This window comes from Aristolochia californica, unplaced genomic scaffold (genome assembly GCF_029961685.1).
Source record: "Aristolochia californica isolate CCGP_79_NKW_82.1479 unplaced genomic scaffold, dmAriCali1.0.hap1 SCAF_9, whole genome shotgun sequence".
NCBI classification, from domain to species: Eukaryota; Viridiplantae; Streptophyta; class Magnoliopsida; order Piperales; family Aristolochiaceae; genus Aristolochia; species Aristolochia californica.
The window spans coordinates 30,740,860-30,962,459 of record NW_027182290.1 but is presented as its reverse complement, the minus strand read 5'-3'; the positions used below and the strand labels follow the sequence as shown (position 1 = coordinate 30,962,459).

Genomic DNA, 221,600 nt, shown 5'->3' with positions numbered 1-221,600 from the left:
GTAGGTTCTAGCGATTTTGATCGTGAGAAAGACTTCGCAATCACATGCGGTGTATTAGGCTTCCAGAGCCGACAGCGTTCATATTCTGGCGATTGGGAGGGTTCCAATTTGCACAAATTGAAATTCTAAAAAATGCAAAATAAAATAAAATTTAAATACACATTTTTATAATTATATTAATAAATAATTAAAATTAAACCTTAACAAATTTAAATAAAAATAAAACGCTAATTATTATTTACAATAATTTTTATTAATTATTTATTTTGTACAAAATAGTTTTACAAATAAATTACGGTAAAGCTAAAAGAATCATAAAAGGTCCTACTCCTAGACATAACCCACTCTTCTGTCAAGCAAGACCCTAAACACTAAACCCTAAACCAGGCTTTTTCCCATTCAGCAAAAATATGAAGCTGATCTTTTAGTTAATAACACAAAATAATAGTTCTAAGGAAATAGGGAATTCTCTAAATTAAGTCCCCTCCCATTCACGCAAAACCGGGAAGTATATGTCACCGACTGTATCAAAGAACTATGGATCAAGTAGTTTGGACATTTTTATAGAATACAAGCCTACTTAGAGACCGAGGATACTTTTATCGAGGACAAGTAATACATACGAGCAGCTTTTGGCATAGTTGCTGTAGTTCTGGTGAAGCATCGGCCGATGAAATACTGGCCAACACTGCTCTTGCTTCCAATAGATCATCGGCGATACTGTCCACAATCGTATCTTCGCTAGACATCAGAGATGCCATTAGCTTTACAGCGGCAGTCTTTTCCTGGTGCACAGGCACAACCATGTCAGAGATGAACACTGACGTCTAATAGATACCTATATGATCTTTTTTCCTGTCTTATCTTCCCGCTGTGACACAAAAAGAATTATAATATTCATATTATATTGGAAAGAGAGCACCGGACGTCATGAAAATACCAAAACCAACATATACTATGGCAACCCTGGAACAGCAAGGCAGTGATGAATGAACTATAACGAACCTAAGTACAAAAGAGAAGCAATCAAGATATATTTTAGATACCTGCTCCGATCCTTTCTTGAGAGCTTTTATAGAAAGTTTGAACAATTCTGATGAATAAGGAAGAACAGCAGATTTGAGATGGAAAACAGCCGAGAATAGAACCTGCAAGCAAGCTGCTCGAACCTCTGACTCTGCTATCATCTGTTTGCAAAACTACAATTGAATTAAAATTGCAAAAGCATGGAGGTAAACAACAACCAAATTTTTTGAGTTCTCACTGATTTCCTTTTTTAGAAAACCACATAGGAAACAGAAAGACAAATAACTCCTGCTATCATAAAAGGTAGTGTTAAATCCCTCACAGAATAGTATGCCCATGAATCAGTTATATAAAAGGCATCATCGCTTTATACAAGGATACTTTTGCCTACTCCCAGTGCCCCAATCTAAGAAAAGAAATGAAAATAGAAGCATGTAATTTAATTTTCTTGATTTCGCATGGAATGTCTGTAAGTGGCTAATTTCTAAAGGAGCGAAAAAAACCAAATGAAAAAGGAACAAAAAAAAACAAAATCACTTTTACTTTGATACTTGGAATGAGCACTGGAAGAGTTCCCTGAGCAAATGATTTTTTGCAGGAATTTGAGATCTTCTGGCAGACACTTATAAGGACATTAGCCATGCAGAGACGAAATGAAATTGGGACCACTTTGCCTGCCAGGCCTTCAGTTGCATCAGGTGCTCCTATACCTGGCTTACTGGTTCCAGATCCACCCTGTTTGCATGTTAACCACTGGATCACATAGCAAAAGACTGAATGGTCCCCTTCCGCATCTGCTACATTTCAAGTGCACAAAAAGGAGAATATCTCAATAGAACACAAAATTCTTATGATTGAGCAACGTATTAAAATGTTTCTTGAACATTTTTTCTGAGCTTTCACGAACCTGATCTCTGGGCAGAATCTTTGGATGGTAATGAAGTTTGAAGTTCCGCACATATCATTAATGCAAAACAATCAATACACCCATGTTGAGCTTTAGACACTACAGAATGCAGGTGCAAATCATGTTAGTTATTAAATTTGCACAGATATGGTGATCCAAGTTGAAAAATGGAAAAGAGTCAGAAAAAAGAGAGCGCACACCTTCATTACAGTCCACAGAAGACCATAAGAGAACTCTTTCCAGTATTCTTTTTATTCTGACTGCGGCAGGATGTGAGGCTGAATCTTTGCCCCTAACCTAAAAAGTTTAATCAACAAAAAAATGTCATGCCAAAGACAAATAACTGGAATCTGAAAAGAAAAGCCAAAAACAAAACATAGAGCAGATAAATATACATACCACAAGTGAAGTGCAAACAGTAAATAAGCACGACTTCAACTTCAGAATATCTCGACATTGGGCAGCATTATCCATCTGAGAGCTAATTAGTGGAAGTAGCACCTGCCAAGAAGACACTGATGACATTGAAATTCTAAAAAATTATCTTTCATTATAAGATGGGTTAGGTATTAGCGTCCTTCTACTAAACAAACATGTGCACACGTCTAGAATATGGTGTTAAAGGTTTCACAAAATCAGTATTACCTGGGGATGGAGACGCCCACACAACTCAGCTGCAAGTTTACGAACTTCTTCAAATTCAAGGGAATATGATGCCCTAATGAATTTGAAATAATATATTAACTGGAATCTCAGGTCTGGGTCAAGTTAATTGGACTCAGCAAAGTTTGACAATTAGTAACCTTTTTAACAGACATGCAGCTACACAATCATGATTGCTGATCCTAGAACCAATTTCACCTGAAGATGACCACAAGAGAGGCATGCCGTTATCAGTATGAGAGAATATCTTGCAATTTACATAGTAAGGAGTATTACAAACATAGACAAGAACGCATAATCATTCAGAAGCATTACATCTAAAAATGGAGCTTCAATGAACTTCCTTATTCATTTGTTTTTTGAAATAATATCCTCATGTATTCTTCCATTACTTTAGAGACAAATAAACCTACCGCACAAAATGTTCTGACTTTGCAGCTGACCGTACATCAGTGAAGAGTTCAGATCACTGAATACTCCCAAAGGAAGAAGTCTTAGTATCAGAAGTGGGCAAAGCCGATCAAACAGAGAGCCCTTCAATTTAGTTGAATCATCACTTGTAGAAGCTCCATATATGTCGTTGGCCAACCATTTATCATCCATCCTACATGCAAATCAAACCTCAAGATAGATGACCAAATAAGTTACTCGCAGAAACCACCATCAAATGAGGCACATAGTTTGAAATTGAAGGCACCCATCAAACATACGTGAGATTACCATTTTTGGCAACAATGAGAAAGCTAACTTACTCATCATGCATCTGCATGTTCAAGAGTACCCGTTGGAGAACCACATCCCTTGCCTCAGCCAAAATTTCAATTATATGACTAAAAAATCGGACAATAATAGCATTTGATGGCTCTGAAAACATCTTGTCAATTAGTGGTCCGACCAAACTGCTCCAATCCTGGACCTATTAAAATTAAACAAGATCAATTTATTCACAATATCTAAAGTAGAATAACACTAAATAGACGATAAATCACTTTAAAAAATACAAAGAGAGACAAGAAATCAATTAGGTATTTCTAGATGACATTTACATCCAATCCTCAGCCAAGAATCCCAACCTACTGTTATACTTTGAAAGAAGGTGATGGCGAACATAGGCCAAATTTTACCCATTATCCAAAGCCCACAGAATAGCCCAAAGCTCCCAGAACTACAGATTCAGGCAGTACCTGCACAAGCCCTGAACCCAAAATTGCCTAAAAGAAAGTCAAACACATTTGTACCATTGAAGATCATGAAAATAGTAGCAGGCCAGAGTCCTCTACAGTTTTTTAGCCTTTAAGATGAGGTCCTCTCCACCCATTCAACCTATTTGACTGAGATCTGGAACCCATACAGATTACTAGGTGCCGCTTAATAGGACATCTAAATTTCCAGAAAACCAAGCCAGATTGATCAATCCAAGTGGGCCCTGCTCACCTTGTCTGGCCAGGTATGTAATGTACTTCTTGACACAAAAATTGGGGACACCTGGGATCTGAAGACACGAGCAGAGAGTTCCTATTGCTGTAGGAAATCATTGGCAATTGCTGCTCACATAATCGTAATACTTGCTGCAACTAAATTTTAAAGGCCTACAAAGGCCATCTCACTTCTATAACATAAAAACTAGAGATGGAGATTAACAACTGTTAAATTTGGTCCAAGGCCTATCCCAAAATGACTAGCCAACTTAGGAAACCTCTTTCCCAACTAATAAACTCAAGATCTTTGTACTCACTAATCCATGTGGGACTATTCCTTAACACTCCCCCTCACATGTAGGCACGTGGATAATTTGGGTGGAGACCCACATACAAGTACTTGTTCTGATACCATGTTAAATTGGGTCCAAGGTCTTATCCTAAAATAACTAGCCAACTTAGGAAACCTCTTTCCCAACTAATAAACTCAAGATAAAACTCACTAATCCATGTGAGACTATTCCTTAACAACAATTTTCTCGCTACAAACCCCATCTCACTTCTATAACATTAAAGCTAGAGATGGAGGTTAACAATATTGTCCCTTTGATTTTGTAACAACAAAAGGTAATGTTTTTAAAAAGATTAGCTGTTGGTGCATACATGTGTTCACAAAGATCATATATCTTCAAGCTACTTCTACATCAGCCCATATTGACCAAAATATGACCAATATAGAAGTAAACAAGCAAGGTCCATCAAATACCTGTCATGATTCGGTAAACCATCACAAGGAAGCCTCTCAAAACTCAAGTATACAAAATTAAATACGAAGAAAAGAAGAAAACTTTCAAGCAAGCTAATAAGTCACCACAACAACCTTTCACTCTCCAACTTCAAGTACAAGATTTTTTCGTTTCACTCCAGTTATCTGAGCATGAAGCACTTTGAAACTTGTTAAGACTTAAGGGTATTTTAGTAATTTCTCATAGGGTAGACCTGTAATTTGTTAGACAGAAAGATCCAGATTTGAGTTTTTCATTTCTTTCGGTTATAAAGGCAGTTTAATTGGGCAAAAGTCCTTAAGTGAGGGGCTTTTTGGTCATTTTGTAAGAGACTTTAAGTGATGAATAAAACCTAATGGGCTTGATTTCTCCACCATTCAGCAGGCTGTACAACAGCCCTTTCTCTCACTCTCTTCTATTCTTCTCTTTTCCTCTTCCATTTCTCTTCTATTTTTACTTTCTTACATGGTGTCAAAAGTTTGATCCATAGATTCAAGCCTTTTGAATTTCTCTCTTGCTAAAGACTGCAAGCTCTCCCAAAACAGGATTTTTCAACTATCTTCTGCTCATTGAGAATAAAGGTCAGTTGTACTTTAACCTAAGGGTTAATGGCCTGTTCTGCTATCTAAAACAGTTGTGGTGTGCTATTATGGCCCAACAAGAATCATATGAAGTTTTGAAGTGACATCTGAGGAATTACAGCCTGTGACACCTGGCATGGGACACAGGTTTGCCTGCACATACTTCACAGGACCAGTTACTTTGTGTATTTTTAGTCTCAATATCTGAAAGTGTTGTTAAAAGCTGTTAATGAGTATAAAAAAGGGTGTTTTTTTTAAAACCCTAATTCGGCCTTTTAGCATTGTGGGGCCCACAGGTATCTGTGTATAGCTAAATTTGTCCGTGAAAGAAGTTTATCACAAGGTATTTGTAAAGTATTTGTGACATCTTATTATTACTGGAATTGTGGTTATAAGGAGAAATTATTATGGCATTCAGGAGAGATCATTACGATTACTAGGAATATTGATTCATTAGAGAACAAGGATTATGTTCAGACCACTTCTGTTAAACTTATTGGTACTATCTGAATTGATCTCGAGCAGTCAAGAAGTTTCTAATTGCAAAGAGGAAAGATAAATATATCAAAGAGGATCCTCCCAATCACATAACAGAGGATTGGGAAGCAGAGGACCAACAGATCCAAACCTGGATGCTAAACTCTATGCAGCCCCATGGTAGTAATCAAGTTATCAGTTGTGACACTTCCAAAAATAGGTAGAAGACTCTGGAGTCTATCTTTTATCAGGAAAGTAACTTGTCTCGAGTTAATGAGTTATATGAAAGAATTTTTAGTATGAATAAGGGAGACAAGAGAGTTACTAAATATTTTATTGAGATGTGTGGAATATTGCAGGAGATGGCAGTACTTCATCCCTTTTACTACAAATTCTGTGAAGTTATGTGAGAAGGATGGCCAAATACAAGTTGCTAGGTTTTTGGATGGGTTAGGGCCTGAATATGAGGCCCTACGAGCTCAGATGTTAGCAAATGATGATGTCACGACTTTGGAAAAGGCTTATAATAAAGTAATTAGAGCTGAAAGTGCAGTGGTGTCTAGAACTAGTAGAGACATTAAATCCTCAAATGTTGTAGATCTCAACTTGTTCTCTGCTCCCACTTGATCTGAGACAACATTCTTTTATATCAAATGAATGTCCCAAAACTGTATCGGGGAGATGCAATTCTGACATCCTCTTACTTAATCAATAGGATGCCATCTTCAGTTTTGGGAGGAAAAGTCCCTTTGCAAGTGTTGAAGGCAGAATGTTCATTGATTGATGTCATACCTAGGGTGTTCACGTTGTTTTGTTTATTCAGTAGGTCATCAAACTGATAATTATCCCCCCATGTCGTTGTTGTCAACAAGAGAACATATATTTCAGCATATGTAACCGTTTTTTTAGTCTACCCCATTCTTTAGTGCTGCATCTGAGTCATTGTCTACTTCTATAGAGACTAATGAGCCTTCTCTTCCTCTTCCTATTATGGATAATTCCACCATACCGCCTATATCTATTCAACAGAGACCTGTGCAGGTTTATCAACGCATTAAGGTGCCCAAACAGCAGTCCAGGCCTAAAATACAGCCTCAAGTTCGTGATATGACTCCCTTTGACATGGTCGGATCATCTTCCTCTACGCTTGGAGATCCTATCTTTGATTATTTGCATCTTCCATTTGGCATATGGAAAGGTACTCAATATCCAATTTCCAAGTATGTTTCCTTCCATGGTTCATCTCCTTCATTCAGGTCCTTTGCTACTTCATTGTCTAGTATCTCTATACCTACCAAAGTGTAAGATGCTTTATGTGTTCCTAAGTGGAAGAAAGCCATGGATGATGAAATCACTGCATTACAAAGTAAGAAAACGAGGACCTTGGTAGATCTCCCTAGTGAGGCTACAATTGTTGGTTGTCGTTGGGTGTATACCATCAAACATAATGCTAATGGAACAATTGAAAGATATAAAGCACATTTGGTAGCCAAAGGTTACATCTAGACCTATGGTGTAGATGTATAAGATATTTTTTCCCCGGTGGCTTGCAAGAGTATTGTCTTTAATATATGTTGTAGTTACCAAAGAATGGCTTTTATTTCAGCTTGATATCCAAAATATGTTTCTCTATGGTGACTTGTAGGAAGAAGTTTACATGAAACAACCTCCTAAGTATGTTGCTCAGGAGGAGAAAGAGAAGGTTTGCAAGCTCCATAAATCTATATATGGTTTAAAGCAAAGTCGAGGACTTGGTTTGAAAATTTTAGTAAAGTTGTCACAGCCTTTGGGTTTGTGTGGTGCCACTGTGATCATTCATTGTTTGTTTTATATCGAGCATTTGAAAGTTTTTATTTTTGTGTTGTATGTTGATGACATGGTATTATTTGTAAGTTACAACAAGGAAATTGAGGAAGCGAAAGAGAATCTAAGTAGACACTTCCAAACCAAGGATATCGGGTCCCTAAAATACTTTTTAAGAATTGGGGTTGCTAGTAATAAGCAAGGGGTAGTACTTGCATAAAGGAAATATATCATTGACATGTTATGTGAGCATGGATTATTAGTAGCCAAACCGGTGGATACTCCTAGAGGTTAGTCATAATTTATGGGATGAAAGCCAGGACTATATAAAGAAGGTTAGTTTGGGAGATGATATATGTAATTGTCATGAGACCTAATATTGTTTTTCCTATTAGAGTTATGAGTCAATTTATGGAATCTCTGTGCAATATTCATCTTGAAGCTGCACTAAGAATTTTATGATACTTGAATGGGATTCAGGTAGAAGTCTACTGTATACTCCACATGATCATCTCAGAGTTGAGGGACATTCAGGTGCAGATTATGTTAGCTCCAAACTTGATAGGAAATCTACCTATTGTGTGTTTGTTGGAGTAAATCTTGTTAGTTGGAAAAGTAAAAAGCAAAATATTGTCGCAAATTCTAGTGTTAAGGCAGAAAATAGATCAATGACTCGTATTGTTAGTGAGCTTGTGGATAGAATCAGTGTTCAAAGAGTTGAAACTGACTTCAGAGGATCGTATGGTACTTAAATGTGATAATAAAGGAACCATCATTATTGTAAACAACCTTGTACTCCACAAGAATAAAACAAATTGAAGTTGATCTACACTCTGAAAGGATGCAAGGTTAGTTGTAAGGTAGTTACCCCATATGTCAGGACTACTAAACAAATTAAAGATGTGTTCACAAAACTGCTTGGAAAGCGAGATTTCAATAAATTGTACCAAGCTGGGGTTATTGGACATATATACTATAGCTTAAGGGAGATTGTTAAGAATCCAAGGGTATTTTAGTAATTTCTCATGGGGGTAGGCCTGTCATTTGATAGATAGAAAGGTCCAGGTTTGAACAAAGAAGTGTGGTTATTATGTAATTTTTTTAAATGAAGACTGTTTACTGACTTGAGTAGTCCCTTATGTTAGGGGCTTTTTGGTCATTTTGTAAAGAGACTTTGAAGAATAAAACCTAATAGGAGCTTGATTTCTCCCCCATTGCAGGCTGTACTACAGTCCTTTCTCTCACTCTCTCTTTATTCTTCTCTCATTGTCTTCAACTTCTCTTCTATAATTACTTTCTTACAGAACTTAATCCTCCAAGTTTAGGCAAGATATATCAGAATCCACTTGTTAAAATTATATGTATCTCAAATCCAATGGCACTTTCATATCATATGTTTCTTTTTCACATCCTCCTGACTCAAACATGCAATGAATGTGGAAAAGAAATACATGCTAAAACATCAAAGAGATAATATCTTACATCTTGATGCAAGCATTTGGCTTAAATTTTCGGAAGGCACCACATAAAATGAGTGCCAAACTAGTCAGCCATATGAACTGTAGTTCAAACTTAGATATAAAACCATGAAGCAGCATGTCTGAACTCAGACTAGCTTAACTATAGTAAGCCCCTACATGTCTATTCTTGGACAAGTAATCTTCAGCTATAAGCTTGCATATGTTGAATTCCTAATTATCTGAACCTCTCAAACTTCAGATAAGCATGTTGGAGCACAGACAAGAATGTCAAAACTATTCTCGAATACAGGAATACTAGCTTGTCTGAGTACAGATAATATCCATATCTTAGATAAAATTTATGCCAAGAAGGGAAACAGAGTCATTTACCAACATTCTTTTTCTTACGAAAACAAATTATCTTATCAATTGCAGATGCTCATCATATGCTCTCAAAATCAAGTACTAATAATTATTTTCAAAAGAAAATTCAAGTATTATAATAAGTGATGGAAAATAAGCACGTACACTTTCTGCCCATTTTGGGACTACAGACAATACTCGATCAGTGTCTAATTTAGTACCTGTGGTATCAGAAACTAAAAGGTGCAACATAAAACCAGAGTTAGTACAGATCCAGGCTTATGAACATCTTGAGTGTGATAGAAGTAACAAAATATGCCTCAGTGTAGAATATTTTGTTAAACTTCCTACTGCAAACAGTTTGGTAACTACCTGACTGTAACGACAGGGAATTTGAAGGTATAATTTCTGAAGAAATACTTGGGGGTTCAGGGATCTTAGTCAGGTCCCTGAAAGAAAAAGAGAAACAGCAGTGATCAAGTAGACAAGTACAGTTTCCATTCAAGCTTGCACTCAAGAAATGCTATCATTACTTTTCAAATTGTTCTGAAGTGAACAAACAGTGTCGATTTTCTTTTTCTTTTTTTTGGAAAAACAGTGAAATTTTTTAATTTCTTTTTCTCTTTGTATCAGTTTATAGCCGGACCAACTGGTTTAACAGGGTTCAACCTAAACCTGGTCCAGTCCCCCCACCAGTGACTCTACAAGACCTGACTGGACTCAGGTCAAAGCTCAGTCGATTGGATCATCAATATTACAGAGAGAAATTTCCCCCAGCACAACACCCCCCCCCCCCCCTCGACGTGACAGTGAGGAGGATGGGAGCCCTCAGCTGGTCACACAAAACACATTTTCAGGAAGGGGCAGGAGATTATGGAAAAAGAAAAAAAGAAAAATGATGCCATACAGACCCATCGGTTCGTACAAGTTGACTTCATATAATGTTAAAAAGAGGTAAAAGAGTTGCAGGGATAACCTGATACAGTCAAGGAGCATGACTATTACATCAACATTCTGGCTGTGATATTTAAGAACTTCCACAATGGCATCACTGGCAGATGATTTTGTTTTCTCATCCAGACAGCACAATTGGTGAACTAATGCAGGCAAGACAACAGATGGATCTACACCAAAGTGGCAATGGAAAATTGTCACGAAGGAGAAGCGCATATAATCCGACCATTGTCCACCAAAAAAATTTAATATTTTTATATGCAGTGCCTGAAAAACACTGCCAAAGCCTTGACACCAGGCATAACCTGGGTTACCTCTCTGTGTTGCAGGTTGAGTGCAGTCCATTTGAAGAACTTTCATTGGAACCGCAGGGCAGCTTTACAGATGCTGCCCATGTCATCCCTGGATTATCTTTTACAGAGAGTACATATAACAACATTTCTTTAACAACCCATACTTCCACAATCTTCACCTACCCCATGCTAAACTACAGAACTTTACTGGGCATAAATACCTTTGGTTATATTACAAGTGATATAAATAAGACTTTTGACATCACCTTAAGTAGAAGATACACATTTTAGAAACCAACAGAAAATGAAATTAGAGGTTCTGAGAATAAACTAACCAAGCTGTGCAAATAAACTAGGTACATATGATTGAATCATGGGATCATCTCCAAGGCACCCAAGCAACTGTCTTGCAATATCTTTTCTGCATTTGTTATGTGCAAAAAAATTCCGTGAAATTTTTGAAAGAAGGAAAAAAGTAAATAGATTAGCTACTTGGGATGACAAAAGGTAAAAACGAAAAAATAGTTACGACAGAAAGATTGGACTATACTGCATTGAAATAGGAAGTAGTTTTCCTGAATCTGAAGAATTCTGAACTACTTCTGCAATAACATTAATGGCATTCTTCCTCTGGCATTTGTTCCCACAATTGAGGCGTTTAAATATTTCTTGAAGAATTTGCTCATTAGAATTCCTGTATTGATATTTCAGTTAAGCTCGAACAGATCCTTTAAATGCCATGAAACTTAAATGCAAAATATAATAAAAGAAAATGAGGCAAAGGATACTCTGAACAGTATTCTGCCACAAGCAGGACTACAGCTCTCGATGCGGAATCTCTTTCATCTAGAAGGTTAAGCAATGCAGGTAGTATTTCTTCAGAAACACCATGATGGCTTCCTCCAGATGAGGAAATGTTTGTCTTAAAAATGATAGCCCTTAAAACTATCAAAGCCACCTCTGCCACATCTTCATCAGCACATTGAAGCTTCATGAAAGAGAGGAGAAAATTTGTTATAAGGACTTATATCAAAAGCAAAGCGTATTAAAGCATCAAATTCTAGATATCAAAGGTAAGATTGCAGGACTCAGTACACATAACAATGAGCAATTCACGGCACAAAAATATAAGAGCAGCGAATTTTTCTGAAAAGTGTAAGCAAATCACAACTCCAGTGATTTGAGATTTTATCAGATGATACCAATGCTCCCGTCAACAACAATCACAATAAGACTAGACAAAATAATCATTCACCTGCAATAACAGAAGATGTGCCACCTGCTGTCCATATTCAGACATTGCCATTTCAAGCAGGTTTGTGCCAAGCCGTCCCCACAAAAGACACAAGCATATTAGGAAGAACCTTTTGGTCTCTGTACCACCATTTCTTTTCTCAGGAAGCTGACGAATATCTTGAGAGCAAAACTACACATCAAAATTTTCCAGTCAGAGTTGTAGCAATTGTAATGAAGATGTCAACAAAACAGACCACAGAATTATAAAACCTGATTGCACAGATCACATTTTCTTTTGAAAGGTAACGTACAACTAGGATGGTCATGCCATTTACTTGCAAAGGAGAGCTAAACTTACAAGTTTGAGAGCTTATTAGGCAGAAAAAGAAATTTTATAATTTTAAAAAAATGATGAAAACTTCATGAAACACTTGTAACTGGTATAGTTACCGAAGTACTTCAAACTTTAGCAGGTCATCAGCATTATTAGTAGAAACTCATCTAAACCAACTACAAAGGTACTGGAAAAGTTACCTGGATGCCAGAGATGTATTGTTCCAGAAGTTCCTTGTAGTACTTAGAGAACTTGTGATCCTCCAATTGCAAAAGCATTCCATAGTGCTTCCAGCAAGAAGAAAGCAACAACAGTCCAGTCTTCAGCATCTCCCCATCTGATGCAATTCTACTAAAAATTAACATTTAAATCTTGCAAAAAATAAAATAAAATAAGAAGAAGATGACAAAAAGAGAACTAAACAATGCACATGACAGTAACTCAGCAATTCTTTAGAGTATATATATTTCTTAGTGAATCCTAGGAGAAGTGTTTTCAAATATTTTTATAGAATTGCCAATTATGATGAAATGAGTGTGTAAATAGAAGTTTCAGAGGAAGTCCTCACTATACCAAAGTTTACTTTTATCCTCATAGGGTAGATAAAATCATACCAGGAGACCTTATCCATCTATAGTCAAAGATATAAATAAATGCTAGGATATCCAATATCTTTTTGCCTACTAAGAATAGATGCTATTTTTTTCATAATCTTGATCCCTGGCAATCATAATCTTCTAAATAAAGCTGTAAACAATAGATGCTGTTCTCAACTTAGCCAATCTCGATAAGCACAATGTGTAATGAATTGCAAATAAGACCTGCCTCGTCTTTCAAAGAGGTGTAATGCACTTCTAAGCCCTGCAACCACTTCAACACTAGCTCCAATCCCTTTGCATGTAACAGCCGACTCTTCCTACTCCACTGCAAGACAAATAATATCTTACAAAAAACTTGTGATAGGAAAGAACCTATGGTCAAAATAATACAAGGAATGGATTGAGAACATACGGCTAGAAGTTTTTCAACAAGGATGATAAGTTCACTCAAATGATTCCAAAGCAAAAGTTCCATTTCCATGTCTTCTAAGCCTTGAGTAACTTGACTAAGATTGCTTCTCTTGTAGCCTCCAGCAGAAGACCCTGATTCAAGGGCAACTATTCTGTTTCTTCCGTTTAAATTAAGTGACTCTGTTCTGTTTTTGTTTGGAACCTGGGAGTTATACCTTTTCTCAACCAAAGCTCTCGTGAGGACAATAATACAATCAGCCATAGCTACAGAAAGGCGTGACGGCAATTCAAAACGATCCTGCAGAATGCTGCAAGCCCAACATTTGTTGAAGCTAACCCATATAAGCAACAGATAATGCAGAAATTTGAAATATCAAAAACAAATTATGAAGGGCATTAGTTTCACATCTCATATGGTCAAAAACCAAGAAAAAAGAAAGTAATGATTGGGTGTCTTAACATTTAAGAAAATAATAATAGTAATAATAAGACAAATCACATAATATTTAAGTGTCAGTGACTTTTTTTCGTTATAGGTAACTAATTTGTTGCTGAAAATAGCATTAGGTGAAACCAAGAGAACCAGTTACTGCCAGAAGAGAAGGCATGAAGGCAATAGGTCCCTTGGTGCTAAGTAATGCGACAAAACCTCTTTCCTGAGATTGATGAAGGCACAGTTCAAAACCAATCAAGCGCGTAGGAAAAGACCCTTGCATCCATAGATAACAAAATATATTCCACTTCACTTATCAGCATTAAATGTTCATAAATTCAAAAGGTCAAATGCAACACAAAACCAAGCATTTTGTATTACTTATCATTTTTCAGTACTATCACAATTAACTTTCAATAAGATTGCAATTGATGGTCCTCGAAATTATTCATTTTTTAGTCGAAAGTGATGAAAATCCATGTTCAACTAAAGGTACTGAAGTAACTGCACAGATTCTTTTTTTGGAAGGTAGATGCAAGACCAGATTAAATGCCACAGACATTCAAGAAAAAAAAATTTACACTCTGAAATGTAAAATTTTACATTTCAATATTAAGGTTATGAAGGGTATACTAATAAGAGACACTAGTGAAAATATCATGATTTGTGAGTTGGATGCGTGGGGCTTCAGGAGCATTCACTGTTGCCTCCCAATATGCATATATCTGCGGCTACAACCTTAATCAATCTGCTCCTTCAGCTTATCTAAAGGAAAATCCCAGCCCCACCTGACAAGATCCTTATGGTGGATTAATTGCGTAAAAAGGGGGAAAATGTTGAAGACCAATCCTGTAAGCTTTGTGGTGGAGATTATGAGAATGTAAGTAACCTCCTCCACTGTCCCTTCTCCAACCAGGTTCAGAATGCCTTCATTATCACCCCCCCCCCCCACAACACACTGTTGAAGGGGACTGCCAGGGTTTCAAAGGCCAAGAGGCCCGTAAGGAGATTTATGCATTTTGATGAACTCAAGGATATTTTTAAAGATCTGCCCATCTCTCGGTACACCAGTAGCATGGCAAACACTTTAGCTAGTGAAGGAGTCACTAGGAAACAGCTTGTCGTTGGCACCTCCTTCACATTTAGTTTCTTTTTCTTTGGATTTTATCTTACTCTTGTTGCTTGTATTGTTGTCTTCGCATTTCCTTCTCAGAAGTTTTCTGCTTAGTGAATCCTCTTTTTGATTGCCATAAAAATAAATAAATAAATAAATGGCACATAAAAATAATTTATTTTGCTTCATTTCTTAATGGCCGGTAATACCTTCCTTTACACATGATGGATGAAAGGCCTGGAATATATTGAAATAGACACTTCAATAAGGTTTTTTGCCGCTGTAGATTTCCTACAAAAATATTGTTGGAAATTGGTGAATAAAATTTAGTGACAATTCTTGGCAGCTAGACCACCAACCACTCTTATCGAAGAAAGAAAAAAAAAACAACGCTTACCTATTTCCAAAGTATTAACTAGGCTTTGCTCATTCTCTACAAGGCCTCGTACAAAAGAGCACCAACCAAGGGTGATATAGTTATCTTCTTTTCTGAAGATAATCTCAGCAAGATTACTTGAGAGAGATTCAAAAAGAAGTTCATCCTGACAGAGCCAATCAAAGAGTACTAATACTTGCTTGCCATGCTTTGAACCTTTAGAATTCGGTGACTGCAATGAGACAAGAAAAAAAATCAATACCACAGGAAAAAAAAATGTAACTATCTGCATATGGAATTTATATTAGAGAAAGATGAAAATAATTAAATAATAAACTCTTCACTAACTATATGTTTTGTGAGACAAATACTACTTCGAAATCAACGGTTAAGAACTCAATACTCTAAACACTTAGCAAGCTACTGGAGCTTCCTTCTGTCTACAGGGAATCATCTCCTGCAGGAACCATATCCGCAAGAAGCAGGATTTTTTAAGGCTGGCTTCCTCAGAAGGCCAGCTTTGCACTTCACAAACTGCTTGAATTATCAGAAAATGAGAAATTGCTTGCTCCAGTGAGAAGCCAAAAGCTGCTTCTTGAGGAACAGAATCAAAATGGGACAAAATTTACCCAGCATACTTGGCAGGAGCAAATCCTGGAAACTGAATTGTAGACAAGAAAAAAATAATAATAATGAAATTTATTCTTTAACTATTGAGACCCTCGAGAGAGGTTCACAAACAAGATCAGAACTTTTTTCCTCTGGCTCCTTGTCAGTGTACTCATGGACATTCTGGCCACCACATCATGATGACTGCTCTATGAGTAGGTAAAGAGTCCATACCACAGTGCAATAAGCAGGGTTGTAGTCCAATCAGAGTGCTCAGAGAAGCCTCACTGTTTTCCTTCTTATGATTACTTAAAGGAGTAATGTCAATACAGAAACACCAATGTTCGTCTTAGAAAGCAGATCATGTTTAAGGAAGTAAAAAACCACATAATATAACTATCTTACTCTGGAAAACTTACTTACCAGTCCCATGAAGGTAAAACTAGTTATCTAGACGATATCAGAACTACATGATAGCAGCTCTACATCCTAATATATGTAAACCTCCTTCTCGTTAATACTACAAAGTAACTTCTGTTATGCCCGAAGAACAATGGCTAGCTCTTCTATACATAATTACTATGAGCTGAATATATGCCGAAACTTGACCCAAAAATAGACCAAAAATTCAAGAGGCCCGCGAAACATAAAATACCTTGACGATCTGAGAATGCCAGGTGAGCGAGTCCAGCAGAAGCAAGAGAACTAAAACTAATAATTGTAAATTTTTTCCTTTCGTATAATAATTTTTATGTATATGTATCATTTGGTTTAAATGTTATGAAATGTAATGGTCAGATCCTCACATTCTCAATCATCGGAATGAGAACTTCATCCAGTGTTTCCCCCCTCTCCACAGCATCTCTCGCATACTTCCTGATGTAAAGGAGAGCTTCATCTAGTGAGTCTGTGAACAACACAATAAAGAAATGTCCGTTATCAGAAAATGACAATAATAGTGAATTTAAATACAAAAACTTCAAGAAGAGATAGGGAAGATAAAAACCATAACACAGATTACCAGATTACCTCCATAACTTCTTTCGGGATTGTAATCAGCGTGAGAAATGGCAGCTTGAAGATGTTTCGGACGAGAACTGACAATGGAATTTATAACTCGACCAAGAGTCGAGGAAGACGAAGAAAGTGAGCCTACGTTAGACTTCCATATGTGCTCTTCCATTTCTCGTAACCAAACCAGAAAAAGGGCGAGAAATTAAGGTAGATAAGACGGTAGAAAGATCGTTGCTGGACAAAGTTCGACTGAACTGGAAGTCTGAGAGGGAATCGGGGGTGATGAAATTTTGGTGCTGACCGATGACTAGGGTTGGACACTTGAAGTTCGTCGGAAGCTACGGTTAGCTTCTCCTTTTAAAACGTCTCAAGAGAGTTTCCGCCACCGAAGAACCAAGCATAGAATCGTGAACCATGTCTAGAAGAAACGGGAAATGCTGAATTGACACGGCCCCCCGGAGGGCAAAACACGTTTTTAAGGTGTTACCTTCCCCGAGCGAGAACTACTGGAGTAGAGGTGGTGCGTGTCGGGTTTGGGTCGTATTTTTTGAACTTTAAAACAATAATTATAATACATACAAATAATTAAAATTATAAATAAAAATCAATAATACCATATAAATAAAATAATATTTTATTTTTTAAAAAATAATTATTTAAAAAAATTAAATGATAAATAAGTATTTGGCCAAATTAAGGAAATAAATGAGAATCATAAAGAGATCAAATAAAGGGATTTAGTGTTTGTTAATTTGAATATATAATAAGTAGAAAACTTGTATCAACTTTCATTTGCTTTATTTTTTTGTGTACATTAACCATACCCAAGGGTGTGTCTGTAAATTCTTCTTCATCAAGGTTAACATGCACTTTCTCCGCTCAGCAGAGGATTTCTGAAAAAATTTAGACGAGGTGCCGATGCTCGATTAGTGTTGCTTCAACGCATCTGACTGTCTCTTCCACTTCCAGCGATTTCTTTCCCGGAGGGCTAAGGGCGAACTCTATCGGATGGCGTTGGCTGGGCGTCTCAGACCTGCTTTTTCTCTAGTCAAGGGGGTTCTGAGAACAGGACCGATTTTGACTCAGAGATTGGGTCCCCAGTTTACATCCGGAAATCCTAGCGTTTCTAGTTCCGAGGTAAAAGACTTATGCTTTTTATTGATTTCAGTTTCAAATGTTTTTCCGAGCTCAAATCTGTTGTCAGCGTTGCCGTGATGGTCGATTAGATGGCAACCCATTTCGTTCATTTAGGAAAGCAATTGGAGATATAAATGTGCCCATTTTGCTTGAATGGCAAGCTCTTCGATTGATCCATGTATATTTTTTTCGCTGCATCAGACTGAGTGATGAATATCTGGTCGGTAGTACATTTTTCATTGGATTCCTTATCTAGGAGTGAATGTCGTTCTCGATCACATTGTTCCACTGGTTTTCACCTTAGGTTCTCTCTCATTTTTTCCTGTTGTTTCTCTTTCGTTTGTTATTTGTATCTATTTTATGGTCTGTTGGGTTGGTTACTCAATGCTGATTATATTTGAATCGCCAAACAATCATGTGGTTTATAAACCTTACCATTTGAATTCCCTATTTACAGTTCTCAAGGAATTATGCCACTGCTGCGGAACCCAAGGATCAGAAGGTTAAGGTAAAAATACTTCTGAACTTTCTCTGGATGGATTTATCTGTTGGTCATTTTAAGCTGAATACATATTCTTTTGGGTCATTTATGGTTTGTCGCCTTAGTGCCATCGTCTGGGCTTGTCTAGTATAAGGCGTGTATGTAGAAAAATTCACGAAAAGGAAATCAAATTGTAGAATAAAACAACAACAATCACTATTTGTGTTTGTAAGTTATGAAACCACCTTCTTCACTTCTGGTTTTCTTAAGTTTCTGAACTGTTCTTATGTAACTGAGCTATTCATAGAGAATAACTAACAAAATAAAAAATTTGGTTGAGAAGGGGAAAGAAGATATGTGGAGGCAAAAGGATAGTATTTGTCCTAAAAATGCTATAAAAATACAATAGACAGTGGCTCTGTGATTGCCAGTTGCAAGTTAGCTAGTATTTGCTCCAAATATGTACATCTGTGAACAGATTTGATTGTAATACTTTATTCCTTCTTTCATTTGAACGTTCAATTTGAGTTGCTCAAAGGGGAAAATGAGAAAGAACTTTGATTTGTGGACACTGTCCTAGTTTTTATGTGGAGGCAAAAGGATAGTATTTGTCCTAAAAATGCTATAAAAATACAATAGACAGTGGCTCTGTGATTGCCAGTTGCAAGTTAGCTAGTATTTGCTCCAAATATGTACATCTGTGAACAGATTTGATTGTCATACTTTATTCCTTCTTTCATTTGAACGTTCAATTTGAGTTGCTCAAAGGGGAAAATGAGAAAGAACTTTGATTTGTGGACACTGTCCTAGTTTTTATGGTTTCTTAAAAGTGTGTGCTTTCATTCTTTCTATACTTGTGGAGGTCTGATTGTTTGTGAACTACATTACTATGTTAGACACTTCATTCAAAGCACTTTGTTTCTTTAATATCATACTACAGCAGTGAATATCATTTCCACTTCTGCTGAAAACACAAGGTACATTTTAGTGTAGATTTTATTCTATGTCAGTGGAACATGTGCCACGAAGATTCAGGTGCTTAAATCCTATTTGAGTAACAGAAATCTCAGTATGCATTTTCTTATGAATGATAATTTGCATTTGACACCGTGGAAACTATGTCCAACAGTAGTCATTCATATTTATAATACGCTAAGCATAGGTTAGGTTTTATTTTATGTTTTATTTTTATTTTTCAGGACTATTTTTGGAGAAATTACTTTTTTCCAGTTTTGTATCACAGCTGTTATTTTGAAGATTATGGAACGTTGCATATGTAGTCGAGGATGATGGAGTGCAGAGGCTTATATTAACAGTCTAAACACAAGAATGTGAAGATAAAAAAGAATGCACTTGTTTCATTAATTTGCTGATAGGAAATTCATAAGTGAGACAAATTGAGGATCAATTCTGATGTGCAGATGAATGAAAAAATTATAACGGACCTATGAGGTTTTTTCCTTTTTTCATTTATGTATTTTTGTATAGACAAGACACTAGGTAACTCGGTCAAGACAAGTTGGAGAAAAAAGCTCTCAATACAACTGTTAAGACTCTTTATTAAAGCAGCTCAAGATAACCAAGATGAAGAAAAGAAACTCATGAATGATGCGCCCTAATGTAAAGTTACCTTTACAGGTCTTGGCGATAAATATAATGCTGAGGCTGCTGACTGGTATCTTGAAAAATCTCTAAAATCTGGATGGGCCCAGCATGGAGACCCACTATAATTTTTTGTTCATGTTTTCTCTTCCCAGAGTTGGTGGATGTGTACAGCTTCTCAAGGGGCCTGTTCTTGGAGTGGAAATGGCAAAATCAATCAGATATAACCTTAGGGAAACTTGGGGAACAATTCCGGATCATCATCCCTCTTATGACAGCCTTTTTCCCGATTGACTTGGTGTTTAGAGAACAACTCTAGTTAAGCGTAGCAAATATTCAAAGTGATAAGTATTGCAGAGCAGTGTAAAAGAAAATGAACATCTATCATTCGAACTGGCTTGTGACTTGTGAGTATTTTCAGCTTATCCCGTTGGGTGAGCTGGTTGTGATAATTCTGTTTTCAATTGGCAGCCATGTTTTCGAAATAGTATATTTTTTAAATTATTGTGATAGTTATTTTTTTATAAAGACCATGGGAAGCAGATTCATTACCCTAGATGTCCACTAAGGGGGATAAATTGTTTTCTTTTTAAAAATAACGAGGGTGGATTGTTAATATCACTGAACACCAGTAGAATGATTTATTTAGGATCTGTCAAACTCTTCCATTTCCAAATCTTCATGTTGCATTGTTGTTCTAAGGCAGGTCATGTCAAATATATCAATTATAGCAGTTGGCCTGTGAACTTATAACCTGATGCCTTTGGGTATTTCTTGGACTATCCCCTTAGATTAGTAACTGTATGGCAATGCCTTGGCTCATAAAGAGGCTTCCAACAGTTCTTTGTTGTGGGAAGTTGTATCCACTTCATCTGTGGATTTTTTTTTTCTATGTTTTTTTGTGGAAATGGTATAGGTTTTATTTATAGAAGAAAAAGTACAAAGTACATGATATAAGGGGACATTTTCCTTCATTACTGAGGAAAAGAGTTCCCAAAGGCAGGCTGCTTATGCAAACATCCTCTTTGGCTAGCTGATCTGACAAACTATTAGCTTCTTGAGGAAGATGTTTACAATCAATTGTCCATGAATTAGTAAGGTCTAATATTCCATCAAATATATAACCCTATATTCAAAGAGGTACCTTTTTTTTTTTTTTTTTTTTTGGAATCCCAGACATTTGCTGAATCTCTATTTGACAATAGAGGTCCTGAGAATTTTTTAGCAAATAGTCTCAGACCATTCAGAAGACCCTGAGTTTCAGCTTTGGATGTGTCAAAACTCAAAATGACCAAGGGCTCTATGAAGCGAAGCCATATGGAACCATGATGATCTCTAATTCTTCCACCAAAACCAGCAGGACCAGGGTTCCTCAAGGAAGAGCTGTCAAGTTTAGTTTTAGCTAGCTCTGGGGAGGGAGTCCCAGGTAGGGAGGATGGGGGTGACTGAAGCTGAGAGTTGATTATAGTTCTCTGGTGACTTCTTATAATTGAACTAGGAAAGGGAGGCATTTGCTGGAGTGAAGATGTCCATGAGAGGATAAAGTGGATTGTCATTTCAATGGAGGCCACTGAGCTGTGCTTGCGCACAAAAGTTTTCTTATTTCTCTCTAGCCAGATGTTCTAGAAACTGTTGTCATTGCTGATTTCTTTTTGTTATTTGTAACTTCTTTGTTTTTGTGCTTCTCTTATCTATTCCTTTTCTGGTCTTTTTGGGCCCTCTTTATATCTTTGTCATTATTATATTTCAGCTGACTTCATAAAAAAATTCAGGAAAATAGAGTTATGAACTTGTTATATAAGCTGCGATGTTTCAACTTATAATTTATCTGAGAGAAGCATTACTAATGTTTGGCATCTATGTAAGGGTTGATAATTTTGTTTTACATTCTCCTTTTGACGGCTCACTTGAGAGAAAATATTCTTGCTTGTTTCTTATGCCATAGGAAATGCTCAACTCACAAATATAAGATGTGATGGATCAATGCTATGAATATATGTCTTGGTTCTGGCTTACACTAATTTTTCAGGTACCTCTCACACTGTTTGGAGTATCTGGGAACTATGCCTCTGCTTTGTTCATTGCTTCATCTAAAGCCAATATGTTAGACAAAATTGAATCTGAGATTCTTGACATTGTTGAGGCTTCCAAGAAAAGTCCTTTGTTTTCACAGTTCATAAAGGATTTGTCAGTCCCTGCGGGGACCAGAGTGAAGGCTGTTCAAGAGATCTTTTCTGAAGCTGGATTTTCTGATATCGCAAAGAATTTCTTGGGTAAGTGTCATGTGATTATGTTGACATTTAAATATTTGCTCTGACATAGTTCTGGCTATTTTTTAGCATATTAGCTGATGACACATTATTGCTACTTTGCTCCTATCTGTTGATAGCCATAGTAATGTATAGAACCAATAATATTGGTCGAGTACCTGACAAAATTGATAAGAAATCTCATCTTGTGAATGTGAACTGTGCTATGAGGATTTTGTAACCAATATTTTATCCTCAGTGAAATTGATTTATGCTGCCATGAAAAACTCTTCATAGTCTTTTTATTGACTGAAAGGTGAATACAACTGCTTAATGACAGTCAAAGTACATCATGCAATCTAATTTAATTGCTTGTAATGTTCTAGAAAGTCCATGATCCATTTTGATATTATTATGATGAACAGTTCAAAAAAATAATATTTTTTTGAATCTTGGCAAAAAATTCTATTAAAAGATTAACAAAAACCCGCAAGAGCTAATTAAAACAAATTAAAAGTGTTAAAAAGTAGATAATTTATAAGAACAACATAGGAATAACTAGAGGCCGTCTATAGGTGTGATGCCATTGAAACAGCTAGCTGTGGATATGTAATTCCTCCTTTGCCAAGGATCCGTTACTGAGTTTGCTGGCTGGTGTACATGTTGCCATGCTACCTGAAGTGGAGCAGTGAAGTCCATAATTTGAAGAAGGTACCTATCAAACTGCCGTGGAGGATCAGCTGTGCCTTTTCCCAAGAGATTACAGCCATACAGTCACCTTCAATAATCAATGGCTGATTATAGTGCAGTAGGTATAGCTGAAGGCCTTCAAGCACTGCCGTGATTTCAGCCATTGTTTAGTCCACTACTCCAAGTTGTCCTGGGAATGTTATCAAAATATGTCTGTCATGATTTTTAACACTTGTCCCTATTCTACCTGGTCCAGGCTAACCATGTGAAGTCTCACCAAAATTAAGTTTGAGATGACCAAGTGGTGAAGCTGTCCATGCCTTCATTTGTTGTGCATGGCTTGGAGAACAGATGAAAATGTGTCTCCAATTTAACCTCAAAGTAGCTCTAGTATAGTTTTTGAATTCATCGCAAAGCCGAGCCCAGTAGAGTATACGATGAATAGATTTTTCAAATGCTGCCTCCAGTATACGGGAAATACCCAATCATTCCTTTCTAATTAAAGTGTCCATATTAGTACAGCACCTGCTATTTTCCATAGAGGTTTTCCTAGATTTGGTAGAGGAAAATAGCAAATCTCAGCAATCCATTCTTTGTGGAAAAAAATTGAAATTCCAAAAAAACTAGCATAGGATAACCAGGTTTTAGTAGCCAAAGGAGCAATGTAGAAATAAGTGATCAATGGACTTCTCACAATCACAAAATCTACAATTAAGTAATGTTGGTGGGAGCCCTTTCAACAAAGTTGGTCATAGTTCTGAATTTTACCCTTTATAGTACACAGAAATGCTTTAACTTTTGTTGGTGCAATGAGTTTCCAAGCCTTTTGAGTGTTGATGAGATGTCTTCAACTCATGGTCCTGAAGACAATAATAAGATGAAGGAACTTAAAATATTCCAGATGAAATCAGCAATCCAAACAATTTTGTCAAATGACTGCAACATTAAAACTAATCTATTGAACTCATCAGATATCAACTATCAGCGATCAGGTTTTTGTTCCAAACACCAATTTCAGTAGACCAGTGATCTAGATTCCATAACAGAGAATAACAATGGAAATTCTTGGATGGGTGCTTGATCTCCAATCCATCAATCCTGCCAAAATTAATTGATACTCTAGTTCTCAGCCCAAATTTGATAAGTCCTTAATTGATTGATTTCCCAGTTCTCACCCCAAATTTGGTAAGTCCTTTTTATGTTCTCAAATCTGAACAAAGAGCACGCCAAGGCACCAAGAGTTGGGCTGACTCAATCACAAATCTCCAAAGCCATTTCCAAATTCCACTGTGAGGGAGAGATTTGAATGATAAGTTTAAGGCTTGGGGTCTGAAAAGTACTTCCTCTGTTTATAAGTTGCTGAAGTATAGAGTGTTTCAATTTCTTGAATATTCAGAATCTTTTGGCCATCATTTCCAGTATTTTTATATCATTGCTCTTCTGTGAGTCAAGGCAATGGCACAAAAGAACTTTGTATTTCCATCTCCCTTCTTAAGCCACCTATACCTGGGTCTTTGTTTCCACTAGATTCTCTCTTGATAAATGAGTGTCTCATATTCAACTTTCTGCTTCTCATGATGATCAGAATCAGCATGAGACAATGGAAAGGCTTCTTCTAGAGCATCCAAATCAGAAATCCATTGTAAGCTATCCTGTTGTGTTTTAAAATACCCAGAATAAATTAACGTGCTCCCTTTAAGTTTCTATTTGAGACATTTTAGTTTTGCAGCAAATTGTTTTTGAGGAGAACCCATCACAACGATATCTTGACACCATGAATCCAGCAAACTAATAAAGTTATTGTCATCTACGCATGCTACGTCAAATCTGACAGGAACAGGTCCCCTGGACGGTTCAGTACAATCCAGCAAAAAGGGGTGGTGATCGGAAGCGGGATGTGACAATGTCTTACAAACAGAGGCTGAGAATTGACTGAGCCAACTACAATTTGCTAAAAAAACGATCAAGTTGAAGAGAATAAGTGGTGATTGACCATTTGTCCATGCTAATTGAGAACCCAGTAATGGGGTTTGCGCTAAAAGACAATTTTTTTTTTGAAAATGATGTATATATTAACAAAGAGAATTACAAAGAACCCAAGGGCATATCCCTGACAACAAGAGATTGAAAAGTTGCTCCCGACTTGGCAAGCACATCTACTGCCAAGTTAGCAGATCTCAGAATGTGAGACCAAATACAAGAAAATTGAGAGGCAATTTCAAGAATTTGCCGAACAGAATCCCAATGGTGCCACAAGGGGGAGGATGCATATTCGCACCAACCAATTACCACCTTTGAGTCCCATTCAACGTGAAGAGGACCACTATAATTGTCTCTGAAAACGCGGAGCCTATTGAGAAGACCTTGGAGCTCAATCGTCGTTAAGTCAGCAATGCCTAACGGACCAACATACGACGGACATTGATTGCCGGAGGAATCTGAGATAACACCCCTAAAGCCAGTAATTCCAGGATTGCCAAGAGAAGAACCATCAAAAGTTAACTTAAGGAAACCATGCTCTGGGGGGGGGGGGGGGGGGGGGGGGTCCGCTCCTACATGACTAGGATCTTGGTTCCACACCGCATCTTTGCAATATTACTCCAATTCTCGCTTATGGATGAACTAGCAAAGGAGGAAAAAGACTTCTTAGTAAGGAGCCATGCTAAGATCTGGCCCGACACACGATCAACGACCCTTACTGTGGAATCACTTCTAGCATCAAAACGCTTGCGGTTACGCTCATTCCAAAGCCCCCACAGAATGAAACCAATGCAAGTGGATATCATAAGCTTTCCAAGCCCAGGAAGGGGAGACCCAATGAGCATCTTGCTGAAAGAAATCAGATCAGTTGACATACAAAATTGCAACCCAATCTTATAGAGGATGGAAGTCCACACAGTCCATGAGAAAGAGCATTGGAGCAGGATGTGATTGGCTGTTTCAACCTCAGAGTTACAGAGAGGGCAAAGAGGATCAATAGCTGGGTGTCTTCTTCTGAGCACTTCTATTGTGAGTATCTTTCCTAGGCAGGCACTCCATACAAAGAATTTTATCTTTGGCTTGGCATAAAGACACCATGAAAAGAAAATCTCATGATCCCTTTGATTTGAATGCCAACCATTGATAAAACTGTAAGCAGAGGACATGGAAAAATTTCCTCTTTTATTAGGCCACCAAATCATATTGTCAACAACTGAAGGCCTCAATCTGAAGGATTGCATACATTCCATTAACCTACTTGCCTCCAAAGCCTCAGTATCAGTTTGCGCTAAAGGCAATCATTTGTCACTGCTGCAAATCCCCTCAGTGAAGCTATAACTCTATCGGCTACAGGGTTTTTTTCATGGCAAAATTTGATTGCATTAAATTCTCCACCTATTAGCCAAGGTCCATCCTAGGAATTGACAACTGTTTTAACTCTATCCCTGAACAAACTAAATTCTTATATCTTGTTGGACCATAAAAAACATAGAAAGCCCATGGTTGAGAAGCATCCTTGGGGTGTACTCGCATACTGAAGCAACCTGATCCCTTTTGAGGATCAGAGACTGAGAAAAATGTTTTATTCCAGGTCAATAACATGCCCCCTGATGAATTCACCGGATTTTATGGTATTTCCCTGTATGATGTCTAGTAGTAAGTTTGGATTCAAGATTGCTAGTTTAGTTTCTTGTAGGAATAAAATAGGAGCTTCATATATAAGCAAAATACTATGTACTTGCTGCTCGTTTGGCAAAAAATTGCCTAGACCCCTTACGTTGGAAATTAAGATCTTCATCGAACAATTTCTTCCATTCTGTTAATTCCTTTGGCTATATATCATATCACAGTTCTCCCAAATTTTTAGACAATGTCGTCTTGACTAATACCAAAATCTCCTGCAAATTTAAGAATTTTTTGCCAATTGACATCTTCAGTAGATTGTACTGGCGTTGTATTCTCATGTTGCAGATACATGTTGGATCCTAGCATCATTATTTGTGGCACAATATTCATTTTGTAGGCTAGGAGAAGTGTGAACCAGACCCCTGTTTTCATGTATTAAGTTTGTTTGCTGATGGTCTAGTGTGATGACTGAAGGGGTAGATAATTGAATGATTGTTTTTTTTTATGAGAGTGTGTTGCAATAATTGGTAGGCGGACTTGAAATTTTGGAGATCAGATAACCAGATTATGGTTTGATTCCCTCTGCTCTTCCTTAGGCCTAGTAGTAGCTAGGGGTGGGCAAGGGTCGGGTCAGGGTCGAGTTTCTCGAAACCTAAACCTGACCCCAAAGACCTCAACCAAAAAAAAAAAAAAAAAAACTGTAATGTCGAACCCGACGCAACCCGATCACTATTCCCGCAACCCCGACTCATCCCCGACCAGTCTCTACTCTGTTTTATATTCCTTTCTCATCTCCAAGGGTTGGGTTTGGGATAACCTGTCCTTGAACCAAAACCTGACGGGTTTTTTTCTTTGCCCTACCCTAATTTGCAGGGTGAAACCTGAAACCTGAACCTGGGGTTTTTGGGTTGGGTCGGATTGGGTTCCCCGTGAAACCCGATTTGATGCCCACCCCTAGTAGCAGCTTCTGGAGGATGCAATGCTCCATGTTGTTCCTCATTATGGAGTCATTGGTTGTGTGTGTTAGTGCAATCTTCCCTTGGTTGGACTGGAATATATTTTGTTCTTCTCTAGGAGGTAGAGAGATAAAGTGTAGAATTTTGTCGTGTCAGAACACTTGCTTTCAAATATGGCAAGTCCTGGGCAGCATAATTTCCGGTGCTTCGTGAAAACAAAAAGATTTGTAGTGTAGGCACTAAAGTAGGGTTCATTTTGCTGTAAGCTGTGTTTGTATGAGTTGATTTGTACTGTTGAAAAGTCATTATGCTCACTGTTGCCAGGTACCATGGTCTTTTGTTATGACAAGAAAAAAGGTCCGTCTTCATTTTATGCACAAAAGCTTGCAACCATTCTGATGTTAGGAACCTGCCCTAAGTATGTAGAAAAAAGTGAGAGAAAGTCTCACACACACAAGAAAAAGGATAAACCAAAATAAGGTTCTGGTCTCAGTATGTCCTTATCCTTTTGGTCTCTTTGATTTAGATTAAAATTCTTACACTCATAAGGATCCCTTTAAGGAAATCCAACTCTTTAAGTCTTTTTTTTTTGCTCCAAATTTTTACTCCTACTTTTTTAATAACACTTACTTTTACTACTATGACAGGACGTCCCCACATTGAAGTTGGCCCCCAATTTTTCTCTAATTACTAATTTATCCTTGGCATTATATTAGATACTCCAAAAGTCCCTAATTATAATGACAAAAATCATTATAGTCTTAAGTTTCTAACATTATTCGCCCTTGAAGAACCTCGTTTTCAAGGATCAACTATGACTAGGGATGGCATCAAGCAAAGTTGAGCTTATGTAAGCTTGGGCTCATTCGAGCTTTTACTCTTCAGCTCAAGCTTGACCCTATTGCTTAGATCACACATCGTTTTTTGAGCTCGCTCCTTTTATGGTTCCCTTCTTTCTCAAGGTGCCCATGGATGTCTAATGACACCTACGTGTATAGTGAGTCTAAATCATCTCCCCAGCATCATGACGACACCTATTGATGACATATTACAGTCCATGCACAAATTTAAACAAATAAATTCTACTTTAAAAAGATAAAGGAATTTATGGGATGTTATTTACTAGCATTTGAAGAATAAATACAATGACTGGAATAGGAGGATCAATCTTTTGGTGTACTATGAAGGATTTGTCATTGCAATATTTGTAATCTCTCTTTTCTTTTAATACAGCTTACACATCTTATTTCAAAAAATATATATATATATATTTTCTCTTATATTTAAAAGGCTTTCAACCACCTTGTTGCCTTCAATTCTCGTTGATGTTGCCAAAGAAAATACTCGAGTCATAAATCGGATAAAACTAATATTGTCTATACAAGGCAAATGACCCCAAATAAATTTACCACCACAAGAAAGTGAAATAATTAATTTGGCATCGAAATCACTTCCATACTTGCTTGAAGTTATAACTCTTTGGTGAGACTCTTGTTGTGTGACTTGTATGTCGCTGGTGTCAGGGAAGACTAGAGGTAGGAGGAAATAAAATAAAAACAAGTGAAAGAGGAATAAGAGAACGATGGGGGCCAAAGTGATGACTAATGAAGGGAGGCAAAATGCCGACGAATGGTGGGAGGACATAATGCCAACGAATGGTGGGAGGGCATAATGCCAACGAATGGTGGGAGGGCTGAATGGAGAGAAGGCTGCGGAAATTAGGGCTGAACATTGAGCCAAAAGTTTGGAGGAAAAAAAACTCGAGTCCCTTGCATCCCCTTGGTGAATTGCGGAGAAAGTAAGCCGAGAGAGAAAAACGCTATGCTTTTGAAAAGTCACACTCTCTTAAGTTATCGAGAGAGAAATTTGAAGAATGGGATTTCATGTGAGTCAAAACAATAAAAATATAGTTGCAACATTTAGAGAGTCGATTATAACATTTAATGTGAGTTAGAAATTTGAATGGGGAAATTTAATGTGGGAATTTGAATTTGAATGTGTGCATCTCATCCCTTACTTTTATTTTCTTTTGTTTTTTGAACTTATACAAATTTCATGAAAATAATGATAAAAGTATTAGATGAAAGCTAGGCTCAATGCAAGAGAGTACTCAAATACAGGCACCTTGCTTTGCAAGCTCATCAGAGATGCTGTTTGCAGCATGAGGTCTTTGCTACCAAGGAATTGGTTCTAGTGCTGAATAAGGTTGAAACTTCATCATACACCAAGCTCTCCAAGGAGGCTTGCATTTGTTTGTTGATCCAGTTGGCAATGAGGGCAGAGTAACCCTTGACAATTAGGGCCAATTTGTCCTTGTAGAAAACTAAGACTGATGAGATATTTGTTGCATTGAAAAGTAGACCAGGGGCTTTTTGGAAAAGTATAATTTGTAATAAAAAATATAGGATATTGATGACAAGCGATTCTAAGAAAGTCAGCTTTGATATCACTATTAGGAGCCTGTCCTAACTTGAGAGAGAAAAAAAGTGAGAAAAAGTCTCACACACTCAAAAACAGATAAACAAAAATATGGTTTGGGTCTAAGCATGTCCCTACCCTTGTGATCTCTTCAATTTATCAATTAGAGAAGTCTTACATTCATTAGGATCCCTTTGAGAGAAATCCAACTCTTGTTCTCATTTATTATAACTCTGACTTTAACTATGACTACAACGAGGATGTGCCCACATCAACCCCTACTCTCTCCTAATTACTGTTTTACCCTTTGAATTACATTGGATATCCCAAAGTCCCCAATTGTAAAGACTATTATACCCTTAAGTTTCTAACATCTGACCATTTGCTTTGTATTTTATATCTTTGATCCTCATGATTTATCCTCTTTAGATCATTATATATATTTGCTTTGTGGGTTCTGCAATGATTATAGGTCCATATTCCTACACTATCTATTTTGGCTAATTATAATAGACAAATTTGATCTTTCCTCTCATATACTTGTATCTGGATTTATGGCAAAAAGCTATTCTGGCTGAAAATGGGAGGCTGCAGCATGTTGAGAGTATTGCTAAGAGATTTGTGGATTTGACCATGGCACATAGAGGAGAGATGAAAGTCACTGTTACCTCTGTCATTGTAAGTTCTGATGTAGCTCTAGATTTGTTGTATTTTAACTTGTTTAACGCACACAGCATCAGTAGGTGGTAACAGGATTTTGGTTGTGTGGGGTAATATGTGCTTATTTTGACATGTATATTCCAAGAGCTGGTTTTCTCTCTCATCTTAGCCCATTTTTTTGTTCCTGTTTGTTGTGGGCCACTAGGCTGTTTTTTTATACCAAACTAGGAAGGGATGGATTCATCCAATCCTATTTGATCTCTTACTCAGTTCGCCTGTCCACATGATATTGTGCATAGAAATTTTGTTATTCCTGTGCTAAAAGAAGGAATTTGCATACTAACTTGTCATAAACTCCAAAATAAGTCTGTTGTTCTTATTAGTTGTTAGTATAATGTGGGATTAGTTCTGTATGTAATAGAAGGCTATGCACTCGTGGCTTAGTTCTTGCAGTTATTCTTAGTATTTTTTTTCTTGTGATGTGATTTATGTGTAATTGTATTTATCATGTTGATGATCTGACTTTCAAATAATTTAAAACTAATTCTAGAGAAATATTGGGTGCACCAATATGGATTCATTATTAGGATGCACTGATGTAGATATGTTTTAAGTCTCTTATTGTTGCCTTTACTGCTGAGCAAAGGAAAAAAAGTCTCCGTAGTTTATTATTATTATTATTTATTTATTTATTTTGAAGGAAGAATGGGTTTATTCAACATTCAAAAATGAAAAAATAATCCTAAAATTTAGCAAGGTTCAAATTTGGTGCTCAACAATCTAAATTTATTGATGAAGCTCCATGGCTTTTGTTGGGAGGCTGTATACATTGTGGCTGTCATAACGTGGAAAAGATATTTAATGTGTTACCTTGTACTTTTAACACCATCATGTATCTGATAGGCAGTTAAAAACTCCTAAAGTTATCTGAGAACCTCAGGTGTTAAGTTATTTCCTACTATTTTATATATGTTTCTAATGGAATCAGTGGGTATTCACAACCACTTCTAGTAGTACCGTTCTATCTTTGTGCAACTCATTATTTTGTTCTGTTCCTCTGGACAGCCACTACCTGCTCAGGAGGAAAAGGAACTGAAAGAGACATTGCAGGACGTTATTGGACAAGGCAAGACGGTGAAGCTTGAGCAGAAGGTGCTCTGTCATCTTCTTCCTTCAAAACTGTGTTATGCAACTTCTTTTAACGAACTGCGTCACTATCTGCCATAGTCTCATGAGAGTTAAGTTTTAGATTTGACTTTTGCGTAAGATCCTTAATCGGACATGGTTGCCATCCTATCTTGGGCTAGGAAGTGAGCTGTTCATTAGGTTATAATTCAATATTTGATTGAAGGATAAACGATTTCAAATGGGACTGACAATTGGGTACTTCACTATTAATCAACTACACCTCTAGTCCTGGAGGCCAGCTGGCTAAGGACATGTCACATATCTGCTAATTAACTCTTCTAAGCATCTTTTTTTGTGGGGGTTTCGATCTGTGTTTGCAGTAGGTGGAAAGTTTTCCTTTTTGCTGTTAATTATCAGTTTTTTTTTTTTTATTACTCTTCAGATTGATCCAAGCATCCTCGGAGGATTGGTGGTCGAGTTTGGGCAGAAGATCTTCGACATGTCGATCAAGACGAGAGCTAGAGAGATGGAGAAGTTCCTGAGAGGTCCAGTCAACTCTGACAACTTCCAATAGGCTTGAAGTTAATGTGAAACATGAGCCACCTAAAACTTTTCTTTGGTATTGGAAAGATGATGTTTCCTTGATTCCCCATGGACTTGCACCTCCTTAGGAGGAGGGTAAGTGGGTGGGTGGCCGATTTGAAAATAAAAATTAGAGACATTAGAAATCACTGGTTTTTATTACTTTTGCTCACTTGTCTGTTGGTTAAGAGCTCTTTGTAGAAAAGACATGTTTATTTCTACACTCAAATTTTACCCTTTTTTTTCCGTTCCTTTGGCCAGCCGTATCTTGAATCAATAAGAACATTTCCATTGTTTCTGCCTTTCATAATTCTTCTCATCTTCGTACTTTCTTAAGAGCCCTCCGCTGCTTATTTCTGCGCCAACTGATAGAGATAGTAAACATTAAAGGCTTTGTGTCCGTCACGTCGAAGATCATTCTTCAACGCCCAAATAAAGTAGCCAGGGTCGATGAATTGAATCAAAGAGGCGTACGAGTATTTATATGGATGATCAAATCTAAACTAACATGAGGAAGTAAAAGGCCTACAGGTATTTTAATGGATTCCTTGTTCTAACAACGCGACCATGACAAAGTCTGAAATTTTTTCTTCAGATCAGTCTCGTGAATATGATAAAATCTGTTTCAGATCTCTAGTAATGGTTGAGAATAATCCATCCATGAAGACTTCAATTTATTGTCTTTCTAATTTCAGCGATTTGTTTCTGTTTTTACTCGTTCGATCTCCGGTAATGGTTGCAACCTGAATGCGATTCAGCTCGGTTGCTCGCCGTCGCCGTCTCCGTCACGGTGGCCAGCTTGTAACATTTACCCACCAAATGATCATCTTCAACTGATACCAACCACATTATCATCTCCAAATTAAAAAAAAATACGGAATTGGACGTAAAGCCGGTGCTTCCTGCAGCCGTCACCATAAAGGCTCTCGTGCCGTCATGCGCCACTTTTTCCCCGGTACGAAAAGACCGTGAATGACAAGTCCCTCCATTAAAATAACCGTCCCCACTCATTTCGGAAGCTCCTCGTGCTGATTTCTGGTGAAACGAAACCCGCCGTCTCCTCTGTAATTCCTTCCACCCATTCATCTCGACTTTTTCTCACCTAATTTCATACCCATTACCCTGTCTCGGTTTCCGTATCCTTTCCGACTCAACCATTTTGCCGTGTAGTTCATGACCGACGACGATTCACGTAAACTCGTGTATCCTCTTAGACATTGATACGTACTTAAGCCTGGAGGATTTCTGGGCAGTTCATACTTGATACAGCCAGCCACCATTAAAGCAGTTGATGCTGCAAGGAATTAAATTGGGTATCACAGTGTAGAACTGTAGACGCATTAAAAAATATTGAAAGTCGTAAAATGTATGCGTACGTGATGGGATTGGATGCAGGGTGGCCACATTTATATATGTATGGAGTAATAAAATATACGAGAATAAGATGGAGAAGAGAGGGAGATTATGTGCAGTGGAAGCAAAAATGTATAGCTTGGTTATGAAACAATCTCTGTAACTCTCTCTCTCTCTCTCTCTCTTTCTGGGTTCGTTCTCTATCTATGATGATTACCTTGTGAGTGAAGAAAAATGCATCGAAAAAGACAAGATCTGGAGTCAAAGACAAGAAGACCATCCATCCCTCTCTGAGGGGGAGGTCCCCTTCCAAACCGTTTTCTACTCGACCCAACAACAAACACACGAACATTTCCTCTCTTTCCTCTCTCTCTGTCCCTCTCTCACTTCTCCTTATTCTAAGCAAACCCCTCACCAGTCTTCATCATCATTATCCCACTTCCCCACTCGAGCAAGCCTTCTCTCCTCCTCTACCCTGCCTTCTCTCTCTAATTCTATAAAGCCTCCGCTCTCTGTCTCTCTCTCATATTCCACCCCATTCAAAGCCGCATCTTGAGTTTTCCTTCATAATTGACTGTAAAAAAAAGGACCAGAAGAGCGTGGGCAGCTCAGGGACGATAGAGGGAGAGAAGATGAGGAAGCCGGATACCCCGGCTAAACTGAACAATCACAGCGGAGGCACTAAGCTGCGCAAGGGCCTCTGGTCACCGGATGAGGACGATAAGCTCATGAACTATATGCTCAACAACGGCCAAGGTTGTTGGAGCGATGTGGCTCGGAATGCGGGCTTGCAGAGGTGTGGGAAGAGCTGTAGACTTCGTTGGATCAATTACTTGCGGCCTGATCTCAAGCGGGGAGCCTTCTCTTCCCAGGAAGAAGAGCTTATCGTCCACTTTCATTCCATCCTTGGCAACAGGTTTCTTCTTCCACTCCGGCGTTTGAACTTTCTCTACCTTTGCATGCGTGTTTCATGTATGAACAACTCGGTATTCGTAAGCTTGATCATAATTATAGGAACAAATGTAACAAACTCTGCAAAAATCTGTATCGGAACATCACTCTCTCTCTTTGTTTTACATTTCCCCTTTCCTTTCATGGATAAGCCCGAATGATCAATGAATGCAACCAAGCTCGAGCTTGTCGTGCGGTCCATTGAGCTTTTAGATCCAATCGTCCATGTGGGGTCATTTTCAGAAAAAAAAAACCCGTCATTTGTTAATTACCAGTACCGCGATGATATTTCATTCTGAGAAAGGATAAGTTATGGCAGTGATTGTTGGCTGTAAATGTACAGATTCTAGGGTTATAAACAGGGCCTTGTTTGCTTGTAAACTACAAACTGAAAGAGACAGAGGTGTTTTCTTTTCTATTTTTTCTTTGTAGGGTTAAATTTAATCTTCTTTCTGGCAATGATATAATACTGAGAATTAAAACCCACGTACATATATTCTTTCATGAAACGGAACAAGTATTCTCCTGTAGAGTGAAGAAGGTTCTGGGCCGTGTTTCAGTTGTTCATCTTCTCCTGCTTGTTTGATAATTGTCCTCTTCTTCTTTTTTTTCTGGGAGTTTTTCGTTTTCCTCGAGCTGAAGAAAACTACAAATTTCTGACGTTCTTTCTTTGACTAAATGTAGGTGGTCACAGATCGCAGCGCGTCTACCAGGGAGGACAGACAACGAGATAAAGAATTTCTGGAACTCCACGATAAAGAAAAGGATTCGAAATTCTTCAACGTCTTCTCCCAACCACAGCGACTCTTCCGAGCCGATAGAAGTCGTGGGGGGTATATCGTCCATCAATGACCACGACTTGATGACCATCTACATAGATTCTTCTTCCTCTTCATCTTCGTCGTCCTTGCAGGCCATGGGCGGTGCAAGCAACCGGTTCGGCGCGCTGCCTCCCATTGACAACAACGCCTACGACCTCACCGGCTTACCCGCCGGCTACTTCAACACCTCCGCCTGCTTAACGCAGGTCGTGGGTAGCACCGGCGTTACTGGTCTATACAGCGACGTTAATGCGTTTCCAGCGATTAATGGTCACGTCGCAGGGGAAGGGGAACTTTTTCTTCATCCATTGGAGAGATTAAGCGTGGAGGATAATACCACAACAGCTGATAATTCTTGCGACAGGGACACTAACAACAACCACAGTTACAGTATCTGTAATGATAATAAGAGCATCAACGACAACAGCAGCAACAACATCAACAACCACAACCACAACAGCAGCAATAAAGGGGATAATCTGGTGGTGACCGGGAATTATTGGGAGGGTGAAAACTTGAGGATGGGAGAGTGGGACTTGGAGCATTTGATGGAGGATATATCATCTTTTCCATTACTTGATTTCCAAGTTGAATGATACAGACCCAACCAATCCCCAGCTCAGTGGGTCCGGCTTTTCCATTTCTTCGTTTTCCTCCTCCTTTCCTGCATTCATTAATCAGTCCCTCAGAACTCCATTGTTTCTCCTTTAATTCCTTCCATTGTTGATCACACTCTCCCGTGGCGTATAGTTTCAAAGGTCAGAGAGGAATTACTGAGCCCCAGTTTCGTGTAAGTCGACTCTTGAAAGGGACGATCTTTATCAAGGAAATGGGAACGCATTTTCGATATTATGAAGCAATAATACTCCTTGGACAGAAAGTGTGAATAGTCCTTTCAATTCAAAGCAAAGAGCAGAGGACCACATCTCGGTGATGGTAAGTTTTTCCCCTTGTTTTCTTCCCCGTCTTCAATCATGGATTGTACAAAAAAGAGACTGTCAAGGTGAAAGGTATCATTAGCTGCGAGATGAACAGGATTGACCTTCCATTACTGGAAGAAGAGACATTAAACCCAGTGCTGCACATATGTAATAATATCGTTCACTGCTTTCCATCTTCATTTTAATAAAAAAACGAGCGGGGTCTTTCTCCATTACTGTCTCTTCACTACCTGCAACTATTTCTACCCTCTGTTAATATCTTCTTCTTCTCTACAGCCATGATATGATCGATTCAAGATTATTTAACTTGATCGGCAGTGGATCCCGACGGAGCAACAAATTGCCTATTAGGATAGTATTTAAAGAAGGGGAGGGTATTATTATGGAATTTGAAAGGGATTGGGCCGTTGAAATTAGAAAGCATGAAGATTCCGCATAGATCATTTAAATGTGTTTGAATAGATTTTGTGGACGAAGCAAAGATCACCATCAAGTGGTTCCATGAAAGTTAGCGACCTTGTCACTAACTACCACCTTAACTTTGGCCACTTGGCCACATGTTTTTGCTTCTCTTCCCCGTTTTCGAAGGCGACGTTGCGCAAATTCAGGACGTGCCATATCCAAACCCTCACTCAGATTTTCTTCATCTCCTCCTTCCCCAACTTAAGCCTATTAGATATGTTCTGGGAAGATATTTTCTGCAACGCCTCGTATCTCGTAACGAATATCCTTCCTGCCATGGCTTAAACCTTAAAAAAAAATTCATAATTTTTCAAGATTAGTGGACTTCATTTTTCTTAAGAAAACTGCTAATTAATGGGGCATTAAAGTATTTTTTTAATTATTTGATTTAATTTTTAAAAAAAAATTAGTGAACGGAGAATTTTCCTCTTAATTCCTCTTAATTCTACTTAACTCGAAAATGAGTTTTCTATTGCTCTAACAAGAAACTATAGTAAAAATAAACCAAGAAGCACTAAAATGATTATCGACGATTAATTACTTTAATCTTACTTTTTTATTATTTATGAAAATAATTTATTTCTAGTGTAAATACAAACACCATGGCTAATTTTCTCGTTATTTCCTATAGTGGCACAAACGTAAGAAAACCGATCAAAGTGAATTATTTCAAAGAAAAAGTAATTTTCCAGTTGTTTTTGTTTTGTTTTCCTATACCCGCATAAACACTCCCTAAGACATCTAATAGTACCAAGCCTAAGACGCCACACTTTGCGAAGAAATCATGAACGCAGGCATTATTATTTTTTGAGATCGATTATAGTATTAAAATTTAAAGATATGGGCGGAAACATCCGAACTCGAGAACTCACATGAATCTTTTTTTTCTTTTTAATTATAATTTTTATTTATAATATAAAGATCGAAAATTAAACTCAACACCTCATATTTCTTTAACATAATTTTTTTTTTTCACAAGATTGGATATAATATTATTATTTGAAATTAAGGCACCTATGAAACTTGAACTCATAATCTCACATACTTGTTTGGGAAATTAAGCTAAGAGATTCAATCCCAAGTTATGAACTTGTCTTATCATCATGTATATCTAGTATTCAATTTTCATAGGCTACAAACCAGTTGGGATCTATAATAGTACATAAAATAGAGAATTTTCCGTATATTGTAAACCATAAATTGGGCCATTATTGTGACAGTGGCATTCAATTTGCTGGCACCGATTTTATCACTAGGGATAATATGCTCCTCATTTCATGACCACCCACCTAACTTGGAATCCTCCTACAAGAAGCTATTAGCTGCAAATTTCATCACGTAATAAAGAATGGAGAATTTTCCTTAAGAGGCTCAGTTGCAAGAACTGTATTATGAAGGAAGTTTTAAGTCTTGAAAGTATTAATGAATAGCTTAAAAATTGGATCATTTGGTGGATGGTTAATAAAAGCATATTTTAATTCGTAAAGAAGAAAAATGTAGATCAAAGTCTAAAATGATAGAATAATCGAACGAGAGATTTACTATGTTTAGTTTCATTGTGTTCAGGATTTAGGGTTTAGGGTTTAAGGTTTACTTTTCAGTTGGATGGTCGTCTCAATAAGCATATTGTAAACTTGAAGAAATATTAGAGTCATGATGATACCGAGTTCTAATATATCAAATGAATTTACTCCAAATAACTGTATTTATGTAAAATTATGAAAAAAATAAAAAGAAACTACAAGAAGACCAACACTAAAAACATATACTTAATGATGTAAATGTGGCATATTGAGTGATAGTAGGTGTTGGATTCCAATATCGGTACCGATAATCTTGAAAAATAATACGGATGAAATACAACCCGGCAATGATACGTATTGAATGCATCTCATCGGATTTTGGGTATTTGTTACAATACCCGATATCGATTTGTATCCCTTTGGCTACAAAGTGTATATAGATGAAATTCATGTATATAACTTCCAAACATTATATACATTGTACAATTTTATTCACCATTGGATGAATCAAATAAGGTGAATCTGATTGTTATTGAATAGTGATAGAAATCCTACCTCAAATTGGGTAATTTTTTCACCAAATTCATATGGATTGATTTAGGCCTTTTTAAGGAGCCTGCGAACCACCGTATTCAGAAAAGGTTGATAAATGTTTTTGAGTAATAAGCTGACGGGCGTTAAAATTTAATTCTTAAAAATGTTGAAAAATATTAAAAATCCGTCGCCTGAGAGATTCGAACTCTCGCGGGGAAACCCCATGTACTTAGCAGGCACACGCCTTAACCACTCGGCCAAAGCGACGTTGTTATTTTTATTAATCGTCGGATAGTTATTTCTAATGAGTTCTACTACGATTTCCTCGAGACCCCTGCGGCTTTCCGAAACGTCGAGTTACGCTTCCGCTTCTCTCTCATCTGTCTGGTCAACTTTGTTCGCTGCCGACCCAAATGCTCCCGACATTTGCGTTCTCCTCCAGTCCCTTCTTGCAGGTCCATCTCTAAGGGGCAAAATAACTCCACGCACACGTTATCTAATGGGGCTCCCGAAACCATATTCTCCTTGCCTGTCATCTTATCAACTTCTACTCGAAATGCCAGCGACCCACGACGCGCGCTTAGCTTTCGAAGAGATTTCGGTCAAATTAGCTGTTTCATGGAGATTGTTCATTACTTCTTTTGCCCAAAACGAACTTCCTGGGCTTTCTCTGAGCTGCTTCAGTCAAATGATGGTAAATGGTGTTAAAACCGACGACCACATTTTCCATACCGCGACCAAGTCGTGTGCTATCTTGGCGACGCCGGAGGTGGGACGCTCGATCCATTCTCTCGCAGAGAAGACTGGATTTGTTTTGGACGTTTGTGGGTATTTCCTAGGTGGATATGTACACAAATGCAATTAAACTGTGGATGCTCGTAAGATGTTCGACGAAATGCCCGCCAGGAATGTGGTCTCCTGGAGTGGTTTAGTATGTCGATACGCCCAAGAGGGTGTAGATGAAGCTGTGAGGCTGTTTAAACAAGCTATTATTGCGAATTTGGAAGTTAATGACTACCCATTTTCAAGTGTAGTACGAGTTTGTGGACATTTGACACTTCTAGAGATGGGATCTCAGATACATTCATTATGTATAAAGACGAGTTTTTACTCATCTTGTATAAAGACGAGTTTTTACTCATCTTGTTTCGTGGGCAGCGCTTTGATTTCCTGGTATTCAAAGCGTGGGATTATAGAACAAACCTCCCGCGTATTTGAGAAGATGTCTGACAGAAACTTAGGTGCATAGAATTCAATTAGGCATAGAATTCAATTCTAAATGCTTGTGCACAGCATGCAAACACTAAGAAAGCCTTCACAATTTTTGGAGAGAGCATAAACCAAATTTTATCACTTTCTCGAGCATTTTATATGCTTGTAGTCATGCAGGCCTTGTTACAGAAGGTGAAACGTATTTAAGTTGATGAGTGAATATTGGATCTAGGCAGGACCTCAGCATCATGCTTGCATGGTGGACTTGTTTGGCCATGCAGGCTAGTTTCCTGAATCTTTCTGGAGTGCTTTATTGGCTGGGTGTCGCATACACGGTGACATGGAGACTGCATCTTTTGGCAGCTGATAAGCTCTCTGACCTGGGGTCAATGACCCCAGGCATGCATATGTTGCTCTCAAATGCTTATGCAGCTGCAGGGAAATGGGTGGAAGCTGCTAGAGCAAGGAAAACAATGCAGGACTGAGGTGTGAGGAAAGAGACTGGTTTGAGTTGGGTTGAAGAGGGAAATACGGTCCACACTTTTGCATCAAGTGACCGTTCACACCCTATGACAGAAGGATATAAAATATTGGAAAAAACTAAAGGAGGAAATGGAGAAAGTTGGTTATGCTGGTGATACAAGTTTCGTTATGCGTGATTTGGATATTCAGGAGAAGAAGCAGGTGATTGGTTATCACAGCGAGAGGCTGGCGTAGCATTGGCGGTCTTTACTTGCCACGGGGGGAGAGCGATTTGTGTGATGAAGAATTTGAGGGTATATCGAGATTGTCACACACCCATCAAGTTTGTACGTATATGTGATTCTGGGACTATTATTCTCAGAGATATCAATTGGTTCCATCTCTTTGAAGATGGGGCTTGCTCTTATGGAGATTATTGGTGATTTTGTTATCAATTGGGTTGCAGCCATTCACTGTTTATTTAAGTGCTACAAAATGGTGGTTTCAGAAGCAGGTCTTTGCATGAAAAATACAAATGTGGTGTTATGATGTCTGAACGAACTGGATGCCTGTAGCCCTGAGACCCAACAGAACCGACTTAACTTCTTGCAAGAGTATGTTGTTGCTTTGCTTGGGCTGCAGGTCGTATAACATGGATGTTAAGCAAAAGAGGCATTCTGTCAGATCTATTTCAGCTCATAAGATGGTTGGGACATCTTATACTCAGCAATAATTCAGCTATTTTCGTAGGAGTCATCAAATGAACTTCTGTTGCAATTTTCTGTAGTGTCTTTTGAGGCATTTGAACTGCCTTCTTTTGTTGTTATTCAACTCCAAGAATCCACTCTTGCTTGCAGTATGAACACCAAAATTAAAGTTAGCACTCGAGGTAGATGAGATTTCTGTACATGCAACTATCGTTATTGTGGAAGAAGTTTCAGGTAGCCACCATAAACATCAAAGACTTGGAAGTGACAACGTTTGGACCCTGGGTTGCAAAGCAGAGACAAGGTACTACTGTTCCTTGTTTTCTGAAAAATCCTTGGTTTAGATTACTGAGGTTAGACGTGTGGGCTTGAGTTGGAATTCATGGTAAGAGTAATATTTGCTATGATTTACAGTGCTACGGTAAAAGGGACATGTTAGTACTGGAATGGATACATTTCTTTAACAGATATCCATGGTTCCATCAGCTCGAGGATGGGCCATGCCTCTTGTGGATATCCATGGTTTCATTTGATCATTTTTTGTTAAAGAACTCTCTTAGTGGAATTTTTTTCCTTTGATCAGATGTCTTAAATGGTTGATACATTATAAGATCCCACTGTTTATGTTTGAATTAACCGTGGGAAAAGGTAGTGCAGGTGCTGTTATAGGCCTGCGTGTGGTGGTTGCGATTGTAGGTTCCGTTGAGGAAGACGAGACACTCTGCGCAGTGGTGGAATCGTGGGCGGATGAGGTGCCACACTGCCCATATGCTGGAGCTGAGCCTCACGTGGATCTCTAGAGGGAGGCCTTTCCCTGATTGAAGCATATCTTGCATGGCCATTCCCTCACCATACATGGAACTACGTAGAACCGGCTGTCACTTTGAACGTACAGTCGCGGTCCATCAAATCATGGACTTGATCCATCAAATCCTGTGCTATTCGAATAATCTCTTCGGCCCTCAATTCCATTAAGGACTTTCTCTGTCAAAGAGCATTCATTTGATTCGTCTTTATTTTACTCCCTCTTATCTATTTCTAATACTAGAATGGTCTTAAGAGGAGAAAAATTACGAAGGGAGATTTAAAACATTCCAGAGGAAGAGGTAAACCACCATGGGATTTACATTTATTTTGCATTTATTATAGACAAAAAGGTTCATATGCAAAGAGGCAAGCAAAGGCACAATTTAACCGCAGAGGAAGGTCCAAGGTCCTCTCGCCGTCCCAATCCTGCAAAAAAATTAAGAGCAAACGGTTCCCATTAGAGACAACAGGGGATATGAAATGGAACACAGTCGAGAGGATGAAAATTTCACCTCCAAAAACCAGCAAACATTCGCAGGCTCATGTAGATGGTAAGACCAAACCAGATGCCAACGAACCCATAACTGGATGACAGAAGCCACAGGCAAACGATGCTAATGACAGCCACGAATACCTTGAAAAGCAAAATGCCGTAGTCATGGGAGGATGGCGATTGGTGAACATTGTTTCAGAATGAATTATTCAAAAGGGGGATTCTATTCTTACCATGGAGTAAGCAGAATAAGCATAATCTGATGCTCCGAAGTTGATTCCATCAAAAACAAATGCTAGGGAATTAAGGGGTTGGGTTGCAGCTACGAACTGACAAAGGAAAAAAAGTGAAATTTTCAATTCAAGAGCATTTGCTATTTGCTTCAGGAAGTTACTTAAAACTTAAATTCTTTTTCCCACAGGTGAGGCAGTCAAAGTTTTACCGGGATGCCTATATGCATGAGTTTTATAACATTGATATCATTTGTGAATATTCTGGCTCCAAACTGCATGCCTATCCAAAGCACTAGAACGAGTACCAATCCAAGAACCAAGCCCAACTGCAAATGGACGAAGGAAACAACAGTCGAGTAAGACTGATATCGAATTGCTAGCTAAGTAGAAACAAATATAGGAATAAAAGTTTCTTTTCAACATGCCTGCAAGACTCTAGCTGCAGTTGCTGTTGCTTTTTTGAGATCCTTCTCAGCAAAAGCAGTAGCCAGTATTGCCTGAAAATAGTACAATTTACACAAACTCGACAGTATGAGAAGAAGGAAAGAGATCAATTGAAACCCGGGAATGTTCTGGATCTAAGATACTGAAACCACAGTTCACAAAGCTTCTAAATTTTAGATAAGGAGCTACACCAGTTATCAAGGATGAAGTTAATGAGAGACGAGTGTAACAATTTATTACTGATTCTCTACCAATTTAGAATATGTTGCAACTCCTGTTCATTAAAATGTAAGAACAACATTGTTACCTGTCCTGCAACAGCCAATCCATCTGCAAGAAGAGAGGTGGTCAACCAAACCTGCAAACAAATTTGGAAAGCTGCCATGGGAATTGACCCCTGTCTTGCTGCCAGAGATGCAGACAGGGTCACACAGATTGTTACTGCTACAACCCTTCCAAGCAAAAGAAATCCTGATTGATGCACAGAAGATGACCACTGTAAGAAACAGTAAATACCAGACAAGACCATAGAAGATCAATGCAAATTTACATAGTAGAAGACAAGGCATACCATTTTTAAGGAAGCGGCCAAATTGCAAATACTTGAGGTTCGGCGGCAATATCTCAACTTGTTTCATTAATTTCAATAACAATATCAGTGAAATTAAGTACCTGAAATGAACAGGAATGTTCTCCTTCAACAAATGGATGCAGTTGAAGCTATGAAAGCAGATAAAAGCAAAAAAAATCTGATGTGCACCAACCAAGCTTCCGGAAAGTATTATAATAAATCACAAGAGAAGAGAAAATGGAGGCATATGAATTTTTAATTAGCGTGTACTTACTGAGAAATGACATGTGCAATGGCGGCACCACTGACACCCAGGTGGAAAACGAAAATGAAAATTGGGTCTAAAATAATATTTGTCAGATCCCCAGCCACTGTATCAAATTAACAAACAAGGCCTGATCAGACTAAGATTCAACTAGCAGGAACTTGAACTTGAAGGGAAAAACGGAGTAATTATCTCCAACTAAACAGTGAAGGGTGACATACGTATAAGAAAATTTGTAACTTGTTTACTCACCAGTTGCATATAAAGGGGTTTTTGTATCTTTGAATCCTCGAAAGACCCCTTGCATGGCTAAAGACAAAAGAACAGCAGGTGCACCAAGCGACCGCAAGGTTAAGTATTGGGAGGCAGGGTGTAGCATAGGTGAATCCTATTAGATGGGAGGGGTCAAGCAGTTAGGCTAAAAAAATTGGATATTTCTCTTTCAGATGGACTGGAAAGATGATAACAGTTTAGAGGATTAGAATCATCTTCAAAGCATACTCAAGGAGCAAGATAGTTCCATCAGTGCACTTACTGATTTCACACCCATTATGTTTAATAGAGGTTTTCCTGCCAAAATGAGTAAAGCAGCTTCAAGAAGGCCAAGAATTGCCCCAATAACCAATGCTGTTGATACTGATGGAATGAGTTTTTTCTCACACTTCAGTTTTGTAGGGTTCAGAAACTTCCGGACAGAAAATGATGACTTCATCTCCGACTTTTCCGAGTCTGATAGAATGATAGCCAACAGAAACTCATCAGCATTTCTCTAGCACCTATTTTGGATGCTTCATGTTATGAATTGAAGAAGGTTTGGCTGTAAAATCATCTTCATGGGGTTATAAAGTATTTCCTTACCAGCACTTGGAATTAACTCTTTCATTTCATTGTTTATTGCATAAGCCTTTTCAAAATTTTGACTTTCATCTACAGTAATTGTCCCACAACCAGTCTCTTGCTCTTCAACAGAGGGTCCCTTACTGCTGCTACTCGACATCAACTCTTTCATTTCATTTTTACCAGGAGAAGCCTTCTCCAAATCTTGACATCCACCTTCAGTATTCCTCCTACAAGTGACATCTTCCTCTGCCACAAAGGACGTTGTGATACTGACCAGAGGGAAGATAGCAATCCTCGATACCTGATTGAAAATAGCAATAGCAATTCCTACAGCAGCTAGCTCCACTGGGCCTGTTAAACGATTCATCAAGAAAGAGAGAACATATTGAACAAGGTGAGTCTCTGTTTTGGTCTCAATGAAAAACAGACGTCAAGAGGATAAGCTACAGATCATAAGACGCATCTTTAATGTTTAATAAAGAAGACATTAGTAGAATCAAATGAAGTAAGCTCCTAAGAAAGTTGAGTAAAGTATAGCTGACGACATTTTTAAACAGAATAACTGACAGACCTATTCGTCCAATGAATGCTGTATCAATTAGAGAAGCAACTGGGTCGGCCGCCAGAGCCAGAGCAGCAGGAAATGCAATCTGGGCTATCTCCAGTCCAAGTTCATCTAACTTGAAAACAAGCCTGAACACAAAATCATTAATGTCAGAACACTTGATATTTAAAGTGTCAAGCTAAAATCATTAAACCAGAGAAAAAAACCCTCCAGAAAGGTGGCATGCAACCATATAGGACAGAAAATCGAACTAAATCACTCAAAACGAGTAAAAAATCCCCTCCGCTGCTACAATGCCTGTGCGCAGCTCATGTTTTCACGTAGCTAACTCCGACTCGAGTTCCAATTAACTGGTTTTTATACCTACATATTATGAAATTAATCCGCGACAGAAGCTGAAAGAGGGAACTTTTTCAGCACGAGAAACAGAAAGAGACAATACCTTATGTCATTGATGAAAACTCGAAGAGGCGATGTACATCGAGGTACGGAGGGATTTAGAGTATCATCCTCTTGCGCGCTGGTATCAGCATCCATGGCTACAAACGCCTTTATGAGCAAAGGGACTTAACGTTCTCAACTTCTCGGCAGGATCAATCTGTGAAGCTAAATGTCGAGACACAGAAAGCGAGCATCATCTCTGCGGATTCAAAGCAAGCACCAGTATGCATGAAGCAAATCAAGATTTAAAGAAAAGGAGTATCTTAAAGCAAGACAACCAGCAGTAAGCATGAAAAAAACCTGGATTAAAGAAGAAGGAACAGATGCAACCACGAGCAGACAAAATACAGAACTAAAAAACATATCTCTCATGAGAGGATGAAGCGATGTAGAATTCGATTTCTGAGAGACGTAGTTTTCCCATGCCGGAAGGAGTGGAACAGAAGAAAACAAAATGGGATGGAAGGACCGCCCTTTGTTTGATAACCGAGAGATGACTTCTGTCTGTAACTTATGTAACTGCCTAGACAGTACATACTGTGCCCAGAGACATCACTTCTCTGAAGAGTATTAGCTGTTCAAATTGAACGAATTGAAAAGATAAATCTCTGAAGAGTATTAGCTGTACAAATTGAACGAATTGAAAAGATAAAGGTGACTTCCTGAGTTGGGTATTCGTCGCAAGCAGTTTCTATGTAGTGGAGGATGATAACCGTACTTCCTCGGAAACAGAAAGCCTTAATTCATCTGAATTGCCAGGAAAGCAAGCCACTCGGAAACTCAGAAAAGTAGGAATCTGGAAAAGAATGCAGGTTATGGCTGCCAAGTGTGTGTGTGGCCGTTCAACGTGCAGGTCGGGCGGGCTTACACCTCACGCCTGCGTTTGTCCAAAACTGGAAGAAACTTTACAGTGTTCTCGAGTAATTGAACGAGAGAAAATCTTCCGTTAGTTTCTATGTTCTTGTGCTGTTTCCTAGTCGAGTAAAAACGCAGAAGATACGATGCTTCAGAATGCGCAGGAACTCAACAGAACAGAGATGACTTCTCTGCTCCACCGTCGATGACGACAATTGAAGTTCAAGCCCGTGATGCTTCACATCATGAAAAAAAATTACCCCAGCGCGACTTACAATTTAGGTGAGAGATTTGTTGTCGGAACGCAACAATCTACCAGTCAAATCACTGACGCAAGAGTCATGATTCACACCAAAAAGATTGGAAGGAAATTCCAAAAGAACTGTCAAGTCATTTCATCAGATTGTCAGTAAGAAACGTTGTGTGTCTCGTATCTACCAAGGTCGCGAGCGTCCCGTAAAAGTTTTCTTTTAATCTTGACATGAAGAATCTTGACATGAAGAACAAAGAGCATAGCTCACGGTATGAAATCGGGAACCGATCATTATTAGGCTGATATGAAATCACTGTCAGCAGAAATGAGCTAAAAACTAAAATCATCCTACAGAGTCAAATAATATAAAGTCGACCTGAAAAACAAATCCTGTCACAACTCGAAGATCTTTCGACGTAAGGAATAATGACAAATGGCAGATTGGTCTCTACAGACATCTTCCTTGAAGGAGCTTCTAGACTTTAAAGAGTGATGGATCCTTTTCAGCCAACAAATTGAGCCAGAAAAAAGAGAAAAGAGTGGAAGTGGGAAATGATGAGCTTCATTCCATATGATTGAGTGGCGAAGGCGTTCTCAAGATTGGGAACAACAACCAATCTTCTTGCTCCTCTGTTATTTCCATAAACCAGACAAGAGATTCTTCTGCCTTATCGGTAGAGTAGATGACCTTTCTTGTGAAGCAGTTTAAAAAGGGAAATTCGCGCAAAATTCTTACCATGAATCGCGCCAGTGCCCTCCTACTCCAGACCCCAAAAGCCCAAGCTTGATAGGCTTAGCCTTAGCTCAACCACCCTTTTTAAGTTAGAGAACTCGCCCCTAAGGCCCAAAGTGACCCACCTCACTTTCCATCTCTTCCACTTTCTCCACTCATCCGTTTTTAATTCTCCGCATGTTACCATTCTTAATCTTCTGATTATAATCAAGTGTACGTTAATTTATGGTTCTTCCAACACCACCTCTATAGGAAAGTGGTAGACCCACTTTGGTGATGACAAAGAGTGAAGAGATTCTTTGTGCAAACTGATTCGAGCTTTTCAGATGATTCTCCACTGGCTTCACTTTTTAGACTAAATCCATCAAGGATAAGGTTTTACACACTGTTTACGTTTTTTACTACCCAAAAAAGGTTCTAAGTGGAGGGGGATAATGACATATACTCACACCCCCACAAAAGAGACTTCTGGTTGGTGTCGACATTCACGGCATATAGCTGGAACCAATTTCAGATATATCTATTCATGCCGCATCAGCATTAACTTCTGACTGGAATTTATAAGCTCTTAACATTTGATAACTAAATAAATTTCACAGTTGTTAGAGATCCCTTCCAAGGTCAAAGTCGAGATTCTACGCAATACTTGGTTTCCCTGTAAGTAGAATCATGAACAACGACGACACAATCAGTCTAGAGATGTTTAGCTTGAACGGTTCAACATGTTGATGGTCCCTTGCGTTGTCCAAAATCGACCAATACCAACCGGACCTGCAGTAGGCTTCAGTAAAATCATTAAAACCAGTTCTTGTATGGCCACACCATTTGGTCGAGTCAGTCGGTCACAAACGAAGGAACCATTGCCAACCAAGCTGTTATTTGTACGCAACAACAAACCCTGTCCAGCTGCGTTCTTGGGGACAGAAACCCCAGATCACACTAGCCATCTTGACAATTGCAATGGGGGTGCCAAATTAGACAGTTGAAGGTGTTTCTCCAATGAAACTAGATACTAATAATACCTGAGCCCAAGTGAAATGAACTTCCTGATTACAGTCAAAACTCAAAACATCTGATTACAGAAGTGTTGTGCAGCTGGTTATGCCATTCACTCCTATAATCAACCAAGCCGCTAGCATAAATTTCAAAACCAGTAGTATAAAAGTAGGATTATGCTAGTCCAAACATCTCCTCTGCTCAAGCACGCTAGGCAGTGATTTGATGAGCTTGCAGAAGATGTTTTGAAAGAAGCTACTGTCATATCAAAATTTGGGACAAGGTTTAAAAAATCAGCCTCTCCTCTGACAGAAATCTAGGCCTCTCATCTGTGCAGCTCTCCCAACAAATATTATCAAGAATACCGCTCCAGTGAATAAATAATCACTACTGCCAGCAGCCCCAGGGATACGGAAAAAATGGTAAAAATGATACCTGCTGCAAGGAAGAACCAATTAGATAATCACCACAATCCGATGACTTTCCACCAAAAACCGCCGACACCAAGCCAGATGAGAATGTTGACAACGGAAATGATGAAGCCATAGCTCCACCACTTGCCCAGTGGGACATATTTAGCACCGTAAAAAACTGGTGCAGATCCAATACCATAGTGGGCCAGGCCACCCATGAGGTTGGAGAGGAATGAAAGCACCATAGCTCCAAAGAGTGGTGGAGTTCCCAACGCACTTGCCACAGATAAGAAAGCTGTGAACATGGCACCAATGTGGGCAGCTCCGCTAGCAAAGAAATAGTGGGAGTAGAAGTAGAGTAAAACAAGGATGCCAAACGAAAACTGCCAGGATAGCCCTAGCCCCCCAACAAACTGCAATAAAAAGAAAAATTGCATGTTAGTACATAGGTCTCAATCTCACATGCAAGGGGAAATCGGTTTAACAAAGGACAACTAAAACAACAAACTGTTTAATAATGTGGATGTGGTTCACTATCTGACAACCTACGATTAAGACATAATTTCATCAGATTTTCTGACTAGGATGCCAAGAGAGATGAAACTAGAACACTCAAACAATTTTATTTAATGGTTGCTAACTACAAACGCAGCCCTGGAGAGAATTGTTCCCAAAACCTCTCATGGCAAATCTTCCTCACGTGGCCATTAAGCCAATGTCCAATGCACCATCAACAATAAACATTCACTTCTAATAAAACAGTAAAGGAATGTTATAGAGATTATGCAGTGCATCATACCATATATTTTCAAGTATGCCCTGAAATACTATGTACCCTGAAATAATTGTAGGAATACGATCAGACCTCCAGGCATCAGAATTACATTTCAAAAATTTTCTAGGCAAGCAGGTTGCACAACCCCTCAATCATTCATTCTATCCTTAAATTCATAGCAATATATTGGACTGGATCTGATGTCTTTAAATTCCCAAGTCTAGTAAAAGTTACAAATAGCTAAGCAATTACTAAACAAATAAGCATTAATCAACAAGGTAAAAGAAGGTTAAACAGCAAGTCAGATAGGAGTTTCAACCACCTCTCACTTTCTGATGCATTCGGCTAGACAAAAGGTCTATAAACTAGTTACTGCAATGTTGCAGACACTATTAGGATGGAATTATAAAATTTGGCTTAGACTGAATCTCTTCTATTGTTTAGCACTTTTAAGATATCGTATATCGATAGACTGTGCAAATGACAAGAAATACTATTTTAAGACTTCAGGTAGATGACAAAATTACAAAGGTTACTAGTATTAGTTATTGTCAAGTTCGAGAAAGTGATAGGAAGCAGGGAGCAAAGCATAGCCAATAAAAAAAATTACAGCCAATAATCCACTTAATGTTGAGTTCATGTTAGCATCTATTTTTGTAGACAAACCACCCAATCAGAGACAGAGGTTAAAATTTAGCTAAAACTAATTAAAAAATGGAGCCAAAAATTCAATCGTAACATTTTCTCTAGGACAAGAGAAGCTTAATGAACATTAAACAACAATTTTTTTTTTAAATTCCAGTTGCAACCCAAAAGAAATGTAAATGAGCTGAAACAATGGAAAGAATGGTATATAAACAAAATTGACATGGATGACCAATTCCTTCATAGAAATCAAGTAGCAGTCAGGGTATAATAAGAAGCAAGAAGTGAAATAATATAAGAGGGATTCCGAGGCTTCATTGCAACAAAATAGAAAAGGAGACAGACCTTGACTACAGTCTCACTGAACCAAGAGATAAGACCATATTTGTTGAGGTAACCAGCCATTGCAATGAGAGCAGCAAACCGTGAGAGTATCCCAGGCTACTGCTTCAGCAAGACATTCTTTCCATGTCACTACCCCAGTAATAAGAAGGACAGATAATCCAAGAATGGCAGCAGTCACAGCATCCACATTCAGCACTCCTCCAAATATCCAGAGACCCAACTGCAGAAATAACACGAGGACATGAAACTTCTGTCAGACCCGATACCAATGTCTCCACACGTCCAATCATTAAATGCTGAAAAACGCAAGATACTATGTCCTACCAGTCCCCATGCCTCACTCATTCTAGTTCTCCTTCATGGGAAAAAAATAGATAAGCAATAAGGCTAGTAAATGGAATATGATGTAAAAAACAGCTTCATGGTATACATTTAAAGATTCCAGAATTCAATGACAGGAAAAAATAGGAAACCAACAATTAGGTGAGGGCCAGCCAAACTGCTTACCACACAGTAAATGATCTTACAAGTTAGAAGTTAGATGAGAAGGAATAGCAAAACTAAAATGAAATCTTGAACAACATAAGCTATTCTGCAAAATGCAGTGAAAACTTATCAGACTTTTTTTTTTTTTTGGTATGCAGCATGGTTCACCAAGTCATCAAGAAGAAGAATTTGGTGGTCAGAAGCTCTCTAATGAAGTTGCAAGATTAATTTTGCCAAATTTCATTCTTATGACTAAATGCTCGACAACCATTTCAGGATTTCTATTGTCTGAAACAGCTGTCATGGTTATGATTAGATTAAATATACAAATAGATACGTGGATTGACCAACTACACATTAGAAAGTTAAGAACGTTAATAACAATACTAGACATCATGAAGGAGATAGATATAGTGCACTAAAGAAAACAATGTGAACTATTGGCTGTGCTCTCTTCTCCATTCTCTGGATGTCCGAGGTCACAAGATGTTGTGTTCTCTTCTGCCAAATATCGGGCCCCATATTGTGGTCTCTGAAGAGTTATCACCAACAAACAACGTTTCTAGATCCTCCTTTTCATTTTTCTTGTTGGTGATACATGATTTAAGAACTAACAGTAATCAAATTGGGGTATTTGACTAATGCCTCTTCTCGGCGGCAAAGATAAGGATGCACAAAAGGTACCATAGATGAAAAATAAGAGAGAAGACGAAAAAAAAAAACACAATACCGTGAGAAGTAAAGTAACGGTCATTATAATCTCATTCTTAGTCATGGGGCCCATCTTCTCCAACTTTTCTCTTGCGAGCTTTGGAGCATCCGGACTGCTTTTCACTGTTGGTGGATAGATGAAATACAAAAGCAAAGGCACAATGATTAAAGAAACCAGACCCGGCACAATTGCAGCTACAGCCCAATCTGTCCACCCAATCGTCTGTTTTATGGTATTAAATGTAAGGTTCGCGCTCAAAGGATTTGCCGCCATAGCGGTTAAGAACATTGAAGAAGAAATAACCGAAGTCTGAAAGCAAGTAAGCATCAGCCAAGATCCCAGCTTATTCTCCGTCCCATCCCCAACATTGCTACCGCAAGCAACACAGAGATTTGACAAGAGGAAGATATTCCTCCAGCACGAGCAGAAACGGACGGAATGGCAGGAGCTAAAAGTGCCTCACTGAAGACTAAACTGTATCCTAAGCCCAAAGAGGAACTACCAAAAAGGGACACGAATTGGTAGGCGACACGGTTGCCTAGTCCCGTCTTGATGAAACCGCGAGCGAAAAAGAAGGCAAGGGCTATAAGCCAGGGGATAGGATCACCAAAAGCAGAGAAGGCCGCGGCGAAAGTCAGAGTTTTGGTTAGGACGGCAGCGCCGAGTCTCATCAAAGCGACGGCCCCGAGAGGTAGGGGCAGAGTTATGATGCCCACAATGGTGGCGAGGAAGATCGCGAGTAATTGCCAAGCGTTCCTTGTCACGCCGGAGGGAACAGGAACGAACCAGAAGATCACCCCGGTCGCAATGGAGGCAATCAACGGTTTCATACCCGCGCCCTGCCATGGCTGAGAAGCAGGTGCTACTGCAACCGAAGAAGCTGAAGCACGGACACGGAACAATCTTTTGGATAAGGAAGAAGTCGACGAGTTTAAGCGCTTTAACGACAGACCATAGCTAAAAGAGGTTCCACATGGTTTAAAAACTGGATCCGAAGATGAAACCAGACGAGTTTGAGAAAGAGAAAAGTCGGATCTAACGAAGCTCTGAAGATTTCGGGACTTGAGATGTGGCAATTTCGACGAACGAGATCTCCAACTCGAAAGAGGACGGAACCCAAGATTGGGGGAAGACGCGAAGGTTACGGACGCCATTAAATGGCGAGAGAGAGAGAGTCAGGGCTTCTCTTTCCAATATCAGAGGAGCATCAGAGGAAGAAACGACAGCGAAACGGAGAATTTATACCAAAAAGTAAAGCCGTAAGATTGAGATCAACCAGTAAAGATTTGCCGATTCTGAGAAGAATATACAAGCCCTGCAGCCTTGAAGAATCCGTCCTCGGAGTTGGATTCCCCGTCGAAGTACAGCCGAGCCGGTACTCCGGCGGTTCACTGAAGAGCTCTGTTATGGGAACAGGACGCATCAAACTCTAACGTGCGCTGGGGGTAATATTGGAAAACGACACTCTTGAGTTCAGTCGTCTCTCACGAAATCTTCCTCGAGGAAGAGCCGAGCGTCAGGAACCACCTGTGGTGACTGAAATGACGGATCAGCCCTCGAGATGGTGAGCGCCACAAATTGGTCACGTGCACTAACCGTCCAAGTGGGAGAAGACGACACGGCCGGAGCCGGAACTCTTTTCCTTTTTCAATGATTTGCTCCGCGAAAGGCCTCACAGGTGTGGGGAGGAGGCGCATCCGGACAGGGAACAGAATCCCTCGGGCTTCTCTATCGCCAGTCACTGACGCGCTTTTGGTTCGCCAAAAGGCCATGCGTCGTTTCTCCTGCTTCTCTGCTCTCTATTGGCAGCGAGAAGTTCCTGACGCCTGAAGAGAAATTGCTGATGCTTGTAGTTGTCAGTCACCTTTCAAAAACTCTGTAATCTGCACAGAAGGAAGATCTAAGGAAGTATGTATTTGTTAGATCTTCCTTCATCCCTACTTTTCTCCATTGGCGTTGTCGGGAAATCAAAATTTCTTTTCGAAACAGAACCAGATATATCATGCACAGCAGATAACTCACCTGTCTCGTAGCGGAAATAGGTATTCTCTCTGTTACGACTGTAGCATGGCGCCAGATACTAAGATCACTTCTCTTCGATCAGCTCCTTGCAACTAGTAATCAATTAAGACTGACCGGAGAATGGTTTATGCGAACAGAACCTAACGGGGGTAGGATAAGGTTCTTGAAACGGTGATGACTATTTGATTGAATTGCAGATGCCCAAATGTACAGATTATTCCAGATGATGAAGGTGCATGAGCTGTTGTCGACCCGAAAATGCATGGAACAGGAGGGAAGCAAACATTGCATAATACAGTCACCCCTGGATTGAATTGTCACTGGTTCTCAAGAAGTACATGCAAAAGAAGAGTTGATGTTGGCCACTGGATTCATGTCACTACGAAGAAACTTACGCCCAGTTACTACTATTAATAGAAGATACAGAGGTAGATTGTAGAATGATAGGATCTGGACACAGAAAGTATAGACTTTTGTCAGTTGCGCCTCTCATGTTGCCACTCATTAGTATGGAATCCAAGCCTCAGACCTTAGCTTGCTGCTGAAGTTGCTCCTGTTGTTGTAAATGTGTCAGTTGTATTCAAGAGAACAATAAATAGATACTGTAACCTATTAAAATTGTGGTGAGCGAAGGTCACAATAATGAGAATGCAGAGATGCTTGAGAAACTATTGGGAATATAAGAAATTTATTTTATCAAAATCTTGCTGTTTTGAAAATTGCTTGTGGGTTTCTGAGGAAAAGATTTTCTTTTAGGGCCTATTTGGAACCCACGGGAAAGAAAATTGCTTGTGGGTTTCCAAACATAGCCTTAATTTTTCTTACATTTCACAGATAAATATGGCGAGAGAAACCAACAAGAAGTCAAGCAAAACATGTTTACTAACCAAAAGGAGAACCAAAAAGACTACGAAAAAGTGCTTCATTTACCTCTGATACAAAGAAGGCATGAAATCCATACGGAACTCTATTAGGCAGTTCAACAACTGCAATAGGATCAGGTGACATTGTCTTTGCATTGATCACATTAACTACAGATTTTCTGCAGCAAAATTTTAAGAAAGAACTAAATCAGAAACTTCTACTGAATGTTTGCTTCTGAGATTGTTTTAGATTTTATATCTTGAAGCATGCAGTTCTCTGCACTACGTTTTACTGTGCAAACTTAACCCCTACTACTGTTCACCTCCTATGTTAGTAGATATAAACTAGAAAAGGTTAGTAGATGATGGTTTGAGCTTGATGAGTAAAAGGAGAATGCATACCCTGTGCTCTCGTCATGCACAAAGAAAATAAAGTAACCATCATCCTCTTCAGAACTGACACCAGGCTTGGTTGGAACAAATATTGCTTCTGAACCATATCTCCCAGGTCCTAACTCAAAAATACCATGGACATTTCCTCCAACTTCGAGTTTTGATTTCCCAGCCTCTGGCTCGACATGCAGATCAAACTTGATAATACCTTTCACCTTAGTAATGTTATCGAGTATGGTTCCATAGGCAAAACGTTGTTTCCTGGATTACAGAAGATAGACAAAACGTTGTTTCCTGGATTACAGAAGATAGATAAAAGTGTCAATGAGAACCACTAAAAGAAAACATGAGGAAAAAAATAAGAGAAGCAGAAAGAAATAAATAAAGAAACAAATAACCTAAAAAGACTTAAACACATTGTAATGTAATAAAATAGTGTTTCCAGAAAAGAAATGAGCACAGCTGCCCGGAGGGTTCAGTAACCTAAAGAGAAATATCAACCCAACTCTTAGCACTTAGACACAGTATAATCTATTAGAAGTGATATACTGAGACTAGAAAGTAAATACATGACAAACAGATCAAACCCGGTCAAGCTTCACATAAAGGTAAGCAGAGAAATACCTTCCAGTGTAACTCTCATTGATGCGAGGAAAATCCACAGCAGAAACAGATAATTGCTTCTGTGAAGCAGCACCAGTTTTCATATTGAACCGCATTTCATACCTGAGACCAAGAAAAAAAGGACATTCAAACAAACACAAACAAGAATCAGGAAAAAATTAGGGCTCAAAATAATTTGATTATAGATTGAAAATACATACAACTCATTTTTAAAATTTTCAAGCTTCTCTTTCAAATTCCCACTGACCATATCCAGGTCAGGGTTCTCTAGACGACAAGTGACCAAAACTATTTCATCACCCTCCTCCCAGGCATTGGCTAAGGCCAAAAAAGGAAAACAGTCACAAGACAGAATATGACTTATAAAAAAATTCCATGATATTTGAAGATACCACCAACACTGAAGTGCAAACTGACCATTGTGGAATATGTAACAATTTGGAAGCTCAAACCATCTAATTTCACACTCATCCTTTGCATATCTAGGAAGCACACCAAAACATGCTTTCTTAGTTGTATTGAACGTGAAGATCAGTTTGCCTTTCACCATTTCCTGAAAATAGGCAACATATTAGTAAGCACACATCAACAGCAGCGGCAACAACTACAACATACATAATAGAGTTGCACCGTTACGATACCTTAGGTTGAAAATAGAGTGGTAAATCCATGAAGATGGCATAGTTTTCAGTGATGGCAAAATCATGCATCATGACAGGGTCAGGTATTGTTATTGGTACTGGATCAAGCATGACCCCTTCCTTGGTAATTACTCGATAAGTAACATAAGGAGGTGTGTGTGAATAGCCAAATGTAAACATCTCATCTGCATCTCAACAGGGATTACAGATCAAGATGAAGTAAAGGGATGACATGCCAGACAACCAACTCTACCATTGAAAGACTGATACTTACCAGTATATGGGTCTACCTTTGGGTGAGCTGTGAATGAGTGAGACAATCTTTTATCATAATCTAACATCCCAAGAGTTTGCAGATCTCCGTCTTCTAGAACTTTAACAACATCTGAAGAATACAAGGACCAATAGGAGTTAAATATGAAGGTAAATTCTCTAAAATCCCTTTTTTCCACATCTTAAACTTAAGTCAGAATCAGTCATATATCAAGTTTTTCTTACACTAAGCTAAGACATTTTTCTCTGGAAAGACAAAAGAGAGCATATAATGCTAAATTCAAGGGAAGGAAAATGCAGATCCATTTTGACCATCACTTGAAAAAGAAATTGAAAATGGGACAATATAGAAGGCTTACAAGGTTTATCTGCCTCGGATAGGACCAAAAGTTTACCATGATGATATATGAGAGCAGTATTACCTGCACCCAGTCAAATGTATATAATTTAGTTGCACAGACACTTGTGGAATTTAAGTGAATATATATAGAAAAGCTCTCTAACTGATATAAATTTGTGTAGCAGCCTAATGGTAAGTTTTAAGTGCATGTGCTTAAAATCTTTTTGTGTACTGTCGTGGATTTGCCAGAGGAAATGGTATCCCATTTTCAAGCACCCCACAAGAGGCAAACTGGTGTTACTGCACCAAGTTGCAATATTTCCATGCAGTTATAGTGTTTAAAAATACAAGTATGATGTTTGCTTAAACTCTTCTTCAGTACAGCCGTGGAACCAACCTGTTCCTGTTCCATATGAAACATCAACTATTTTAAGCTTTGCTCGAAGTAGTTGCATGTTAACCATAAATAATCCAAACAGCCCCTTGAGATCTCCAATCTAAAAAAGAGAGAAGAAAACAATGGCTTTAATATCTGAAAAATCAAACTATTAAAGATGAAACAACTTTTCAAGGCTGTAATAATATGAAGGCTGCTTCCAGATTCACGTATCAAAATAATCATTAACAACATTGTTAAATACCTTCATAAATTTTGCTGTGCTAAAAAATTCCTCTTGCTTAAGACGGGAAGTCTTCACATAACGAGAAACATAGGTAGCACTTCCATCTTTAATGCGCAAACCATGAATCATTCTGCAAAATCTCAAGGTATGTTCAAAATCACTCCAATAACAAGTTAAACAAACACAGGTTCCTCCTAACCATCACCACTCCAAAGATCATAACCAACTCATAGGTAAACATAATAACAAAATAGATTAAAAAAAATGCCAAATAATTATATGGTATATATCCAAAGATAAGATCAAAGTATTAGTTCATAATCAAAAGAAACATGAGATGCAAAAATTAAACTGAAAAGTAATTGCATCTAGTAGTTAAAAGTTTCATTGACAAAGATCTTTATGCAGTGAATGTATTCAGCAAGAATAAAAAAATGAGGTTATCAAACAAACTATGCACACTATTCAATGAGATGGAAAGAAGAAAAGTTACACACCCATCTCCATCAAACCTGCACGCAACAAAGGAGTTTGTCAAGAGCTTAGAAAGGAAAACCATGATGAAGGACTACTAGTGTAGAAAAGAAAGGATGAACCAGAAGAGACAGGTGATAAAAGTAATAGAATGAAGGACAACTTATACAGAACATAAATCAAGCCATCTAGGTGCAACAATATCTTCTCTTCTCAAAGCCTTGTCCTAACAATGTTGGAATAGGAAACATGATTACTTTTCATCCATTTGCATCCATTTCATCTATCATAAAAAATCCTTGGCTTGATTATCCTATTTCTAGTACTTTCCCTAAACTTCCACCCTAGTAATTTTTCGCTTCACCTATTATTACCCAGTCTACCAACTGACACTGATAAAACCCTTCTTTGTGGAGCACTATCAGACTTCTCTCGCATTGCAAGATCATCTCAAAATGTCTGTTTTTTACTTGCCATCTACTCTCATAAGCCTAGATCATATCTCGGTATTGTCTAACATGTTCATTTATGACTAAGTCTTTTCTAGTTTTGCCTGAAGTCCATCTCTAGATTCTCATCTCCAAGAATTTGCAACACTCATCATACACATTGTCATTTATCCACACCTTAATATTCTTGCACATCAAGCAGGTCTCACACACCAGCTTTTGTGCACAATTCTTTCCTCCCTCATTGGTTGTGATCAAGCAGATCTGATAAACCAGTTTTCAAGCACAATTCTCTCTCATCCCTTTTTGGTGTGTGTATCAGTGTGCCAAAGGAGTCTTGATAATAACTATCAGACTATTAAGTTCTTAAAAAAACAGCATTTGTTATATGAGTTTTTCTTATGCGTTATTCTATGAACTAATTTTCCTTTCCATGCAATGAATGGACCTAGAAACAGAAGCATTCTCTTTGGTGTGCTTAGGCCTACATCTTCACTGCACTCATAAAGTCTCAAATTTATCAAACATAAATTACAGTTCGTACAGGCAGTCTTAGATCATCTGGAAACTATTTATGCAAATTATTTGAAGTTCAAACATCATATATACATGGTATTTGGTTCAGTAATGCATCTCTTTCCACCTAACTATTGCTCATACCTATTGCATAGAAAATGAAATGCAATGGCACCCAAAAACCAATCTTTTAATCCAACAGTTCCTTTTACTATTGAAGTGATGGACATCTTTCTCGAAAATTTAACCACGTCAACCAACTCAAAGTCTATTACCATCATAAGAAAACAAAAGGATGGCAACTAAATTCTTTTTGTTTTCCTGCAGGTATTAATAAAATTGATCAAAGCAATGTTAATGTAAATATGTATAAGTAAAAGGGCATACTTGTCTTTTTTGGTTTGTCCAAGGGTATAATTGTAATTTCCCCTTTCTCTCTTCCTTTCGAATAGGGTTTCTGATGAACCCGTCGGCTGACTTGTATTTTTAAGATTTTGAGTTGCATAAGGAAAACTCTCTGAAATCAGAGAGATTTACATGGTATCAGAGCAGGAAATCGAGCGATTTTGCCTCGATTTTGCTGTCTAAGGTGATTTGGTTGCTCTCGCACTCAAAATTTTTCTTGTTTTGCTTGGATTGCGCTCGTTCTGCTCGTCTTCCGCTTCGCGCCGCTCGTCTGCTCCTCGTCCAGTTATCTAGGGTACTTGAAGACGTCTCGCCGCCCCGCCAAACCCTTGTCGTTGGTTGCATTGTCGTTTCAGCGCCATCAGAGGTCGGTTCCCCTCTTTTTCTCGGTTCTTTGTGGTTGTGTTACTCTGTTTCGTCGATTTCTGGTGCTCATGGTGCGGTGAGCGTGGATTTCTGCATTACGGGCTCATGAAACTCTAAGATTTCTGCAGTAGACTTACCGTTGAAGGTTATTGAGTTTGAGGGTTCGGAGTGGGATTCGGCAGTAACTTTGTGTGGCTGTTTGACGTTCTCATGCTTCTGTTTTTTGTTTGAGAAAGTGTGATTTCGATTTGTGTTGTGAGCGAGGTTGATTAGAGTGGCTGGATTAAGAATTGGCTTCGGTCTTGTCACTGTCTGCTCGTGAATCCTGACTGGTGCAACCATCTTCTGTTGCTTGTGGCGCTTTTGCTATTGGACTTACAGTTCTATGAATTCAATTAGCCATGATCTGAAGGTTATCTTTGTCCGGTTAAATGGGAGTAATTACTCCCTTTGGAAGTTTGTGATGCGAAATTTTTTAATTGGAAAGGACTTGTGGGATTACATTGATGGACTAATCACTGCTCCAGAACTTACATCCACTGATTTCATCAAAGAAAATAAGAAGTGGTTGACTGATAATGCAAAAATCATCACTTGGATTAACAACTCAGTGGATCCGTCTATCAGTTTGCAACTTTTGAAGTATGAGACTGCAAAAGAAATATGGGACTACTTGGAAACTCTGTATGAACAGACAAACTTTGCCAAAAGGTATCAAATTGAGACAGAACTGTGGTTTGCTAAGCAAGGTGATCGTACAATTCAAGAATTCTACTCGTTTATGACACTCTGTGGGATCAACTATATATGATGGATCCACCCTCCTTTCAGAAGCTCCTTGAATATACCAGAGCATGTGATGATCGCAAGCTTACCGATTTTCTTATGGCTCTTCGCAGTGATTTTGAACTGATAAGAGGATCTATGATCCATAGAGCTCCACTACCCACCTTATCTGCAGCTGTATCTGAATTGTTGGCTAAAGAAACACGATTGAGGTCTTTGGGTGGGCTTTCTTCTAGTAAGACATCATTGCCTGATAAGTCCCAGGTACTTGTTTCCGACACCCACCCTCATGCTCCTCAACCATCAGGGGGCATACTTGGTTCTGGAACACACTCTCATACTCATCAGTCATCCGGGAAGCCAAAAATACCAGTTCCACAAGATGAATGTTCCTACTATCATGGTAAAGGTCATTGGAAACACCAGTGCCCCTCATTACAAAGCAACACTAAAGATCAAGGTAATTTCAAACCTCCACAACATCATGCCTCCAGTCGTCAACATCAAGGCCACTTCAAATCTGCACCACATCATACCTTTAGTCGTCCACCACATAGAGGTTTTCGTCCATCTGCTGCCATTGGATGGTTGGATTGTTCAGAGGCACCTCCTGCACCAGCTCCCCCCAGCAGTGATTCTACGCCTGATCTCTCATCATTAGTTGCCGAGCTCACTCGCATTCTTGGCAAGTCGTCTGCTCCCAATACTCAATTTGCATCCCATGCAGGTATGTCTTGTTTGGCTGCCTCCAGCGACACTCACAAATGGATCTTAGATTCTGGAGCCACACACCAATATGACCCCCCACTTGTCTCTTTTACATGATTGTGTTAAGCCTTCTCACCCAGTTAACATCCAAGCTGCTAATGGCTCTCCCATGCCACTAGCCTCGGTTGGAACTGTCACTCACCCTACTTGGTCATTGTCTGATGTTTTTTATGTTCCCCATCTCGTTGTTAACCTTCTTTCCATTGGCAAACTTACTGATTTAGGTCTTACCATTTCCTTTGCTTCTGATCATTGTCTTATACAGGATCGCAAGTCCGGGAGGCAGATTGGGATAGGCCATAGAGAAGGTGGTCTTTACTTGCTTGATGACTTAAAATTGCCAGTATCTCTGCAGGTGTCTAGTTTATCAGTTCAATCCATGTTGCAAGATTTACTTTCTGTAAATAATCCTTTTTACTTATGGCATACTCGTTTAGGACATGTTTCTGCTTCTTGTTTACAGTTTATGATCACACACAACATGTTGGATTCTACTATTAAATCTTCCCCTCTTAGTGATTGTGTTGGTTGTCATCTTGGCAAACAATGTCATTTACCTTTTACATTAAGTCACTCAGTCACTTCTTCTCCTTTTGATCTTGTTCACTCTGATGTTTGGGGCCCTGCACCTATATCCACTAAAGGTGGGGCTCGCTTTTATGCATTGCTTATCGATGATTTCACTCGTTTCTCTTGGATATTTCTTATGCATCGAAAATCAGATTTTTATTCTATTTATGTTCAATTTTGTGCTATGGTGCGAACCCATTTTTCCACTTACATTAAATTTTTTCACTCTGATTCGGGTGGTGAATATATGTCATCTTTATTGAATGATTTTCTGAAGTCTGAGGGCACTATTCATCAGTTGTCTTGTCCTTACACCCCTCAGTAGAATGGTGTTGCAAAACGTAAACATCATCATCTTGTTGAAACCGCTCGCTCCTTACTGCTCCATGCCTCTGTCCCTCCTGAATTTTGGAGGGAAGCCCTTCATACTGCCACTTATTTGATTAATCGTATTCCTTCATTTGTTTCTAGCAGTATCTCCCCTTGTGTCTTTGGCTGTGCATGCTTTGTCTTATTACCCCCTTCCTATCGCACTAAATTATCTACCAAATCTGCTTTATGTGTGTTTCTTGGTTATAGATTTGGTCAAAAAGGATACCGATGTTACCATCCAGAGTCAGGTAAACTTTTTGTTTCTCGCAATGTTAAGTTCTTGGAGCAGTTTTGTTACTTTCGGATTCCCTTGTCTACTCCTGGTTTGCATGATACAGAATTGTTACACATTGATCCCTTTGTTTCTGATGAGCCCCATGATGACCAGTTAATCACTCACCATCCGTCCCCTGATTCACCCCTCCGTCCGGAGGCTTCCTCTAGTCTGCCTTCACAACAGTCACATACAGGTACTGACTCACGTTCTCCCATGGCACCTCTCCCTCTCGACTCTCTGGACTCTGGTGATCCGCATCTTGCCACCCCTTGCGTCTCCACTCGTGTCCGCCGTCCCCCTCAGAGGAATAGTCCATCTTCATATTTGTTCTCTTCTCCCTATTTGACCTTTTTGTCCAAGATTCATTCTTTTGTTGAGCCTAAGTCATACAAGGAAGCTGCATCCGATGCAAATTGGCGCCAAGCCATTAATGATGAGCTCACTGCCTTGCACCAAACAGGTACCTGGGAGTTAGTTCCACTTCCTCCAGGTAAACATGCTATTGGTTGTAAATGGATTTTCAAAGTCAAAACTCAATCTGATGGTACACTTGAGCAATACAAAGCTCGGTTAGTTGCTAAAGGGTTCTCACAAACTGAAGGCCTTGATTATGATGAGACTTTTGCTCCTGTTGCTCAAATGAAGACCATTCGTACCTTGATCTCTATTGCAGTAGTTCACAGATGGCATCTTCATCAATTGGATGTTAAAAATGCCTTTTTAAATGGTGATTTGACCAAGGAGGTATATATGCGGCCACCACCAGGCCTTTCTCATCCTGCTGGTTACGTTTGTCATCTTTGACGCGCTTTATATGGTCTCAAACAGGCTCCTCGCGCTTGGTTTGCGAAGTTTAGTTCCTCCTTGATTCGTCTCGGCTTTGTTGGTTCCAACTATGATTCTGCCATGTTCATTCGTAAAACTGTTGTAGGGCATATTGTGGTCCTTCTATATGTTAATGATATGATTGTGACTGGTACTGATGAAGATGGCACTGCAGACCTTAAACAACAACTTCATTCTCTTTTTGAAATGAAAGATCTTGGCTATTTACGGTATTTTTTGGGTATTGAAGTTGCCTATTCTCCTGAAGGTTATATTTTGTCTCAGTCAAAGTACATCTTTGAAGTGATCAGTCGCGCAGGATTGACAGATGATAAGATTATCGACTCTCCCATTGAACTCAATCATCGCCTTGGCCCTACAAATGGTGACTTGTTGTCAGAAGTTACCCGATACAGAGAGGTCGTTGGGTCCCTGGTTTACTTGACGGTCACCCGTCCTGATATTACCTATGCTGTTCATGTGGTTAGTCAGTTTGCTTCCGCCCCTCGTACCACTCATTGGACAGTCGTTCTCTACATCTTACGTTACTTACGTGACATTGTGCATCATGGCTTACTTTTGTCCTCCACCTCTGATTTGGTTCTCACTGGTTATTCTGATGCTGACTGGGCTGGTGATCCGACAGATCGAAAATCGACTATTGGGTATTGTATCTTCCTTGGCAATTCTTTGGTGGCTTGGAAGAGTAAGAAACAATCCGTTGTCTCTCGCTCTTCTGCCGAGGCAGAATATCGGGCTATGGCATCCACTGCTGCTGAGTTAATTTGGTTTCGCCGCTTACTTGAAGAACTTGGCTTTCCTCAACTGTCTGTTATCCCTATGTTTTGTGATAATCAAAGTGCCATTCAGATTGCCAAGAATCTTGTTTTTCATGAGCGTACGAAGCACATTGAGATTGATTGTCATTTTGTGCGGCATCACTACTTACAAGGCTCTCTCACCTTGCCCCATGTTTCCTCCACATCTCAACTTGTTGATGTCTTCACCAAATCGCATACAGCTCCTCGTTTTCATCATCTCATCAGCAAACTTATGGTCCTTGAACCTTCATAAGTTTGAGGGGGGGTGTTAATGTAAATATGTATATGTAAAAGGGCATACTTGTCTTTTTTGGTTTGTCCAAGGGTATAATTGTAATTTCCCCTTTCTCTCTTCCTTTCGAATAGGGTTTCTGATGAACCCGTCGGCTGACTTGTATTTTTGAGATTCTGAGTTGCATAAGGAAAACTCTCTGAAATCAGAGAGATTTACAAGCAAGACATACAAGATTCTAGTAAAATACATAAAAATGATTTCCCACCCAAGCGGGGAAAGTAGCCAGTGGGAGTGTCACTCAAAGTCCTGGGGAGGAGCACAACATGGGCACCCCATCTGTGCTCTGCAGTGAAATGTTGGATTTTATGCATACACTTATTTATATGTGTGGTTTTGTGTTGTCATCATAGAATAATTAAGAAGGATAAGTACCAGTGATATCCAGCCACAGGAGCAAATTTTGGATTAGGACCAACTCTAACAAATTCCCCATTTAAGCACTCCTGTTCAGCAGAAGAATTTATATGACTTAGCCATACAAATATAAATGTTTCAACTTAAAGTTATTAATCATAACTCTAAACCGAAACCAACAAGCTCAAAGGCAATTTTTTTTAAGTATGACCGGAATTCTTATATTGCTCAATGGCAATATAAATGTTTCAAAACAGTTATTTTGAGGGTGATGGTACAATTCTTACAACAAAAGATGTCTGCAATATGATTCCAATCTCTAGCCTTTGGAGCTAGAATCCAACAATCATTAGGTAAACAATCTATGGTAGTTAAGTATTAGTTTGCATCCCTAGACAATTAACTTGCATGATTCCAGAACTGTGGGCATGACATTCTTACTTGGGACAACTTATGTCAATGCCTCCATCGACTCCTCTCAGAGATATAGCAAATGTTTTAAGTCATAACACTAAAATTTACTAATACGGACATATTAGTTGCAAAATGTAGATAGTCAAAATCGATCAGTCCATAAATATTCATCCCATATATGCAGCAAGATAAACTCCAAATCTTCATTATTATTTTCTTATTGTTATATGTTGAAGATCAGATATAGAAAAATCTTACATGACTCTCGCAATAAAAAGTCTTACAAAACTAGAATTATTATGGAAGGAGGTCTCACATAATAGTTTTAGTTAAAATGTGTTTTAGTTATGTTAGTCTTTTATTTATGTTCAGTTGTTTAATTATGTTAGGACTTATCTTTAAATGTTAGACTTTGGGTGTAATTGGGACAATGGTAGTTTAATTGTAATTGGATTTTACTTTTGTTTTCTCTATTATAAATAGAGGGTCATATACTCAAACTACATCACGTGAAGTTTTTTCTCTTTTCCATAAATTCAACAGGGTATCAGAGTAGGTTTTGTGAGTTGACCTGGTCAACCCACAAAGATAATGTGATTATTTTTTTAATCCATCAAATTCATTGACTTGTTGTAATTTGAATACATGAGCCTATATTTATAATAGAGGAAACAGGTAGAATCCAATTATAATTAAACTATCCTTGTCCCAGTTACAATCCAAGTTAAACACTAAAAGATAAGTCCTAAAATAATTGAACAACTGAATATAGATAGAAGACTAACATAGGTAAAACACTTTAACTGAGACTCTTATACGAGACCTCCTCGAGTGAGACTCCTGTAAGACTCCACCAACTTTAAAAAACTTCTTACTGTGAGAATCACGTAAGACTCTTCCATATTGCTCTTCAACAAAAACCAAACAAACATTGTTTCAAAGAAAAGAGAAATTATGAACTTAGAAAACCTTTGAAAGTCATCCAAGCTCATCCGCAACTACTCTTAAAATCATAACTACGAAAAATTAAATCAAATTAACAAAAAAAATGGAGAACTGAGAAAATAAAATACAGCAGCTAACCCAGCCGCTAGTGTACAACAGGAGGCTTCAGAAGTATAATTCACAAACTGCGCTCAAATATTCCAAATCTCATTCACTTCGTAATCCATATACACCAGAAGATCAAACCAAACACGGAAGTGAAGTCGGTGTGTTTTCTTATCGGTAGAGTCCCTTTAACGGGGAGATTCTTGCAAGGAGGCGTCTCTTCCTTTACCGGAGTAAAATTCCCAGACAAGTAATGGTGAGGCTTAGAGGAATCGTACGTGGCCCTCACAATCAACTTCTCCAACAAATCCACAAACTTGGAAGCCAATCCCTTGCTCGGCTTAGGATTCACTGAAATCACATCACCTCCCCTGCTCTTGCCATTAACGATCACTTCCTCTTTCTCCATCGTCCCTCCGTCCGCCAATGGAATCTGCTACTGTCGCCTCGTTAATGGCCACAGGGACGACTGAGTAGGGACAAGGACAATGCGCCACTCCAGTCGGGATGATCGGGCTGTAGCACGGAGGACGGCAAGTGCGCCGTATCAAATTTTGTCAACGGGATAAAACTAGAAATCTCAACGGACAGACGAGAATGCCATTGGATGAAGCACGAAGAAACAAACAAAAAATGGCATCAGAACCAGAAGTGGACCAAGTGGCCACAGAAGCTACCACGTTTCACCACAGACAATCCAATGAAATGACAAAAGGAACCCTCAAGAGACCGGGTGTCAAGCTTCTGAATCAAATCCGGCACGAAGTCACGGTTGGTCAAGTCCTACAAGGAAAATCAGGCCTGACGAGTTGTCTGATTTACTGAAGAGAGAGATTATCAAAAGAAAACATTCCATTGAATCGACTCTTCTTCATGGCTTTTTGAGATTTCTCGGCCACGTTTGAATTTAGATAGACCAGTACAAATTCACAAAGAGTCCGTCAGGACAAGTACATGTACGTGGATTGCACGCAATCGCAATATTTCAATCGTGACGCCGATCTCTCAAACGGAAAAATCATAGCTGATGAATGACATTAGTGCCGCACCGCTCTTGCTGCTTAGTGGCGAGCTCATTCAACTGTTCATAGCAACCGACCGAAGGAGCGAAAGTTCCAGCAGTTCGTCTGCGCAACTTCGGACATTAGCCAACTTTGATTACATCAACACAAAAACGACTTTTCTTCCGAGTGTTGGTTACCTGCCGGAACTCTTTTTGTTGGCAATTTGGTGATCTGAGTTTCTGTGATGCGGGACGTGTCCTTCTTCTTCCATAAGGACGACCGGTCTTTGCTGACCTCTCCCGGCAAGAGCTCCTGCTAAATATTGCCAAACTGACATGACGTCTGACAACAAGCTCACCCTCTAACGTGGCTTTCATAGATGTATCTCTTGGGTTGATCTTTGTTTCTCAGTCACTTGTCCTGAGATTTTCTATCACCGCCACCCCACAAACTGTTATGCTTTGTCTCCATTTGCTTCTTCATTGCTTTAGCAGATTTTTTAACCATTGCCAGCTGAATAAGGTTGTTCTTAATTCGAGCAAGGGTCTTTGTGCTCTTTGTCTAATCAAGAGTAGGGTCTGAACGAAACTTCCTCCATGCATCATTAGTAGATTGCCGCCTATCCTCAGAAAAAGTATCAGTACCAATGATTTGTTTAAAGATGTTGATCTATCCAAGTTTACCTCGGTTCCATCTTTGAGTGGAGCTCTAGCTCCTTGAATTCAAACGAGCTACCTTTACCCTCCTCAAATCTGGAACTATATATGGAGGACGAGGCCGGCTTGCACTTGCAACTGCTTAATGAAATGACCACTCTTGTCCTCGAAGTTCTGTACCTCGATGACTACTCCAACCTAATGCTTTTTAGCAACTTATAGCCATCGCAAGATCTGCTATTGCTCCTTCTCTCGTAGTGGAGGAACTCTACCAAATTTAAAGCCCCTTCAGAAGAAGACTTATGATCCAGTCGACTCTCCTTTTCCTTTTAACGTTGATAAGTCGAGTCAACTCGATTGTGGTATTTCTGTTGAAAAACCCATCCAATGTATATGGAATGCTACAAAAAGTTTGAGATTCAAAATCGAGCAAAGGTTGCCCATTGATCATCACGCTCTAATACCACATGTTGGAAAATAAAATAAACATAGATTAGGGAGAAAGAAATTTTCCAATATTCGAATGCACCTATGCTTTAAAAAATATTTATATGGTACAACCACCAGACTTTGTTGACTCACAACATCATCCTATGTCTGCAAACTTTCAGATAACCCAAAAGACCGGTCTTTGATACCATGTCAAATGTTTATCTAATACAACTTAAAAAACCGGTCTGTTAGATACAGAAAACATAACACTTAACCAAAATGGACGGAACCACTCTGACATACACAACTAAGATGGTAGGTTGAATCAAAGATGAGATAGCCGAGAAACCAAACATCTTTCCTTTTGCTCTACTTCTACACTGACTCTAGTCTTTATGATTTGTTTCTTGCTTTCCCATGTAATCAAGTTCCTTGCACCAAGGTTCTCCTAATTGTGTTTTTGAGATAAACAACATCTTTCATATGATATATCCACTTAGATATCCAATTCGTCTGTGGTTCATTGTCTTGTTTTCAGCCAAATTCAAGGCCACATCTGATAGATGGGTCAACGTATCTTCATGTGGAGATGACATGCTTCAGTTTCGTAGATGCCTTGCTGCGTCCTTCTTCTTGAATGCAGCATTGAAGCAGCCTGATGGATCATACAGGTTTGAAACTTCAGAAAGATGGATTACCTTTCTTCCTTTTTGAAGTTCTCATCATGATAATGATCACAATCTTTTTTTTCTTTTCCTTTTTCTATTGTTGGTAGGGAATCTTTATGTTTCTCAAAAAAAAATAAAAAAATGGATGTACATGCATCATAATACATTGGCATGCATAAAAGCATGGCTCAATTCCTTCTAACATTGAACAAATGATCATCAAATAGAAAATATTCTTACATAATATACCAAGGAGAGAACTTAAAACATTCTCTTACATGACATAGTAAGAAGAGGCAATTTAAAAAAAAAACATAGAAAAAAAAAGAATTTAATGATAGATGTTGGAGGGTAAAGAAAAGTCCACAACTGCTATAGTTTGTGTATGTTCTGCATGTTTGAGGCTAGTTGTCTGAGAGTGAGAGTTGTTGTCTATGGGAGAATTGTCACTCATTGATATGATCTTGAAAAGATCCTATGTTTATTAGTTAGAAAGAAGCCTCCTATCTTCGGTTAGTCATTTTGAGATGAGTCAACACCACTTAACATGGTATTGAAGCCAACTCAAGCAATTGTTTGTGTTCATTGTGGCTTTTGTTATTGTTCTCAATGGTGTATGTGTATGTTCTCAATGTCCTGATTTGGGTTGTTAGTTTCGCTTTGGATGAAAGGGGAAGTATTGACAAGAGAAAAGAATTTAATAATAGATGAGATGGGTAAAAGAAAGTCCAATCTTTAGTTGTAAATGTCTCAAACTAGTTGTTTCAGAGTGAAGAGTTATAGAAAAAAAAAGAGACGAATTGATGTTAACTGGACCGCTTGATGTGGCAACTCGCATATCTTATCCAATATTTTTATTCCCAGCTGCTCTTGTGTGCTTATAGTACAAATGCAGCACTACATATTTTCACAGTATTTTCCTCACCTGTTGTAAAAGGGCAGAGGAAGCTTGTTTTTAATGGTACCTTAGAGGAGAAATGCAACAGGAATCAGCAATTGCTTCGGCTATTTTCTGCATGAAAAACAATTAATTCAAGAGATGAATCCAAAGGGAAAGCACAATCATGAGAAAGGGGAGGTGTGCCAAATGCTGCCACATTTGGGGGGGGTGTTAGAGTTTCCTTGAACTTCAAGCATCCCATCTATGGAAGATTTTATGATCATGTAACAATGCATGAATGTAGCTATCATGGAATCAAAGATGCTAAGAGATGCTGGACAACAAGAGACCCTCCAGTGTTTTCTCCAAAATGGTAAAAATTTAATGAGGACAAGTTAAAATATTCATTCATAAGTTGGGGCAAAGTTTGCCGAAAGGTGGGTTGGGTATTTGTCCCTATACAGCTTGTGAGCAGTTTTTATTTTTATTTTTTATATTGCTATGGAGATTGATGCCAAGACACATGCATTGTAGAGAAAGGTGATTTACTGCTAGTATTCTTATGTGGGGCCTTTATGGCTGCCTCCTGATTCTAATTTTTGCCATTACTTGTATCTTTGGAAGGGTATTTACCGTTTGAAAGGGAAAATTGTAAGCAGCCTTCAAATTGGAAATTTCACTTGTCATCAAGAATACTGTTGTTACATAACTGAGTAAATGAAATACTTGCATCATCATCATCATCATCTTTATATTATTCTCTTTTTCCTTCTTCTGCTTCTTTAAAGTGTATGATACCAGGATCGGTGATGCTAAGTGTCACTCTTGTTGATGCTTTCTTATTTTATTACCCACTGCCTTGTAGAAGTTGAACTGCGATACATTTAGGTAATTGCTTTTGATAATTTTCCAGGTCTTCACTAATAGTGGAAGGTAGTTCATCAGTAACCACTAGCTACAGTATCAAGGAGCCATATATTGAAAGAGGCCTACCGAGAAGGTACATGGGATGGGTTTCACTCACTAATGCCTTTGTTTTTTGGATGCTTACTCTTCCTCATGCACCAAACTAGTTTGCTCTAGTTTTTGCCTCTCTATTGTAGCTTCTTTCTTTTCTCATCTCTTTATTGCTTTTTTCTGCATGTCCTGTATCAAATTTCTCTTTCTCAGTGGGTTTTCTTTCTTGAAATAGCCAAAAAGGAAAAAGAGAGGTTCCAGTTCTGCATTAGTTTGTTCTTCCTCTGGAACACAACCAGGTGAGAAGTCGGAGAAGATAAAACTTTAAACAGATCATGAATATGACAGGCAAAAGAGTTTCACGACCATGCTAATAAAAATATAATCAAGGTTTGAAACATGATGTAAAAGAGAAAAGAGGAGTGGCAGAAATGGAAAAAAAGGATAGGAATACTACTGAATCAAAATAAAATATAGCAGCATTAGTTTGAACCACAAGTAGTGATAATAGGAAATAAAGCAGCACTATAGTCTCATTAGTAGTCTTCATAGTTGAAAAAGTATTAAAAGATAATTATCCTGATTTTTCAAAAAAAAAAAAAATCTTGTAAACCATGTTATATAAAAGAACCAAAGAATTCAGTATAAAGGATTTTGATCGAATTCCACCTTTTTGAGGAAAGACGATTTTATTGAAAAACACATATTACAAAAACTCAAGAGAGCAAACCCCTAACAATTAGAGATTAGAAGGAAACTCCTTACTTAACAAGAGCATTAGTGGATCTTAGAATGTAAGACCATGTACAATCAAAGCAGGAGATAATATTTATAATCTAAAAAATACATCCTAATGGTGCCCTAGGGGGACTGGTAGAAGAATGAGTACACCGATCAATCACCACGGTAGAGTCTCCTTCAATGTGGAGAGGATCGCTCGTTTTATTTCTTGGTGTTGAGTCTCTCTCACTTCCACCCCTTGTGTGGCCATCAAAGCTCTATTTCATTCATTCTGATCATAAGAAATCTCCTTCAACCAATCTATCTTCATCACTCCAAAGGTTTTATACACTTAAAAAACTCCACTCCTCCCAACTTGCTTTGTTGTTATTGTCCTTTGTCAGTATTGTGATTATACTACTTTTTTACGAACTCAACAAACCTTAATGACACTTTTCCTTTAAGCTATGATTCCTTACAAATCCATTTGCATCTGGCCAAAGTCATACATTCTTTGTCATGGCTAGAGTAAAAAAACGTCAAAGAAGCTTGACCACCTACGTATAGAATAACAAAGCTGGAACAAATCATGACCAAAAAGAGGTGGGCTAAGACAAATTTTGAGTTGCTAATCTATATTATTAAGAGAGAAAAACACTTGAAAGTTAGGTGTGTCATATTTAATCTTTTGTCACTTGAAATGGGCACAACAGTAATACGAATTATAATACAGTGGAAGGCAAAGGTAGATGATACGAATAAATACTAAAAAGACTTGTATTTGATGGTCGATCCTTTGTTCCTTCTTCTACATCATAATCCAGCTCGCCAGTCTCCGTTAACGAATGGATGTTCCACGCCATCATTTTTATCTTGATCCTCAACTCCTTTCTCTCTCAACACTATGAGAAAATGGCGAGCATCACCATTACGCGGCTCATCCACAACTCATTCATTATTCCACTTCTACTCAAGCTCTACACAAGTCATTAAAGCAGCACTAACACTTTCTCAATCCCAGGAGCATCACAGAAAGAAATTCCTTCTTCAATGACGACCTATCTGTGAGATGCAAGGGAGGGGACACGTCTCTCACCAAATGGCTGGTCCGAATAAAGGTCTTCCATCGGTGAGCCACCCCATCGGCTGAGTGAATCAGTGAATGCTTCACCAATAGGACGGGTTTGGGCCTTTACGCAAGCAGCTACTCGACGTCAATTGTTTTCCCACAAGAGAGTGAGACATTGGGAAGGTAGAAACGGGTGTCGGGGTAATAGCGTGGTTCAACTAAACCTCACCCACAAAAGTAAAGCGTTCGTACAAACAAGAGAGAAAGACGAAGGTGAGTAATAGATGGCTCCGATCTGAAATCTTAAATGACACCTGCTGCTCCTCCGCAGCATTGCTGACAGATACAGAATAAATGAATAAACCAAAAAGGGAAAGACAGAAAAAAGCGATTCGTTCGGGGCATTGACGTAAGATGCGCACCCACCCACCAACACCCATACCATAAGCAGGAAGAGCGCTCTCGCTTTACAACAAACCCAACTGCTTCCCCAGTCGCCATCCACTCCTTCCACCCTGCAACGCCCCACCACCACCCAGTCTCGAGCTTTTTTCCTTGTTAAAAGCATCCTTTCGGGGGTGGAAGGATGTGCCATCTTTGATTCTTTAGTGAGGCATGGGCACATCATTCAATTGCGTTTAATTATAAAGCTTGCCCATCTCAAAATGATATGATATGCGATCGCCACGGGATTCGCACCCAAATCCAACTCAATTTATAAGAAGTTATCCATGTGCTTTATAAAGTGGAGCATTGCCTTTTAATGAAGCCAACCAGTCTGATTAAATACCAACCTTTCCGCCTGGCCTCCAATTAACCCAGATGTTGGGACCATAAGAGGTACGAGACTCACGGCCTCATCCTCTTCGGTGAAGCACGACGCACAGAGCGGCCTCCGGGCTACCCAGACATTTAGATAAGAAGGGATTGTGACATAGGCAGGCCTAAGCAAACACCACAAGCAAGAAAACAGTCATGATGATTATAAATAGTCGGGGATAATAAAAGAAAATTATCAACTCCTAATTTCTTATCTCATTTGTTACATCAAAGAAGGAAATCCATCGCCTGCTCACCCTCCCCCCCTCTAAATGTATCAAAAGCAGGCATTAATAATTCAAACCCAATAAGGGACACGTCAGTAACATGTCAACGCACAAAATTAATCGACATCCCCTTCCATGTACCATACCAGAAAGACAATTCTCAGTAATCATGTCCATCCCCCCTGACTTCCCCCCTGACTTCTTCCAAACAACTCAGCAAGTTACCCATCTACCACCGAAACATTAAAGAAAATGGCAGAAAACAGGCTAAACTAACAATCAAAGGTGAGCTTCTGTTTCATATCCGTGAAGCTAAAGCTCTCTCAGAAGAACAGAAAACATGGTAACAAGCAGAGTAGAACTTAACCGATATGCTTGGAGAATTCAACCTGACATGGGTTCAATCAGGTCTTTCTCCCTTCATTCACTTCTTCTCGTGTAAAAACAAATTTTTGAAAATGAATTCCTGACTTTTGAGGATTTGTTTCCCCCCTTTGACCCTTTCTTTACTATTTGCTGTTTCTCACACCCCCTCCGCCCACCACTGCCCCTTGTTTTTTTACCTTTTCCTCCGCCTCCCAACAAAAAAATAATATCAAATATTATTTACTAAAAACCCTTTTAACTACTACTGCGTAAGCTAGCTTAGTTAAATGAATTGAATTTTTCACTAAGCCACCAATTGATCGAGCTGCATCTGCTCCAACCATGCGCCCAACACCGTGTGATCAATGCTGTCCATCTGAGTCGAGTTTGAATTTGAGCCTTCACCCGCAGACGCCATTGTTGCATGTGCTGCAGACGTCTTATCCTTCATCTCTGGTGGAGATTCCTTCACCAATGATTGCACCCAAGAAAGGTCTGGCTCTTCACCGTTGGCATCCAACTCAAAAGATGACGACCGCCGGAACCTACCAAGCTCTTCTCCGTTTGCACCCCAATCCAATTTCCCGCCAGGCGATCCCCACTTCGACCACGAGTTATTGGTATTCACAGGAGACCCGACGACATTGGCTGATCCCATGCTGAGATCACGGGAGCTCAAGCTTCGGAGCTGCTGCTGCTGCTGCTGCTGCTTCTCCCGCTGGGCGAACGCAGCCACTCGAGAATTTATGGGAGAGATAGGCTCCACACTCCGAGGAGACATCCTACCAGGCGAAGGTATCCCAAATGAACCTTGCAGAAAGGAGTGCTGATCAACAGTCTTAGGTGAGAACACGTTTGTGTTGATTGGAGACAACACGCTCTGCTGTTGCTGGAATTGGTTGAGAACGGTAGATTTGTGGGACGGAGAGAAGACCGGCCCCGCCTGATCAGAGTAACGAGGTGAAGAGATTTCCGCGCTGAAAAGTTCGTCCAGATTTGATGGTGTCAACGTCTTGGATCTGACCGGCCGATTTGTCGCCACGGAATTGAGCCGCGACTGGGAAGAAAAGCAAGAAAAATCGTTCAGAGCATCGTAATCAGGCATCATAGACAAGTCTTCGGCTGGGATGTCTCTCGCACTTATCGACGACCTGAGGCGGCTAGACTGGAGATTGCTCCCAGGAAGATGTAAAGTGGGAACATTTGGTTGCGGCCAAGCCAAGGAAGAATGTGACATCCCATTGGCGGAAGGAGACATCGGCGAAGTGAACGGGGATGGAGACATAAGAGAAACAGCGGAAGGAGAGCCCGGTAGGAGGCTCATAGCAGCAGCCATCTCCATAGCGGCAGAAGCTGATGACCGCGGGGAGGGAACAGCAGACCCGGTAGACACGTAGAGCGGACGTAGCTCCTCAGATGTGTGAGCAAAGAAACAAACCCGACGCATGCAACTCGTACCATCCTTGCACAGGCGTGTCCTGTATTGCGCTGGATGAAGCCAGCACTCAAACACACCATGTGCATACTCACAGAGATCTCCACGCCGGCAGGCGCCCTTCCTAAAATCAGGGCAAGGGACGCAGCTGTAGTGGAACTTGCGTGGGTCCCGACGACGGGCATTCTCCCCTGGATGGACAAATGGGCACTCGGTCCAGTCATGAGAATAAGCACGAGAACATGGACGAACCTTGAAGGAGAACATCCGAAACTCATCCGTTGCGTAGATACTGTTTTTTATGTCAGGCAGTGAAGGATCGATAGGGTATTCCTTCTTCTCAGAAGCAGACGACGGTGGGATCTCATTAAATTTCGCCAACGTTGGAGACAACGTTGACCCAGACGCCGAAAACGGAGAACCATTGTCGGGAGAAGAAGACAGTGGAGGCGAATTGGAATTGGAGTTAGACGAATTGGTGGAAACGCGGACGTTGGAAGGAATCGAACTGGGACTAGAATCAGAGTCAAGTGCAAGAAGCTCTTCAAGAACCGCTTTAAGATTAGGTAGCTTCGGGGGTACCACAATCACATCCGAGGGTCGCCGTCCGTTGGCATCAGGCAGGCTAGGGTCTGCCCCGGCAGCAAGCAGCAATCTCACGGCATCAACGGCATGCACCGATCCGCCAGATGCAGCACAGTGAAGAGCTGTGCTCTTGTCTGGCCCACAACAGCGGTTGACGTCAGCGGCCGAGAGAACGAGGACGACTTTAAGGACGTCCAGGCTCCCATAGGTGGCCGCGACCATCAGCGGAGTCCGATGCTCAAGTACCATTTGGTTGGACCCCTTCATACGGCCATACCAAAAATCGATCTCGTCGATTGAATTCGGATCTCGGTCTATGGAGCGTTTGAAGGAGTTGAGATCATTGTTCGCCGCAAGTTCGAGAAGACTGGAGAAGGAATCTTCCGTTTCGACTGTCAAGTGATTCATATCTCTGATTTTACTTTCTGTTTCTTCAGATGGAAGAGAAGGCTGAGACGACGAGGACTTTAGGTGCTCCGGACCACCGCACATACTTTGAACCCTTGGAAATCCACCTGAAAAGTACGCAAAACATTAGTATCGGCTGCGGGAATTCCATATACACGACTTCTGAAGGAGACAAACCGAGACGGGGAAAAAAGAAGCAAAATAAGCAATAGACTCTCGTGAATAGATTCGTACATACGCAAAGACTGTCCCCAAAAGACATTACACAACGGGAGGAATGATCTTAAGAAAACAAGAGACGTCCAGCGCGGCACCCAAATAAGTAGGGTTTTCCTTCCGTTGGGTCTAACCAAGATCTCCACGCGTCGGACACAAATAAGATTATCGGGGTAGGGGGAAATGTAGAGAAGATAAGGTGCCAAGAACAAAGACAAGAAACTAGGGACAAAGGTCGAATCAATATAGAGATCAATCCATCATTGAAAGGTATTATCGAGCAGGTAAATGCAACATTGACTTACCGCTCCAAAAACAGAACCATTATTCGGTGTAATAAAGGAAATCAATTACCTGAAGATCATCGAAGCACAAATCTGACAACAGCTAAGTGAGAATCCAAAGAGAAACATAACCAAGGGATGGCAAAATTACGATTAATACCATGGATAGATTTTGTTCTAAAACTGACAAATGAGCATTTTCACATACTTCGATAACAGAACAGTACAGGGCACAAGAACTATTATATTCAGATTTTTGAAAAAAAAAACTAAAACTAACTCCAAAAAGAAACAGCTAGAAGCAATTTTGAACACAAAAAAAAAAATGAAAAGGAAAAGAAAACTACCATCTCGACCGATGTAAGAGAAACATCAACCAACCATTTCGACGTCAATATTTGAAGTCCAGTAGCAGCTCACAATAGGAACATTGGGTTTAAAGTGGAGCATTCAGTAATGGATAGTGTCGACTAAAGCCGCGCAAAGCGCCCAAATCTTGGAGAATCCGCATCTACGAATAACTTTAATCTTTGAACAGATGTAAGACATTCACAAAAGCGAGTGAACAAACGTACTCACCGATTTCCAGAAGCCTCCAAAAAGTCAGCTAAAACAAGATGAGGAACGCCATTAAAATGCACAGATCTGCATAAATAGAGCTGGAAAATGCTACAGATCAGAACGATCAAAACTGCACCAAGCCCGGAGAAGAGAAAAGACTGCCAGAACAAAACGATCGTATGAGAAAAAACACGAAGAAGCCGGGAACCAAAAACAGACGGTCGCCATTCAGGGTCCCAGAGGGAAGGAAACAAGAAGAAGAAGAAGAAGTAGAAGAAGAAGAAAGGTTGGTGGCAATACTCCTTGATCGGAAAAACTCCCCCTCCTCGCTCTCTTCCTTAACGTCTCCAAATTAAAATGAAATGCAACGCCCCAAAATGAACGATGAATTTCGAGTAAGTTAAAATACCACGGTCGGGACCCGAATGAAATGCTATGGAAATTCGCCCTAAATTCACTCCAAATGCACCCCATATTCGCGAATTCAAAAGCAAAGTAAGGAGACCGGCTGGGGCGGTTAAAAGACGAGCTCGAGCCCGAGCTCGACCCTGACTGAGGCCATTCAGCTGGATTTAAACCCGGGGTGGCGTCCGCGAATCATGTCTCGATAACGTACTATCGGATTCCAGGCAGCAGTCAAATTCAGTTAATTGTGGAGTCAAATCGCGGGAAAAGGCGTGGAGCACCAACGCCAAATAAAGCTAAAAAATATTGAAGAAAAACGAAAAGGAAACATTATAGCCGCCCACCTTGACTTTCGAAAATGAAAATAAACACAAATATTAATTATTATTATATCACTTCTTCAAATTTCCGAGGGTAAAAGAGGACTTAAAATGACCGTCAAGATTCTAACACGTGTCACCCCGCAGCGGAACCTAAAATTACGATATGACATCTAACATGTTTCACCTCCTTCGGAGAGTACTATAAGACTATGTTACCCACTCCGACACATGAAAGGCATGGAGTGGGGCTAGCCTTTATCAGAGGACCTCAGGCTTGTCAGATATCCAGTGCCAGGTGGACGGTGGGATTCTCGCCCAATCTGACAAATAAAAGCCGCAGAATCATTCGGGACCCACGACCGGAAATCGCGTGCGAGGGTAATTCCGACATTTTATCGTTCACATTTTTTAAGTAATTAATTAAAAAATGGATTAAAATCTTTAGGCTTCCAGGAGTCTAGAAGCATAATCAAAGGCACTGAAATAGGCACTCGGCTCGGGTCTTGCTTACGTAATTTTTGAATAAATATATTAGGGATATTTATTTACTTGGATTGGACCTTCCCAATTAAAATTTTAAATTTCAAATTTTTATAATCTAGTCAAGGGCCAAAAAATTATATATTTTTTTAAATATGTATTTATTAATTAATATTATAATACTTTCAATACAAGATAAAATTTATGGTAATTTTATTTTACTAATTATTTTCCCGTATAAACAAAATGGATGTTATTTTCTTTAGTGATTTTAAAAAAAAAAATGCCAATAAAGACATTTATGGAAAAACAATAAAAAGAAATAATTACAAGTTTAAGGGAAAAAAACGCCTCTCGTCAATGTACTCGATCACTTATCATATCCCAATCCTTTTCATTAATGACCAAAACCATCACTATCAAATTTTAACAAGGATAGATATCAAATCTAGGAATTGATCCAACCTGACAGAATCTAATGATTCCTGGGCCCACAGTGAGGGGAAAAAAGCGGAATTAACAAAAAAAGTAGGAAAAAAAGGGGTATCGAATAAAAAATTAAATAAAAACTCTCTCCTTCCCTTTTTTTTATTCCAAAGTCACCGCGACAAATTTCACCCTTTTGCCCCCCTACCCCTTCTTTTTCCCTAAAGCAAAATCTTTTTCTCCTCCGATTCTTTCAGATTAAAAAACAACCAAACGAGTCGTCTCGGTTTTCCGACACGTCTCGCTCGTGTCCATATTCGCGGCTCGCCACACGGGCGTTTTTCTCGAGGTGGGGCCAGTCGTTATGGATCGTGAACACGTTGAAGCGCGACCACTCCGATTCAACGACCTCCGAATCTGGATAAGTGCGGGCCCGCGCGATCGTATCTGGCTGTCATTTGGCTACGGCGACGAGGTGCACCCGCCACCGCCCGGATTGGTACCCCGGCCCGGGAACCGCCCAGCTGCCCAAAAGTGCCTAGATCTTTCCTTTTTCTATCCTTTCCACGAGGGGACCACACTGACGTTTTCCAGTCGCGTCATCCCATTCATCAATCGGGTGGGGACAGGAGCAGAGGGACTGATTTGTTGTTTGCCTACTCTCGTGCCCATCTTCGTCCTTCTTTCTGCTAAATTTCAAAAAGGGCCCTGGAGGAGCCCTCAAGACTCTAACGAATTTAACCTAATTCTTCCTGACCCTTTTGTTTTTGTTTATCTCGATATGCACCGCACCGAACACGGACGGAACAGGTATTTTTCCTTCTTTCCCGATCCTAAATGCTTTTCTGTTCCTGTTTTTCTTTGTTAATGGCGGGATAGGAAAAACAAATTGGAGGACGGAGGTAGAGGGTGACGGTCTGAGAATAGCATTTTGGACATCTTCCTCTTTTATGTCTTTCGATGTGACTTTTGAAAATCATGGCAACCTTAATAAAAGGACACAACTACAAGGTGTTGATGCAGGTGAATGCGACGTTCCTTGATTCGGAGTTTTTCTGTTCGAGAGATTATTATATTGGTAACAGTGGGAACCAACGGAGTCAAATGAAGCAAAATTGTGGAAGATAATACGATTCTGCGGAAGATAAACTAATATAATTCTTCATCGGTGTTAACGGAAGCAAAAAAGTTTTAAAAAATGAATGTGGATAGAAAGGAACATTTCTGCGACACTTGGAAAGCTTCGTCATCTCTTCTGTCTTTGATTTGTTTTATAGGATTTAAAACTAAACAGAGTTCTTACCTAATCCTTGAAATTTAGTTTGTTGGATCTCACAGAGTTTGCATTACTGAAGAAGTTGGAGTCAGTTAACTACTTGTTCTTTGCGTTTTTTAGTGGGTATTCTGGGGGCGACTACGGAACTAGTGAAAGGTGTTTTTACAGCGACTACTCCAGAGCAGTTGGCTCTCTTCAGATTCGATTTTTCTGCTTTAAGCGTTCGGGGCACGGTAAAGGTGGGTAAAGTCTAATACGAATACGAGGAGATCGCAATTGAAAAACCTCTAGTTGCTGATTACCTCTGTCTCCATTCAGTTGAAAAACCACTCGTATTTGAAAAAAACTGGGAACCAATTTCAGTCAAATGCTGATCTGAAGAACCTCTGGCTAATTTTTCTACACCAAGTCATATCTATCAAATCAAGAAGATTAGCCCCATAAACCGTCCTTAAACGTGGATCGTTCTTAAATGTTTAGTTTTTTCAGGTAAAAAGAAAGGGATTGTGGTTCCATTTTCTGGGCCATATTACATGTGAGCCAAAAAGGGGTGGCATGGAACCGAGCTGGTTCACGAACAATTCAAGCTTGGTTCAGTCCCGGCTCGGTTCGGCTTGAACTATCCCGCTCTCAAATCCAATTCGAGATCTAGAGTTTGTTCGCTTAGTTACACGTGTCGAGCTCGATCGAGTCTTTGTTCGGTTCAGTTTGCAAGGTCGCGAATTGGCTTGGTAACATAAATGTCTTCGGGGGATCCTAATAAATTAAGTTATAGCTTCAAGTTCGGGATAGAATTTCCAAATTCCAAAGACTTCGGGACGGAAAAATCGCTACTCTTGTCTCTGGCCTCTTGCCTCTCCTTCAGTCTTCCTCTCTTGTCCACTCTCCTCTTATCCCGTCTTTTATAACAAGTCTATAGAGTCAAAAAACTCTTAGACTCTATCGTAGGATGCTCTATTTCAATAGTGTCATCACCATGTTCTTCACCACCATCAAACTACTTTTCGTTTTTACCTATTCCTCAACCTCTTCAATCAAATATTTTTGTGAAATATTTTTTCTTCTTTCTCTGTTTCATTTTTTTTACCTTGCTCCCTTGTGTTCTACAATGGAGATTTGTTTGAATGCACCCTTACCGATGGCTGTTGATTAGTTGTCGACCACCTTCTTTTTCCCTCTTCCATTCTATTTGCTTTTGTTATGTGATTTTGTTATAGTTTCATGTGATCTTGATATAGTTTATGTGATTTTGTTTTAGTTTCGGTCCCATCGGATAAGTTGGGTTTGAATAAAAATTAAGATTAATTTTTTATAATATTATTGCAATTTCTATTCTTAAATTGGGTTCGAACAAAATTAAGGTTAATTTTTTCTAATATTATTACTTGTTATAAAAATTTTACCAAGAGATGTTTTGACTAAAAGTATAACAAAATTGTCTTAGTTTTATATAATTATAACTTGTTAAGCAAAGTTCTAGACCACAAAAGAACCAATTTTACCATTTTAGCTCAGAAAGCTACAAACAAACTTTGAAAGATAAAAATAGGAATCAAATCATGCTTTTAGAAATTCAAATCATTTGATCTGGCCTTATTTGATAATTAACCAAAACCATTATGAAATAGTTGCTTGAATTGCTTACCTCTAACCATGTAGGTCTAAGGTGTAACAAGTCATGCATGTCAAATTTCATAATGTTGGCCCTTTGAACAAGCAGTTGCCATGTTGATTGAGCCTTTGGCTCAATGGCTACATGGGGAGTTTCTAGTGAGATTTTTAGTTCAAAAGTCACTAAAGTTTGAGGTGTGTGCTTGTCATTAAAATTAAAAAATAAAAATAAAAATAGAAAGATAGTAAATGGTTACTTATTCATTCAGACAAGGATGTGGTTATGCCCAACATGGGTTTGCAAAAGAGGTTTTGGAACTTTTTAATGAGATGAAAGAGGTAAAGGGTGGAGCCTGATGTTGTGACCTTCATCGGTGTTCTTTCATCCTGTAGTCATGTTGGGTTTGAAATGGAAGGTTGGTATTACTTTAATGCAATGGAAAGTGAGAATGACTTGAATAGAACAACAAAACGTTAGGCTTGCATGGTTAATCAGCTTGGTCGTGTCAGGCATATGGCAGATGCACAGAACATTAGTAACTAAGGATCCATTTCAATCAAAAACCATATTGTGGAGGACACTTCTTGGTGCTTGTTGGAAGCATGTGACTCTAGAAGTGGGAAAGCCAATAGGGGAAGTACTCATAAAAGCATAACCAAATGAACCTTCAAGCTATGCATTGCTTTCAAAACTTTATGCATCAACTTGTGTATGGGACATGGTGACGACTAAAGACCTGGTTGTAGTTGGATTGAAGTGCAGTTTGATTATGTATGTAAATATGTTAACATGTGTAAAAATAAACATGCAAAACACTCTTGGAGTTCAAAATAAATGTCTCAAGACCTAGATAGTTGGAACCTTTTTTCTTTTGATACCCAATCTTCTTCAAATTCGAGTTTGATGTTGTTTTTCTATCTTGCTGTTTTAAAGAGTAATAATTTGAGAAAAAATATCATCTTTTAAGTTGCCTTAAATGGTATGATAAAATATATGAAAGTTAAACTAATTGTTAAACTCCCAATTCAATCATAGCCATCAATCCATTGAGGAAATGGCGAGGCCTCTCTGAGCCTTTCATCCTCCTCGGGCTCTATCTAGACCATATACTACCAAAAAACATGTGTAATTAATAACATATTTTAGTATGTAAAAGATGTGTACAAAAAGACATTTTGTGTATAAAGTCATGTTTTTAAATAAGTCACATTGGCATAATAAGTTTAGACGAGTTTTTTTTTTTTTATCAAACAATAACAAGTTTTACTCTTTTGTATTTGTCATAGGTGGAGATTTTGCTAATGCAAATGGGGACTTAGCATATTGTTTTTTAGCACGAAAAGAAAAAGTTGAAGTTTATAGTATACTAGATTTATAGTTTTTGTTTAGGTAATTGTAAATTTGATACTGATATTTCATTTAAAATTTTGTGTTTGATTATTGAATAAAGTTTATATATAAGTGTTTATAAACAATTTTATGTAGGGTTTATGTATAGAGGTCATGCCTAATTTTAAATAAAATTTATAATTTTATGCATAGTATATTTGACATATATTTTATACAAAAATTTTAAATATAGGTTAGATCTCAAACTCGATTAAAATTCCTGGACTCGTGCTTGATTACAATTTAAGACTCCATGTTAGGCTCAGCTCAAACTCAACTTTGAAATATTTAAATTAATCCCAACTTGAAAATATGCAGGTTCGAACTCAGGTCGAATTCATACCATCCCTAAGTCACGCATGCCACTATGTAATAAAAAAACAGTCAGATCATTGATAATGTTAGCTGCTTCATTTTTGAATGGCGACGAAGTTGGATATATTTTTTTTTAAATAAGCTTTATTTGAACTGAAGTCTTAAAACTGTAAATAACATGTGGCTTTGATCTCTTCTCGTTGCTTTTCTGGTGGCCCTAATTGCAGAATAATCTGTGGAAAACCGCAACACTTGGATCCTCTCCGGCAAATTGTGGTTGACGCTTATTATGTCTCCCAGTTTGACGGTCTTCCAAATGAATGAAGGCCAAGGTTAGGCTCCTTGGGCTCCTGTCTCCGTATTTACTCTGGGCGGATGGTTCTTGTTGTGGGATCTCTCATTAGTCGTTTCCCTTCAGAGATGCCAGCGTTCTATGTCAATCAACAGAAAATCCGTGGAGTCCCTGGCATAAAATCTTGCTACTCCTTTCAGGTTAGAGCCCACGGATTAAGATCGGCACATTGCTTCCTGGCGACCAAGAACCTTGATACAACTGAGTGCACTTGGATAGGCTCAAAAGCAAGTGCACGTATATGATCCTCCGAACCAAAATTTGCCCATGAAGATCTCTTCTTACATAACAATTGTAGCATCCCTCTTCCTTTCGTACCCAGAACATTTATCTAATCAGTCTTGTCACAGGGTAGTGCCAATAAGCTCTCTATAGAGGAGCAGTCGATGCCCAGATGCCCAGCTAAATACTGATTCGTATCAGCATAAACAAGCATAGACATCCCTCCATCATATCCAGGACCAAGGTTCACTTTAGAATAAGGATGAACCTAAATCCTTCTCTTCACTCCCAGTTCCTCCAAATCATACAATGTCCAACTCAAATCAGGAACATACCCACTTTCTATCATCTCACATGTTAAGAAACTCAGCTTTCTATAGATTTTTTCTGTTTCAGGATGTGATACATCACCTGCCATGAATTGATGTACCTGATCTTTAACGACAAGCCAACTCAACCCAGGATCCTTTCGTAAGCTCATTTCCTTAATTTGTATTCTTAACCTTTCAACCTCATCCCACTTGCCAACAGCAGCATATACATTGGATATTAATATATAGTTTCCAACATTCATAGGTTCTAACTCCAGAAGTTTTTCAGAGGCCGTTTTTGCTAGCTCAATATCAGAATAAACTCGGCAGGCACCCAACAGAGCTCTCCATGTACAAGGATCCGGCTCTACAGGCATTGAATCAATAAATTTTTTGGCTTCACCAAGGTGACCTGCACGAGCTAGAAGATCAACCAGACAGGCATAATGAACAACCTCAGGGGTAATGCCATAATCCCGAGACATAGAATGGAAAAGCTCCCAGCCCTTCTCCACCATGCAAGAGTGGCTACATGCTGATAAAACTGAAACAAAAGTTACACCAGTAGGCCTGATACCCACTGATTGCATCTGGTAGAAGATGTAAAGTGCATCTTTCACATGACCATGCATACCATATCCTGCAATCATAGAATTCCATGTTATAATATCCTTTTTCTGTAGGTTTTGAAATATCTTTTCAGCGATTCGGATACTTCCACATTTTGAGTACATAACTATAAGAGCATTTTCCAAGGAGCTGTCTTGTTCCAGAGCAAGCTTCCTTCTTACTGTATAACCATGAAGAGTTCTTCCTAATAGTAGATTTGCCAAACTACCACAAGCAGAGAGAACGTTTACCATGGTGGCCAAGTTGGGTGTCATCCTTGATTGCATTTTGTGGAAGAGTGAGAAAGCTTCAGTAGGTTGACCATTCTGGACATAACTAGCAATTATGGAATTCCATGAAACCAAATCCTTATCAGGGAAACTTTCAAAAAGAAATCTACCTGTTGTTTCATCTCCGCAGTTCATGTACATTTCAGTCAGAGCAGTACAGAGAGAAGAATTCATATCAAGCCCATGTCTAATTGCATAACCATGGATTGATCTGCCAATATTAAGAAAACTTTCACCCATGCAACTAGCAAGTAGAGTGACCATAGTGAAAGAGTTGGGTCTGATACTAGAGTCTCTCATCCAATGATAGAGCTTCCAGGCTTCTGCTATTAGTTTTTCATGGATTAAAGCTGAAATCAAAGTGTTCCATGAGACTACATCCAACTTTACTGTCCGAGAGAAGACTTTCCGTGCCAATTCCACGCAATTTAAGTTGGCATATGCGCTCAAAAGTGCATTTTGAATTGAATCATTCATTTCCAGTCCATTCTTTATCATATAAGCATGTAGAGCTTTAGTTTTCTCCACACAAGAACATTGACCACATACTTGCAACGTTGTAGCAAAAGTCGCAATATCTCCTTTTATATCTTCTAGCTGCATTCTTGTAAACAAATTAAATGCCTTCTCATAATACCCACCAATTTTATAAGCAAAAATCATAGCATTCCATGATGCAATGTCTCGAATGTGCATATTTTTGAAAATTTTAACTGATGATTCCAAGTTGTCTCTCTTTGCATACATGTTGATTAAAGCATTTTCAATATAGATATCAGAAGAAAACCCACATTTAAAAGTGAATTGGTGAACTTGCTGACATAGCTGAGGAGATGCTAAATTGACACATGACTGGATAGTCATCAACATTGTCACTGAGCATGGCCTAACACCAAAAACAAGCATCTGCACAAAGAGGTCCAGGGCTTCAGAGAATTCTCCAGCATTATGGTAGCCTGAAATCATGGCATTCCAACTAACAACACTCTCAACTACCATTGAATCAAACACAAAACGTGAAAGCTGTGTGTTGAACCTAGCATAGAAGCCAATCAGTGAAGTACCCACATGAATATTAGAGTCAAAATGGCCATTTCTCAAACAATAACAGTGTATCTCTTGTCCTAACTTACACTCTACCAACTCAGTGCAAGCAGAAAGGAGACCCACCAATGTAACCGAGTTCAGTTTCACCTTGTTCTTCTTCATTTGGAAAGACAATGCTATAGCATCTTCGAACAAAGAATTTACAACATAGCCGCAAATCATTGCATTCCACGAAACAATATCCTTCTCACCCATTTCATCAAACAGACCGCTGGCATCTCCAACGAATCCACATTTGCAATAGAAATCAAGCAGCGCGGTTTTAATACGAATGTCATGAATTAAGCGCGTCTTCTGAATATTGAAATGAATTTTCTTCCCTTGCTCAATGGCTTCTAGTCTAGCACAGGCCTTGATAACGAGAGGCAGAGTAGAAGAGTCTGGCATAAAGCCTAAAGCTTCCATCTCCGTAAAGGATTTAAGAATTGCTCGGTCATTTTTCTGCTTCGTATGGAATTTAATGTCCGCATTCCAGTATTTTGCATCTTTGATTTTTACTTGTTGAGATAAGAGAGGGGCTTTTGGGAGGTCCATCCTTACAGAGCTTTTGAGACCATCGTGAGGTAAATGAGATCACGACCGCAATGTCAACCAACCGTTGCCTCTTGCCGTCGTAGAGAAAAAGAGTTAGCCAAGGTCTTAATCAGGCTCAGACTACAAAATATATGTTTACGCTACATTCCAGAAAAATGTGGACGTGCCGGAGTGGTTATCGGGCATGACTAGAAATCATGTGGGCTCTGCCCGCGCAGGTTCGAATCCTGCCGTCCACGCTCATTCACTTTGACTTCATTTTTATTATTACATTGAAAATCTCCTGATTTTCTTCACACATAAGGTGGACCATGAGGTATCCCCACCATTGTATAGGTTTCTATCATCTTCCTTCCACCCTTACTTGTAGTGATTTCAAAATTGGGTTAATGGTTTTGGTTGAATCTAGTTTAATTAGCAAGTTTGAACAGATTGGGCTTGCATTAATATGATATTATGTATGACAAACCACCTATATGGAAAAGCATGTTTCTTTCACACTAATAACATAGGAATAAAATTTTCATTTAAATAAATATAAAATAAATCATTGGAATAACGTTTATGGCCCGTATTAAATATTATTTAATAATAAACTTTTATAATGTTTTATAAATTTAATTAATAGAAGAAAAGAAGAAAAAAAACCACGGCCCTGGCCTCCAAGTATCCGACCCTGTTGGTTTGGAAGCTAAAATGAAAATATAATAGTAAAAAGTTAAATATTTGCGAATACGGTAAAATCTTACGAGCGGGCAGCAGTCCAGCGCACGATCGGTGGGAGAGAGAAAAATCCCTACGCCCACTGCTAGGCTACAACGTACAGAAAAAAAAGACCAGCCCCTTTCAAATCTCTCTCTCTGTCTGTCTCTCTCTCTTCTGACAAGACCGTCAGGATCCGGCCAGAATGCCCGCTTCGGCGGGAGGCAACCGACCGGAGGAGCTTATCGAGAGGCTCGCCTCCGTTGATAGTGGCGTCCGCCTGAAAGCGCTGCGAGAGCTTAAAAATCAGATCATCGGCAATCGAACCAAAAAGCTCTCCTACATAAAACTCGGAGCTGTCCCCAGAGTTGCTGCAATTGTTGGCGATGACGACTCCGACGCCTTTCTTCTTATCCAATCCGCCGCTGCTCTGGGCAGTTTTGCCTGTGGAGTTGATATTGGCGTTAAGACGGTTCTTAAGAGTGGTGCTTTCCCCCATCTAATGCGAATTCTCTCCAATCAGGATGAAAAGGTTAAGATCTCTCGCAAAGTCTCTATAACTATCACCTCTTTTACTCTTCAGACTCTTATAGAAGTATTTCGCTTTTGCGAATATTCGATGTATAATGGATAATTTTCACTCTTTTATGCCAAACTGAATATTTGGTGCCGGTGGGACCTTTGATTGGGACTTTATGTTGCATTTACGTAGAACTATGATCCGAAAGTTTGAGTTCAAGCAGAATTTCTCTCTTTTTATTAAGTACGAAGATGAAGTGGATGTTGAAAGGGCAGACCAGGTAAAACAGGTTGTGAGAGTTGGAAACGGATGATTAGGAGTAGGTATTGTGGAGGAAGAAAATTTCGTGTTTGATGATTTTTCCATATATATTTTTTCTTTTCTTTACTTCAACCATATGAATGTGTAAGCAGTCCCATGGGGATGGCATGCTAAAGCTATGGGATAAAAACAAGAAGACATTATGTTTAGTCCATATGAATGTTTCGGCTGCTTGAAGTATTTGAATTCTTTCAGATAACAGTTGTTCTAGCATATCTTTATGAGCCCTTTCGGTTGTTTACAGGCATTAACTCCTACAAATTGGTGCTTTCACTTACGGAGATTCAATGTTTTTATTGTGAGATAGATATTCAGTCGACATTCCATGTCACAGGTGTTCATGTAGAACCTAATTTAAGGTTAATTGGATTGTGGGAGTAAACTATTAGGAAGATCCTAGGAATTGGCATTTTTCTCTAGATAATATCCTCTACTAGGCTGTAAGCAGATCAGTGATGCAGATTGATCTTTTTTATTACAAGATTGCATTATTATAGTTGAAATCAAAGCACAATTCAGCCTATAGAAAGTCACATAACAGGGGTTAATGCATGGAAAAATAGATCTCCTAGGCAAAAAGAAAGTGAAAGTTCATTTCAGGGTGATCCAGTTTCCCTAGATTATATGCTTTGTTTGTCTTAATGTGTGTAAATAGCAAAATGTAAAAGAAAATTTGGGATAATTTTTTATTTAAATCTATGGTTGGGGTAGAGGATGGCATCATCATATACCATTTCACTTTAGAAAAAAGTGGAACTCCACTTCATAGGATGGAATTTCACTTTCTCTAGTTTTTTTCATAATCAGGGTGATTCACTTTCACTAGGTCAACTCCACCCTAACTTTCTATGTATGCTAACTCATTTTAGGCTTTTTCACTAGAGAATTTCCTCCAGTGTAGGTTTTAAAGTGGTTCCATGGTGCTGGCTAACCTTTTGGAGCATACTCTTATCTATGCCCACCAAGATCACTACTCTTCAGAGATGTCTCACTTCTTATCTATCACTGGCATGCTTATACATTGTACTTTTTGCTGGTTGTGAAATTGTTTGTTACATATTGGCATTGTCGCCAACCTCAGATTCTGTTGATTGCTTCCCATTTGGTAAACCATGAGGTGAGAAATAAACATTTCATGAGCTTTTGAGCTATCCAATGTTCCAACTAATTAGGAGATGTTTCATTAACATATTGGAACTTACACAATCAACAGAACTCAAAACCATTATATGACGTAAAGTTTCTAGTAGTCATAATCTCATGTAATTCATAGAATGGATGCACATGGCCAGTACTATTTTTTTTCAGTAAATACTGATATTGCATGGTTTACTGTCTCTGGTTTGTACTGCTGAAGACCTAGTGCATAAACTATTGGGGTGACCAGTACGAACTCTAACCAGCCCATACGTCCTAATGGAAGTTATCTAAAGGCATATGTTGGTCATAACAGGTGGGACTTATAGTGAACTGGTTAGTTCTTTTTTCCAAAAAGACCCTATTAAAGCTTTGCAAAAGTACAAACATAGTTGCAATTAACTCTGATCTAGAAATCAGTATCGACTGCCTGAAATCTTTCATTGTATCATATATCTTTCTGACTTTTTGCTAAAGGGACAACCTGGTGCCATGAGCTTTTTACTTACCCATGAGTTATGCGGGAGTCCTGTCACTAGGGTCCTTTAAATGTTTATGGGACTATCTTTTCATAGGAATTGAGGGGTACTAGTTTTTGTTTTATTTGTCGCATATTGAGGTTTTTTGTTTTAAATTAGATTGTCAACCTAACTAATATGCACTTTCCAAATATTATTCAATAATTGAATCTCTGAAGAAAAAAGGGTGATACGTAACTAAAAATTGTCTGGAATCAAGTGAATTATTTTCACTATTATTGAACTATTTTGATCCAATGGTGTTAGAGTTTTGACGGTTGTAGAGCAAAAACTTTTTTTAACAAGTGCTACTTGGGTTTCAGCTCTAGATTAAGCGGTTAGTAGGGAACTCTTCTATGACTTTGTATTGACATAATTTTTATGTACATCCAGATTCTTTAGCAAGTTGTAATTTTCAGTGTCACTTAGATGCCTCCTTTGGTGTAGATCCTTGAAATGGATCTGAAATCTGAGTTAGCCTCATTCTCAGAGTATGGCAGTCTATGATGGTACACATTTGGTTTAGGAAACGATGGTTTTTATTGAAAGTCTCATTTGAGATGATCGCTGTAGGAGGATATAAACAAATCAAGAACTGGGCCAAATACTTGAAGGATTTATTGATCATTCAAAATAAAAAGAAAATATTGAAAGACCAACAATAATGGAATGCCATTGAGCATGATGCTTAGACAAGAGTACAACTGATAGAGTAGACAAAAAGAGAGCTGCCTTTCACTTACAGATACTAGGAAAGAGTACTCTATCAGTCTTTTCTTAAATTTTTCCCACTTAACTCTCTCTTTCTCTCTCTTTCTCTCTCTTTCCTATAGTTACTTCTTTGGTTGGTGAAGCCAAGATATTGGATCATGTTACAAAAATATTTTCTTTGACGAAGGACTAATTTAAGATTTAGGCCTTCTAATTGGACTTCTTCTGGATTCAGTTGTGCAAAAAGGGCTAGAAGAGAGGAGAGGGGACTGGTCCTGCCTTTTCTAGTGGTTTGAAATAATTAGATTGACCCTTGGTAGAGATTCTTAATACATGGCTAAGTTGGACGTTCCCAATCACTGAAATTTACTAGTTAGCTAGTCTTTCTATTTAATTGACCTCAAAGCAAAAGTAGGAACTTATCTGGTGGTTGGCTTGTTGTTATCTGATGAAGATTATGCTTGCTAGAAGTCATTTTATTGTTATCTGGTACATTGCTAGAATCATGTGTTACAATCCCGGTGTCAAATGCCTAGCCAATACAACCCAAAAGACCGGTCTGTTAAGTGCGGAAAGCCAAGTACCTAACCCAGGTGGACCAGGGGTGGACGGAACCTAACCCAAGTGGACCAGAACCACCTAGCTCTGACACCCACAGTTTCCGTTCCTTATTGCTTCCGCCGGGATTCAAACGCGGAACGTGGTGCCCAACTTTGATACCATGTCAAACGTCTAGCCAATACAACTCAACAGACCCGTCTGTTATGTGCAGAAAGCAGAGTACTTAACCCTGATGGACCAGGGGTGGACCGGAACCACCTAGCTCTGACACCCACCGTTCCCATTCCCTACTGCTTCCGCCGGGATTTCAATGCGGAACATGGTGCCCAATTCTAATACCATGTCAAATGCCTAGCCAATACTACCCAAAAGACCAGTCTATTAGGTTGTATTGGCTAGGCGTTTGACATGGTATCAGAGCTGGGCAATACGTTCCGCATATGAATCCCGGTAGAAGCGGTAGGGAATGGGAACGGTGGGTGTCAGAGCTAGGTGGTTCCAATCCACTTAGGTTAGGTTCCGTCCACTCATGGGTTAGGTACTTGGCTTTCCGCACTTAACAGACCAGTCTGTTGGGTTGTATTGGCTAGGCGTTTGACACCCGGTTGCATGCAAAGGAGGGGGGATTGCATGTAAGAGAAGTGGTTGTTTTTACATGGGTTTGGCTACGCTATGTGTCGAATTAGGGGTTAGGTAGAATGGCCCTAGGAGATGAAGGAAGGGTTCATGGGTTTGGTAGGGTATGGAGCTAGGTTGACGGAAGAGGAAGCACAACTGATGACAAGAGAGTTTGAGAAAGGGGATTGGCTAGAGATAAGGCTGGAGATGTCTAAGGAGATGGGGAAGGATAATTATGAGTTATGGGAGGTTGGGAGAGCAAATAAGGGAGGTGAGGTTAGCTTCTCCTAAGATGTAGGGAGGCAGGTTAACTTGGGCGGAGGTGGACCTACGGGAACTCTAGGGGTGGAGATGACACTCGCAGTGATGAATTAGTGTAAGTGAGAGAATGAAGTGGCGAGATGAAGTGGCTTAGATGGTGGGTATGTGATGAGGGTGTAGTCCATGGTTGGGTGAATTATTAAGGAGGTGGGATGACTCAACTAGGGAGGTGACTATGGGTTCTCGAGGGTGAGATGGCCGAGATGGAGGAACGAAACTTGTGGGTGGAGGGGGATATGTAGGTGTAGCCCAAGTGTTAACCAAACTATTGAAGGGAAGAGTGACTAGGCTAATGAATGGATATGGGTATGGCCATGCTAAATAATGAAATGAATGGGGGATAGTATCAAGGGCTCTTGCCGTTGCCAAGGGCCATCCTCCTTGGGGAAGCTCTTAGCTGGCGAGACTCCATGCGTTGGATAGAAACCCTTGAATTGGGGGTGAGCTGCTTTATGACTTCTTTTATTTTAGTCAGGTGCTTAAAGGTTGGTCGAAGCCAATAGGGTTTTTTTGTATTAATTGAATGAATTACAAGGCTCATAGAGCTTAAAATTTATAAATTAAGGACTGAATCTACTTCTACACTCTTCTCCATGTGGGACTAATGGTTTTCACCTTTAGAAAACATCTTTCTCTAACATTTCTCTGGGCATTCTTGCCCATGCTTAGTTGGTGCCACCTTCTAGAGCTTTCTCTTAGACATTTCTGTCCCTGCTTGGTTAGTGCCACTTATCTATGCAATCTTTTCACACTTCTGCCCCTCTGGCATGGCACCACCTGTCTTCTCCTCCTTGTGAGCCTCATATTCCATTCTATACTCTTCTATTTGACTTAAATAATATCTTAAGACATGTTCTTACAGAGCTCATGCAGGAGCGTTGTTCTCTTAGTTTCCTATCTACCTCTCGTTGGTTACATGGCCTCTCTCTATACATATTAATAGAGGGTTGTAACAGCATGTGCCCAGGCCTGCCAATGCCTCTACAGACAGACTGGGTGTGATTGAATCAACTTCTCGGATTTAGTAGTTATAAATTCGAATTTGTAATTGTTTGCTCTTTTTTCTATTTTCATTATTTGTTTCTGGCTACCCTTTCTCTCGTGAAGGTTCAGCTCTTTTATTATACCCTCTACCTCTAATAATAAATTTCTCTCAACTTTAAAAAAAAACGTTTTCACTGTTGTACTATTGGCAGTTATAAATGTTTCAAATAACTTACCTTTTGTCATGGAAGCTGTATTTCAAGTGGTTTAAGTTATTGAACTCGTGGAGGGAAAAACATCCGTTACAATATTAAACTCAAATACAATCTCAACAATTTTTTTGTCTCCTTGCCAATATTAATTCATTAGCTAAGTCATGCGTCCGCCTTACAACTAATGTGAGTTTTTTCAATATACTGGCCTTCACACACTGTCAGTTCATTTAGCCTACTCTGTATCATGAAGGAAGGCATCTTGTTAAAAAGATTAATTTTGGAGAGGCAACGCCACAATGTTCTTGTACTGATGATCACTTCAGAGCTGGTGTAGATTTTCTCAATATACTAAATTGGACTGTAACTTCCTACATCTTTTTTTTCCGTTGTCACATATTACATGTAACTGTTTTCATTTTTGTTATGACAAATAATTTATTTGGTTTTCTTCCCAGAAAAGTATCACTATGGTTAGTTTAACTTTCTCAACTCCGTAGAATATGTTGCTGGACTTTCCAGGTTGTGGATTCTTCTGCACGTGCTTTAAAAATGATATTCCAATCAAAGTTGGCTCCTAAATATGACTTTCTCGAAAAGAAAAACATGGACTTCATCCTCTCACTTCTGAACAGTTTCAATGAAAATGTCACTGAACTTGCCGCAAGTATCATTGCACACTCTTGCCAGACAGATGCTGAACAGAAGGCTTTATCTGAACAAGGGGTTCTACAAAAAATTATGAACTTACTCACGGGTTCTATAAACCAGAGGGATGCCAGTTTAGATGCTCTTGCTGCAATTCTCAGAAACAACTCCGAATTGATATCAAAATTTGCTGGCTTTGACAATGGAAGAAGAACTTTAAGTCCTATTATGGAGTTAATGAAGGACAGATATCCTCGAACAAGGCTACTGGCTTGTGTGTGTTTGACAGTTATTGGGCAGGCTTCTCCTTTCCACCTAGAAGAATTGGGTGTCAAAAAAAAATTAATCCCTGTATTAGTTGAGCTTCTAGAAGAGCCTGGGCTGCCGGGGGATGATGCACCTTTCACTTTAGCCAATCTAGTTGCAGGTCAGGAGGAATTACAAAAATTAGCATTTGATGCAAATGCTGTTGAAAAACTTTGCAAGTTTCTGCAAAAAAGTACAGTACAGCCTAAACGTCTTGAGGGATTATTGCTTGCACTATCTGAGCTTTGCTCAAAACTTGAAAGCTGCAGAAACCAATTTATCCATCTTCAGGTTTGTTATTTAACACGCGCCAATTCCATCCCTAGTTTACTTTTCAACTTGGATTTTGTTGGTCTCATGTAGCTCCACAATGAGTAATAGCTGCAACCAGACAATCATATGCCACACATATTTTATTCATGAACAGCTTGGCAAGGTTGTAGAAGATTTTTTTCTCGGAAAGGAAAAAAGAAAACTTTTGTAGAAGAAGAGAGCTGTTTTAAAATTCAATCCTCCTCAGTTATGATTTACATGATGATGTGGATTTTCTTTGATATGCGCACTGTACTCAGAACTATGTTGTTTAATCATCATAGCTGCTCTGTAGGTTCTGCACATTGTTGTTGATGCTCTAAAGCATGATTCAACTGAAGTGCGCACTGCTGCATGTTACTGCCTTAGAAGTATTACTCGGTCAGTCAAGGTTAGGAAGAAGCCAACTTGCTTTGTGATACTTAGAAGTTCCTTGACATGTGTTCTTCTCATAACTGATAAAAAATAGTTCAGAGTTTGAGTGCAGGTGATTTTACCAATGAAACAATTCTCCTTCCTCTAGTCCAGCTTTTACGTGACCCATCAACATCTGTTCAGGTACTTGTTTTTTGCCTGTCCTTTTGGTTATACACATGGCTACTCACCTTCATGGACAAACAAGTACTCAATTTATATGTACTTATTTTCATCTGTAAAAACTTATATACAAACACAAATACATTCAAAACATTGATGGACTGAATGTCATTATAGAGTTCGAAGTTGTTATTAGTTATTAAATATAATGTGCTAGCATACCAATTCTGTACTCCAAATGAGTTGATTAAAGTGGATCTTGACTTTGTTTGCATTGTATCTAGATCTTGGAGTTCAAACCTAATTTTGGGGTTTAAGAAAGAGCATTTGCCGTGTTAAACACCATTTCCCATTGATGCCTCAACTGACTTCAGATTTTCTTATTGCCTTCAAAAGGTTGTTCTACTGAACACAATTTTCATCTAATGTCTCATATAATTGGAATGTAATCTCTTTTGAGTACAAATTGTGTTACTCTCTCTCTCTCTCTTTGTTTTCTAAGAAAAATCCTACCATGGGTAATGAACATAATGTACTGATGAAGAACAATGTTTCTATGATGCATTTTTGGGTATTGATGGTGTGTAAATTTTCAGTAGCCTCCTATGAATGTTTTTTTTTTAAATGGCCTCCTATAATGTTGTCAAAGTTCCTCCTCTCCTGCCAGCTCCTTGGGTGCCAGCCTGGTGAAGAAGCTTGTTGCCCCTAGAGAGGAGGGCTGGGGGTCTCACATTTATGAGGGTAGACGATTGTGAATTCCATGTGCAAACTGTATGGAGCTGTAGAAGAGAGCAGTGACCATATCTTGCTTCATTTCAAGTTCAATAAGTCAATCTGAAATGCTATCTTCCTGATATTTGACATTCCAATATGCATGCCTAGCACCTTTTAGTCAATTGCTGCAACAATGACACTCATGCCTGTCATTATTCTATTGAAAGGCATTGGGGCCTGTTTGGAACCCACAGAAAAGAAAAGAAAAGAAAATGGAGAGAAAAGTATTTTCTGTTGTTTGGCAGCAGAGAATCATTGAGAGAAAAGAAAATAAGAGAGAAAATCACTTTCTTAGTTAATAAAATTTCTCTCTCAAAATGATGGAATTTGGGAAGAAAAGAAAAAGAAACTTGAGAGAAAATATTAATCATCAAAATTTTAAAATTTACTAATTTTCTTTTCTTTTTCTTTTTCCACGTATATCCAAACAAGAAAAAATATATTTTTCTTTTGCTTTCTCTCTCATTTTCTATGGGCATCCAAACAAGACAACAGAAACCTCTTTTCTCTCCACTTTCTGTGTTCCAAACACACCCTTAGGGAAGGAAGGCAGAGCAGCGGTCCCCTGCTACTTATGGGTAGAGAGACAAAACTATTGAAGGCAAGAGCAGCTTGATTTGTGGGAGAAGGGGGGAAGGGGTCATTGAAAAATCAATACATAGTATACTGCTATGGGCAAGCAGTTTACATGGCTTGCCTCCCTTTCTCTCCTCTATTATAAGGAAACTTTGGAGGAAAGTAGTTCTCTTGAGTGCTCACAAGGCCCCTACTGTAGATGAATGGCAGACCTCCTCCCTCCCCGCCCTCCTCCATCTTGGCTGAAACTGAACTTTGATTTTTTTAGCAAGCTAGGCCCTGCGTTGTTGGGTGGGTCTTTCAGGACAACACTGGTCAGGTTCTTCTTGCTTTCTCTCGACCAGCTGAGCTTTGTGGATCAACTGAATCTCAATCGAGAACTCTTTTGGAGGGAGTCAGATGTTCAAACAAAGCTTTGAGGAACCCCTAGCAGTGGAAGATGACTTGGCTTTGGTTATTGGCTGGGTAAGCAAAAAGGCCCTGTTGTGGAGCCTTAGGCAGGTATTTGATGAGATTTTTTATCTCACCTCAGATGGCATATTGCCTGGAGCAAAGTACCCAGATCAGCAAACTCGGTGGCTGATCTATTTGCCAAAGCTGGTGTGTCTAAAGCTTCCCTTACCTCTGAACCTTCTCTTGATCTCTAGATTGGTTTTAGCCCAGCTTGTACTTTATGTTGTACTCTTTAAGTTTCCACTGCTATGTTAATAAAAGCTACTCGCCGTTTTCAAAACAAAATAGTGTGCAAATTTTGAGAAAATTTTCTCCAATCAGCATCAAATTTCTTTAGCAATTGAAGGGATTAGTGGTGTGGCTAAGAGAAGGTTCATGCCATTATTGGTATTGGTTTTTTCTTTTCTTTTTTCCCTTGGGGGTGAGAAGTGTTAGTGTTTCTTGCTGTGAACTGTTAGAAGCCAGAAGAGGGGATGCAGCATAATACCGTTTGTTAAGCCTATGAGTGATTGCTTTTAACCAAATCCCTGTAAAGCAAGAGATCGTAATATTAGTTTATTGTGTGTATTTCTTTTTCACAGGTAGCAGCCCTTGGGCCAATAAGCAATATTGCAGTTGATTTCACCCTTCGTAAAGCAATCTTCATCCAGTGTGGCATTGTAAACGAGCTTGTTCAACTTTCACAATCAATGGATTCGGTACCCAGGTTAAATGCTGTATGGGCATTGAGGAACTTGATGTTTCTTTCAGATAAAATGGGCAAAGAGAGCATTCTTCTTGAGCTGACAATATCAACATTGGCAAGCTTGATCTGTGGTAAGTAAATGTTTGTTTTCTATTTTGATGGACGCCTGGATTTCTGAAGTAGCTCTGAAGATAAATTGATTTTGGTCGTGAGTAAACTGTTGTCATCTCTTTTGCTGCTGCTGCAGCTTGCCTTCCCAAAACAACTGACAAAGGTGGTCCTGCGTGATCGCCATGAGAGCTATTCAGTCTTTTATCTTATAAATATTCTTTTCCCTTTCCCTGTTTATCTTTGTGTACTTGGTTGCATTTTTGAAAGCAAAATAATCCCTGTTGCTTTTAACAGATCCAGAGCTTTCAGTTCAAGAGCAAGCCCTGGGTCTTGTATGCAATCTTGTTGATGGGTCTATGGACTCTATTGAGTATGCGTTTGCAGAAGATGGTAAAATCATAAAAGCTGTTGCAAGGCAAGTGACAAATGCAACCGATCCAGAAGTCTGCATCCAGGTTCAAGCTCCATACTAAATTTGTTTCTCTTGCTGCATTAACTGCATGAATTGCAACAAAATAATTTTAAATATGCCAGTAATACTATTTTGAATCAGATTTTTTTTTTTCAAAAACTGCATGCTCAGTTAACCGTTTGTGATCTGTAGCACATGTATGCTGTATATTTTACCTCCATTGTGGGCCATCACACCCAGTTACTTATTTCTATTGTATGTGCTAGAGATTTCGCTCAATTCATATAGTATTTGGAGAGTGTCTAATCGGAATCATGTACTAGATTAGGACTGAAAATCTGGTAATTATTTTATGTACATATCAAATTGACTAATACTGCTGACCATTACCCAAAATGATGGGTGCATTTTGCTTGCTGAATGTTACCTGTCTGGTTTGTCCTGGCCTTGAAGGACTCATCGTATAGTTTTATTATGATTTCAATCTGAACAAATTCCTGTAAAGAAAATCCCATTTCTTAAGATTTTATGTTTCCAGTAAATTTTTCTGTAATCATTCGGAGCAGTTATTTAACCATCCTCTCTTCAGGGGATGTATGTGTTTAGCAACATTGCGGCTGGGAGTGAACTCCATAAAGAGGCACTCATGACTCACATCATTCCACCAGAATCTAGTGGTGGCAACCTGCCTATAATTACTAGCCATTTGCGAAGTAGTGACAGCAGACTCCGGACGGCCTCTGTATGGTGCATTGTAAATCTCACTTACCCCGAAGGCACAGGCGCATCAGATCGGATTGCAAGATTGCGAAATACTGGGATTATTGCTCAAATAAAAAGCATGGTTAACGATCCATGCCTGGATGTAAAGGTTCAATGCTTCACGATCCTTTACTCTACGCCCACACATTCTTGTTTTGTGGTTTTGCATGCAACTCATCTATTCTATTTTCTTGTGTTGCAGTTCCGTGTGAGAACCGCTCTTGAACACTGTACAACTTTTGTAATTCCTTGCTGCAAAATTATTGGCTATGACAGGAAAGAATGAATTGAAGCAAGCTTGTTACCCCTGATTGAAGGCCTAATGTTAAAGGCTTCAGTTTCGAAAGTTTCAAGTTTCTGGTAGGCGAAAGGAGACTTTGTTTCTTCTGCTTGGGAAGTTGGATAGCTACAGGAAGTGGTGGCTAGTGCCCGTTTTGTGCCTGAAAGTGTAAACGAGTCTATCAGTAGCAGAATTATATGTATCTCGAGTATAAACATTCCATTTTTGGTATTAGGGTGCCCTATTGTATATGTACAATATTAAAAAAAAAAACTGTCATCTGTATGCAAAACATAGTTTAACCACGAAGATCCTCTGTTATTAGTTTTGAGATTTAAGTTAGGACTTTTTTCTCTCCTCCCATTAAACGCAAAGACTCGATCCGACTTAGTGGCATCTATTATCAGTGAATTGATTGTTCAGTCTCGAAATCTACATATTTGATTTCCTGGAATCATCTCCATTAACAAGAACACTGCAAACCGGCTCTGAAGCTCTTAGTTCTAATCGAAAAGTCAAATTAGTCCCCAGCTAGTCCGTGGTCTTGTGTTTATTATGGCCTTTGACGCATGATTTCACCAAGCTCTTCAAACCCTTTTTGCGCGGGTTCTTCGTCTCCTGCTTCTCATCTTCTTCGTTTTTCCTCTCGTTCTCTATTTCTTCCTCCATCTGCAAGCTCATCTGCACGGCCAAACCAAACCAAACTGTCAGGTTAGCCCAGTAGGATTCATAAACTGCCAAACGCCGTTAGTTACCTTGAACACCCTTTCCTCCAGCTGCATGACGCGATCGATTAGGTTTCCCTTGAGCCGTATCTCCATCAAAACAGCGTCCATGGGACGGCAACGCTTCTCAAGGCTTTTGGGCGAGGAATTAACGGATGAGTTGCCGCCGTCGCTCGTCAAGATGGTTCCAGTTCCACTGGAGGGAGACGAGGGACCGGAACTTCTCGCAGATGCTGATTTGTGGCCGGTCTTTAACTCTTCCAAGCACCCGATCTGCTCCCGGAACAAAATTGTAAACACTTCAGTACTCAAAATTGAATCAATCAGAGAAAATAAACAGTGTAAAAAAGGAAGACGAAGAGTACGTACCATGTAATCAAGCCGATCGAAGCGTGAAAGAATGTTTTCTTCTCTGAAAGGCATAATGGCGGAGGCGATTGTATTCAGGAAGAAGGTTAAGCTGATACGGGTGAGTAGAGTAGTGAAGGGACAAATGGAGAGGCTCTTTATGATCGCGGTGGAGCGTCATGGCGGTTGGAGAAGACTACAGAGATGTATATCAGGAAGAGACGTGGCACATAAATGGTGCAGGTACGTGGAGAAAGCCACGTTGGAGCCCTACCGCAAGCAACGTGGAATGCAGTTAACCGCGAAAGTCAAAATATTAAATAGACTACAAATTTTAAATCGTCGCCTGAGAGATTCGAACTCTCGCGGGGAAACCCCATGTACTTAGCAGGCACACGCCTTAACCACTCGGCCAAAGCGACTTGATGGTATTATTTCAGTGACAAAAGGATTCAAGGTTTGTCAATTAATGCAAGTCCTCTCAATAAATAAATACTACTATTTTATTTAAGAACATTTAAATTAAAAGTGAAAATATGCCAAGATAGTGCTCAACTTTGTCCCGTTGAAAGCATTTTTGCCTCAAAATTGGTCCAAAATGTTTAAAGTTCTCTTGATCGTTAAAGCATAAAAACGTAGAACAAGTCCAAAAATGATTAACTCATTTATTTCCACAGGAAACTACAGCTACAACCATTCCATTGATTCATTCCTCCTGCTAAAGATCAAGGACGAACAATCAACGGCTCATTACTCATGCCACTTCGGTCTCTCACACGTGGATTTCAATTGACCATCTGTGCATCTCCTTCTCTGGAACAGGGAGACACAATTCCACGAGTCCGTTGTCCGGGTTGTAGCCCAATTCCGTGTCCACAGCGTCCACCGTGCATTTGAGCGGCCGTTGGGACGAGTAGGCGCCGAACCGGCCACTTCCGCGGACTGTCAGAGATATGGTTGCCGATGAGGCGCGCTCATTGCTAAGAGCGTTGGAAACCTCTGACGCTACTTCGCCGTCAAATGCCTCTGCGTTCTCGTTCGTTTTGGCTTCAAATTGTTCCACAGCTCCACTTGTGTTGAACATATCCAGAAGCCCGATGGGTGCGAAGGAGATTGCGGGAGTGATTTCCTGGAACATTCAATATTTAGTTAGAGATGTTTTTGCTCCGGACAAACCCTACTTGATACAGCTAACAGAGACTACTTTACCTTTACAGGGCAAATGTGGTAAAGTTCGTATTCGAGAACTTTAAGTGTGACGGGCAATGAAGCACTCTTAGGGACGCGAACTAATTCTCCTGAAAAGGGGCAGAACCTCGATGAACCTCCGTTTTATCTAAATCAATAAATTAGAACCAGTAGCTTCTCACAGAAAGCTGACCTGATTTGTAGGCGTAGATCACCACCTGACCATTCCATTCCTGTCCCGCTACTTGATTAATGAGATCCACATCAAGGGCTCGGACGCAGTCGGTGAGGGTCCCAGGATCGGCGTCATGGATGCGGGTCTTCTTGGCAACCTTGCACCACCCAGCACCTTGGCAATTGAACACGCCCACAACCCCCGTGCACTTGTTCACATTCCATATTTTGAGCAAGCTGCAACAAATCGAGTTATTTTTCAGTCAAAACTACTATTTTTTCTACATATAATTTTCCTCAATTAAGAAGCTTAAGAGGCACACCTCTTTCCATCTCTGGCAGGGTCCGCAAAGAGGCAGTCGCGGGTAGGCCGGCCAGGGAGTTGGGCTCGTAGCACAGATCCATCAGGAAGGACAAGCTTCTTCAATAGCTCAAAGTTATGGTGGCCAGGTTTGTCACTGTTTGGATCAGAAAATGCCGGGAGGCGGGAGGGTAAGTAAAATTAATCGCAATTAATTCGAGGTTTATTGTACAGAAATTAAACCAGGCTAAGCAACCACCTGACGTAAATCGGACAACCACCGACAGCTCGAGCAGCGGCGTGGTAATCTGCAGCTGGATGTAAACTCTGCAACAAAATCGTTATTTCGTTATGACAAATCAATTTTTTTTATGTAATGGACAAGCGACTAGCCAAATTCGAAGAATGAAGTACATACGTGGAACATATCCCAGTCTGGTTGCATGAATTCTCCGAGGAAAAGAGTGTTGTACGCGACAGAGGAAATGTGGATGGTATGAGAAGCTGGATCACGCGGGTAGAAGTCGTCCGACGCCCTCACTACTGCAGTCTGCTTGGCACTGTACAAACAGCAATCTCTTTTTCAATCCGGAAGCGCCATCCGACATCAATGACAGTAACTTTAAAGTTTTTTTTTTTTTTTACCTGTAGATGCCATCCGTGTTATGACACATACATGCGATGCAGCCATTGTCAGGGAAGTTTCTGGAAATGGAAGCTTCAAGGGCTTGGTGGTAGGCACGCGTAAGAGCTACACGACCACCGTGGCCAGAACCGAGAGTCTCAATGATGTTTTGCACATCGACTTTGACGCCATCGACTCCGCAGGAGGCCAAGTAGGCATGGAGCTCGTTGTAGAAGTTGAACACCTTCTTGGGGTGAACCAGGCCCAGTCCGTGGACAGAGAGACTGTCCATCACAATGTCCGGCTGATTGCCCATAACTCCAGGAGACTGCACCGGGTATGCAAGGGCAGTGTCATAGTGCTCCATGCCAGCAGCTGCTGGCTTAACACCGCCCCAGTACCCCGCCAAGGCATGCCACACGTACACATACCTGCACACGTACCACACATAAGACAGGATTTAAACAACCGAGTCCGGGATGGACGGGACTCAACTAGGAAAGGATCAAAAGGACAAGAACCGGACTTACTTTACGTCGTGTTTTTGCCTCGCTTCCTCAACCACAACCTTCAGACCGGGAACTTTGTCGTTCGTTCCGTTCTTTTGGAACTTGTCGTTCTCTTTGATTCCCGTAAGCCTGTTAGCGAACCTGTAAAATAACAGCCAAATAAACCCCTTAGTTCTGATCTTCTTTTCCGACGTTTCCTATATCTATCTATTAACAAAACAATGCTTACTGTGCTCCTTCTTGAACAGCGCAACCGGACTCCTTAGCCTCGTTACCGATCTGTTGCCAACCGTCATCTATGATAAGGAAACGCGGCGGAACCCCTCCCTCCGACAGACTGAAAGTGCAAATCTCAAGTTACTTTGACGGCAAAAGAAAGATGAAAAAAAAAAAAACTAGCTATGCTTTGGGGTCTCCAGCAGCACTTTGTGAATCGTTCAGGTCACTGAGTGAGTAGCGTTGCAGAACTCAGAATTACTGCAGGACCGGAAGGGGCAGAAGTGGAAATTAATGAACCAGAAAAGTTAAGGGAATCCACGGTAAAAAAATTGTCTACTGGATTCACATCGCAAAAGGATTTTGCGCTTTTGGAATGGTACGCGTCAGCGATGTCAGGTGCGGTGTCCTTTGCAGACCTTTCGGCGCAAAAGTTCACTCGCTGACAGACTCCATGTGGTTCTCTGTCCTGCGCTTTCACGTGTCAACTTTGCATTCGCGGGTGCTCCTCATTTTAGGGGATATACGAAGACGCGTATAAACTATATACGCGTATGTTACCTGTAAATACGACACGAAACAAAAAGAGTTTTCACCTTTTGAGACCATCATCGACGCCCTCGGCAGTGACGTCCGTGTAGAAAGCATCCCACGTGCACCAGCCGAACCAGTCTACGAAAGAAGGCAGCTGCAAAGGCACGAAACCAATCTATTCAGATCACGTGCTATTTTTAGTCGAGGAAAAGCCTCTATTAGGTGTTCCTCTTTAATTTGAAACTCATGATATTGTCCGATGAAAAAGAAATCAAAGGAAATTCACCTTCTTCTTCTCACGGTGGACGAAGGTTTGCATGTGTTTCTCCACTGCTCTGTTTTCACATAAAACCATTTTAACAGTCAAGAATATTTAGTAAATATGAATTGAAGTGAAAAGGAAGCCATTCAAACTACCAGGCGGCGTTGGTCCAGAATCTTGAATGTAGACGAGAACACCGAAGACTAAAAAGAGAAAAAAAAATAAAAAAAAAGTCGAAGATGTTTGAAGTCTTACTTGACAGCCTGTACAATCACTTCGAAAGGATTGGTTCCAGCGTGCATATAAACCATGCAAAGGCCTTGGTTAGTCTCAACAGCTGAGTCTCCTGCAGGAAAAAAAGACAAGAGATCGTTTGGGTCCTTTTTTCTAACGCCACCTCTTCTTCTTTCTCTATTTTCTGTAATCCTAAACTTGTAATCAAAGCCTAAGTTGCAGATAACTATCTGCGCTTGAGTGGAGTGACAACAGCGCCCTCCACCGATCTTCCAGCTGACGTTATGGGTACAAACTGTTGAATTGAGACATTAACTCACCACTCTCGAGACAGATCTCGATCTCATTGTTCTCATTGCCCTGGAGGACGGCTCGGAACTGCCCTTCTAGGAGCGGAAGCAACACAGTGTAGATGGTCTGGGAATCCAACTCCTCGGAGCCATCGACGGGCTCCGTCCCATCCTTGCTCTCGATGAGCATGAATTGGGTTTCCAAGGGGACCTCCTTCCCGAACATTCCCATCCTCTGGGTCATCCACCACAACTTGAATCGGAACAAGCACATGAACCGAAGGCCCCTGTTCAATTAAAGAGAATGCATTAGATCGACAAGGGAAACCCCTGATTTTTCTGACGAAAGAAAAAAAATGTCGAAAAATTGAAACAACTTACTCTAAGGTCCCCATTGGGAAGACATGGATGCTTTTACTGTTGGAAGCCGTTGCACCTACGAAGGCCCCAGAGACGAGGTCACCAGAGCCTGGAGTGAGAACGATCGAGTCCGGCACGCCGGTGAGAATGGTCTTCCCGTGCACCACCAGATTGCCATCGTTGATGGAAATTTTCGGCGTCACCGTCATCTTCGATTCCTCCTGTTACAAAATATCGTTGTAAATCAGAATTTAAGCATCAGCCGAGAGCTTCAAAACATATTGGGGTAAGACGTATTTCACATAAACTGACTAGGGTATTATCGTCATCACGTGACCGCGCACGGGAGTTGCACAGATGAGACGAATTCCATGAGATGCGTTGACTATTCACGCAAACTCACAGACCATGGTGGCCCTACATTACTTCGACTCGTTTTTAACGATCTGGATCGTGGAATAATGGTCTACCAGCCGGGAAGAGTTTTTTTGTAAATTTTCTTTTACCTCCGGGATTGGCTGGATTTTTGTTTTTTTCTTTTCGTCTCTGTGAAAGCCCGACCGCAAACTGATTCTTTACTTTCCCGCTACCTGTAGCTCTCTTTCTAAATTTATGACTTTGATCCTCACCTAAAATAATGGAAAGAAATGGGGAGTTCACGACTTGGACGTCTTGAGCAGGTAAACCAGAAAAAGGAGATCAAGCACACAGATCTGGACATTAACAAGAACCTAGAACATGGCGGTAATGGCCAATCGTAATATCTGTGTCGGCGTCCAATTTTGAAAGGCCACAGGTATATATATCACTGGGGAGCTACTAAGCAAAACATTATTAAACAGTAACAGGTAAGAAAATACAACCGGAGATCTTCCTCAGAAAAAAAAAAAAAAAAAACAAATAGCAGACAACAAGGATCAATAGGAATAGGTTGGGGAAATTTCCTCATACTTCAGGAGCAAAATAAAAAAATGACATACAAGTTGTTAAACGATAATTAGATTTTTCAGAGAGTAATTCCAGGAGGTGTGCGAAGAAGCGTCTGTCTTTCTGGGCACATCATAGACAAAACATTGAGAAATACTCCAGAATTAGCAAAAACTGGCAGTCCAAAAGAGGAAGGGGAATCCTTATTATAGTTTTAATGAGGTATCATAAAATCATTTTCTGCTGATTTATATACTCAATTAGGCAACGGTCCAAGGATACCGGCAGTCCTGATCGGAACTTTGCACAGATAAAGAAAAACAGCATCGGAAATCCCCTAGCTAATTCCACATCTGATCATTTCTCATTTTCTCCCGTTTCATTTCTTCGACAGGAGTTAACCAGAATCAACCAAGAGATAGTGGTGCGAATCGTTCCAGATGGGATCTTTTATATGCCACTATAGTTCTTAATGCATCTACTGGCAGTTCAAATCTAAAATGAAGAAATATAACCGTATCAGGGGACCGCCACCGTCTTCATTACCTGGAAAAATCCTTCGCCGAACGAACAGAAGCTCTGCGCTCCGACCGAGGAAGGTGCAGAGAAACTCAAGAACTAAGGGAAAGGGCAACAGAAGAGGAAAACCTAAGCAACAAGAAAAGATAGACTCAGTAGAAGCGCATTTCACAAAGGAATGCTTCTTCTGTCAAGAGATTTCAGCGAGAGTTAAGAGCACGAACTACCGCCGGTCCCGATGCTGAAAGAATACCCCAATCCGGTCACTTATATACTCTTCCGGACGTTAAAGGTCGAGCATCTTTAAACCCCAAGACGTCGTTATAGAAAAGCACGTGGCACTCGGTAAAATCGGTCGGTCGGATTTTGCTGCGTACGCTTTCGTCTGTAGGCGTATTATTTAATCACATGTCGTCCTAGGGCTTGCAGCAGACAACCAAAAAACCGCGAGCGAGCTCGTCATTACAAATGCGTGAACTCGCCGTGCCGAAACATCACTTAACGGCACGTCGGCGGCTTTTTGTCAAAAGAAACGGCAGACGGAACAATTAACGACATCTTAACGGTAAAAAGGCCACGTGGGATTATGCCACCATCACGTGATCAGCCGTGCTCGAGCAGAACACGGAACTAGTTTAAGATCTTATGGACGGAAAAAAAAGCACGAGAAGTAAAATTATCATCTCACAGAATCTCGTTTCTAAGTTATCAAAACGTCCAGCCAAGTGGGTCGGGGAAGCTCCGAAAAAGGACGACGTTTGCCACGTCTGAAGAAATCCAGTTGGCGCGAAGGGACAAACCAACGTAATAGGTTGGCGAGGACACTGTTCCGTGTGAGCCGTTGATCACATCCCTTGAAGTCTGGAGTCGGTTGCCATGTCAGCTTTGGCAGTCAGCAATGGCGAAAACGTATCTTGTTAGGCAAGACGAAGCAATTAAAAGTCGCCACGTTTTGCATGACACGTAGGATCTCGCGTTTTCGGCGCCACGGGATACGGTTCTCGCACCTTCTCCGTTTTTTCTCCACGTACGATATATCGGTCGATTCCTTGTGAGAAAAAGCGGAAAGGGGCAAAATGGTTGGCGGTTAACTTAGGCGAAGCGTTCGCGGTTTGTCTCCCCTCGACTAGGACGGCCCATTAGATATTTTTGTAGTCTTTCTTTCCGGTTAGAAAATGAAAATCCCGGTCCGTGTTCAAGATTCAAAGAACCAGACGGCCATGGCTTACGCCCTTCTTGTCCTATCATGATTCCTCTCAGACAAACGCAGCCGTGATTGAGTCACTGATGTGTAGTGGCATTGGAAATGTCCCTTTCTGTTGGAATAGCAGTTCAATGAGATTTTACAGTGGGTTGAATTTCCGAGGAAGGTCCTTATGCTCGCTTTTCGATTAAGAATTAAGAGAGGGTGTCAACGGTCCCTGCTGTTCGGGGGGGGGGGGGGGGGGGGCGGGGGCCGGCGGCGGCTCAGCCACGGAGAGTCGGTTGCGGCGGGGCACAATGATTTGGGGTTTTGTTAATGATTTGGGACAGCCGAGACGAAAGTATCTTCGTCATAGTGATGGTCACTCTTATCTGAACGACGTCATCTTTCTTGATTGGAAGAGGAAAACGACGAATCAGGTGATTTGGTGATCCCGATTCCTAACCCGGGAAACACCGAGTGGAGACTGCGGACTGGAGACTGGGAGAAGTTAGTGGTCGTCTTTGTCCCACCTGGTGCAGAGACCTTAGGAGCCGTCTCGTAGCCCTACATTGGAGGCAAGTGGGAGGACACCCTCCACCTGAAGGCTAGCCACCCCTCGATTGCGTAATCAGCTGACGGCTTTGTTGCTGATTTTGTCCTCAGGCTAAGCCGAGTCGAGTCGTAGGGTTCCAAACAGGAACTCGTGAACTCGGCCGAAATTTTTTGTTCTATTTCGTCGAAAGGAGGGCTAGTGTCTGGTTTTCGAACGAGGACAACACAGTAAGAGCGACATGGAAATTACAACAGGCTCAAACTCCGTGATTAGTATGTTGTTAACGTACATCACACAGAGACTAATCGTTGATCGAAAGCGCACAAATCAAAGAAAGTGACGATGATCTAGAGACTCGGAAAATTTGTTGGTTGGTTGCTGCAGGTTGCAGCTAGTTCAACAAGTTAACAGATATTCAAAGATGCTTCAATAGTGGTAATGAATCACATCATCTCAGTTCAACTTTTAGCTTACATTTCTTTACTGTACGAAAGATAAACGATCATTGTTTCGGTCCTACACGCATATGGGGAAAAGCATCAGACATGTGAATTCCTTACTCATCCACTCACTCTCCACATTATCATCACCAGAGACAAAGAAAGAAAGCTTTACTGCTTTACCCATTCCTGCTCTGCCGTCCCCCCTTTTGTCCATCTCTTCTGATACTGATTATCGTCCACATCGTTTTGCAATTCATTGCAGTAATATACTGCAGCCATGTCGCTCAGCGGCCCTACGTGTCGAGCAGTCCTATTGAACCTGAAGCTTGATAGACCGTAAGAGCCCATTGACAGGGATGATCTAGTCATACCCCTTTCTTTTATATATTAAAGTAGCGGAGCTGTGATACGTGTATGGTTGAGCTGGGGTGGCGTGAACGATGTGGTGAATTTGAGTTTCTCTTTCTTGAATAATTGGGTGATTAGTCTAGTTGATTGAAGCAGCATAAGCTGGTGCCCGTCTCTATTCTATTACTAAATGCTGATGCTGCCACCTGGTTGGAATCTTTTGCTTCATCATAATTCATGGCCCTGGTGGATTTAGCCTGATTACACGTTAAGCAGCAGCTCCCTTAATCTCTCCCCATATCATTAAGAACAGCTGACTGATTGAGTGCTTCGTGTTTTTATTTTCTCTGGTAAGAGAAATCACGCAAGCAGGTTCTACTAAGTTTGATGTAGACAATTAGATATGGCTTTTTTATTATTAAAAATAACTTAATTATATATTTAAATAATTTTTTTATTAGAAACAACTGCCGACACTATGAAATGCTTTCGTCCCTGAGCATCGGCCGACTTTTAAATGCTTTTTCTATGTTGAAAACTACTTCCCACTGCCATACGCAAGCTATTAAAGCTTCAAGCAACTGCCCACCCGTTTCCTTGTCCTGGGCACTTGCAATCGCTGTAATGGCAAGCAATATCTTTGACTTGTGAACAGAGGAGACGAATATCTTGACTGGGAAGACGGCAGAATCATATTAGCGGGTATGGACGCAGATAGACAACAAGAAGATCATGGTAGAGAACCAAACTTCATGTGAATGGGTTGGTTACAACTTCCACCCTAAAATTTATGAGGGGGAAAGAGAAAAAAGTAAAAGAAAGCACATTACCAAACAGACGTATTTACAGTCATAGGCTCCACCGTCGCTTTTAATCTCTTACTTCTCCGGTGAAGAGGCGGTGGCAGTGGCAGTGGCACACAGGTAAGACACAGAAAGCGGCCATTCCCTCAGCCCTTGGATTTCCCGATAAATTCTCTCCAACCCCAATACACGTATAGAGGAGAACTTAATAGAAACAAATCACAAATATGGGATGCGTCGTAAAAGCCAAGAAAATAAGGGTAAAAACGAATTTGTGAAATGCCCAACCAAGAAAGAAAAATGGAATTTGAATTTATCATTCTCACAACTTCCGTTCTTTCATCTAGTTTCATTGTTTAGCTGCAACGATCCGTCCTTCATTAGCTTCAAGCTGAGATTGTTGAAACGCTCTCGAGAGTATTGTCTTGATGCTTTCCTCCAGTCTGTTCCTGCCTTCATCATCGCTGCAAACTCCTCGTAGCTAATTCGTCCATCCTGCACCATATACACCAAAATTTACCAAAAATAGATAACTACACCTCTTTGTCGTCGGAGATTTTATTTGGTTTAGTAAGGTTTCTGGATATTTCAGAGGTATACAACCCGAGGATTACCTTGTCAGTGTCCACATCTCGAATGATTGCATCAATGACTTCCTCAGAGTTGGAACCCAAATCATCTTCCAAGGATTCTTTGAGCTCCTCGATCTCAATATAACCACTTTTATTCTGGTCAAAGTATAAGAATGCCTTGTGGAGGTGTTCTTCATTGCCAATCTTTCTTAAATGAATCGATACAGCAACAAATTCACCATAGTCCAGAGTTCCGTTCCCATCCACATCCGCCTAGCCAAACCACCACACAAACCTTCTCAATACACATGTAAGGGCAAAATAACAAATTTGGGATAAGTTGACTAATCCTCGTATTCAGAATATACTCATTACCCACCTGTTATTTTCAATCTCAACACTGTTTGCCAGACCAAAAAGAAAGCAAGAACTGAAGAATAGGGCTTTAGAAAATGAATTTCCACCGTTTTAGAGTCTCATTTCTTTTCATTGCAAAAACATAAACAACTCCTAGGGAATCCTTATGAGTGAAAACAATCGTTTATTAATTCCGATCACATAATCGATTGGTATAGGGCACTCACCGCTTCCATCAGCATTTGAACGTCAGGGTCAGCGACCTGATGTCCAATTTTATGCAAACCAACTTTAAGCTCCTCAAGAGTAATCTGGCCACAGTTGCTGGTGTCCATCGTCTGGAACATCTCTTTAATACCGGCAACCTCTTCAACAGACAAATGCTCAGCCACAACCTGCAAAAGAATATTTCAGAGGGGGGGAGACATAAAATTCCAGAGTTGTACATGCACAAATTAAGCATAAGAATGTCACAGCATACAACACACTTACCCTCAATGCTCTCTTTTTTAATTTGTTCATTACAGAAAACTGCTTCAGCCTTGCTCTAACAGTTTCACCCAGAGGGACGTTGGGAGCCTTCTTAGCATTTACCAGCCAAGGATGCTCTGCAAGAAATAATGTATAAGCTGAATCCCTTTATTGAAGTTAAACATTTCAAAATCTCTTAAAAGACATGATGACAAAAAAGAAACCAAGCATGTTTCAGGATAACACCCATTTGTTTGAAGGACAAAACTGATCCTCACACATGAATGAGTGGAACAGAGGAAAAAGGAACAAAGAAGTACCGAGCACTTCCTGAGCTGTCAATCTTCGCTTAGGATCTGGGTCAAGCATCCGTTTCACAAGGTCCTTTGCATTATCAGAAACTTTTGGCCATGGATCCCGTTTGAAATCAATGACAGAACGAATAATTGCCTGAGCAACCCCTTGTTCCGTTTCTGTGTATGAAAGAAGATTTTGAAAATCAATAAAAGATCAAAACTGATGCTCCGAGGGGGGAGGGGGGGAGATGTTAGTATGAACAAGAAAACAGCAAATCTGGAAACAAAACAAACCTGCCCAGAATGGCGGGACCCCACAAAGTAGAATGTAGAGAACCACTCCAGCACTCCACACATCAATTTCTGGTCCATAATTTCGCTTTAGCACCTCTGGGGCCATATAGTAAGGACTGCCCACAATCTCAGTAAATCTCTCACCTGCAGAAAAATCAATTGGTATCCACAATATTAAACAGAAAAGACACTTATAAAATATCCTGAAGATAAATTAAAATTACAGAAAAACAGCAGACATGACCTTACCAGGCTTAAAAAATACTGACAACCCAAAATCAATAGCTTTGAGTGGAGCTGTTTCCTTCTTGTTTCCGAATAAAAAGTTCTCAGGCTTGAGATCTCGGTGCATGACCCCATGCTTATGACACATCTGTAAAAGAGGGAACGCATAAACATGAGTAGCTGAGCCACAATTAACTTTTACTTACAGAAGTAAAACAGAGAAGAACAATTAGAATGGTGTGGAAGTGCTCAACCAAACTGACATTAAGGACCTACAGGCCTATGAAATTCAATGCTAGAACCAAAGACTGCAGACAATGAAAGGGTCAGTGGTGACGTACTTGACTAGGAACAAAGAATGAAGATGATGAGTGAGTCAAAACACCACTGAAACAAAGAATCTAATCTTAAGGTTCTTCGTTAGTAGTTAAAAGCAGTAAAAGCCGAGCATGTCAAGATTCCAACAAGTTAGAGAAAGCATAAAATCACTTGCTTTCACGACATAGTGATAAACCAAAAAAACTGAAAAATGTTTCTGACAAAGAACAACTATTATATGTAAATACAACCAGAATCTGTGCCCTTCTCATCCAAGCAATATTTGCACCCAGAGAGAATATACTTATTACTCTAGCAAATTGTACAACTAGACGCTCACCGACATGTCGTTCCAAACATATGATAGGCCAAGTAAGTAACAATGGAGTGACGGAAGCCAGACAAAAAGATAATGCAACAGTCAAAAATAAAATCCAAGTCCCTCTCTCTACAAATCCCCTGCTACAAAAAGAGATTTCAAACCAAGGATCATTTAAAAGAAAACATACAACTCAACCAAGTACAGAAAAGAAAGCAACGGAAACAAATACAACGGAAGCCAATACATCTATTAATACAATATTTTTAAAATCCCTTAAAAATAAAATAACCAAAAATAAAATAAAATCCATCAATAGTTTCAAATTCCAAACCCTCTTTCAGTCTTTGGATGCAGGGGAAAGAAAAAAAATCCAACTCCTCTTGATATCAGTGGAAGAAAAAGAAACTTTCAGGGATATATCATTTTGAGGCACTGGAATTCAAAACCAATATAGCTTGACTCTCGCAAACATAGGAGTAAGAATTTCAGCTGTTTAACCACAGCAGAATCTAAAACCTAAAACTTATTCCATGAAACCTAAGAAGAATAACAGAAATTTTGGAGGACCCAAATTCCTTAGAAAAAATGAATAAACGTGTTGATTCTCATCCGTTTAAAAGCAATAATTTCACCCATGAGACCAATGTCCGGAGCCGATGCTTCTTTCAATCCATACCAATCAAGCAAATAACAATTTCCAGAAATCCACCATCACAAAGTACGGGTCAAGATCTCACCTGCACCACTTCCACAATGGTTTTCGTAACCCCAGCAGCAGCTCTTTCTGTGTAATGTCCCCTTGCAACAATACGATCAAACAATTCACCTCCTTCACACAATTCCATAACAAGATGCACGGCATTATCATCCTCGTAAGTATCCTTCAAGGTCACAATGTTTGGATGTGTAGGTAAATGCTTCATAATCTCCACCTCTCTCCTCACATCCTCTACATCCACCGCAGTCCTTAGTTTCTTCTTCGATATAGATTTGCACGCGAAGACGTCACCGGAATCCTTATCAGTGCAAAGGTATGTTATACCAAATTCTCCTCGGCCCAGCTCCCGTCCGAGTTCATATCGAAGTCCAATATCTCGGCCTGTTGGTTCCGTCAGGACAGAGAGACTTGTGCCTCCTGTCCCGTGATTCGTTGCATAATCGATTGCGAAAGGGTTCTGTCTCTTGCCCTTCTTTTTCTTTTCGGTGGGGACTCCCGGATTAGAACAGCAGTTTCCCATGGTTCAAGTACTCGAGAATAAATTTCTGATGAGATGCCAAGCAAGGTCTGAGGGAACAGAAAAAGTGAAAAGAAAACATTAAAAACAGATACAGGCTCCTAAAATTTTGAGAACAGTGAACAGAAAATACTAGCTCCTGAAAAAATTGAGAACAGTGAAAAGAAAATACTAAAGAAAGACGAACGGCACTTGTGTTGGACGTTCAGAAATGCGCTAACGGTAGAGATTCTAGAAAAGGAAGATTTAAGACGGAAATAGAGGAAAAGTACCTCTGAGGTACGGTTTATATTAAAACATAGAAAGACAAAAATCAAGTTACCGATCGGAAAGCGTTTTATTTAGAGAAGCGCAACAATAAATTGAAACACAAAAATTGTGGCAGAGAGTACAGACCTGGATCAGCTCCAATCCTCTGCTTCCTCTGTCTCTGCCTCAACAAACAACGGTTACAGAAATAAAAGAAACTGCAAAAAAAGAATATTACTTTCTCAGATCAAACCCCCACGGAGGAAAGAAAACTTGTGGAAGAAACGCTTCCAAATTTCCCGACGACAAGAGGGAAACCGTGGCAACCCCGTGAACGGCAGGCGAGGCAAAAAACTGAAAGCTCTCGATATCTTGCAAAAAGGAAAGGAATGAATTGAAGAGACCCAGATGGGATTAGCTGTTGTCGGGGTTATTAATGAAGAAGAGGAAGGATCGCAGGCGGAGAAGAGGCTGAAAAGAGGGATTTTTTGTGTGAATCCGCCATGCGATGAGAGAGAGGTCAAAGCTCTTTCCCAGAGGCTTCGTCTCTCTCTCTCTACGAAAGCCCCTCCCCCTCTCTCCCCCTTCCTTTCCGAACAAATTACAGAAATTTACCGCTTTTCCAATATTCAGAGCACAGACTCCCCCACCAAACGCCCCTCACCTTCTAAAAAACCCCGAAAATGCCATTACCTTTTTATCGCCTACTCCTCTGTGAGTTGACCGGCATAATCAACTTTTCTGAAGCTTCTGGAAAATAATCCTTGTAAGAGATGTTTTCACAATGTTTCCTCCGCACACCAAATCCCATAACGCGCCCTACCATGAGAAGCTTCTACTATGAAGCGCTAGGTCTATCCTTTTGCCTCACCGGGTCAATACCTCGTTAATGGCAGCTAAGACTTGAGGGTTTAAAACCCACCGCCGAAACGGTGACTTTTCGTGACCTCCGTGACTTCAGGCGAGAACTTTTCATGATAATGGGTCCCACAGATGTAAATCATGCCCGTGCTTCTCTCACATAATGCGCAAAGAGGAGACAAGACCGGCCCACATGATAATGGTAACGTTATTATAACGTTGAATGTTTCCAAAGCTTCTTTCTTTTAATCGATTCCACTCATCAATTTTTAATAATAAAATAAATATAATAAAATGAATGGTATTATTTAAAAATAATAATTTCCTAAAAAATTGAAAAAAATATTATTATAATTTAAAAATATATATTAAGAAATTAATTATAATCATTAACTCGGTACCCTTTATTTTGTATATTTTTGCAAAAAAGTAAGCGAGGGTAGAATAGTAAATTACTGTAAAATCTGGTGATTTATTCGGGTCCAGAAAATTGTGCCGACACAATCCATACAGCAAAGTTGGGACCACGCCGAACAACAAGAAGACACGTGTTCGTTTACAATTTGATAAAACGGTGCTACCGTGGCAGCCTTCTAGAAGCCTGTGAGTCCACCTTCGTGTGACGCAAGCCAGCCCTTTTTCTCTGGACGGGGAAAAATGATCAATTTTCGAAGTAATTTAAATTCGAAGTGTGAAAAGATCCGGCGAGGAATTCGGAAATCGGAATCAAATTCGACTTCAGTTGGACTTAGTTACCCCCACGAATTTTCCAAATTGACGAGGGGGGAGTCGATGTGGGCGAAGACGGACCGGACCATTCAAAGGGTAGAATAGTGATTTAGAGAAAAGTCAAGGGGTGGTGGGAGAGTGTCGTGGTATGACCGACGAGTGACCTCCCACCAAAGGTGAGACGAATTTTGTTCTCTTCGATTTTCGCCTCGTGCTTTTATTGTGAATTACCCGAATTATCCTCGTAGGATGTCCCTATTTGCAAGGATGGTTGGCCGGGCATTAATCGGGTTCTATTTTTAAATAATTTATGGGTTTAGGGTGGCAGCTTTTCCATACCCGAAAAAGTCCCGGTTCGAAAACGGGTCCGATTTATTTAATCGTGAGGACTTAACAGGTTTTTATCGGTCGGATTACGCTATAAACTGTCAGAAATAGACAACGCCTTTTGGTCCAATCCCAAGGCTGTCTTTGTCTTTTTTTTTAAATAAAATAAATGAAAATATATAAATACCGCGCACGTACGGCAAATTACAGCTAATTATCTCTTTTAACCATTTATCTCCTTTACGTGGGCCCACCACGCGAGAATTTTAAATGATTAAAAGAGATTGGATCAAGATTAGATCGTCGGAGTGGCCGGCGGGAGCACGATTTACGGAACTCCTCGGAGTGCGGTTGCTCAAATTTTAAAATAATCCTCGTGTAACATGAGCTCAACCTACTGTTCTGCTCTCTGCGTGCATGGCTACCTACATATTCAAGGTTTTTTATTCTTCTATCAGAGAACTGTAGCTTCAGATTCAATGAACAGTTCGACTGTCGTTTCCAGGTTTTGAAATTGGGAAAACCAGCGAGAAAAGGGTATAGATTCTTGGGATGGAAGATGAAGCATTTCAAGACAAATGCTTGAGTGATAAACAGGATCATTAGTTTAAACGCTACTTGTTACCTGTTTTTGGTATCGATTCCTCAGGATTGTTCCTGGTATATTCTTAACTCTAGTGGTGCAGATGAAATCCATTTTTGATGCAGAGATGCCTATCTTCAACCGTTTCTGCTTCTCTTATCAGATCTTCGCTCACAGCAGAAGCATTTGGAGCAAGTCCAGATCAATAGCCTGTTATAAAGAGATGCTGTCTACCATGTGATGTGAGCATATCCTGTCAAAGAACAAAAATCTGCTTCTGGGTTGTGAAAATCAGCCACGTTTCTGATTGCTAAAATCAGAAATTTTGATAAACTGAATCAGCTGCAATAACCAGGATGTCGGTCTGAGTCCAAAATTTGATGACTCGTTCAAGGAGTGGTTGATTAGCAAGATGGAATCATCCAACTACTCGCTTTGAAAAGCCATTGAGAGTTCTTTAATTTCACATGGCAACTAGGGTGGAAGATTTATCGGTCTAAATATTATTGTAAGTCTGATGATTGAAGGTTTAGTTGGATCATGGTGGCATCAATATAGACTGTCGCAAGTAACTGGGATGAACTGATGCTCATCATAGATATATATAGAGCAGTTCACAATACATGTTGAATTCTAAACAAGAAGGAGAGAAGAAATAAATTATAGACAAAGGAGATATCTACACACAAGAACCCGTCAATGATCCGCAGAATAACAAATTCTAACAGGAGGCTGGCCACCCATCAATTGCATTCTATATCCAAACACAAGAAAGAAATTTGAATCAGTAAGCTATGCTAACCAGAATATAATATCAACTTTGGTCAACCAACGGTGGCGCCGCCTGTATTGCTAGGTCCAGAGGTTCTCTGTTTTGTGTAGATTAGGCCTGCCCTGCTCCATCTGTAGCAGGTAGCAGAGGCACAGCGGGGGTATAGGCAAGGTAGGAACCAGAGATTTCCGGCACTTCTTCAGTCACTCGTCGTCCTGTCATTCAGTCTCTGTCTACATAAGGCTCTGAATTGAATAAGTTCAAATTACATCAGTCCTGGACAAATCATATAAAGGAAAAGAGCTATCAGACAAAGCTAGTCAAATTTCAGTTCTCCTCATTTAAGAATGGTCAATTTTTGAAAGCAGGTGATGAAACAAAAATATTTTGTTAGTGCGATTAAACAGGGAGATGCAGCTTCAAACCAATATCAAGTGAGAGGTTGAGCATTTTGAGCATCCTGTATGACTTCTTACTGGATTTAACCACATCAATCCACAACCCTATAGAAAGCATCTCTTAAGACGAATATATGCTGATTGAAAAAGGTAAACCCTTCAGTTTCGGTAATGTAACCATATTTGTGTTTTCTATACATTCAGGCTCCAGTTATCACCATCTAATTTGAACGTATGTAGAATTACAGAAAAGGATGAGATTTTATTAGGCAAAACCCATAGAGCAGACTACCAAAGAGGAGAGGAGGGCCCTGAAACAACAAAACGTTGAAGAGCAATTCCCTCCTTGGCAAGGGAGTTAGCAACTGAATCCGTAGACGTCCAAAGAATCTCAATATAGACCAAAGAGCAGACCGTGAAATCAGTGGACAAGAAGAACTCGGCTTTTAGTTAAAAATTACTGTAGATTAACTCGATACCATGGGAACCGAGCTCACTTAAAACAGCTAAAGAAGAACTCGGTTCCATTGGTACGAGTTCATAAAAAAATGAAATAACTTCTGCAATGAGATAAACCGGTTCCGGTAGTGCCAACTCGATCCACTTAGTCAGGAGAGGAATCTGAAGAGGAGAGTCGGGAGACACAAGGGTGAGTATACGTTGTCTTGAGACTCTTGGTCTCATTGTCTGGAATTGACCCAACACATTTACCTTTTTTGAGAGTATTTAATTGCTTCATTATCGAACAAGTAGAGCAATTATCTGTATGAAATAGCTTCAGAAAAGAAGTGCAGACAGAAACGACGATTGGGGTCGTTTATTTAGAGAAGGGCAAAATACTGTACAAGTTGAAAACTGAAATAGAACAAAGATCTATCAAACAAGGAGGAAGAAGACACTGAATGGGTTGGGATGATGGGTGAGTTCTCGATTGAAATGATTTTAAAGAAAGTTTTAAACATGGGTAGATTCGACCAATAGACATGGGCAGTATTAAAGGAGTGGGGTTTTGGATTTCCTTATGGAGGCAAGCAAGCATAGATCATGGGTGGGCATGAACTACGCCTTCTGCTTAGTACAAAACAAGAATCCATCATTATGAGGCATAGAAATGGGAAATGATTAAATGACAAGACTGATTTGGTAAAAGCCTAAATTCGTTCCTAACTAGATGCTACTTGTTAATGGCCAACATGACTACTCCTTGACTTCGGTAGCCCTTTTATGCAATGCAGATTGTAATGATTAGGCTCTGATACATGCTTCGGTTGTTTGAGAGAGAGAGGGAGAGAGAGCCATGGATCGAGAGAGAGCCATGGATCGTGTTCAGTAAATGGAAAGAACCGGCACACAAGTACAGTTGAGACAAAGTGGCAAATCATTGATCGAAAAGGAACACAAGAGGATGGAAATTAAAGGGGATGGGTTTTGATATCTATTTAGCTGCTGAAGATACCGAGGGAGATGGAGAAGGATTCTTGTGTTGGCGTGAGATAACGAGGACTTCTTCCATACAGAGATCCAAAAGACCAGTTATTTTGGTGATACCTCTTTTTTATTAAGTATACAGATACTTAGAGATCATTCTCAAGGTATCCTTAGGTTGTCACAAAAGAGCTAAATTGATAAGGTATTGAGCAGATTCGGCATGAAAGATAGTAAACCAGGAGACACACCCGTCGCTAAAGGAGACAAGTTTAATCTCAAACAGTGCCCTAAAAATGATCTTGAAATAACAGAGATGCAGAAAATTCTCTCTGCATCAGTAGTAAGGAGTTTAATGTACGCTCAAGTTTGTACTCGTCCTGACATAGCATTTATAGTAGGAATTATTGGCAGGTATTTGAGTAATCGGGGTATGCAACATTGAAAGGCAGCCAAACGAGTGATAAGTTATTTGAGGAGAACAAAAGACTACATGCTTACTTATCGGAGATCAGACAGTTTAGAGATCATTGGGTTCTCTGACTCCGACTTTGTCGGATGCCAAGATAGCAGACGCTCCACATCAGGCTACATCTTTATGTTGGGTGAAGGAGCTATCTCATGGAAGTCTGCTAAGCAAACTCTCATAGCTTCTTCAACCATGGCTCATTGCTTGTTTTGAGGCATCCAACCACGGAATATAGTTGCGAAACTTTGTCACTGGGCTATGAGTGGTAGATGGCATTGACAAGCCACGGCGGTCCTTTATTCCAACAACAACAAGAGCTCGACGAAGTCGAAGTTTATCGACATCAAGTTTCTAGTTGTTAAGGAAATAGTTCAGGATAAACAGATTTCTATAGAACATATAGGGACAATGCTAGCAGATCCATTAACCAAGGGTTTAACGCCTAAGATCTTTCATGAGTACACTGCTCATATGGGCGTCAATTCTGAGGATACCTTGGTTTAGTGGGAGTCCTTATTTTGTACTATATGTTTGCATAAGACATTGAGTTATTCGATTTTTCAGTAATAAAATTGATTGCTTATTATTCTATTTATGAACTTGCTTATGTTTTTCTATGTGCAATGTTCACATTGCATTAAAGACTTTGGAAAGATCTCACTAAAGACTAAAAAAGGACCAACTGGAAATAGGTATGTTTGAGATCACATTGCATGTAATTTTCATGTTACTCATCCATATTTTATCTATGCCATTTAATGTATTAGTATGGTGATCATCGCGGTTTAGTCACAACTGTAATGTGATGAAAGTCATGGTGTTTCCGTTATTAATATATACGATGGTTTTATTATTAATAGTATACAGATGCGCGCCTCAAGAATATGTGATATAATTGTTTCAGGAATGATATGTAACCCAAGTTGGAGATTGTTAGAAAATTCACATTTACTATTCTAATTTGGGTAACATATTTATTATGCAATTATATTTTCTATTTTTAATGGAATGGGCTGAAATTAAGTGATCTAATTTTGTTAAACCCATTAAGGATTGGGCCATGGATATGGCCCATGAATATGGGTTAATTAAGTAGATACCATAGGGAATTATGGGAACCCTATATAAGGAGACACAACATGGTTATGGTCCCCAAGATACTAAATCACACACAGTTTTTCTTTTCCCCATCCGGAAGAGAGACGAAGGTCCTATTGAGGAATAAGGCGATTTAGTTGAGAAAGACCACAACATCAATCTCTGTTACTATCGTTCGTCATAGTGATTCCGCAATAGAAAGACGAAACTTCAGAATGGATCCAGGTATTTATATTCAATCCTAATTTTATGGCATGTTGTAAATTCTGGATTAGGATTTACTATTATGGTTTTTCAACAATTTTACATGTAATCCTTGTATATAAATAGATGTATTTCTATGTGATAGATGATTAAGAAAGAAAGAAAGATTTACATGTTTACATGCTATCAAAATGGGTCTGAAAGAGAGATTGGATTTGGCGACGACGCAGGGAGACAAATTCGACTACGGAGATTCTTGTGCCTACTGCTTCTTCGACGCAAACGGATTGTTGAGAATGGAGGCTTAAACTTGGAGTCGGAGACCTCTCCCACTACCGACGGCACTCGCAGGGATGATGACTTGCACAGTGAAAAATCTCTCGTCCCGCGTGGCTCAGAGGCAACGTCTCATCAATGATGAACTTTCAAAATTAAATCCTGCTTCTCCACTGTCGACGGTGCTCACGGGGACGATGACCTGCGCAGCGAGAGATCTCTCGTCCCGTGCGGCGCAGAGGCATCATCGCAGGGACGATAAACCTTTGAAATTAAACCCGCCCAAAATTAGGGAGCGGGATTTAATTTTGAATCCCAACGACTCAGACCGGCCAAGTTCGGACCGGACCGGACTCAGACTGCACCAAACTCGACCCAAACCAGGTTCGGACCGAACTCGACTCAAACCAGACTCAAACCAAACTCGATCTATCCTAGGTTTGATGTATATCTCAGACAAAGACAAACTGGGGTATTTGAACGGTGATCTCACTCAACCTCCTCAGATGAATGCAAACTCAAGTAATACTCTCCTTGGATCCACTAGAGAGGATGATTGCAGAGCGTGGATACTTGAATCTCGAGTAACGGACCATATGACATTTGATGCAAATGATTTTTCTCAACACACTGCTCCTCGGTGAAATAGCATTGCCAACGCTAATGGAATTACATCTCCGGTAACAGGAATTGGAATAGTGATGTTATCACCAACTCTACCATTATCTAATACACTACTCGTGCCCTTTCTTTCTCACAAGTTACTATGAGTGAGTAAAGTTACCGACGAGTTGAATTGTGTGGTTCTTATTTACCCTACATTTTATCTTATTTAGTATATTTTCACCAAGGAGATCATTGGGTTTGGTACTAAGAGGAGAGGGCTTTATTACATGGAAGATTTCAGCGTATATCGTTTTATTACATGGAAGATTTCAGCGTAGGTCGTACATATCACATGCGGCACCTGAGCAACCTCAAAGTGAAACAAATTTTGATGTGGCACCGTCAATTAGGCCATCCTTCATTTGGGTATTTGAAACATATGTTTTCCGATCTATTTTCGAATTTGCCAGTTCTTGATTTTAACTGTGAGACTTGCATTCTAGCCAAAAGTTATCGAGTCAATTATCCGTTAACTATGAATAAGAACGATAATCTTTTCGCTTTAATTCACTCTGATGTGTGGGGTCCTTCCCCCAAAGATGGTAGGTCTGGTGTTCATTGGTTTGTCATATTTGTTGATGACTGCACACGAATGACTTGGTTTTACTTGTTGAAACACAAAAATGAGGTCTTTCATATTTTTCAATCCTTTCATAAGATGATCCAAACACAGTTTTCTACCAATATTCGAATTCTTCGATCTGATAATGGTGGAGAATATGTGAATCATCAGTTTTGTGATTATTTTCAACACCATGGATTGATTCATGAAACCTCGTGCCCCCAGACTCCTCAGCAAAATGGTATTGTAAAGAGAAAAAATCACCACATTCTTGAAACAGCTCGAGCTTTTTTACTTGGGACTCAAGTGCCTAGCCATCATCGGCCTCATACTGTTACTATACCTGTCTATCTCATTAACCGTATGCCTTCCAAAAATTTTGAGTTTAAGACTCCCTTACAGGCCCTATTAAACTATGTTTCTTTACCCTTAGGGCTAATGTTCCCCCCTCGAATTTTTGGTTGTGTTGTGTTCGTTAATCTCCACATAAACCAATGCTCGAAGCTTGATTCGTGTGCATTAGGTGTTTATTTTTGGGATATACAAGTCATCAAAAAGGGTACCGTTGCTACAATCCAACTATTCAGTGTACATATGTAACTATGAATATCATGTTCCTTGAATCCGAAACTTTCTACTCATTCGCTACATCCAATTCTACTCTTCAGGGGAAACACAAGAAGAATAGCTAAATTGGATGACATATGACTAGTTCAAGGATACTAATATAGTGACCACTATGGAACTAGATTTAGAGAAGATATCCTCAAAAATTGATAAAGCAGTACCTCTCCTCCCCTCAGTACCCAACGACCCATCTCATGAAAATATCATTAAGGTAAATAATCTTGTCACACCTCAAAATTCTAATGATATGGTTATTCTTATTGGCCATTGAATTACCTAACAAGCTCAATCGAGAAAAACCATCGAACAGATATTCCCTCGAAGAGAAGGGAAACAAATTGAAATAACCTATTGTCAATTATGTGTCTACAAAACAACTGTCTGAACCCCTCAAGAAGTTTGTAAATAAACTCTCCTCACATCATATTCCCACAAGTATTGATGAAGTTTTGAAAGACCCTAGGTGGACTCAAACCATGAAGGAAGAAATGGACGCATTAATGAAAAATGAGACTTGGAGTCTTGTTCCTTTACCTGAAGGTAAAAGAACAGTGGGATGTAAATGGATATTCTTCATCAAATACAAATCCGATGGAGCAGTTGAACGGTACAAGGCAAGACTAGTAGCAAAAGGATATACACAAACATATGTCTTGGATTATCAAAAGACATTATCACCGGTGGCCAAATTGAACATTGTTAGAGTTTTGTAATCTCTTGCACCTAATCTTGATTGGCCACTGCACCAATTTGACGTTAAAAATGTTTTTTCTCCATAGAGATCTTAAAGAATAAATCTACATGGATATTCCTCCAAGATATATAGAAAATTTTGAAGCAAGGACGGTGTGCAAACTCCAGCGAACTTTATATGACTTGAAGCAATCTCCTAAAACGTGGTTTGGGAGATTGAGTTTGGCAATGCGAAAATATGGTTTTAAACAAAGCAACTCAGATCATACATTATTCTTAAAGCATCGACGAGGTAAAGTAATAGTCCTGATAGTGTATGTAGACGATATGATCATTACGAGAGATGATCTAGAAGAAATAACAAGACTTTAAGAGCAATTGACAATAGAATTTGAGATGAAAAATCTTGGAGGACTCAAATATTTTATGGGAATCGAAGTTGCTAGGTCCGAACAAGGCATATTCTTTTCCCAACAAAAATATATACTAAATCTATTATCAGAAGTTGGATTATTGGAGTGTAAGCCTGCAAATACCCCAATTATTCCAAATCACAAGCTTGAAAAATACCCTGACCAAGTGCCAACAGACAAAGGAAGACACTAGAGGTTGGTTGAAAAACTTATTTATCTCTCCCATACACGACCTGATATCGCATATGCAGTAAGTGTAGTAAGCCAATTTATTCATTGTCCAAGTGAAGATCATATGAATGTTGTGAATCAAATTCTTCGATACCTAAAGTCCTCCCTTGGAAAAGGATTCATGTTCTCAAGAAACCATCACCTAAGGGTTGAGGGTTATACAAATGTTGATGGGTAAGGAATATTTCAAATAGAAAATCCACCTTAGGCTATTTTAATTTTGTTGGAGGGAACCTAGTTACTTGGAGAAGTAAGAAACAAAAGGTGGTAGCGTTATCAAGTGTTGAAGCTGAGTTTCGTGGGATGGCTAAGGGGCTTTGTGAGTTTCTCTGACTTCGGAGATTAGTAACCGAAATTGGCTTTGGCACAAACTGTGAGATGGACTTATTCTGCGATAACAAGGCAGCTATTGATATTTCAAATAACCCGGTTCAGCATGATCAAACTAAACATGTGGAAATAGATTGACACTTCATCAAGCAAAACCTTGAGGCAAAGATAATTCGATTTACGTTTGTTAAATCTGAAGACCAGTTGGTAGACATACTTACAAAAGCAGGATGCAGTAAGAACTTCTATAATTTACTTGGCAAGTTGGGCATCAGAGACTTATATGCACCAACTTGAGGAAGAAGTCCTCCGTATTAGCTTTAGAGATCCGGAAGACCGGTTATTTTACATGTAATCCTTGTATATAAATAGATGTATTTGTGTGCAATAGATGAATAAGAAAGAAAAATAGATTTTACGAGTTTACATCTTGTTAGTCTCTTCTCAAACATGAAGCATATTAATTAGCAGACAAAAGAAGATTTTAGAAAGAGATTGAAAATCAGCCAAGGGTTCTTTTCTTTTAGGCTGCTTCTTTCTCCGTCGAAGCAAGGAAGGATGTGAAGAAAGGGCGTTAAGTGGAAAACAAAGAAGGTTTAGACGAATTTGCGTCTTCTGTGGGAGTAGATCAGGTTTCAATCCTGCATTAAGCTATGCAGCTCTCGAGCTCGGGAAACAGCTGGTAATCAGATAAAGAGAAACAATTTTTTGCAAGAACAAGAATGGAGAGCATGACATAAATACGTACAAACTGTTTTTTTGTCTTTCAATCCATTATCGTTTAAAATCTTTCATTGTCCTCATGTTATCGTATGCTTGATTTCATGCAACTTCATCAGATAGGTGTAGAGAAAAGTGGACATGGTCTGCGGAGGCGGCAACGTTGGTCTTATGGGTTTGATTTCTCAGACTGTCTTTAATGGCGGCTGTCATGTTCTCGGGTGCGGAAAATGACATCTCTTCTTCTTTGCTTTAATTTACGCGTTTAATCATTCTTCTGCAAACATCATTGACTCGCAATACTTCTGTAGAAGACTTGGTGATTAATTCTTATTATTCTTCGGTTTGACATGTCTTTGTTCTCTTCCTACCAGAGTGATCCCCAGGGCTTACCGCACGAGGTGAAGTTCTATCCACGATTCCATTTTTCTTTGTTTAGTGTCGTCATTTCTCATTTATGGGATAGCAAATTCTAGCGGGGAAGGTAGGCGAAGTAAAAAACAGTAGCAGATATGCACGCGAGAAAGTCAGAGATGGCGAACATGCCGATGCATTCATTGCCCTTCCATGTTAATTCAACAACCACCTTGTCTAGCATCTTCGCTTGTATTCTGCACCACTTATTCCTTACCCCTTTTCCATCTTAATCCTGTCTTTGGTCCTCTAGGTGGCAACGGAACTATGGAAGAGCTTCTAGAGATGATCGCTTGGTCTCAGTTCGGCATTCATGAAAGACCAGTAAGATGACGTTTCTCTTCCATGCTCCAGTTTGATCATTTCAAAGCTTTCTAGACCTGTTCTTCAAGCTGTGCAGTTGCTGAATGATTCAACAGGTGGGCCTGTTAAACGTGGATGGCTACTACAACAGTTTGCTAGCATTGTTTGATAAAGGGTTGGAAGAAGGATTCATAGAAAATTCTGCAAGACAGATTGTAGTTTCTGCTGAGAGTGCTCAAGAACTGATCAGAAAAGCGGAGGTAACTGTGGGTCAAAAGAGAGAGAGAGAAAAGAATGAATTTTATATTCGTGATACAGTAATTGGTTGGACTGGATCAGATTGACAAACCCCGTTGCACCTAGAAGTGGTCTGTTAAATTGGATGATTTTGCAGGAGTATGACCAATTATCAGTCTATTCTTCTGTTACTGCCCACATGAATATGATGAATAAATAATGCCTCTTCAGTGAAGAAAGAGAGAGAGCTCTCATATGCAAAAACAGAAAATTAACATGGCTACATAGTTTTTTAATTAGAAAATAAGAAAAGGGTTATGCCACTATGTGAACAATTATTGCTTGAACTGTGCACATATAAACTCATGTATTTTCAACATACTCAAATACCCTATTGTGGTTCAACCTTTGGAATATTTGTTGAATTGGTGTTGATACCAGTGCGCTAAAAAGTTCGAACTTGTTAGGAAAGCAACCCCACATATCTTTATATAAAGACTGGCCCGGTCAATACAAACAAATATTTCCGCACAGGAAAACCCGTGGACAAACTCACCGGAAAACTCGGGACAAATTCATTAGAAATACCTAGGACAAAATTCAGTGTGAGCAAGACTCGAATACGGGACCAACCTATTCTAATACCATGTTGAAACCAGTGCGCTAAAAGGTTCGAACCTGTTAGAAAAACAACCCCACAGATCTTTATACAAGGACTGACCCGATCGATACAAACAAATATTCCAACAACTGGTTTCTTTTTACGAAGAGAGAGAGATCTAGTAAGAGAAAGAGGGTTGTGGAGGAATGACTTATTCTATTCATTGTGTGGCGCTACTCATTTCCGTCCGATTCTTAGATGGGTTTTGTTCATCCTTCACCCATCAAAATCGGGCTGAGTCGAGTCAAAGCGTGTTGGATTATAGCATTGAGCATGTGTAGCCGCCCTGAAGCTTGTCGTGTTCCCAGCTCGTGCCTGGTGGCAGTCAGGTAACAATCCCTGTCACGTGATCCGTGCGTGTCTTCCTACATTCGGGCAGCCACCTCCGCGCACGACACAATCGGGACGGCTGCGAACGGAACCCTGCCTGACGGCGGAGCCTCGTCACCCTCTCCGCCGTTAACTCTCACCAACTCCACGCTTGTTTACCCTCCACGTTTAACGCTGCCAACGGCCGTGGGCCCGCGTTCTCCTTAGTGCCGACACATCGAGACGTCAAATCGCGTGTCAGCGCATGCCTCGTGTGGTGGACCCTTAACTGCGCTTAATTCTCCCCAGTAACCACCACTGGTTGGTCAATTCTGGAGTGACCCTATGGACTATCGCCAGCGCAAGAAGTACCACTTCCTCTTCTCTGACCCAAATGCCCTTACTTCCTTTCGTCGCTGACCTTTCAAGTCATGAGCTACAAACGAAGACGTACTAGGTTTTGCCATTTGAGTTGACGAAGATGCCCTTCTATCGTTCTTCTCCTGCCTTTTTTTTTTGCCAGACCAGTTTAAAATTAGTAATTTGGCATTTAATGAAATTTAAATTATTTAATATTTTAAATAATTTTTTTTATATATTAGTTCATACATTTTAATAATAATTTTCTTTAATTTGCATTTCTGATTGAGAACGGTTTGGAGAAGAGGCATCCGCCAATCTCAAAAGTGAGAGGGCTCCTTTTGTCTTTACACATCAGCCTAGGATTTTTCATTGTTTGCCAGGTTCCCCTAAGTCGTGACGGGGACTCTTTTTTTTCTGAGAAGAAAAAGGTCAATTCATCAACGAAGCGCCAGGGAGCTTTGCGTGAAGAGAAATTATCCATCTTTTACTCTCTTTGCAACTTAGAATTACTGTGAATCGGTTCACGAAGCGATCGATGCCCCAAGGATTCTCCGCAGAAGAGAAAGTGGGTTTCTTTCCTCCATCTGCTTTTGCTGCGTGAGTGTCCTCCCAAGTTTACTGTATTGGTTTCGTATACGGTTAATTTGTTCAGGATTAGGGTTTGCTGTTTCTGGATTGTAAATTATCACTTGAGGAGGTGATTAATCTGTTTTTCTTTCATGTTGTCTTCACCTAGTTTGAGTTTATAGTAGGCTGAATAAGTAGGAATTGGATGATTGACTCGTCGTTTACTTGCTCTTTTGGATTTCGTCTGTTCCATGAAAACTTGGTCGGCCTTTAGGATCCTTACTCTGGGTTAAAGTTTCAGGATTGCGATCTTATTGTCTTTGGATCCTGTATGACGCTGCCTGATGTTCGGTGCTGAAAGAGTTTTAGATTTAATCCACGGAAAGACGTTTTTTTGCTTCCGACTGATGGTATCTCCCAATGTTGGAACTTGGAATTGATGTGTTTTAGTATGTTCTGTTGGATTCCACGTAGAACTTCGATGTGGTCATTCGCTGTGCGAGTGCCGAAGAGCTGTTTCTATTCTTATTTGCTGTAATTTATGTACTTGACAATGCTATTTTTTTGAAAATATCTAATTTGGCATTCTGAACGGCAGATTGAACGGATAGCTTGTTGCGATGCAAACCCTTCATCTCTTCTCGTCCATCTCAGTCTCTTCATTATTGCTTTTGGGCGTCTGATACCTTTTCGGTGACAAATCTCCTATCAAGTTCGTTGTTATATGACTCACATCTGTGATATAATTAATTTGTCGAAGGAGTTGAGCAAGGTTTTCATCCATGCGAGGTTGATTTGAAGTTACTCACATTTGGCCGTTCTTTTGTCTTTCTTTCCTTTTTCTCTTATTATTTGACATCCAAATATGGATAATCTTCTCATTTCCTTTTACCATTTTCATGTGTGCTTGTTTCTAATGTCATATTAGCTTCATCATCGTCATTATTTCCATCTCCTCATTTCATTAGCTACTTTCTTTTGTCTTTTGCTTTATTCTGGTTTTGTTCTTGATGCAGTTAAGTGAGAGATATAGTTAAGTAGAGTTTTCAGAAGCATGCACTCACAACCCAAGAATACGAGGTTGACAGAGCCTGAATTGCAAGGTCTTCAACAGTCAGCAGTCTGTTCTCAGCCTTGGTGGCGTTGTGTTCCATATAATATCATCTCTCCTATCGTTCTAACTGAGGGCTCACTTAAATCTCCTTCAATTGAAGTTCCAGGTGGAGAAAATGAGACCAAAACAGGCCCACCACCAACTCAATGTGGCAATGCCGAGGAGGCTGATACTAATAAAGAGGCACAAACTGCTCCAACCCAATCAGGTAATGCTCCGTCATTATTCATTAGTGCCTGCTCTCGAAGTTTGTGTTTAGTGGCTATTTGGAGGTGCCCGTCTCATTTAATGACATGCTCTTGCAGAAAATGCTGCAACTTGCTTTTTCTTTTGGTTATTTTGAATTGGTTGTCAGTGCTAGTTTGGTTTCACTTTCAACCATTCCATTAGCTAGGGTTTATGTTGAATTCCAAGTGTTTCTTGTAGTATGCAAGCCTTAATTTAAGGAAGAGGTGTTTTTGCTCTGATATATGTTGAGTGTAACATTGTTGAAATCATCCCGGAGCGAGGTTCTTGTATATGCAGAACCTTAATCAATTCCCAAAAATCCACCTTTTCCAACATATTATTGAGGTCTCAAGTACTTCGATCATTTTGGTTGTTTCAAAATCAACATGCACACAGTTAGGGGTAGGCATATGTCAGGTTGGGATCGGGTTTTTTGATACCCTGAACCCGACTCCCCAAAAATAAAAACCATCTCCGCAACCCCTACCCGATCCCCGTCTCCGTAACCCCATCCCCACCGCATCCCTCACCCATCCACTCTTCGACCCATGGCTTAATCTATATAAAAAACTATTATACTGTATAAATAAAAATAATAAAAAATCTCTCAATTTTTTTTAAAAAAGTTACCTTTTTATTTTTAAATATATAGTTATAATTTTAAAAAAGGGTTTATAAGTTATAAAGTCGTGTTAGGGTTGGGGACAGATCGGTTTGGAAAAACCCGTCCCACCTCCAAAGCCACATGGATTTTTTCTCCTCATTCCCGTTCCTGATCTGTAGGGTGAAACTTAAAACCTGTCGAGGTTTCTGGTCGGGTGGGGTCAGGTTCCCCGTGAAACCCAATGTTCAACCCTAGTTGTGTAAACTCCTTCTTCCTGTGGTTTTTTTTCCCAGTGTGTTAGAGGGGAGGGGGAGGGGGCAAGGGGCAGGGAGTTTTTTGGTCTTCCTTTTTGATACTAATTGACAGTTGCTTCTAGTTTCGCAATTCATTTTCTGTAGTATGCTACTTAAGCAATTTTCATTTTTAGCTGAAACAGTTATCGATTTTCAGTTCACTGTAGAGTTGTACCAATACCACATTATGGTGTTAATATAGAAATTGGATGCAGGATTTGATGGAAACCGTGAAACCCAACATGTGCAAGTCATCTCTTCAACTCCCATGATGGCTGAATATGTTGTACCACCTACCCAGCTGGAACTTGGTCCCTCAATTGTAAGCATCTCTCTCTCAAAGCTCCAAGGACAAATAATTGAGTTCCCATTGTCTAATTTTACTTTGCTTTGGATCACTGAAAGAGATTATATCAATTTGGTTTCTAGTTTTTAATCTATACTGAAATGATTTTCATGTCTTGGAACTCTCAACAGGCATATCCTTGCTCGGATCCTTATTATGGTGGCCTTTTGACAGCTTATGGAACTCAGGCTCTGGTGTGTAATTCATAGGCATTCTTTTGTGATGATTATGCCTGCATAATTGGTTTGAAATATTTTTTAGTGGCATCAATTTATCAACTAGAATTTTAAATTCATGTTTCAATTATTAATGTGAACGTTATGGTGTCTATGTGGCGTAAATTTATGCTACTGGTCAACTGCCTTTAATGTGTAGCTGCAAGTTACTGTTACCTCTCTTTTTTTCCCTTCCTCTTGTTGTTGTTAGGGAGGGTGAAGGGGTGGAGGGTTTTCGCATTTGGTAGGAACATGATGTTAGGTAACTGCTTATTCTACTTTACTTTCCTTCAATATTTTAAAATCCCAGTTGGACAATGATGGAGTGTCAAGTCTCTCCATATAATAAAGAATATTCCATCATGTAATGGGACAAAAAAAAGCCATTTGAGGACAGTGGAGTTTAATGTATGGTGTATCTTGATGGCTTTGGGGAGGATATGGAAAGAGCTGGAACAAGTGGGTAGAAGCAGTGAATAATGACTAGAAGATGCATGTGCTAGTGGGAGATGTGACTAGGCACTGAAAACATTATAATTTTACCCAAATTTCTGGGAAAATGCGTCCAAATTGATTTGGTACAACTTAAGGGTAAATGGAAAATTTGTGGTTTACAATTGAAATGTTCAACAAAAAACTCATTAGTTAGTTGGTCTAAATATTGTCTGCACATAGAATGTAGGTCTTAAAATTTCTCAGATCTTATCTGGGAGATAAATGAGGGTCAAAAGTAGATATTATCGGGGATAAGGATATCTTAGAGAATCTAAGAGCATCCCATTTGGTAACATTGTAAAGGGAACTCCTTTGAGGTGATGCACGGAGGTCTTTGTTAACAGGTGTGCCTAGTGGAACAAGGGACTAAGCAGCTCATTAATTGTTGGGAAAAGCAACCATGCTAATTTGTTCATTTCAAACTAAGTAGAACTGTTTGTAGCATAAGACTGTAAGATACAAACTGTAATTTACTGCAAATGTTCATAGCTTGGGTTGGATCCATGTAATCATAATAAACTAACATGACCTTGGTTTATTTGAAAGGTTGCTAACCTATGATGGGTTTGGTGTGGTTAGGCTTGAATGCAAACTGCCTGACCCTCAAAAAATTCTGAACAAATAAAGGTTGTACTGTATGAGAACTCTGTAGATTGTTAGATTAGGTAAATAATCATGATTTGCAGTTTGCCTGATTAAGAGGCATTATATATGTGTTACAAACCATGATCTGTAATCACCCCATAACATGACCAGTAAAATACCTCTATCACATTTTCTGGTTGTGTATTTGTCCCGTCTTATGCTTGGGCCAGATTTGCCTTTTCTCTGCTTGCATTTGGGTTGAAAATGTCTTATGATTTGCTCTAATTGCTTCAGGTGCATCCTCAAATACTTGGGATGCCTCATACTCGTATGCCTTTGCCACTTGAAATGACAGAAGAGCCCGTTTTCGTGAATGCAAAGCAATATCATGGAATTCTGAGGCGAAGGCAATCAAGAGCAAAAGCTGAACTGGAAAAGAAACTTGTTAAAGTTAGAAAGGTTCATCTTCTGGAACTTAATTCTTGGTATTATTATCTTTAAAGGTTGTAGTTATATCTTGGTGGTGCATGCACCTTTGCAGGAAATGATCTTCTCTGTTCTACTTCTCTGCATTCCTTTTCTGTTTCTTCTCTTTAAGGGGTACAAGATGGAAAGATCTAGTAGACTTAACAGGGTTCAACTTCTGTTCTTGTTCTTGCAGCCTTATCTTCACGAGTCTCGCCACCAGCATGCTAAGAGAAGAGCTAGGGGTTGTGGTGGTCGTTTCCTCAACACGAAGAAGCTTAGTGGTGATGCTGTTAACCCTGCCGGGGATAAGGATGCTGGTTCTTGTGGATTTCATCCTACCCAATCAGTTAGTTCATCGGGTTCTGATCAGATGCAGTCAGAGTGTATTCAGCAGGCTGCTGCTGGTTTTCAGGAAGAAATGAAAGGGCCCACATCGAGGGACTCTTCTGAGCCGAGTACATTCTCCAATGCTGGATGTTATCAGCAACACCCGGGAAGCTTTAAACATTCAGCTTTCCAAGAAGATGGAGACTCTGGGCAGCAGAGGAGTGACATTCTAGTGGGACAGGCCGCACAGCGGGCTGTCACCATACAATGACCCTGCATCTTGAGGGATGAAAAGGGTGTTTCCAGCATTTGCTCTTCCTGCAACTGCGCTCTTTCTTTCAATGTTTGATCCTGTGTATGTAGCATCCCCCATGGGTACCCAGGAAGGTAGATCGGATGTTCTGGAAGCGTGGAACCCATTCGACCAGTAAGGGGAATCCCCTAGTTATCTGGCATTTCGAAGGCAATTCATTCTTGGCTTGGTAGGTTTCCTGTTTCTGTGTTTTTGTTCGAAAAAGGTGAAGCATCTGAGGATGTCCTTATCGTCCACAATCCATGTGAAAAAGAAGTGTTGAGTGGGCTTGAGTAGATTCAGATATTCGATATTAGAAACTAAAAGACAGAGAACTGTGCACTTAATTTTGAATTCCACCTATCAAAGTATCAAGAGCTTATGTTTTTTTCTCTTGTTTTGATTTAAGAATGAGAATTGGTTCAACATGCGTGCTGAAATGTTCCTCTTTGATATGAATAGATGGTTTAACATTCAACCGAATTGGAATGTTCTCGTCTCTGACATGTCTTTCCAAAATTTCCGAAGAAAAGCCACTGTGTTAGCATCTGCCAGTGTAAAGTTGTTTGTAGTGTCACCTCCTTTATCTATTCTGTGCTCAGATATTTGAGTCCAAAGCGTGAAATGGTAGATTTGAACAAGGCATGCTAATCCTTAACTCATGAGGAAATGGGAATCATCATTACCGTGATACAATGACAAAACACTTTTTGACAAGCTAAGAAAAGAAACTTATTATCACTCAGCTGCCAAAGAAGAAAGAAGAAAACTGACGGTGTTCAGCAATCTCTGCATCTTCCGTATCCAATGTGAGGTCGTCAAATGTAAGAATCTGTTACCATCAGTTACCCTGCTAAGCTAAATAAAAAATTGGGATACCAATTAGTATCACACCATGAAATCTCATCTCCAAATGGTTCAATATAGGGAATTCTGCACTTGCTTTACTCCATTCAGACCATCAGCAAATCGTTCAATAGCATAAACTTTCAATCCTCTAGTCCGCCCTGGTGCACCTCCTTTAAGTGAAGATACATCAAGCACAGATCTGCTTCGCCAAGCAAACCGATAATCAACAATTTATGCATATGTTACAAAAAATTAATCTTTGAGACGAGTATGCAAAAAACTTACAGTTTACTTGATGCTTTCCCAAGTTCAGTAGTTTCACAATTGATAAGGACTTTCTGATCAGTCTCCATGTGACCAACAGGAAGTTCACCATTCTCTATAACTGCACGACAGATTTTGAATTCAGGCAGAGGCTGATTTTAAGCAGAATCATCAAAATACTTATAAAAAATGTGGATTCGTTCTTTAGCTCAATAGCCACACGGGGACCTTTCTAGTATGAGGTCTTGGATTCAAGTCTCACTATGGAAAAGGGGTGCAATGTGTATGTATAATCAACATTTTGTTTTGAAATAGTATGTATAATCAACATTCAAAAAACAAAAAAGGAAAAACCAATGAAGTGCCAGACATATATAAAACTCACATTGTTGGCACTTGTCATTACTCTGCCCGTCAAGATTCAGGATTTTCTGCATTAAATTAACTATATCAGAAGGTCTGAAGTCTAGCATATTTTAAGAAACTCAGTTCTTAAAAGTAGGTTTATGAAGCAAAATTTACCTTAAGATTTGTATAACATGCTTCAAGATCATCATTTACCAGAAGGTGCTCAAATAGACCAGATGTCTTCCCTTGCTCAAGCTCAGCCTTGGCATTTCTCAGACGTTTTTGGATCTGTTCCTCGGTTTCAGTTCCCCTAGTTTCAAAAACAAAATGCATCCAAATCCATTTTCAAAATGAATGCAAGAGCCATAGCTGAAGATCAAATGAAAACTTAATTCAAAGGCTCCAAACATATACCGTGCCCTAAGGCGCTTTTCAAGTTCTTCAAAAGATGGTGGGCAGATAAAGATTGAAACCACTTCAAGAGAACTTGCTTTGACAGATCGAGCACCTTGGACATCAATGTCTAATATGCATCTCTACGGGAAACAAAAAAGAATAATCACAACTGGTTGTATCAAGTGAGTAGGCACATGTAGTTCATTATCCATCTGAAACATAAGAAGAGAACAGTTTCTATACACCCTAGGTGAGTTCTCGTCAAGCATTCACTTGGAGGAGAAAACCTTGACAAATTTTAAATGAAACAAGCACCAAGTAATTCAGATTCTAGTGACTATAGGGCAATCCACCATGAAGTTCGATCCACCTATCAAGATATTGGGCATTCAAAAGTTTGTAGGTAACATAGAAGCCTCAAATGTTTAAGATGAAAGATGTTAACAAGAAAGTTCAAATTGATGATTCCATGAGAATTTGGGAAAAAACCACACTCACACTGAACTCTTTACATATGTGAAGTCCCCATGAAGTGGAGGATAATGGTTCCACAAATCACACACTAAGAATCTTACCTTTCCTGAATCTGTTACAGTTTCTACTGCTTCAACACTGGTCCCATAGAGATTTCCATGCACATTAGCAGATTCAAGGAACTTTCCATCTTGTATATCTTTTTCCATTATACTTCGTTCACTAAAATGATAATGAACCCCATCCTTCTCATTCTCTCTTGGTGACCTTGTTGTATGGCTCACTGAAAACCCAAATGTAGATGGAAAGTCCTTCATGAGTTTGGATATTAGAGTCCCTTTCCCAACGCCTGAAGGTCCACTGATAACTACAGGCTTAGGTGCATCCCCTTTAACCCCCTTGCTCCAAGCAACCACCTCACTTCCAAGGAGCTTCTTCAGCTCTTTGACAAATGGTGTGTCCACCTGAAAAATAACACATGACAGGGACAAGTTAGACTACAGTTGAAATTCAAAATGATGTCTTATCAACAGCAATTACAGATCTAATAAAACGACATCCCAAAATGATTATGTGTACACCTTTCACATGGTGCTCCCCTGCCAATGGTAAATATGAGACAAGAAATTTCATTTGCCACAGCAGTTTATACACAAACCTCAAGGAACCAGATGCAGTCGTCTGGTGCCGAGTCCCTCTTAAGAATCAGAAGTCTGTCTTTATTTAAAAGCACCGCCGAATGGCCTTCAGATAGTGTTGGCTGTGTGCCCAATACAGTTGGAATTAACCTGCCAAATTGGCCATAAGTCAGAGCTTCCAATCCAGACCGAGGGCGTACACTAGTAAAGATCTACTGCAAAATAGTCTCACCGTTTTCCTGTTGATTTATCAAAAATCTGGACATCAAAGGACAGTGCTGCACCATCTGTACCTCCACTAACAAAATACTGAAAAATAAAAAATGCATTCAATGAGAAATATGAATTCCAATGTCAGCTATATGAAACAAAAGTTAGCTGAGGTCCATCGACCACTTACTATCTTTTGACCAAGAACAATAGAAGTTTGATATCCTCCAGATTTTAAATCAAAACCAACAGGGGAGTCTTGTTCAAGAACATCGAGGAACGACTCTTGTGCTTCTCCCTGGAAACAATATCATATGAACAATCAACAGTATGAAACAAGAAAAGCGAATCAAATAAAATCCAGCTGGTGGGTCCTCCAAGAATACGGAAACATTCAGCAAATATATTTCAAGGTTTCTTTCTATCTTACTACGTTTATGAAATGTGATTCGATAGAAACCTCACCATAGAGAAATCCTGCTTCCAGAATCAATCTCCTAACCTGAAAAGCGTAAAATCCAACTCAACGTGCTGGCTAGAAAAAAATTATAGACTACCAAAGAGCCACTTTAAAAGTTGAATCTAACTCTTGATGAAGAGCACAATGAAAAGCGAATCCTTATATCCAGAAGAAATAGATCATACACAGAGAGGAAGCCCATAATAGAATAAAAAACAGGTTCAATACAATAGTAAACACAGAAAAGAGTACATGAATTGAGAGTATAAATTAATTTTTTCTAAGCCAATCAAGTCCATCAACAAATAGATCACGTGCAACATTCATGGAAACAAAAACGACATAAAAAGAACTTGGGAAACACCTTCCACCGATCAAAACAAAATCATAAAGAAGAAAACAGTACAAAATAGAAGGCGACGAGTAAGAGCAGCCAGGAAGCCACCTCAAATTCGTTAAGATGGTTGGATCTAACAACTCCTGCACGCTTAAATCAATATAACGGTGTCCAGAAGGAAAGAAACTATTATCAGATAGAATCTCAAACTCATCCTCTAAAAACAGTAACTTCTCCGCTAAATTATAAAAAGTAAAACAATCCGAAGCAGAAGGTCTGATATGGCCAATTGAATGCTGTACATTGCAAACGAAGGATCGAAACACCCGCGGAAGAAAAGAGGGATACTTTTTTCTTCTGAAATTTCAATCCACGGGAGACGCCGCAGACACGACATTATATAGGAAGCTTCGCTTCGGCGTTCAAAGCCAGGAGACGGAAAGGGAATTTAAACAAAAGAAAATTGAGAATTTTATTTTTTCAAATTAACGACGAAGCCGTGAAACCTTTTTCTTTCCGATTTGCCATTTATATAAATATTTATATAAATGAAAAAAATAGTATTTAATTATATATATATATATAAAAAAGAAGTTTTTGGGACTTTCGTGTGACCCCCAAGGAAAAGGTTTCAGCGAGGTTCGAGACGAAGCACGAGTGGCGCCGTCCATGCCGTGGGGGTCCACATGATGGCGATCTATACTTGACCATGACCTATTATCAATATCCATAATGGGGTTGAACCGTTCCACACGGCAAAAGTGGGACACACTCCTTCAGGCATCAAGGGGCAGGGTGGTGGATTCTACCCTTTTTCTCTGGTCCTTCAAAAACTGAAAAGAGAATCATCTTTTTGTTATCAAAGATTAATCAAAAGGGAGCACTTGCGGGAGAAACTTCTCCACCAGATGCCTCTATTGGCCCCTTATTTCTTCATTCTTATTATTTGCACTACTAACCAGTTGTTTCTTCTCCCATTTCGTTCCTCTCCCTCACTTTGCTGTGTTTTTACGCAAGCCATCGATGATGAAAAGCTGACTATAAAGGCCGGAGGGCTTTCTCTTATCTGATATCTTTGACTAGAAGGATTTCTTACAAGGATCAAACGAATTCCGTTATATTACTGAATCATTTTAAAATCCCGTCTTCAATTTTTATCACATAATCAAGGGTAAAATGATTATTCGTTTTAAAGTTGTAGCATCTGCCATGGAGAGAGATTCGCTGGTGTGGAATTTCCCAGAATGTCAGATTCAATCACGGGTTCTTTTTTGTGGACAGAGTCGAAGTAATCTGAGGATTTTTCAAGACCAGCAGATGATAAATCGCTCCCGTTTCTGAAATCCAATATTAGCTTTCTTATATTCCTAGTTTAAGATTAAGAATTACGAAAGGATATTTACTTAGGAAAGAGAAGAGGAGTGGAGTCAGGAGTGGGCAAATTGGCAGGGCAAGTTGGTACGAGCTTCGTGGCTGGTGAGCTGTAAAGGACGTCGATCTTTTTCACTCCACTCGTCTTCGTCGCGGCGATGCAGAGACAGAACGAATCACCTGTCGGTCAACAGAGATGGAAAAAGGGTGTCCATTTTTTTTATTTTCTGGAATCCTAGGCCGGCGGCCCATCTGTAAATTTGTAGGCTTCCATGTTACCTAAGCCGACTTCCTCGACGACAAAGACGATTTTCTTTCTTTCTCCGGGTCCGGACGCCATTAGTGGATCTTCTGGTTGTAGAAACAAAATTTTAGAACTCGAAAAGAGGTTTCATAAATCTTCTTCTGTCTTCTTTTGGCCTATATCTTTTAATTTTTATAATTGAGAAGAAAATTCTGCTGGAGATAGGTCGACCATATATAGTCTAATGGTTTTGGGTCCGCGTTGAACGGGAGTAAAACGAAATCTTATTTGGGGATAACGGATAACATCTGCCGACTACGTTGACTGCAGCATAGAGAAATCAACCATGAAAACGCCCTTTCGAGAACGACGATAGTGGATATGTCGTTTGACGTCTGATGAGATGAACTTCACAGGTTTGGGTCGCCGACTGGTGTTGTGTTTAATCAAATGGAAATGACGTATAGTATCCATGGTGCGCGTACAACCATGTCAGAGACTTCCATTTGCGTGGAGTGAACTGCAGAGAGCACCTGCTACAGCCAAAACCTCTGGTCTGCGAAGAAGCAATTACTGGTGCAGAATGGGTTCCCCTGCTAAACTTTGGTTAACAGTAAATATTAATGGGTCTAACTGTATCAATCGAGTATCCTACTGGGCAATTTTCAGTTGGTAATCGTATCGGTGGGCCGTGAAGGAGAAAGACGGGTGAATGGTTGAAGATAACTGCCGGTGACGGCAGCTGATTAGTGTACTGAAATACCTGCCCCCGGACGTCTGTCATTCCATGTCTATCCTTGCTCCCGCTCCATCACTCGCCTTCACTTCGAAGCCCTCGGTGAGGATAAGTAGGACTAACATCTCTGAATACGATTTGAGCCCCTTACTAACCAAAAAACGTTCTCCATCGTTCCTTTCAACCACATGTGCTCATGGGAAGCCATCTCTTTCAAATGACTGGCCTCACCTCCTCCAAATCTCAATCCGATCCGAAGGCCTTCTCCTGGGCATGGCAATTCACGCGTTTTTACTCAAATCGGGTTCTCATACTGACATTTTCCCGGGAAACAATCTCGTAAACTTGTATTCGAAATTTTCCGAACTTGACAATGCTCGACAGGTTCTCGAAGAAATGCCTATTAAGAACACAATCACATGGACCACTCTTTTAAATGGGTATTCCCAGATTGACGACCTTGAATCTGTATTTGGACTTGCGCGTCAAATGCATCGATCTGGAGAATCATTTAATGGTCACACATGCACGGCAATTTTGCAGGCATGTGGAACTCGAAAGGATCGAAATATGGGCGAGCAGATTCATTGCTTGGTTATTAAAAGCGGAGTTGAAACAGATTTGATCGTTGGTACTTCTTTGCTTTCTATGTACTCAAAATGTGGGGCAATGGATGAAGCAGAAATCATTTTTAATGGCCTTGTTTACGTCGATGTCAGGTGTTTTAGTTCCATGATTTCTGGATATGCAAAGTCAGAAGACGGTGAGAAGGCAGTAAAGGTTTTTTGCAGCTTACTAGATTCCGGTTTGGAACCAAGTGAGTATACACTGACGAATGTCCTTAGTTCTTGCGATGAATCTGCATATTTAGCTGCAGGAATGCAGATACATGGTCTTGCTGTTAAATATGGCAGATTATATGACCTCTCAGTTGGGAATGCCGTTATAACTATGTATGGCAGGAATGGATTGGTTGAAGAAGCTGAGAGAATGTTTTGTTGGATGGGTGAGAAAAATTTGGTTTCTTGGACTGCAATTCTGTCTGTTTATATGAAAAGTAGACATTTCAAGAAAGCTATAGATGGGTTCAAGATGATGCTTAAATTGCGCATCGACCTTGATTCGAGCTGTTTGGCTGCTCTGATCAACGGTTGTTCCAAGAGTAAGAACTTGGAGCTTGTGCTTCAAATACATGGCCCTGTGATAAAGCAGGGTTATCTTTCAGACGTTTATGTGGCTACTGCTCTGGTAGATGCTTATTCCAAATGTGGAGATATGAAGTCTGCAAGACGGATTTTCGACGGTCTTCAAGTTCAAAATATTGTTTGTTTTAATGCACTTCTAGGTGGGTATGTGGAGGCAGATGGGGAAAAAGAAAACCCATTCATTTTGTTCAACAGAATAAGATTAAATGGAACAAAACCAGATACTGCCACTTTTGCACTGTTATTCAGTTTATCTGCTGAAGAGGCTTCTCTAGCCAAAGGCAAATGCCTGCATGCCTACATGATAAAAGTGGGATTGGAGAATCATACTACAGTTGGTAATGCATTAATAACCATGTATGCAAAATGTGGGAGCATTGAAAATTCTTATAGCAGGTTCAGTGACATGGTTGACCGTGACACCGTCACCTGGAATGCCATGATTTCTGCTTATGCTCTTCATGGGAGAGGAAAGGAAGCTCTGGCATTCTGTGAGAAAATGGAGGGAGAAGGATTCGCTGTAGATGCTATCACATTAGTGGTTACCCTTCAAGCATGTTGCTATTCAGGCTTGTATGAAGATGGTTTTCGATTATATAACACAATGGAGAGAAGATACGGAATAAAGCCAGGATTGGAGCACCACGCTTGCATGATCGATCTATTGGGCCGAGCTGGCTATGTGTCGAAAGCAATAGAATTTGTTAAAGAGAGCCCCTTTGTAGCTTCACCTTTGTTATGGAGAACACTGGTAAATGTGTGCAAGCTAAACGGAGATTCGCATTTTGGCAGTCTTGCATCAAGACACTTGCTTCAATTCGCGCCAGATGATGCAGCTTCCCATGTACTGGTTTCAAACTTCTATGCGAGTATAGGAAAATTAGATGAGTCGGCAAAAGTGAGAATGAGGATGAATGAAGGACAAATGAGAAAAGAAATTGGTTATAGCTGGATCGAGTTGAACGGCAAGGTTCATAGGTTTGGGGCTAGTGATGAGAATCATCCAGAGAGTAGGCAGATCTATAGGAAACTCGATGAGGTGAACCAGCAGTTACGAGAGAATGGTCATCTATTTGATCTGTAAAAATGGATATGTGCCTAGTTTTGGGAGTCAGCTACATGATTTGTAAAGGAATACCAGACATTCATTAAAGTTATATCAGAAACTTTTTGGTTTACAGTTACTTCTATGGCTTCCTAAGGAAGCAAACATACCCTGTGATTCGAACTTTGCAGTGTTCTCACATTGGAGTTCTGCATCATGTGATTCGATTCAAATCTCAATTCTCTGTGGTCATTTTGTACAACTCGAGATCAAATACAAGATAACTCGAAAGACCCAGTAATTTTAACTGCTGTAGCTGCAAAAAAAACAGTATCTCGACAGGAATTTGTTCTAATTCCCAATAACCATTCATCACTAGCTACTTCCATTTACTTAATTTGTCAGCAGCCCTTGGCACAGGGCAGGTAAAATAAATATTGGGCAAATTGATATAAACTATTTTATTAGGCAAAAAGTGTCCAATTTCGAAACTCCAAACACTTGGACTGCTGCTTATAATTCTAAATTAAAAAAAAAAGAAAAAAGAAAAATAAAAATGGTATACCATTCATTTTTTTCTTTCAACCTGAATATACCAACTAATTTATATATCATTATTTTCAAACCCATCTTCCCTGTTATCATCTTCAGTAGTTTGTATGCCAGAGAAGGTTTCCTCGTCCACATTATCTGATATTGTGGAGTCTCCAGTAGGGTCTCCTTTATTATTACCGTCTCCGGATTCTTTATTTGTCTCAGTATCATTAACCACAATTTGTTGCTTTTCCATCATTCCTGACAAAGCTAATCTCGGTGACCATTCAAGAACATCATCGATGATGTTTGAAACGCGCTTCTGATACCTGCACAAGTATAATCCACAAATTGAGGCAACAGCTACGAACAAGAAGAAACATGTACTATGTGTCTCAAAGACAACTTCATGCAGGTCAATCAAATTTAGGTTCTCAACACTGCCTAGGGGAAAAGGTTAGAGATTTCAATCCATTCAAAGGTTCTCAATGAGACTTGCCACTAACACTCCAGTAGGTCTAATTGCTCATAGGTAAAGAGATGGGAGATAGCAACCACTGTTAGACAATGCAGTAATTCTTTCTTTTCAGAAAACATAAATCTACTTCCAATCTATTTTTTCTTTTCCTTTCGGATAATAGCCACGATTTTTGAATAAAAATCAGAAATACAACAACAGTGACAAAAACAACAACAAAATACTACTGAAAACTGATGTCAGGAGACACAACCATCAACCAGCCACCATAAGGTCAAAATCGATGGAAAATATAAATTTGGTTTGCAAATGAACAAATGCATTAAAATATTGGCCCTACTTGCCTCTTAATGTCTCAATCCCTCATAAATGAATGTTTATTTCTTTCAAAAAAACAACTTGATCAACTGAGCAAGAATATGAAACTGACCTGGCTCTAGCAGCCTCATCTGGTGCATGGTGCCTCAGGAGCAGTATGACCAATACAGCAAGTATAGCATAAGTAAGTCTGGATGTCCACTTGGGTCGTTCATCTTCATCTTTCTTCGGCCAAAATCGAAACAACTCTGATAAAGTAGCTTCTTCTGCCAGAATATTTGGGAAAAACCAAACCCGTTTTCCAAGAAGGATCCATATAGCACCAAAGATCATGGATCTCACTGCAATTAAGTAATAATTTCACTGGATGAGTATAGGGGCCCGAAAAGATCAGACACCAACATTATTATATCTAATGAGTAAACAGAAGAAAATATTGGTATTGAAACAGACACGGCTACTTTCCAGTTCAGAGAAGCAAAATGATGCACTTCTTTGGCCAAGACTCATGCTTCTACACATGATTTATTTACTAGAGGTTCAAGCATTTGGGTTACAGGTGAAGTGCATCAAAAAGAGAAAAAAAAGGATTACCAGCATCTAAAATTATTGAATAAGCCATGAACGATGAAGGGCATTTTTTGAGCTGGACTTACCAAGCAGAAGACTTAGTATAAGCAGCAGAATTCCAGCGCATGAGTACAGAACTATCAGCTTGCAGCTATGAGGGAATATAGGAAACAGGCAAATTGCTAAAGTAGCCACCGGCCAAAGGAATGATAGAATTGTTTGCCACAAAGGCCTTCGTTTTGCAAATGTCCATGCAAAGAAGGCATCATTTTCTGAAAAGATTTGATCCTGCCACAGGATAAGACAGTATTAGAGCATATCAGACAAGAAACATTTTTACTAGTTATAATTACCTAGACACAAACAAGGACACAGTTCACATTTGTAGGAATATTCTATAGTTATTTAGCTGAAAGTTTAATAATTAAAATTGTCAAAGTTATGGCCTAAAAAGTTTACCTTATTGTTTGAGTTTGTCACTACTTGAAACTAAGCAGTTCAAAATATCTCTTTTTACTTTTTCCTTAAAAACATTTTATTTTATTTTATACAACATAATTTGAAGTGAAGAACAAAAAAATATATAAGCCTGCAGCATACTACAAGAACTCAGAGCAGTCTGCAGGAAAAAACTCATGTACCACAAGTTTTTGAAACAAAAAAAAAAAATCCCACAAGTATGATACTAGCAAAAGGATTTATAATACTGAAATTTTGAAATTACGTTTCTTGAAAAGATGAGAGTTACTTACAGGGAAGATTTCCAAATGAGCTGGCCAAGTGGATAACTTTTTCTTGCCAGGTCTAACAGTTTTGACAACACGATCACATCTCACTAGAAGATTTTTTCCCAGAAAAATATCAGCAATATCTTCTGGTTCGAGATTTTTATCTGGTCCCAATATCTCCTTGAGTTCTGGATGGTTTCTCAAAAAGCTAACAAAGTGCTTCCCTCTGAAATACTCTACTCGTGTCTCTTGTAAGACGGCCCATCTAGATTCTAGTTGCTTATGATCCCTTACTTTATCTGCGAACAACTGGTAAACATCCTTCCCACCAGACTGCTTCTGCACAAACAATAACCCTCAGAAATCAGAATGTGGAAATTCAGGAATAAATACAATAAAAAATTAATCATCTTCACCTTTTTTCTATAATTAAGAATCGTAAATACATACGAGATCTTAGGTTCTCCAAATTTCACTAAGTGAGAAGTGCAGTACTAGCTATCAACCAAATCATAGGGGTCACATGAACTATAAACAATTAAAGCTAAACCTACCATTTACACAACGCATTCTTTCAGTTTCCCTTCCTTCCTTATCTCGGGCTATAGCATGGTCTTACAACTTAGGTATGATTTATTCGACAGTATGGAAAAAAGTGATAAGGAAAAATCCAAAACCATTGTCCATTTTAATCGCAAAATCAAATTTTCACTAAATAGTAAACTCAAAAAGAGAAAAGGCTGCAAATCCGAAAATTGAAAAACACCACGAGGCTAGACCAAGAGGATAGACATACAAAACACAACAACAATCATCTTTTAGAAAACTGTAAATCCCAACTAAAATGCCAAAACCCAGTACCCAAGACCCATTTGGAGATCCAAACGAATTGAGACAATTCACTTCCAAAATTAAAAATGGCGAAGGGAATCCACACACAAGAAACGGATCAAAACCTTTTCCGAGAAATTCAACGAACTACAAACCCTAGATCAAGAAACAGAGGAAGATAACAAAGAGTAAAACAGTGGGGGGAAAAGAAAAGAAACCAACCTTGGGCGTGATTTCGGTGAGATCTCTCGCGCCGTTTTGGACACCGGCTCGTCGGGCTTTCTTTTTCTCGGCCCCTGATTTCGTCATTTCCGTTTCTTCCTCTGTCTCGCGCGTGTCGAAACCTAAATAAGAGGAAACCGGCGCCGGTTGGTTGTTTGCTTGTTGCTAGCATTTCATTTTACTCAGGCCATTTTGAACCCTTTTTTTCTAACGGCTCTAAACTCTATTTTACAAGAAGCATGTAGAGCTCTCTTTTTTTTTATTTAACTCTTCTATTTTTTTTAGAGAAAATACAATTTTAAAATATTTAAATATAAAAAATTACATTGGTATTAATAAAATAACAAAAAGTTGACATAAAAATTAATTTTAAAAATTAATTTAAAATACTTATTCTCAAATAAATTAATTTTTATTCCAATAAATATTAATTACACATCTATTAACAAATCAATCTCAGTATTATAAAAATATTAAAAAAGGGAGTGACATTATGGTAAATAAGGCAACTTTGTAATTAGAGGTGACATGGACTTTATAGTTATATAAGTTGGTGCATATCTCTTTATATATTTTTCCTCCCTGGAGCCAGAGTTTTCTATTCTCGCTCGTTCCATTGAAATCAACCTGCCAAAAGCTCGCTCGTTCCATTGAAATCAACACTACTAGAGACGGAATCGTGTCTGGGTTTTCCTCCGTTTGACTTATGGACCACTTCTTCTTTAGATTTTACATGATAAGATGGCTTAAGAGATGATAAAAGAGGATAGATACGAAAATGGGATTTTTTGAAGTGATAGATGTCTATTGGCCAACTATGTTTTATCCTGTCCGCAGATGAACATAGTAGAATCGAAATCCTAAACCATAAGCCGACGAAAAATCGCAGGTTTTTCCCATATGATTAGAAAGAAAGCTCGTATAATGCACAGGAGCAATTATTGATGTCATGATTTTGGAAATACAAAGATGGCTGAGACTGTCTAAATCGCATTATTTGCCTTCCCTGTTCATGGCTTCCATTGCCGTCACCGATCGAGGGCGGCTGCCAAGGACGGAAATGGATAATGAATTGCAGAGATTACTTGTGCGTACTGGACTGAAGATCAACATTACACTCCGTCTCGTACGTACAATGAAATCCCATGCAAATCGGGAAGAATGAAAGGGCATTGAAATGGTATTCAGTTTGTGAAAATTCATGTCCATGAGGCCTTGAGACTTGAAGCAAGGCCATGGCATCGGCAAACCAAGCATAACTAGTATTCACATACATCTTTATACGACAATCACAATCGGAGCCAGCACTTTCTGTTACTTCGCCGTAAACATTCGGTTTCGATACGTCTCCTCAAGAACCATCCATCTATCTAGGGTGTACGCTATTGTATTAGTACGCGAACTGGAGAAGCTAGGGTTGAGGACTAGAAGAAGGAACGCTTTGTGGGAGCTCTGCCCACAACCCTCATCAAGTTCGTCACTTCTAAAACCCTAGCCACCTTTGTCCCTCTCTTAGCTTCCGCGGATGCCCTCTTCTCCTCGGCTTTCCGCCGCGCTTTTGCCACATCGTTCTGCATCTTCTCGAACGCCTTGGCTCTCCTCTCTTCCAGTTTTCTCTGATAATTTTTTAAAAAAAAATACTAAAGAATATGAATGGAGGTTCGTGGTGAATTGAATTGCGGAATAAATACTAAAAACAAGGAAACTTGTTTGCTGAATAATTATGGAATAATAATTAATCTAAGGCTGCAATAGGCGTACCTCTACTTTCTTCATCCATGTGGCAGCCTTCTGAATCTCTTCACTCTCCCAACCATTGAGGATCGCATCCTCTCTCTTGAAGCGATTGTTAATCTTAGCGATCTTAGCCGTCTGCCAAGCGGAAATCTTCGACTCAACCTCCTCTTTCTTCACCCTTTGAATCGACACATCCTCCATAATGGTATTGGCGGAAGACGACGAAGAAGAAGCAGCAGCTCGGAAAGGAGAAGGAACAGGATCCAGGGGACTGTTATCCGGGACAATAGCCAAAGGATTGGTCTCTTCCAGATCCTCACCGATCCTAACCAAATTCATCCCAACGTTACTGCCGTCCCGGGGGTGATTCTCGATCGCCGAACCCGCTAGTACCAACGCATTAAACTCCCTACTCATGGTCGTGAAGTTGTCGCTAAGGCCCTCACTGCCAACCGAGAGATTAGTCGACCGAACGCTGCTCGTCTCCCAGCCTTCCCTCCTCCTGCCCCGATTCGCCGGCGGCGGCACCGTCACCGCATGGATGTCTCTGATCTCATCCTCCTCCAGCCCTTCTTCACCTTCTCTGTCTCCGCTGCCCGCACCACTACTGCTTTGATCATGCAACATGACAGCTCGAAACTCCCCTTCCCTTGCTCCAGTACGCTTTCTGCTTCCACCGTGACCAATCACTACCGGAGAAGAGAAGATTCCTGACGGAAACTACTATAATCATTTTTTCAATCAATGCCGAAAATTATCCACATCATGAAACTCTACCATCCGAGACCGTTCAGTAAACACGTAAAAACAGATCGCCAGATTCATGATTTTATCTCGTTTCAGTCGGTCAGTCACGACGCCTACGAAGCCTCGACGAAATCACTCGCCATGGCTGCCTCGCCAGTGCTCCGCCGATGGGACATTTATGACAGATTCGAATTAGATCCCCCATGATTAACGATCACTGTCAAAAATTAAGGGCGGAAGCGCGAGCCACGTAAGCACGCACGGCCATGACCAGGGTTTAACAATTTAAGGTGCGTCTCACGCTGTTGACTGTGACGGCGCTTCGAGCACCAAGCACCGTCAGACGAAGGACACGTGGCCAACGATTGGACCCGTGTTAAAAGTCACGTCAAACTTTGTGTTAATCCACCAGAGGTGACGGCATGGCATGGCATGGCTGCCGAAAGAGCGCACTCCACCCGGGGATTGAATTTTATAGGTTTGATGTAGTTCCACGTGTCTCTTGATAATGTAATTTAGTTTACGCTGTTTTTGTTGAATCGGTTTTTGTCCGATACATACTATGGTCGTCCAATCAAGATCTAACAGATCTAACGAAGCTTTAATTTTCTTGTCTGTTTTATTATGGTGAGGCTCAAGTCTTTTCGCCTGATGTAAGGAGAGTGACAGGTTTCGCTTGGAGAGAGAGTAAAGATCAGTTAGGTAATCCTAACGCGGGTATTATTATCTCGACCACTGTACAACAGGCTTCACAGATCTTTCTAATCTGGATTTCTGGATGAAAAGGTTAAAATGAAGATTGAAGATGAAGATGAAGCTGCAGAAAGCAGTAAACTGTACCTGATCTCTTCAACTTCAGTTTTTCTTTGCCCTAAGCTAGTTGAAAGATAAATTCACTCAAGCTTATTATCTACAAACAAACACATTGAATACAATCTGGCGAAAGGATAGAAGTATCAGATACCTTACAATGAATGGAAACATATCACATATCACTGAAATATCTGCTTTAGGACCAACCAAACCAATCCGATGGCTTTCACTGGAGAACTCACAAGAAGCGCATATAAAACGAGAAAGGTTTTAATATCAAAAGTTTTCCACAAGAATGGTTCAACCATGTACAATTCAAAACCATGGAAAACATGATAATCTTACAATCAATAATCAGATATCTGGTGAGAAAGAGAGAGGTACTAAAGAATATCGCAGTGAACCAACCTGAGAAAGTAGTCGAGTTGGTTGTCCGCCTTGTAGGAGATGAAGAGCTGCCCTGCTGCTTCAGAGAATGATGAAAGTAGCACGACATTCTCTGTTTCTTGAACGCTTGGAAGTAGAAAAAATTTGACTTTGAAATAAGAGGTGGAAGGATAAGTTGATTCATAACGGCAATCCTCCAAAGCCATTACATAACGATTGCTACCATATGCAAAATCATACTGAAGAGGCAATAATGTAACTTGTCGTGGGTCCTCGTTATGTTTTCAGATAGTCAGCATGCAGATGGCTCAAATGCACTTGTTCTGTTCAGACTTGTTACAAGCAGACATGTGTTTAATGCGTAGGAGGTCATCAATCAGGTGGTCTGTGACATCTATATTATATTTAAATGTTGATAAGATGCACATCAAGCTCAAACACTCCTTACAGAACTTTGGACCCAAGATCTCAAACTAAAAACTTTCCAATATTAGAACTTCTGGGTGGGCTGCCTCAACTTGTCACAAAAATAAGCTGGACAGAAGAGTATCTATGTTCTCTAGGTTGTGAAAACTAACCTGACAACATGAAGAAATCCCTTTTTTTTTTTTTTTTTTAAATGGTAAACCCCTAATCATATGACTCAACAATACCTGCCGACTTGATGAGTTTGTCTCACAATGAAGATCGTGAATCAGTAGTGCAAAACCAGGCAAATCAGGTCTAGCTTTGACAACAGTTACAAATAATGGTCAGGTTCAAGCAGGGAAATACCCAACTCAAAAAAAGAACTTTTGCCAAGATAACCAACCTGACTCCTGTTGCTATAGTCTTAGGCAAACCTGCAGTAAGCAACCAAGAATCCTACTATGTTTTACAGACTCCTGACACTAAGAACTGCTAAAACATAAACACAGTTGTTCCAGTAATCGGTAACCATAGATCATGAAAGACTCTATTTAAGATAACTAATATCCTGCACATACAATTTCAACAAACAGAACTCCCAAAATCCTATCATTTTTTTTATTTTTTTTTCTTTTGAATGATGAAGATTTGTCTAACGACCCCAAGAAAATTAAGTACAAACAGAATCAGGGATAGGGCATGGACTAAGGACAAAACATTGTTGATCCATCCCATCCTTGCACAGCTTTTCTGCAATACTATTAGCTGATCAGGGTAGTTCAACCAAGTGACATGAAAGTCACAAATGATGGCGTGAATTACTTTAGAAATGCCAGACAGCCACTGAGGGTTCAACTTGTTTGTACATCAACCAATCACACCTTTGGAATCACCTTTAATTCCAAGGAACCAAAGAAATCAACTTCAAAAAGCCTTTAATCTCTAGCCTACTCCATTTCCATTTATTTACCTGATTGACCAGGGCATAATTGAGTAATCAGGCAAATATATTTGTTTACCAAAAAGTAGAAATACCTAACTGAAAAGACAAAAGTTTTATGAAAGACCATGAACACAATAAGAGCACATCAGAAATACAGTGAACAGATTTAAAATAGAGAGAAAAGAGGTAAGACCCAAGTCCTGCTAACCTTGGTTGCACCCAACTTTTTCTTAGTTAAAAGAATATCATTAACTTTATAATTTTTAATCAATATAAAAAATAATAAAAATAAGACAATGATCTTAAATAAACACCAATCATCAATGCATTTAGGATAATAAATATATGTTTTAAGTCATCCAATTTAAATTTGATGATTAATTTAAAATTTGGGTGCCCCTTCCTCCTTTTTTAAGGTCTAAATACGCCTTAGGTCCATACTCCTTTTTCATTCAAAAAAAATATTTTTCAATTACAATAGAATTTTTTTGAAAGATGATTATAAAAAAAGTAATATTAAGAAGCCTCAACAACAATCCGTTGCACCATAAAAATGTTTGTGTCTATGATTGGAAGTGTAAACAATATCTTTAGAGGTCACCACGACATTAATGTAAAGAAGCAGTGATTCCAGAGAACACATTGTGGCAGGAAGTAGTATCAGATTCATTAGTATTATGTACACAGGAAGTATTATCCTTCTCCCCTAATACACATATCTGCCCATATTCGAGTGGAAAACAATAACAAAAGGATCCTATAGGACCAGGAAATAAGTTCACTAGGACACAAGAGGATAATTGCAATAATATCCCCATATAATGTAAACAGAACAAACTATCCGTGGCAGCACTTTCAACATTTTAACATCTATGAACATAATGTCATACCATATTATACATGGTAAAGTGATAGAATCTGGTAAATTTGCTAGCCTAAGGCATATATGGAAAGAATAGATGAGAACCTCTAAACAAACACCTGCTATGATAATCCACATACAGCGTTATTTTACAGCTCTGAAAACCAACAACGTCAAGTGATAAGCAGAGAAAGTGATTTGGGTTCATGTACAGGATCGTTATCTGAATTCAAGATAATACACATAGCATCTAAGAGAAAGTTTAGATTAGATAGAGAGACAATGTGGAAATGATAGGGCTTTGGAGTGAGAATACATACAGAAAGCAGAAGGGCCCTTGCTCATCTTGTTGAATAGGTGATTGAATAAACAATGGAGGGAAAGGAACACTCTTACTTCTCTACATTTTCATCCACCCGTTTTGCATTCATTTCTCTCATTTGCTTATGATTGCTCTTTGGCGAAGAGGAAAGCGGAAAAAAATCTAAAGGATCCAGCTAAGCAGGAAAGAGGATTGCTCCTTGACAAAGTTGAAGAGTTTCAACAGATATAGTTTAACAGGAGTGAGACCGGTAGAAAATCAATTACTAAAAGCACATATTATAACAGCCTAGGGTTATTTACGAGGAGCACAATGAAGATTGTGAATATACTATATGGTAATATACTTGCCACATTTTCAAAGCTACAGCACATATCCACCCGATCTAGTGCTTATAAACAAATGGGGAATGGCTTTAATCTACTTGAATATGATAAAAATTGCAAATCCACCTCAAAACGTGATAAATATTGTATTGAGAATTCAAAATATTTCACTCTCCAAATAACTAGAGTCATTTAAAATTTTGCCCAACAACGACTCCCATGTTCTTGCATTTGGAACAACAAACCTACTAATAATCATTTCCAGAACTTCAAAAGCTTCACTGTAGAGGCTCATTTCACATAACCCGCAAATCATTGAATCAATAGAAGAAGCCTGAGGGACGTAACCTTTATCCACTGACTGTCTAAACAACACATACCCTTCACTGAATTCACCTTTAGAAATGAACCCATCAATTAAAATCCTGTGGGTATGCAAGTTCCCCTCAACACCCTTCAAACACATTTGTTTCAAAAGATCTTTTGCTTTGTGAAGATTTCCAGCCTTACAGTATCCAGCCATAAGAGTATTGTACGTAACAACATTAGGCTTGCATCCAAGCTCTTCCATACAGGCAAGCATTTTAATTCCACCCTCAAAATTGCCCTGCTTACATAAGCCATTTATGTAGACACTATAAGTGAAAACATCAGGAACAATACCCATGACTAACATTTCATCAAAAAGGAAATCTCCCTTCTGAAAGTCACCCATTGAAATTAACCCATCTAATACGCTTGTGTAACAGTAAACATCAGGTTTAATCCCTTCTAGTTTCATTCGATTCAAAATTTCCACGGCATCCATGACTCTACCATCTTTAACAAAAAGATTAATCAAACTGCAATACTGAAATTCATTCGGTGAAAAACCTGCCTTCACCATTTCATCCATGAACTCTTTCACCTCATTGGAACTTGCATGTCTACAAAGTGAGAAAAAGATAATAGAATAAACCTCTGCGTCAGGAAGGTAACCATGATCCTGCATTAGGTTTAATATCTCAATTGAAGAATTAACCTTCTCAATTTGACAAAGAGCCTTTATGAGTATATGAAAACTTGAAGTTTCAAGCCGAATATTCATCTCTGGTGTTCTATTAAGAACTTCATGAACTAAAACAAGTCCCTCTTTCTTTTTGCACAAAGTAGACAGTAGTACGTCGAGTGAGAGTACAGAAGGGGTGCACCTGAATTTTGGCATTCGGAAAAAAAGATCATAGGCTTCCTTAAGCATGTCAGCTTCTCCAAATTTTCTGATCAGATCAACAAAAATTCTTTCTGGAGGTTCAAACTTATCTGAGTATTCAAAGTGGTCAAGAAGAACAGGGAGCTGACTAAACAAAGACTTTTTGGACATATAATTTATAACAAAGGAGTAAGCTGCGGGGATTGGATTACAACCATAGCTATGGAAGATGCTAATGAGAGCACTGAAGAGATTGGTTTTAGGGTTTTCTTCAACAAGTAATTTCTTCAGAGTCTCCATAGCTTGTTTCTCATTAAAATTTTCCTGCCATTTACTTCTGTAAGGAGATTTGTACCACTTCATTCTTCTCAGAGCACTGCAACTTGTGGAAAAGTGAAATCGTCCCATCTTCAACTTATTTGAGTTTGCTACTCACAGATTAGTTTACACCAGCCAAAGACAAGAACTGCTTGCCAATAAGGTAGCCACATTTTCAAAGATAAAAGGTCCTGGGGGAAATGTTCTCGACAGTCAATGAATAATGGGCTGATTTTTAACATTCTATTTCCATGTATTTTGCTCACAACATCTACTGGCCTACTCCTGAGCTAAGTAGGAAAAAGATAATAGGTGTGAACCAGATACCTTGCTCCTGTCATCTCCCCTCTCAAAGCTGCTTCCAAGGTCTTACATCCACCACATTGTCGGTTTTGGCTCAATCTACTCCCAAGTTGTGCCATTTAAATTCGTGACAAACTGAATAAATTTGATGTGAAACATCGAAATATGGATTCACAAGCCTCTGTTTACAACCAACAACAACATAACATGTACCATTTGTTTCTTTTGAATTTCCACTTCAGCTCATTTTATGAGAAGAGCCTTGCATTGCCAGCAATGATCACTGCCGTGCATAAGTAGATGAAACTGAATAAGCATGGTTTTGGCTGATATACGGATGACAAAAGGACAAAATAAATAAATTAATTTTCTTCTAATCTAAAATTAATATAAAATAATTGATGAATAATATCATCAACAAGCTCTCAAGTACATGCTCTGGAAAGAAAACAAAAAATGAGCAAATCATGGATAAGCAAGCAAATTAATCTCTGGGACCTGCTTCAATGGCTCAATTTTCCGATCACTAAATGGCAAATAGAAGAGTACAACTAAATTCAGTGGTGACAGCATTTACAAGGTGATTCAATAACAAGTTGACCGGATGAAACCTGACATCCGAGATTGGAGCTTCCCGAACATCAGCTGACCAAAGACGAGGGCAAGGAAACACCTGTAGCAAAGAGAAAGGTTTGACATATAAAAAGTGAATGGAAGCTTTAGAACAGCTAACTGGAAGACCGTGGCATGAAATAAGACTGTGGTTCAGTGGGAATCAAAGGGATTGGTCTGCAGAATGAGCTCAGGGCCTCTGTTGTTAGTATAATAATGGACTAAAAGGGGTTTAACTTGGCTGCATCTAACTTAGACCTGGGTCTAACTCAATGACATTCGTGACCTGCCAATTTACTTATCTCCACATCATTCACTGTTTGTTCCCACTCAAAAGTCTTCTTCTGCAAACGCAGCGACTCTGCTCACAACCCTTGCCTTGCAGAAAGCAATCCTACTAGTACGATCTGCTCTATTTCATTCTTGTTCTTCTTTTTTCTTTTCACTCTTCTCTGCCCCTCATTTTGTAATTCTGTTTCTTGTTCCTTTCATTCTTCCTCTGAAACTATTTTCCCCTTTTTATTCGTGCTTCATTCTTGTGTGTACCATCATCTGCAAATCACAGCTTCTCCTGTTGTCATGGCAATTGGATCTTCTTTCTTCTTGTCCACCTGAAGCCGAAACAGCTTCTACTACTTATTAAAGAGAAAAAAAATATGAAACATGTGTCAGTCACCAACTTGACTGGAAAAGTTCTGTTAGTCATACAGACTATCTAATAAACATAGTAGATGTATTGCACACGGATCAAATCTTTTAGCAAGCATAGAGCAATTAGCTGTTGTATATAAATCAACCAAGTTTAGATGGGACTTACCACCCTGAAAGAATTGCTCTCTTATGTTAATCTGTGGAGAGGGCATAGTGCACTTGAAAAGTAGATCACCTAGAGAAATAGAGATGAATATGAATTCTAGGGTGATTTACTTCAGTGAAGAATAAACTTCTTTGTCTTAGTGTGCACTACAGAAAGTGCAATAGAATGTATTTGTTTCTGTAATTATAACCTTATGGAAAGTGTACAAGGAGTTTATTAATGAAATGGATTTAGAGGGGTTAGTGCACTTTGAAAGTAGAGTACCTAGTGAAAGTGAATTACAATATAATATACTTTACCTAGCAAAAGTATTTTTTGTTTTAGTGTGTACAATGGAAAAAAGCGAAGAGGAGAAGAGGAGTAGGGAGACGAGCATACAACAGCGAGAGAATGGAGAAGAGAAGTGAGCGCAAGGCAAGCACAGAGCGAGCGAGCAAGCAAAAGAATGAAAGTAAATTCAATAGTCGTGGACAGGAATTTCACTTTTGCTTGTTTTTCATAAGAACGAGTAAAAGTGAATTTGCTAGGTAATTCACTTTCACCCTCAACTTTCCCTACGTACTAATGGGTTACAAGTCACTTTTACTACCTCAACCTTCCCTATGCACTAATAGGGCCTTTGTATGAAATAACTAAGAAAAAAAGTACTTATCTAATTTTTTTAATTTCATAATATAAATTTATTTTTTAAATAATAACTTTTTATTAAATTTAAAATCAATATATAATAAATAAATTTTATTGTACTTTAAAAAAAATTGTGAAAGATTAACATGAATTTTAAGTTTTTGATATAATTATGATCTGAATTCCTAATTAATTCATTATTTAATTTTTAACTTGATAAGGTATGTTTAACTTTTATTTAAATTATTTAGAATAAAATTTTATTGAATATATAATAACTAATATTAGTTTATAAATATATTTATAAAAACCGATCCGGTCACCAACTCAGTAGGTGACCGGGTCCAAGTCAGACCGGTTCAACCAGGTTAGAGAGCCGGTTTAACCAGTGCTGATATCATAAATATATTTTTATTTTTAAAAATATTAAAATATGTAAAAAAATCTTTAAAATATATTTATCTAAAAATTCTAAAAAGTTCTAAAATTTTATAAAAAGATAGTTAAACATAAAAATATCCAAAAATGTACATAAAGGGTAGATTTCAATTTATACAATATAATTTCGAACTAACAATATAAGTCCACAACTAGGCATTCATTCTCCACATCCTTACATAAGTCCACAGATTTATACTGTGGGCGTTGTGTATAAATGCTGGTTTAACATTTTAGTAGTAAGTAGAACTATTGGTTGGCAGGTCCACATGCAGTGAAATTCAATAAACTCAAAGCGGTAGAAAAATAAAGTGCCACTGAAATTAAAGTAACAGTTGACCTGCACTTCTTTGTAAACCTTCATCCACCATAGAAATTTAAAAAAGTTAAATATAGATTGAAAAATATAAAAACATGACATAGATTGAAAAATATAAAAACTTATGGAATTGGAAAAGAGGGCTAGTGTGAGGGGCTATTGTATATAGGGGTGGCACCAAGCCAAACCGGCTCGCAAACTGTTTGAGCTTGGCTCGAAAAAAACTCAGTTCAGTTCAGTTTTTACTTTAGCTCGGCTCGAGCTCAAATTTGAAATCAGGCTTATTACCATAACAAGCCAAACTCAAGATTTTCCAAGCTCGGCTTATTAACTCGTGAGCTGACTCGTTAGTATAATTTTTTTTATAAAAATACCTTTTACTCTAATTGCTCTCGTCAATTCCCTCTTTAGTTGGTTGATAATTACTCTTATTTATCTCAAACCTCAAAGACAATTGATTGTTCAGCCCGTTTAGGTCCTTCAACATCTAATGTTATTGTTTGCCAATGGAATAAACACTATTGATAGAAGTGTTTACTCTTTCTTTTAAGCCTATTAAGCTGATTATTATACATTAGTATGTTCCGTTGCAAAGTCTTGGACTCCTCTGTGACAGCATGCAGTTCAATGATAGTTAAGTTCATCTCAATATTCTCTTTATTTTTTAATTTTTTATTTTTGTAATTTTTAAATGTAAATTGGAGCTCGAACCCTGCTCGAGCTCAAACTCGGTTAAAATTTTTGTGTTCAAGTTCGATTCCAATTTTAGGCTCAAGGCTAAACTTGAACTCAAGCTCGAGTTCGAAGTATTAAGATCGAGGCAAGCTCAAACATATGCAGGTTCGAGCTTAGCTCAGCTTGATGCCACCCCTGATTGTATATCAAAGATAGGAAGCGATTGCAAGCTTGAAAGTTAGTCGTATTCAAACATTGGAGGCCCTAAAATATCTATTGAGATTAAAATGTCTAATACTACTGAGATTAAAAAAAAAAAAAAAGAAGAAAAGTGAAGAACTTAAGGGAAAATGGAGGGAAGCTTCTCTGATGGGTCGTCACTAGTCGCCGGAGACCCTCTAATCGTCATCGGAGAACCAATACTAGCCGACGACTTTGAGTATTCCTCTAAGCTCTTCTTAACGATTATTTAGGGCAGATTTCAGTCAAATAGGTGAAATCAGTCATCTCCAAGAAAATAAACACGAAAGGGAGAAAACCGGAGATTAGAAATCAGTTACCTGAGGAAAAAAAATTGCCAGCATTCTATTATGAAAGTCCTTAATCGCTGAGGAGCGCATCGGAGTTCCAGATCGTCGCCAGGATGTACCAGATTCCAATGGAGAAGGCGACGGACGCTGGAAGGGAAGGAAAAAGAAAAGAAAGAAATGAGGCCTAACCAGCCCCGGTCCCGATCCCTTTCATTCTGCTTTTCCTTTCCCTCATGAACACCCATCAGACTGACCCGCCGGTCTTACGGTTCAGCGGTTTAATCGCTTAACCCGGCCGAGTTAGCCGGTTTTCAGCCTTTCCCAGGTTTTGCGAACAAATGACTCGGATAGAGTACCGAGTCTTGTTGAATCCGATTTAATCAATTAGTCAATCCGAGTTTTATAACTTCAACTTTTACTTTATAACATGAATTTAAATTTTGTTATAATAAATTTAAATTACTTAAAATATATTAATAATAGTATTTTAATTTTATAAATAATTATCAACTAAATATATAATTATTATTTTTATCTAAAATAAATAACTATGTTTTGATAAATTAAATAAATTATTAAATAACTTTAAGTTACTGATTTATAGGTTATACCATTAATTTATTTTTTAAATTAAAATTAATTCAAGGTTGAAATAATAAACTAATTTATCAATAAATGATTTCAAACTTGAAAAAAGTAATAATTATATAAACTATGAAGTTTATAAATTATTAAAAAGAAAAAATAAAAACAATGGTAAGGCCTCTCTCCTCATTGCTCAGGGCAGAGAGCCCATACATCAAAGGTGACAAAAAGGGGAGGACAGAGAAAGGTTGTCTTCCTCTCTGAAACGTTCTCGTCTCCCCTACCCCTTCTTCATTGTGTCCTCTGCAAGTCAGAGAGCCCTTACATCAAAGGTGACAAAAAAGGGAGGACAGAGAAAGGTTGTCTTCCTCTCTGAAATGTTCTCGTCTCCCCTACCCCTTCTTCATTGTGTCCTCTGCAACTTGCAGAGGACAGTGGAGAATGGAAAAGAGCAGGGGACGGCATCCCTCTCCTTCTCTTCCATTCTCATGCTTCATTGTGTAATTGATTAATCAAAAGAAAAGAAAAGCGGTGGCCCAGAAGGTTCTTCGTCTGGATTTCTATCTGCAAAATTAATCGAAGATCGTAGTTCTTTTTCTAATAAATGAACCAAACAACTTGGCAACAATGATATAGTCTTAATTGAGGTAAGCTTGTAGTTCATATATTCAGAGAATCATGGGCAGGTACGAGCCTGTCAAACAGGGATTTCCATCAGATCATGACTACCTTGCCATTAATGTAGTAGCTTGCAGTGGCTTTTTGTACCCCAAAAAGCTCTCAAACTTAATAGCCTTGGAAGGTGCCGAGGTTGATTGGCTCTGAAATTCGACAAAGACCCCACACCCACCTGCACTCGATAATTGCTTGTCACTGACGTTCTCTCTCGTCCAATAAAACCAAAGGTGATTTCCATGTCTCCAACAGCTTTCTTATCTTTATGCACCCGAATGCTAAAATTTGACCATTTCCATTGATTGGCATTGCAAGTTTGCTACCCACCTTGGAGCTTCAACAAAAGCCATTAAAGACAACTTCTGCATTGGCGTATTGAACGAATGTTCCGTGTTTTGGAGATTAAAGACAGTATTGAATTGTGCTGAACTAAAGAAAGAAACAGAAGTAAAGAAGTAGATACGGTAGATAGATGATGCTGAACTTGTTTTGAACAATCAATGCGGAAACGATTATTTTTCATAACAATGAATGCAGAAACCTGAACCCTTTTGAAGATTCTGAGGATGCTATCAATTAAACAACCACCAATCACAGAGCAATTCCATTACAAACACTCATGCAGGTCTGCGACCAGATGGGATGGAAAATACTCGAGGGAAGACAGAAAGCGATCAGGTGTAGTATGCTGGAGGAGGAATGCCTTAATTATTGAGGTTGTTTTGACTAAAGACAGATAAAGAAGAAGGCTTTAAGGAAAGAGGGAAGGAAGGGGAGTAGGGACAACCTCGGATTCTAGAAAAGTTTGATCAGTTGTAAAAATTCGAATCTGCTTTGGTTCGATCAAGGGTAGGTTAGGAAAAAATGTATCCTTAGATAGGATACCACTAACCAAGTTGTCTCCATTATCAAGTAAAAGGACAAAGTTCACTTAAGCCAACAGACCTCTTTCATGTAAATGCTAAACGAGATTCCTCTTCTTAGTCCAAATGAAGGAAAGCAAAGGGAGACTAGATCTGGAAGGACGATAAGGTTTTGTACCACCAAACCAGGATTGACCCACATCTCATACTCTTTGATGTGCATATCATCTTTGGTGATTATGTGGGTGCCACTTCAACTTTGAAGACCGAGGTTTGAATCTTACGGTATTTATGTATTTGCTAGAGTCACGCAGGGGTGGATTTACAGACTAAAAGAGCAGCAGCAGGCTGTAGTTATCCTGTTAGAGGCGACCAGTTCTTTCGTCCTTGCGCGTGGGAGACACCGAAAGGGCCGCGGAACAGTTTTCCCTTGAATTCCTACGAGAATTTGGTAACGTTATGTCATGCATGTTGCGTCCGTCGTGGATCGCTCAACTGTTCTTTAATTTTTTCTTTAACTGGGTTACCGCGTCGTCATCGTCCCGAATTTCCAATCTCCTCCCGTGTTCGCATTTGATGGCAACACAGGCGGGTATTTTGACGCATAAGAGAGGAGATAAAAAGAAATTCACATTGCGAGTATCATTACCACCCGCACGAGCTCAGTCATTGGATTCTCTTGTAAATGCTGGTTCTACACAGACCTACAGACACCCACACCTGACAACATGATCTCACCTTACATTAAAAGAATTCCATATCGATTACCCACTTTTCTTTAAAAAATCCCCAACCTAATGCCACCATTCATACTGGAATGCAAAAGTAGAAAACAGTTAATTTAAATATAAATCTCTCTGTCTCGTAATGATCACAAGAGCTCCGTATTTTGATTTTTGAAACCCAGAAACGTCCGATCCCACTTGAACGTCCGATCCCACTTGAACGTCGGCATTAATGTGGAAGTGATAAATTAATGAAAGGGGAAAAGGAAAAGAATGGGAGGATCGGCAGCGATGAGGGACGAAAAGGTTTCTGTGCTTTTCATTTTCCAGCATGTTGACTTAGCACGGGAAAGCTGCTGTTGCTGTTTGAATCACTCTCCAAAACATAAATCGAATCTGAAGAATACATTCTACTCTGTCGTCCTTGTAAATCCTTTTGGTGCAGCAGGTTTGCCTTTTGGTGTAGAGCTCAAATCCCAGATAAGATTTTAAGTTGGAGACTTCAACTATTTCATGTTCATGTTGAAGATACAGAATTACAGACTTGAAAGTAAAGAAAAGCTCAAATCTTCATACTGTATTGCGTTCAGTTTGCAAATTAAAGAGAAACAGATACATTGCAGCTAACTAGCTGATTAGTGTGTCTACAAAACCAAACCAAACTAGAGCTGGAAAAGCTTTCAAGCTCTCTCACATATCATAAGACTACAAAGAGTTGCTGAAACACACTCTTTCAAATCCTCACACTACAGTACTTTACACCTCCCACTAGAACTCACCATGAAGAGAGTTACAATCAGTGTTAAAATCTACCTGATCAGTAACTTAAAGCAAGCTTTCAATACCAGCTAATACTAACTGAAAGAAACAAGAAAGACCAGGCAAAAGAAAAGAAGGAAGTAAAATCATCTCACACTGTCACACATAATAAAACATTAGTGAAGGAGTAAAGAGTGATTAGTTTTCTGCAAACATCACACTCACACGGTTTAGACTGATATGTCGCGGAGAGCAAAGAAGAAGAAGACCTCTAGTTCTGGAGGACTGAAGAAGGAAATGGGTTTCCTTGGAGAGCAGCGGAGAGTTACGCGCCGCTTTTTTGGGGCCGGCGGACATGAAAGAATCTTGGGTATCCGGTATCTCTCAGCTTTCGGAGTGGAGCAGCCGGAGCTAGAGACATCATCTCCTCCATTGTCCCCTTCGATTTCAATAGGAGCGAGTCGTGTGGGACAAGTAGGGCTAGTTGCCACGGAAACACAGTGCTCTTTTGTCGATTCTTCAGCATCTTTTGGTCCACTGATGCGGCTTCTGTAGTGGGTTCTTCGTCGTTTTCTTCTTGCTGGAGCCATTTGAAGGCTTGGAATCTTTTGAAGGAGCTTTGAATAACGAAACGAAACAGAACTCTCTCCGGGAAAAAAGCCCTTTTCTAAGCTCTCACCATGAGATCTCTGCCAAATGTGGCTCAAAGGTCGTTAAACATTTTCGGATTTGGTGATCCGAGTATACTTCAGTTAAGAATTGAGCTGAAAATCAGGTAAGGTACCAGGCACCGAAAGGAGGTCTTGAACAACTATGCAGAACCACGAGCAGCACGGACTAAAACAGTGGAAAACTGACAACGGCGACCCGGAACAAAGAATCACCTTCATAAGCTAAAACCACTTACACTAGTGGTCAATTGGAGCGAAACCAACTTCCCTTTCTCCACCAGAAAATCCCAGCTAGAAGAGTACTCCCACAGATGGAAATTAAAAGACCTCTGTTTCCTCCACTACGAACTTTAAAAACGACGCTTCCAAAACCCTAGAAAACCTGCAAGTAGTGAAGACGGAATCCCCAAGAGAAAACAAAAGACTCCATGTATTTCAACAAAAGGCCGCGTCAGAGATTTGTGGGTCTTTTATTTTCTTCTTCAGGGAGTAGTCGGGAGAAGGGTTAGAGAGAGAGAGAGAGAGAGTCTGACTCAATAAGATATATCAGGCAAAGGCTAAAACAGGGCAAGAGAGCTGGATTAAACATAGGATCCCGGGTGGCGAGGAGAGAGAAATATTACTTTACGCTTCTCGAGTCATCGGGTGAGCGCAAGCGAGAGGGAGGGACGGGGTTCAGATGGATTGACAGCAGTAGAATCCTGTAACCCCACCCGTGCGACATGAAATGAATAAATTGAGCAGGTATGGGGTCATTGTCGTCAGCGCCGCCTCTGCTCCTCTTTGCTTCTCGCCCCAGCTCGCGCCTCCCCCATCAGTCAGCCTTTAAACCCGGGTCGGTCCGTCAATCGTCACCACCCTCGCGTAATCTCATTTCTCAAGACCATTAAAACAGGACTTCAGAGCGATCCGATCGCGACCCATCACATGCGTCGTTCACCTGGGACACGGCGAGGCGCGGGAATGGGAAAAACAGATGACGGAGTGGACCCAACTCCTTTCTCTCGTCTTGTTAGGTATTAATATATTCCGTATCGTAATTCCTGTAAATTTTCATTTTTGTCTAGTGTATCTGAGACTGAGAGATTTGTCGTGGAGCAATAAATTCAGATATCGGTGAGGGGAAAGGAGCGGAGCAATGGTGGTCGGTGTTTGTCGGAGGCCGACAGCGGCAGGAGAGTTGCATTAACTGTAAGACTAAGAGTGGTCGAGATCTCGGAGCGACGTTACTGCTATACGCCAGCATCTGTAAAGGCCTAGGGCGAGCCTACACGTCTCTCCGGGCGAGAAATGGACGGCAGTTTGGTTGTTGAGGCGACGGGTGGGGGGTGGACGGATTACGTTCCAGTTTCCACCGTCCACGTCCCAACAGGATTGGCTTAGGTGATAGGTGATACATGATAGGTCCATGTAGAGGAATTTGCACGGCTGCATGTCCTCCATGGCGTAGTGGATGGTAAATTCCAATTTTTAACAGTCAAGGAGGAAGACACAGAGGTGGGTCAACCCTCTTTTGTAATAATTTTATTTTTTAAAATTGTACAGAATAACACAAAATTTGTAAATACTTAAAACTTTTAAAAAGATAATTGAATAAATTTACTTTTTAATAATATTAAATAATTTAAATTTATTTTTATATATTAAATAATTCTAAATATATGGTGTTAATAAAAAATATTCCTCATATTTTTTAAATATGGAAGTTTGCATAACTTTTATTATTTTTTGGAATAATAATAATTAAATTTTTATTTTCTTTTATTTTTTATGGGTTTCAAACATACCCTAAGGAAAACCCATATGGCCACTGAGCTAACTTATACTATTAAGCTGTTAAATAGTATTAAAGAAAACTTAATCTAATCATGGATCCCCAGTGTCCTAGAGCAAGAGGATGATGAACAGTTCCCAGTGTCCTACACACGTCCTTAGGTGGGACATAACTAGCTAACATGGGTCCTCTTATAAAAGAAAGGAGAGGTCTGAAGTATCAGTAATTTCAACAGTATTTCTCTTCAGCTCGAAAGCATCTTCTCTTATTCTTCTACTGTACTCCTCTCTTTTATTTTCCTCCTCTTCTGTTTCTTCTGAGCTCTATTCCCTCTCTCTTAAATATTGAATCTGATTCACATTTTATCAAAAAGCTTTTGATCCGACCCTTACACACGTTGATGTAGGACTTGCTTTGGATCATGTTAAGGGTTCATCTTGTCAAGAAGGGGCCTACAGGGATTAGTGTTTAAACTAGACAAGGATAAAGTGTTTGATAGACTAAACTGGGACTTCCTAGACTACAATCTTGAATTAGAACACACCAAGAAACAAAAGATCTCTTGAATTGATCCCTGTTGTAATCTAACAAAGGAGAAGGCAAAAGTCAGGAACAGGGAAATCATTACAGATGGGTGAAAACTTGCAAGTTAGATAAACAGATTCAATCATTCTAAAAGGAAAAAGGAGTCGATCTTACCATCGAATAGATTCCTATGAGTCCAGAAATCTCCAGAAACTTATTGAGTTGATTTTCTGAAAGTTGTATTGTTAAGTCCTTAAGGATAATAGGTTTTATAGAGACAAGAGCTGAAGAGAAAGGGAAAATCTGAGGACTGAATCCGTATCGGTATAGATTGAAGCATAACCAACAGGAAATTTGAGAATGAAAGAAGATTTCAGGTCAGATCCTGAAAGAAGATTTGAGAATCAAAGAAGATTTCAGGTCAGTTCCTGAAAGAAGATTTGAGAATAAAAGAAGATTTCAGGTCTTTTCCATCAGGTGATCTTCTTACTCTACTGCCTTTCGTATGTTTGACATATAAATGGGTCAGGTTTCTTCATCAGTTAGCATTTACTTCTGTTCCCCAGTACAACAAAGGTGGTTTGCATCAAATTGACAGTTGGAGTAGAACATTTTGAACCATAGGACATGAACAATTAACATGGAATGTAGTCTGGGTCAGATTTACCTAAGACTCTAGATTCCAAAGGTGAAGGTAAAACAGCTTTTTTCCCAGGATCTCTAAGTAATAAATATGGTAGTGCAAGTTTTTCTACTCTTATTTCAATTAGTATATCATTCTGGTGAACCTGGTGATTTAACCTGGTTTGAAGCGGTTTGACCTGACCTGGCCACTCTACAGGTTTCCTGCCCCTTTGGATTTTCCCATTGTCAACTTCAAACAAAGTATATTTGCTCTTGTCTTTTTCTATTTTGATTTGTTGACTGTGTAGAAGTTCTTGCTCTTAGTTTGTCCTAATGGTTATACTCTCTCTCTCTCTTCTTTGTGTGATATTTATAAAGTATTAAGCTGGTTGGTAAAAAGTGGTAAGGGGTAGTTAAACTGTGGTCGTGCCCTTTTATAACATGATTTACTGTCAGATCGTCTCATAACCACATAACTTTGCGAAGGAGAAAGTGAAAAACTGTTGTCCAGGAGCAATCTGCATCTCCTTGGTAATATGGCATCTTATTTGCCAATGACCTGCATTTGACATTCTTTGTCACCATTCTGTATATCATGTTCTTGCTTCTCACAGGTGAATTTCTGCTATTTTGAAACAGGTGAAAACAACAGGTGCTTGTGAAACTTATTGCTTGCAAGAGGTATGTTGCTTCTTGTCATGATCTCATCCTTGTCTAGTGGAGCTGTCTTTGATATTTTTGTGTATCAGGTTTGGTAAATTAATTGAAGATAGGACTTTTCCATTGGTACTTGAAAAGGAAAACGAACACAGAAGTGCAAAAGGTTGAACATATATGTGAAACATTCAAATTTGCAAAGATTTGATTCCTTAAAAGTGACAACATTTAGTCTCTTGAGAAATTTGAAATCAAGATAGATGAACTCATAGATTGGAAGTGAAAGCAATAAAAAAAATTCTGCACCAGGAATATGTGCCATGTTGGGCACCTAAAAATCCAGCACAATATGATGTGAGCCGATGGTATACTGGTACACACCAATTCCCACCATTGAGTGCCTTCTCAGTGACCTTATTGTTAGGTGCATGTGCATCTGATTTCCGATCTTACCACCTAATGCTTGCTTGGATAGGCAGACTAGTTGAGAATGAAAAGTGGCTAGCATACCATACTCCAAATCTATTCTGAGAATGTGGGCATATCAGATTCCAGAATCAATTGAACTCTGCAGAACCAGAAACTGGACCTTGGTCCTGTAGTTGCCTCAGGGGACTCCAGTGCCACCTGAGGAGCAGGTCTTTCCATGCAATCCTGCTGAAATCATCCTAGTGTCACTTTTATTTGAAAGATGCATAAATCCACTCTCAAGTGATATCAGAGCATGAGCCTATAAGCTGTTGATTAGAAGATGACCCTGTTTGTCTCATCCATTTGATTGTGAAAGTGACACTAGTCTGCTTCTGGATTACATGGGATCAAGCTAGAGGTGTTCTCAGTTGGTGAATGGAAAAGAAGAAATATAGAACTTTCTTTAAATTTTTGAAATCCTAAACCCTAAATCATTGGGAAATTTACTGAATTTGTCATGCTGAGCATGCAGGAAGTAGTTTTTACTGTTCTTAACTAATTTAATACAAATAACCACTATAGGCACGCCATTAAAGCATTAAAAGCAAGTTCTGTTAATGGGTCTGTGATGTGTAGCATGACATCCCAACCACTAACCTTGTAGTTGATGTATCACTCTGGCATTGAGATTCTAGCTGTCCTTTATGCTCTTGCAGATGTGCAGAAAAGCTCATGGACAAAAGTCTGAAGGAGAAACAGGAAGAAAAGGAGAAGCACAAAAGAAAGAGGTATTGACTGGACCATGTTTTTTCTTCGTAGGAGCTACATCTTTCCTGGCAAAATGCCAGAGTATATATTTGTTGGTAGAAGCTCGCTCAATTTCATTTTTTTAGGGAGAGAAATCGCAGTGATTCAGATGATGAACGCACTATTACTTACAGGAAGAAAACAGGTGGTGCGTTTTTAAGGCTTCAATATCCTTTTTTGTGACTGTAGAGTAAAGAGTCTGAAATGTTTTAATTTCCATCTTCGACTATTCATAATCTGTAGCCTGGTCAAGTTAGCTACTTGGCGAGTCACCTCATCTCCCATGTCGACTCAGATATTTTGGGTTCCACGACTGGGCTTCCTATTTATTGAGTCGCGAACCCTAATCCGAATCCGACCTGCCTGGGTGGGTTGAGGTTGTGAAGAACCTACACCGAAGTCTAAACCCCGACCCGGTTTCCTCGCTACCTCTACACTCGCACAAACGCACCGTACCTGGAAGTTCGAAGAAAAATCTTTTTTTGGCTTTTGTTTCGTTTTAGTTTGGTTCTTCGTAATTTCTCGAAGGCAGAACGGGGCAGAAGAGGGTAAATGTTCGCTAGAGGGTAAGAGGGTTTCTTCTACTTTAGGTTCTTCATTCAATTCGGCTGTAAGTTTTTAAATCGGGTTGTTGGGAATTCATGTATTTATTTTTCATAGATCTGGTAGTTCTCAATATCCATCTTCATCTTATAGCTATGATGAGAGTTTCGCAGCAATTGAAACTTGTTTCCTCTTAGCCAATACGTAATTGCAGAAGTTCTGGCTTCGAAGTTTTTTGTCTATTACTATTAATCGAAAGACTACTTGTATCCTCTTACATTTCGCATCGAACGCCTCTGTTTAAGTCCATATGGGGTTTTGACAATATCAGCCAGCTCATTGACTACTTTCGCATGTTTTGTACGAAATTATTGTTTTCATTTTTGCAGCTGCAAATTGCACTCTTGATATTTGAATGTAAAACCCGCTTGATTCAGTTTCCCGGGTGCTATACTTTTCCGTTCCAGGCGAGAACGTTGCAGTTTTTTGTTTCGACATAGACTATATATTAGAGAACCTCAATTTTCAGTTTCCTCTCAGTCCACGAAAGATTCGAACTATAATATGACTTGTGGTTTCTTTGTTTTGAGCCCTCATAATTCACTCTTGCATTGATGGCTATTTTCTTAAAACATGGAATTCCCAATACGCTGTATGGAGGATCATGCTTTAAATTCCCAAAAGGGGTCTTTCATGATCATCTGTTTCTCTTTCTGTCAATTTTTTTCTCTTGTTATTCAAAGATCTCATAATATAACAGAGAAACAGGGCTCTTTGCCTTTTGTGGGTAATCTTCAAGTGTTATTAACGGGTGGGTTGCTTTTATGGGTTTCTGGGGAACTGAAGGAAGTACATGGACAGAGGTGATGGGCGTGAATTGGGTTCTAAACGACAGCGATTAGTTGACTCCAACCAGTCATTTTATGGGGGTCCTCTGGGTGCTAATCTCATGTACAATGCTTCTTCATATTCATATATGACTCAGCCCCCTCCCTTCCCGGTTGTTCGTTTACGTGGACTCCCTTTTGACTGCACAGTAGATGATGTGGTTGACTTCTTCCATGGCCTTGACATACTAGATGTTCTTTTCACTCACAAAAATGGCAGATTCAGTGGGAAGGCATTTTGTGTTCTTGGCTTCCCTCTTCAAGTAGATTATGCCCTTCAGAGAAATAGACAAAACATGGGTCGGAGATATATCGAGGTCTTCCGGAGCAAAAAGCAAGAATATTATCAAGCAGTGGCTAATGAGGTAGCAGAATTGAGAGGTGGTTCCCCCAAGAGAGGTGTTTCACGGGCAAGGTCTTATGATGAAGGGAAGGAAGAAGCTGCACATACAGGAGTCTTGCGATTGAGAGGGCTTCCCTTTTCAGCAGGAAAGGATGATATTTTAGAATTTTTCAAGGATTTTGAGATTTCAGAGGATAGCATTCATATTGTGGTAAATTCTGACGGAAGGCCTTCTGGGGAAGCGTTTGTGGAGTTTGAAAATGCAGAACAATCGAGGGCTGCAATGGTGAAGGATAGAATGACACTGGGGAGTCGCTATATTGAGCTTTTCCCTTCATCACTGGATGAGAAGAGGCAACTTTGTAATCTTGAGAATGTATGGTCCTAGTCTTTCTCCTTGTTGAATTTGAGTTGTTTTTTTGCTTATTTAGTTAGTGGCTGAAATTAGACATGAATTTGGCATATGATAATTCAAGTTTTTTCACTTCTTTATCTCTTTTTCTATTTTCGTTATCCTAAAAAGATAAGAATTTATATCTGCATTTAATTTTATTAGATTTAGTCTTTCTTTGTGTACAGCTGATTTCTCTCTTTATCTTCTGGTTCTGTCTTCATAAATAGTGCGGAGACATGTAACTTCCATCACATTGATACAGATGATACCTCACTAGTTGGTGTTCTTGTCAGGGGGAGAACAATTTTGTAAACTTTTTATTTTATTCCCCCTTCAAAAGCTCCAGTAAACAACAAAAGAGGCCTATCTTTCAAATTCTCTGCATTATGGACAGCAGAATGTGGTAAACAGGGAACAGAAGCATATATCACCAAACAAATTCTCTCTTGTAAACAACAAAAGAGGCCTATCTTTTCATGTATATGATGAACCCCTTTGTTGTTAAGCCAATAAAACATGAACTTGATGAGTAGGGGATGAGTAACCTCTAGGGAATGATAACTGCTTCGTGAAACCATTACATCAATTATTCCATTTCTGGGGGGGAAATCACTGTCATGTCATCTTATTTTTTCTTGTAACTGAACTCAAAAACTGCTAGACATATCACAAATTCCTGCTCTCTGTTATCTCATAATTTTTTTATATCATGCCTGTGGGTTGCACTGTCAAGCTTGCTTCAGTTACATTTTCTACTACCCATTTACTGTACAAGATAAAATCTATTTGGCTCTTTATCCCTATTCTTTTCGTATGTATTGTTCTGTTCTGGTCACTGCTTGTGACCTGAACTACAAATTATTTGATGAACATAAACTTGGGTGGAGAAATTTTCTGGGTTTTAGCAAATTAATGCAGAGCCTTAGAATTCAAAAATTATCTCTGTTGGACCTGATATCATGGGTTCAAGGGACTGGTGGAGGAAGGCACAAAATATTCCGGATCACTGCATGCAAGTTCTTATTTACTGCTGCGACATTTGAACATGAAACATCTAAACTTGAATGGTGCTTGATATGGAAACGGAAAATGCCGTAGAAGGTTCTTCTCCAGGACTTGGTGGAGTAAGAACCTGAAACTAAGATGAGGTGACATCTGTAGTCGTAATGGGAGCTCAGGCCGTGGAGACAAACCCAGGAAGGGCGAGACTGCAAAGTTTGAAACTTTGAACAGAGAACAGATGAAAATTTTGAAAAAGTGTGAAAATCTCTTTATATTCATATGCTTCTCTTCTTCTGCATTTTCACCCGTCACCCTGTTATACGCTCCATCCTTCGTGATTGATCGAGAATTGATTCTCCTTGGATTCTTAATGTTCGCGCAGCCGCTTTTCTCTGAAATATATCATATGGTGAATGAAGATGAGGCCAGGAAAGCTGGATGACACTCTTATAATATGCTTCCTTGATAGCATCCGAGTAGCGCGTGAAGCTTTAGATGCATTATTATTGCAATCATATTCAGTGGGAATATGATAACCTATCGTCTTCTTTAGCTACTTTTGTTAGTGGAGTACTGTCTGAAGGCCCTCGGGCCCTCCCACTCCCTCATACGCATCGAAATGCCAAGCTATTGTCACCTGAAACTGTAGACTTTCGGCCTTCCCCTTTTCACATATCCCACTACACTTGCAATCTTCCATTAGTTTTTCACTCACGTACTTTTGGAACAGAGCTTTCTGATCTGGGTTTACAATTGGATACTCCTAATTCAGAAATCCAGTATTTTAATGGCCGTAAACGAGTCTCATCTCTTCTTATGTTCCTTTTCTGGGCTCCCTTAATGCCTTTTCCCCCTTTCTCGCCGACGATAAACAAAGCCGGAACCCTGAAGTGTCAATAGTCAAAAGTGGTTGGCTACGTAGGTCATCTCTGTCTCAGTAGGTAAAAAAAATCAAGCCACCTGCGAGTCCAAAAGTCGAAAGCTTAACTGACCATCTTTGCAGTCGATATTCAACGTTGAGTACTTGGTTAGAACTTAGAATTTGCCTGGCCTGCGGCGAGCAAAGTCTGCCTAATGATAATATGGCGAAGATTAAGAAATTGCCGCCAGCAAACGCACTGATAGCTCTACCTGTTCTTGTTTTAATATTTTCAATTCATCTGCAAATTAAACGCTTGAACCCCAGAAAATATAGAAGGATATGTAGTATTGAAGTCATCGTTTGTTTTCAATGGCGTACAAGAACCCATTAACATGAATGGCTGCTGGAATATTTTGTTACGTCAACAGAGAAACAAGTACCGATGTGATGGCTATGTGATCGGTACTTTTGACTTCAATTGGAACTTTTTTTCCCCCTTTGTTGTGAACGATTTTAGATGGAATTCATGTTCGGTAACTAGGGAGTCTCGTTTCACCTCTGTCAGGGATACTGGTACAGATGCCAACGTGGAACCAAGCGAGAGAGAGAAAGACCGGCAACGCTACTGTAGCCGTAAGGCTCTGCTGGTCGATTTTGTTACTCCATATACCCTTTGGAGATTGAAATCTGGAGCTAGAGATCATTGACACTGCAGGTCAATTTGTAACTCTCGATACTCTTTGGAGTTAGTTCGGAGCAACAGATCAGTGACAGAAGTGGTTGAGTGGCGAGGCCAAAATGAAATGGGCCCTTTTTACATAGAAGGAGCGGCCGGGTTTCTGCCACATCTCGACGGCGGGAAGTCGGAATCGCGGCCCCATCTGATTCTCGGCTTAAAGCTCGTCAAAACGACTATTCTCCTCTCGTTGTCTGGTCCAAATATCTCTTCAAAAAGCCTGAGCTTCTTGTAATCTTCTCTCTTCCCGTGAGAGTTTGAAGAGGCCCAGCATCATCTTCCTTTGCATTATTGGTGCTCTTGATAAAGGAAATGTTGCGCCTCGTCGTGAAAACTTGAGGTATGTCTCTTGCATGAGTTATTTTCTCCTGCATTTTGGTGGTTTGATTTGGGTAGGTTTTACCTCCTTGATTTCTTCTAAGCTCCTTTTTTTTTTATCGAATTTCTTCCGAATTTTGGGTCTGTAGTTACATTATAGCCTTCTTCTGCCTTCTTATTTTGAAAACCTTTCTCCGATTGCTTTTGCTTTTTAAAGCTTTTTCCTCCCTTGCTCTACTTTTCAAAGTCCTTTCTTTTTAACTCTCTCTCTAGCAGTTTTAAAAAATTTGAGGTTTCTGTCTTTCGACCATTCCTTTGTGCCGTGTTTGGCAAAAACATGGAAGCGAGTTTATGAGCTCTAGGTTTTTGTTGATTCAATACGAATTTTTCTGCTGCTTGCACTTTAATCTTCCCTTATCTAATTCCGTACAGGAGTAACCTATGAATCTCTCTAACAGATAGTCTCCACCTTGCGAGACCGGCCGAACTTGTACCTAAAGTTTACCGACTCGGTCGTTATTACACTATTTTCACTTTTGAAATCTTACTTTCCAGATTGGAAGCAACTACTGCCATCTTCACCAGAGTTCCTTATTTGAAGAGGGTTTTATCTTACACCATGTTTGCATTCCATATAAATTCACTAGTTTTGGTACAGTATTTTCATTCTTTATCGAAGTCATCTACTCAAATTGGTCCATGCCGGTTTTCTGATTCGTCACCATGTGTAACATTTTCTAGAGAGGGATGTGGTCACGTTCTGGCTGCCATAAACGAACTTCTTCATCTTTGACTCTTTTCTTTCTTCAGAAGATGAATGCAGCAGTTCTTGAATTTGTTTAAAAGCCCATGTTCCAAGTTTTGCTTGTTTTTAATTAAAAAGATCCTTGGTGATTCAGGAAGTAGTCCTCCAGAGGCCTGACTTAGTGATTCGATCCAAGAGCTTGGAGGAGGTTGGGTCTTATCTTCTCATTCCTGCTTCCGCCGCTTCATATGATAGCCTGAGATGTGTAGACGTAGGGTTCTTCTCTTACTTTTATATCCCTGTTTTCTGCTGGGTCTATTATACTCTCTTGTCGATGCTCAAGCTTTCGTTGGGTCCAAAATGTCTGTCCTGGAAAACAACTATTGGGTGTCACCAAATGGCTATTTTGCATTTGGCTTCTTCAACCGCTTGGACCAGACGAACGGGTACAATCTGGGTATTCGGTTCAATTCAGATTCAATCCCATTTCATGAGCAAACAGAGGTTTGGATTGCAGGAGCTGATGTTTCTGTGAGCTCCGATTCATATGTCGATCTTACTACAGCGGGAGATCTTGTTCTCTTTGACTCTTCAAAGGGTGTTGCTGTGTGGAGCAGTAATACCAGTCATCTCTCTGTTGCTTCAGCATCCCTTCTGGATAATGGCAATCTTGTCCTTCTGAACAGAAATCAATCTATTGTATGGGACAGCTTTGGGACCCCATCAGACACCCTTCTCCCCGGGCAAAGGTTGTTGGTTCCACAGACTCTCCGAGCTGCTAGCAGAAACCACATCTCAAGCTACTATACTCTGTCAATCAATACTACTGGCTATTTGAAGCTCAGTTGGGAGACTTCTGTTACATTCTGGGAAAGTGGTCCCTCCTCTCAGACAATCGTAGGAGCTGTCTTCACAGAAAATGGAGCTCTGCAGGTTCTAGATGAAAATTCAAGGCCCATTTTGTCAATTTTTTCAGAAGATCACAATGATACTTCTGTTATATTTCGGTTTCTCAGGCTAGATGTGGATGGAAATCTTCGCATGTACTCCTGGAGTGAAGCTTCCATGTCATGGAGACCTGTATGGCAAGCTGTCAAAAACCAGTGCAATGTTTTTGCTACTTGTGGGCTGTGTGGTATTTGTGTCTTCAACGAATCAGCAGCAACACTTTGTAAGTGCCCATTCCGGCCCAGAAATGACTCAAACTCAGAATGTTTGGCACCTTACAGACAGGAATGCAATTCTGGTTTCACCATGTTTGCACTCGAACACACATTCTTGTATGGACTGTATCCTCCAAATGATTTAGTCAACCAATCGAGTTTAGAAGATTGCAGGAAATCTTGCCTCCTGGATCCTCTTTGCTCCTCAGTGACTATAATGAGTGATGGAACGGGTGAGTGTCGGTTCAAACAGACCCGTTTCATCACTGGTCATGAGCACCCCAGTATTCCTTCAATCTCATATGTGAAGGTCTGCTTAGATCCCATGGCTGCATTTCCTGGCGAATTTCCTGCACCTCCAGTATCTTCCTTGCAACATCCTGAGAACAGACAATCTAGGGGGTTCTGTTTGTTCTGCTTAATTGCAGCAGTCTCAGGTACATTATGTGCTTTTGTTTTGGTTCAGATTGGAATCGGTCTCTACTGGAAAAGACGAAAGTTCATTGAGAAAAGAGGGATTTCAGCTTATAGGGAGTTGAATGCAAGAGGTTTGACTGCATTGTCCTACTCTGAAATCAAGGATATCACCAAGAATTTCAAGAACCAGCTTGGGCCTGAGATGTTCAAAGGTGTCATGCCAGACAACCAGCCTGTGGTAATTAGAAATCTCACGGAGTCTCAATTTGGAGTGGATACTGAAGAAAAACAGTTCAGATGTGCTGTTTCAGTCATCAGCAGCATGCACCACAAAAATCTGGTGAAGCTGGAAGCCTACTGTTGTGAGTCAGAGCATAGATATTTGGTCTACGAGTATGCAAAGAACGGATCGGTTGCAAAATGGTTAGAAGATGCAAAACTCAGCAAGAGGCTAACATGGAGAAAGAGGATGGAGATATGTGTAGGAGAAGCAAAGTCGATCACCTACTTGCATACAGGCTGTAGGGTATTCGTGAATCATGGGAACTTGAAACTGCAAAATGTTCTATTAGATGAAGAAATGGGAACCAAATTGACAGAGTTTGGGCTAGGGAAAGTTGTAGGAGGTGTTACCTCTTCAGACGTCAGGGCTGCCGAGAAAGATGTTGCTATGTTTGGGGAGATGATCATCTCTCTAATAAGTGGACGGGTAGGGGCGGATGATACTTGTCAGTGGGCATATGATGAGTGGTCCAGTGGGTGTGCCTGGAAGGTGGTGGATGCCCGCATTGAAGGCGGATCGAATACAGAAGAATTAGAGCGAGCATTGAGACTTGCATTTTGGTGTATGCAAGATGATGAACGATTCAGACCTGGTATGGGAGAGGTGGTGAAGGTATTAGAAGGCACACTAGCTGTTGACCTGCCACCGTCACCATTCACCTAGCAAAGATCTCCAGAAAGACAAGATCTGCAATTAGTTTTGGATATGGAAACCGACTAAAGCTTTAACTGCTGAAATGTTGGTTCCACCCGTCCTGAACTCCTTCAAGATGTATATTTCCTGTTCCTGAGAGAAGTGTATCAGCTGGAGTAGTAATGGGGAACTTCAGGGTGCTCCGTCGGATGCCTTTTCAAACTGTGAATACTGTAAAACAGAGAGCTCTACTTCGACTGTGGTAGGCAACGTAGTCATGTAAAGAAGAAAACTGAAAGTATCTTCTTCCATTTATTTGAAACTGCAGATGTTTTCGTACTGATATTTTTAACAAAAAATAAAATAAAAAATAAAATATGGTTATAGAACTAATGTCACCAGATCTACAGAAAAGACTGTAAGGAGACTTATTTTCTATTGTTTGACAACAAATAATCACTTTCTTTTAGTTAATAATTTTTTTTCACAAAATAATGAAATTTAGGAGAAAAGAAAAAAAATAAAAACTTAGAGAGAAAATTTTAATCATAAGATTTTAAAAGATTAATATTTTTTTTTATTTTCATCAAATAAGATAAACTTTCCATTTTCTCTCTCAATTTTTATGGGCATCCAAAATAAAAAATAAAAACCCTCTTTTCTTATCTTTTCTTTTTTCCTCTTTTTCTCTCCTCTTTCTTTTCTTTTTCTCTCCGCTTTCTCTGTCCAAACATTTCTCAATTAGCCTCTCCCTCTTCAAACAACTGCTTTCCTTTAGTAATTTCTTTCAGACTTGCTTACCGTGTGGGCAATGCAAACAGATGTTTTTCTTTTTTATTCTTTTGGGGTATGGATACAAAAACTTCACCTTGAACATTGAGCCAGAATGCGTTGATTGCAGGAAAAGGTGAGGCTCACATTGCAGCCTAGAATGCGTTGATTCTAACCGCATCCTGTCAGCAAATGGTAAAATGAGCATTGAGCCAGCTCCTGGCCAAATAGTCTTTTTCTGCAAAATGTGCTACTCTACATGAGGTACGAACACTCAAAAGACAATTTATGGTGCCTTCCCTCCCTGTGCACTCTCCAGCCTCCTGGCCTAACTCTCTCTTAACTTGCGACCTGAAAGTATGTGATGTTAACAGCAGCTAGAAAGACACGATGTAAAAACTGTGATCAGCAGTCTGAGATTGTAAAACTTGGTTCTGAAACTGTCAGCACAAATTGTGGTTTTCGTCTCGTTAAGCTCCTTCTGTCCATTAACTAATCTATGCATGTTCAAAGTGATCAAAGGAAAAAAGCAGTGAAGAGAAATATTTAAAAAGAAAAGCATGCATGGGAATTTCCACTGCTTGGGACATCCTAAGCATCTGGGAGGTCCTGACTTTCCACTGGACAATCAGAGACCATGTGTTCAGCAACATGAGAGCTGCCAACAGTGCTCCCATAAGAACTTCAAGTTGAGCAAAGCCCTAAAAATCCCAAAGATGAATCTGGGAAACATATTGAGATGTCCAATTCCCAGTGAACTGGGACAAAAAGAAAAAGGAGATGAACGGTTTCTCAAATGAAGAATGTGCTCTAGAATGGCATTATTTACTAAGCAAAGTGACCAGTTCTGAACCTTATCAACACTCGGTTGGTATCCATCAACACTCAAACACGGAAAACATTATTTATTGGTTACTATCCACGAAAACTGAAACCCAGAAAGTAATATTTACCTAATTGGGGAAAAGAAACAGCATCTTACGGATGTTACATACCCTGCACAGCACACTTTTCCTAAAGATTTTTTGTAAATTCATCCAAAAAGAGCTGCTAAAAGCACTTAAATAAGATAACCTGTATGTAAGCAATTTGGAAAGAAAATGTGTACAGAGCAGTTCCATTGAATATGTGGTGTACAACAGCTCTGTTTTAGCATTAAAAATTTCCCAAGTCCAAATACAAGAGGGAGAAGATAAACATACAAAGAGAGAAATCTTCAACGAGAGCCCTCTCTTACTGAAGGTGACCTGGACCCAATGCTCCAATCTCTTCCAAATCTTGTCACACTTTGTCCGGCCTTTGGAGTCCCTACCACAGGGCTTGATCCACGGTAGCTTGCTCTGAGGCTTTCATCAACAGAACATGAAGACTTTGCTATTGCATTCCTCACAAATTTCTGAGCAGCTGGTGAAAGTGTTCGAACGCTTGGGCTCATGCTGCCCCCTCTAGCAGGAGAGGGCAAAGGAGGCTTTTGAAACATCTTTGATCTTTCTCTTAATTTACGTGCAGCTTCCCTTGACAGAGAATGGGCCTTCAAATCCCTAGGTGGTAGATTTGGAATCTTAAAGTGAGGGCCATCACCACTACCACCAATGTCAATGGGTGTGTCCTCAGACTCTAACCTCAATGGGGTGCCTTCTATCTCCCCCCATGTAATAAAAGGAGATCCATCGACGCCTGGTGCAGGTGAAGGAGTTCTAACAAAACTATAACCATTTTCTGACTTTTTACTTGATTCTGCATAGAATTGGTTTGGCGTCTTTCTTAAGTCTTCCAAATCATACCTTTTCGATTTTTCTGCTTCACGGTCTGCAAAAAGCCCCACACCAGGAGTAGAACCCGCCACAGGGGTATAAAGGATAGCAACAGTTTCTTCCTCCTTTGGTCTCGAATCCAACATCTTCCCATGGAACCTTGTGCTGGAGCGACTAATTTCCTTTGTTAGACCCTTTAATCTCTCTGCTCTTTCTTCTTCAGTTAAAGGAGCTTCATCACGACAAGCTGAATCATACATCAAAAGGTTCTTCGCAGTGTGCTTCCAACTGTCCAATGTACTCACTGGCTGATCTGAAGTACCATATCCATCAGTTATCCGATTTCTCTTCTGGGTTTCGAGGGTCTTCACTTCTTCCTTTTCTCCATCCATCAAATATCCGAATCTCTCCTTTCTCTTCCTATTAACCTTCTCCATAATTTTCGAAAAACTATCATTGTCCTCACTGGTGTACCTCCGAAAGAACTCATCTAGTGACAAAGAAACATCAACCGAGTCCTCGGACAGGGATTCTCCCTCAGAGGAAAGATTACGCGGGAGAAGAGATGGGGTCTTTTCTGAACCAAATGGAGTGGGAGTGGGCGACGAGGCAAAGAAGCTGGAGGCAGGGGTCCGAATCTTACCATCGGTATTGTCAGAAACCACTCGTCTGAGACCTGAGCCGGCTCGTCGCTCGATGATCTTCAATTGAGCATCGCGAATTTGTATAGGATCGCCGGACCGCACGGCCTCAAGCCAATCGATACGATCCCGGAGCTTGGGTATGTCGGGAAAGTAATCTCTTTCAATGATCTTTTCAATAGCAGAAACGAAAGAATCTTCATCGAGGACGAGGGCGCTCTTTCTAACTTTTCTGTCCGAAGAGAAAGAAGCAACAGGGATATCTATGGAGCTTTCTGCAGAGGGTGAGAGAGAGATGTGACGGGGAGAATGGCCCGGCGACTGAAGCATTGTTTCTTCAAATTAGGGTTTTCTTCGAGATGAACAATTGGGGATTTAAAGCAGAAACGTACAGGGTCAGATGCAAAATAGAAAGTCGAAAGAGATTACGATTGCAGCGACAGAGGGATCGTTAATGGAGTCCCGACGAAGGGAGGATTCTTACCTCGACTCAGCTAGTATCTCAAACGAGGGTTTCCTGCAGCAGGTCGAACACTCGTAACGCGTCTCCGCCGACTCCGAAAACCAAACCGACCGCTTCGCTTTTATTGGTTCTTGAACTACAGCCCCTTGAGTCGTGCTTACGCGTCAGCCGCCTTGGGTAGGAGGGGGTAAATATAGCACGTGGCCACCTTAATATCCCTTTTTAGACTCTTAGAGCGTTTAATATTTATTCAAATAATAATTTGTATACCTCTATTATCTATTTTTGTAATCTCTGATTTTCCTACGTGGAACCACTCTGCACGCTTCTTCATAGATAAACTGACACGTGGGTATATCCTATTGGTTACCACAGTGTCACGGGATAAGATAATGTCCACTCTCTCTCATTTTTTATCATTTCACCTCCTGCCTCTCATTCCTCCCATAGGTTCCATCTCAGTTTGATTTGCGTTGCACAGACACAGAGAGCCCAACTAAGCGATCCAGACAATGGCTTCGATCACCATGACAGCCTCACTCATCGGCGGTCTCAGCACCGCCGGCCATTCCTCGGTCAACCGCCGGCAGGTCGTCATGGCTAAGGCGGTCAGAGTGGACGGATTCAAGCAACAGAACGTCAGCAGCGACCAAGACAACAACACCCGGAGGAATCTGATGTTTGCCGCCGCCGCTGCTGCTGTCTGCTCTGCCGCCTCTGGTTGTGGGGTTGCTCTGGCCGATGAGCCCAAGCGCGGGAGCCCTGAAGCTAAGAAGAAGTACGCCCCCATATGTGTCACCATGCCCACGGCAAGCGTTTGCCGCAACTGAGAGCCATTGCTGAACATAATGCACTAGTTTAAGCTAGTGCAGGTTGTTATTTGTATGTATGTATGTATGTTTGATTACCTATTCTGCAAGACAAGTCACATCTTGTGTTGTTTCTCAATGGTAATGGGGACTCTATTTCTCGGTTAACTTCTCTTTCCGTTTTTACTTTGACGTTTATTGTTATCATTAGAAATTACATGTTAGCATTCCTTCTCTTAGTCGAAGTAATGAATGTTGGCTTGAGTTGTCTCAAATTAGTGTAACGGCCAATCAAGGTTAGCTGCAATAGATAGCAATACCCTAATAATACTTAATTTGGCCACTGGTGAGAATGTCTCTTGATAGTCTATGTGTATCCTTTTGTTATTAACCTTGACTTATACCGTACAACTGATCCATTGGATTTGTACTTGATGGAGAATACCCATTTACAACCCACTTTTTTTTTTACCTTTATGTAATATAACAATACTCCATGTCTCATTTTTCATTAATGTCTCTGTTTCTTCCTTAATAGCTTGAACCCACATAAGGTCTTTCAAAACTTTATCAACATTTGTAGGAATATGGCGTGAATAGAGTTCACTTACAAAGTTCTTGAGGGGTTCAAACAGTTAGATTACACAGTGCACTTTGAAAGTGCAGTGGAAAGTAAAAGTGAATTACTTAATGAAAATAAAAGTGAATTACTTTTTTTTGTTAGTGTGTTCAATGGAAAATGCACTATAAATAAATTTATTGTGTTAGTGTGCATAATTTTAGTGGAAAGTGGAAAATGAGTTTAGTAATAAAATAATCTGATAGATTTAAAAGATAGATCTATATAAATTTTTAATTAAAAATAAGATAAATAATTTAAAGTTTTAATTAAATATTAAATTAATTAAATATAAAAATATATATACTCAAATAAACTTGGTTATTTTTATAATGTCTAGATACTTAATCAAAATCTCGCTTTTACAATATCTAAATTATCACTCTTAAATTAGTAATTTAATGTATTATTAAAAGTCATGAATATAACAAATAAATAAATAGGAGATTTTATTAATAAAATAAGATAGATTTTTGTTTAGTCTAAATTAATACAATAATAACAAAGTAAAATAAAAATATTAATTTAATTAATTATAAAAAATAGAATACTTAAACAAAAATATTTACTCTAGATACTTGATCGAATTACTACTTTTACGATATCTTAATTATCACTCTTAAATTAGTAATATAAAAAAATCATGAAAATAATAAATAAATAAATTAGATATTTTATTAATAAAATAATATGAGTATTTCCATTAAAATCTAACTGAATTAGTTTAGTCTCAACGTCGAGTATCAAGTGAAAAGACGAGTGAAAGTGAATTTATTAGTCTCATGGAGTGAATTCACTTTCACTCGTTTTTTCACTTAAACAAGTGAGTAATCCACTTTAACTCTCCACTTATACAGTGCACTAACGCTTTGGGAACCACTTTTTTCTCTTAAAAATGAATTCACTTACACTTACACAGTGCACTAAGAGGCCCTAATAGCATTTTGGTTGCCCTCACTCAATTTAGCGTATGAAGGGCTACAATGGTCCTTACCTTGTTGAGTCACCCATTCCTTAATTAAATCTTCTAACTTCATATATCTGGCTTTAAATGATTGTGCCAATGTATCTAACTTCCTATGGATCCCCTTCAACCTCTCTTCTAACCTATCAAAATGTGTGGTCAAGGATTTTAAGATAGTTGTATCTTGTTAGTCATTTGTTTTTTTGTTAAACATTTAATGTAGTTGTATGTGCACACACAAAAAGAAGAAAAGAACTCTCCAAATGCTTGCAAATCCCCTGAACTAAATAAATATATAAGTATTGACCTTATGTGTGTCCCCACAGTCGCAAGTCATCCACTTTGATACCAATTGATATGCCATGAATATCAACTACGTTGAGCAAATATAATTTGTAGAAGATGAAATGAAAATTTGAAAGTGCCAATTCCATAAAGAAAGAAATCTCCTTAAACTTTGAAAATACAGGATTTGGTGTCAATTCAAGGAAGTCGGCCTAATTATTCTTTTTATAAGCATAAACTCGTGAGTAAATAATTTACTAAAATACCCTTATATACCTTATAATTTGAAGTCTCAATATGACAAGAAAAATAGATAGAAATACTCCCGCTCATCAGCTATCAAGAAGTGGGTTTTTGTGACAATTGTGATCATTCTTGTGAGTCATGTTAGTTTGTTTTCAACTTTCGAATAATTATTGAGAACCACTAGAAAAATATGCAAGTATGAGTTGTTTTGAAGTATTTTTTTGCAAATGGCTTTAAAAGCCATATTTTTTCAATTCCATTGAAAATTTGAATGTAAATAAATATAAAATAAATATAAAATAAATATAAAATAAATCAAATATTTTCTAATTGAAAAGACAAAAAACAAAAACTAATCCAAACATTAGAATTTTTGCTCTTATATTGTATTTAGAAAATATAAATAAAATTAAAACAAAAAAAATGCATGAGAAAATTTAAAGTAGTTCGACATATAATACCTACTCTAACAAAGAGAAAAAGAAGGAAAATTTTACTATCACGAAAAAAATTGTTTAAAAAGAGATTTTGATCCTTTTTATTAGCTAAATCTAATCTAAATCCCTAGTTGAGGATAATCAAACAAAAATTGATTAGGTCTAGATTTATCAGTCTTTCCTTACAAAAATTCTAATATTTTTACATGTCAGACACATTTCTATAATCTAATCCAAAGAAATACATTGTGACAAATATTTATAATTTTTTTTTAAAATTTGTTCCTATTAGATATATTTTCTAATGCAAATTACTTATAATATACTTTGCATATAACCAAAGTTTAATATCTCATACATATTAATGAATTTTATTCTTTTACTCAAAATGCAGGAAAAAAACTATATCGAGTGGGTTAGAGCTGAGAGTGTGGCAGGTGAAGCGTTATAGTCTAATATCCACCGGGGTCCCCCCCGCCTCCGTTTTACTAAACGGGAAAATTGTAGATCAACTACTGTTCGTTATTTGTTAAATTCCGATTCTTCTCAATCAGTTTCCCGAGAAGAAATGATAAGGCGATCAAGACACAGTAACGCCCGCTATTAACAATTGATTAGACACCTCTTCCATGATTCTCTGGCAGATGCCGTTCCATCTCCCTTCACTCACCCAAATGAAGAAAAAGAGCAGAAGAGACGAACGCTTGATGATTGAGTGCCAACCACCAGATGAAAGTAACAGTTGAAGCAGAAGAGCGTTAATCCGGCATACTTTTCTCCTCGATTGACTCGTTAGACCTTTAACTTCTCTCTTGAACAGTATTCCCTAAATCGTCTGAGACGGGAAATTGAATAATCTTCTGCCGTGCGTATGTTTTTTTATATATCAATGATGTTGAATACTGAAATAGAGTCGTATGTGAGGTCTACAGACTTTCTACCGGCACCGACACCGACACCGACACTCACAGCTGTGAGTCTTTGCGCCACCGCGGGCCACAGCTCAGCCTTTTATTTTCTTCTCAGCTGCAACAAGAAGGCCCAAAAATCTGTTCAGATTTTGGGTATTATTTGTAAAGATTTAACTTCACGGGGCACGTTGCCGTAGACGGGAAACTCACCGGAACGAGCGAAAGATCACCTTGCCGACAATCCCTCCATCCAGAACCTAACCCTGGACTTTTAGAGCCCCAACCAATAACCCACTCATTGACAAGCACGTGAATTTGAAAAACGACCAGAAAGTTGGATCACCTTTCTTAACTGCTAATCACCATCTTATCCTTTTTAAGTAGATAAGATTTCCTAAACAGGATCAACTTGATTATACTGTTACGGGACTTTCGACTTCCGAAGCGTGTAATTCTCGTGAGCGTGCCTAGGGAGCCCGAGAAGGAGCGGTCTGTTTTCTGGTCCAAGTCTTGGTGTGAATAAATTTGCTTGAAAGTTTCCTTGTTATTACAGTATTTCAGTCCAGTTTCAGACGAGAGGAGAGAGGAGGGGCGCTCGGGCCGTGCCGTGGTGCACCAAAATTACAGTGTTTAAAAAATCGCCTCAAACTAATTGAATATTCTCGTCTCTCGGCGACTTGTCGGCAGCTCGTCGACTCGTGCTGGATTTGCTCAGCCATTTGCCACCTCAGCCCGCGCTTGTTGAGAAGTGTGGTAGACTGGTAGTAGCTTTTGTCTTTGTTTTCCCTGGTAAGAACGAAAGTGTAGAAGATGAAAGTCTTCATCTCCTTGAAGCAGAAGCTATCTGAGTAGGGTTTTGGATTTCACCTTTTCGATCGGCATGTCTTTAATTATGTAATTATGTTTTATACGCGGTGGATTAGACTATTGATATCTTGTGGATGGCTTTTTATTTAATTCATGGTAGTGAACGTGGATTTGGCAGAGTTTTTACTTGGATGTTCTTCTTTTTGTGTTTATTTTATACCTTCTAATTTTTTTTTATGCCGTCTGTAGGAAGGATTAAAGCTTATCGCTGAAGTGTCGCTTTCTTTCAAGGCATTTTATTGAAACAAAGAGTTGAGGAAGAGAGATGAAGAGGGCAACGGAGTTCTCAAGCCTGCCGCGGCTGATTGTCTCTACGGTCGGTGGGCGATCTCTGGCCGCATTGTAAAGGTTTCGGATCTTGAGGCGTTGGTTTCCAAATCGGCAGAGATCTGAAGTTATTGGCTCGAGTGCTCTGTTTCTTTTCAGCATCTTTCATTTTATTTTGTGCAGATCTGACTGGAACCAATAGTGCATTTGCCCTAAAGAATTTACATTGCTTCTTGTTGGGGTTAATCGAGCTCAGCAGTGAGCCGTATCACTGTTGGGAAGGAAGATCCTTTCTGAGTTGTTTTAGACAAGTACTTCCTTCGCAAATATCCTTGAAAGGAAAAGCAGATTCCGAAGCTTTTCTGCATGTGGTGGGTGCTTAAGCTGCAACACTTCTTTTGGTGCATGAATTGACTGTAGATCTACTACAGATTGTAGCAATTCCTTCCGTCGGAACAGTACAACTGCAGAACCGGCTGTACAGCAGCCAATGGCGGAAGAAGGGGAATCAGGGGTTAGTATTGATCGTGTCCTCTAAAACGAACATTCTATTCCTTTCTTTCCGTATCTATTTGGCTCAACTGAGTGTGAATTCCCTGAATTTTGGTTCCTGGAGTCCAAAAATTATCAAATCCCTCAACTTTGATCAGTTCTTAGTTATTCCGTTATAGTGTATAACTCTCATTTTTTCCCTTCTCAATTGATGTACGTGTTCAGCTGAAGCCTTCGAAACACCTTAGCGGTCAGGTTTGCCAGATCTGTGGCGATGACGTTGGTATCACTGTAGATGGAGATCTATTTATTGCTTGCGATGTGTGCGCATTTCCTGTCTGCAGACCATGCTATGAGTATGAGCGCAAGGATGGGAATCAATCGTGTCCTCAATGCAAAACCAGATACAAGAGACACAAAGGTTCATTATTATTTATTTTTTGGATGTATCCTAAATTTGAAAAGTTGATCTTTCTCATTCCTGATCTGCGCGCTTCTTTATACTATTGCTCTTTTGATGTTTTGGATCGTATATTCTAATTTTATATCTGGAACTGTTGCTTATTTTCAGGGAGCCTTCCTATTCGTGGAGATGAAGGGGACGATGGGGATACTGACGATGTAGCTAGCGACTTCAATTATTCTTCCGGAAATCAAAATTCAAAGCAGAAAGTCGCTGAGCGCATGTTGAGCTGGCAAATGAGCTATGGACGTGGAGAGGATGTTGCACCTCCTAAGTATGATAGAGATGAAATTCCTCACAATAACATTCCGTTGCTTACTAATGGTTCCACTGTAAGTTTTCCAGCCTCTATTTATATATGTACTCTTTAATTTATCTTTTCATATTTGAAAAAAATTTGTGCTAGTTGGTATTCAATTTTTTTTTCTTTTTTTTTTGCAGGCTTCTGGAGAGTTGCCAGCGGCATCTCCCGACCGCCTTACAATGCCATCTCCAGGAGGTGTTGGTGGTGGGAAGCGTGTGCATCCTCTGCCTTACTCAGATGTCAACCAATCTCGTAATGATTATTTCTTTGTTTCTATTGCTGGGGTTATTTGCTATATAACTTCAGCGGTTCTGAGCTCTATATTGTTCCAAGATTGTAATGTGCTTTTCTAAATATTCGTTCACATTCTGTACAATATGTTTTTGCAGCAAATATTAGGGTTGTGGATCCGTCAGGAGAATTTGGTTCTCAAGGATATGGAAATGTTGCTTGGAAAGAGAGGGTTGATGGATGGAAGATGAAGCAAGAGAAGAATGTTGTTCAAATGAGCAATGGTGGCCATGCTGCTTCTGAAGGCAGGGGAGCAGGAGATATTGATGCAAGCACAGACGTGCTGATCGATGACTCCTTGCTGTGAGTTTTTAGTCAATAGTGTTTTATAAAATTTGCTCTCTAGTTCTGCTACAACTTTATAAATCTTTGATGATGAAGTGATTGGGATTAACATTTCTGGATTGTTTGTTGATTGCATCTTTGCATGATGTTGATTAAGTAAAAAACGTCCATTAAGTCTTATAATTTTTGCTGCCTGTTGTGCATGCTCTTCTGAAAAACACACTGAAATCTTTGGAGGATTGTATTTGGTGATGTTCCTTTCAATTGGTTAATTCGGTTGATTTTGTATGTGAAAAAGGTGTATGGGCCTGGTTGCAGGATTACCCTGGTCTCAGGATTATATGGTAATCCTGCATATGGTTTGTGTTTATAGTTGTGGTACCACCGTCCTTCAAATTGTTCATAAAGGAATTCATTGGACTTGACCTGGTTGGGCAAAATCAGGGCTGCTTTTCTTGTGAAGCAAAAGGAAGTTGTCAGTGTTCATGGTTCTATGGTAGAATCTTGTAGATGCTCCACTGTCAGTTGTCTGTAACACTTGTTTTATCATTTATTAATTGACATTGACTTTTGAGTCCTCAAAAAAAAGTAATCCTTGATTAACCAGTGTAAAAATTGTTCAACAGCATCCAAAAGTAACCAAAAGATTCCATGGCAGTGCCTTAAGTTTTGTAGTTCTTCAGTTCTTGTATACTTTTTCTTCCATGTTGATGCTTCAGACAATTGGAAAATTTTCTATAGCCTAATAATTTAGGGTTCGTGTAGGTAATCGAAGCCATGGTACTTAATTTTTTTGAATTTTTTTCTCAAAAGATTCTTAGTACTGGACTTAGTCTTTCACATGCAGAATCAGAGTCAAATAAGAACAGATTTAGAAAGATATGACCTTCACAGTCTTTGAAAAAAAAAAACAAAAAAGGAGGACAAGAGAGATATGACCTTCTCAAAATTGCTTTTTTTACCATAGTACTAGTTAGGTTTTTTGTATGCAGGACCTGAGCCAAATAAGAAAAACTTCAGAAAGATATCACTTGCACAGGTTGAAGAGAAATTAAAAAAACCTTGGTTATAAATCAAGTAGCACTAAGATTGCACTAGTTTATGCATTTGTAAGCGTTTTAAATTTTTTTATTATTACAATCATGCTTAAAGCTGATAAATAAAACTACTGAATTTTGTTTGAAAAAGGAAACCATGAGAAAAGATAAATAATCTGAACATTTTTGTTATAGGTCTGATATGTGATCAGCAACCTCAACTAGGTTCGAACATTATTAGATCACCAATGACCAATTATGAGCGAAGTGAAAATTTTGAATTGTAAAACATTGGGTACTTCGCTTAAATACTGGACCAAGGGGGAGTACATATGGCGAAATTGAATCTTCAACTGAACTTGTCTTTTCTTCGCGGTGCCAAGTCTCACTAGAGCATATTAAGAAGCTCTGGATGCTACTCATCTTTGTATTCTAAAACATGCATAGTGATTTGTTTGGAAGTTTGTGAATTTAACCCGCAATCTCTTGCAAAAATAGATGAAGAGATTCTCTTTATGATTACTGTATACTACTTGTTCTTTGTAATTTAGTTAAACATTCTTTTTAAAATCTTGGTTGAGCAAGGAAGCACAAAACTAAACTCACATTTGATTATGCAGGAATGATGAAACACGCCAACCTCTTTCAAGGAAGGTATCTATTCCTTCGTCCAAGATAAACCCATACCGAATGGTCATTGTTCTGCGTCTTGTTATTCTCTCCATCTTCTTGCACTATCGTATCACAAACCCTGTTCCAAATGCATATGCCTTGTGGTTGATCTCTGTGATTTGTGAGATATGGTTTGCCATATCATGGATATTAGATCAGTTCCCTAAGTGGCTTCCAGTGAACCGTGAGACTTACCTTGACCGGCTCGCTTTGAGGTACTCATTTTTCTCACTTCTAATATATCATGCCTTCTCCAAGCACATTAGATTGTTCTTATTGTGTGTTGTTATGGATATAGGTATGATCGTGAAGGAGAACCATCTCAATTGGCTGCTGTTGACATATTTGTCAGTACTGTGGACCCTTTGAAGGAACCTCCTCTTGTGACTGCCAATACTGTATTATCAATTCTTGCTGTTGATTACCCAGTTGATAAGGTCTCCTGCTATGTCTCTGATGATGGAGCTGCAATGTTGACATTTGAAGCCCTGTCTGAAACTTCAGAGTTTGCAAGAAAATGGGTTCCTTTTTGCAAGAAGTACACCATTGAACCCCGAGCACCAGAGTGGTATTTTGCGCAACGAATTGACTACTTGAAAGACAAAGTACATCCTTCATTTGTTAAGGACCGAAGAGCCATGAAGGTTAGACATTGTACATTGGCAAATCTGCATCCAATCCCTGCATCTTCTTTACATGTTTTATGATGTACTTTGCTTACATATACTGCAGAGAGAGTATGAGGAGTTTAAAGTTCGTGTTAATGCACTCGTTGCAAAAGCACAAAAAATTCCTGAAGAAGGGTGGGTCATGCAAGATGGAACCCCATGGCCTGGAAATAACACCAGAGATCATCCAGGAATGATCCAGGTTGGTATTTATTTTGTTTGGAGCATAGAAATGGTAGCCTCAGATGTGCCCAGAAATGTTTCTACGTGTGGAGCATAAGTGTTGCCAATGTTTTTCCTAGAAAGCTGTTATGCAGTTAATGTGTCACAAGTTGATACATGTCTATACCTTTCTGTAAATGCCCTTTTGCTGTTTGCAGGTCTTCTTAGGTCACAGTGGAGGGCTTGATAGTGAGGGCAATGAACTTCCACGGTTGGTCTATGTTTCCCGTGAGAAACGTCCAGGCTTTCAACATCACAAGAAGGCCGGTGCTATGAATGCTCTTGTAAGTAGTTAATCCATTTCGTCACACAATTTAGCTGTGATTATAGAACTGTATTATCTCTAATCAACTTGCTCTTTCTTTTAATAGGTACGTGTGTCAGCAGTTCTGACCAATGGCTCATTTTTGCTAAATCTTGATTGTGATCATTACATAAACAATAGCAAGGCCTTGCGGGAAGCCATGTGTTTTCTTATGGACCCAAATCTTGGCAAATCTGTTTGTTATGTTCAGTTCCCACAAAGATTTGATGGCATTGATAGGAATGATCGATATGCCAACCGAAACACTGTGTTCTTTGATGTAAGCATGCTATCCTTTTTCTTCTTCTCCTTTTAAGTGATTTCATGAATGTAGAGTATTTCTTTTACCACGAAAGGTATTATCCCTTCACGATAGTTCTTTAACTCTTCTCTTGATTTCAGATCAATTTAAGAGGTCTCGATGGCATTCAAGGGCCTGTTTATGTGGGTACTGGTTGTGTCTTCAACCGTACTGCTTTGTATGGATATGAACCTCCTCTAAAGCAGAAGCATAAAAAACCAGGATTCTTCTCTTCATGTTGTGGAGGATCGAGGAAGAAGAGTACGAAGTTAAGCAAAAGGGGATCAGACAAGATACGGTCAAGTAAGCATGTGGACTCGACTGTGCCTATATTCAACCTAGAAGACATCGAAGAGGGGGTTGAAGGTACAAGAATTTTATGCCTCTCTCTCCCCTGTCTTTGTGTTTGTGTGTTTCTCATTTTCACATCACTGTGCACTTAACATTAATTGGATAAGCAGTTCTCTTGATGTTGCATGTAATTGTTTGTTTTTAACTAATTCTATGTCACTATTCCCTTACCCTTTTTTGGCTGGGCATTTCTCTGGATGTTGCAGTTATTTAAGTATTCTGTGCTTTTGGATACAGGTGCTGGTTTTGATGACGAGAAGTCTTTGCTCATGTCACAGATGACCTTGGAGAAAAGGTTTGGTCAGTCTGCTGTATTTGTTGCTTCTACTTTAATGGAGAATGGTGGTGTTCCTCAGTCAGCTACTCCTGAATCTCTTCTAAAAGAAGCCATCCATGTTATTAGCTGTGGATACGAGGACAAGACAGAATGGGGAAGTGAGGTATGCTTGGTACTAGTGAAAATATTGTGTGTGCTGTATTCTGTGCACTATAATCTCTCTCTCTCTCTCTCTCTCTCTCTCTCTCTCTCTTACTCACTCACTTCCTGCAATTTTCACTACCTGGTTAAAAATTGGCAGTCCTATTGCTGCCAAAGATTTTTAGGGAGACCTATACATTTATTTCTAAACCTCACAAACCAGACCCTTGACTAGAGAATCTAAGCAAAAAAATTACTTACGTTGTGAAAATCTGATTCTTGAACTTTATGGTATTCCTCTAAAAAAATAAACATAAAACTACGATTCAGTTTCTGGAATTATTAGTTTAAGGCTTTCTTATGTGCAACGTTTAAATCTTTTACTCGTTATCTTTTACGTCTGAGGAATTACAATCTTCTGAGATATCTCTCATTTTGTGAGGACTAAATTCTCTTTGCTTTCACCCTAAAGTTTTTGTTGGACAATATCCTGGTGTTCAACCAAACAAAAAGATTATGTTGTGTCCTAATGTTGTTCCTGAGTTAACCTCTGATCTCAACAATTTCGTCCAACTTGACAAATGTAGAAGCATAGAAACTGGTCACCTCTTTACCACATCGAATATAGATCTCTGTTCTTTACTATTTGATGTTGTTAGGTGGTTTTTATGTTAATATGTTCCATCATGGATTTGGAACAAGCATGTAGGTTGAACTATGTAGTAATATTCACAGGATACAGTAATGTGCATGATTTGTTCAAATAGATTTTTCAATGCATTTTGCAGTTTCTTTCTTTTCTTTGTAACACTGCACTCTTCTCTGCAGATTGGATGGATTTATGGTTCTGTCACAGAAGATATTCTGACTGGGTTCAAGATGCATGCCCGTGGTTGGCGCTCAATCTACTGCATGCCCCAGCGTGCAGCCTTTAAAGGATCAGCACCCATTAATCTTTCAGATCGTCTAAATCAAGTTCTCCGGTGGGCTCTGGGTTCTGTTGAGATTCTTTTTAGTCGGCATTGCCCCATTTGGTATGGATATGGTGGGAGGCTGAAGTTTCTTGAGAGATTTGCATACATAAACACCACCATTTATCCAGTCACAGCTATTCCTCTTCTAATGTATTGTACATTGCCAGCTGTATGTCTTCTTACAGGGAAGTTCATTATACCCCAGGTACTTCTTCACCTGCAATATTTCCGATTATTTTAAGCTTCTTCAATCTTTGTATCATATTGTGTTGTCAGAAAAGTTTTTCAGATCTAAAAGCTGTGAATAAGCCATACTCTGGATATGGGTTCAGATACTGATGATCTTCTATATATTTGTGCAGATTAGTAATATTGCCAGTATCTGGTTCATTTCTCTCTTCTTGTCTATCTTTGCTACTGGTATATTGGAGATGAGGTGGAGTGGGGTTGGAATAGAGGAGTGGTGGAGGAACGAACAGTTCTGGGTTATTGGAGGTGTCTCAGCCCATCTCTTTGCTGTTTTCCAAGGTCTTCTTAAAGTCCTCGCTGGTATTGATACCAATTTCACTGTCACATCTAAGGCTTCAGATGAAGATGGTGATTTTACTGAGTTGTACATGTTCAAATGGACCACGCTGCTCATTCCACCAACCACTCTTCTTATAATCAATTTGGTAGGGGTGGTTGCTGGAATATCTTATGCTATCAACAGTGGGTATCAATCGTGGGGTCCTTTATTCGGCAAGCTTTTCTTTGCCTTCTGGGTGATCGTCCACCTTTACCCTTTCCTGAAGGGGTTGATGGGCCGCCAGAATCGGACTCCAACCATTGTGGTTGTCTGGTCTATTCTTCTGGCCTCTATTTTCTCCTTGTTATGGGTCCGAGTTGACCCTTTTACAACCAGGGTGACGGGACCAGATATTCAACAATGTGGAATCAACTGCTAGAAAGAGAACAGTTGTACAAGAAAATAGTGAGGAGATTTCTTGTGACTCGAATCGTCAGGCTTGTTTCCGCTCACTCTGTTGTTACTACATTGTGAAATGTATGTAGATATAGGACATTTTGAACTGATTTTGTTCTGTTAAATTATTTTATTTTTGTTATTATTATTTTGTTTTGTTTTTGTGAAACAGATGAATGTATGGAGATTGAAACTCCAGGGTGAAAAGGGGCAAACGACAAAAAAAAAAAAAAATGATTTTGCTGTTTTTAAATTACTTTTACATGATGAAAAAAAAAATGAACCAGACGCATCAGGCGTTTTTTCCCCCTCTGAAAAAGATTATGTTGCTGTGCTAGTGTAACTTTTGTTTTGGTTGTGATTTTGTAACTGGTGTTGTAGGCAATGGTACTGTTGATGGGCCTCTGATCAATGGTTCCAAAAGGATATCAGCTAGAACTCGAACCATGAAAGGATTCGCAAGTGGCGTCTCGCCACGGGTTTCTCTTTGAAAAATATGTTTTTTTTTTTTAGTTATATAGAGGACTGACATTTTTATGATTTCACATTTTCTTCTTCTTTTGACAGATTTTCTATTGAAAAAATGCGCTTCTAAATGACCTTCTGCTCTTATGATTCAGCAAGAGAAACTTTTCACTTTACGATTAGCATACTCCTTTGCGTTGGAGACGAACAAATTGGTACAGAAGAGATTCACAGAACCATGCAAAACTACAACAAGATTCACTTCTTCAGCCTAGTAAAAAAGTCATTCTTCATAGAATGGCCAACTAAATGAGAAGATTTATCAGGCAGTCTGGACAGTATAGACTACTGCAGACTGCCACCAATATAAATGAGTTGTTATCATACATTTAACAAGTGTTTTGGTTTAGTAATATGATGATGTAGATCAAACCTTGGAAAAATATTTGAAAATCATGTGTTATGCTTTCCTGCGAAAAATATCTAATAATCAAAGGTCTAAACAATCCTACATCATATAGATGATACCAATCTTAAGGTTTCCTCAATTCACTTGAGAATGAAATTATTAAAATAATTATGAAAACTAAGAAATATCTCACGGAATCTATTACTTTAAGATTAATGTGCTAATAACGCTTCTTAGCTCTAGACAAGTTTTGTAATCAAAAGAAATTCCCAATAAAACTATTAAATAATTGTTAGGTATTTCAGATTATTATTATTTTTAAAATAATTCATATGCAACTCAAACGAGTGCTAAATTGAAGAGAAAAGTCTCTGCAAGAAAATTAAGAGTAAATAGTTCTCCTCCAAATCTTCAAAGAGAAAATTAAAAACAGCAACAAGAAATGTCTGAACTACCTTCAACTTCGCAATTTCAAGTGTTTAATTCTCTCTTATGTCTATCAAAATCGAATTTTATGAGGGCAGAAAGTGAGTTTTAGTTGGAATCAAGTTTTTTTCTCTCTCCAAATAATCCCTTTGAATTCGAAAACTCCTACTTTGTGCTGCTTCAACAGTGTTTGGAATTAAGTTTCAATTCCTTTTTCTATAAAAAGAAACCTCAAGTTATGGTTTAGTGTTAATTGTTACATGAGAATTACTAATCTTTAATTGTTTGAATCTCATTTATTGACTCTGTTTTTTGAGGGATTTTTGGGACAAACCTAGCTGGTTTCTTTCTTCCAGCCATGCTCTTATTTCTTTTAGTTTTATACATACCATGCACGTCATCCATATATAAGAGTGCTGATTCCTAATTCATTAATTGAAAACCAGCACCTTAGTGCTTTCTGTCTTTACTTGTTGCTTTTCTTATAACTTGATAATATAGTTTTTGTGTTAGTTCATCATTCCCTTGATTGTTAGTTCTACTGTGGTTGGTCAAATATAGAAGAAGTTTCAAATAAGTTTTCCAATGATTTAAGCAAACATGACTTTTTGAGAATTATTACTATTCCACTTAAGGACTTAAATAATTACTCATCATAGCCACAATATATCAAACATTTTTTTTATTATAATAGAATTTTATGGACACTTAACACAACCATCTCTTATTTAAGATGATCCCTTTTATCAACAGTGATTAAAGGAATATATTTTGGTTATAAGTTGGTTAGTAAATAGTATAGAAGAATCGATTGGTAACAATTTTGTCCCCTTAGATACAACTAAAGATGTTTGGGAGACTTGTTTTAGATTGTATTTTCACTTCTGATAATCTTCAAAAGATTTATGATATTTTTCTACTGATGTATAAGACAAAGCAAAGTGACAATCTTCATGAGTATTTTGATTGATTCAGAGGTTGTCTACAAGAATGGAAGTTGTTCAACCATATTCAATTGATTTACAACTCTAGAGAAACAAAGTGAAGTCCTCGTCTTTAGCCATATGTTAAGTTGTGGAACCTAATCAACGCCTTACATTGAGTCGGTACGCGGATAGACCTTCGTGGTAAGGTCACCATGGGGGGTTGGAAGGGGGAGGAGAGCCCCCCTCCCGAGGGTGTGGAGGCAGAGCCCTTGCTAGGTCCACGATATATTAACTGTTGTTTCATTAAGGGCAATTTGGCAATTTTAGTCTTGTATTGCGGTTGCCCTAATCTCCTCTTTATATTTGGGGCGTCGCTTTTAGGGTTTTATAATCCGAGGAGCATTATTAGTTGCAATTGAGAGAGGTTAGAGAAAAAACACCTGTAAGTATGTGCGATTTCTCTTGTAAACTATTTCATCTTTATAGTGGATAACTGCAGCGGCGAAAGACAGGATGTAGTCTTACCTTGAGGTGAATTTGTATAAATCTTGTTATATTTTCATACTTGTTTTTCCCTTCTTCTGCGTTTATTATTATTGCTTTCATTAGTTTGGAATTAGGGCATCTAATTCCTAACACCATCTACCTTGAAGCCTTATCTTGATGTTGCCAAATCCCAGGTACTTAGCTCTTCAGTTAGACCTTTTTTTTATGATGATTGTGTTGACATGCTCATGATTCCAGCCAAAGGACTAACATCTTAGCCTGATTAGTTAAAAAATTCTATAATGTTCTCCCAAGGAGGGGGAGTGGTAGCTATGGTAGAGGAAGAGGAAGAGGAAGATAAAAGTAGATTTGGTGGCCAAGACAGAGGAAGAAACAATGTTTACTCTACCTTCAACTCCTCAAGCTTTGTTGGAATAGAAAGTGGACTTATTGTGGCCTCAACAACCATGCGGTGGAAAAGTGTTAGAATTTATGGAAAACCTGATTTTTTTTTCAAGGCTAATCAATCCTCACTTTTCACAACTTCAACCAGGAAAGAACTTCCTTTAGATCCCTCCAAAGGGAATATGGTTCTCATCGAGGAGGATTATAATCTTTCGTAAAAAATTAAAACCCTAACGACTGCTCATTAAAGTGCTCCTATGCCACTGTTGCTACTACTGGTATATTCTCTTTATTTCATGTTTCGGTTCTTCATATTGGATCATTGAATCTGGAGCATCTGAACAACTTACTAGTAAAATTTAAAACTTATGTTCTTCGACACCTTGTATCACAGGTGGATTTGTATCTTATTGTAGATGGGTCCCAAACCAAAATAATAGGGCCCGTATTTCTACTATATCTTCTTCCTTATCACTTTCTAATGCTCTATTTGTTCCACAATTTTCATTAAGTCTTATGTGTTAGCCAATTGACCAAGAAACTTGACTTTTTTGTAACCTTTTTTCACGTCTCATTGTATTTTTTAGGACATCAAAACAAAATATGTGATTGTTAGCCTAGCTAACCGAGTCAGGTCCTCCGTAGGCCGAAGGAGGGGAAGGTGGGGCTCCGCCGCTTCCCTCTCCCTCTACAATTTTAAAGATAGTTCCGCCACCCTTCCCCTCTTCCATGTGTACAGGGAAGAATGATCCCGCTTACCAAGAGAGGCCAGCCGGTATTTTTCTCTAAGGAGATCTTGAATCGATTCAATGGGCTAAAACCACGCGAAATTGCGCAACGTTCAAAGGGCTCATCGCTCCAAAAGTCAACTTCGAGAATTCATATCTGCAAAAGGATTAAAACTGAGAATCGTATTCATCTTTCTTTCTTCTGCTAACATGGTAAAATCCAGTTTTCTGGGACTCTACGAAGTCACAATTTATCTACAAATGTACATTAGCCTCTGTAGAAAATGTGATCGCTGAGCAAGAATCGCCGTCATGCTCGTCATTATGAAATACTTCCATTCAGCGTAACAAGTCTTATCCGTGCAAGTCTTTCTGTACATATGAAAGTTGAAACCCGAAACAATAGTCCTGTTTTAAAAATGTGAAAAAAGCTTACTTTTCGAATTGCTTGTGCTCAATTAGCTTTTAACAATTTAAACTCATCTTCTTCCTTTCCTCTGGGTAAGAGTGATCAAAGTAGAATGATAACACGACAGAAATAGCTCATCGTGTTCTTGATTGCTTTCACGGCCCCCTAATAATAGAATGATTTCTACCGACACCACTATCACCTTTGGAAGCATAAAGCATTTGCCTTCGCTTCAACGTCGAACAAAGCTCACCGATCTATCAAAAAAGTCTGCTCCAACAGATTCTTCTTCAATCGATTACGGAATCATTAACTTCAACTTCAACTTCCAGTATAAACTAGCTAGCTTTTCACCGACAGAGTGCACGAGGTAGCAGGAGATTAAAAAAAGCAATTCGCAACGTTAATTTATCAGCTAAATACAGCGAACAATATGGGTCAGTGCAGAATTCCGAAGACTTGCCGACAGTCAGTGGACACGATTCATTTAACCGGTGCCAGATGAAAATGACAATGCGGAGACACCTAAGAGAGAGCTGATTTGAATGAATGTCCTATGCCCTTTCCTACACAGAGTCTGAAACTAAGTTTCCTTTCATTGGAAAAAACGGAAACAGGGTTTGTGCAAAAGAGAAGAAGGTTGGCTGGCGTACTAAAGAAGTGGAAGAGGGACTTGATTAATTGCCTAACGCTTGTAATAATCTGGCCATTGACTGGAGGCATGTAGACAAAATTGCCATGATTTTATGACATGATTATGTACTACTAACAGGTTCAGAATGTGATTCCTTCAAGTCTTTTAACTCCTCCAGTGATATATCAAACCAGTCACGGATCATGCCGAGCCATACGTAAAAGCAAGATCAATGATCATGACAAATGTGACGCGGCCGTAGCTCCGTCCCGTGTTTCTCTTCTTAATAAAACTACTGGCAAAGGTAGAACTTTTGAGTAATCGTAAACCTTTTAGAGTAAGAAAATTTTGAAACCATAAAGGAACTTACCTACAACGAACAAGGACCAAAGAGGGATTGGTAAACTTCTCTGCCTAAAGAAAAAAAAAAGGAATACGTTACGTAGGAGGAATACCCCCGTTAATGGTAAAGATCAGGGCTTCCATGTCAAACTGATTAACCAAAAGCATCCAGTCAGTTTTGACAATCTTCACAAAATGCGTCACCAAATGGGTGATGGTTCCTGGTTCCTCCCAGAAGCACAAGTGCTGACTCATGGTTAAGCTTGAAAGGAGACGAGATAGGGACGAGCATTATGTCACGAAGATAAGGTTCAAAGGAAGAACAAACCCTAAATTAACAAGCCACACGCACCCTTCCGAAGACCCAACCCAAACGAACCAAACAATCTCTCCCCTCCAAACGTTCACTACGGCAAGTGTTGTTCTACGAAAATTTAAAACCATATCTCGAAAACCCACACGCAAATGCCACTTCTCTCTTACCACAGACTCACCCCCTCTCTTCCTTGCTCCACGGAGTGGGAAGAACCCCAACATATTCCACCCTTTGACATCACTTACCTCTGGTACCATAACTCTTTTCAGTGCATGGTGCTGTTGTGTGGTGGGTGATAAAACAACGAATGAACCCCCAGAAAAGAGGACCAAACTTCTTTGTTGCTTGTCCACGACCGGCCATAGAAATCCTTCCTTCTCAATCTCTTGCAGCTCAATCATTCCTTGGGATTATGGGGAACAATATCCAGATTGACCACAACAGAACGTACAGACTCTCCCTTTGGTTTCTATATATATGTACCCAACATGATATGATTTCACCACCATATCTCTGCAAATCATTTGCTTACTGTTGACGCACAGCTTTTCTGCTCTTTACCGCTAAGGGAGCTATAAAATGGGAGCGCAAAGATACTTGCTCCTTCTCTGCACATTGTGCTGCTGCTGCTATTCTTTCTTTGGCAATTCGCAAGAAGTCCCACTGTTTGATTCTCATGAAGAAGCTACAAGTCCAGACGGGATCGTAGAATATTCTACATATTTCGGCACCATAGGTGGAGTTGACCGCGGATTCGAAACCCATTTTGCTGCGGCGATGGGCTTTGAACCCGAGATCCTTAGTTTGGAGGGATTCGCTGATGCGCAACGCCCTGCATCTTCGTATGGAGTGGTTAGTGTGAATGACTATGGAGCCAAAGGTGATGGAAGTACTGATGACACAAAGGTACCCACCTGAAGTTGAAACGACGAACCACAATTTGGCTTCTTTCTGCGCTTCAATTTTTGTTTACTGTTTGGACTTTTTGTTTTGAAAACTTTTCTTGTTCTTTCAATGAATGTCGTGCCAGGCATTCCAGAAGGCGTGGGCGAAAGCTTGTTCATCTGCCCCGGCCGTGCTGGTGGTGCCTAAGAATAAGAACTACCTTCTCAAGCAAATTAGCTTTTCTGGTCCATGCAGCTCTAATATCAAAGTAAAGGTCAGTTGAATGTAAATGAAGCAAGAAGAAGAAGGAACTTTTTCTGTTTTTTTCTGTATTGACGTCTTGAGTTCATGTGAGACCCAACGATTGTTTCTCATTTCCCTTTTCTTGTTTTTCTTCATCTGCGTATCAGATCGATGGAGCTATCCATGCTTCCTCCAATATGAACGACTGGGACGGACTTAACCGAAGACACTGGATTATCTTTCAGAAGGTTTCAGGCCTTACAGTCGAAGGCTCAGGAACCATAAACGGAAATGGAGAAGTATGGTGGAAAAATTCCTGCAAGAGAAACAAATCTCAAGTGAGCTTCCTGAATTCTCTTTCTGAATTAGTTTTCCAGGCAAACTACTTTACCTCTGAAACATCACTGACTCTTATTTCCTCATTTTTGGACTTTCAGCCCTGCAAGATTGCTCCCACGGTAAGTTCTACTTTCTCTTTTCCTACCATGATTTCTTCTTCACTTTCAACGGTTTCTTTTATGTTAAGGGTCCAGAAGCTTGTCTAACAGAAAAAAAATTCTTCAACAGGCAATTACCTTCTACTCCTGCAAGAATTTGATGGTGAAAAACCTTAGGATCAAGGACAGCCAACAAATACATGTGTCATTTGAAAGATGCGTCAATGTTCAGGCTTCCAATCTCAAGATAACTGCACCGGAAAGAAGTCCTAACACAGACGGGATTCATGTCACGAGCACTCAAAATATCCAAATAACGAATTCCGTCATCAGAACAGGTAGGAAAATAAATGACTCTAACTCGTTTCTCCTATCGTTTCTTCTTCTGGGTCAGCAGTTGGTCTAGCCTTTGCCTGCGTAGGAAAGCGGCCAACCGAGTGCCTCTTTTTGACTGTTTATTGGCATTACAATCTTCGGCTCTTTTTGACTGTTTATTGTAAATGGCATTACAATCTTCGGCTCTTTTGCTTGATTTTTAGGTGATGACTGCATCTCAATCGTAAGTGGAGCTAAGAATGTCAAAGCCACTGATATAACATGTGGACCTGGTCATGGGATTAGGTCAGAAATATGAACCTGAAACTGCCTTAAAACATTGATCAATTACAGTTTAACAGTACTCATTCACTCTGAAAAATCATTCCTTTTGTGAAACCAGTATCGGCAGCTTGGGAAGTGGCAAATCTGAAGCACATGTCTCGCAAGTGTTGGTAGATGGGGCAAATCTTTCTGGAACTACGAACGGAGTTAGAATCAAAACCTGGCAGGTAATTAATAAGCCACAAGCTTAGTATCATCCGTGTTTCTGTTAATGCATGCATGTACTTTGCACGTACTTAATTATTAATCAAGCCAAGTAGAGTCAGTTAAAAATTTCAACCAGTTCATGTGGTATATAGCACAACTCATTCTGGTAAGAATCTACGGAGAGAATATTAATATCTTCTAAATCTGGATCCCTCTTAACGCGCAATGGTCTTGTTTGTTTCCTTGACTTGCAGGGAGGATCGGGAAATGCAAATGACATCCAATTTTTAAACATCGCCATGAATAACGTCTCAAATCCAATCATCATAGACCAAAAATATTGTGACTCCAAGGAACCATGTTCAGAACAAGTAATTAATATCACCACCTTAGCTAAAATCTGATAATTATCAGCATTTATCGGAATTCAAAAATTAACCAGCTGGTACGACTAATATCGTTTTACAGGCTTCAGCTGTAGAAGTAAGTAACGTGGTTTACAAAAACATCAAGGGAACCAGTGCCTCAGATGTGGCCATCAAGTTTGATTGCAGCAAGAGCGTCCCTTGTCATGGAATAGTGCTGCAAGACATCAATCTAGTGAGAATTAAAGGGAAAGCAGCAAAAACCGAATGCAAGAACGTCAATGGAACTGCTAAAGGGCAGCTTGCCCCGCCTTCTTGTTTCTGAAGGAGAGGGCCATCAATCAATATTTGCCATATACATGTTTATTCTTTTTATATGTTTAATAAAATTTCTTTGCCTAGTTCAGTCCATCATTAATCTTGATGGAGGAACGCTAAGGTATGATGAATGATCGCATATTATCTCCCATTAAATATTTCTTTCTTTTCTTTCTGAAGAACGATTACTTCTTTATCGGTTCTGATTTCTACTACTTGTTATTCATTTCAGGTTTGATAACTGGTTAGGAAAAGATTGAAGATCCCAGCTCCTGATTGCTTTGAGAAATTATAGACTATAATTTAATCATTCAATGACTGCAATAAAATAGTCACTTTGTCATCGTTGTACACTGCTTTAAATAAATGAAGGATGGTGAATTCTTTGAAAACTTATTGCCTTTTATTGGAGGAGTTCAATTCAGGAGAGAGTTCAAGAAGAAAAGGATAAATACAGGGCATCCATGAAAACAATTTACTTTGTTGCATCATCAATGGCTGATAAAGCACAACAGACAACACACCACACTTCATATTTGCATTTAGCTCTCAGCAATTCTACATGGAAGGTTCTGCTATTTTTATTAGGTAGAGAAAAATAATACAAATTGAATATCAAATTTTAACCTAACAACCTTAACAATAGATACACTGAGATGAGAACCTAAGAGGTGAGAAAAGAACACGATAGCCCCTTCAACCAATCTTCTCTGTGTTTGTGTCATCAGATGGCCAAATGACTGTTTCCATGAGTCTTTCCCTCATCAATTCCAAGTTCTGATCAGATATTTCTTGATAAATTTTTGCATGATCACATTTCTGAAACAATGAAGCAAGCACGAGTATAATAATTCGATAAAGCCAATTTGGTTGCATATTAAATATGTTATCACTGAAGAAACTCTCACTTGCTACTTGTGCAACATACCTTGATCCATTTGCCGTAGAGGTGAAGGCGTGTAACCATCACTCTTTCAGCCAAATCTTGTTTTTCCTGTCATAATCGAAAGGAATTAAAACCACTTGTTGCATCTACTATACATATGCCATGCAATTGGGCAGCAGAAATTTTAATTAAATTGACCATTGACAAACTCCAGAAAATAATGTAGCATATGAATTTTTTCCAATTGCAACAATGCTTCTCTTGTTAAGGATAACAAATCACAGACTAGTTAGCTGGTGTCATCGAAAGCCAAGTTAAGTTTTATGCTTTTCCTGGTTGACAAGAACCATAGGTAAGCAGCCATACGATTCCCAAGTCCCAACTATTCTATGAGTTTCTCATCTCAAGAAATACCTTCCCAAGGGTTCGGATGAAACGTTTTCCGTCCCCAGGCTTGTTTGCTGCAACAAAACTGCAGGACATGAAACCAAAGTACGAATAAGTAACTAAATTCCAAATGCAGAGGACAATACTTGACGAGGATAAAGGTTATGAGGCAATATTTGAGAAGGTCTACTGATAATAGATGTACCATATAAGACCAGAAGAAAATGAGGACAAAGCTAACATAAACATAGAATACATGGCTCCATTTTCTTCGTTTTTTTTCTTCTTTTTGATAGCTGACTTTATTAATAAAAAGCTAATAATCCACCCAAGTTACAGAGGAAGGTACAAGGATATTTACATGATTATGTACAAGATATAATGTGGATACCGCAAAAAGCAACTTGTAATAGATTATGTACTACCAAAACACAAGAAGGTAAATAAACTCCCCAGCTAATGCTTTGCCACAATGTCTGGAAAGGCCAAAACAGATGTGGACCAGTCGATACAACTATTCCCAATTGGTAACTGACAAAAAAATGCTGAAATAGAGGATTTTACTTACTTGTAGAGCCATCTGTACTGTGGTGGGTTCATCTCATAAAGTTGATTAAGCACAGTCCTTACAGCTTTGTATGTGAAATAATTTTGTATTTGCTGCAAAAAAGCAACTCTGAGGTTAAACAGCAAACACAGTCAACAGCATGGCATATCTGCTTTAAGTCAGAATGGTATAAAGTGAGTATCATTTAAGTACTCGTATGAAACTAATATGAACAAAAGAAATAAAAAAAGAAGAAGAAAGTATGTAAGTTAGGCCTGTTTGAAACCGTTATAGTTGAATTATATGGTTCAGATTCTGTAGAGATGGCAGTGACCAGACAGGCTTGCATAGCGTCTGACAAATATCACATATCCTAATCAGACTAGACTCGCTCCATAACCAATTCAACTGGAGTGTTCAAAAACAAAATCACTTTGCTTTTCACATAAAATGTCCTCTGAAGACAGCTATCTGACTATTTTGTCAAATTAAGTTCTGTGAAGTATGTGTGGATGTATATCACTGGATATTTGGAGGTTTGCTAGTGTGAACCGAATAGTTTCTGGTTTGAGCTGTGGTCAGATAAATGTCTAGGTACTACTCGCTTGATTAGTATAAAGGCAGGCCAGATAACATAACATTCAGCTCCCTGTTGGGACAGCAATCATTATGCAAAGAATCTCCGGAACAGGTCATCATTTTTTTGTTTGATCAAGAAGAGAAATAGATTACAATAATCTAGACCAGTTTATCATATGAAACACTAGTCCAGCAAACCAACCAACGGATACCTTTATGAAGATCTAAAAATGAAGTACACTAATCTAGAACAATGGATTTCTGTTCCTAAGCAATATTGGGCAGTACTTTGTACGATGAAAGAATCAGATCAAGTACAATACACTATCAGACAACACAATTCAACATCAAATCCTTAAACATGGATCTTACTTATAACTGTGAAATTTGAAAATCTATGTAACCTCTAGAAGTATGTAACTCAAGAATCAAGTTTTTTGGGTACCTAAAAGGTTCCAAGTCATAATTCATATCGTGATCTGTTCAATAATTTCCATCAAGTACTTTACAGAGCTAATAGGTTCTAATTCATAATTCACTATCATGATCTGTTCAATTCATTTTCAATGGACCACGGGCCCGGAAAATCTACAAGATTTTAGTTTTCCTCTAACCTGATTCACCATCGTTCGATGTTAAATAGGAAAAACTGTATGACACCGATTATAGCGAGAATCCATTAAAACATCACAAGTTTTGAGTGCATGGACGTAAGCCAGTAATCAGAGTAATAGACCACGTTAAATCTATTCTGTTCTTCTTTGCTTATTTCCAAAGCACATCTCTCACATGAAACCAGAGCATGATTGTTTTCCAGTTTACATGCTTCTATCAAGGACTCAACCCAACAATGACGTTTCCTAGTTCTGAATTATAATTTTTGGAGAGAGGTCCGAAGGTTTACACTTTGTCGGACACTCTGTACTCGGCCCCGATTCTAGTTTCAACACAGGCTTAAGGATTGCCGAGAAAAAGATAAAATAAGCTCCCACTACAAAAGAACACCCCTTAGATGGACCAGACATGTAGGACAAGTAATCTAAATAAAGAAGAGCAAGCATCCTTATTCCTTAGGCATAATTAGCCATCTTAGTTGACAAGGCCATACCATTTTGACATCTTCGAAACTGTCATCATACTGTCCGCCGAGTTCATTTACGATAACAAGGCTCACGTTCTTCCTCTGTTTCCGTGAATGCCCTCTGGCGCCCAGGAGGCGCCAATTCTGGCCCGGGCTGTCGACGAACGAGCTGCTCAACTCCAACGACGCTAACTTCCTCGAATGCTTCTTACTCACCGAATTCCCATACACACCCAAATCAACGGTACTCTTGAAATTGGCGTTAGATAGTGAGAGCGAGTCGACACAGAGACAGGGGCAAATATGCGACTCCACGGACGAGCCCACCATCGCCAAAGCTCCCACCATCCTCGCTCAAAATGGGAAAAGGAAAAGGAAAAAAAGGGTTTCAAAGACAGACGTTCTTTCGTGGGTTCAGAGAGGAAGCTCAGAAATCCAGAAAGAAGAAAAGCACTCTTAGGTTTTGTAGGAAAGAGAGGATGGCTTCGGAGCGGCAGCAGAGGGGCGGAGGAGGAGGAGCTGGTAATGCAAAAGGAAAAAGGGGGATTAAAAAATTTCTGAACCACTGCCACGATTTTATGAGGTGGAAAAGGCTTCTCGCGGTGAAGTATGAACAGGAGGAGGCCTTTCTTCCAACTCGTGCATGTTCTTCTTGCGTTTGGGGGGCAATCCGCAACGTGGCTCGTACGTAGAGATTCTGAAGATTCTTCCATTACTATCGTACACGTGGTGATGTTTTATTGAATGAAAGCAGCAAAGAGTGGTGGCGTGAAGAAGTCGAGGAACATACCTTTGAAGTAAGGTAGGTCACTGGGCCTGGCGGCATGCAAGGCAACTTTTTAGTTTCTAATTTTTATCATGGAAAGGGTATTTTTAGGAATTTACACGTTGTGGTCTAAAACACTCCAAACTCTTTTACACGATTACCAAAGAATACCCTTTTTGGGGGTTGAGGGGCTCCAAAATAAAGGTTTGACATGTTTGGACCATGTTGCTTTCTTCCCATTGTCCATTTGAGACGGGGTAGCTAAATTCTTGGGAATGTGACTTGATCAACTATGAGATTCCACTTATAATAGGGGTGGTATTGAGTCAAGCTGATTTACAAGTAGTTTGAGTTTGATTCAGAAAAGTTGGGATCAGTTCAATTTTTTTTTTTTTTTTTGGTGAATTTTAGTTAAGCTCGATTATGGACTTAACAACCATACTCAAAGATTTTCTAAGTTTAACATGTTAATTCATGAATAGGATCATTATATATATTTTTTTTGAAAATACGTTTTACCTTCTTGTTTTAATTGGCTAATAATTGTTCTTGTTTTCCTCAACATCAAAGATGTACTAGTTGTTCAACCCTCTCAGCTCTATGATACATAGCATTTTTCACAATTCTCATATTTCTTAGGTTTACTACTTCTATTACGCTATTAAACTAGTTATTGTATATTATAATGCATTGTTCAAAGTTTATATTCCTCTACAATATAGCATGAAGTTTAATAGCATCAAACTCATCACCAAATTCTTTCTGTTCATTTTTTTTTAATTTTTTTTTTGTATTTTCGACCTCAACTAGGCTCAAACACCTTGTTTGGAATTGAACACAATCAAGTAATAGTCACCTTCTACCTCACTATCTAGTTGCAATTTACATTATTGGAATCCCTATTGATTTCTCTTTCTTCTACATTAATTTATGCAATGCATTAAAATTTAAGAAACATCTAAAGTAATACCATAAAATTTTGTTGGTTTAACATTTTTTTTAAAAATTTAAAATATTATTAAAAAGATGAACACTTCTTTTGCACAACGAGGATAAACAAAGAGAGGAGAGAGGCCTCCTATCCAACACAAAAGGGATGTTGTGAACTCTAACCACAAAGCAATTCGAAAAAATATTTGAATGATGTTTTCAATTCAAAACAAGTTGTTGGCTTATATAAGCCTTACAAATAGCTAAAATTAGAAAAACAAACAACCCACATTTTACTAGTCCTAATAACATTGTAAATGGCTAAGGAAATGGTCTACCTACAGATCCTAAATAATAGAATTTATTAACTGGACAAATTCAACTATAACTCTAACAACCCCAACAATTCCTCCCCTAAACTGATTGCAGTAATGCTTTCGGTTTACTCGTGGTATCACACACACACCCATTGACTCACGTAGCTTCAAGAACACATCCAACTTAAGTGATTTTGTGATAATGTCTGCAACTTGTTCTTGTGTGACACAATACTTCAGCTCAACAACTCCATCTTTTGTCAAATCATGCAAGAAATTCAACCTTACATCAATGTGTTTGTTGCGTCCATGCATGACTAGGTTCTTGGATAGTTTAATGGTAGAACTATTGTCACATAACATAGCAGTACACTTGCCTTGAGAATGATCAAGCTTCTCCAATACTCTCCTCATCCACACCCCTTGACAAGCACAAGAGGCAGCTACCACAAACTCCGCTTCAGTAGTGGACAAACCAAGTACATGCTATTTTTTAGAGGACCAGGACACAACTCCTTCACTGAGTAGAAACACATAACCAGAAGTGTTTTTCATATCATTTACATCTCCTACATAATCACTGTCGGTATATGCCATCAATTCTCCATTGCCCTCCTTTCGATTAAAGACTCCCAAATCCACAATACCTTCCAAGTATCGTAACACCCTTTTCGTAGCTTGCAAATGCAACTCAGTTGGACTCAATCTACTAATGAGAAAAACCACATACATCAAGTCCGGCCTTGTTGCAATTAGATAGATAAAACTTTCAACCAATTGTTTGTACATGGCAACATTCACCTTGGCTCCTTCTTCATCCTTCATTAGTCTAACGCCAAGAACAATGGGATTCTTCACACTATTACTCTTCTCCATCCTAAACCTCTCCAAAACTTCTTTTGCATACTTTCTTTGACTAATATAAATGCCTTCAGGATTTTGTAAAACCTCCACATCGAGAAAATATTCCATCTTTCCCAAATCAGTCATATCAAATTCAAGTTTCATAAAATTTTTTAACTTAACAAACATACTCTCATCATTACTAGTATAAATTAGATTATCAACATATAAGCTAACAATCAAAATTTTACCTCCATCTCCCGTTTTTATGAATAAGGTGTGTTCACAACAACACCTCTCAAATCCTTCTTTGACAAAATATGCTTCAATCCGGTTGTACCATGCACGAGGGGCTTGTTTAAGGCCATACAATGTCTTCTTCAATTTATACACCTTATACTCTTCACCTTTCTTCTCATAACCCTGTGGTTGCTCAACAAACATTGCTTCATTTAGCTCTCCATGCAAGAAAGCACTTTTGACGTCAAGTTGAAACACACTCCAACTATTTCGAGCTGCTAAAGCAATAACCATTCGAATCGTATCCCACCTAGCCACAGGCGCAAACACTTCAGTATAATCTATGGCATGCTGTTGTGCATACCCTTTCGCCACCAACTGAGCCTCACTTGTCAACCTCTCCATTTTCGTTGAGTTTAGTTTTGAAAATCCACTTTACTCCAATTTTCTTCATTCCTTTAGGCAAATCTGTCAGCTCCCAAGTCCCATTTCTTTCGATTGCTTCTATCTCCAAGTCCATTGTATCTCTCCACTTGGAACTTTGAACAACTTCTTCAAAGGTAGTCGGATCTGCAATTGAGGTAAATAGAACCAAATTGTAGTGCTCAAATTCGTTTTCTGAAAATTCTCCCCCACTCATATAATCTTCTATCCAGAACGGTATTCTTCTGTTCCTCCCTTTTGGTGAGCTTTCTTTAGATGTTGGAGAATTCTCTCCAGGTGACTCACTTGAAGATAAGCTAACCTCTCCTCCTTCTTCTTCTGCTGCCACCTCCTCTTCAGATTCTTCTTCACTTTGATGATGTTCACTTCCTTCTTCATTACTGTCTCCCCACTCGAGGATATCAAGTCTTGCTTCTTCATTACTTCTCCCCCAATCCCAACACTCATTTTCTTCAAAAACCACATCTCTGCTTACAACTATCTTCTTGGACGTTGGATCATAAAGTCTATATGTTTTAGACTCTTCACTCATCCCTAGCAGCACACACTGAAAAACTATTATCATCCAACTTCTTTCTCTTATTGTTTGACACATGAACATGACTAATGCATCCAAAGACTCAAAAATAATCAACATTGGTTTTGACACCACTCCAAACTTCTTCAGGAGTCATATCTTTCATTGCCAATGTAGGACTTCGATTGAGCACATGCGCTATCCAATTTATTGAAAAGTCTATACGTTCTTTGGAACTTGCTTCTCTGGTAATATACTTCTTGATGCGAACAAAGGTTGGATTGACTATGTTATATTGTGGGACCCACCATGGAGGCACAAGCTAGTGGGACCCACCATGAGGACGATGCGAACAAAGGTTGGTTTGACTCTGTTATATTGTGGGACGCACCATGGATGCACAAACTAGTAGGACCCACCATGAGGATGTGGGCCAAATTTACTTTACTACAATGTGGGACCGACCATGGCAACACAAGTTGGTGGGACCCACCATGAGATCTCGTGGGACCCACAATGATATCCACTAGTTAGCAACTTATCTTAGAAGATCTCGTGGAATTATATTAGGCTCTTATTTACATCAAGTGACCTTAGGTTTTTCCTTTAATTGAATGTAATTAGGGAAATGATTTATTCTAAATAGATTCTACCACGTCCTCCCTTATAAATAGAGGGCTTGTAAACGGAATTGGAACCTTTGATCATTATTGAAATTGAGAGTTATTTTTCTTGAGTTCTTGAAAGAACTTTTCGAACTTATCAATGATTTCCTTGTGGCGTTCAATATCTACTTATCAAACGGATTTCCATCCCCGTTTGTGGCGTCCTCACTATATCGAGGTTCTTGTTTTGCTAAGCAACGGGTCACGGTTTTCATCCAAACTTGAAAGGTCTTGGGGAAGATTACCAGATTTGGTATCGGGTTTCGTCACGGGTTGACGTGGTTCGTATCACTTCTAACCATGTTCATGATTGTCCTGTTCTTGTGCTCAACTACTACATTTTGTTGGGGAGTGTAGCTGCAGTGAGCTGCCTGCTAATGCCATTAGCTTTGAAAAAGACATTGAACTCGTGAGAGGTGAACTCTCCACCCCTATCTGTGAGCAGACAACGAATAAAAGCTTTTATCTCTTTCTCAACAAGGTTTTTATAATTTTTGAAGATAGTAAAAGCTTCAGATTTTTTAGCAAGAAAATATATCGACACCTTACAACTGTAATCATCAATAAAGCTTATGAAATACCTCTTCTTACTATTGGAATCAGGTTTGATGGGTCCGCAGATGTCAGCATGTACCAACTGCAGTCTTTGTGATGCTCTCCATAAACTCCTCTTTGGAATCGCATCCTTGTGTTGGTTTCCCACCATGCAATTAGTGCATATTTTGGATGGTACCCTCAACTGTGGTAACCTTCTCACCATTTGCTTATATTGCAATGTTCTCAGACCCTTGAAACTTAGATGCCCATATCTACAATGCCAAAGGTGAGTATTGTCTTCAAGAATTGTTTGGAAGTAAGTGGGAGCTTTCACAAAATTCTAGCAAGCAAAATGAACATCCTGTTTGCAGACATTTTTGTTTGGATAATAAGCCTGTTCTTGGGATGATAGACTCTACAAATTCCATGTTGGATCAAAATAGCTACACCTCTTTCTTGCTATTGTCCAACACTTAATAATTTATTTTTCAACTCAGGTATATAGAAAACATCAGTGATTACCTAAGTAACTCCAACAATTTGCAACCTAATGTTACCCTTTCCGAACACAGCCATTTTGGAATTATTCCCGAGCGTCACAGATTACCGGAATTCTTCATCAAGATCCGAGAACCACTCCTTCTTTCACACATATGATTGCTGCACCCTGAGTCAATGAACCAAACATCTTCTCTCCTTAAATGATTAAACTCCACATATGACATCAGCAACATTTCTTCTTTCTCCTCAAGCTCAACATAATTGGCTTCCTTCTCCCATTGAAGACACTCATATTGAAAGTGCCCTAATTGATGACACTTATAACACTCAACTATAACTTTGTTGAATGTTTTTCTGCCTCTTCCTCGAAAAGCTCCACATGCTCGACCACCTCCTCTTCCACCAATTCTATCATACCTTTAATGCTTGCTCATCTCCTTCATGCCCGTTCATCCTCTGCTCATGTACCAGTAAGATGCTCTGTAACTCATCAATGGTTAAGGTGTCTAAATTATTAGACTCTTCAACTGAACACACAACATAGTCGAATCTTGAGGTCATTGATCTCAAGATCTTTTCAATGATCACCACTTGCAGTATGTTTTCACCATGAATCTTCATCTTGTTTGCTATGATCAGTGTTCGAGCAAAGTATACATCAATACTCTCACCTTCTTTCTTTTGTAGAACCTCAAACTCCTTCCGAAGAGCTTGGAGTTGTGCTCTTTTGACTCTTGTGGAACCATGGTATTTCTGCTTCATAGAGTCCCAGATGTGCTTGGCAGTGCCTCTGTTGAGGATCGTTTCCATAATAGTTCGATCAATGGCTTGGAACAAATAATTCTTGACCTTCAAGTCTTTCAGCTTTTGGTCTACAATTGCAATTGATTTTTGTTGTGTTTCAGTAAGTGTCCCCTGTTGAACGAAGAAATTTTTTCATAAGCATGGACCGATGATCGTAATGGCTATCAAACTTAGGAATTACAGGTTGAACATAATTATCTGAGTGTTGTTATTGTCTCCTCGAAAAAAAACGCTGCTCACCTTGAATCTACACGAGGGGCTCCTCCGTTTTTCGGTTTTTTTTCTCCTCAACGCTCTTCCCCCTTGTTTTTTTTTCTCCTCAACGCTCCTCTCCTCCCGTGCAAGCATTGCGCCTCTCCTCGCAACGGAAATCTCTATTCTCTTCTCCAAGTAGACGTTGCTCCTCTCCTCGAAGCGCGCTGGAAAACGAAGACTAATCGGCCTTTCGGCTGGGCGTGAACCGAGACAATGGCAACGTCGACGCCGACGATTCTGTCGTCGTTTGCTCCTCTCTTTGACTGTCTCTCTCGCCGTCGGGAAGCTCCGAAATTTTCTTCCTGGAGTGGTCTCGCTTAGGGGGGATCTCGTGAGGGGTCTCGCGATTTCGATCTCTGCTCTCTTGCCGTCTCTGCTTTCGGGAGGTTCTTCTCGATCCCTCTCTCAATTTTCCTTTTTTTTCTTTTGATCCCTAAACCTCTCTGCTTCTTCGGCTGCGGCACTGGAATGAGAGGTCGCCGAAAATTTTTCTTCCCGAAGTTGTTAAACCTGCCTCTAATACAAGATTGTTGTAAACTCTAACCACAAAGCAATTCGGAAAAATATCAATTCAAAACAAATTGGTTGGCTTATATAAGCCTTACAAATAAATAACATTAGAAAAATAAATAACCCATATTTTACTTGTCTTAATAACGTAGTAAATGGCTAAAAAAAATGGTTTACCTACTTATCCTAAATAATAGAATCTATTAACTCGACAAATTCAACTATAACTCTAACAATCCCTTGTTAACAACCCGAACAAGGGATGAGTTCATCTTTTAATTTCTCTTAGATCTGTTTAGTATATTTTCTATTTTTCTATGAAATGCTAAAATCTATTGCTAAAGTAAACATTCCATTATGTTTTTGTTTAATTCTTAATCTTCTTTAGTTTTTCCGTATGCTGTGCGACTTTGTCTTTGTCCTTTTTCCCTCGTATAGAAACAAAATATTGTGACCTGAAGGGCTGAAAGCCAGAATCACAATGGGGAAGACTCCAGACAGGCCGCATCCCTACTCGAAACCAGTCACCGACCCGACCCGGGCCTACACTACCAGACCGGGCTGCTTTCACTTTTGGTGAACTGCTCAGAAAACCTGTCTCCAGTGGGTCCCTCTCGCCTCAAAAGACAACACTAACTCAATTGAAGATCCAAGGAGACGGAGTAAAAACTGATAATCACCCCAGAAGATCCAAGGAGCGTAAAGGTCCTCGTATTTTAAGCCAACACAGCCACCATCCCCTGCCCGAGTCTCGTATCCAACTCCCAAAGCTCTCTGTCTGCACATAATCCACAACCTCCCTCCTCCCCACAACCAGAAGAGAGAGAAAAGATACCTCCTCACGGGCGTCCTACCCCTTTGTCTCTGTCTTTGTAAGTCTTTTCCAGCTAGTGGAAGCGGCAATGATGGTCATGTTTCTGGGGATGGTGGCCGCCCTGGACGAACCCACCATCACGGAGCCGCCGCCGGTGGTGCCAACGGTAACCCACCCGACGCATAGGTCGATAGGGACTCTGTTGGTCGTGTTGGCTGTGATTACGATAGTGGGCGTCGTGGCAGGGGTGTTTGCACGGGTATGTGGGGGTCGTCATGTGGCCGGAAGTGGGGAACATGACATAGAAGGATGGGTGGAAAGAAAATGTCGGAGCTGCATTGACGGAGGGCTGCCACCCCCGCCTCCGCCGCCCGCTCCGGTGCAAGAATCGAAGGAACCCCCCCAAGCAGAAGAGGCAAAGAAGTGAAGAAAATGCAGGCCAGGTAGATCATTGAAATTCTTAACACAGACAGCTGACAAATGAGTTAACGTGTGTAGGGGAAGAAGAATATTTTTGTATGTGCCTATATTATGCCTTCTATCCATACGCAGGTTTCTTTACTTTTTTCTTTTCCTTTTTCGTTTTTTTCCTACTAAATCTGTAAGAATGAAGAATTCTTCTTCTTTTGGCCTTCTGCCTATTGCTCTTGTTGGATTCGCTCTACTGAAACGTTACGCGAATTGTAATGAAGTTCAGAGTGAAGAAAAAGGGTAAGAAAGAAAAAGAAAAAGAGAGTGGTGGGCAGGCGCCAGCCACTGTGGTTGGTCTTTCCCAGAGGCGGAAACCCCAGACGGTAAATTTCAGCTTGACGGGAGCTGACCGGATCAAATAAATACACCAGTATTACTCCCTTAACTCTGAAAGTTCTTAGTTGATATGAAAGTAAATCCAGTAGCAATACATACTGGCGAGTAGCGAGAGCCGGAGAGTCCACATCGGGTATTATAAGGTTCAGAGTGAAAATCTGGAGAAATGGAGCATTCCCGTGATCCATTTGAATTAAATTTAAAATAATAAATAATAAAAAATTATTTTATGACATAAAATTGTATAATTTCTGTTGAGAATTTAATATCGACAAAGCCGATCCCTCTTATATGCATGTTGTACGTTACTAATAACTCTATCTCGAAGTTTTAGGTTTCAATAATTTTAGATATTATAAATCATAAATAAAATTATGTATAATAAATAGAATAATTTATAAATAAAGAATCAGATAGTTGAGGATTATAATAATTATTCTTACTAATAAAATTTTTAAATGATAAACACATTGAAATTAAAATAATTCAGAAATAAATACACAAGACAATTTTATATTTCATATTTTATTTTAATAAAAATTTATCCTGGTAATGTATGAAATTGATTTTTAATTTTTATATATTTCCCTGAAAAAAATACTAATAGATCCATATATAATAAGAAAAACGAACACTCGCTGTATACATAAAATAAGAATTTTATTTTATTTTGTAATTTAATTTATAAATCTTTAAAAAAACGTAGTTATCTGCACAACAATAGTAATTTATTTGAATTACAATAAGAATAAACAAGATGTTCAGGTTTTGTATAACTGTCCCGATAAATGCCAAACCCACGCGCGAAGGTTTGGAGAGAAGCCAATTCAATCCACAAAGACCAAAAATAAAAGTTAATTATCCTCTTTCCCGCAATTTTTTGAATCGAATGTTCGCCTCTGCCTCGTGCTTATCAAGAGATCTTCCTCTAGAGGCTCATACTTCTGCCCTCTTTTCAATCCGTCCGGCCAATGTATGTTCCTGACTTTAACGCTCAGCGTAAGATTATTGGACTTTGAGATTCCGTCCAGGATTTTTTTCTTTAGTCAGACTAAGTTTGTTCTCTTTCTTTGAGCAATTTTCGGTTCACTCTTTGTTATATTTTCTTGATTGTTACAACTATGTTTCTAAACCTTATCTTGGTGAATCTAAGATGAAACTATGCGATTCAATAGCAACTTGTTGGTTTTCATTTGTTGATTTGTTTAATCAACATTCATACAAAAGACTGGAGGATCAACCTGCAGGAGGAAAAGATTCCCCAAATACAAGATCAGGACTGGATACCCTATCCTTAGCTAATTATCAGCAGTACAATAGTAGCATGCAGAGTACGTTGCCAAACAATCTGGATAGAGCCGTAAGATTTGATTTCATCTTAGATATGTGTTATCTTCTATGGGAGGGATGTCTTCCTTGAACCAGATTATGATCAAAACTGAGTCTTTATCTTCAACGGGTCACATGAGTACGTTGCCAAACAATCTGGATAGAGCCATAAGATTTGATTTCATCTTAGATATGTGTTATCTTCCTATGGAGGGATGTCTTTCTTGAACCAGATTATGATCAGAACTGAGTCTTTATCTTCAACGGGTCACATGTCTATACCAGAAAGTCAAACCGTTGATGCTTTTGTTTTCAGTAAGGGATCATAGTACTGCTCATTTTAACCAATATGTTCTTTTTTTATACTTTTCTTGGAGAAATATGATTAAAACACTATAGTCCTTCATTTGGATGTATAGGCAAATTTAAGTTTTAAATTGGTTACCTAATCATTCATCAGATAAAATTCCTTGACTTCCAAGTAGGAGGGATTGTATCATAGATATTCTAAATTTCTAATAATGGGAACGTTAGTGGGAATAGTCCCACATAAATAAGTGTTAAGAAAAATTCTGTGGTCATTAGTTCGGATATGACCTCCTTATTGGATGGATTTGGACCCAACTTTAGCATGGTATCAAAGCAGGGCATTTACACTTTATTTCTCATTTAGTTTGTATCCTGTTTGTGTTATCCACATCTTGGTACTGTTGCCTGTTTGTTTAAAGTTGGACGCGAGGGGGAATGTTAGTGGGACCAGTCCCACACAAATAAGTGTTGAGAAAAATCCAGTGATTATTAGTTGGGAAATGATTATTTTAAAACTGGCTAGTCATTTTAAGATGAACCTGGACCCAGTTTTTACAGAAAGAAGAAAGAAAAAATGATTGACTTTTAAGGACTTATGACACTTGTTTTCATTTATGCACTTTTGGAACATCATAAATAGGTTCCTTTCTTTGCTGTGCTGATTTGTAAACATGATAAAGTATCTGACTTTCTGATATAATTTCTTCTTTCTGTATGCAACATCTGCTATGAGTTTATATCTTCAATCAAAAGCTTTTGTCGAAAACTAACGTATCAAAATCTTTCATCACATGATCTGTAATAGAATTCTGCTTACCTGCAAGTTATCATAGTGTCTCAAAAAATAGGTCACTTTGCAGCAGTTTCTCTAGACATTGATGCTAATCTCTTACATCTGCCTAAAAAAGTACATCCAACACCTGTTGTGAACAAACTCCTGAATTTGAATTGCTGACAAAAATACCCATGGTAATTTTTCCCTAAGGATTGCACTCCTATAAATAATTCTGTTTGTCAGCACACCTTTCATCCTTGGTTCAGTTATGTGAATCATCATGTAGCTGTTACTAGCTGCTACCAATATCTGAGTAGAAGAGGTGGTTCATTGCTTCTGTGAATGACATTATATATGCTGTATAGATTAGATTTTAGCCATTTTTTATTGAATAAAGAAGTAAAGTGTATAATGTACCTTTATCTTAAGTACATTTGTTTCCAGTATTAACTTCAAGGCAAGAATGGAACAACAAGCTATTTTTTATTTATTTATTTTTACGACAAATGAATGTTCAAAGTCTTAATATCTGTCTGAGAATCCAATCATTGAGAGCCCATCTTCCTATCTTTTTTGAAAGGCCTCTCTTCATGATCTCTTTTAGCCAATCACTCTATACTTATGTGTTATTTAATTAGTTGATGCAGTGTAGCTCCAAGGATGGACTGGACAGATAACCATTACAGGACTTTAGCACGGCTTATATCAAAGCATGCATGGATGTACACTGAAATGGTTGTTGCAGAGACCATTGTTCATCAAAGAGGAAATCTGGTACGAGCTAGACACTTTTTCTTTAAAATGAAAAGAAAAAAAAAAAAAGGTTTTACTAAAAATGGGAAAATGAAGGTAATAAGAAGATACAAAAGTTACCTACTTCTCCATCCCCCTCCAAACATCTTTTAGTCATGTGTTTTGTCATTTGCTTGTAGTTCATTAAATAAATTGACCTGAAACAAGAATGTTTACCTCCTTCTCCAGCCCCTTTTAGATATTGTTTAGTAATGTATCTTTTTATTGGCTTTAGTTCAAAAAACAAATCGACCCGATTCTAGTTATTGGGTCCTTGAGGATATTATTTGATGTATTTATTTCTAGAAAAGAATGAACTTTTAAAACATGGTAAAGGACTAGGTAACTCAGCAGTTTAGTTTTTTTTAGAATAAAGCAGATTAGTTTTCCCCTGAAGAGCGTAGGTTGTTTTGCAATAAAATGTTACTAACTTGTAGTGATGGTGAACACTCATAAATCTTCTATGTGCATTTTACTAAAACCAGGCTTTATGGATTGCCTAATTAGTAAAATATGAAAAATTCAAAAGCTGTCATCAGTGATGAGGTGATTCTACTATACCATCCAGCCTAAATTATCATTTTGATGTAGCTGGAAGTAGGGGTGGCATCGAGCCGAGCCGAGCCCGAACCTGCCTATGTTCGAGTCGAGCTTGATTTAAATATTTCGAGCCGAGCTTCGAGCCGAGCCGAGCCTCGTCTCGAGCCTAAAATTGTTATCGAGCTCGAAGCCAACGAGTTCGAGCCTCAACATACATTTCAAACTTTTCAAAAAATAAATATCGAATAAAATGTATATAAAATTATGCATACATTTTATATAAAATTGGGCATGACCTCTACATAAAATTGGGCATAACTTATATATATAATATGTGTATAAGATTGAGCATAACCTCTACTTAAAATTGAGCATAATCTATATATATAATACTTGTATAAAATTCGGCATGACCTTTACTTAAAATTGGGCATAATCAATATACATAATACCTGCATAAACACTCCATAAACACTCCATAAAATTGTTTATACATTCCATAAACACTTCATAAAATTGTTTATACACTCCATAAAATAATCTAAACACTCCATACACTGCATAACATTATAAATAAACTCCATACAATAATTAAACACAACAAAATTAAATAAAATATCACTATCAATTTACAATCACCCAAATAAAAACTATAAATTCTTTAAATAAAATCATATTACTATTACATACTTACTAGAAAATTACAAGAAATATTTTAAATTTTTCTTAGGAAAATTAAATGGACCTCTTATTGCCTTTTCTAAGGAAATAAATAAAAATTAATAATTAATCTAATATATTATTATATTTATCGATAAAATTTTAATCACATAAAATGTCAAACACAAAATTACTATGAAAATTGCCTCATGCTCAAAGTATTATATCATCAACTGTCAAATACTTATTCAAAATTTTTCTATATGGTTTTCTAAACCATCTTGGCAAGAAAATCTTACTTGAAAAATTATAGGATTTTTTAAAAATAATTTATAATTAAAAAAATATTTTGAAAAAATACGAGGCACTAATGGTCCCTATATTTCTATTAAAAATGTTTTTTCAACATTTATTGAAAAAACTAGTCTCTGGAAACGTATTTCTAGTAAAATATCTTTTCAATTTATTTAAGAGTCATGAGGAAGGGACAAAGAGTTTTTTTTTTCCTTGTTTATGATCTCGCACGTAGGGGTGGCTTTGAATAAATTATATATAAAATTATGCATACATTTTTAAAAAATATAATGATAGGGGAGGTTCAGGATTGAATTTCAATAATGGATTAAAATGCACCAATATTAATATTTTTTACTCCAATTGTTGTCTAGCTTGTTTTGTAATTTTTGAATTTGGCCCTCCTTAGTGCCCCTAGATAAAAATTTATATTATAGGAAAAACTAAAAATATTTTTCCTATGATACATATTCCCAAAAAAACCTTTAAATAAAATCTTATTACTATTAGTGACTTATTAGAAAATTATAGGAAATATTTTAAAATTTTCTTAGGAAAGTTAAACGGACCTTTTATTGTCTCTTCTAGGGAAATAAATAAAAATTAATAATCAATCTAATATATTATTATACTTATCGATAAATTTTAATTAAATAAAATATCAAACACAAAATTGCAATGAAAATTATTTCATGCTAAAAGTATTACAGCATCAACTGTTAAATACTTATTCAAAAATTTTCTATACAGTTTTCTACCCCATCTTGGTACAAAAAATCTTACTTTGAAAATTATATGATTTTTAATAAAAAATTTCAATTAGAAAAGTGTTTAAAAAAACATGAGATACTAATAGTTTATAGAAAATTATTTCTATAAAATTTATTTTTAATTTTTTCCAAATGAAAAAGTTTTTATTTTATTTTATGATCTCGCACGTGCGAGATCATCTTCTCGCGAGGAAGGGGGAGATTATTTCTCCCCTGTTCTGGTTTTCCGCCGAGACGACCCCGAGGGAAGGGGCTTACGGCGCCGGGGAGGATTTATCGTCGGAGATGATGGCCACGACGGAGTCGGCGGCGACGGAAACAGAGGCGATGGCGAGGAGAGGAAGAAATCGAACGGACGGACATAGAGGCGGCCGGCGAGCAGCTGCGACGGCGGTATAGATGCCGGAGAACAGCTACGACGGCGGTAGAGGCGGCGACAACAACCGATGGGAGGGGTCGGCGGTGACGAGGGGGGAGGAAAAAATTTCCCCCCCCTCGCTGTCCCTCCGGCTCCCGCTCCCCCGCTCGCTCGCGATCCCGTACCGATTCATGCCGATCCGACTCATTTCGAGCCGGCTCGCGAGCCAACGAACCGAACCTAGCTTCGGTCGAGCTCGGCTCGTTAAGGTAAACGAGCCGATTTCTGTGTTCGAGCTCGGCTCGAGCTCGAAAAATGACGAATCGAACCGAGCCGGCTCGCGAACCGGCTCGGCTCGAAGCCACCCCTAGCTGGAAGAGTTACGGCTCTGAGACTTATGCAACCTTTCAATAGACATCAAATATATGTAAGCTGAAGCCTTTTTAACAGTGTCATCCTTTTGGTAACAGCTATTAGTGTCAGGGGCTCAAACATTTTCTCCAACAAAAAGCTAATGATGAAAAAGGCCTTGACTCTTGATTATTAGTTTCATGAAAGGCGGCAGATTTTTAATTCATTTGTGTAACTTTTGCAGGACAAGATTCTTGGAATTTCCTTCAAAGCAGCATCCAGTTGTTCTTCAAATTGGTGGGAGTAACATATACAACCTAGCAAAAGCAGCAGAACTTGCAAATTCGTACTGTTATGATGAGGTCAATCTTATAAGTTAAAAATTCTAACCTTTCTGATTCATTGTTGTATTGGTTTCTACTACTTTTCTTCACTTCTTCTTTGTCCTGTAACCTAGAATCATCGTGGAGCAGCTGTGGATGTCCAAGTGAGAAAGTAGCTGGTCATGGATCCTTCGGTGTTAGGCTCATAGTTAAACCCAAAGGTGAGCTGAGACATGGCTTGATTTCCAATCATAAACTTGTAGAGTTTTATCTTTCCATGTATCAATGTGGCTATGTTGTTGAGTCTTGACATGAAATTTGTTTACACAAGGGAAAGTTTGTTGCAGAGGCCATGTCAGCCATTGATGCCAATTCTAATATTCCTGTCAGTGTAAAATGCTGGGTTGGGCTTGATGATCGTGATTCTTATGATGAACTCTGTGAGTTCTTTCGTCAGCTCTCATGTTTTATTTAATAATTTGACTTTATATGCTACCTGATAGAATGTCCACATCAAGTCTATTTGTTTGCAATATACACCAATATGCACTTTATTTCATGTAACTTTAATTAATGTCATTTTTTGTCTATTTTCCCCCCTTTTTTTGGGTTAACATGAAGCCACCCGGGCTTCCATTATATATATGGAGACCTACATATAAAGTACTCATGAAGATATCAGACGTATAATGTAACTCATTTGCAAAACGATCTCGTATTCTTCATTAAATTGATGCCTTGCCGCTTTAGATTACAAGTCTGTTCAACAATTAAATAATCTGATTTTACAAAATTTCTTCCAGAAAGTACGTAATGATTAGGCTGATGGGTCAATTAGTAGCAATTGGCATATATCCTAATGAAAATATTGAAAATCCTTACTCGAGTGCACATTCTTTTAATATTCATTTATAAATTGAAAAATTAATAAGATAAAATAGCTAATCCTTGGCTAAGGGAAATAGTAGGGCTACCCATTTCTCTTAAAAATAAGTGCTTCTTTTGCTCATAGACATATTATATTGCTTTCATCAGTCTAGGGC

The 221,600-nt window shown here is 39.2% G+C and overlaps 25 protein-coding genes, 3 non-coding genes and 3 pseudogenes across 59 annotated transcripts; 14 read left to right on the top strand and 17 right to left on the bottom strand.

Moving 5' to 3' along the window:
* Positions 1–335: 335 nt before the first annotated feature.
* On the bottom strand, positions 336–17,297 carry LOC137941957 (uncharacterized). 6 transcript variants are annotated; one of them, XM_068787590.1, is made up of 24 exons: positions 16,872–17,297; positions 16,649–16,749; positions 15,255–15,465; positions 15,067–15,148; positions 13,312–13,618; positions 13,122–13,224; positions 12,501–12,637; positions 11,986–12,156; positions 11,519–11,718; positions 11,281–11,424; positions 11,066–11,151; positions 10,460–10,607; positions 9,856–9,932; positions 9,649–9,719; positions 3,349–3,512; positions 3,010–3,200; positions 2,737–2,794; positions 2,579–2,651; positions 2,333–2,434; positions 2,134–2,230; positions 1,934–2,032; positions 1,570–1,823; positions 1,047–1,187; positions 336–785 (listed from the first exon to the last, which is right to left on the bottom strand). In XM_068787590.1, exons 1-24 carry the CDS (start codon positions 17,023–17,025, stop codon positions 600–602), a joined length of 3,357 nt encoding a protein of 1,118 aa, XP_068643691.1. In that variant the 5' UTR covers positions 17,026–17,297; the 3' UTR covers positions 336–599. The 6 variants fall into 6 exon arrangements, with proteins under 6 accessions (XP_068643691.1, XP_068643692.1, XP_068643696.1 ...); XM_068787591.1 differs by having other exon boundaries at positions 1,570–1,820; XM_068787595.1 differs by having other exon boundaries at positions 16,864–16,934.
* A 423-nt stretch (positions 17,298–17,720) lies between these two features.
* LOC137941181 (ATP synthase subunit O, mitochondrial-like) lies at positions 17,721–32,695 on the top strand. Its single transcript, XM_068786485.1, has 6 exons — positions 17,721–17,993; positions 18,451–18,501; positions 22,106–22,349; positions 30,561–30,673; positions 31,721–31,807; positions 32,226–32,695. The coding sequence occupies exons 1-6, from the start codon at positions 17,865–17,867 to the stop codon at positions 32,355–32,357; spliced, it is 756 nt and encodes a 251-aa protein (XP_068642586.1). The 5' UTR covers positions 17,721–17,864; the 3' UTR covers positions 32,358–32,695.
* Positions 32,696–34,074: 1,379 nt separating this feature from the next.
* Positions 34,075–36,643, top strand: LOC137940527 (transcription factor MYB46-like). Its single transcript, XM_068785638.1, has 2 exons — positions 34,075–34,634; positions 35,354–36,643. Exons 1-2 carry the CDS (start codon positions 34,351–34,353, stop codon positions 36,084–36,086), a joined length of 1,017 nt encoding a protein of 338 aa, XP_068641739.1. The 5' UTR covers positions 34,075–34,350; the 3' UTR covers positions 36,087–36,643.
* A 2,492-nt stretch (positions 36,644–39,135) lies between these two features.
* Positions 39,136–39,217, bottom strand: TRNAS-GCU (transfer RNA serine (anticodon GCU)). The gene has a single exon. It is a non-coding gene; the product is annotated as a tRNA-Ser (tRNA).
* Positions 39,218–39,429: 212 nt separating this feature from the next.
* Positions 39,430–41,757, top strand: LOC137940766 (putative pentatricopeptide repeat-containing protein At5g52630; annotated as a pseudogene).
* A 673-nt stretch (positions 41,758–42,430) lies between these two features.
* Positions 42,431–46,971, bottom strand: LOC137940022 (protein DETOXIFICATION 42-like). Its single transcript, XM_068784920.1, has 14 exons — positions 46,291–46,971; positions 45,992–46,189; positions 45,556–45,677; positions 45,003–45,335; positions 44,680–44,873; positions 44,397–44,532; positions 44,154–44,250; positions 43,880–43,980; positions 43,616–43,779; positions 43,290–43,361; positions 43,074–43,190; positions 42,865–42,960; positions 42,651–42,772; positions 42,431–42,564 (listed from the first exon to the last, which is right to left on the bottom strand). Exons 2-14 carry the CDS (start codon positions 46,084–46,086, stop codon positions 42,522–42,524), a joined length of 1,692 nt encoding a protein of 563 aa, XP_068641021.1. The 5' UTR covers positions 46,087–46,189; positions 46,291–46,971; the 3' UTR covers positions 42,431–42,521.
* A 1,355-nt stretch (positions 46,972–48,326) lies between these two features.
* Positions 48,327–53,370, bottom strand: LOC137940021 (dicarboxylate transporter 1, chloroplastic-like; annotated as a pseudogene).
* A 1,321-nt stretch (positions 53,371–54,691) lies between these two features.
* LOC137940023 (carotenoid 9,10(9',10')-cleavage dioxygenase-like) lies at positions 54,692–74,336 on the bottom strand. 2 transcript variants are annotated; one of them, XM_068784921.1, is made up of 13 exons: positions 73,905–74,336; positions 58,480–58,494; positions 58,001–58,112; positions 57,757–57,856; positions 57,379–57,441; positions 57,021–57,131; positions 56,747–56,931; positions 56,523–56,658; positions 56,306–56,423; positions 56,106–56,207; positions 55,491–55,742; positions 55,156–55,267; positions 54,692–54,778 (listed from the first exon to the last, which is right to left on the bottom strand). In XM_068784921.1, exons 1-13 carry the CDS (start codon positions 73,943–73,945, stop codon positions 54,749–54,751), a joined length of 1,377 nt encoding a protein of 458 aa, XP_068641022.1. In that variant the 5' UTR covers positions 73,946–74,336; the 3' UTR covers positions 54,692–54,748. The 2 variants fall into 2 exon arrangements, with proteins under 2 accessions (XP_068641022.1, XP_068641023.1); XM_068784922.1 differs by lacking the exon at positions 58,480–58,494.
* A 93-nt stretch (positions 74,337–74,429) lies between these two features.
* LOC137940020 (zinc finger CCCH domain-containing protein 30-like) lies at positions 74,430–78,442 on the bottom strand. 4 transcript variants are annotated; one of them, XM_068784919.1, is made up of 3 exons: positions 78,030–78,442; positions 77,798–77,961; positions 74,430–77,057 (listed from the first exon to the last, which is right to left on the bottom strand). In XM_068784919.1, exon 3 carries the CDS (start codon positions 77,032–77,034, stop codon positions 74,827–74,829), a length of 2,208 nt encoding a protein of 735 aa, XP_068641020.1. In that variant the 5' UTR covers positions 77,035–77,057; positions 77,798–77,961; positions 78,030–78,442; the 3' UTR covers positions 74,430–74,826. The 4 variants fall into 4 exon arrangements, with proteins under 4 accessions (XP_068641020.1, XP_068641019.1, XP_068641018.1 ...); XM_068784918.1 differs by having other exon boundaries at positions 77,832–77,961; XM_068784917.1 differs by lacking the exon at positions 77,798–77,961 and having other exon boundaries at positions 78,030–78,169; positions 78,312–78,441.
* A 5,956-nt stretch (positions 78,443–84,398) lies between these two features.
* Positions 84,399–87,848, bottom strand: LOC137940765 (pentatricopeptide repeat-containing protein At2g33680-like). Its single transcript, XM_068785894.1, has 2 exons — positions 87,802–87,848; positions 84,399–87,672 (listed from the first exon to the last, which is right to left on the bottom strand). Exons 1-2 carry the CDS (start codon positions 87,846–87,848, stop codon positions 85,080–85,082), a joined length of 2,640 nt encoding a protein of 879 aa, XP_068641995.1. The 3' UTR covers positions 84,399–85,079.
* Positions 87,820–87,901, top strand: TRNAS-AGA (transfer RNA serine (anticodon AGA)). The gene has a single exon. It is a non-coding gene; the product is annotated as a tRNA-Ser (tRNA).
* A 595-nt stretch (positions 87,902–88,496) lies between these two features.
* On the top strand, positions 88,497–100,476 carry LOC137941880 (uncharacterized). The gene is made up of 8 exons (XM_068787487.1): positions 88,497–88,896; positions 94,790–95,512; positions 95,829–95,924; positions 96,008–96,091; positions 98,455–98,689; positions 98,964–99,124; positions 99,671–99,952; positions 100,046–100,476. Exons 1-8 carry the CDS (start codon positions 88,570–88,572, stop codon positions 100,127–100,129), a joined length of 1,992 nt encoding a protein of 663 aa, XP_068643588.1. The 5' UTR covers positions 88,497–88,569; the 3' UTR covers positions 100,130–100,476.
* A 4-nt stretch (positions 100,477–100,480) lies between these two features.
* Positions 100,481–101,370, bottom strand: LOC137941881 (uncharacterized). Its single transcript, XM_068787488.1, has 3 exons — positions 101,218–101,370; positions 100,879–101,121; positions 100,481–100,804 (listed from the first exon to the last, which is right to left on the bottom strand). The coding sequence occupies exons 1-3, from the start codon at positions 101,269–101,271 to the stop codon at positions 100,655–100,657; spliced, it is 447 nt and encodes a 148-aa protein (XP_068643589.1). The 5' UTR covers positions 101,272–101,370; the 3' UTR covers positions 100,481–100,654.
* Positions 101,371–101,536: 166 nt separating this feature from the next.
* On the bottom strand, positions 101,537–101,618 carry TRNAS-GCU (transfer RNA serine (anticodon GCU)). The gene has a single exon. It is a non-coding gene; the product is annotated as a tRNA-Ser (tRNA).
* Positions 101,619–101,841: 223 nt separating this feature from the next.
* Positions 101,842–107,561, bottom strand: LOC137942227 (probable galactinol--sucrose galactosyltransferase 2). Of its 2 annotated transcripts, none has more exons than XM_068787932.1 (15): positions 107,363–107,561; positions 105,911–106,110; positions 105,560–105,816; positions 105,261–105,351; positions 105,030–105,078; positions 104,806–104,897; positions 104,223–104,330; positions 104,015–104,134; positions 103,505–103,915; positions 103,278–103,419; positions 103,119–103,186; positions 102,882–103,016; positions 102,578–102,795; positions 102,406–102,494; positions 101,842–102,325 (listed from the first exon to the last, which is right to left on the bottom strand). In XM_068787932.1, the coding sequence occupies exons 2-15, from the start codon at positions 106,096–106,098 to the stop codon at positions 101,969–101,971; spliced, it is 2,325 nt and encodes a 774-aa protein (XP_068644033.1). In that variant the 5' UTR covers positions 106,099–106,110; positions 107,363–107,561; the 3' UTR covers positions 101,842–101,968. The 2 variants fall into 2 exon arrangements, with proteins under 2 accessions (XP_068644033.1, XP_068644034.1); XM_068787933.1 differs by lacking the exon at positions 107,363–107,561 and adding an exon at positions 106,396–106,551.
* A 2,973-nt stretch (positions 107,562–110,534) lies between these two features.
* On the bottom strand, positions 110,535–115,601 carry LOC137941690 (calcium-dependent protein kinase 20-like). Of its 2 annotated transcripts, none has more exons than XM_068787212.1 (9): positions 115,155–115,601; positions 114,261–114,808; positions 112,908–113,031; positions 112,659–112,802; positions 112,389–112,541; positions 112,090–112,205; positions 111,825–111,992; positions 111,283–111,513; positions 110,535–111,163 (listed from the first exon to the last, which is right to left on the bottom strand). In XM_068787212.1, exons 2-9 carry the CDS (start codon positions 114,759–114,761, stop codon positions 111,008–111,010), a joined length of 1,593 nt encoding a protein of 530 aa, XP_068643313.1. In that variant the 5' UTR covers positions 114,762–114,808; positions 115,155–115,601; the 3' UTR covers positions 110,535–111,007. The 2 variants fall into 2 exon arrangements, with proteins under 2 accessions (XP_068643313.1, XP_068643314.1); XM_068787213.1 differs by having other exon boundaries at positions 114,261–114,786.
* Positions 115,602–124,511: 8,910 nt separating this feature from the next.
* LOC137940764 (cytokinin riboside 5'-monophosphate phosphoribohydrolase LOG1-like) lies at positions 124,512–127,565 on the top strand (annotated as a pseudogene).
* Positions 127,566–129,120: 1,555 nt separating this feature from the next.
* On the top strand, positions 129,121–134,638 carry LOC137942236 (nuclear transcription factor Y subunit A-1-like). Of its 13 annotated transcripts, none has more exons than XM_068787963.1 (9): positions 129,121–129,275; positions 129,547–129,655; positions 129,844–130,034; positions 130,262–130,348; positions 130,466–130,567; positions 131,700–131,806; positions 131,962–132,024; positions 133,420–133,584; positions 133,787–134,638. In XM_068787963.1, the coding sequence occupies exons 4-9, from the start codon at positions 130,300–130,302 to the stop codon at positions 134,189–134,191; spliced, it is 891 nt and encodes a 296-aa protein (XP_068644064.1). In that variant the 5' UTR covers positions 129,121–129,275; positions 129,547–129,655; positions 129,844–130,034; positions 130,262–130,299; the 3' UTR covers positions 134,192–134,638. The 13 variants fall into 13 exon arrangements, with proteins under 13 accessions (XP_068644064.1, XP_068644063.1, XP_068644054.1 ...); XM_068787962.1 differs by having other exon boundaries at positions 130,460–130,567; XM_068787953.1 differs by having other exon boundaries at positions 129,121–129,243; positions 130,262–130,567.
* A 115-nt stretch (positions 134,639–134,753) lies between these two features.
* Positions 134,754–138,599, bottom strand: LOC137942235 (guanylate kinase 1-like). 3 transcript variants are annotated; one of them, XM_068787946.1, is made up of 11 exons: positions 138,297–138,599; positions 137,857–137,893; positions 137,582–137,689; positions 137,414–137,490; positions 137,202–137,331; positions 136,645–137,007; positions 136,088–136,209; positions 135,848–135,983; positions 135,711–135,756; positions 135,347–135,446; positions 134,754–135,260 (listed from the first exon to the last, which is right to left on the bottom strand). In XM_068787946.1, exons 2-11 carry the CDS (start codon positions 137,857–137,859, stop codon positions 135,131–135,133), a joined length of 1,215 nt encoding a protein of 404 aa, XP_068644047.1. In that variant the 5' UTR covers positions 137,860–137,893; positions 138,297–138,599; the 3' UTR covers positions 134,754–135,130. The 3 variants fall into 3 exon arrangements, with proteins under 3 accessions (XP_068644047.1, XP_068644048.1, XP_068644050.1); XM_068787947.1 differs by having other exon boundaries at positions 138,491–138,593; XM_068787949.1 differs by having other exon boundaries at positions 138,537–138,582.
* A 1,991-nt stretch (positions 138,600–140,590) lies between these two features.
* LOC137940763 (pentatricopeptide repeat-containing protein At2g27610-like) lies at positions 140,591–142,878 on the top strand. The gene has a single exon (XM_068785893.1). It carries the CDS (start codon positions 140,591–140,593, stop codon positions 142,826–142,828), a length of 2,238 nt encoding a protein of 745 aa, XP_068641994.1. The 3' UTR covers positions 142,829–142,878.
* A 357-nt stretch (positions 142,879–143,235) lies between these two features.
* LOC137941571 (translocation protein SEC62-like) lies at positions 143,236–146,618 on the bottom strand. The gene is made up of 5 exons (XM_068787039.1): positions 146,471–146,618; positions 145,442–145,756; positions 144,776–144,977; positions 144,232–144,460; positions 143,236–143,652 (listed from the first exon to the last, which is right to left on the bottom strand). Exons 1-5 carry the CDS (start codon positions 146,555–146,557, stop codon positions 143,394–143,396), a joined length of 1,092 nt encoding a protein of 363 aa, XP_068643140.1. The 5' UTR covers positions 146,558–146,618; the 3' UTR covers positions 143,236–143,393.
* Positions 146,619–147,679: 1,061 nt separating this feature from the next.
* On the bottom strand, positions 147,680–148,977 carry LOC137942115 (remorin 4.1-like). Its single transcript, XM_068787800.1, has 2 exons — positions 148,232–148,977; positions 147,680–148,086 (listed from the first exon to the last, which is right to left on the bottom strand). The coding sequence occupies exons 1-2, from the start codon at positions 148,832–148,834 to the stop codon at positions 147,895–147,897; spliced, it is 795 nt and encodes a 264-aa protein (XP_068643901.1). The 5' UTR covers positions 148,835–148,977; the 3' UTR covers positions 147,680–147,894.
* Positions 148,978–153,073: 4,096 nt separating this feature from the next.
* On the bottom strand, positions 153,074–159,015 carry LOC137941080 (pentatricopeptide repeat-containing protein At2g38420, mitochondrial). Of its 4 annotated transcripts, XR_011110357.1 has the most exons (3): positions 158,874–159,015; positions 156,255–156,323; positions 155,184–156,072 (listed from the first exon to the last, which is right to left on the bottom strand). XR_011110357.1 is itself a non-coding variant. In XM_068786332.1 (2 exons), the coding sequence occupies exon 2, from the start codon at positions 154,610–154,612 to the stop codon at positions 153,173–153,175; it is 1,440 nt and encodes a 479-aa protein (XP_068642433.1). In that variant the 5' UTR covers positions 154,613–155,108; positions 158,874–159,015; the 3' UTR covers positions 153,074–153,172. The 4 variants fall into 4 exon arrangements, 1 of the variants encoding a protein (XP_068642433.1); XM_068786332.1 differs by lacking the exons at positions 155,184–156,072; positions 156,255–156,323 and adding an exon at positions 153,074–155,108; XR_011110358.1 differs by lacking the exon at positions 156,255–156,323.
* Positions 159,016–168,317: 9,302 nt separating this feature from the next.
* LOC137941558 (uncharacterized) lies at positions 168,318–170,184 on the top strand. Its single transcript, XM_068787017.1, has 2 exons — positions 168,318–168,485; positions 169,309–170,184. Exons 1-2 carry the CDS (start codon positions 168,472–168,474, stop codon positions 170,078–170,080), a joined length of 786 nt encoding a protein of 261 aa, XP_068643118.1. The 5' UTR covers positions 168,318–168,471; the 3' UTR covers positions 170,081–170,184.
* A 2,304-nt stretch (positions 170,185–172,488) lies between these two features.
* Positions 172,489–176,577, top strand: LOC137941415 (G-type lectin S-receptor-like serine/threonine-protein kinase SD3-1). The gene is made up of 2 exons (XM_068786812.1): positions 172,489–173,026; positions 173,904–176,577. Exon 2 carries the CDS (start codon positions 174,011–174,013, stop codon positions 176,273–176,275), a length of 2,265 nt encoding a protein of 754 aa, XP_068642913.1. The 5' UTR covers positions 172,489–173,026; positions 173,904–174,010; the 3' UTR covers positions 176,276–176,577.
* Positions 176,578–178,060: 1,483 nt separating this feature from the next.
* LOC137940391 (uncharacterized) lies at positions 178,061–180,024 on the bottom strand. The gene is made up of 2 exons (XM_068785427.1): positions 179,896–180,024; positions 178,061–179,763 (listed from the first exon to the last, which is right to left on the bottom strand). Exon 2 carries the CDS (start codon positions 179,739–179,741, stop codon positions 178,233–178,235), a length of 1,509 nt encoding a protein of 502 aa, XP_068641528.1. The 5' UTR covers positions 179,742–179,763; positions 179,896–180,024; the 3' UTR covers positions 178,061–178,232.
* Positions 180,025–180,386: 362 nt separating this feature from the next.
* On the top strand, positions 180,387–180,704 carry LOC137940762 (photosystem II 5 kDa protein, chloroplastic-like). The gene has a single exon (XM_068785891.1). It carries the CDS (start codon positions 180,387–180,389, stop codon positions 180,702–180,704), a length of 318 nt encoding a protein of 105 aa, XP_068641992.1.
* Positions 180,705–184,706: 4,002 nt separating this feature from the next.
* Positions 184,707–193,194, top strand: LOC137940389 (cellulose synthase A catalytic subunit 3 [UDP-forming]-like). 3 transcript variants are annotated; one of them, XM_068785424.1, is made up of 15 exons: positions 184,707–184,934; positions 185,202–185,793; positions 185,997–186,192; positions 186,343–186,566; positions 186,676–186,790; positions 186,928–187,132; positions 188,772–189,038; positions 189,122–189,467; positions 189,556–189,693; positions 189,872–189,997; positions 190,085–190,297; positions 190,420–190,684; positions 190,907–191,109; positions 191,916–192,266; positions 192,424–193,194. In XM_068785424.1, the coding sequence occupies exons 2-15, from the start codon at positions 185,770–185,772 to the stop codon at positions 193,006–193,008; spliced, it is 3,258 nt and encodes a 1,085-aa protein (XP_068641525.1). In that variant the 5' UTR covers positions 184,707–184,934; positions 185,202–185,769; the 3' UTR covers positions 193,009–193,194. The 3 variants fall into 3 exon arrangements, with proteins under 3 accessions (XP_068641525.1, XP_068641526.1, XP_068641527.1); XM_068785425.1 differs by having other exon boundaries at positions 184,931–184,993; XM_068785426.1 differs by lacking the exon at positions 184,707–184,934 and adding an exon at positions 185,033–185,108.
* Positions 193,195–199,150: 5,956 nt separating this feature from the next.
* LOC137940761 (polygalacturonase-like) lies at positions 199,151–201,633 on the top strand. The gene is made up of 9 exons (XM_068785890.1): positions 199,151–199,477; positions 199,602–199,730; positions 199,867–200,037; positions 200,137–200,157; positions 200,267–200,474; positions 200,676–200,757; positions 200,855–200,963; positions 201,198–201,314; positions 201,412–201,633. The coding sequence occupies exons 1-9, from the start codon at positions 199,151–199,153 to the stop codon at positions 201,631–201,633; spliced, it is 1,386 nt and encodes a 461-aa protein (XP_068641991.1).
* A 488-nt stretch (positions 201,634–202,121) lies between these two features.
* Positions 202,122–205,676, bottom strand: LOC137941330 (chaperonin-like RbcX protein 2, chloroplastic). Of its 2 annotated transcripts, none has more exons than XM_068786691.1 (5): positions 205,134–205,676; positions 203,468–203,559; positions 202,927–202,984; positions 202,535–202,620; positions 202,122–202,445 (listed from the first exon to the last, which is right to left on the bottom strand). In XM_068786691.1, the coding sequence occupies exons 1-5, from the start codon at positions 205,452–205,454 to the stop codon at positions 202,391–202,393; spliced, it is 612 nt and encodes a 203-aa protein (XP_068642792.1). In that variant the 5' UTR covers positions 205,455–205,676; the 3' UTR covers positions 202,122–202,390. The 2 variants fall into 2 exon arrangements, with proteins under 2 accessions (XP_068642792.1, XP_068642791.1); XM_068786690.1 differs by having other exon boundaries at positions 202,555–202,620.
* Positions 205,677–213,337: 7,661 nt separating this feature from the next.
* LOC137940760 (uncharacterized) lies at positions 213,338–213,676 on the top strand. The gene has a single exon (XM_068785889.1). It carries the CDS (start codon positions 213,338–213,340, stop codon positions 213,674–213,676), a length of 339 nt encoding a protein of 112 aa, XP_068641990.1.
* Positions 213,677–221,600: the final 7,924 nt, after the last annotated feature.

Excerpts from the sequence above, each read along its gene's own strand:
- LOC137941571 (XM_068787039.1), bottom strand. The coding sequence starts at position 146,557 with ATGACGAAATCAGGGGCCGAGAAAAAGAAAGCCCGACGAGCCGGTGTC. Across the intron at positions 144,461-144,775 it reads TATACTAAGTCTTCTGCTTG|TGAGATCCATGATCTTTGGT; the intron begins GTAAGTCCAGCT and ends ACTTAATTGCAG. Across the intron at positions 143,653-144,231 it reads GATGAGGCTGCTAGAGCCAG|GTATCAGAAGCGCGTTTCAA; the intron begins GTCAGTTTCATA and ends ATACTTGTGCAG.
- LOC137940762 (XM_068785891.1), top strand. The coding sequence starts at position 180,387 with ATGGCTTCGATCACCATGACAGCCTCACTCATCGGCGGTCTCAGCACC.
- LOC137941330 (XM_068786690.1), bottom strand. The coding sequence starts at position 205,454 with ATGGTGGGAGCTTTGGCGATGGTGGGCTCGTCCGTGGAGTCGCATATT. Across the intron at positions 203,560-205,133 it reads GTTTCGAAGATGTCAAAATG|CAAATACAAAATTATTTCAC; the intron begins GTATGGCCTTGT and ends GCTTTTTTGCAG. Across the intron at positions 202,985-203,467 it reads CAGTACAGATGGCTCTACAA|TTTTGTTGCAGCAAACAAGC; the intron begins GTAAGTAAAATC and ends CATGTCCTGCAG.
- LOC137942115 (XM_068787800.1), bottom strand. The coding sequence starts at position 148,834 with ATGTTGCATGATCAAAGCAGTAGTGGTGCGGGCAGCGGAGACAGAGAA. Across the intron at positions 148,087-148,231 it reads CATGGATGAAGAAAGTAGAG|AGAAAACTGGAAGAGAGGAG; the intron begins GTACGCCTATTG and ends AAAAATTATCAG.
- LOC137941881 (XM_068787488.1), bottom strand. The coding sequence starts at position 101,271 with ATGCCTTTCAGAGAAGAAAACATTCTTTCACGCTTCGATCGGCTTGAT. Across the intron at positions 101,122-101,217 it reads TCGATCGGCTTGATTACATG|ATCGGGTGCTTGGAAGAGTT; the intron begins GTACGTACTCTT and ends TTCCGGGAGCAG. Across the intron at positions 100,805-100,878 it reads TGGAGGAAAGGGTGTTCAAG|ATGAGCTTGCAGATGGAGGA; the intron begins GTAACTAACGGC and ends TTGGCCGTGCAG.
- LOC137942236 (XM_068787961.1), top strand. The coding sequence starts at position 130,300 with ATGCACTCACAACCCAAGAATACGAGGTTGACAGAGCCTGAATTGCAA. Across the intron at positions 130,568-131,699 it reads AACTGCTCCAACCCAATCAG|GATTTGATGGAAACCGTGAA; the intron begins GTAATGCTCCGT and ends AATTGGATGCAG. Across the intron at positions 133,585-133,786 it reads AACTTGTTAAAGTTAGAAAG|CCTTATCTTCACGAGTCTCG; the intron begins GTTCATCTTCTG and ends TTGTTCTTGCAG.
- LOC137941690 (XM_068787212.1), bottom strand. The coding sequence starts at position 114,761 with ATGGGAAACTGCTGTTCTAATCCGGGAGTCCCCACCGAAAAGAAAAAG. Across the intron at positions 113,032-114,260 it reads CCATTGTGGAAGTGGTGCAG|ATGTGTCATAAGCATGGGGT; the intron begins GTGAGATCTTGA and ends CCTCTTTTACAG. Across the intron at positions 111,993-112,089 it reads TAAAAAAGAGAGCATTGAGG|GTTGTGGCTGAGCATTTGTC; the intron begins GTAAGTGTGTTG and ends ATTCTTTTGCAG.
- LOC137940527 (XM_068785638.1), top strand. The coding sequence starts at position 34,351 with ATGAGGAAGCCGGATACCCCGGCTAAACTGAACAATCACAGCGGAGGC. Across the intron at positions 34,635-35,353 it reads CATTCCATCCTTGGCAACAG|GTGGTCACAGATCGCAGCGC; the intron begins GTTTCTTCTTCC and ends GACTAAATGTAG.
- LOC137941957 (XM_068787590.1), bottom strand. The coding sequence starts at position 17,025 with ATGGAAGAGCACATATGGAAGTCTAACGTAGGCTCACTTTCTTCGTCT. Across the intron at positions 15,466-16,648 it reads TCATTCCGATGATTGAGAAT|TCACCGAATTCTAAAGGTTC; the intron begins GTGAGGATCTGA and ends GTCTCATTGCAG. Across the intron at positions 1,188-1,569 it reads TGCTCATTCCAAGTATCAAA|ATGATAGCAGAGTCAGAGGT; the intron begins GTAAAAGTGATT and ends TTTTGCAAACAG.
- LOC137941415 (XM_068786812.1), top strand. The coding sequence starts at position 174,011 with ATGTGTAGACGTAGGGTTCTTCTCTTACTTTTATATCCCTGTTTTCTG.
- LOC137942227 (XM_068787932.1), bottom strand. The coding sequence starts at position 106,098 with ATGACGGTGACGCCGAAAATTTCCATCAACGATGGCAATCTGGTGGTG. Across the intron at positions 103,916-104,014 it reads AGGCAAAAACACGACGTAAA|GTATGTGTACGTGTGGCATG; the intron begins GTAAGTCCGGTT and ends GTACGTGTGCAG. Across the intron at positions 102,495-102,577 it reads GATCTACGCCTACAAATCAG|GAGAATTAGTTCGCGTCCCT; the intron begins GTCAGCTTTCTG and ends GCCCCTTTTCAG.
- LOC137940760 (XM_068785889.1), top strand. The coding sequence starts at position 213,338 with ATGATGGTCATGTTTCTGGGGATGGTGGCCGCCCTGGACGAACCCACC.
- LOC137941181 (XM_068786485.1), top strand. The coding sequence starts at position 17,865 with ATGGCGTTGGCTGGGCGTCTCAGACCTGCTTTTTCTCTAGTCAAGGGG. Across the intron at positions 18,502-22,105 it reads CCAAGGATCAGAAGGTTAAG|GTACCTCTCACACTGTTTGG; the intron begins GTAAAAATACTT and ends CTAATTTTTCAG. Across the intron at positions 30,674-31,720 it reads TCACTGTTACCTCTGTCATT|CCACTACCTGCTCAGGAGGA; the intron begins GTAAGTTCTGAT and ends TCCTCTGGACAG.
- LOC137940022 (XM_068784920.1), bottom strand. The coding sequence starts at position 46,086 with ATGGATGCTGATACCAGCGCGCAAGAGGATGATACTCTAAATCCCTCC. Across the intron at positions 45,678-45,991 it reads GTTTTCATCAATGACATAAG|GCTTGTTTTCAAGTTAGATG; the intron begins GTATTGTCTCTT and ends TTTTGTGTTCAG. Across the intron at positions 42,961-43,073 it reads TCATGCATATAGGCATCCCG|TTCGTAGCTGCAACCCAACC; the intron begins GTAAAACTTTGA and ends TTCCTTTGTCAG.
- LOC137941880 (XM_068787487.1), top strand. The coding sequence starts at position 88,570 with ATGCCCGCTTCGGCGGGAGGCAACCGACCGGAGGAGCTTATCGAGAGG. Across the intron at positions 95,513-95,828 it reads ACCAATTTATCCATCTTCAG|GTTCTGCACATTGTTGTTGA; the intron begins GTTTGTTATTTA and ends GCTGCTCTGTAG. Across the intron at positions 95,925-96,007 it reads GTATTACTCGGTCAGTCAAG|AGTTTGAGTGCAGGTGATTT; the intron begins GTTAGGAAGAAG and ends AAAATAGTTCAG.
- LOC137940389 (XM_068785424.1), top strand. The coding sequence starts at position 185,770 with ATGGCGGAAGAAGGGGAATCAGGG. Across the intron at positions 186,791-186,927 it reads CTCAGATGTCAACCAATCTC|CAAATATTAGGGTTGTGGAT; the intron begins GTAATGATTATT and ends ATGTTTTTGCAG. Across the intron at positions 190,298-190,419 it reads GAAACACTGTGTTCTTTGAT|ATCAATTTAAGAGGTCTCGA; the intron begins GTAAGCATGCTA and ends TCTTGATTTCAG.
- LOC137940020 (XM_068784919.1), bottom strand. The coding sequence starts at position 77,034 with ATGTGCGGTGGTCCGGAGCACCTAAAGTCCTCGTCGTCTCAGCCTTCT.
- LOC137940761 (XM_068785890.1), top strand. The coding sequence starts at position 199,151 with ATGGGAGCGCAAAGATACTTGCTCCTTCTCTGCACATTGTGCTGCTGC. Across the intron at positions 200,158-200,266 it reads CCTGCAAGATTGCTCCCACG|GCAATTACCTTCTACTCCTG; the intron begins GTAAGTTCTACT and ends ATTCTTCAACAG. Across the intron at positions 200,758-200,854 it reads GGACCTGGTCATGGGATTAG|TATCGGCAGCTTGGGAAGTG; the intron begins GTCAGAAATATG and ends TTGTGAAACCAG.
- LOC137940391 (XM_068785427.1), bottom strand. The coding sequence starts at position 179,741 with ATGCTTCAGTCGCCGGGCCATTCTCCCCGTCACATCTCTCTCTCACCC.
- LOC137941080 (XM_068786332.1), bottom strand. The coding sequence starts at position 154,612 with ATGGGACGATTTCACTTTTCCACAAGTTGCAGTGCTCTGAGAAGAATG.
- LOC137940765 (XM_068785894.1), bottom strand. The coding sequence starts at position 87,848 with ATGCCCGATAACCACTCCGGCACGTCCACATTTTTCTGGAATGTAGC. Across the intron at positions 87,673-87,801 it reads ACATTTTTCTGGAATGTAGC|CTCTGTAAGGATGGACCTCC; the intron begins GTAAACATATAT and ends TGGTCTCAAAAG.
- LOC137940023 (XM_068784921.1), bottom strand. The coding sequence starts at position 73,945 with ATGGTCCCAACATCTGGGTTAATTGGAGGCCAGGCGGAAAG. Across the intron at positions 57,132-57,378 it reads ATCCGAGGCAGATAAACCTT|ATGTTGTTAAAGTTCTAGAA; the intron begins GTAAGCCTTCTA and ends TGTATTCTTCAG. Across the intron at positions 56,932-57,020 it reads AAAGGTAGACCCATATACTG|ATGAGATGTTTACATTTGGC; the intron begins GTAAGTATCAGT and ends GTTGAGATGCAG.
- LOC137940763 (XM_068785893.1), top strand. The coding sequence starts at position 140,591 with ATGTCTATCCTTGCTCCCGCTCCATCACTCGCCTTCACTTCGAAGCCC.
- LOC137942235 (XM_068787946.1), bottom strand. Across the intron at positions 137,491-137,581 it reads TTGTTCTTGGTCAAAAGATA|TATTTTGTTAGTGGAGGTAC; the intron begins GTAAGTGGTCGA and ends TTTATTTTTCAG. Across the intron at positions 137,008-137,201 it reads ACTGCATCTGGTTCCTTGAG|GTGGACACACCATTTGTCAA; the intron begins GTTTGTGTATAA and ends GTTATTTTTCAG.